Below are 288,358 nucleotides of genomic sequence, written 5' to 3'. Positions count from 1 at the left end.
TGTATGGCATAACCCTGGTAGCTCTGCACCTCCCAGGAGCCAGCAGCATCTTGGCGAACTTCCTAAGCAGGCAACCTGTCCCCATTTACAAGTGGTCACTGCAGAAATCCATCACCAAGTTGATATTCCATTAGCATGGGCCTCTGCTGATAGACCTGATAGAGAGGATGCGTCCCGGATCATTGCCTTCCTTCTGCAGAGGAGTCAAGGCCTCCTATATGCCTTTCTACTAACCCCCCAGGGTGATTTGCCAAAGCCAGACAAGACCAAGTCACTCTCATTCTCATAGCTCCCTACTATATGAGGCACTTTTGGCTGATGGACCTGTTACAAATGTTCACATAACCATCTATCAGGCTCCCAGATTGCCCAGACCTGCTGTTGCAAGATCAGGGTCAGGTATACCATGCAGACCTGAAGTCACTGCACCTGACTGGTAGGACATTGGCTGAGCACCGTGGAAAGGAACTGCTCCTTACGCATTCAGGAAATTCTGGCACAGAGCAGAAAGTTCCTCCAAATGGAAAAGATTCTTAATATGGCCTGCTCAACATGGCCTAGACCCAGTGCAGATCCGGTGTCAAAGTGTATGTCTGCACTGCAAAAGACACCTGCGGCTGGCTCATGTCAGGTGACTCAGACACACTGGGCTTGGGCTAAGGAGCTGTTTAAATTGCGGTGTAGAAGTTCAGGCTCAAACTCTAGGATCTTCCCACCTTGCGGGCCCTAGAGCCCAGGCTCCAGCCCAAGCCTGAAAGTCTACAATGCAATTAAGCAGCCCCTTAACCTGAGTTCAGGAGCATAAATCAGCTGCGTTTTTTTAATTGCAGTGTAAACGTGCCTAAAGATTCTTGTCTATTTGCTGCAGTTAAAATATTCTGAACTTTTTTTATTTGGCTCAACCAGGGTCCATCTGGCAGCAATATCCGCATATAATCTGCTGATATAGTTATGCTGTCTCTTCTCTCATCTGACAGCATCTAAATTCTCAAGCGCCTAATGCATGCTAATTACCCACCAGTCAGAGCACCTATTCCAAAAGGTGACCTCAGCATCATCTTTCACGGGCTAATGGACCTGCCTGTTGAGCCCGTCTTAGTGTGCGCCATCCTTCATCATCTTGCTCTCAGAATGATCTTTTTAGTGGCCAGTCACCTCAGCCAAAAGAGTGAGCAAGCTTCAGATACTCACAGCAGAACCCCTTTATACCTCATTCTGTAAAGACAAGATGGGTTCTGAGACCTCATGCAAAATTAATTCTAAAGTTGGTTTCTGAGTTCCACTTAAACCAATCAGCTAACTTACCTGTGTTCTTTCTAAATCCATATTCCACAGAAAGTGAAAGGATGTATTCAGAGCACTTCAATATTACATTAACAGGACCAGATGTTCTAGATTACCCTACATCTATTTGTAGCCATAGCTGGCCACTACAAAGACCAGGCTGTACCATTGCAAAGGCTATCAAAATGGGTAACATGTATCTTTCTGTTATCTGTCTTTCACCTGTCTTTTCAAATGTTACGGCTCACTCAACCAGAGCTCAAGCAACATCCTGGGCCTTCTTCTGCAGTGTGCTGATATCTGAACTCTGCAAGACACCTACATGGAATGACCTGCTCATGTTTGCCAAGCATTATGTTTCTAGATTGGATGCCAAATTGGGAGGGCAGTACTCCAGTCTCTATTTAACTGATGCAGTTGTTATTTGTCATTCCCTCCATTCTATTAGGTTATCTACAGTGGCATCTATAATGATGCATATTTGAAGTGCGAACAGTTACTTGCTATACACTAACTGTGGTTCTTTGAGGTGTTGTAGTCTGCGAATCCCATGAACCGCCCACCATACCCATTTTTGGCATCCTGAGTTCCCATGCCCTTCAAATTGCAAAGGAACGGAGGGAGAATTGGGACTGCTTCATCCTTTAAGTCCTCACACAGGAGCACAAGGATGCATAGCCCTGACAAACTGCTATTAACAAAACTGTGAGTTCATGCATGTAAGGCACATGTGCCTCTACGAGAGCAACATTGACAACATCTCAAAAAAGCGCTGTTACTGTGTTTCTCTGTTACTTCAGTTGAACCAAACATGGTGTGCCTTATAGCTTTGCCCTGTAATTATTGTAATAATTGACCTGTCATTACAGTGTCAGTAGAAATTGTGAATGTAATTAAATACGTCCTACGACATGACATAAAGACATTTTAGCAAGGAGCCAAGTAATATTTTGAGAAGTTAGTTTGTCAAATTGTTAAACTGATCATGTGTAGAGTAATGTGAAAATGGTGATGAACTTGAGATTGTAATCATGTAGCAGTATGGCAAAAAGATTTCCCACTTTTGTATATTTGAGTTATTAACCATTTATATAGAACCATAAATTTACACTGTGCTTAAAACATAGTATGGCATGATTAGAGCTTGTAGTTGAAAACAGATTAGACAAACTGAAAAGACACAAGACAAGAAAGGGAAGGAGTGGAGAGGGTATCGGGGAAGGAGAATAGATAGTTAGCCCTGGAGAAAAAGTTTGACGTGCAGGAGACTAGGTGAGTATAAAACATCAGAATAGAGAAGTTTTTGGACAGATGGGAGGTCTGAGAAAGAATGGCAGATTTGGGATTTGAAGTTTCTTGTTATGACTCTTAGTTCTTTTCCATGTCTTAAGCTCTCCCTGTGCTTCACTTGCCTGTAGTCAGTACCTTCAAAATACTTCTTTGGATAGAGAATCTGCATTTTGAAAATACAAAATGAAAATTCTTGTTTAAATTCCAAAAATATTAAAATTGGACAGGTTGGTTACACCTGTCAAACTTTAAATTTAATCCTATTAAATCAAGATATTTAAAAAAATAACTATTAGAAGAGAAATTTAAACTCTAAACCTATTAGTTCATTGTGATCAGCTCCTGACATACGCTATTCTTTCAAAAAGGGAGCCTCTTAATGAGGGAAATGGATCTATAACTTCTAATTATCACTCTAATTCAGATAAACTCTTATACCTAAGGGAAGTGAAATAAGATGGTGTTTATTTACAAATGCTTCGTTATAGTTATATTTTAGGCCTCAATCTGCAAAAATTTACTGCTTGAAATAAATTGATTACTAAGTGCAAAAAGTGAAGCACATGCATAAATCTTTGCAGAATCCAGTTTGCCTGAAGTCTGCAATAACGAATGTACTGGAACACTCAATAGGGTTAGAGTTGTGATTTTACAATGTGAAAATGAAATTGTTTCAAAGAATATCTGGTTTTGGGGCAGAGAGACAGACACACACACACACACACACACACACACACACACTTACTTCATTAGTGAACTTTTAATATTTTCTCTCCTTTTAAGGCCGTTTGTATGCTATGCAGACTGGGATGAAACTTGACAGTAAAACCCCAGAGTGCCGCAAATTTTTATCCAAACTAATGGATCAGTTGGAAACGGTAAGTAGTTGGAGTTTTTTTTTTTTTTTTTTTTTTGCTATACTATTACAGAATCTGCTACTACCTCACTTTTAAAAAATTCATCTTTAAACAATTGGAATTGCCTTTCCCTTAGCATTAATTAATGATACAAACCTATAGGTGCAAGCATACTGTTTAATTGTTGTAATGTATTGTTTTTAAATTAGGTGACACAAGGATTGAAAAGGGGGAAAGGGTCTACATATATTTACACAAACCTAACTGAAATCTAATACAAACAAAATGTTTACAATAAAATTCCACGTGAAGTAAACATATTACAATGATACTTTATTTAAACTCTACTGAGAAATTAGATGACCTAAGGGTAGGATTTTCAAAAGTGCTCATTCATGGCCTATCTTTTCTCCCACTGAAGTCAATGAGAGTTTTACCATTGACATCAGTGGCTATGGTTAACCCAATGCTGACTGCTTTTGAAAATCTTACCCCAAATGTCTTGCTAGAAGGAATAAATCTCTTCCCATTCTGGTAAGATCAACTAACATAACAATCTAAAATGTTAAGATCTGTCATAATTTCTGAACTCGATCAGTCAAGAATTCATAATGTGGCAATCTTAATCTTACTCACTTATTATGTAAATAATCATCTGAGCCTCTGAGAAGCAAGGACCAATGCTGTGCAAAAGAAAAAGGTATCTTAAACTGAAGAGGAGTAAATTGAAAAAGGAAATGCATGGTTGAATACATCAATAAAGTTATAGAAACTGAATGCCACCTAATAACTTCTAATGTAAAATTCCTGTTGCCCTTCATGGAGTTGTCTTCCTTTCTCTCCTCCCTGGTGAAGAAAAGCTATGCTTGGAAAATTATTTTTTTATCACCATTATGCCAGTTAGTGCAATGTGTCCTCAAAGTGGTCGTTCTTTGGGCTATTCTGATGTCTAACAGATCTTTGAACATGTAATGAAAATGGACTAAGCAATGGAGGGAACACAGAAGTGAAGTGTTGATGGAAGTCTGTCCCACTCTGCAGAGAGGCAGCGCAAGATGGAGTATCTGCATTGTGTTCATGTTCTATCCTAGAATACAGTGAATTGTGATAATTGAGTCTGGAGGTGACTAATGCATGGATCACTGTAGCCAGAGCCTCATCTGGGAGTAAATAGTAAAGTTTACTAGCAAACTGCAGTGGAAGGAGGATATATATGTATCAATGGTATTAAAATATATATATATTTATATAGATACCATTGATACTATCTGATGCCTTAGCTTAGGGATGTGTTAAATAGATTCACAAAGCATTATGCTGTTTGAATATGAAGCCAAGGACAATGTACCAGCTAGTTCTTCAAAGCATTTTTCTTACCAGCACTGCCTCAGTCTTGTCTACGTTCAGTCTGAGCTAGCTATTAATTCAGTAACTCCTGTCTTGTTTGCATTGACATTCTTGCTCAGCTTTTATCTTTCAAAAATGCTATATATAGGAAAGTGTCATTGACATGTTGGCATTGGAGCCTGTTGTATCTTGCCACATCTTCAAATGGTCTTATGGAGAAAAATGGGGAGATGAAATAACTTTTTTGTCTTGGAGAAGAGCAATTTCCCATCACCACTTTCTGAATCCTCTTGGAAATGAATGTTTGGAGCAGTAGTACTACACCATCTACTTCAGCTGTGTTATGTAGGTAGTCCAGGGGTCGTCAACGTTTGGCACGCGGCTTGCCAGGGTAAGCACCCTAGCGGGCCGGGCCAGTTTATTTACCTGCTGATGCGGCAGGTTCGGCCGATTGCGGCCCGCACTGGCCGCGGTTCGCCATCCCAGGCCAATGGGGGCGGCAGGAAACAGCGCGGGCGAGGGATATGCTGGCCACGGCTTCTCGCCACCCCCATTGGCCCGGGAGGGCGAACCATGGCCAGTGGGGGCTGCGATTGGCCGAACCTGCCGCGTCAGCAGGTAAATAAACTGGCCCGGCCCGCTAGGGTGCTTACCCTGGCGAGCCACGTGCCAAACGTTGACGACCCCTGTGGTAGTCCAATAGCACCTTTTGGTTCATATCTGAAAAAAGGTCAGATAATTTGAGCAATGAGATGTGGCCTCTACCCATTGCCATAAGAAGTGTCATGTGTTAGTTGCTACTGTGGTTGTCTCCATGGTGTGCCCCTGTCTGAAGCTCAGTTGTGGAGAATCGAGGATGGTTGCACATGTCACTTTTTGTTAGTTAATTGTTGCCCTTTTCTCTCTTTTGCCTAGGAATGGGAGGCTGGAGACAGAACTATAGTTGGAAGGTTCTTAAGCATCAGATTTTTTTTTTTTTTTTAAATGTTTGCACAGGCTAGCATTTTTAGGTAATTTGGCATTTTAGTTTCTCTGAAGGAGGCGTTGATGATTTGTTAACAACAGGCATAGTTGTTTTTCACTAGCCAGCAGACGCACAAAAATGTCTTTCTGGTCTTGGCTTAAATATTTCTCAGGGCTTTTTGAGCTTTTGTGGATGTGGTAGGTCAGACTTTGTCACGGGTGGTGAGGTACAAACGGTTATCATGCTTAGTCAAATGTAGATGCTGTATAACTGTAAAAGTAACATGGCTTAAAGAATAAAATAACTGAGCTGTCTGGAAATTACCAGGAACAAAATTTGTTATGAAGATCATAGAATCATAGAATATCAGGGTTGGAAAGGACCTCAAGAGGTCATCTAGTCCAACCCCCTGCTCAAAGCAGGACCAATTCCCAACTAAATCATCCCAGCAAGGGCTTTGTCAAGCCGGCCTTAAAAACCTCCAAGGAAGGAGACTACACCACCTCCCTAGGTAACGCATTCCAGTGTTTCATCACCCTCCTAGTGAAATAGTTTTTCCTAATATCCAACCTGGACCTCCCCCACTGCAACTTGAGACCATTGCTCCTTGTTCTGTCATCTGCCACCACTGAGAACAGCCGAGCTCCATCCTCTTTGGAACCCCCCTTCAGGTAGTTGAAGGCTGCTATCAAATCCCCCCTCATTTTTCTCTTCTGGAGACTAAACAATCCCAGTTCCCTCAGCCTCTCCTCATAAGTCATGTGCTCCAGACCCCTAATCATTTTTGTTGCCCTCCCCTGGACTCTTTCCAATTTTTCCACATCCTTCTTGTAGTGTGGGGCCCAAAACTGGACACAGTATTCCAGATGAGGCCTCACCAATGTCGAATAAAGGGGAACGATCACGTTCCTCGATCTGCTGGCAATGCCCCTACTTATACAGCCCAAAATGCCGTTAGCCTTCTTGGCAACAAGAGCACACTGTTGACTCATATTCAGCTTCTTGTCCACTGTGACCCCTAGGTCCTTTTCTACAGAACTGCTACCTAGCCATTCGGTCCCTAGTCTGTAGCAGTGCATGGGATTCTTCCGTCCTAAGTGCAGGACTCTGCACTTGTCCTTGTTGAACCTCATCAGGTTTTTTTTGGCCCAATCCTCTAATTTGTCTAGGTCCCTCTGTATCCGATCCCTACCCTCTAGTGTATCTACCACGCCTCCTAGTTTAGTGTCATCTGCAAACTTGCTGAGAGTGCAGTCCACACCATCCTCCAGATCATTAATAAAGATATTAAACAAAACCGGCTCCAGGACCGACCCTTGGGGCACTCCGCTTGAAACCGGCTGCCAACTAGACATGGAGCCATTGATCACTACCCGTTGAGCCCGACAATCTAGCCAGCTTTCTATCCACCTTACAGTCCATTCATCCAGTCCATACTTCTTTAACTTGGCGGCAAGAATACTGTGGGAGACGGTATCAAAAGCTTTGCTAAAGTCAAGGAATAACACATCCACTGCTTTCCCCTCATCCACAGAGCCAGTTATCTCATAGAAGGCAATTAGGTTAGTCAGGCACAACTTTCCCTTGGTGAATCCATGCTGACTGTTCCTGATCACTTTCCTCTCCTCTAAATGTTTCATAATTGATTCCTTGAGGACCTGCTCCATGATTTTTCCAGGGACTGAGGTGAGGCTGACTGGCCCGTAGTTCCCTGGATCCTCCTTCCCTTTTTTAAAGATGGGCACTACATTAGCCTTTTTAAGGTCAGGCTTGACAAAGCCCTGGCTGGGATGATTTAGTTGGGAATTGGTCCTGCTTTGAGCAAGGGGTTGGACTAGATGACGTCCTGAGGTCCCTTCCAACCCTGATATTCTATGATTCTATGAATGGCTTTCAGTATATAATGCCTTATTTTATTGGCAAATTATGCACCTCATTTTGAAAACAGCCTTATGTTGACCTAAGAAGAGAGACTCTTGAGACCAGTACTGAATCATCATCATGAAACACGACAAAGGTATTTCTACTGCTGTACTAAAATATTGATGATGATACATCACTAAGGTCACAGTAATGTGGTTTGATTTATGGTATTACTAGAAAATAATAATGGCTAATTATTTTTATGAAAATACATTAGAATGTCTTACAAATTGGCATCTGCAGAGCAAAACTTCAGATCAGTTTTGAAAAAAATCTGTATTTTGCCTTATAGTTAAAGGGGCATTATCAATTTAAATTGACCCCTAGATCCAAATGTTGTGGAAAAAGTTTTTTAAAATATATTCATTTATTTTAAATTTCAGTGACAGTTGTTTTTTTTAACAAATAAACATTTCCCTGTGGTGTTTGATAATACAGTGTTATGACAAAGTTAAGGTTAGTGACTTTGACTATAAACAAAAGTGAAACTGATTTAATTATTTTTCATTGTCCAATCTGAAAGAAACATCAAAGCTCAAATAATAAGGACAATTCTTTTAATCATGTGGTCTTAGTAGCAAAGATTAGAAATTTTGAGTGGAGGGGTTACATCATATAATTTTTAAGTTTATAGTATCTCCTTCTCATTTTTTTAAGCACCAATAATAAGCAAAATTCTTAATATTGCTATGGTACTACATGTCAAATAGTTTCTTATTCAGTTTGTCTGTGTTATTGTTTTAAGACTTTATTATTAAAATAATATTTATGTAGGACTATCCATATTAAACTCATTGAAAAAAATGAATGTGCACCTGACTTCAATGAAAAATTGTAACAAAGATATGAATTGACAAATCTACTTTTAGAAATTTTTAGGCCTAAAAATGCTTATCTTTAAAACCTGATACTAGTGATATTCACCATAAGAAACTAAAGTTAGCACGTTGTTTGTTTCTTGTAGAAACATGATAAAGTCCTTTTATACTGCAAGTCTCCTGATAGATGTTTTGTCGGTATTCGGGGAGCTCACTGAAGAGGTAAGTTACACAGGTATACAGTATATCATTGATTGCTTCTTTCCAGCTATGACACAAAGACACGGTTTTAGTCTGTTAAAGCTTTGTTCTACCATTTGGCTCTCAGTATATCAGCTGTTAATTGTGAATGTCAATGTAGATGGGTTTTATTGCCATTTACAGCTTCACTCTTGTGATCATAGGATCTAGAGGGAATCTCATCGAGTATTTCCTCTATAAGTGTAAGATACAGGTTGTGTGTATTATTGTCCTTTTATGCATAGAAATTTTATACCTATACAAGTGTTTATCAGTTAGTAATGAACATACTGTGCATTTACGTGGGGATGAAATATTGCACCAGCTAGAGGGAAGGTCACCAGGGGAACTGGGGAGGGAAAATGGGAAAGCCTAAGTCCTCTTCCTCCTCTCCCATTTAGAGAAAAGCACTTCTCACCACTGATAATTGAGGTTGCACTATATAAAGTTTGAAGTACAATATACATTTTTGGTGCAACAAATAATAGATATCTTTTAAAAAATGTTTGATGTCAGCAAGTACCAAAGTTCAATTCACAAATGTACTGCTAATGTCACGAATTGGGCAAAATAACAGAATAACTGAGACAGATTTGATTGACAAAGAATTAAAACATAGGAATGTTTTTAATGCTGGTTAATTTTATGAGAAATAGGTCATTTCAAACAAACCTGTTATTTTTCTAATGAAATTACAATTTTGATTGATAGTGACTTCCATAGATGTAATATACTTAGACTTTTGTATGGTGTTTGGCTCAGTACCACACAGTATTCTGATTTTTAAAAATAAGCATTATACAATATCACTAGAGCAGTGGTTCCCAACCTTTCCAAACTACTATATCCAAAGTAAAAGAAGCAGTAAGAGACAAAAAGGCATCCTTTAAAAAGTGGAAGTTAAATCCTAGTGAGGAAAATAGAAAGGAGCATAAACACTGGCAAATTAAGTGTAAAAAATCAATTAGGAAGGCCAAAAAAGAATTTGAGGAACAGTTAGCCAAAGACTCAAAAAGTAATAGCAATTTTTTTTTTGAAGTACATCAGAAGGAGGAAGCCTGCTAAACAACCAGGGGGGCCACTGGACGATTGGAGGACTCAAGGACAATAAGGCCATTGCAGAGAAACTAAATGAATTCTTTGCATCGGTCTTCATGGCTGAGGATGTGAGGGAGATTCCCAAACCTGAGCCATTCTTTTTAGGTGACAGATCTGAGGAACTGTCCCAGATTGAGGTATTGTTAGAGGAGGTTTTGGAACAAATTGATAAATTAAACAGAAATAAGTCACCAGGACCAGATGCTATTCACCCAAGAGTTCTGAAGGAACTCAAATATGAAATTGAAGAACTACTTACTGTAGTCTGTAAATCAGCTTCTGTACCAGATGACTGGAGGATAGCTAATGTGACATCAATTTTTAAAAAGGGCTCCAGAGGTGATCCCGGCAATTACAGGCTTGTAATCCTGACTTCAGTATCGGGCAAACTGGTTGAAACTATAATAAAGAACAGACATATAGATTAACATAATTTGTTGAGGAAGAGTCAACATGGTTTTAGTAAAGGGAAATCATGCCTCACCAATCTACTAGAATTCTTTGGGGTGGGGGGTCAACAAGCATGTGGACCAAGGGAATCCAGTGGATATAGTGTACTTAAATTTTCAGAAAGCCTTTGACAAGGTCCCTCATCAAAGGCTCTTACGCAAAGTAACCTGTCATGGGATAACAGGAAAGGTCCTCTTATGGATTGGTAACTGGTTAAAACATAGGAAACAAAGGGTAGGAATAAATGATCAGTTTTCAGAATGGAGAGAGGTAAATAGTGGTGTCCCCCAGGAGTCTGTTCTAGGACCAGTCCTATTCAACGTATTCATAAATGATTTGGAAAAAGAGGTAAACAGGTGGCAAAATTTGTAGATGATACAAAATTACTAAAGATAGTTAAGTCCCTGGCAGACTGCGAAGAGCTACAAAAGGATCTCTCAAAACTGGGTGACGGGGCAACAAAATGGCAGATGAAGTTTAATGCTAATAAATGCAAAGTAATGCAATTGGAAAACACAATCCTAACTCTACATATAAAATGATGGAGTCTAAATTAGCTGTTACCACTCAAGAAAGAGATCTTGGAGTCATTGTGGATAGTTCTCTGAAAACATCCACTCAGTGTGCAGCATCAGTCAAAAAAGCGAACAGAATGCTGTGAATAATTAAGAAAAGGATAGATAATAGGATGGAAAATATCATATTGCCTCTATATAAATCCATGGTATGCCCACATTTTGTATACTGTGTGCAGATGTGGTCGTCCCATCTCAAAAAAGATATATTGGAATTGGAAAAGGTTCAGAAAAGGGCAACAAAAATGATTAGGGGTATGGAACGGCTTCTATATGAGGTGAGATTAATAAGACTGGGACTTTTCAGCTTCGAAAAGAGACGGCTAAGGGGAGATATGATTGAGGTCTATAAAATCATGACTGGTGTAGAGAAAGTAGATAAGGAAGTGTTGTTTACTGCTTCTCATAACACAAGAACTAGGGATCACCAAATAAAATTAATAGGCAGCAGGTATAAAACAAATAAAAGGAATTATTTCTTCACACAATGCACAGTCAACCTGTGGAACTCTTTGCCAGAGGATGTTGTGAAGGCCAATACCATAACAGGGTTCAAAAAAGAACTGGGAAATATCCTACATTGTCATCAATGGCTCTTAGCCAGGATGGGCAGGAATGAGGTCTCTAGCCTCTGTTTGCCAGAAGCTGGGAATGAGCAACAGGGGATGGATCACTTGATGATTACCTGTTCTGTTCATTCCCTCTGGGGCACCTGGCACTGGCCACAGTCGGTAGACAGGATACTGGGCTAGATGGACCTTTGGTCTGACCCAGTAGGCCGTTCTTATGTTCTTAAAGGAGTCTGATTTGTTCTGTGTACCCCAAGTTTCATCTCACTTAAAAACTGCTTGCTTATAAAACCAGACATAAACCCACAAAAGTGTCATAGCACACTATTATTGAAAAATTGCTTACTTTCTCATTTTTACCGCATAATTATAAAATCAATTGGAATATAAATATTGTACTTACATTTCAGTGTATAGAGTAGTGTAAACTTTTCGTAGTCTGTATGAAATTTTAGTTTGTACTGCCTTTACTAGTGCTTTTTACTGTTGTAAACCTAGGCAAATATCTAGATGAGTTGATGTACCCTGTGTTGGGGGCCCTGCACGTCGAGTTGGGGTGCCCTCGTGAGCCCAGTGCAGGGTTGGTACATCCAGTCATACAGTCGTTGGGATTCCCCATTAAGCAGGTGATTTCAGTCAAGTGGGTCCCGGCCTCCTGGGGTCACTTACACGAATAGTCCGTCGGTCCCTGGGCTAGCAAAACAAAGAAGCAGTCTGTTGCCCTGCAGCCTCCTGGCTGGGGCAGGCAGTAGTACTTGGGGAATAAGCTCTCTAGGCTGAGCAAAGCAGCAGTCAGGCTGCTGCCACTGGATGGGGCAAAACAAGCGAACAGTATGGAGTCCTGCAAGGAATTAGCCCCTTGGGCAGTGCAAAACATCAATCAGTCTATGGCTCCTGAGTGGGGCAAAACAAACAAACGATCTGTAGGCCTTACTTCCCTCTGGGTGGGACATAGAGCAGACAGCAGCTTCCTCAGCAGGCAGCGGTTTGGCTTCCCTGGCAGTCTCTGCCGTCAGCAAGTCACCTGGAGTGTAGTCCAGGTCTTCAGGCTCTACCACCAGAAGCATTGCAGGAACTGGCAGTGTACCTCCTTCCCCCNAAATATCTCAATAGCGGATGTTTCTGTATCTGGAAGATTATACAGATAGGAAGAGAATGGCTTCAGCTGTGAGTGTATTATTCCATGCTGAGAGTAAAGCAGTTACACAATAAACACATAAGCCACTGTCCTTGTTTCATGCAGGTTGTAACATGATTACAGTTAACTTACTGTAGTTTGAAAGCTCTTCTGAGCTACCTTAGATAAAGGGCAGATCTTTCTCAAAGGTATTGGTTTACTCATAAAAGGCACTGGATCACATAAATGTCCAGATTTTGAAGGTCCCCATATAATATTAGAATGACACCAAAGAAACTGAGAATTATACATAAAAATGAACTTAAAATAACGGAGTAGGACCAGCACTTCTTCTCATGCTCTTTGTTAATATAAACAGACTATTTCAAACATTTTAAGTAAAGCATTATGCTTGATCTGAGATAAAGTCCTGAATTTTCTTATATTTTTACTTTTTAATTACCTTGTTTTTGCAGGGGAAGTCCGTTTGACACCAGAGGACTTTGCCAGAGCTCAGAAATATTGCAAATATGCTGGCAGTGCTTTGCAGTATGAAGATGTGAGCACTGCTGTGCAGAATCTACAGAAGGCCCTCAAGTTACTGACTACAGGCAGAGAATGATGCCTTTGTCCAACAGATTCATGTCTTTTGCCTAAAGAACTAACAATCTATTACTTTACCTTCTGCCTATCAGGGGCACAGTTACATGAAAGCTCTCAATTCCATTGACCATGACAATGAAATCTGTGTCTCAGTATCAGATCCCTGATGTAGCACTAATCAGCAAGCTCAACCAGTTTTCATTTTCCACACAGTGGAACTGGAAACATGTGGATGCAGTGATGTGATCAAGATACTGGAGAATGCACTCTGAACACTGCTTAAGAGTTAGAATTAATGCTACAATATTTAGAATGTTTAAGGAAAAACATGGAATCTCTCTTTACCGTTTTGGAAAAACAAAGTAATATGCTCTACTAGTATTGAGTCTGAATTTATCACTGTTAATAAACTTTAAAATGAAAAATGGCTTTGGGACTGGAAATAAAAATTAGGGATTTTCTACTGAAATTTAGATAGCAGGAGTGTGGGGCCAGATGGATCATGAAATGATCTTAATGTACATCCAGAAAAGTCCTTTTTAAAAAATACAACTAAATTGTTTTGGTATTATCTGAGACTAAGTTAAAGGTGGGAGGCTTGAAAAGAAGAATACTGAGATTTAATTGATAATTTATTGCACTGGAACGTCCATTTCTTGAAGCTTTGGGCAAAGACATTTAGATGCTCCTCTTCCCCTCCCCTCCCTCCTCCTCCCCCCCACACACATGTGTGAACTGCTACATATTGGTTTTGGTAACTGATTCTTACTCATTTTGCATGGGCAATTTAAATGTTATATATTAAGGATGGTTAAAAGAAGGTAGTACTAGTGTTAACTAGAGATGAGCCCAAAGCCCAGATGCTGACAGCGTGGATTTAAGCTTCACAGCTGCCCCATTTCTTTCACCAGCCAAATGACTGGACTTTGACACCTTCATAGTCTCTGTTTAGATCCAAACTTTGCAGCTGAGGTTCATCTCTAATGTTAGTGCAACAGAGTATCCTCCCCTGCTTGCTTTCTGTGGAGATTTTGGGGATTCTAGAATTGATTAAAATATTTTGGAATTTGAACTCTGAACACTTTATGAGCTGTGTTCTGGGGAATTATGGAGCTATTGATTGTTAAAACTGCATCCATGCTGTATAAAAATAAATGAATAAAAGATTCTTAAATTAGTATGACAGCCTTAAATGAGTACACTATAGAGTTTGTCTATTTGTATAATACATCTTTGAATATCAGTGAAACCTGATAGACGTCATTCTTTACAAAATACCAACTCAGATGTGCACACCTGTTCATGCCTATGCTATTTTCCAGGGATGGAAATATAGCTGATATTTAAAGTACATAAAAGCAGCCCAATGGTATGTAAAATCTGGTGCACAAAGCACATCCAGTTAAGACTGGAAGCTCTGTTCAACAGCATGTTTGAAAAGGTAATGTGATCATTTGTAATGTATTCTTAAGCATTTTAACGGAGTACAAATTAATTCATAAAATAAGTTCATTCTTACATTTTCCCATTATGGGATAGAATCCCAACTTAGACAATGTTTGTCTGTTTAAGGGACATTGTTGCAAGTTTAGAACAAACAATTCTGAAACATTACTGACAATAACTTTCTGTAGCTCTTGGCAATGAGCTCATGGTTCATTATAGTACTTCAGGTCAGAGATGCTTCAGTTTGCTGAACAAGCCCTTCTCACCATCATACTAAACTACTGGTAAATTCTTCCATATATATATTATGAAGGGGTTGTATTGTCACTAGAAAAGCTGGATTTTAAGAAAAATGATACGTGGAATTATCGACCTAGAGAAACCTGTTGCAATCTAGAAATAACTGTAAAAGTGTACAATTTGGTATAGCACTTTTCATCTTAGGATCACACAGCTACTTATAAATATTAAAGAATAAAGCCCCAGAGTACCCCGGGGAAGAAGCTAAGTTTTACTAGCTGTCGGATTTATAAATTAAGTAAATGTTACGCTTTGTTCTAATAATGTTTCTCAAACGAGTACAGTGTTAATCGGGGCTTTTAAAATTAAAAATAAGTTTTCTCTTGGAAGAATTTAGTGACCCAGTGCAATGGATTAGAAGGAAATAATTGAGTAGAACTATACACTGAATTTATAGGTCGCTCAAGGAGAAGGACTGGCTGCTGGTTACAAGTAATATGTTAAGTCTCCAAGGAGCATCATTAGTACAGCAGCCACAGGCAGTTCCATCGGGGCAGCAGTTGCAGCATCTAGCTTTTCCCAGCAGATGAAAATGTCAGGGTGATGTCTGCAAATGGGATGGAAATTTAAAATGAGTTGAACTTACAGGTTTCCAAAGCTGTTTGCGAGGGTCTCAGTAGCATTTTTTCTTAAATCAAACTGCTTGTATGGATTTTCCCCCACCCCCCTTTAGGAAATCCTCTAGCATTCTGTTGCCTGTGAATTCAAAACTGAACTCCAAAACAGTCTTTTTATGTTTTTAAACAGATCAAAGCATTTTATAGTACCAAAAAAGGTCTTCCCTTTTCAAGGACTTATTTTTAATTAGCTATTGTTGACAACACAGCTACTACAGATATTTCAGTGTGCTGCTGGCACACTACCTTTTTTCATCTACAAATAACCAAATTCTGTGTGCCATTCCCATTGACTTCATTAGAGGTTGTGTTGCATCCATGTAACTGAAGGTAGAATTTGGCCCACCTATGTTCAGCCAAAAGAAAAAGATATTTAAAAATCAATGTTTGTAATAAACATTTTGCTCTATGAATAAATAATTTTCCATTTAGTGCTTCTCATCCAAGAGAACTTCAAAGTTCATCCAGATGAACTTTGCAATTTATGAATATTCCACTGAACTAAGGCCATTTCTGGGATTAGCTTAATATGGCAGCTTTTTCAAAAGTTTACATTAATGTTATGCAACAGTTCAGGAGCAGTGAAGTTGTTATATCCAGCTGATGCAGGGAGCATTTAAGTAAGTAGAATGTAATTAACCTAATTGGAGTTTGGCACAGGCAATGAAACGAGCAGTCTTGATCTTAAGTAGCATGGGAGCTTTTAATAAGTGTTCATGAACTCATTTTACATTCTCTCTGAAAGGTGATACCTCCACCCACAGCTCCCTCTAACACTGTGCCGGGAATTAGTTTAATACTGACTCAACCAGGAGTGTCACTTGCTGAGTCAGACACCATTGCCTGCAAGTATAAATCTGGGGACTCCATCCACATACCAGTGAAGCGTTACCCTGCTTAGCTTGTGCAAACTGAACCCACAGTCTAAGGAGTGTAGAAAACAAATAGTGCCTTGCGTGAACTATGTTCATTTTTGCTATTAATAACTTTCAGATAAATACATTTATTAAAAGGTTTTAATTAGTATTAATTTTATGCATAGGTATATCTCTAGCACTGATTTTCTTAATACTTTTAGAGTTCTAAGTTTTAAACTTCCACCTGTCCTGTAGGTAGGAAAAGTGTCTTGCAGTACTTGTAGTTCAGGTTCTGTGGAGTTCACCTGCAAGGCAAGAAATCCTTTGCATGATACAGTGGGAACCCTTAAGAAGTGCATCTGTTTTGAAAGACTCTACCAATTCTGGAGAGAGTCCATTAAAATTGCTGCAATCATTCCAATTGATGGAATGTTTCAAGGATGACCAGTGTCGGTGAAATTTTATAGAGTCACATGTAACCTTTATATTGAAATATTTCCACTAATATTAAGTTGTTAAAGATAAGGGTGCAGTAACACCCAATTTAGTTTTCAGGTTTGAGCCTCTAGGTCAGTTACAGAAATTTTATATAGTAAAGGACCACAAGGCAGCACTTTGAATGATAAAACCAAACTTTATTAAAGAAAAAAGTTAAGCAAACAGGCATGCAATTATTACTTGCACAATACTACAATAATACGTACACTCAAAGATGAAAGTGTATCAGTGAGTGATCAGTCCACTGACAACAGAATGAAGTACAGCCTTATAATTCTGTTCCCTTTTGACATTAATTGGAGCTCTCTCCAAATTAACAAAACTACTCCTTTTGTAATCCAGTGTAATACTAATTAACATTAAACTGTGTCTAACTATAATTATATTTCTACCACCTCTTTTTGGCTTTTTACATTACTCATTATTTAAATTAACAATAGCACCATTTGAGCCTGCTGGGAGGCTTCCTGGATGATTTTATATACCATGTTATATTACTGTCTCCTTGGACATCCCTGGCCAGTCAGATACATGATTAAAATTAGGGGCCAATGAATAATGCATTATGCAGCTGCATAGTTTACAGATTTTAGCAAATTGATGCATAAATCTATAAAAGTGTTACCCCTTCTGCTCACTTGCCAAGGCCCAAATGTGAGGTGCAGTGCCTGGCAGGTGAAAATGAGGGACACAAAATATTAAGCATACAAGAAATTTAAAGTGCTGTGTGATTGCTTCCTTGAGTTTAAACATTTTCTATCACCTGTATTCCCTCATTCTGTGTTCCTGATGTAAATAACTTTAAACAATAAGTGCAAGAAGACAGCAAACTTATGTGGACTATAGGTAACTTTGGGAATAAAATGAGTGATGTCCCTTGAAATTGAGCATAGTTGACAGATATTGGGAATCTTTGAGTTTTGAAACTTTAAATTCTGCCAGAAACCACAATGCTATGAGAGCTTCTGATGCCATCTGCCTCTGCTGGTAGAAATTATAACTTTTGAGTGAGGTTTAAAACTTGACTCTCAGAGGTTGCCAGTTCTGTAAGATATTTGAGAATTGAATTAGTTCCATGAGGCTCCATATGATTCTTTCTGCTCACACCAAATACAACCTTATTACATCCTTCCCTAAGAAATACACTTAAAGCTAGTGAGTTATAAGCTGCACTAGGAAAGCTTGTAATTCATAGATCACCACTGATTAAATGCAGGTTTTATTAAAGAGAGTAAAGCATTTGGCTCTCGAGGATGAGACAGGCATGGCCATCAAGACTTCGAATTCCAATCCTAAATCTGACACTAATTTGAGTGATTTGGGGCGAGTCACTTAACTTGTCCTTGCCTCAATTATCTCATCTGTAAAATGGGGATATGTATGCTTACCACATCACAAAACTGTCCAGAATTATTTACTGGTAGTTTAACATTGGCACACTGCTTTGAAAATATAAAGCACTGTATAAGGATTAAATTGAGTACACTTGAATCTAGCACCATAAAAGTCTCTGCTCTTTGACAATATAAAATGTCTTTTTAAAGACTTTTAGCATGAGTCTATCGGAGTAAATGCCTAAGCTTGGTTAACAATCTAAGAACAATTTTTAATGTAAGAACACTACTGGGCATTGTTACTACATGTTTAATCATCACTAATCTTACTGATTTCGGCAGCATGTATTCCAAATACATTGTCACTTCCCTCACTGTTTACTGTTTGGATTGTTCCTTCCCACGGCATACGCACAACACAAAATGTAACAACTGCTGAGGGTTTAATTTATTTTCCAATCAAATGCCAAAGCCTTTGGTTTTATTACCTCATGCTCTCCACGAAGGTGCGCGAGAGAGGCTTAATCTCAAAAGATCAGAGGTGAGATAGCAGGCTCAACAACTGATGGAAAAGTTTGTAAAAATGTAAAGGCTGGAAGCAGAAAAAGCTGCCAGATTTTCTTTCCTAACCCCCTTCTTCCTCCTTCCCCCAATAATATAGACATGCTCATTACAGAATACAGACGAGGTCCACACCATGAAGAATTTACAAGCTACTGCAGCGAGAAAAAATACGATGTGACGAAGTGAGGGAGGGTACGATGAGGTTTTATTTATGCAACAATTGCATCAACATCTACAGAAGATGTGGATTTTAAGGAAGGGATTTGAAGAGGTAGAGGGAAAGAAAAGTGGCAGACAAGAAATGACCCTTCCCGATGTAAGGAACAGCAACAGTGGCGTCAATCTCTTTTAGGGTGATCAGATGTCCCAAGTTTATAGGGACAGTCCCAATTTTGGGGTCTTTTTCTTATATAGGCTCTTATATATTACCCCCACCCCCATCTCGATTTTTTACATTTGCTGTCTGGTCACCCCTAATCTATTCGTAGGGAGGTGAATTCCAGTCATCTCCCCCCACACACACCCTCCTCAGCAGGGACACCATTCTTGTCCGTGCTTGTCCTCTCCCTCCCCCCACCCCCCCCATCTTCCTCCCACAGCAATCGCTATCTCCCTCAGCCAGGGAGTCTCTCTTACTACAGAATGCGTGAGTCAGTGCCACCAGGGAGTGGAGTTTTCAGCAGACTTCCCTATGCTCTGCCACACAGGATCAGACTTCCTGTGCATCAGGTCACAATCAATTTGAGTGGCACTGCGACCCCATGCACCAGGTTGCAACACCACTCGCTGAAGTTTGACCCAGTTCCTCCTCCAGAGGGTGACTAGTGGTATTGCAACCACACAGCTTGAGCAATGCTCCCAACTGCCAGCTGCACTGATTTAGTATGGGACCACTGCTTAAAAGTGGTCAGGCCACGGCCCCCCAGCTGTCCTCCAACATGCACATGTGGGAAGCTTAGAGAGTATTCTGAGGTTCAAGTTTGGGCTCACCTTCCAGTCCATAAAGATACTTTGATCTCAGCACACAAATGTAAAGGAGTGTAAATCACATTAAATATACCTTCAGTATAACAAAAAAGAGCATGTAAATTGGAAAGCACCATTTTGACAATTAGCTGATGTAAAGTATGGCTGAAAGAATGTCTTCTCAAAATTAAAAAAAGGCTCCCCTCAAAAACACGGGAAAACATTTTAAGAAATTAGTCAGTAGTTGTAAATCATTAAACTGTTAGCTAGTAAAGTAAATAATAATACAAAAAATTACTTACAGCACCATGGAAACATGCTGGTTTCCTGTGCTTTCTATCTGCAAAGTTCTTAGATTCCAAGGGCAGAAGAGACCATTGTGATCATCTTGTCTGACCTCCTGCAAAACACAGGCCATGCAACATTCCCAGAATAATTCCCAGAGTCTCTCTCTCAGAAAAACGTCAAGTTGATTATTTGAGTTTTGATTATGCAAAATCAACAGGGTCCCTTCTGAGAAGGATGGTTAAAATGATGCCCTGCACTGAGGGTATGTCTACACTGCAGCTTGGAGGTGTGGGCTAACTGCATGAGTCAAATCCCACCTGACTCCCCTGGGTCTGAACTTTGGTGGTTAGCCCAAGCCATCCCCCCCAGCCACAGCATCCACACTGCTAGTTTTAGAGCACTAGCTTGAGTGAAGCTAGAATGAGTTTGTCAACCCATGCTGGAAATGAGATTTCACAGCTGCAGTGTAGAGCAACCCTGAGAGACACGAGTGCCATGCTATCTGTATTGCATATGATGTCAGGAATACCTAAAAAGTGCCTTGACAATGTCTTTAATAGACACCTTCATGCTAGGGCTGTCAAGCGATTAAAAAATTAATCACGATTAATCGCACTATAAACAATAGTAGAATACCATTTATTGAAATATTTTGATTCAAATAGATTATTTCAATTACAACACAGAATACAAAGTGTACAATGCTCACTTTGTATTTATTTTTGATTACAAGTATTTTCACTGTATAAAAACAAAAGAAATAGTATTTTTTCAATTCCCCTAATTCAAGTACTGTAGTGCAATCTCTTTATCATGAAAGTTGAACTTACAAATGTAGAATTATGTACTAAAAAAACTGCATTCAAAAATAAAATAATGTAAAATTTTAGAGCCACTCAGTCCTACTTATTGTTCAGCCAATCGCTCAGACAAACGAGTTTGGTTACATTTGCAGGAGATAATGCTGCCCGCTTCTTGTTTACAACATCACCTGAAAGTGAGAACAGGCGTTCGCATGGCACTATTGTAACTGGTATCACAAGAGATTTACATGCCAGATGCACTAAAGATTCAAATGTCCCTTCATGCTTCAACCACCATTCCAGAGGACATGCATCCATGTTGATGACAGGTTCTGCTCGATAATGATCCAAAGCAGTGTGGACCGACACATGTTCATTTTCATCATCTGAGTCAGATGCCACCAACAGAAGGTTGATTTTCTTTTTTGGTGGTTCGGGTTCTGTAGTTTCTGCATCAAAATGTTGCTCTTTTAAGACTTCTGAAAGCATACTCCATTCTCATCCCTCTCAGATTTTGGAAGGCACTTCAGATTCTTAAACAGTGGGTTGAATGCTGTAGCTATTTTTAGAAATCTCACATTGGTACCTTCTTTGTATTTTGTTAAATCTGCAGGGACAGTGTTTGTAAATCAAACATGCGCTGGGTCATCATCCAAGACTGCTATAACATGAAATATATGGCAGAATGTGGGTAAAACAGAACATGAGACATACAATTCTCCCCCAAGGAGTTCAGTCACAAATTTAGTTAACACATTATTTTTTTAATGAGCATCATCAGCATGGAAACATGTCCTCTGGAATGGTGACCGAAGCATGAAGGGGCATACAAATGTTTAGCATATCTGGCACATAAATACCTTGCAATGCCAGCTACAAAAGTGCCATTTGAACATGTGTTCTCACTTTCAGGTGATGTTGTAAATAAGAAGCAGGCAGCAGTATCTCCTATAAATGTAAACAAACCTGTTTGTCTTGGTGATTGGCTGAACAAGAAGTAGGACTGAGTGGACTTGTAGACTCTTGAGTTTTACATTGTTTTGTTTTTGAGTGCAGGTATGTAACAAAAAAAATCTACATTTGTAAATTACACTTTCACAATAGAGATTGCACTACAGTACTTGTATGAGGTGAACTGAAAAATACTATTACTTTTGTTTATCATTTGTACAATGCAAATATTTAATAAAAATGATATAAAGTGAGCACTGTACACTTTATATTCTGTGTTGTAATAGAAATCAATATATTTAAAAATGTAGAAAAACATCAAAAATATGTAATAAATTTCAATTGGTATTCTATTGTTTAACAGTACAATTAATCGTGATTAATTTTTTGAGTTAATCATGTGAGTTAATTGCAATTAATCGACGGCCCTAATTCATGCCCAATCCTGCAAATCTTACTGCTAGTATGGCAGTTTATTAATAGTTCATTTCTGAGGCACAATGGGGATGAAAATATAGGGAATATCTATCCACCCATGTGAGTAAGGGTTTGCAGGACCAGGCCCGTATTTGGCAGGTTGCATACAATAGATTATTTCAGACTCATCATAGCCAGGAAGTGTATTGAAATCTTGGGTGAAGTTCCTTATTTTAATGTAGATATTAACAACAAATTTGTATTTTCAAAACATGCATGCAACTACTCACGGTCACTGCGTTTTAACTCACTGGCCCTTTGATAATAGAAGCTCTACACACACTAGGCCCCCATCCTGCGAACACTTCTAGAAGTAACTTAGCCCAGGTGAATAGTCCTATTGAACTCAATGGGACTGCTCGTGTTGTGAAAGTGTTCGCAGGATGGGGGCCTAACGTTCACAAGAGGCAGATTACTTTTGTGTAATGAAATATATCTGGACTAGTGACAAAGAGCTTTTTGGTGCCAGATCCATTGTGTTGCCAGTCCTTCCACTGTGCAGGCTCTCATTTAATACCTATCTTTAAACACCATAACACTGAGGCCGAGGCCTTCACTTTTCTTTCATTTGTGACTATTTCTTACTAGAAAGTGCAGTGTACTTCTGACACTTTGTAATAAATAATCAAGATAATCTTTTTTCCCAGTTTATCTAAACTCCACTAGATTTTCCAAGAAGACCAAGACTTTGCTGCCTTAAATGTTTTTGAAGTTGCGTGGATGTATCAAGATACCTTTTCATGGGTAATCTGACTGTGCCAAATTTTGCTGTCAAGGACCATGCAACATAGGATAAGATGATTTTATACAATATGTTAATTCTGCTGCCAAAGGTGCTGTCATTTCAGTCTTACTGATTCCTAGGATGAGATTTAATTAAAAGAGCAGAGAGAAAAAATAAATGAAAATAGAGGACAGTGCTATTAATTTTTGCTGGTAGGAGTCCTGCAGCTCAGCAAAAGAACATATACTGAATGTACTGGCACTAAAAAGCCTTTATTGATGAAGTGGGTCTCCACAGCTATCCTCCTTTCCAGCCAAACTCTGGGGAATGTACAATAACAAGACTTCATTTTGGAATGTTTGCTCAGCCAGGAATTTCTAAAGGAAGATGGATGGAAAAAAAGAAACTAAACCCAGATTCTAAAGTTGAGCCATGTATGAAAGTGCAGCCAGTTTCATCTTTCATAACCTATATCCTGACCTGTGTCTAGGAAATGTACTGTTAGTAGATCTCAATATAATCAAAATGTATGTTTTCCCTCACCTGTCTTTTTAATTTCTCCTCTGTCAAATATTGGACTTCCCTCCCTCCCTCCTTCCTTCCTTTTTGTATGCTCTCTGTTAGTTATGTTATTGAATGTTTCATTTATTTTTCTGCCATGTGGACATTTTAATAAGAAGAAGATGCACTGTAATTTTATATGTGTCAACAGAATTGGTATTTTTCAGTGTAATGGATATGTTTGTCTCTTGCTAGAAATAATAGAAAACAGATGTTCTGTATGTTTGGAATTTCAAAACAATAAAATATATGGAGGGAAAAGCTGCCTGAGCAAAACCCATGTGTGATGTAATTCTATCAAACACAATGGATTAACACCAGGGATGAATTTGTTTTTGGAAACATATCCAGAATAAGAGAGAACTCCACAGATACATTTATATGAAGAACAACTTCTACAAAGGTGAAAGACTCAGACATCTCAACTGCTGCTTTTTAAATCTCATTTTACAGTGGACACATAGGAAAATTAAAGGTTTTAGAATCTGATTTAACTTGGAGGTGAGGGGTGGAGAATGATTTATTTGTGACTTTGTAGTTGGCTCCATAGGCATTTAAACATGTGGCAAAACTTTACTTAGTGGCTTCAAAAGAATTAGCACAATATACGCATGACTTTTTGTCTGGTATTGAACTTTGTTTAATTACACCACATTACTCTAAGTGGCTGGTAGTAATTTGTGAAATGGCATGCATAAACAACGCACACATTTCAAGAACTCATTTAACCTAAAATGCACAGCTCTCACTGTAGGGGTTCTATAGATTTACATAAATCCAACTTTTAAGCGGTTCCCCCCCACCCACCCCCTAGCTCTGACCACAGCGTGTTTGTCACCCAACAAGAGAGGAAGGTAACAAACTTGGTCAGAATTCTTCTGGTACAGAGTCTAATACATGAACGTTGGCTTCCAGCTTATCTGCGTGTGAGATTATATCAGACCTTCAGCAGTTTCATTTGTCAGCCTTTTTGCTTCAGGTAAGAAGAGGTTAGGACCAGAAAATCTTTCACTAACAATGAAATGAAAATGCAAGAACAGAGATTTGAACTATCAGGAGCAAAATTAGATTCTAGTGATGACCATGTGGGGTTCAGAGCAGGTAAGGCCTAGCTGTGCAGACATTTATGTGCTAGGCACAGCATTCTTTTTTTGTGTGTGTGTGTTTACCCTTCTATGGTGGCTTTCAATTATTGATGCTTGCGTGCACCCTGCATATTCATCCCTATCTCTGAGTCATGCTTGATGAACAACTTACATAAGCTGTTTAAAAGAAAGCTAAACCCCTCCTCTGATATGGGCAGTAATAATGGCACGTATGTTAGAACTGGTGAACATTAAACAAAACCAAATACCTTGTTATTGACATCTGATTGGATAGATCATGTAAGGAGCTGGTTAAGATCTAGCTTTAGTCATCCAAAGAGATGTTGCATACTTAAGTGCATGTATGCTGTTATGGCCAAATTCTGCCTCCAGGTATATGCTTGCAACTCTTTAAATCCTGGGATTGCTACTGAGGCAGCAGCTCTTGGAGAGGGACTGTAGGTTTTGAGGGTGGACATGGGGGCATTCAGAGGGGAAATAATGGGGAAAACCACCAAGAAAGTCTTGGAAGGAGGAGGGATTTAGAAAGAACTACCAGACCCTCTTGAAAGGGAGGAGAAGGTGATGTCTCTGGAAGTGAACTCGAAATGCTTGAATTCAAGGGTTGAAGGGGAAAATAGTCTTAAGATTCAGGTCAATCTACACTGAAGCTTTTAGTCTCTGGGGTCAGCTACTTGAAGGCTGCACTGGTGCAAACTTTTGTCTGTGAAGACAGACAAAACTGTGCCAGTGCATATCACAGATTTGTCGGTCTGCTTTGAGCCACCAGTGGCTGTTACCAGGGCAAATCCCCGGAGTACACAAGGCCTGGGATTGCATATAAAACTATTTAGGGATTGGGCTGGGAAAGTGCAGACATGTTTCCATACTGCAGAAACATTTCTTTTTGCATTTCTCTTGGCTTGATTCCAATAATCAATGCTCTGATGGTGCTGGTAGATGGTGATAATGCCGTACCAGAAAAATCTCCTCTGGCCCTGCTATTTTCTGCTAAATTTAAGCTTTCCTATTAAAAAAAATAATAAAATGAAAAGTTTCTAGCCCAGGTGGTTGAAAAGATAGCCTTCCACACCTGGTTTGATGCACTGCTGTTACACTGAGAATGTGGGTAATCAGAACAATGCCTCTGAAACGTGTAAGCTGCATCCAGTCATCAGTATTTTGGACATGGCAGGACTGGAAGCTAGTGCTGTGGAGCTAAGTGGAAAATTTGGAATCTTCTCTCTTCAATGGTATACCAGTTTCTACCTGTTTTGGGCTACAAGCTAAGACCATAAATATATCACTTGTTGCAGAATTGAATATTGTCTGGCTGGGCTTTGGAATAAAGTAACCTGGGGTAGTTGGGAGGAAGGAAGGAAATGAATTTGATGCCAGATTGATCTTCTTTTCTAAATGGCACATACTTTAAGATTCTCAGAGGTTAAGAAATTAGAAATAGTTTTGGGGGAGACTGATTATTGGGCAGAGGAGAGGTGAGAAGGTCAAAAGTAGATGGTAAATGCAATTTATTACCTGGATAGCTCCATCATCTGTATGGTGCATGTCTGTGTGTGATGTTATATACATGCACACACACAGTGTAATGTATGCTCTCAGTGTGCATATAATATAGGGGAGAGGCTTTTGTGTCTCTTACTTATATTTTATATTAATCCCTTCAGTTATTGCTATCAGGATTTGCTTAGGAGCTGAGGTTTCACAGTTTCAAACTGAAGCAACCTCACCTGGGAGACTATGGCTTCCTGCCTATCCCATGCTGTACCTTGTATAATTTAGATCTTCTCTGTTGAAGTTGTATTCTGGAATAGAACTTTCCTCTCTCCTCTTCCCTTTTTTCCTATTACTACTACACCTGTAGTCAAACGACCTGCAATGCAGCCACCCTTATCCTGGCTGAGGGTGGCTGGATTCAGTTCCCACTGTACCCCATAAGCACTGCTCCCCAAACTAGCCAACAGAGTGTCTGAAGAAGATGGAAGAAACGCCCTCTCCGTAGAGGCTAAGTATTGATTTATTGTTTTTGAGCAACATTACAGACAAATTGTTTGCCTGGCGTAACATCTTTGGCAGGACTTACACCAGGGATGAATTTCTTCCTGAGGTTAATTTCTTGATATTTCCATTGTTATTTTCTTTAACAGAATCTTTGTATCTGAAATTTGGACGAGATTTGCCAAGACTGGCAACCCAATGAACCTAAACTGAGCTTTGAGAAAAAGTCTGGGCTCATTTGTGGTTTCAAATGGAGAGTATGTTTTGGCTAAGTTTGCTTTTCATATTTTGGGTTTGTCTGAATAAGAACACTTAAGGGATGCAAACTCAAGTGAACTGAGGCAGGAAAAGAGATTCATAAATTCCAAGACTGGAAGGTACCATTGTGCTCATCTTTTCTGACCTCCTGTATAACACAAGCCCATAGAACTTCCCCAGAATAATTAGAATAATTCCTAGAGCAGATCTCATTTAAAAAAAAATCCAGTCTTTGATTTAAAAATTGCCAGTGATGGAGAATCCACCATGACTTTTTGTAAATTGTTCCAATGGTTAATTATTCTCACTGTTGAAAATTTATGCTTTATTTCCACTATGAAATGCCCAGCCTCAACATGCAACCACTGGATCTTGTTTTACCTTTCTCTGCTAGAATGAAGAGATCATTATCAAATACTTCTTCCCCATGTAGGTACTTATAAACTGCATTCAAGTCACCCCTTAATCTTCTCTTTGTTAGATTGAGCTAAATAGATTGAGTCTATCACTATAAGGCATGTTTTCTAATCCTTTGATCATTCTTGTGGCTCTTCTCTGAACCCTCTCCAATTTTTCAACATCCTTTTGAATTGTGGACCCCAGAACTGGACACAGTATTCCAGCAACACTCACACCAGTGCCAAATACAGAGGCAAAGTAACCTCTCTATTTCTACTCGAGATCCCCCTCTTTATACATCCAAGGATGACATTAGCTCATTTGGCTGCAGTGTTGCACTGAGAGTTCAGGTTCAACTGATTATCCACCATGATCCCCAAATATTTTTCAGAGTCACTGCTTCCCTAGATAGAGTTTCCCTGACATGCTACATTCTTAGTTCCTAGATGAATTCATCTGTAAAAACCTCTGCAAAATGAAGTAGCTGAGTTTCACATAGCTCTATCTGCAAGTATTGTGCCAGAGATTGTAGCACTGGCCAGTTTTCCATATATGATGTGTACCTATTTAACAAGTGGGTTTTTTGCTCTGTGCACCTCTTTCTCCACATTCTGCTATTCCTCTCTTGCAACAGGGAATTTTATTTCCCTTCAATAAAAAGTAAGATTTTAGATATATTAGTTTGGTCTTGGAAGTTGCTTTACTAAATGCAATCTGAGAGCAATACAGATTGTAGGAATGTATTGCATTGGAAGCAAATGAGATGTAGACTACACAGATGGCTCGTCAGAAAACCTCTCATTTTGGAATTCAGGGGTGTAATGTTTAGTTTCCTTTAAGTACTTTGAAATATTTTCATTATGACTCTGACTATATGCCCAAGCAAGGCAGTAAGAACTCCCCATATGCCCCTGCATAGGCTATCCAGACCTTGATCCTGGGGATGCTGGTGTAAGCAGGCATTGCATGACACTTACTCCTCCCCAGTGCAGATAGGGAATGGACAGAATCTTGGCTCCACCCCTTCTTGTTTGGCCAGTGTAGTGGAGCTGGCATGAGGAGAGTTGTAATTTGCTGCTGGTATAGACCAACAACAGATTATTCAAATCCTCTCTCTTGCCTCCCAGGGCTTCTTCTGAGGCAATGCAGTTCATGCACCATTCCTAGCAGAAGGCTGTATCCAAAGTCACAATCTAGCTGTTAGTTTGATAACAATGACACTTTAAAAAATGTTTGTGCTTTTTACAGTTTATTAATAAAGTTATTTTATTTAGCTCGTGACTGTTCTATATAATATTATTTTCACCATGCATGCATCCATACTATGTGATGTTCTCTATTTTCTTGTTCATACAAGCTCAATAAAACCCTCAGCTCTTATTTTTAAATAAAACAGAAATTCACTGGATAGGAGAATTAAATTTGTAAAAGTCAAATGATTCTCATTCACTCACAGTGTCATGGATTCATTGCTAAATTCAAATACATTTTTACTATTTTTTCCAAGGGAATTTAGCATTGGTAGAATTAGAAGAGGCGAAGTTGCCACTCTGGAGATTAAATTCCTGTGCCATAAGAAAAGATACAGGACTGGCAGCAGCAGTTCAGGACTCACCATGTGAGCGGACCAGTGGGCTCCCAAACTGGAACAGAAGAAATTCATGTAATGGTGAGGTTCACTCTTCATAATCATTGAACTCTTGGCCTCTCTGCAGAGATTGTTGACAAAGGTAATAAGTGGTACTAATTATGACGGTGGGGTTTTAATATCAAGATTGAGCCTCTCTTTTTAGTAAATGAGCGTGATCTTGTTACATTATTAATAGGGTACAAAGTGTTGAAACACCAAGTTTGAAATATACAAATTGTCTGCTTAATATTACAAGCAGTAATGTCTATGCAAGTTTCTTCTTCAGCAAAAATAAGCAAGCTCTCAGGGACAGGGACTGTCTTCAACTGTGTTGGCTGGGGCTTTTGGGCAGTGCCATAATACATTATTATTACTAATAATGATTTAAGCTGCCTTCTGTCATTTGCTCCTCTCCCCAAGTGTTCTGCTGCTATTTTTGCTTGAGGAAAAATCTGTCACACCTGTAAAGGCATTTAAATGACAATATTTTGCATATATAGCACTTTTGCTCCTAGAGCACTTTATACAAACAACACCGGTGCTGTGGAAGAGGAACCAGCTAGGGAACAGCACACTGCATAACACTGATGTGAGTGGAAAATTTGTCCAAGGATATCTGGACAAAGCCCACTTTTCAAAACCTGCCATAGGATCTCAGTCTTACCAAGAGAATACAAGGCCTCAGTAGCTTTTTTAAGGGCTCACACAAAAGACTCATATGTAGTACTCAATTTATCTACCTCAGAAAGATCAAATAAACCTTGCCAGGAGTTGAGTCAGTAATCCTGAGGTTTAGACCTATCATCCTCTATGGAATTTATCATAATGAAAAACAAAGTAGTGTTGTATAAACAAACTGGACAATGGGTGCAGTGTTGATAGTGACATTATTTACATGAAATAAAAAGCTCTACAGGTTGTAAATTCCAACGATATCTTATAATTTGTCAGAATCACAGTAGTTCATTCAGCACTTGCCCTCTATATACACATTCTGTACATAAAGCACTGAAGTCTAAGGCAAGAAAAATGCATGGGGGTGATGAGAGGTAATATAGCTTTTATCTTAAACCACAGTGCATAATCAGATAGTTCTAGAGCAGTTAAACTATCCATTTAATGGTTCCGGTCTCCACTTGGGAAAGTAACTAGTGCAATTATCTGGATGATATAAAATAGGTTAGACATTACAATAGTCAGGAGAAATAGGAATTAATCTTTTCTTTTTCATTTTGGGTCAGTCTTGCTTCCTGAAGTCTGTGTGTCCAGCAAAGGGATAATTTGTAATGGCAAAGAATGAATTGTTCTGTAAAAAGGAATACAGCAGAAGGTAATGTGGAGTTTTCCACAGCTCTTAATGATTTTGAGTATTCAAAACTGCATTTCATTAGTGTCTACATTTTCAGCTACTGAAGCATTTTGCATTATTTGTTGTTTGGTTTATTCTTTTACAACCAAGGGAACATTTTCCCCATTATCAAGTAAGAGATGGAGGGCTACTCACAGCTTCTGTGATTTGTGTTTGAATACCTGCTATAATTCCTCTCAAGTATTGCTATTAATGTCACCTTTATTGAATTTGTATTCCTTCATATTATAGCAATCAGACTTACTTTACATTTTTTAAGACACAAACAATTTGTTATGTTAAGCTCGTCTTTGTGATTTTTCCTGTGCTACAACACTCCTGTTCCATATCTGTCAAATGAAAAATTTGCACACCAGATAAAGTACAGATACAATAACAAATCACATCCTATACCATAGTCTCCAATGCATTCTAAAACATACAGACACATATAGCATTCTTTACTGTATTCCATCGATACTTAACATTTGAAAGTTCTTTGCTGTATTCATAAGATCCAATTCAACGTGGTCCAATTTCTGTTTAAATTACCCACCTCTCCAGGGCTTGGAGATGTTCCACAGTTTGATTTACAAACATCCATACAGCTCTAAAACTGTCAAAATAATAAGTCCAAAGCTCCATTTTCACTGTATGTACAGCCTAACTTGTCATCTTACAAGGGGGAGATTTAGGCTCCCAAGAAGTAATATAGTTACAAAGTTTTATGTCTTTATATTCACTAATTCAGCATTGTGGCAGACTTCTGTGGGAGGAACTTAATATTTCTCACCCCAATGATGTTTTTGATGACATTGACAATTGTCTGTCAATAATTCTGTGTTTTCGAGCAAAATCAAATTATATGTTCCAATGTCCTTCCCCATTGCAATTTCTCCAATAGTGCTTCTGTTGTCATAGTTTCACAGACCCACAACCTTGCAGCTATTTAATAGAATCTACATAACAATTCAGGCCCTCCTCCTGGAATCACTTCCGCACACATGCGTGTGCAAACACACACCCTCTCTCTGCACCACTTACTTCTTCAGCGTTACTGCTTCTGCGAAGTGGTCAGTAAGACATCTATCATGTGAATTTAAAAACTGATACCTATTGTTGTTGTTGGTCAGTCACCTAAAAATAATAGGCTAATCCTGGTCTTTGCTTTGGCATACATAACCTTGGGTGAGAACAGAGTCAATTTTGCAAAACCATAATCCCTCAGGATAACTGATGAGATCCAAAAAGGGAGCCCTCTCTGGTCTTCATTACCCAAAATGGGAAGAGATCCTCAGAGTTCCAACCAGATACTCAGCTCCAGCCATGATGCACGTGTATATAAAGCTCACTTCTGTGCTCCCCATATCTTCTGTTTAGGGTCAGTTCTACTCCAGGCTGGTATAGCTTGATGGCTTTTGCTGGCTGCAAACAGATGCAAGAGGCTGGAACTGCAGCTGAGGCTCAGCAGGTTGCAGGTGATCCCAGCCATGACGCTCTTACTCTGGGGGTACCTGTTTTCTCTTTACATTGGCAGCAGGAAGGGAGAGTGGCACAACCCTTTACATTGGCATGATCCTCTCCTGCTTTCAGGCCAGTTTCTGCCAGCAGTGCAGTGGAAAGTGACCACACCATACCAGACACTCGGGCTCTTTAAATATAAAGGTTAAATAACATTTCCCCCCTTTCCTGGACAAATGTGATGATATAAACATATTCAATGTTCAAAGGGCTATAATGAATTATCATTTTCTATTCAGAAGAGATACACACATGCAAGACCTGCAGAAATGGTTTGCTCTCACTTTTAATCTATTTGGCAGAAAATAGGCCACTTGCAAGAAAGCTTTTCTGAGAGAGCAAACAATGATGGATTTAACTGGATGGCTGCCTAACATGGCATGAGCAATCTGTTCCACAAGAAGCTCATCCAATGTGCTAGCAGAGCTACTTTGATGCCATAAACCTCTTTATGCTTAATGGGCCAAACTCAAAGCTGATGTAAGTTGGACTGCTCTGTAGAGATCAGAGGAATGACATCTTATCATACCAGGAGTGAATTTGGCCTAACGATTCTTCTTGGCATTTGCGCGCTGAAGCAGAACATTTATATTCTACAGTGGAAACAAAAGGAAACATGGGATTTGGGATCCTTGAAGTCTGAAGGAGCCAAGCAGAAAATAACAATATTGCAGCGCTCTCCAAGCACTACATAAACCCATTTGGAACATAGTCATGTGTGATCAAAAAAATGGGATCATAAGGCTGGCGGGGCTTATTTGAAAGTCAAACTATAACAGATGGGACATTTTATTGACATTGAAGAACCAACTTGTGCACATAATAGTCTAATATTGACTGAGGCTGGATTTCCAAAAGAGCCTAAAGAAGTTAGGCATGCAGCTCCCATTTTAATTTAACATGATTTGGGGGCTTAATTCCTTTAGGGTACATCTAAACAGCCTGAGACAGTGAGTCTCCCAGCCCAGCTCAATAGATTGGGGGAAGGACATGTTTTCGTCTTTATTACATGGGGCAGTGGAGGGGTTGTTTTTATTTTTTCTCATTTAGTCCCAGCTCAATGTGGCCTAGTGGACAGGGCACTGGATGGGACTCCAGAAACGTGGGTTTCTTGGGCAACTCCCCTTCTGTGCCCAGTTTTCCCTTCTGTAAAATGGGGGAAATGATACTGACCTTCTTGGTAAAGCCCTTTAAGATTTATGGATTGAAAAGCGCTATAAAAGACCCCAGGGAGTAGTATTAAAATGGAAATGATTTTTTTAAATGTCCCTCCGAGTAATTCTTGGAAATGACAATAAAAAAATAAAAATTCTCAGTCTTGAAAGGAGAATATGGAGCACCAGGCTGATGAGCAAATTCTTCCCCATGGGACAGCATCAAAATACCAGTCGCTTCAAGGAACCTCTGAAAAGCTGCTAGCCACAAATAGTTGAATCTCTAGTGCTGCTCTATAAAAGAAAATATTACAGTCAGGTGAGAGTTTTGCAATTTTATAATATCCATAACAAGTTGTCTTATAAAGTTTAGCAGACTTCACTCTTAAAAGAACTAAAGGCTGACCCTATTGTGGTCCAATACCTGTATTTTAATTGATTTTATTTCCAGTGCTAATTATGATAACATTACACTACTATTAATGATGGGCAATAGTGAAGTTTTCTTTTTTGAAATATTCATTACATATAGAGATCCATTGACTGTAAAGTGAGGAAGGACTATTATGATCACTTACCCTGATCCCTTGCATAACACAGGCCATAGAATATTACCCCGTTATTCAAGCATCAAGCCTATTATCTTGTAGTTGAATTGGGTAAAATTTGCAAAAGCACCTAAGTGACTTAGAAGCTTTGGGCCTGGTCTATACACAGTTTTTGTACTACTATAACTATGTCAGTTAGGGTGTGATATTCTTATCACTACACTTATGCCAGTACAAGACCTAGAGTCCGTGCAGTAATGCCAGTATCCATGTCGTTATACCAGTCCAGTTTATCCCTGTTTTCGTAAGCTATACTGGTACAACTACATGCATGCTAGGGTGGGTCATACCACTTTAACTACACTGGTAAAATAAAGCACCACAACATTTGTGTGTAGACAAGGCCTAAGTCCCATTTCAAAAGTGACTTAAGAATCCAAGTCGTATTGACCTTTTCAGCCCTTGAAGTCCTTCTCTGTGTTATCCAGCCAAAGCTAAATAAAAATTACTTTTATTTATTTTACCTTAGTTTGCTGATTCTTAAGCAGTGAAATCAATGAACAGGTTCAGAGGGGTGGTCATCTCTAAAAAAAAATCGAGCAGAGCTGGCGATAGGCATAAGCAGACAAAGCAATTGCGTAGGGCCTCAAGCATCTCAAGGTGTCTCCCTATTCACTTTTTATTATGTGTTATGGGGGAGGGGAGCACAAATATTCCTGCTTAGGGCCCCCAATGTGCTAGCACCGCCTCTGAGAAGGAAACCCTTAATGAGAATAAAGTAGACATAAAAATCAACCGAAAGGTACATAACAATCCTGTCTTTTCATGAAATCAAAAAATAATTAAGGAGCTACAAGTTCCCTCATAAAAGATTTTCCAGTGGAGATCAGGCAATATGAGTCCATTAAAAATAAAGTAAAACCAGGCATACTTGATAGTGGGGAAAAATGGCAAATCTCTTGCAAGCTGGCAAGAGGCTACAATGAACAACTGAGTTCTAAGAATAGTATAGTAAACGGGTGTGCAGTACAAATACCTATAATAAAACAAGCCTTTCCAAAGGAAATTTCAAGTATTAAAAGGCAGACCAGCAAAAGGGAGGATCTAGTGGTAAGCCTCACGATGCATTATTGAGAGAGATTGCTGTGCTCTGCCCCTCTTCCTCATTCTTCACATAAGTGATTTTCAATCGTGTCAGTTCCCATGACCTAAATCAGTCCCTAAAGGTGTGAAACAAAGTCACATTTACAAAATATTTCAGAATGGAAGACCCCATGGAATTCTCATGCCTCTCAGAGAGAGGAATGCAGATGACAAACACATTGAAGCATAAAAGCCAAGGAAGATGGACATAGAACTAGCAGAAGCTTGCAGTGGATAAATGATATATGGTGTAAGAACCTATAAAAGTTAAATTGTCTGTTTTAAGTACTTGTTGCTTAAGTTATGAAATAACAGTAATCTGTATTATAAATTGGCTTCCAAAATGTCTACTGTCCAACGGCCAAAAACCTTCTTTTAATGGGCTGGGAAAGGCTACGCACTGCCAGAACCTCCCTGTCTCCTGGCTACAAACTTGTCGTTAATGATCAGTAATGAGTAATAACCCGTCTTTTGGAAAAACACTGGAGAGCAAATATTTAACAAATTGACTCTACTCCTGCACTGAGTGCTGCTTGGAAAAAGAGAAATAGTGTATCACAAAGAGCAGTGCAGGAATGAGTACAACTTTCGATGGCTCTCTCTCTAAGTTACGGCGCTTCTTGTTCATGCTGATCTGTTCTCTTTACTGTACCCCTCTCCATAGCCACGGAGCAGAGTTGCCAGCTCTTGTGGTTTTACTGCGGGTCTCGTGATATGTTGTGTTTTCTTAGAGCCCCAGTAGCTGGAATCAGGTTATTGGCCGAGAATCTCAACTTTTTTTTTTTTTAAAGTATGTTGCTGACCCTTGTAGTTGTGGAGAAAAGCTTGAACTTGTGAGCCCTAGGCATTCCAACACTGGGAAGCAATCAAAAGAACCCCCAATTTTTTTTTTAAATCTTATGATTTTAAACCAATCCCGTGATTTTGGGGGGCCTGACTCATGATTTTTTAACACTTGGAGCTGACACTTGCTCCTTTTTTATTTGCATCTCCCTCTCCATTGAAACCTCCTTACTGCAGATATACACAATATTTTGACTTATGCCCACTGCATTAATCATCTACATTATTTTTCTGTTACAAAGATGCAGAAATAAGGGCAGTTTTAAAATGAAATATTAAGCTCCTCAACATCACAACAGCTCAACAGCAAAAAAAAAAAAAAAAAAAAAAAGACACAGTTTCTGAAAAAGAAGACTTTTCTGTAATTGTCCCGGTGTACCCACTATCCCACACTTCCAAGGCAGCAGAACTACCACAGCTACTCAACAAAAATGCAATATGAATATTCTGAGAGGACAGTTGGGCATTTTTGGGAGATCTGAAAGACGTATTTGGTTTATTAGTGAAAAACTGCCTAATAGTCATCACAAGCTGAAAGAAATTTAGCCTTCTCTAGGGATTTACAGGATTATAAGGTCTGTTTTGGTTTTTCATTCTGTGTATCTGAACTAACTTGTGTTCTCAGTAGTTCACCAAATTCTTACTCCCACTGCCTGAGTAATTCTCTAAGGGCAAGAATGGGAACCTAATTACAAACAATCAACTATTTTATATGGCTCATAATAGTAGCAGAATAGGTTTTCTTTTGAGCATTGTCATTCAGCTAGTGGCCTTTTCAAGAGGTTATATTCATTTTTATCTCACCGTGCACTGCACACAATTACCCTAGGCTGTGCTGACTACCTTTAAGGAAAGGATTCATATTCTGCTAACTATTAACTAACCTCAAAGTGCGATGCCAAGAATTGTGTTAAGCAAATGGTTTAGACATTTAACTAAAACAGGTCAGAAGAGTTGGGGTCAAGGACTTGCTAGTGTTTATAACATACGCAGCAGATGTACAGGAATTCAACAAAAAAATGAGGGATGGATTTTTGTTACAAATGGACATGAACTAAAAGCCCAAACATCCCAAAACTCTGATGTTTGGCTCCAAATTTGGATCTGAACATTGCAGCGCAAACCCATCTGTTCTTATTAGAAGTGGATGAATGCATTTCACCTAATTACAAAGCCTGAATTAATTTGAGAGTTCAAACGCGGTGGACTTGAGCTTCTAGACTTGACAAACAAAACGTACAGTTGCTTCCTGTACCAAAATGTAAACTATCTCCTGGGGGCAAAAGACACTTCCTTCCTTCATGGGTTGGAGATAATGTAAGAAGTGGTGTCCCCCAGGATGACCTGCCTATACAAGCTGGCTGCTGTGTGGCTGTGAACCATTTTGTTGAAGAGAGGAGCCAGAGGGGTAGAAAATCATTCAAAACACACAGAGGCTCTGTGAGGAACAGTAGAGAAAGGGAAAAAACCTTTGTTCAAATCAATACGGAGGGAAAAGGAAAACAGGGAAAGCAGTTACACGGCCTGAGGAAAAATCTTTTTACAATTGCTGTGCTGTGTTGCGAGCAGCTACTGTGTTGCTGTGCTGTGTTGCGGGGAAAAATATTAAGCTTAAATTTTCAGAAAGTGACTAGAAATTTTTGAAGCCTTGTGTTTTGTCCTACTTGAGACACCTTAAAGGGGCCTGGGAAAGTGCTGGGCACTGAAAACCACTAGTCACTATTGAAAACTTTCAATAGGCTTATCTCAGCCTCAGAAGTGAGCAACTTTGCACTCACTGTCTTTGCACATTAGTACTTGTTCATATAGTATGATAGAATATACAGACACAAAACCCATGTGCACTTGATTTGCATATGCCCCTGATTAGATTAAGCTGAAAGTAAATGTTTGCACATTAAGAAGATACACCAGAATGCCCTTGAGAGGGTAACACAAAATGGCAACAGTTATTAATGCAGTTGTTGCTAGTGAATTTAATTGTTCTCTTTACTTTTAAAATGTAGGTTGGTGGTATTCAATACCATTTTGAATCTTAAATCTCATCATATATTTTGTTACTGTATAAAAGACACTGTCTAATATGAAAAATATTGCTCAAAAATGTGCTTTAACTGAATTCTCATGAAAATGAACAATGTTTAATTTATAACAGAAATTACATACAGAAGTTTTACAAAGCTCAGTCTCTTGGTGAAACTCAGTGTCTAACATCTATGCAGCTCACAAAATCACCACTGAGTTTGTCTCTCCCTTGTATTTGTCCTTCGATGGCCATAGTTAATGTCTGAGTTTGGCTGTGTGAGCCTATTGAGATGGTCTTTAGAGTCTGGCTATTATGTACTAAGGGCTAGGAAGAACTACGCTCATCTGTAAAATATTCAATGGCAAAAAATGATGTTGAAGCAGAGTTAAGGTTGCTTGGTGGTACATTGTCCTTGTTAACAAGGAAATGCACAGTTAACCTTGCCCATGCAACCTAATTCTGCCCTCTTTCAGCAATACCCCAATACACCCCATTGACACACATACCTTTACTCTGCCAACCCCAGAACTGCTGAAATGTACATGTTCTTCACCTCCCTTTACAACCTATTCACTGTCACCCACAGAATTCCATCTAACACTATAGAAGGGAAAAAAGTAAGGAAGAAAAATAAAATAAAAAGTTGCCACCTTACCTCTGTCCTCTTTGAGCAATGCCTCAATATGCACATAGCAGGACTGACACTGGCCTTTGGCACTGTAAAATTCAGGAGGTTCCAGATCCTGGTGTACACTCATACACTTCGCCAACTGCCCAAAAGAATACCACATGTGTACAATTTCCAGCCTTTTACCAGTCCCTTACACACTTCCACTTAACTATCATTAATACATTAGAATTCTCTCAACACCGCCTCACTGCTGACAATAGCTTTTGCAATAAAAATCCTATGCTCTGCTACTGACATAACCTATACAATTATGCATATAAATTATGCACATTTAGGCATCAGGATTAGATTTGTGCTATACATGATTTCACCAGACATGCACAAACCAATGAACAAATCTTTCTATCAATAGTCATCTAAATTTACAGATAGGCAAAAAAGAAAAATGCTGCTTGAGAACTATTAGCGTTTATTTAAGGATATGTATTTTGTATATTTTGACGTGTGATGTTGACCCTCCTCCCCAGGGGCGTCTCCAGGCACCAGCGCACCAAACGCGTGCCTGGGGCGGCAAGCTGCGGGTGGTGGCCTGCCGGTCGCTGTGAGGACGGCAGACAGGCTGCCTTCGGCGGCGCGCCTGCGGGAGGTCCGCTGGTAATGCGGATTCAGTGGCATGCCTGCAGGAGGTCCAATGGTCCCGCGCCTTCAGCGGCAATTCGGCAGTGGGTACGCCAAAGGCATGGGACTGGCCACCTCCCGCAGGCATGCTGCCGAATCCACATTACCAGCGGACCTCCCGCAGGCGCGCCATGAATGCTGTCTCACTGCCGTGCTTGGGGCGGCAAAATACATAGAGCCGCCCCTGCTCCTCCCCCAAATTTTGCACAACTGTGAAAATTTGAATTGATAAGAATATAAAAAGATGCTGAAAAACAAACATTGGCATTATCTGTTGACATTATAAAATCATAACAATTGAATTCTGCCAAGCCTATGCATATTGCATCCTGAAGGTACACATGCACCTTTTCCCATTCCTGACATACATCAGAGGGTGCAAAACATAGGAGTCCTCATATCACAATCATAGCTCTGTCACACACCACAATGTAACCTGCCAGATCTCACAAACACACCTCTATCAAGTAGTGCTAACTACTGCCTCCACTGTTCAGCACAGCTATGCATGACACCAACCACACTCACTTTACCTGGAGTGCATGCAAATTATATATGCTTAAACTGCTTGCACATCCAAGTTTGCTACTGACAATAACCCTTGTAATAAAACCCCTGTGCCCGCCTAGTGGTATAACGTACACTATTCTGCATTGCAGTGATGCATACTGGCTCTTGAAGGTACAAATGCAGCTCTTCCCTTTAAAAGGCTCACACACATTGAAGGATGCAAACATAGATCTCATGTCATAATCACAGATCTGTCACACACCTCAAAGTAATCCACAGATGGCCTCATATCCCAAAAACACCTTTGCCGAGCAGGCCCAACTACTGCCTCGACCACCTAGTATAGGTACACGTAACACACTGACTGTACCTGAATCGTATGCAGATAATTACTACTGGTTACTGCCAACTCCATGGGAACAGAGGGAAGGCATGTTTCATTTCTTTGTTTTTGTCCTTTAATAGTGTTAGCTGGAAGCCTGTGGGGGTGAATGAATGGGTTGTAAAATGAGGTGAAGCAATTGTGAGGTTGGCAGAGTAAAGGTATGTATGTTATTGGGGCAAATTGGGGCACTGATGAAAGAGGGCAGAGTTAGAATGCATGGGCTATACTCTGCATTGCCTGGTTTTCCAAAGTTTGAGTCTTGCTCAATTCAATGTTCTGCAAGGGGATGACGTACCACCACGCCACCTTAAGTCTGCATTAACATTTTTTTTGCCTTTGAATTTCCAATTTTTTGAATAGGGAAAGATACATTGTTGGCAGGCGTTAGTAATCAATACGCCAGTTGTATGTATCCTGAAATTAGCATACTGAGTCCACCGCCCCACTCATGCACATACACTCACATGCACCCTCTGAGTCCCAGCAGCCACCTCCCCAGCCGTGCCCCTGACCCATCCCGATGAGGCCCACCACATTTCAAAACAACCCAAGGATCCATTCAGATTTTAGAGCATTTACAAGAATGGAGCTTTAAACCATAGCAACAGGCAGGAGTGGAAATCCTTTAACCATTTTTCTCTGTTGGTGCATATGCACAGTAAAAATATATATTTTCATAAACACTGGTCTCAATTTGGGTCTCCCAATGATTTAGTGGGTGCCAGCCACTATCTTGGGTAAAATTTGACAGATTGAGAGCATTTTGACCCTCATCACATCAGTACTTTGATCTCTAGCTCTGGACAAAACATACTCACCTAGAAAGTTTTTTTTTTTAAAATGGTTATTATTTTTAGCGCTTATATTTCCAGAAGCCCTGACTCAAATTAGTCTAAATGTGGATCACTAATCCTACCCTGCACCCTCTAGAGGAACACCAGATATCAAAGAAATCTAAGTATGTCAATTTTAGAGGACTTAGAAAGGTCAGCCTTTAAACAGATATTGTGAGACAACCTTAACTATAGTGGGGCTGGCACGTCACTATAATATGGAGTATTCTCCCAAACAGTACTACCTGAAGTAAAGAAGCCATGGGAAAAGTTGAAGGCACCATCAGAGTGACAGGGGATGCAGTTGATTGCGGTAGCCATGAATATCTGAGGGGACCTCAAGTAGCCACCATGGTTTTGAAGGGCCATTACAGTGAGGTATTGTGCAGGAAAATTGATTGGTGGAGCGGGAGCAGGGATGAAGGATTTGATGGGTTTAAGAGTGTGGTGAGAGTGGAGAAAGGGGAGGGAAATGTGATGAATTTGTTGGGGAAAGAGGGAAAGTGGGGAGGCAAAGTGATGAAGGGTAAAACTGTGTCTGAATAGGCCCATGTTGAATGTCTAATGGGGATCTATCCAAAAATCAGATCTATCCAAAAATCATTACACTCATCCCACCAAGCAACTGCCCACGGTTCAATGACCAGAGCAGCTGGGTTCTTACTGCCCCAGCACCCTAATTAAATACATTAAGTCTTCATGGATCAATTGAATTGTCCATATATGTTCTTAATCAAATATTCACTGATTCTGAGGTGAAAGACTTAAAAGAAAGAGACTATTAAAAAAATCCTCAGAGTCTCACGTTTTGAAGACTCCTAGCCGCCACCCAGACATTTTCATAACAGCTCAGACTTAGTCCCACGAGTTCCATAAAATGTATTGGATCTCCTCAAAGAACAGCTCTCAAATTTCACCAGCTACTTCAGTTCTCTGCCACTGCCAGCCTGCCTCTCTGGCTCAACAGCTTCCTCACTGAGAGCCTGGGATTCAGGGAGGCTGATGGTAAAACATGGGGTATGAAGAAGAAAGGGACAGGGGAAGAGACTGAGGTTCTAGCGGGGAAGAGGATGTAGGAAGAGAATGGGGCTGTGGGTGCAGTGGGGAAGGCCAATGACTTGGTGCATACAGACTGAGAGCTCCATGCTACCAGCATCCAAAGGTGACACTATCTGGAGCTCGCCACAGTGCAGCAGGCAAACGGTGCCATGGGCACTGGAAAAGGAGGATGAAAGGAGATACTGAGACTCAATAAGGTGAGCTGTGGATGGGCCGGAGTTGGAGAAGGCCCGCCTGGGGCAGGGTTGGGTGGGGAATGCAGGGCAGAGCAGGGAACTGGAAGGAAGTCCAGAAGTCCCCATGGAGCTGCTGTCTGGCACGTGAAGGACCTGAGGCAGCAGCTCCATGGGGAGTCAACTGAGTCTGCACCATGGGGAATGTTGCTATGAAAATAAAATTTAGGGAACATGATGCCAGCTTTTTGAGAGCAAACATGAAATATCTTTATTAGCCATGGTATAAGCAGTTAGAATACAAACCCAAGCGTTGTTGAGAGAATCGAAGAAAGTATAAGATGACTGACCAAATTTATTTGGGGGTTGATATTATTACCCTCATTTGGATATTGCAACTGAATTGTTGTCGTAGTGCAGTGGTTCTCAACCAGGGGTACATGTATTCCTGGGGGTACTCAGAGGTCTTCCATGGGGGTACATCAACTCATCTAAATACTTGCTAGTTGTACAACAGACTACAGGAAAAGCACTAGCAAAGTCAGTACAAACTAAAATTTCATACAGAAAATGACTTGTTTTTACTGTTTTATATACTACTATACACTGAAATATAAATACAATATTTATACTCCAATCAATTTAATTTATAATTATATGGTAAAATGAGAAAGTAAGCAAATTTTCAGTAATAGTGTGCTATGACACTTGTATTTTTATGTGTGATTTTGTAAGCAAAAAGAACGCAGAGTACTTGTGGCACCTTAGAGACTAACAAATTTATTTGGGCATAAGCTTTCGTGGGCTAAAATCCACTTAGTTTTTAAGTGAGTTGAAACTTGGGGGTATGCAAGACAAATCAGACTCCTGAAAGTGGTACAGTAGTCTGAAAAGGTGAGAGCCACTGGCGTAATGATTTGCCTCATTGTACTGTACGAGATTTGTTTTGATAAATCAATGATTAAAGAATCAAAACAAGTATAATGAGAGCTAGAATATTAGACTACAATATGACATTTATATCTAAAAAGACACAAGAAGTGTATAAGATTCTTGGTGACTTTATTAAGATAGTTCTTTACTTGAGTTGCTTGTCTTCTACACACGTTCGTAAGCTGAGTATATCACTATGTTGCCTCCCAAATGCACAACTTTTTCTTTTTTGGTACAAGAGTTACATGTCTACAAGTTCTCCATCTCTTTTCATTCCAGCTTAGACAAAAGGTTACATTTTTGCCGTTGGTCAGGATTTTATATATGTCCTAGATCATGCCACATGACATTTTCCACAAAGATGTTTTACACATACTGTCGTTTCCATGGTGAGGAGTCTTTTGTGATGACCATCCCTCCAGACCTGTTGTTCCTTTTGCAAAGCAAGTAGAAAAGTCATGGAGTTTTGCCAGTTCTTTTCCTCAGGGGAAAATAAAATCTCAGACATCTAGGGCTAGTTTAAAATACAAAAATAATACAGGTTAACAAACTCAATACAGAGGCCCCAGCATTCCACAACAGTGTCAATTGCTACCAAATCTGTTCCCACTGCCTAACAAGAGTAGGACACAAACATAAAACATGAGAAATATTGCTTCCAGTTTGCCCATAGCAACAATGCTTGTCCAATTAACTAACGTCACATTGGTTTAGGAGACAAGGTACCCAGCATGCTCTGTCTTGTATTATAAGTTTCATAAGCCTCGGTCAGTCCTCCCTAGTCATTCCATGAGCAAAATAAGGCTAAGTATTTTACTGCATTGTTTCCCTGAAAAGTTTTCTTGTAGTTCTCTTTCCAGGCTGCCTTTGAATGATACAAAGGAAAAGTTAATGGGGAACTTAAATTTTGTAAACACGCAATATGTTTGTGAAACTAAATGAACTGTTACTCCTCATTTCTGCAAATCTGGGAAGCCTCAGGGGCTACATTTATGGAAATATTTAGACCATAATGGTTAAGTTGCAGATATTTGCACCACTGACACCAAGTCAGATGAGCTGTGTTTTGCAGTTCAGAAAATGACAAACAGCATTATCCTCTCTATAAAGAGGCACTCTGCTTTCCTGATGAGTTTTCCCCCATATGACTCCATTTTCATGAGTTGAGTGGCAAAAAATATGTAAGTATTAAAAAACCCTTGAAATTAAGAACTTCAGTGTGGGACAATAGTCAAAGTACTATATGCTTGTTTTGATATCTGTCAGTCTTGACTCTATCTCCACTTTAATTTTGTTTTTGTCACCAGTCATTTTGCATTCATCCATATTCATCAAAAGAAAACAAGGACAAAAATAATATTTGTGCTACCCCATGTGACAATGCCCACTAAGTGTCATAAAATTAAAAGCAGTATGTTCATTTCTGTTCTTGAATATAAATGTGATATTGTAGGGGGCCAGGGTGGCTGCCCTCCGAACCTGAGGGTAAAGGGCCTTTCCCTCAGCCTGAGTAGGCGGGGCCAGCCCAAGCTTGCTCCACCCCCCGGAAGGGGAGGGGTGGAACAGGAAGTATAAAGGGCGGGGCCCTTAGCTCAGTTAGGGCAGCACCAGGGAGGGAGGCAGACACAGACCGTGGGCTGCTCCCTTCAGAGCCTGCTGCCACACCAGGGGAGGCCCTGGACCTGTGGAAACCTCACCTGGAGGACGGACTGGGGCTGCCAGGACTGCCAGCAGCCGAGTACCCAGAGGAGCTGGAGGAGCCTGAGCCTGAGCCGGAGCTGCCAGCAGCGGAATACCCCGACGCACTCACGGGACCAGAGGGATTCGGGCGAGCAATCGGGTAGGAAGTAGCCCAGGGACAGAGCTGTACAGTGGTGAGTCTATGTAGCGGGACGACCCCGCTGACCCAGTGGTGGGACCCTCGTTCTGCCACTGTCAGGGCCCTGGGCTGGAGCGCAGTGGTGTAGGGTGGGCCTGCGCTCCCCTACCCGGCAGAGCCACGCCGGGACCTTTGCCGACGCTCCCCTGCCTGAGGGGCGCGCTACTGACCTTTGCCGGCGCTCCCCTGCCTGAGGGGCGCGCTACTGACCTTTGCCGGCGCTCCCCTGCCTGAGGGGCGCGCTACTGACTCTGGCTGGCGGCCGCCCCGTCGCTAATTCCCCGCTGACGGAGGCGTGACCCAGGCCGGCCAGTGACCTCATAGCTCCCCACCGCCCCCTAGCGGGTAGGTGGGCCAACGCCGATCACAGATATGTTTTAAGTTCTCTCCTTTGTAAAAAATCCTACTTTCATTCTATTTTGATTCAGAAGGCATTTGTCTTCTTACATAAAATACTTAACTAAAGTTAAGTAATGAATGCTCAAGCAAGACATTATAAAAATACAAATTTGATTTTCCTTAGAATTGAAGCCATGTGCAGCCAGTTATTAACCAGCACCTCTAATAAGATATAAAGACATATAAATGTGCATTTTCTTGTTATAAGAGGCATATCACATTTTGTCACCAATGGAAAGATCTATTCATAAAAAGGGATGACTGGTCATAGAGATACAATTGGACAATTTTGGCAATCTATTCTACACTCAAGGATATTTGAGTGTTAGTTTTCATGCTGCATATAAGCAAGCAATTGGTAAATGCTCATGACCATTGGGAAATGAATGATACAATTTACCTCTTGCCCAAAATGTTGGTGGAGCCTCCTTTTGAATAGAATTGACTTCTGAATCCTAAAAATGTTCATGATGATTCTAGATCAGGGGTGGCAAACTTTTTGGCCTGTGGACAATATCTGGGTGGGGAAATTGACCATGAATGTAGGGCTGAGGCAGGGGGTTGGGGTGCAGGGTATGGGGAGGTGTGGTGTGTAGGAAGGGGCTCAAGTCAAGGGCTTGGCGTGCAGGAGGGGTGCAGGATGTACGAGAGGGCTCAGGGCAGAGTGTTGGGCTGCAGGAGGAGTGTGGGGTGTGGCGGGGGTTGGGGTGCAAGCGGGGGTGAGGCGTGCGGGAGGGGGCTCAGGGCAGGGGGTTGGGGTGCAAGACACAGGAGGGGTTCAGGGTGCGGGCTTCGGCCCAGTGCCGCTTATCCCAAGTTGCTATGGGGTGGCAGCAGTACGCAGCGGGGCTAAGGCAGGCTTCCTGCCTGCCCTGGCCCTGCGTCGCTCCCGGACATGGCCAGCATGCCCAGCAGTGGTTCCTGGGGGTAGGGTGGGGCAAGTGGCTCTGCCACACTCTGCCCTCACCTGCGGGTACCACCCCCCGAAGCTCCCATTGGCCGTGGTTCCCCATTCCCAGCCAATGGGAGCTGCAGGGGGCGGTGCCTGAAAGCGAAGGCAGCGCACGGCAGAGCCATTTGCCCTATCCCAGCCCTCAGGGGCCACAGGGACATGGTGCCAGCCACTTCCTGGAGCGGTGTGGGGCCAGGGCAGGCAGGGAGCCTGCCTTAGCACCGCTGCGCCACAAGGCTGGCAATCCAACGGGCCAGATTGAAAACCCTGATGGGCTGGATCCAGCCTGTGAGCCGTAGTTTGCACTCCCCTGTTCTAGATTCTATTTCACCTTAGTGTTTCTTTTGAACTGATCAGGAAATATATGACAGCACTGCTTCCAGTGATCCTTATTTAAGATTTAACCTTATTCATACCAAATTTAAGATTGTACCAGTCTTTCTTTTTTGGAGGGCAGCGAGGGTAATATAATGTTGAAGTAATTGGATTGTAGCCATAAACTAGAAAAGTTCTCCTGCTCCTTGCTCGACCATTGTGAAGCATTTCCAGACTCTCACTAACTCTTGTTTCTCCGTTTCATTGGCCAGGGGGTAGCTTATGGCACTCTTACTCCCACTGAGGAACTCCATAATCTAGGCCTGATCCAAAGCCTATTGAAGTCAGTGGGAGAGTTTCTCTTGATGCCAGTGGGCTTTGGATCAGGCCCACGCATGAATAGTCAGATCAATTTCAAACAAAAATTTCACCCATTGATTTCAATGGAACTATTCACGGTGCAAGGTACTACTCAATGTGAGTAAGATGGGCCCTAAATGAGTAAGCTGTCGTAGGCTCCCGCAGTACAGCTGAGTTTATAATATAATGAAGTTACTATTATTCTCTCTTAGCCTGCATTTCAATAAATGTAAATGTTAACAGCTGTCTGGGAGACAACAGAGAGAAGATTTTTTCCTGTCTATTGAGACTGAAGAAATTAGGAACAACAAATGTACAACTTCAAAGGAGTTTTTCATCACTGAGCATCATTGGAGACATCTTAATGATCCTTTTTGTCTGTCTTGTCTTCTCTAAATCCCATGCTCATAATACAAGGTAATTTATTCATTATATTGCAGAGATGGCTTTCATGTGGAGAGATTTTTCAAATAATACAGGAACTGGTTTGGATATAAAATGAAAGGACCAAATCCTGAGAGGAGCTGAACAACCCTAATTCCCATTGAGTTCAGTAGGAATTGTGGGTGTTCACACTACTCAGGATTTGGGCCAGAAGTTAAGACTGCTCTGCAGAATGTCAAAATTAAATCCCTCTATTAAACCAAGCAGCACTGGTGCCATTCTAGTTGTACACAGATCAAGCCACTCTAAATAAATTAAAGCAAATGAAGAAAAATATGTATGTGGGGGGGGTCTGGTTTTAGCTCCATTTTCTCCCTATAGCTTGCATTTAGGTTCATGAAAAGGAGAGAATGAAGAACATAGATCATCCTTAACTCTGAATGTCTTGGCTTTTTAATGGCTAGGGGGTTTGCTGGAGTTTAATGTTCCTGTAGGGTTGTTTACCCTTAACTTACTGGTATGCTTTCTCAAACCTACCACTTTTTGTATGGGAATTATATTTGTATGTACTCTCTCTACATATATACAGTATATAGAAACATTACATGAAAAGTATCTTTCATTTAACTAAAATCAATTCAAAATAAATCTTTGTCTCAACTATATACATTCTTGGTCTATCTTTTCCACCATCTTTTTCAATGTCTGTTTCCCTTCAGTCTCTCATTTCTATTTGTTTTATTAATTCTTTCTTTTCTCCTTTTTTTCAAAATTGTATTCCAAATCTACATCTCAGCTTCTTGTTCTCCTTCTCTACCTCCTTCTGCCATGTTCCCTTCTTTCCTTTCTATAGCGCATTCCCTCTCTCCTTTTCTCATTACTACCACTTGTTCTGACTTTTCTTTCATTCTGTAACATTCTTTCCAGCTCTCTTTCCCTCTCAGTCTTTGCTCATTGTCTGCTCCTGCTGCTATGTCCACTGCTTCTTGTCTATCCCCTTCACCTTACCTTTCTATATCCAGCTCTCTCCCTCCTTCCAGTGCTTCTTCAGACCCCCTACTCTTCACTTCCAGCAGTTTTCTCCTGACCCAGTCTTCTGATACGTTCTCCCTATGTCTTTCTCAGCACGTATAAAGTCTCATTCTTTCCTCAGTTGCCTCATATCTTATCCCACCCTCTTGCCTGGGGCATTGGACTTTCCACTCCTGCTCAGCCATCGCCTGTTTGCCTCTGATTTAGTAAGAGGAGCTGCAACTTCCATTCCAGGTCAGTGCTGAACCCAGCTGACAGGAAGTTATTGGGCAGGGAAGAGGAGTGGTGACTGTATGTAAGGGGAACAAAGGGAGGATCAGGGGTAGCAATTTTGTGCTGCATTGACCCAGTACAGCCTCCTTCATAGAATCATAGAATAGAATCATAGAATATTAGGGTTGGCAGAGACCTCAGGAGGTCATCTAGTCCAATCCCCTGCTCAAAGCAGGACCAAAACCAACTAAATCATCCCAGCCAGGGCTTTGTCAAGCCGGGCCTTAAAAACCTCTACAGATGGAGATTCCACCACCTCCCTAGGTAACCCATTCCAGTGCTTCACCACCCTCCTAGTGAAATAGTGTTTCCTAATATTCAACCTAGACCTCCCCCACTGCAACTTGAGACCATTGCTTCTTGTTCTGTCATCTGCCACCACTGAGAACAGCCTAGCTCCATCCACTTTGGAACCCCCCTTCAGGTAGTTGAAGGCTGCTATCAAATCCCCCCTCACTCTTCTCTCCTGCAGACTAAATATCCCCGGTTCCCTCAGCCTCTCCTCGTAAGTCATGAGCCCCAGCCCCTAATCATTTTCATTTCCCTCCGCTGGACTCTCTCCAATTTGTCCACATCCTTTCTGTAGTGGGGGGGACCAAAACTGGACACAATATTCCAGGTGTGGCCTCACCAGTGCCGAATAGAGGGGAAATAATCACTTCCCTCGATCTGCTGGGAATGCTCCTACTAATACAGCCCAATATGCCGCTAGCCTACTTGGCAACAAAGGCACACGGCTGACTCACATCCAGCTTCTCATTCACTGTAATCCCCAGGTCCTTTTCTGCAGAACTTCTGCTTATCCACTCGGTCCCCAGCCTGTAGCAGTGCATGGGATTCTTCCTTCCTAAGTGCAGGACTCTGCATCATGGTCTAAGAAGGTGTAAGGTCATGGTGATGGATTGAGGAAGGAGGTCATTTTGTCCCCTTCGGAAAATAGTGGCCTAAATTGACACCTGCATTAGCTGAATGGTGTACAAAGTAACCAACCAGGTGGCAGGCCTTTTAAGTGAAGGGTAAGTCTACACAGAAATAAAAAACCTGTGGCACCAAGTCTCAATACCTGGATCAGCTGACTCGCGCTCGCAGGGCTCAGGCTGTGAGGCTATAAAATTGCAGTGTAGGTGTTCGGGCTCAGGTAGGAGCCTGGGCTCTGAGACCCTCCCCCCTCATGGGGTCTCAAAGTTCAGGCTTCAGCCTGAATGTCTACACTGTAGTTTTATAGTTCCTTGAACCCGAGTCAGCTGAGCCGGGCCAGCTGCAGCCATGCTGTGGGTCTTTTTATTTCAGTGCAGACATACCCTAAGTGGCTTAAGAGATACCAGGACCTTTTATTTTTAAATTTTGACAGTTTTTAGTATTGTGGACTGAAGTCCTCCTCCTTTCCACAGAAGAAGCACTGCATGGACTTTACCACTTTCCCCAACTCTCCTGCTCGTGCCTCATCTAAGTCAGTCCCTATCTTTGTTCCATTTTAAGCCTGTCTATTGAGAATTTCAAGAGACACATCAATTGGGATTTATGGCGGCATTTATGATGGTGAAATCAATCCAATGGGAACTGGACTCAAATTCCCATTCACATAATACACAGAAAAGCCTATAAATCATATCATTACTTTGGGGCTTCATTTGACCTACTAGTTTTCCAAATACCTCTAGCTTAATAAATTATTGACCGTATTAATATTGTCAAACTAATAAGAAGCATGAACATTTCCACAACAGAAATTTCCTTTTGCCAATGCAAAAAATAAAATGTGCTCAGAATAAAATTAGACAAAGAACAACCACAGAAAATATTTCGACATCATAATGAAAATGGTAAAACTTCAAAGCAACGGCTGCAAATTTTAAATTAATCTTTGTGGGTTGTCAAAAGGACAATAAATTAATTTCAGCTGAGGAATTTATTAGGCATGTATTTATTTCAACTCTCTTCACTTTCATGATTAATTTCTAATTAAACTAATTTCAAATAATAAAATGAAGTTACAGCAGATTTCTGATAGAGAGAGGCAAATGAAAACAGCATATCCAAACACTCTTAAACACTGGAATGTTGGAAACCTGAACCCAAGTCTCTAATCCAGGCCCACAGGCAGTGGACAGGCTGTGGCTGCCACCAGCAGCCCACCAGATCTAGTGGACAATGGGGCTAGCAGAGCTCTAGCTCACCAAGGGTTCAGCCCACAAAGCTCCTGATTAGCTTGGACGTACTGCTTAAGTCAGAAAGAGGCACAGGATGTTGTCTGAGCAACTAGGTGGATCCCTGGCAGTTAGGCACACACTTTGGACCCTGACTCTTGAGCCCTGTCTTCCTACCTGTTCCTGATTCCTGCCCTCCTTATCCCAGATTCTCCTCTGTTCCTGGTTCCTGCTTTCCCCCTCTCTCTCTCCAGGTCCCTGCTTTTCCACCCTACCCCTGGCTCATCCCCTGACTCTGACTCCAGCTACAACTCTGGTTCCTGGCTTCCAACTTTGACCACTAGCCCTTACTGACCATGTCTCGGTCTTTACAATCTTTATCTGAATTTTGGACAATGGCCTCTATCATTACAGTTGACATCAAAACACAACATCAGAATACTTCAGATTTTTAATCCTGGTCCAGCTGATCTCTCTTTACTCAGGGAAGATGTAAAATTGGTTTAAAAGGATTTTTTTTAAGATGGAATTTTTACCCATTATTGCTTCTTTATGCTAAAGACCTGAGCAGTTTTTGTTTGTGTGAAAAAATAGTAATAATTTTGTTTTTACCTGTGAAATAATAGCAATGTCAAATTTGGTCTTCCCTAGTTGAAGGGCCTCTTGTGGGGTGTTAGAGCATGTGCATTGTTCCATTCCAGAGCAGGGACTCAAGTTCAGTCAAAGCGGTTGAGGCTAAAGATCCATAAATCTCATGAAGTTATGCAAATTACTTCACATATTTGATTATTATGTGTTACTGTATCCACAGAAATAACAGCAAATGTCCTGATTAGCCAGAACTTAAGGCTGCAGCATGGGCTTCAGGAACATGGGAATTGCTATAATTCTTGCTGACTCTTGCATCTCTTTGGGCTAGTGTTCTAATAACTCTGGCTCTGCCCAGCCACAGCTTGCCTTGGACTAAAGGGAGGAGCTGGCTGCCTTCTATTATCAGCGGGGAGATGTTGTGACTGGGCTGCTGGCCTCCAGCTGGGTCCTGGCTCTGACAGCTAATTCCCCATTGCTTAGTGGCTAGGAAGCTCTGCACAGTGTCACTCTAGCAATAGCTCTGAGTCTACAGCCATAGGTGGGTTTTGGGGGGCTATGCTCTAGGTTAGAGTTCTTTCTAGGTTATCTGTATGGTTAGAGTCTGGGTCCTTATGGTTAGTGGGACGGGGTGTACCAGGCCCTGGGGGCCCCTGCTGAAGGCCTCACAATCCTACCATACCCTGCCCCAGAAAAGAAAAGAGGTGAGTCCTCCAAGCTGTGTGGGAAGCAGCCAATTAGAATAGAGAGGCTGCAGGGAAACAGCCAATCAGAGCCCAGCTCATATAAAAGAAGCTGCTGGGCCTGAGCAGATTCTGTTACTGGCAGAGCCTGGGGGAGCAAGGAAGGCAGGAGCTCCTTGCTGGCTGACAGGTCTCAAGTAAGACTTCAGCCATGAGGAAAGGGTGAAGGTGCTGGGGCCGCAGGGAAGTGGCCTGGAGAACAGTAGCAGCAGAGTTAAAAGGGATGCAGCAGTTGGCTGCTACTTGTAGGGTCCCTGAGTTGGGACCTGGAGTAGTGGGTGGGTCTGCCCCTGCCCCCCCAGCCACCACTAGGAAACAGGCTGTATGCCCTGAGGAGGGAGTTTACATAGGGCCCAGGAAGGGGCTGAAGACTCTGAAGAGGGTCAGTATGTATTGAATTTTAATACCCTGGAAGGGAGGTGAACTGAACTGAAAGAGCAACTGAGCTGGAGAGCTGGGGTAGGTCAAGGCTTGCTATAAAATGAAGAGTCTCCAGGGAGGAAGCCCTGGGGGCACTGTTCCATTCCAGAGCAGGGATTATTTGAAAGCTAGCCCAGGAGGAGTCTATTTGTGTTTTACACATGGACTGTGTGGAAGGCTGAGTCACTGAAAACCCACCTGAAAAGAGAAACTGCCAGCAGGGGTAACTGCAAGTAGAGCAACCAGAGCTAGAAAAAGAAAGAGCAGGCACACACATACCTAATAGGAGGCACTTGAGAGAGGTGAGTGGCGATGTCACAGGATTCTGGAGGATTCTAAACATAGCGATCCCACCTATGGTACACATAACCATAGAGATACAATCTAGAGCACTTAGCTCTCCACATCAGGAAGATATAGAACTTGGTTGAGGGTAAAGAATAAATAGCTAAGAACTTGAGCCTCCTGGTGGAGCTGATCTAAATTTTCCAAGCAAAGTTTTATTAACAAAATAGAGCCTATTTTAAAAAATATGAAAATGTGTTTGAAATTGTCATTTGTTTTTTACAAAAAAATATCCCTTTTGTTTCAATTTTTAATAAAAAACATCAAAATAGGTATAGAATTTTTTTCATTTAACAAAATCTTGGAGTTCAATGTTTTTACAAAATGTATATTATACTCAGGTTTTTTTTGTGAAAACTCAAAAAACACAGTCCCTTCTGAACATTTTGAAATGAAAATAACCAACAATTTTCACTGAAATAAATTTTCATTTTTCAATCAAACACAGCCATTTTAGATATTGAATCTCTAAGGCCTGGTCTACACTAGAAAATGAGTTTGGTATAATTATGTCGCTATGGGGTGTGAAAAATCCACACTTCAGAGCAACGTAGTTAAGCTGACCTAACCCCTGGTGTAGTCAGTGCTAGGTCGACGGGAGAATTCTCCTGTCGACCTAGTTACCATCTCTCAGGAAGGCTACACCAATGGGAGAATTCCTCCCATCAGCATAGCTAGCATCTTCACTAAAGTACTACAGTGGCACTGCTGCAGTGTTAGGGTTGCACCACTGCTGCATTTTCATTGTCGCCTAGCCCTAACAAAGACGACTAACTATCAAGTGTTCATTAGGCACGGGAGATAGATAAATTTTAGGAAAATTTAAAAATAATACAAACAAAACACTAAGGTTTGACACAGTCTGAGTGAAAATCTTTTCTTACTTTTTTTGCTTAGCTTTCAGTTACTTGCCTCTCATGATGTCATAATTTTGCTAGTTTTCCAGTCACTATAAAGTTTTCCAGGGTAGACAGGACCTACATTTCAAAAATAAAAAAGCAGACATCTCCCATCTCTGCTCCCCATACCCTTTTCAGGCCTTATTTATTCATCATAAAGAAATACAAGTCCAATTGTTTTTCCTTTGTAGTATCACCTTTAAAATAAGAGACAGTAGAGAGGCAGTGATGGTAGCGTAAACTCCAACATGAACCTAGACTAGACACCAAAAGAGATTGGTGGGGTTCGATTCCTGTGCTGCAGAGCTTTGTGTTAAGTATGCTCTGTACAAGACTAAAACTTTTGTGATATGATACCACTTTGAAATATAAAATAAATGTAGCTTGGGCTGTGTTTGGCTACTACAATGAGATGTAAGCTCATCTGTACAAATGTGCTCTTTGTTATCTGACAATATATGGGAAATTATTCGTGGAATCATGCACATTCATGTTCAAACTTGATAGGGTGCTTGCTTACTTCAGTAATGAGTGTCATAGCAATGTTTATGAATAAATAGACTGAATTAATTTAAACTGAAACATCTGTGATGGGATTTTCCTACGCCCCCATGCCTCCCGTCCCATGGTTACATGTGGTGTTTTCAATTTAGTCATTTTCAAATCCCACCCCCCTGTAAATTCAAACAATATCTCTAATTTCAATTCCTGGGGAAAACGCATCTTTTAATAATGAATTAAACATCTTTGGTTTGTAGAACAGTGTCTCCCATTCTAATTCTGAGTTAAAGACCCATCTGTGAAAAGCTTTAGTGCATAATTCTCTGAATTTTGACTTCCTACTCCAGTTCTGCACCAATGTCATGCAAACCTACCATTAATTTCTCCCTTTGTCCACACAACTACTGTTCATATTCTAGTAGGCAGTACCTTAACAAAATTTGCCTTTGATATTTTTTATTTAATTGAAAGTGTTATGAATGATTATCTTTTAGAATTCTTTTCCCATCAGGAGTTTGTCTATATTTTTATTATGTTCTAATTCTGTTAAATATTCCCAGGCTGGCATTGGCACCCCCCACAAAGAATCAGGGAGCATGAATGTGCACATGGAGATTAGCCCATAAGCATTCTCCTGATGGCTACTTCTGTGCTGTAGGTCTAGGCAGCCCCAAGGGGCAGAGGAAGGAGAGAATGAAAGGAAGCAGAGCCAAATGTAGTGTTGGTATTTCCTTCCCCTCAGCTCCACCAGAGGGCAGGTCTACACTTAAAACACTGTGCTGTACCTCTATAGAGCTTTAATGAAGACTCTCTAAACCAACGGGAGAGAGCTCTCCTATTGGCTTAGTTAATCCACCTCCGCAAGAGGTGGTAGCTATGTTGGCGGAAGAAGATCTCCCACCGACATAGTGCTGTCTACACCAGCGCTTAGGTCCATATAACTATGTTGCTCAGGGGTGTAGATTATTCAAACCCCTGAGCAATGTAATTATACTAAAATAATTCTGTAGTGTAGACCAGGCTGAGATGAGGCTAAGGAGAGCCATCAACACTACCCTCATGATGTGTGTGTCTGTGTGTTTTGGGATATATGTGTGGATAGGGGGCAGCATGGCATGTTTGCAAGTACGAAGGACAAAATTCTGGCATGTGCATGCGTGTGTGTAATGGATGTGTGTGTGGATGATGCATTGTATTATAGTTAGTGGATGCAAGATTGGTAGTGTGTCTGTTGTGTAGCTGGCATCATTTATTTGGTTTTTGTGTGTGTGTATGTGCATAGAAGGTATATTGTGGTTTTGTGGTGTGTAGGGAACTATATGAGTGTGTATGTGAAGCAGGTTATGTTTGGGAGGGAGCTGGATTTGTGTAGTTTAAACAAAGTTTGATTCAGTTGGATGGGAAGTACTAAAAAAATGCAGGAGGACTAGGCAGGAGCAGGAATCTGGTATCTTCCGAAGGTGAAGTGGATCAAAGTTATTATAGTGTGGTGCAGTTTATAAAAATAAATAAAACCAGGAAGCATATACACTTGTTAAAAATTAAGCATGATATCATGAAATGACACCCTAACACCTTTATTCACATTTACCGTTTTAATATAGTGATTTCACCAGTTCTTCACATTTTATCTCAGTATTCATGATCTTCATCCCTATACTATTCCTTTTCTTATACGGTGAATGGAGGAGAGCAAACATAGCTTGTAGAGCACTGCAAGAATATGATAATGTCGCCATGTTGATATAAATGAAGAGGAAGAACCAAGATGTGTCATACTCCCTGTTTGCATGTTTATATTCTGGTATTACCTGAGAGCTCCAGTCAGTATCAGATCTCTAGGCACTCCACAAACACATAGGAAGCACAGTCCTTCCCAGGAGTTTGTAATCATATGAAAAAAAATTGTCAAAAATCTGCAAAAACTCTGAAAGCTATTTTCTTTTTAGTATACTAAGCAGTTGTTAGTAGTATAATTCATTAACAGTGTCCTTATCACTCCAAGTTAATTCAACTGAGATTCTTCTATCAAACTAGGAACATACACCCATAAAAGACACAATAATAAAACATGTTTAAATAGTTATTGTGCCTCTTATTTTCTCCTTATCTTGTGTTGGCTTGTCCATATGTTGCTCATTATTAATCTATTGTTCCTCAATGTGATATAGTTACAAAATTGTAAACATCCAGGCCTCTTAAGAAAATATGCTTTAGCAAAAAGATATTATATCTCTAGGAGTTTATTGACTTAACTATTATTTTATTGCCATTGTGTAAAAATGCAGGATCCAGGGCAGCTGCTAAACATTGAATTTAAATGATTTTTATCACATTGAAGTATCTTTAATAAAATCCAGTACAATATGTATATTTTCTCAGGCTTTTCTTGATTATTATTTTTTTTTGTCCCTGCTGAATATGGATTTTCTCCATATCGGTGTCTCTAACATGGGAAATGTTGTAAATAGCTGAATCTTTTTAAGCTGTAGAATCATGTTCCATGTTGACGGTTCAGTATGTGGATATTTTTTTTAAAAAATCCTATTTTTGGTAATGCCTCTAATTTTAGGCCTTTCATACTTTTAAGGGAGACTGGCATATATTGTATGCAGTGCAGGTAGCACTGCCAATAGTTAAGGTTGCCAGACACTTCCCCATAATATGGCTTTGTGTTCAGTTGCTTATAACTTTGCCATGCTTTAACCATTTGGGATGAAATCTTCCATGCTGCATATCTGTCTCAGGCTGAATTTTTATTTTAAAGTTTCAGTGAAAATGATTCAGCCATTTCTGAGAACAAGAGTTAGGAAAACACGCTGTTTTGCCCATGTTTAAAAAAAAAAAAAAAAAAAACATGCCACAGATACTTTGTTGGAGCAGGGCCTTAAAATTTGGCAAGGAAATCTGGTGTCAGGGATGTGCCTTTTGCTGCCCCTCTGAAAATCTTCCCAAATTTGCACATGCTCAGTAAGGCCTGTTGGCACTTCATAGCTAAATTCTCTGAAGGGTCCATCTGTATTGGGCAAGCTTCTGCCCAGGATTCCAGGGGCTCAGCAGGACTTTCCCTGCAATTGCTCCTCTGTGCTGCTGTAGTGTCGGGGACTGGAACTCAGAGCAGGGAGTCTGTGCCCACACTGTTCTTAATGCACCCCCTGCTGGGCCCAGGCAGCATGGAGGAGGAGGAAGTTGTAATCTTGCCAACTCTTGTGATTTTATTGTGAGTCTCATGACCTATAGTGTTTTTCTTACAGCCCCAGCTCCAGGAATCATGTTATTGCTCTGAAACCAGAAGTCCAAGAAAAATAACATGTAGTTTTTAAAAAAATCCATGATTTTTAAGCCAGTTTCATTAATTTTGGGGCTAGATGCATGGCATGGGTTTTTAACACTTGGGGTTGGTAACACTTGAGCTGACTGGACTGCAGAGGGGTAAGGAGTGGAGGCTGGGGAAAGGGGCTGGCAGGAACCAGAGGGTGAGGAAGAAGCAGAAGAGGGAGGGGTATACGAGTCTGAGGGAGTGGGTATAGGAGCAGAGGGAGGGGAAGAGGAGTGCATAGTGCATAGGAGGCATGAGCCAGAGTATGGGAGTGGGAGGACTGGTTAGGAGCAGAGGTTAAGGGGAATAGGAACTGAAGTTGGGGTGGGAGTAGATAGGAGGAGAGTGGTGGGGGCAGGATCCAGGGGGTTGGATAGGAAAAGGAGGTGCGGGAAGGGTAGGTATAGAAGGCAGGACGCAAGGCATGGAGAGTAACGGATGAAGGAAGGCAAGGAGGGTGCGGGTTAGATAGGAGGAGAGGAGAACAGGGGCAGCCTTGTGAGGGAATGGGCTAAAGTGTCTGTGACCACTAGAGAACACTCCCCTCCAGAACCTAGGAGTTATGAGTCTCACCAGTCCTCTGCTACCAGCAAATAGCTGTAAAACACACTGGCATCCCTCTTCTAATCCTCATCCACATAGAGGAAAATAGACTACTACTGCTACTAGTTACTCCATTAATTCAAGTGGTAGAGGTCTGTGCAGTGAATCTAAAGGTCCAAACCCTAATGATGATACAAGCTGATGTTCAGTCTGATTCCACATGATTCTGACTTTTCTATTTTAAAAACTACATTTAAAAAAAACCTATGCTAAAAAACTGTTAAGTCTGTAAATTTTAGCATTCAAAGTTTAGGAAATGCCAGAATTAAGGTTGCCTGTGCAATCCCCTTGTGTGTAATGTGAAAAATGTGGAAATTATCTTCATTAATTTTTGTGTGTGTTTTATATAATATCTGTGGGTTTGATGGACTAGGTTGCTTGTTAATGGTTAAAATCAGTCCTAATTAGCTTTTGGGTTGCAGGAACCCAGTTAACGACTGTAAACTTCTCTAACTGTTGCTGCTCACAAGGACAATATCAGGAATCCACTATTTGAAGACCCTCTTCACAGTACTTTGCACTTGTCTTTCTTGAATTTCATCTAATTGATTTCAGACTAATTCTCCAGTTTATCAAGATAATTTTAAATTCTAATCCTGGTTCCAAAGTGTTTGCAACCCCTCTCAGTTTGGTGTCAGCTGCAGATTTTGTACATGTACTCTCTACTCCATCATCCAGGTTGTTAATGAAAATATTGAGTAGTACTGACCCAGGCCTGAGCTGTGCAGGACCCCACTTAATATGTCCCCCCAGTTTGACAGTGAGCCACTGCTAACTACTCTTTCAACTAGATGTGCACCCACCTTATAAGAGAGACAAAGTGGGTGAAGGAATATCTTTTATTGGATCAGCTTCTGTTGGTGAGAGACAAGCTTTTGAGCTTTTATCCTGGGACCAACACAGCTACAATAATGCTTCATACACACCTTATAATTATTTCATCTATCTAGACCACTTCATCTAGACCATATTTCCCTAGTTTGACCATAACAATGCCATGTCTTCTACTGTAATGGCCCAAAACACTGAAATATCACTCTTGCAAGCATTAGCGTTCTTGCCAATTGCTGCAGAATACCATGAAGGGTTTTTATGAGAGATCCAATAGGCATTTAAACAGAAATACTTACTATAGTATATACAAAGAGATATTTTTCACTGTCCACTAAAATTGAGAGAAATTTACTTGGGTACATATGATGCAAAACTGTCCACCTTCCTTTCCTTTAAACTACAACACTACGACTCACGGGATTTTATGCTGTTTGATATTTTCAGCGTTTGCAGTTGTGTTTGGCATTTAATTTTCATTTTACAGCAGAAAAGTAGATCATGTTTCTGACATGGCTAAAAACTAATTGAATGTGACTAATCTGGAATTATTTCTTTTGTCTCTCTGATCCTTTGTCTTTGTTAGCATGTGTGTATAAAAATATATATTAGTGAACTTTAAAAGGTTCAGCTTTATGTTGTGGTTCAGATAAGCATCCAAACATTTGGATGCTCATTCAAAGCTTATCCACACTTTCCTAACCTCTGCAAAACTGGACTGAAAATGTAGGAATAAGACAAGCTTTCCTCATGAGGTTTCCAGTGCTTCCATTACTGGAAATACCATGAGGTCAGTCTTTCTTCCAGTATTTCAAATCTTTTACATCTGGATAGAAACTGGAAGGGAGAGATTCTGTGTAGAAATAGAATTATCTGAATATTGCAGTGCCACAAAAAAAGTTTGGTTTTAAAAATAGGTGAACCAAACTGATTTATCCATTACTTATGACAATTATTTAAAAATTCCAAAATTATAGTGGAATCCAGACAATTGGCACCAGGAGCAATGCCATGTTCAATTAACCCCTTTGTTGCTTAGCTGATGGCACTTTCCTAGGTGCTAGGTTCTGCATGGAACTCAAATTTGGTAGTGTTTTTTTAAGTGTGAGACAATTGGGAATCAGTGCATGGAATGTGTATATCGTCAAGGTAGTATGTGTATCTCTGGGTCAGTGTGTGTATTCCTGGGTCATGTGTCCCTGGGATGTGTGTATGTGCTCCAGAGGCGGGGTGTGGTGTGTCGCTGGTAGCAGGGAGGGAAGCACAGTGCAGTGTGTGACCCTGGAGCAGTGTGGAGTGTATCTCTGGGAGTGGTGTGTCTCCCTCGGGGTTGTTGTGTGCCACTGGAGCAGTCTCTCTCTCTGGGAGGTTGGGGGGGGGGGGTACGGTCTCTCTGAGGTGTTGTGGCCCCACTGTAGTGTGCCCTCCTGGAGCAGTGGGTAATGAGTGGGTGTCTCTGGGCTGTGTGCCCCTGAAGCAGTGGGTGGGGGTCTCTGGAGCAGTGTGTCTCTTGAGTTGTGTCCCTACTGTATTGTACGCCCCCTGGGGCAGCATGTGGCGGGCGGGAGGATGTCCCGGGGGCAGCGTGTGGTGTTGGTGGTGGGGGTGTCTCCGGGGCGGGGTGTCTCTGCGGGTGGGGTGTCTCCGGCAGTGTGCGCTCTGGGTAGCGGCAGGGGGTGCCCCTAGCGGCCCGTGCTCTCTCTCTTGCTGGTGTTTTGGGGCCCAGGTCACTGCTGCCGGGTGGCGCTGCGCCTCCAGCCCGGCCTCCGAGGGGAGCGCCCGCGGGCGGGGGCGGCCCGCCGGCCACACTGTCCCGAGTCGCAGCCAGCGGCGCAGGCACCTGAATAATCCCCGGCCCGCTGGAAGCCGGGAGGCACCGCAGCTGCCCGGCGCCGGCCACCCCGAGCCCAGCAAAGGGGAGGGGTGGGCAGCGCAGGGACCCACCCTCAGCCTCCCCCCCGCTCAGCTCCCGCCCAGAGCAGCGGCAGCTGCTTGGCCAGTTCAGGCCCCGCTTTCTCCTGCCGGGTGTGAGAGGCAAAGCCCGGCCGCCGCGGCGAGTGGGAGGGACCCGGGCTGAGCAGGGGCCGCTCCCCGCTTTGCCAGCCCGCGCGGGGCTCTGTGCGTGTCTCAGGTGGGCAGCGGCTGCTGAACTTCCCGGGAAGTGCGAGCGAGAGGGAGCCAGAGGCGGCGGCCGCAGCAGAAGGGGATGGTGGTTGGCACCCGCCAGGCGACAGCAGCCCAGTAATGCCAACATGTAAGTTTCGTCTCCCTGCGCTTTCCACATTGGGGCGAGGAGTATTTTTAACCTTCGGAACAGTTTGGAAAGGACTGACTCTCGCCAGCTGCTGGGGCAGCAAACCGGATTGTCTTTGGTCAAAGAGATTCAGGCCAGACAGACCGCATTTCTTTCTTCCTTAGCCAGTGATGAATCTCAGGTTTATTCTGTGCGGAAAGGTAGGGCTAGAAGAATGGGCAAACCGTGTTGTCTGTCTGTGCACACTTGCCAACAGGTACTGCTTGGCCAATATCTGGATTTGCCAAGGGAATGTTCTGTAAGATCCAGAGAAGACCGATTTTTAATATATATATAATATATATATATATAATTATTTACTGTCAGCTTAAAAGCAGAAGTTACTCTTTATACTTCCGATGCTTCCAGGGGAACATTGCAAAAGGAAACAAAACCCATCCCATCGTGTGTGTGTGTGTGTGTGTGTGTGTGTGTGTGTGTGTGTGTGTACGTACACGTACACGAACGTTATCTGGAGCCAAAAGTTCAACTCTTTCGAAGTGGAGTTCAGATCGGCGAGAGGTACTCTTTCTAGCCAGCAAGGTACTGTGCCAAAAATAGGAAGGAACAGAAGGGAGAAGGAGGGGTCAGACAGAATAAAAATTTAAGTCCCACTCCTCGCTGTTCCCCACAGTCTCCTGCTGGAGAGAGATTGCTAGATTCCTGGAGTCTTTCGGAGGGAGAGAAAGGGCACTTTCACAAAGGGTTCGTAGACGCTATCTTTGATAATCTATCCGGTCCGTGGGTTAGCCCTCCGTAATTGTATTGAATCTTGGGCAGATTCCCAGGTAGGCTCTTTTCCTTTGCTGACATATACAAAGGAGCTGTTGGAATCGGTACTTCTCCAGCACATTCACACCTGGTGATAGAGAGTCTATGATTGGGACTGAATGAAAGCAATGATGCAGGCGCAAAGGGTAGATTTCTTTTACAGCATAAGGTAAAGTAAAGCAAGAAGAATTTATGCCTAAAGAACAAATGTTGCACTAATACAGTGCTACTGCGTTAGTAATGTGCGGCATGTTGGTAATTTGCAACTCTAGAACATTCATTTTGGAGGGAAATCCAAGGACCAAGAAAATATCGGATACGTACAAACGATACGTTTTAAATTAAAATGTATATGCTCTACTGAAGGAAGATGAAGGTATTTTCAAGTCAGATGTTTGGCTGGCCCTGAGAATGGTTGTATATGGGGAGAGTAAGCAGCACTCTACAAAACGAAAGTTTTAAATGGCATTGTCTGAAGTTAGCAATTTACAATTAAAAATTAGGCAGAATTGAAATGTACTCTTTTGTTAGTTTGCAGGAACTAAAATGCTAAGTAGTTGTCTCTCACTGGTTGCATTATAACTCCATAGTGGTTACATCATAAAAGACTTTTGTTTCATAACTTAAATGAGCTGTTTTGAAATTGATGGTATCTCTTTTTAGATTTCAAATTGTCAGCAGCATTTTTTTCTTAATAGTTTCACCCATGTCAAAGATCAAAGAAAATCCAGTCAATCTGCCTGGGGCAGAATTCACATCCTACTCTAGAGAACTCTGCCCATGTTTTGAACAAGGTCCATGGTGTATGCAGATATGTCCAGCATGTTCTGTAGATGGTGTATTGGTGCATGAACCAAAGGTTATTGGATTATTTAGGAGTAGTATGTATTTTACTCCAAAGTTGTGTGCTTCCAAAAATATGCTGATGTTGCTTTAGCTGGATATTGTATATACAATGTGGGATTTTTGGTAGTTAGATTTAGCAAGACAAGCACTAAATTGGTCTTGAACCATGTCAAATTACCATCCCATTTATGGTTTAGATAAATTACATTACGATTTTGCTCTTCCAGAATGAATTGTGAATACACCCATTGTCTCCTGCATGATAGGAAATAGAAGTACAGTAGCTATGGGTTGCCTGAAGTTGGTAGCTGGAGTGATCAACTGGTTATGTCACAGCAGTATCTAAAACTGTCTTTTCACTGAAAAAATTGGTAATGCTTTTGTTAGCCATTGTAGACTGCATTTATTATTCTGCAGAGCATATACATCTGCAGAGGGATAACTGATAGTTATCCTTTTATACATGTTTTTAACAACTATAGTGGGATTACATCCAACTATAATGGGATTAATGATAGTTGCTAACTACAGTATATTGAGCTGCTTTAGCTACATGGATTCCTCCAAGGTCACATGTAGGTAACTAGGTGAAGATTGAATCAGACTCACTGTTCTGAATTTTGTCTATTTTAAATTTTGAAGAAAGCGAGAGAGAGACATCACCTTGAACCATGTTCAAGTTGCAGTGAATCTGGTTGTTAGAGGCAGAAATAATCTGCAGTTTTACTCCTCTGTAACAGACTTGTCATTCTTGTTACAGTTTACAGTATTTATTTAATCCTTTGGAGGGTTTTATTACATTACTATCCTCATATTCTTGTCTCTCCATTAGTTACGAATAGGGCCCTACCAAATTCACAGCCATGAAAAACACATCATGAACTGTGAAATCTGGTCTCCCCCCATGAAATCTGATCTTTTGTGTGTTTTTACTCAATACTATGCAGATTTTGTGGGGGAAACAAGCATTTCTCAAATTGGGGGTCCTGACCCAAAAGGGAATTGCAAGGGAGTCCCAAGGTTATTTTAGAGGGGTTGCAGTATTGCCACCCTTACTTCTGCGCAGCCTTCAGAGCTGGGAAGCTGAATAGCAGTGGCTGTTGGCTGGGTGCCCAGCTCTGAAGGCAGTGCCCTGCCAGCAGCAGTAGTGCAGAAGTAAGGGTGGCAATACCATACCATGCTATCCTTACTTCTGCACTGCTGCTGGCGGCGTCTCTGCCTTCAGAGCTAGGTTCATGGCCGAGTGGCAGCTGCTGGACATAATCATAAGGACAGAGGTGAAAGTAATCTGGTACGCCCCGGTATGGTGTACCAGCAAGAGCCGGTTTGCCATACCGGGGTGGCCCGGCTTCCCCATGAGGCAATTTAAAGGACCTGGGGCTCCCAGCAGGGCCTGGAGCCCCAGGCCCTTTAAATTGCCACCAGAGCCCCACTGTTGGAGCCCTGGGGTAGGGCTGCAGGGCTCTGGGGGCTATTTAAAAAGTTCGGGGCTCCCACTGCTTCTACCGCCCCGGCCCTTTAAATAGCCCCCAGAGCCCAGCGATAGCAGGGGGCTCCAGCTGCCTCTGCTGCCCCGGTCCTTTAAATAGCTGCGGGAGCCCCGCCACTTCCCCAGGGCTCCAGCGGTTATTTACAGGGCCGGGGCTGTAGAAGCAGAGGAGCCCCGGGCCCTTTAAATAGCCCCCAGAGCCCCTGCTGCTACCCCGAGGGAGGGCACTTACCTTACAGGGTGGGCTGGCTCTGAATCCCTCAGCCACGCCCTTTCCGCCCTAGGCCCTGCCCCTTCCGGGGGCCAGAGCTGGCCCCAGCGTACCGGTAAGTCACTGGACTTACTTTCACCCCTGCATAAGGACAAATGAGAGGGTATTGCTGATGGTGATGATTATTTGCCTTGTACCACAAGCCCAATATTGTTAGCATAAATGAACGTATGCAAAATTGTTTCAGGTAAGTCATTAATGCTGATTTTGAAGAGTAAGGGAGCCAGCATAGATCCCTGAGGTAGAGCATCATTGAGGGTGTGTGCTTTGCTGATTTGCCCGTTCAAAAGGACACTGTACCTTTGGTTGCTCAACACTGAGTCGCATAATACTATGGCATTTGATGACCCTTGGTGCCTTGAGCAATAGCCCATATCTCTACACCTCTGGGGGGGGAGGGGGGATGGTTTTGGGGGGGGTGACACAGGAGGAAGGGAAAGGGTTCATATGCTGTCCTTGACTAGCACAATGGGATTCTGGCTTCTAGGCACTACAACAGTACAAAAAACCCCAACATTGTTTTGTTGTTGTTGTTATTATTATTTAAGTCTTATAGGATCAGTTTAGTTTGGTCAGTTTTGAGAGAATCAGAACAACACAAGGCTTTTTAGAAGTAGATAGTCACCAGAGACAATGTAGTCCAGTGGATTTAGCACAGAACTAGGCACGAGAAACTCTTGAGTTGTACTCCTTTTGCTGCATGGTCTTAAGCAAGTTACAATGTCTGTTTCTCAACTTTTCCATCTGTAATATGTAGATACGTAGCTCACAGAGGTCTCAAGAGTGTTAATGTGCATACAGCACTTTGAAGATATACAGATATGATGGAGACAAAACCAGGTTTCTTTCAAGTCCAGCAGAATTGTTCTGATTGTTTGACAGACTGGTAATGCTACCTCTGCTCAGAAATTCAGTCTGATGGCTCTGCGAATTCTACTGGCATTAGTGAAAGTCCAGTGCATCATGCTAAAATTTTACTCTGTCAGTGGCTGCCATTAAATATTCAACACTTTGTTCTCGTAGAAACAGCAGTATCTTCCTGTATTTGAAATAGAAGATTTCCTGTTACAGTCACCACCGCAATTGGCAAATGTTGAGATTTTAATTGCATCACTGTATATATGATTTATTTTGTTGTCTCAGCAGGGTAGATTTTCATCAACAGCAACTTTCTAGGGGACTATTTAGGGTATCTGTATATGTATAAAAATTATTTTTTGCATAGTGTACAGCTCCCAAAGTCTTGGCATTCTGTTGTCTGAGATGCTAACAAGAATTTATGGACCACTGAGTTGGAGGACAATATTTCTATTGTCTAGTAATCTGCTTATTCTGCTGTATCTGGCTTCATCAAAGAGATTCTTGTATTTCAGAGCCCTGAATGTTCTGTGCTTGTCTTTAAAACTTTTAAAGTTTAATTTTACCATATCTCAGAAAAATAAATCAGCTTCAAGTTAATAATTTAACAAAACTTTCAATAAAGAATTGGACCTTCTTGTAGTCAGATACTCATATTACAGAACACCAGTTAGGTTTTCCTACAATCCATACACAACAGTTGATCTCATGAAATGTTATTTGCCTAGGTCTGTAGCATATGGTTCAGGGGACTGATTTGAAGAACTATTACTTTTAAACTTGCAACATTAGTTGTTTCATCAGTCGATTATTTTAGGATGCTTATTCATCTAGGCTTGTTGGTGTTTAAATTTTTTTCTTTCAAAAGCTAGAAGACCCATTAGTGGACAAGATTTTAAATTTACCCCCGGCTTTCACTATCAGTTTTAAAGCAATATATGTGGAGTGGGGAAAGAGAAAAGATGTCCATATGTTTAAAAAGGACAGGTTTTTATGATATGTGGTTTAACTGCCTGGTGTTTTTTCTCTCACTCACCTCCTCGCATTCACAGCCTGACAAATGGCATTAAAGTTCATCCAAATGTCTTTTGGGTCAATTTATTTAATATTTCACTACCCTGGCAGACATTTGTGTGTGATGATGTTTTTTCATTACTGTTAGTTCAGTGTTCTTGCCAGTCCATCCTGTTTCCTCCCTCCCTCTGTCCCCTCAATATAACTGAACATTTTCTTACTGGAAAAAGGCCAGTTATAGGCTGTCAGTACAAAATAGGATGGGAATGGTGTTGGTCAATATAATATGTGAGCTGTGTTTCACTATTTCTTCTTTGCTGTTGCTTGTTGCTGAGTTGTTGCATAAAAAGAGAAAGCCATATAATAGGTTACAATTAATTTTGGATCCATGATTATATGTCCATAGTAAAGGTTGGGGCTAAGTTCCATTATAAGCCTTATTTCTTGCTTGTCCAGCTTCCTCACACCATAATTTTAGCTAGGAACATTTTGATTTGGCCTAAAAATTGTCATATATGTTTTGAAGGCAAAGGAATGCAAGTAGAATTGGCCAAACTATTTTTGTATTTATTGTATTAAATATCAAGAATCTAATTGATTTCAGTGAGAATAGGATTGGGCCTCTGGACACTGACAGACAGAAAATATTACCTTTTTAAGTTAAGGTTCCTATTTACTGTACAAAATGTAAACCAAGGAATGTTACAGCTATAAAAACCGTAAGACTGAAAAGTGTAGGAAAGAACAGTTATGGGAAGAAAGGTAAATATTCAAATGCACTCTTCATATTGTCTATAATACATGTCAGTGCATGGCAAATTCTAAAAAGAACCTTAACTCCACCCATATTCCTGCCCAGTCTCAACATACAAACCATATCCCTTTTACATCATCCACCCTATGTGTTTTGAATATTGTCTACTGTCAACGCTGCTTCCCCACTCTGAACTTTAGGGTACAAATGTGGGGGCCTGCATGAAAACTTCTAAGCTTAACTACCAGCTTAGATCAGGTCCGCTGCCACCACTCCCAAATGTGCTAATTCCCTTCCCTGGGTAGCCTTGAGAGACTCTTCACCAATTCCCTAGTGAATACAGATCCAAACCCCTTGGATCTTAAAACAAGGAGAAATTAACCATCCCCCCTCCTACCTCACACCAACTCCTGGTGGATCAAGATCCAACCCCCTTGGATCTAAAAACAAGGAAAAATCAATCAGGTTCTTAAAACGAAGGCTTTTAATTAAAGAAAAAGGTAAAAATCATCTCTGTAAAATCAGGATGGAAACTAACTTTACAGGGTAATCAAACTTAAAGAGCCCAAAGGAATCCCCTCTAGCCTTAGGTTCAAAGTTACAGCAAACAGAGATAAACACTCTAGCAAAAAGATACATTTACAAGTTGAGAAAACAAAGATAAAAACTAACACGCCTTGCCTGGCTGTTTCTTACAAGTTGGAAATAAGAGAGACTTGTTCAGAAAGATTTGGAGAGCCTGGATTGATGTCTGGTCCCTCTCAGTCCCAAGAGCGAACAACCCCCAAAACAAAGAGCACAAACAAAAGCCTTCCCCCCACCAAGATTTGAAAGTATCTTGTCCCCTTATTGGTCCTTTGGGTCAGGTGTCAGCCAGGTTACCTGAGCTTCTTAACCCTTTACAGGTAAAAGGATTTTGGAGTCTCTGGCCAGGAGGGATTTTATAGTACTGTACACAGGAGGGCTGTTACCCTTCCCTTTCCTATTTACCTATTTACTGTACAAAATGTAAACCAAGGAATGTTACAGCTATAAAAACCGTAAGTCTGAAAAGTGTAGGAAAGAACAGTTATGGGAAGAAAGATAAATATTCAAATGCACTCTTCATATTGTCTATAATACATGTCAGTGCATGACAAATTCTAAAAAGAACCTTAACTCCATCCATATTCCTGCACAGTCTCAACATATAGACCATATCCCTTTTACATTATCCACCCTACGTGTTTTGAATATGGGCTACCAACTGTAATAAACAAATCACTTACCCATCATGCATGGCCCACAGACCCAACCACAGTCCATCTTCTGGCTTGCCTGTCTATATACGAACACCTTGTCTTTTACCCGCCATATAAAGACGAGAGACAACATTCTCTTAAAGCAAGATTCTAAGGAAGATTCTATTTTTCAACTGCTGGTGTAATAATAGCAATATCTTAATTATTATTGAAAAAATCAAGTTTTGGCTTGATTAAAGGTTTCCTAAACTGTTGCTTTCTTGCTTCACAGGATGTCACCTGTGAGTGATATGTGGTGCTATCACTGGAAACGGAAGCTGCAACACTTTCTGTATTTATTTACTATCTACATGATATGTCTGCAGAATTTGGGTAAGTGAGCAAACTATCATCTCTTTCCAATAAAAAGATCATGGGCCCAATTTTGATGAACAAGAGCTAGTCTTATGTATGGCTGTATTATGTATTTCTGTTACATTCACAATTTAATATTTTGATTACATTGTAATTTGATAGTTTGATTTATGTTTTACACTATTGCCAAGGTTCAATTTACCTGTTTTTGAAATATTATTTCACTCATCCATCCCTGCCATTTATTTTTCTTCAGCTAATTGTGAACCTTGACTTTGAGTTATTTGCTTGACCCTTTCTTCTGATTTTTCTTTGTAAGTTCTTGCATCTCTTCTAATTTTCTCATTCATTTCTGCTTCCTCTATTGACAGAATAAGATGTGATACTTAAATATTTTTCCAAATTTGGGCATGTGGGCATGTGTGTGCGTAATGTAGTGACTCTTCACATCGCAAATAAGTTGACCTTAAAAACTGTAAATGAAGGATAATGATGATTAATCTTAAAATAGTTTGTGAACATGAAATTTGAATGATATAAAAATTGCTTCAAAAATCCATATGAACATAGAACAATCATATACTGGATAGGGCATTTAATTAAAAACTCAGTCTTTGTCAGTCTGTAGAAACTGGTGAATGCAGAATTTTGTAATATCTTGAAATTATTGTCTGTAAACTGAAGACCTAGAGATTTGATTTACCAAATGCCTTTTCCTGACCATTGGTGCAGAAAGTATTTTAGGAGTTTCAGCAGTTTACTGCACAGTTCTTGAGCATAAGATTGTGGCATGCTAATTCCATATCAAATAGGAATTTTTCCAGTTACTAACTTCCCATTGGAAAGACCATACTAAATCTGAAAATCAGGGTGGAATATATAGAGATGTTCTGGGTTTTTTTAAAACAAACAAGTAAGGAGCTTTGAAATTTCATCAGAGGTTATGTATTTGTTAAACTGTCCAAGCTGCACATTCAGAGTTCCAACTGCACAACAGTTTAAGTGATGTACTTTTTAAACCTAGATAAAATATTATAGACACAAGTCTACATTTGGGGCCAGACTGTCTGCTGTAGCGGAGTAGTGCTCAGCACAGCTGGGGTGTGCAGAGGTCCTATTTGAATCCCCTTGATTTTGAGCTCTCCGGCTGCCAGTCTGGTCCTTAGTGTAAAATAAACCAACTGGGGAACTGATCTAATTTTCATCAACTGTTTAGTGGGTGCTGTGTTTGGCAGTTGTGGAATGCTGGGGCACAAGGATGCCTCAGCCAGTCTCCCTAAGCTGGTTACTGGAAGGATCCGGAGCCACTACAGTACGATGGCTCTGTACCATTGCAAGAACCCTCATTTGCGGGGGCATATATGCCAGCGGCTGGCTACACCAACTTTAAGGTTGCTTAATGCCAGTAAAGTGGTACAAAGAAGCCAGAATGCACTTGATAATCACAGAGACAAGGTGGGTGAGGTAATATTGTTTATGGGACCAACTTCTGTTGGTGAGAGAGACAAGCCTTTGAGCTTACACAGAGCTCTTCTTCAGGTCACCATCAGAAATTGGCCCAATAAAACATATTCCCTCACACACCTTGTCTCTCTCATATCCTGGGAGCAACACAGCTACAACAACACTGCATACTTGTTAATCGGGCATTTTGTTTTGAATTCACTGATCTGATACTTGTCAATTTTTATGTTTCTGTTTTGTTTTGTTTCTCCTGTGTCTTTTGGCTAAAAAGAAAACTTGTGTTTTATGTGTTAATCCCTTTATTGCTATTCAAATGTTAATGTATATAGGCAGGAGTTTTCTGTTGTACATTATTTTTCAATTAATGGAACATCAATTATCAGACACTTTAGATAGAATAGCCAGGAATAAACAATTTCAACAGACAGATATGTTTGCTGTTCAGCAGTGAAGCAGGTCACAAGCAAAATTTGTTGTTAACACTCTATTGAAATGAAAACGAGACATTTACGTCTCCTGTGATGTCATTTCAGTGGACCTGTGTTCAGACCCTTGGGTTTTCATTGTTAATGCTGTCCTTGCAACTCACAGGTGTGTGTTTCTTCTTTGTTAGGCTATAAACTAGAGCTGCCATATACTAACCTTCCCCACTTTTCTTTGTACTTTTTAATAGAAGTTTTGCTATTTGAGGTGTACTAAGCAGATGACAACAGCCCTTTTAATGCATTACAGATTCTTTGCCATTTTTTTTTTCTTTTTACTAAAGATGTATGTCAGTTTGGCTTTGGACCCACATGGTATCCAGAATGTTAATGTTAACTTAAATACTACTGAAGTTAATGCAATAGAATAAATATAATAAAATCTGACATTCAGCCAGCTTCACTAGTGATCCGTGATCTCAGAAAGCTATTGATTTTTTTGCACTTTGACTAGCGGAGGTTAGATATGTGGAAGGATGATGATAATCAGATGCCTTTCTCATGGATTAACTATAGGGCTGGTAGTCAAGGCAAAAAAAGTCAGTCATGCCTTTGTCGGGGCACAAATGCAAAAGTAATAATTTTACAGTGAGAGCTTTGCTTGCTTAAGGATGCAGAATCAGGCCTGTTTTCAGAAAGAAAACTCAAGGGAGGAATAAACACATCAGAAAACCTATAATAGTAGCAGAATTGTCTCTAAATAGAAAGCAACAGAGAGTCCTGTGGCACCTTTAAGACTAACAGTCTTAAAGGTGCCACAGGACTCTCTGTTGCTTTTTACAGATCCAGACTAACATGGCTACCCCTCTGATTCTAAACAGAATGTTTGTTCAGAGTTTTCTGTGATGTGTCAGCAGCTATTTAAGGTGAACAGCTCCTTTTTTATGAATTGGCTAGTTAAATGCAAACATACTGAAAGACAGGTGCAATAGCTCAGTGAATTACCCTAATATAGACCTGCTCAAAAGCACATTGAAGTCAGTGGAAACACTCCCAAGGATTCATAGATTTTAAGGTCAGAAGGGACCTCTGATCTTGTAGTCTGACCTTCAGTCTAACATAGGCCATGAGGACTTTCCTGAATTAATTCCTGTTTGAATTAAAGCATGTCTTTTGCAAAAACTTGCAATCTTGATATACAATGTGCTTTGGATCAGGTCCTGGAAGATCATGGGACAAATCCTCAGCTGCTGTAAATTGTGATAGATCATTGACTTTTAATGGAGCTATGACAATTTACATCCGCTGAGGATCTGTATTTACCAACAGGATGAGAAATAGTGTCTCTTTTCCCAGTGTAAGGCTGCCAGCTTGAGATATACAAAGAGCTCAATATTTCTTCTTTAATTTGGGCAACTGGACCATTGATTAACATACGGTGCTCTTAAAAATCAGTATAAAAAACAAACCAAAACAAAAAACACCTCATTCAAAGTTAAGGAAGTGCACTTTCCACCTCTTTTAAAGTGTAGAAATGCACATGGAATATCATCCCCAATAGCCTGAACTCTGTTCTGTTCTACCCTATGCACCTGTTGCATCTTGCACGTAGGAGAGTGATGTTATGAGGAGTGTGGCCTAGTTATAGGGCACTGGCTGGGGACTCAGAAGACCTATTCCTGGCTCTGCCACTAGACTGCTGGGTGGCTGTGGGGAAGTCACATCCCCATTCTGTGCCTTACTTTCCACATCTGTAAAAATGAGACTAATGATCATTAGCTCCCTTATAAAGTGCTTTGAGATCTGCAGATGAAAAACACTATGAAAGAGCTGGGAGTTGTGATGATGATGATGATGGAGTTTTTAATAAGGATGGCTTAAATCCATCACATTTATGTAGCTGAGAGACTCTGGATTCCCTGGCTTTGTTTTTGTACAATATGTCAACAATATGTAAGTTGGTCCCCTGAACGTTGGCATAAAATCGATCTGAATTTTGATTCAGCATTTAGGAAATTGGGAGATCCAGATACATTATATCTCACAGGATGACAATGTTCTTTGCCATAGAAACCCTACATGCATTTGGGAAATTGTAGTGAATGGCTGGCTTAAATAAGGACATTTTTAGTGAAGAGATGTAAAAGTCTGTCTTTTTACAGTAACCTCATATCATCTTAAATAAGGCTGAAGTAGTTTGGTCTAGTGAAGTAAAAACATTGGGGTTCAATCGCCTCAGAAATATATAATTAACCTTTCAACAAGAATTCAGTTAGATCACTTCTCAGTTGTAGTTGTGGATGCATAGGAAGATGTCTGGTGTTTAGGATAGGATTGTTTTCTGATTTTGATTGCTCTATAGATTGTAATACAGGAGCAGAACCAAGGTCATTTAGGTGACCTTAAATGTGTGTTTAGAACTGCATATTTGCTTTCCAATTTATTTTTTTAAGTATAATCTCTTCATTGAATTTCCAGTTTTTCTAATGTTTGTGCCTTTTGAGGGACTTGCAACATTCTCTTAAGAATTTTTATCCCTTTAAGTAAATGCTATAAATCTACAACCTTAACTACAGCTTAATCAATTTTAATGTTATACAGGATGTGGAAAAGATATTTTAAAAATAAACATACATTGAAGGAAACTATAGTTACAGTAGTTCCATATATCCCCTCCTAGTCCTATTATGGAACCACTGTGTTGCAGCTGATATCACCCAACCTGTGGTAGAGTCTGATCTGAAGCCCTTTAATGTCAGTAGCCATCTTTCCATTGACTTCAGTCTTTCAGTTGACTTCAATGGGTTTTCAGTTAGGCCCATAGAACTAGATGTAGGGAGAAGAGTAACTGTGTGTCATGTGATATCACAGGTAGTGGTGGTCATTGGAGTGTAGGGAACCATGTTAGTCTTTCCACTGGCTATTTAAAAATATTTATTATTTGAACATAAGAACATAAGAATGGCCCTACTGGGTCAGATCATCTAGCCCAGTATCCTGTCTTCCAACAGTGGCCAATTCCAGGTGCCTCAGAGGGAATGAACAGAACAGGTAATCATCAAGTGATCCATCCCCTGTCGCTCATTCCCAGCTTCTGGCAAACAGAGGCTAGAGACACCATTCCTGCCCATCCTGACTAAGAGCCATTGATGGACCTATCCTCCATGAATGTATCTGGTTCTTTTTGAACCCTGTTATGGTCTTGGCCTTCACAACATCCTCTGGCAAGGAGTTCCACAGGCTGACTGTGCATTGTGTGAAGAAATACTTCCTTTTATTTGTTTTAAACCTGCTGCCTATTAATTTCATTTGGTGACCCCTAGTTCTTGTGTTATCAGAAGTAGTAAACAACACTTCCTTATCTACTTTCTCTACACCAGTCATGATTGTATAGACCTCAATCATATCTCCCCTTACCCATCTCTTTTCCAAACTGAAAAGTCCCAGTTTTATTACTCTCTTCTCATATGGAAGCCGTTCCATACCCCTAATCATTTTTGTTGCCCTTTTCTGAACCTTTTCCAATTCCAATATATCTTTTTTGAGATGGGTCAACCACATCTGCACACAGTATTCAAGATGTGGGCATACCAGAGATTTATATAGAGGCAACATGATATTTTCTGTCCCTTTCTTAATTATTCCCAGCATTCTGTTTGCTTTTTTGACTGCTGCTGCACATTGAGTGGATGTTTTCAGAGAACTATCCACAATGACTCCAAGATCTCTTTCTTGCGTGGTAACAGCTAATATAGACCCCATCATTTTATATGTATAGTTGGGATTATGCTTTCCAATGTGCATTACTTTGCATTTATCAACACTGAATTTCATCTGCCATTTTGTTGCCCAGTCACCCAGTTTTGAGAGACCCTTTTGTAGCTCTTTGCAGTCTGCCTGGGTCTTAACTATCTTTAGTAATTTTGTAACATCTGCAAATGTTGCCACCTCACTGTTTACCCCTTTTTCCAGATCATTTATGCTTATATTGAATAGGTCTAGTCCCAGGACAGACCCCTGGGGGACACCACTATTTACCTCTCTGCATTCTGAAAACTGACTCTTCATACCTATCCTTTGTTTCCTATCTTTTAACCAGTTACCAATCCATGAGAGCACCCTCTCTCTTATCCCGTGGCAGCTTACTTTGCGTAAGAGCCTTTGGTGAGGGATCTTGCCAAAGGCTTTCTGAAAATCTAAGTACACTATATCCACTGGATCCCCTTGGTCCACGTTTGTTGACCCCCTCAAAGAATTCTAGTCGATTGGTGAGGCATGATTTCCCTTTTGTTTGTTTGTATTCTTCAAGGAAAAGGGTTAGAGAAGAGAGGGTGTCCGGAAGGTCTTCGCTTCCCCATAACTTGAATAGAAATCAGTGAGGGGTCTGGATATACACAAACTGGGAGCCAGGTCAGGGGATTGGAAGGGTTATCCACATGTAAAAGAGACAGCTACTAGTTTGGGACGTGACCCTATCCCCATGTAAGGAATAAAGGAGCCAAGTCTGGGGGTGTCTATGGAAGGTGGTGATTGCAGCTAAAGGTGGGATTAGGGTGAAGCAGGTCTGGAGTTGAATGTCTCCCTCCCTCCCCTCATGAACAGAAGCCTGGTGAGAGCAAGTTTGGAGGAGAGGGAACAAGGCAGAAAGCATGCTAAGGGCTGGTCCACACTAACCCCCCACTTCAAACTAAGATACGCAACTTCAGCTACGTTATTCATGTAGCTGAAGTCGAACTATCTTAGTTCGAACTTACCGCAGGTCCACACGCGGCAGGCAGGCTCCCCCGTCGACTCCACGTACTCCTCTCGCGGAGCAGGAGTACCGGCATCGACGGCGAGCACTTCCGGGATCGATCCCAGAAGATCAATTGTTTACTGCCGGACCCGAAGGTAAGTATAGACGTACCCTAAGATAAGGATAGTGTGTATTAGCAGGGAAAGCTAGTATTGTGCACCTACTGTTAAAATTGATTCAGCTTTATCTTTAACATGCCTTTCTTGCCTACACAACTCAGGAACAGTGTATTTGCAACTGTTCTGAACCAGCCTACCCTAAACAAGGGCCAAAGATCTTATCTCCGAGTGAGTGCTGAAATAACTAAAAGCAGAGTTGCTTATCTTTCTCCCTCCCACCATGTGTGCAGTAAGGATTGAAGTGCCAAGATACTATCCAAAACAGTCAGTGTAATTCTACATATACAGCTGAGAGGCAGGGAATGATTTGATAACTTAATTACTAATACTTTGGGAAAATTCTCTCCTGGCGTCACTGGGGTGGGGATAAGTGTGTATGTATTGGGTGGATGCTGTGTGTAAGTGGAAGTGACGTTTCTGACTCATACACACAATGAGTACTTAGAAAGTTAGGAAACCTAAAGAAGTTTCAATTAAAAGGTATCTGCTTTCCCGCTGGCTAGAGGAAGGATATCTAATTTCTCAACTCTCTCTTGAAAGATACCTTTTAACTGAAACTTCTTTAGGTTTCCTAGCTTTCTAAGTACTCATTGTGTGTATGAGTCAGAAATGTCACTTTCACTTACACTCAGCGTCTACCCAATATAATATATGTGCATGTGTACATGGAAGTTGAGAGGTTAGGTAGCATAATACCGAGATTCTCTCTAGTAGTCCTGTAACACTTTCATTTATACCCTTTCCATGTTAATTTCCTTTCACATTTTAATGTAGTCCAAAGCAATATCAGAATAAGCACTTTATGCTATATTTGTTTAATGTCCAGATTTATGCTCTGATCGGGTATGCATTGAGACCATTTATGGATTTACATCTTTTGTTGAAATCTATGAGTTGCCTCTTTTATACACCCCTGCCTTGACCAGCTAATTCATGTGAAAATAAGTCTCAGCTGGGATGATTTGTGCAGGAAGCAGCCTCTTATTATCTTTGTTTATTTTATTTTTTAACAATACATTTTTGATTGAACTGATTGTTATCTCCCTTTAAGTGTTTTGAACTTATTCTATTAAACATGAAAATATTACCTTAAAAGCTTGCTGGATTCCCCCTCCCCCCCCCCCCGATGTGGAACTGTAGCCAAAAAGTAGAATGCACCCAAACACCACGGAAAATTCTGAGCTGAAGAGGAATTGGCAACACCTGGTCTATGCTTTCTGCTAATTTTTTTTGTTCCACAGTAGTTACAAAAATAGACTTTATATAAATAAACTAAGGGATGAAAGCATCAGTCAGGAAGGGTAGTAATATTTTTAAAACACCTGTTGAACAGTATACCTTGAATAAAGATTTTCTGCTTATCCCATCAAATATGGTTTGTGGAAACTGTAAATTACATATGATTTGTGTTTGCTCCCTGTAGCAGACACAAGAATAGAGCTCAAGTCTCCTGACTCACAGTCCAGTCCAATAGGTCACATTGCCTCTCATAAAAGTTATGTTGTAAAGAGGTTCACAAGTTGCTATAGTCCTCATCTGTTCCCTTAGCAAGATGAATGGCTTTCATTTCAGTATCTTTTATTCATCAATCTTTTAGAATTCTACTTTCCTTTTACTATGAATTATTGACATCAGAAATATTGGACCATAAAGCAGAAATTTTAGTTGAGAATAGGACAATCCCTCAAGTAAGAACTGATATGTACATAAATCTAGCAAGTTTGCCAAATTCATATTCATACAAATATCTTAAAATAAAATGAGTAATGGATGGATAATTAAAATAGCTGATTTCACGTGCCTGCCGCCATTTTATTAACTTTGGTACCACTAAAGAGTCAATATTTGTCAATAAATGCCAGGCCCCAATCTTGCAGGCACTTACTCACATGCCTTACATTATTCACATGAGTGGTTCCATAGGATGTTGAATCTGGTTACATAATGGGATTGCTCAGGTGATTAAAGATAAATATGTGCATGTTCATTGGCTCAGGGCCTCATAGGGTACGTCTATACTTACTTCCTGGATGTAAGCGATCGATCTTCTGGGATCGATTTATGGCGTCTTGTCTAGACGCGATAAATCGATCCCGGATCGATCCCGGAAGTGCTTGCCGTCGACACCGGTACTCCAGCTCAGCGAGAGGAGTACGCGGCATCGACGGGGGAGCCCGTCTGCCGCGTCTGGATCCGCGGTAAATTCGGACTAAGGTACTTCGAATTCAGCTATGTTATTAACGTAGCTGAATTTGCGTACCTTAGTCCGAAGTGGGGGGTTAGTGTGGACCAGGCCATAGATCACTGTCTGGTAACTGTGGGTAAATGCTGGATTTATAATGTCAGCATTTAATCACAGCTACCACATTGAGATAGCTGAGATAGCACAGATTTGCCTTTATACAAACTACATGGACTTTGCTAAAAATAAAGGCTTTTATTTTACAAAAAAATGAAACAAGCAGAGTGAAAGATTTTAGTACTGCTGAAAAAATAGAAAATACATCAAATTACTCATTCAGATTTTAAGATTTTGTATAAATACACCTGAATAAATAAAAAGTCATACTTGCTATTCCTCTGGCTGCCGCACCATCAGTATTTCCTCCATTCCTCACATCTGAAAGAAAAAATAAAGTTGGTTAAGCACGGGCTGTAAAATTTTTCCACACAGTTAACTAGAAATATCTATGCAGCACAAAAATAAATTACAAGGGAATACAATATGCCTTTAACATGACGTGGTGAACAATAGCCCCAACCTCCCATCACTGCTACTTGTGAACCACCCCATTGCCCCAAGATTAGCTACAAAAGAAGCATCAATGGGATGGGGGAGGGGGAAGTGGCTAGTGGCTACCCCCCAACTTAAGCATTCAGACCTGGTAGGTTCTTGCCATTAGACTCCAAGTCTCCTAAGGGAACAAAAAATGGTATCTAGCAATGACAACCCAGTAAAATGTATAATGATAGTAGGTCAAAATCAGATCATGCCCACAATAATATTTAAGCAATAGGGTTCAAGTCATACTGGAACTCTACAAAATGCCTTTCCAGCACTTTTTGTGTGTGGAGAAGACAGAATGATGTTCCAGTACTTATGGTGCTACTACTAGAAGTATGTTACCACTCAAGTGCTGCTAAGCAAGCTAGGCTCTTCACAGACCTCAGTCAAGACTGGTGTCCCTTGCTGAGCCACACCCTGCATCATGCCATTACAGAGTGGGAGTCTCCATTTGTTCTTTTAGATCCGTGGTCTCCAACCTTTTTGTGGCCAGTAGCACATTCATGTTTTCAGAAGAGTGTGGCGGGCGCCAACAATTACTCACATACAGGGTCGGCTCCAGGCACCGGTGGAGCAAGCACGTGCCTGGGGCAGCACATGCTACAGGGCAGCATTCTGTCCATTCTGCAGAGTCGGGGTGTGGTTTTTTTTTTTGTTTGTTTGTTTTTTGGCGGCAATTCTGGGCAGCACAGAGAGAAGCTGGAGAGAAGCTGTGAGGACAGAGAACACCGGTGCCCGCAGCCTGCAACCCCGGAGTACTCTGTCCCCAGCAGGCACGGGGCCGTGGCTTCTCTCCCCTGCTGGGCACTAGGTGGGCACACATAAATGCCCTGGTGGGCGCCATGGTACACACAGGCACCACGTTGGGGTCCACTGTTTTATATCATAGGGCACATGAGAATACTTGCACCTGCTGTTGGCACAAACTATGCACCACAATTTGTAGTCAGTGTCTGATAAAACTTAAGGACAGAAATTGAGCATCCAACTAATCAAACTACTCTCTCTCTCTCTCTCTCAAAAAAAATACCAATTATGAATTTGTGACAGCTTTAGTAACAGACAAGGTCATTTCTAGCAAAGGAGTTAATCAAACAGAATTTGCCTTTTCTTGTAGTATTTTTCCCTGTCTTTCATTTTGGATTTTGTCCCACCATCTTTCATATTTGGACTTTCACAGTTTGAGAGGTACATTCATAATTGCTTTGTTATTAGGAAACAATTTTTTTTACTTGTTGCTAATTATTCTCAAGGTTTCCCCCTCTATGGTTTTCCTGTCATCACTTTCTGTTCCATAAGTTTTCTGTTTTGTAAGTTCTACATAGCTCCAGTAGCTTCTCAGTTTTGTGTTGGATTGTTGTTCATGGCACTTGAAACTGTAGGGCATAATTTTTTTTCTTTAAAAAAAAAAAGTCATTTGAGGCAATAGAACCCCTCACAGTTGTAACTCAGTTGTTTGTTTAAGATTCTGAAGCTACTAGAATAATATTTTATAGTTAAAATTTAAAATGTTTACTATTTCATGGGTACGTTTATTTTGTTTACTAATGAGCATATTCCTAAAACACTGCTGTACAGTTAAAAATTTACTTCATATGTTTGTGTATCATTTTGCATGATTTTTTTTAGGTCCCATCAAAATTTAGGTTTCAGTTCTGAAAGTACTTATTCTGGGCATTCAGGTGTAATCCCATTGTCTTCAGAGGGCCAACTCATGGAAGTAAGTGCTGCACCCAGTGGTAAATATGTGCACGATTGGGCCCTTATCCAGCAAGAAAAATAGAAATGTGGAAAGAGCTTAATACAAATGGCCTGATTATTTAAAGGGTGCAATATGATCATAGTTTTTTCCAAGTTTCAGCCTTTTTCCATTATGAATACAGTTCAAGATGGGTGTCAGGATACTGCAATTCCCCATCTTAAACAGAGCTTGTTTTGTTCAGATACATGCTCTGGCTTCTCACTGTTCTAATTAATGGTGCAGTGACAAACCCATTCTATCAAGCTGAGGTCATCTTTTATCAGAACTCGGTTATGAGGTGGAGAAAAAGACTTCATGGATGAAGTTATCACAGAGGCATTTGTGGTAAGAGACACAGTCCTGAGTGTGTGGTTTTTAGGTGGAGGGGGTGGAATGGAGGAGTGAGACTATGGCTACACTAGAGAGCTTTCCTGTCAACTTACTTAATCCACCCGCAACGAGCAATGGTAACTATGTCGGCAAGAGAAACTCTCCCATTGACATAGTTCTGTCCACACTGGCACTTAGATTGGTGTAATTTATGTCACTCAGGGGAGGTGACTTATTCACACCCGAAGCGACATAAGGTATACCAACATAAGTGATAGTGTAGACATAGCCTCAGTGTGTGTTTCTCATTGCCTGCCTGGGATTTACAGGAAACTATTAGTAACTGCATCTGAATTTAAAAATCTTTTAATAATTTTTCTTCGGTGTCTACTTTTTCCAATTCTCCAGCATATTAGCATATTTCATACTAGATATGTGAAAGAAGCTGATACCCAGGAACCATACTGTAATCACATCAGCTAAATGCTGCAATCACTACAATGCCCCAAAGACTATGGATAAGATTTTATGGAATGAAGTCTAAATTAAGTAGAATAAAGTATGTATTCATGTGTTCCCTAGGCATTGAGCAATTATCTCAAATGATTGATTTGACTGTTTCTGTGTTTTTGACTTTGTAAAATATTATTACTTAAGAAATCAACTCTATAATATATACTTGAAAAAATACAAGCAGAATGATAGCGTTAACTGAAAGTAGAATTGGTTAGGAAGAAAACTGAGACCTTTTTGGCTTCTTAATTTTGTGTGTGTGATATGAGTAATTGAGGAACTGGAGCTGCTGAAATGGGATTTTTTTTTCTATAAATAATTAAGCAAAATTGGATGGTACAAACAGATCTAGTTATGTAATGGTATGGTTTCCTGTACCATAAAATCTAGACTTTTTTTTCTTTTAGCTGTTAAAGCCTGGCATGATGTGATACTTGTTTCTTAGAGGACAGCTTAGTTAACCTTATTATTGATCATATGCACCTGTTGGATAGATGAGATGTTTGCCCATTGTATTAGTAATTACTTTTTTTGTAATTCTTTGTGGAGATGGAGGGCCCCAATCCTGGTTGTATTCAAGTATTTGCTCTCCCACCTCAGGAAGTGGGAGAGCAAATAAGACAAAAGTGAGTTTTAGTAACCTGATCCTTGAGCTGCTAGTGACCACGTGGTCTCTGGCATCAAAAGCAGCAGCGGTTCCAGGCACCAACGCTCCAAGCGCGTGCCTGGGGCAGCACACTGCGAGGAGCGCCTTGCCAGTCCCTGAGGGGGTGGCAGTCAGGCTGCCTTCAGCGGCATGCCTGCGGGAGGTCCGCCGGTCCCACGGATTCGGCGGCAATTGGGCAGCGGGTACAACGAAGCCGTGGGACCGGCAGACCTCCCACGGGCATGCAGCCGAAGGCAGCCTGCCTGCCATGTTTGGGGCGGCAAAAAAGCTAGAGCCGCCCCTGATCACAAGTTAGAGCAGCCTCAACAGTGTAGCTCAAGCTTACGCCCAGCTGCCTTCAAGGGGGTGTTCCAGTAGCCAGGGATCATCAGGGCATAAAGACATCCCTGCCATCTCCACCTTCCCCTGCCCATTCCCACTTCACGAATGGCCAGGATAGGGAGTGGAGTAGCAGGTGTATGTCACCCAGGGATTTGTCCACATAGGGTGGAGTGGGGAGGAGGGACTAGCCACTTATACCAGTATAAAACAGCTATAGCATAGACCAGGCCATAAAACTATCTACAAATTGGAAAGTTTATATTCTGTTCTGTCAATTACTGAATAAACCATAAAAGCAAATTACAGTCAACCGTGTTCTCCTCCTGCTCCAGATATTTCAGTTAAGAGTTGATGATTGCTTTCTGAATAACAGAAGCAGCATCAATAGCAGTAGAAAATGCTTCTTTTGTTTAGCTCTGTATTTTTCTCACAGAGAACATTTTAATTAAGGTCACTATTAGAAAGTGACAACGAGGCTCAAGAAAGCATCTCTATATGTAACCCCCAAGGAAATTATCTAGATTCCTGGGGCTCTGTCTGCTGGCAGTTCAGGGAGAGGCACACTGACCCTGCTAGGGAGTGGAAGCCAAGGCAGCAACCAACAGGGAGTGAGATGCCCTTCCCAGGGAGTTCAGGAAAGGGGAAAAGCCATTTTTTGAGTCAGTCTGGAGCCAGCCAGGGCAAGCGCAGGAGTGGCTGTGTGGGGAGCTGGTGAGTCCTAGGCCTGCATGCAGGGTTCCCCTTGAGAACTGGCCTCTAGAGACCTAAAAGCAAGATCCCTCAGCTGGGCTTTTCCTTCTCCACTGATGATTCCCAGTTTGTAGAGTTTTGCTGGGAAACTTCCCCAGCCAGGCTGAGTTAGCCCTCCAGCTCCCTAGGGGAGACCAGTCACCACATGGTCAGCTCTGCTCTGGCTGCTAGTCCAGGGCTGCTGCCTACTGTGTGTGTGTCTGGACGCTGGGCTAGGAGACTACAGTTTGGATTTTTGTACAGCTGTGTAATCTGCACCTTGAGTCCTGCATCCCTTTGTGGTGAGGGGAAATCCTGGGACCAGAAGCAGCCTGAAGAGGATTCCTGCCAGCAGACATCAGCCCCTCTGCAGTGACCGAGGAGTCCAGAGTCATCTCTGAACCTGAGGATCATTCATGGAGTTTGTGAGTGCACCATCTTTTAGTTAGTCAGTCAGGGAATTTGTTTTGGGGACCCCCTACTCCCTGAACTGTGTCCTCATGCCAGAGAATAACAGCTTGGGGATTTTATAACCTGCTGCATATTAAACCTGTGAAGGGATTTATCACCTTCTCCCACTTGTGAGTCCTTTGGGCTGTACTGAACCCAGTCAGCCACACTGCTAAACCACTGCAGAGAAGAATTTTGTGATCATAGGTCATTAAGGGCTCCAACAAAGTATGCATACCAACAGGGCCGGCTCCAGGGTTTTGGCCGCCCCAAGCAGCCAAAACAGAACGAAAAAAAAGCCGCGATCGCAATCTAAAAAAAGCCGCGATCGCGATCTGCAGCGGCAATTCGGCGGGAGGTCCTTCACTCCCAGGCGGAGTGAGGGACCATCCGCCGAATTGCCGCCAAATACCTGGACGTGCCGCCCCTCTCCGGAGCGGCCGCCCCAAGCACCTGCTTGAGAAGTTGGTGCCTGGAGCCGGCCCTGCGTACCAACGGGACACTAATCTTACATTTGCTACATCGAGTCACGTGACTGGGAAAAGTCACAAGTATTATCAGCGTGGGCACCGGTAACCCTAAAAATAGTGTTTTGCCCTGTTATGTTATATTTGTCTCCTGTTTAATATAATTATTGTGTTAAATATATTGTATGTGTTTGTGTTATTTCTTGGAAGTCTCCAACTATCTGGCAAGTAAGTGGGAATTATCCTGTGGTTGGAGTTTTCCTCCCAAGCTGTCCTGGTGACCGTGCCAGGAAGGAGTGAGAGGGGTGGAGGCACGACCAAATGAATTCATAGAAAAAAATAAAAATACAACCTGCTAAGTGGGTGGCGGGATCCAGAAAAACTCAAACCTGTCCATCAAAACCTGTAAGCAAATTGGCATTAAAAAGGTAACTGGGTGGAGAGGGGGCACTACATATATACGTACTGATATATAGATAGCTAGATAGATATAGATATATTACCTGTGAGATTATATATATATATATATAAATACACACAAAATGTGTGTGTGTGTGTACACACACACACACACACACACACGCACACTGGACCATAAAGCCATATTTTTCACAGTAATATAATGTCAAGTAAGTACTTCCTAGACCCTTTGCCAAAAACCTAGTGACTGTTACCTATAAACAGTTCATTGCTTCTTTGCTTAGCTGTTTTTTTCCAGCGGATGCGCTCAGTATAAACTGCATGAAGGAACCACTCCTCTGAGACATCCCCTTTTCTTGCTTCATCCTTCATTGACTCTGTCCATTTCTGAAGTGTTTGAAGCTGTTACAGAACGTCTATAAAAGCTTAAATGTTGAGTGACCGTTTGGCAATAATTAAAGTAATTATTAGCTGCACTCTGGATGCTAAGAAAAGACTTCCTGTTCTATTACATTTGGATGCCTAAATTCTTTCAGATTTAACAGTGGAGTGCATCAAGTGATGGAAACATCGCTGAAAAGTCTTTCCATATTTGTAAAATCTCTTTCATAGAGATTATTTTCATACACTTATGTTTCCTCGTGATCTTATCAATTTTCCCTGTGTAGTCACTACTCTGAATACTAATGAAGGACTAATCATTGTTAGAGTGTATTAATTTTTTTTTAAATTTCCACATTTTTTGATGAAAAATAGGATATATCTGTGAAAACTTTTGCAAAACCCCCCTCCCCCCACATTTTCAATTAGTTTTAATGTTAATTTAGTTTTTGTGATTTCCTGAGAAGGAAAAGGGGGAGTTGATCGATAACATTTTTCTAGAACAAATCGGGAAATGCGCCATAAAACAGAATAATAGCAAATGTTCTCTTTGTTGCTTGACATTAGGAACAATCCAGTTCAGACAGACCTGCTTTAAACAATGGGCTTGAACAGATGTAGGAAATAAGAAGCTGTATGACTGATGTTCATCAATATATATTATGAGAGTTCTTACAATTTTTCTCCTAGACAATAGATGACAAATGTCCCAGTTTCTACTGCAACTTGCATATTTTGAATGGTATGAACATCCTTACATGATGGTGACTAAATGATAATTTAGTGTCAGATCCAGCGAATGTGCAAGTTAGTAGTTTTACTCATGTAATCAGTTTATTGAACTCAGGAGAGGAAAATTACTCGCATGAATACATGTTTGCAGCATTTGGCCCATTCATTGCATAATGGACATGGATACTTATGAGAGGCAAGGTGCGTGAGGTAATATCTTTTATTGGACCAACTTCTGTTAGTGAGAGAGACAAGCTTTTGACCTACACAGAGCTCTTCTTCGGGCCAGGGAAAGGTACTTTCATAGCTAAATACAATGTGGTACAGATTGTTTAGCACAGTGGGTCTCAAACTTTTTGTATTGGCAACCCCTTCCAGACAGCAAGCCTCTGAGTGAGATCCCCCCGCTTATAAATTAAAAACACATTTTTTATATTTAACACCATTTTAAATGCTAAACGTAGAACCCTGTTATTTAAAATGAATTGATCTTTTCTCACTGCTTTTAAATTAAGAGTAAATCACATTTTTATTGAATTATTGTTATAAGCTCTACAGCCAAAATGCTTCTGAAATAAATGTAGTCAAACTTTACTAATTCTGGGTCACTGAGAACGAAAATGATGCTTAAAATTGTTGATTGGCTCTAGTTTTTAAGATATGCTATTGGGTCAGTATATACGACCCTTGACTTGGGAATGGCGAAGGATAAGTGAGTTATAAAGGGAAGGGATCTCAATCTAAACCAGAAATGAATAAAATACATCTTTGACTGGATCTATGAATAAATCTATGACTGGGTTTGGACAATACTTGCTTTTTAGGCAAAACAATGAATGATGCAATCTGAAGCTGGTATTGCGTCATACAGGATATGAATTGCATCATGTTATTCCTAGAAGTCATGGATGATGCAATCATAACGAAGCTTACATCACTCTGCTGAACAAATTGCCTTATATCAGCTCTAGAAATCATACAGTGTCGTGCTCTCTTATTTGTCAGTGTTTGATTTTGCAAAGGGACACATTGCTGTTTAGCCAAAGTGAGCAGAGATGCCTCGTACTTGTGTGAACAGTGCAGATAACTTCTGCTGTGTTTGTGGTGAAGTGATTTTTGCATCACAAAAGCACAGTATAACCACTCTGGTTAAGAAAGCCTATCACCTTTATTTTGGCTGCAAAATTGGAAATCAGGACAAGAGGTGGGCCCCACACATATGCTGCAACACTTGTGCAACAAATCTTCGCCAGTGGTTGAACAGGAAAAGGAAATCTCTGCATTTTGCAGTGCCAATGATTTGGAGAGAGCCAACAGATCATACCAGCAATTGTTACTTCTGCATGGTGCCTCCAGTTGGGAAAGGTGTGTCAAAGAAGAAAAAGTGGACTGTGCATTATCCAAACATTCCATCAGCTATACGCCCAGTACCCCACGGAGAAGGACTGCCGGTTCCTGATGCACCAGAATCATTCTCACTTGAGTCAGATGAGAAGAGGATGAAACTTCTGGTCCTGAACCATCAATGTCACAGGAGCCACATTTTCTCCCATCCTCCTCCTCTGAACCACACCTCATAACACAAGGTGAACTGAATGACCTTGTCAGGGATTTGGAACTACCCAAGAGTAAGGCAGAGCTGTTGGGCTCCAGACTACAGCAGTGGAATCTCCTGGCAGGTGATGTTAGGGTTTCCATGTTCCGTGACCGTCAAAAGGATCTTGTCCCATTTTTCTTCATGGAAGGTGATCTTGTAGCCTGCAACAATGTCGATGGTGTGATGGCAGCTCTCAACATCGTTCACAATCCAGATGAGTGGAGACTGTTCATTGATTCATCGAAGACGAGTCTTAAAGCTGTTTTACTGCATAATGGCAATGTTTTGCCATCAATTCCAGTTGGTCATGCGGTCCATATGAAGGAAACCTATGACAACATGAAACAACTTTTGAGGTGCATAAACTATGACCAACATCAGTGGCAGCTTTGTGGCGATTTGAAGGTTGTTGCTCTCTTGCTTGGTCTGCAGACTGGATACACAAAGTACTGCTGTTTTCTCTATGAATGGGATAGTCGTGCAAGAGATTCCCACTACATCAAGAAAGATTGGCCACTCCGACAGTCATTGGAGCCTGGGAGGAAAAGTGTTCAGCATCCACCACTTGTTGAATCAAGGAAGATTTTGTTACCACCATTACATATCAAGCTGGGTCTGATGAAGAACTTTGTCAAGGCCATTGACAAAACACAAGGAGCTTTCAGGTACCTCCGTGGAAAATTTCCAAGGTTAAGTGAAACTAAAATAAAGGAAGGTGTCTTTGTTGGTCCTCAGATTCGGGAACTTCTTCGAGATGATGCATTTGACCATGCACTGCGTGGCAAGGAAAAGACGGCATGGAAAGCCTTCCAGTTAGTGGCAATAAATTTTCTCGGAAACAACAAGGCAGACAACTACAGGTTGTTGGTGGAAAACCTCCTCAAGGCATACAAAAGCCTTGGTTGCAACATGTCACTAAAGATACATTTTTTGCACTCTCATCTAGATTTTTTTCCCACCGAACTGCGGAGCAGTGAGCGACGAGCACGGCGAGCAATTTCACCAGGACATTGCAACAATGGAGAAACGTTATCAGGGCCAATGGAGCCCATCAATGGTTGCAGACTATTGCTGGACAGTGACAAGAGATGCTCCATTTAATGAATACAAGAGACAAGCCAAGAAGCGCCGAGGAGACACTGAATAGGACTAAACTATGTACATAATAGCTTTTTGCTGTTTGTTTCATAATAAATTTTATTTATATAACCCTTTTGCTGATTTTAAAGTGTTACATAAACAGGACAGGTGAAATATTATCATGTAAAGCAACCATAAACACATGAAAAGACCTAGGTTTACAATTTATGATTAAAATTCTACTATCTACACAATATACATAGACATAAAATTTAAAAACTTAAATATCTTAGAAACAGTAGCCAATCAGTTGTTTTAATTGTCATATTTGAATTCAGCACATCAAAATACATAATAAATAGCACATTTTATCTCTGAAGCAGACGACTTCTCAAAAATTGTGGACCAGTGTATCTTGGGACCAACACAGCTACAACAACACTGGAAACAAGAGATAATTATGGGATGGTATTGAGATTATCAATCTTGGACTGGGTATTTTTTCTGAATGGTGAAAAATTAATGTTAGGAATGTTATATTTTTAATTTTTAGAAAATTGAGGCCCTGATCTTGCTAGGTGCATTACACAACTAAGTTCAGGGGGGGTTGAAGGTGCTTGGCAACTCACAGACTCAGGCCAGGTCTACACTATAAACCAGGGGTTGGCTACCTTTCAGAAGTGGTGTGCCGAGTCTTCATTTATTCACTCTGATTTAAGGTTTCGCGTGCCAGTAATACATTTTAACATTTTTAGAAGGTCTCTTTCTATAAGTCTATAATATGTTACTAAACTATTGTTGTATGTAAAGTAAATAAGGTTTTTAAAATGTTTAAGAAGCTTCATTTAAAATGAAATTAAAATGCAGAGTCCCCCGAACCGGTGGCCAGGACCCGGGCAGTGTGAGTGCCACTGAAAATCAGCTCATGTGCTGCCTTTGGCATGCGTGCCATAGGTTGCCTACCCCTGCTATAAACGTACATTGATATAACTACGTTGCCCAGGGGTGTGAAAAATCCATACCCTTGAGCGGCGCAGTTATACCAACCTAACCCTTAGTGTGGACAGCGCTATGTTGATGGGAGGGCTTCTTCCCTCATCATAGCTACTGCTTCTCGCACAGGTGGGTTAACTGTGCTGATCAGAAAAGGTCTCTTGCCGGTGTAGTAGCATCTTCACTGAAGCTCTACAGTAATGAAGCCGCCTCATTCTACGTGAAGACCGGCCCTCAGGCTCTGACTGAAAGAATATGCCCCTTACAGATCAAATGGGAGTTTCAAAAGTGGTTACCATTCAACTGAACTCTGCTCCCACTGAAGTAAATGGAAATATAACAGAGTGCTGGCCAGGAGGCCCTGAGCCAGACCCCAGTTAGCCCAGCTCCAATTAAGAAGTATTAATAGGGGCTGGCTGAGTATGCCACGCCTAATTGGTGGAAGAGAAGTACTTCCGGGCCTTATTAGCCAGGGGACTATATAAGGCTGGCAGGCAGGCAGGCAGGAAGGTAGAAGGTGGGGGGGGAAGCAAGGAAAGGGAGGAGTCACAGGTTGTGCATCCATGCTGGCTGGAGAAGCTAGCTGTCCCCCAGTTTGCTGGTTTATAACTGTCTGTAAATAGAAGGTGGTGGGAGCTGACACTGTTAATAAAAAAAGCACTGGTGATTGCAGTTAAAAGAGATCTCTGAATGATTTGTGCAAGGGCAAGCGAAGGCCTCGTTACAGGAAGCTTTACCACTGACTTCTGTAGGAGGAGTTAGACCAATGAATGCTTTTGAAAATCTTATGCCCTATGATCCAATTAAAAACTATGTCTAGTTTACATCTTAGCCTAGCAGAGTTATGTCAGAAGAAACCAAACCTATTTTCCCGCCTTTGTCTGCTACTACAGTAATGCCATTCAGTGTTCAGGATGGAAAAGGCTCAGAGGAAGAAAGAAGAATTGCTGTGTACACTTGGCAGTGATTACATGTTTTAGCATGTGGTTTTGTATAGACCTTACTATGATCTCACCCACTAATGCCTGTAATGGATGGGGATTTTGTATTATGCTTTTTGCCTCTATAATCATCATGTCGTATGATGACAATAAACTGATGCTTAAGGAATGACTTGATCCCCTGCTAAAGATCCTAATGCACAAATTCCATTGGAGGCATTGATATTAAATTACTTTTAGTCACCTTTACTCAGACTTAATGCAGGCTTTCCTATAAAAACTTGCACAATATTGCCCTGATTTTCAGCAGTGCTGAACACCTGAGCTTCCCATGACTTCATTGGGAGCTATGGGTGCTCAGCCCTTCTGAAAATCAGACCGACACTAAGAATACAGAACTGTTTTCATATTTGTATAATACATATTTTCATCTAATTAGATCTGGCACTGTGTTAATTATCCATTTTCTGATTCCAATAATCCTCCTTTAAATAAGCTATAAAGAACCTTACTAGTCACTGTTCAGTAATTGGTACAGCCAATAAAGCAGTCAGTTGAATCTGAGCATCCATCCATGTTTCTATCTATTCATCCATGTATAATCTGGTTGTTTTTAATCCTATCTCACAGAGAAAAGCTTTCTTCACCCCTGTGAACAAATTAGTTTTGACCACATTGGGATGAAAGATTTGTTGTGGTTTTACAATAATTTCACTATGCTGTGTTGGCTCCTGATTGTAGGACTGAACAGTCTGGGCCAATTTCTAATCTCAGATGTGTGGTGTGCAGCACTCCTTATCTTAAATAATCAGCTACTGCTTTTGTTCACTTGAGATACGCAAAGTACTGCACAAACATCTTGCATCAGCAGGGAGCAAGGCATGGTTCCAAAGAAAATAAAAATCTAATCTTTTGGCAATTTATATTATTTCTCATTAGACTTGTGCTTAGTGTCCCATTTAAAAATTTCACTTTTAGTTTAAAGATTCCTATCAGCATGATAGGAAATAAGCCTGCCACAATTTAAAAGCAAAAATGGGTTGAAATCAGAATCAGGTCAATGAAGTTAAAAGCCATATTTTTATTTTGGATAATATTTTAACCTGCCCTCTAGGAGACAAGGGGAACATAAATTAGCTTGTAGCAGTTGGTGGAAGTTAAAGTAAATGACAAATGGAACTGTTCATTCTTCTTTGACAGTTTTCCCTATATCGTTTGCTATTTTTATTTATTTTAAACACAGTTCCTGTTTGCAGTCCAATTCATTATATTGATGTAATATTCTTAATTAATGATATATTTATAGGTGAGAGTTTGTACCTTGTAAATGAATAGATACATACCCAAAAGTCAATGGGATTTCAACCTATTTGTTTATGAAGCATCTAATACTATGAGCCCCCAACTTACTTGGCCTTTTGGAGCTACTATAATATTGTTTGTTGTTGTTCTTAATAATAATAATCTACTTTCATCACATAATGTGGCCAGTCTCAAACAACTGAGTTCAAAATCTAGAATGCACTATTAGCGGAAAAACGAAGTCTAATGAACACAAGCTTATGATGGTAGCTTAGAATTCAATAAAGAGAAATTTTGATGAACAATGTGAGTGTCAATATGTCACCACATAGTGGAATTTCTGTTTTTTCAGTTTGCACTTTTAAAACCTAGGAAGTTCCACACACACACAAAAACAATATTAATAGAAAATTATTAAGATTGCAAAATCAAGCACTCAAAAGTTAGGGAATGCCATAATTAAAGTTGCCTATCATTCTCTCTCTCTCTCTCTTGTTCTCCCCCCTCACACATGTACACCTTCCGTGTATACATTATAAAACAGACTTTAATTACATAATCACACACTATTTTTTAAATAGGACCCCTGCCTTATTCATAAGAATGGCCATATGGGGTCAAACCAAAGGTCCCCAGTCTTCCGACAGTGGTCAATGCCAGGTGCCCCAGAGGGAATAAACTGATCATCAGTAACATCAAGTGATCCATACCCTGTCGCCCATTCCCAGCATCTGGCAGACAGATGCTAGGGACATCATCTCTGCCTATCCTGGCTAATAGCCACCGATGGACCTATCCTCCATGAGCTTATCTAATTCTTTTTTGAACCCTATTATAGTCTTGGCCTTCACAACATCCTCTGGCAAGGAGTTCCACAGGTTGACTGTGTGTTGTGTGAAAAAATAGTTCCTTTTGTTTGTTTTAAACCTTCTGCCTATTAATTTCATTTGGTGACCCCCCTAGTTCATGTGTTATGAACAGGAGTAAATAACACTTTCTTATTTACTTTCTCCACACCTGTCATGATTTTATAAACCTCTATCATACTCCTCTTCCGTGCACTGAGTGAGTCTGCTTTGGTGATGAACCTGAATTGCCCAGTGAAGGGGGCTATTATCTACAGAATCCTTGCCTCATTTGTTGCAGAAGCTGGAAAGTGTGTAGTACATGAGTAGGTTTGGCAGAATTTATTTTTTTGTTTTATAATTCCAAGAAGTAATCTCTATTTTTAAGCATTTTAAAATAATTTTAGCTATGTAAATTTTCACAGTTGCTCAGAATTATGGGTTTTAAGCTTTTAAAAAAATCTATTTTAATTTTCACAGTTGCAGGAAATTATGGGGGGGGTGTCTGTTTTTTAATGACAGTAGGCATTGAGATTCAAGAAGTTAAAGCTTTATAGCCATTAAGACACAAATTGTCAACATCACATGTCAAAATATACAAAGTAAATAACCTGAAATTAAACTTTAATAAATTCTCAAACAGCACTTTTCTTACTTTGCCTGTCCATAAATTTCAATTATTATTGATGGAAATATTTTTTCATTTTTGTCTGTGTATGGTGAAATCGGCATTTACCAACATTTACTGATAAAAATCTAGTCGTTCCAAACCTATGTATGTAGCAGGGAATTGCAAGAAGAGACTGGAGATTCTCATGGTTAATACAGTTGACTGCTGCCCTGGAGAATCAGATTCTGTCCCTCCCTCTGCCACAGAGTTCCTACATGATGCTGAGCAGGTCTCTTAAACCAAACTTTTTACAGGTGGGCACTATTTGTGTGTTCCTCACTTTCTGAGTGCCTGACTTGAAATCCTGGGGTCTGAATTACAGCTATGCTGAGCACTCACCGCTGCAACTAAGGTCGATGGGAATTGTGCTTTGAACATACAAAGGTCTATGTAATGCTAAACTGAAAAATCAGGTCCTAGGCATCTCAAATCAGGCACCTAAAATTTGTGGATACTCTTGACCTTAATTTCTCTATATCTCAGTTCCATATCTGTAAAATTAGGTTAATTCATCCACTCATTTTACAGGGGTGTTGTGAAGAAAAATTGGTATTTATAAAGCACCCAGATACTCTAGTGATGAGAGGCATAGAAAAGCTAATGAGGAAATCAGTAATTCCATATTTAGATCAGGATTTGAATAGTGTTCAGTGAATAAGACCTGGGTCCTGCATTGAACACCAAGGAGAACACAAAATATTGAATAGCTTTTTGTTATGTGAGCACCATCCACCCCATGCCCTGAATGAGACAGGGTTGGCTGTGGGAAAAAAGTGTGTGATCGTGTAATTAAAGACTGTATCATAATGTGTACTCACAAGGGGGGCACTTCCTACCTTTTGAGTACTTCACTTTACAACCATAATAATGTTATTTTAACCTAGTTTTCTGTGTGTAATTTTAATGTTTATATATACACTAGAAATGTTTGTTTAAAAATGTAGCTTGACCTATGTAGAGATCACAAAGCACTGTTAACAAAATATTAGTTTAAAAATTTCCCTGGTGACATTGGCTTTTTGTTGTATTCTCTACTGCATTAACCAGGATGTTTTCTACGGCATTTTTGAGACAGTTTAAGGAAGTCTGGGGTAACTAGGCTGACACTTTGCTGGCTTGAGATAATCTATCTACTTCACTGTGAAGCACGTGCTCTGGGAGTTGAAGATTTTTTCCTTTTTAATGCATTACTTGTGTATTTAGTGTGGCCTCTTAATGACCCAAATTTTAAAACAATAGCAAACTGGTGCTATATGATATGAGTAGCAGCAGCAGAAATGGTTTCACAGTGAGAAAAAAAGGCTGAGAGATGTATGTATTTATTATATTGACCTGTATGTTATTTACAATTATAAAACTACACCTCTACCCCGATATAACGCGACCCGATATAACACGAATTTGGATATAACGTGATATAGCAGTGCTCTGGGAGAGGAGGGGCTGCGCACTCCGGCGGATCAAAGCAAGTTCGATATAATGTGATTTCACCTATAATGCGGTAAGATTTTTTGGCTCCCGAGGATAGCGTTATATTGGGGAGAGGTGTATTCTATTTAGGTTCTTATGCCACACTAATCATGTGATATCTGAGAGCCTTCTAGTTGACACATTAAATGACATGGCCACCATCTGTCACGTGATTTTTTCACCATTCCTCTCTGCATGTGGATTTATAAAAATTATATATATTTGTTTTTAATTCATATAAGATTCATGAAGACTAGGTAGAAAAAGCATGCTTTACACTTGGAATAAAATGTTTAGTAATATCCATAGGAAGAGGAACAATATGTGTGAAGAAAAAATATTTAAGGCCCCAGTTCTGCAAGTTACTTAAGCATGGGCCTACATTCAAGCACCATTGAAGCCAGCAGGACTACTCACGTGCTTAAATTTAGACACACATGCTTAGGTACCTTGCTAAATTGAGGCATAAAATAATAAATACTTAAAACATACAGCCCAGAAAATAAATTGCATAGCATCACTTCTGCAAGACTAATCCTGTGGGAGGGCATTTGAAGAAAGTGGCAATATAAAGGAGTAGAGTCTGACGTAGAGTGAGGTATTGGTTTACTATTTGATTGGATTAAGGCTGTATTTTGTTAGGGATTGAGGTTCTTTGAAGTCTGTACAATCTTTTTGTGTATCTAAGTAGTGGCAGGGTGCCCAGAGCTTGTGGAAGGGCACCTTCTTCTTGTATTATAAGTCCAAAAATAATAATAAATATTCTATTCTTTACAGAAGGTATAATCTTTGATGTGAAGATCTTCTAACAGATGAAAGAGTCCAATTTCAAAGTTGATGTGCAATGCCAAACTCCTCTACTTCCCTAACACCTTTAGTGCCAGCATTTTCAAAAAAGAGCAGGCTCATAATCCTTAACACATCAGATTTGAAAATGGATTCCTTTATTATTATTATTATTATTATTTGTTATAATAACTAATAATAGTTCTTATATAGTGCTTTTCATCAGTACATCTCAAAGCACTTTATAAAGGAGATCAGTAAGTCTAAGAATTCTTTACAGGCAATTAGTTGGTGACAGAACAAAAAATACAGGAACTGAGTCTCCAATTCTGAAAGAATCAAAGGTTGCTGCAGGCTTTGAGATTGTCCATCAACTAACTTTTCTGCTTCACAAGTATAGACTGAGATCTAGCACCTGTTCTACCCTCATGATAGCTGGGGCACTCAGGAAAATGAGAAAATAAAATTAGAGTACAACAGATTGACCTGCTTCCCAGTTACAGACACCATACACAGCTGTTAATTTTACTAACTTGTTCTTCTAAATCCATGGTTCTCAAACTTATTTAATTGCACCCCGCCTTCTTTGTGTCGGAAGTAGTTTATGCCCCCTCCACCACAGAAGTACGTATATTGATTAAAAAAATCATCATGCAACTCTCACTAAATATTAAAAACAGTAAGGAATTGATTCAAACAGAGCCAATGATCCATTGAAATACAAGCAGAAGTAAAACTCTGATTGTGTTTGATGCTTACGATTAAATGTGCATGCCAAGTCATAGCAAATGGATTAATGTACAGGTGGCAACGACTTTGTATAATGCTATGAAAACTTAACAGAAATCTGTCAAAATGCACAGCACCGTCTAGAGTCAAATGCAACTAGCAAATCTGAAGACCTGATATGTCTGGAGGAATCTGCTTTGCTAGTTATTCATTGCTGTGGGCATAATGTGCACAGTATGCGTTTTTGCCCCCCAAAGCTTCTCACTCTCCCCCCTCCAAATACTTTCTGCCCCCCGCCCCCGAGAGACCCACTCCCCAATTTGAGAACCTCTGTTCTAGATGAATGATCTGTAAGGCTGTTACTCCAGAGTCCCAGACCTTATACTACATATTCCAGTAGAAGGCTTCAAAACAATAGGCGATCCTGACAACCAATGAAGACGTCTGAGGGGTACATTCAAAATTGTCCTCAAAATTAATGAACGCATGAGCAATTCAAGGAAGTGACAGTTTCCCCATTTACAGCCATCTTTGTAATTACCATGAGCATACGACTCTTTTCACCTGCCACAACTGATAGATCAAGAGACATTTAAGTTGTGTGGCTAGATCTCATCTCCTCCATCTTTGATGGAGATGGGGGAAGTCAAATCTTCTCCATCTCTGAATTACATTGGTAGCTCCTTCAGACAGGAGATTCTAAGATGAGCACAAGAACCTAAGATAGGACATATAATCAGGTCATGATGTTCAGAGCTTTCCCTTATTCAGGCATAGGGTGACCTGATAGCAAGTGTGAAAAATAGGGATGGGGATCGGGAGGTAATAGGTGCCTATATAAGAGAGAGCCCCAAATATCGGGACTGTCCCAATAAAAACAGGATATCTGGTTACCTTATTCAGGCAGAATGGGAAGACAGCAACTTATCCCATTTCCATACTTACTGTCTTTACAAACATAGAGCCAAATCCCTCACTTTTCACAAAGCCCACATCATTGAACTGTGCTCAGAGAAGTTCTGAGATGGTCAGGGAATGAGCATTCTCTCCCTGAAACTATGGAGCACTTCTGCATAAACTTGCAGGGATACAGTTAGTCGTGCAAAATACATACACATGGGGCAGGTTGTTTCTTCTCTATGGAAAACTGGAAAGTCCAGCCATTGTAGGGGAGATCTTTACATTTCCCTCTAAAATGAACCATGCTGCAATATGTACTTAGCAGAAGATAACACTGTTATGCTATTGACGTTATTTTAATGTACTGTATGCCAAGAACCTTCTTATACTATTATTTCCTGGAAAATTATTGTTTTCTCAGAACAGGAAATTTTGTAAGTTGTAAATTAAACAGCAATGGTTGCATTTAAAGGGAATTATGTAGCACTGATTGACAGGGTAGCTGGCCTAGCAGATAGATGTGGTATATCTTGATTTTAGTAAGGCTTTTGCTACATCCCACATGGCAGTCTGTCTCATAAGGAAACTAGGGAAATGTGGTTTGGATGAAATAACTATAAGGTGGATGCACAACTTGTTGAAAGTCCATACACAGAGCAGTCAAAGTGAGAGGGTATATGTAGTAGGGTCCTGCAGACGTCAGTACTGGGTCCAGCACTATTCAATATTTTCATTAATGACTTGGATGATAATGGAGTGGAGAATATGCTTATAAAACTTGCAGATTACACCAAGCTAGGAGGGGTTGCAAGCACTTGGAGGGTAGGATTAGGATTCAAAATGACTTTAGTAAATTGGAGAATTGGTCTGAAATCAACAAGATGAAATGTAATAAAGACAAGTGCAAAATACTTCACTTAGGGAGAAAAAATCTAATGTGCAGCTACAAAATGGAGAATAACTGGCTAGGCAGTATTACTGCAGAAAAGAATCCAGGGGTTATAGTGAATTACAAATTGAATATGAGTCAACAATATTGTGCAGTGCAAAAACAGCTAATATTATTCTGAGGTGTATTATCAAGGGTGTTGTATGTAAGACACGGGAGTTAATTGTCCTGCTTTACTCAGCACTGGTGAGGCCTCAGCTGGAGTACTGTGTCCAGTTCTGGGTGCCACACTCAGGACCGGCTCCAGGGTTTTTGCCACCCCAAGCAGCGGAAAAAAAAAAAAAAAAAGCCGTGATTGCAATTGCGATCAGCAGCACTCCGGCGGCAGCTCCACCGCACCACTTTCTTCTTTGTCGGGAATTCGGCGGCAGGTGCTTCCCTCCGAGAGGGACCCGCCGCCGAACAGCCCGACGTGCCGCCCCTTCCCCTTGGCTGCCCCAAGCGCCTGCTTGCTGGGCTGGTGCCTGGAGCTGGCCCTGGCCACACTTTAGGAAAGATGTGGAAAAACTGGAGATTGTCCTGAGGAGACATAAATGATAAAAAGTTTAGAAAACCTGACCTATGCGGAAAAGTTAAAAAAAATTGGCCCTGTTTAGTCTCGAGAAAAAAAGACTGATAATAGCCTTCAGATATACTCAGTGCTGTTATAAAGATGTTGATTAATTGTTCTCCATGTCTACTGAAGGTAGGACAAGATGTAATGGGCTTAATTTGCAGCAAAGGAGATTTAGGTTATATTATTAGGAAAAACTTTCTAATTATAAGGGTAATTAAGCTCTGGAATAAGCTTCCCAGGGATGTTGTAGAATCCTATTATTGGAGACTTTTAAAACCAGGTAGGACGAATGGGGATGGTCTAGTTTTCCTTGGCCCTGTCTCAGCATAGGAAGATGGACTTGATAACCTCTTAAGGTCCCTTCCAGTCTTACATATCTATCTATCTATCTATCTATACACACACACACACACACACATAAGTATAAACCAACTTGAGTATGAATGATCCCTCTAAAATCCTATCTAAACGTGCACTATAACACCTGCATGTATTTCTCACTTATATATGGTCATTTTGGTTATTAGCATTATAACTAGCATGTAATATTTTTACTCACTCCACCTCTCAGACAAAATAGGTATTTGTGAAGCTAATGAGCATGTTATTCAGCTGGTGTAAATTGGCAGAGCTCAATTGATGTTAATGGAACTATAGGTGAAAATTGGTGCGGCTTCCTTGAAGTCAATGGAGCTATGTCGATTTACACCAGCTCAGAATCTGATGCTGTATATTTTTAGTACAAGGCTATTAGTATCATTTTCTGGAATTATGTTCTTTTACCAAATATAAGTGCCAAAAGTAAAAGTAGAAAATCATATGCTTCTGATTGTTGTTACACATTTCTAATATGTCCATGTTCTATAATATCTAGGTGACCTACAAAAGTTAGAAATGCATTAACCCTTCTGAAAGGAAGAACTCTTCACAGTTCACTACATATGTTATCTTACTGTTGTCAGATCTTGGCACTGTGATTTGTCAGAGGGATTCATGGAATGAGAAGTGCTAGAGAAATCAATGTATCTTGCACCACACTAAATATAGTAAGGCTTGGGCTTAGACACCATAGCAATAAGACCTGTAGCTGTGGGGTCCTCTCAAAAATGCCCTGCCTCCATCTCCTATAAGAAGGGCCTTACCAAATTCACGGCCATGAAATCAGACCTCCCCTGTGAAATCTAGCTATTGGAGGGAAGGGAGAGGGGCAGGACTGGGAGCTCACCAGCTCGAGGTTCCTACTGTTCACCAGGCTTCAGCTGCTAGTCCGCCAGGCTGGGGAGGGACGAGACTTTCCTCTTCTCCTGCGCAGCCACTCTCGGGGTAGATCAGACCCACCTCTGGGTACCTCCACTGGCTGCAGGAAGCTCTTCAGCTGCACTGCCTTCAGATCTGGGCTACAGCCAGAGGAAGTTCGAGGAGGTGGGTCTGATCTCCCCCGTGCTGCTGGGAGCACCCCAGCCAGGGGCTCCTAACTGCTAGTCCTGGGCAGGGGAGGGACAGGACTTCCTCTTCCCCTTCACAGCCACTCTCAGGGGGTGGGGGAGACGGAGGGGAGATGAGACCCACCTCTAGGTCCTCCCCCAGCTGCAGGAAGCCCCACGGCTGCGCTGCCTTCAGTGCCCCAGCAGCATGGGGGAATTCAGACCCACCTCCACCTCCAGGAACCTCCTTCTGAAGTCAGCACAGAAGTGAGAGTGGCAATCCCACAACCCCGCTACTATTGCTTTGTGGACACACACACACACACTCACCTCATGACTCCCCTTTGGGTCAAGACCTCCATGGTTATAACACCATGAAATTTCAGGTGTAAACATCTGAAAATGTGAAGTTGACCAATTTTAAAACCCTCTGGCCATAAAATTGATCAAAATGGATGGTAAATTTGGTAGGGTACTACCTATAAGTTCAAACCTGGGTTCTGTCAGCCAATGTATCTACACTGAAAGTAGGGGGACAAGGTGGGATACAGGGAGAGAGAGAGGCACAGGTCTTTGAGACAGCTCCATTTTGGGCTTTAAATATGAAAACCATGAACTGGCCCAGGACTGGTATTCAGAGCCAGTGTAAATAGTGGTGTCATGTGGTGGTGTGAGTTTAACCCTTTAGAAGGTGGGTTGCAGTCAGCTGCACTAAATTACAACCTCTGGATGGTCTTCCTAGCCAGCCCAGTACAGACAGAATCCCTTGTAGTAGTCTAGCCTGCAGATGACAGCCTGGCTAATGCATTTAAAACAGAAGGACAAAATTACCTGCCTACTCTTCAATGAAAGTTATTTCTAGCTGATGTTGCTATTTGGTGCACTGTGATGAATCCAATAGGTCCGTCAGTTTACACACACAATCCATGGCATTTCAATGAGTAGAGACAGCTTAAAGTTGCTGCTGGCAATTCATTCCAGCCAAGTACTGAAGTTAGGGAGCAACAGCTCTTGTTCAGTGATGTTGACGGTCAAAGACAGGTTCAGTAATATCATACAGGAATCTCTGTCCCAAGCAGATCATCCATCAGTGCTGTAAGTGTCATTTTTGTGCCCTATCAAAGTCTGAAAGCTGATAAGAAGTCTTCTATGCTAAAGAAAATCATGCCATAATTATAATTTAAGTAATTATGAGCACTGAACCCTTCTTTATCTAATTGTTGCTGCTTGAATGAAATAGGTCTTAATTATCATATATAAAAGGACTTAAGTGCTGTCAGTATTAAGCACTGTCAAAACCTGGCCGTTCCATACTCAGTTCCAGAGTAGTCTGCCAGGAGAGGGTGGGATCTTCTGTATGAAGAAACCTCTTCAGTAACTAGGGGCAGGAGAGAGCTACCCAGGCTATTGCAAGCCCAGCAATAATTTCTGCCATAGAAGATACACAGGGGATGCTGCACAACACGACTTAAGAAACCCCACAGCCGAAGCAAGCAGAAAGAGAGCATCAGGGTTCTTGGGGAACTGCTCGGGTGAGCAAGGAAGTTATGAGCCAAAGGTCCCCATTAGCAAGCGCAGGGTCCCTCTGCTTTCCGTCCTCTCCCCACTACAGTGGCATCACATATCTTGAGGATCAATGGACAGGTTTATTGCAGTTTACCATGAGCTTGGATTGGGCCCATTGTCTTTAAATTCTCCCTTTCTGTCTAAGTACTACATGTATTTCAGAACAACTGCAATGGGATAAGATAAAGATGGGATGTTAGCATTAACTGTGGATTTTCATATTTTACCATTTTATCTTGCCAATCTAACATTACTGAAATGTTGCTTTTCAGTTATGTTCTCATCCTCCCTATATTTGTGGATTCAAGATTGTTTGTAACAAATGAACAACATTTTTTAAAATGTACAGTTATTTATTCTAACAGAACATGTTGTCCAAGGCATTATTAATGTATCTAGGTCAGGATTCTAAAAAAGTGACTTGTGATTTTAGCTGCCTGAGTTTTGGAATGAACCCCTTAAAGGGGCCTTATTTTCAGAGCCTCTGTACTGATGATCTCTGGAAATCAGGCCCCTTAAAGGTATCTCAAGTTGGGCACCCAAAAACATGTTCTTTGAAAGTCTTGGCCCTAGTATTTTGGTGCTCTAAAATGAAATTAGCCAGCTTCTGTTTGGAGTGGGAGCTATACTGAAAGTATCCATGTTGATTTGTCCAGACTTCCCAGTAACTTCCATTGAAAAACATGCTTGATCCTGTACTGTGGCATTTCACATCTAGTACCAGGTACACTAGACTGAAATGGGTTTGACATCAATGAAACTGGAGAATCTGGGATAATCTTTCTAGCATTTATTTAACTTCCTGGCAGGCTAAAAGCCTATTAGATAAGATAGCCTCGAGTGACAGCCATTCTGCAGATCTTGGCAGTAGGGGCAGAGCACTTTGGTGTGGTTAGAGTGGGAAAGAATGGTTTTCTACGTGAAGAAGCTCTTAGTACCTTTGTACAACGTAAACTACAATTGAGAGGCCTGGATGAGATAATGTAGAAGAAAAAGATTCAGGCTATTGAAGCTGACTCATTAAACACTTAACCAAGGACCTGGTGTTAAAAGAGTGGATCACCCATAAGGCAAAGGAGTGACAATGAGAGTAAGATACATCTGCCCTCCAATCCCGCCAAATCCAGCTATATTAGAAGACCTGCCAGTCAGCCACAGAACAGGCAGCACTGACCTTATTTAAATAGGGTATTTTCTTTCCAATGTTGTTACAGGGCTACAATAGAAGATTAATTGATTCTAAAGCCAGAAAGAACCATTGTGATCATTTCGTCTGACCTCCTGTATAGTCCAGGCTGTGGAACTTTCCCAAAATGATGCCTATAGCAGATCTTTTAGAAAAACATCCAATTTGATTAAAAAATTGTCAGTGATGGAGAATCTACCATGACTCTTGGTCATTGTTCGAATGGTTAATTACCCTCAGTGTAAAAAGTGTACATGTTATTTCCGGTCTGTTTGCCTGTGTACATGTTATTTGTCTAGCTTCAACTTCCAGCCAATGGATCATGTTATACCTTTCTCTGCTAGACTGGAGAGACCATTTTAAAATATTTGTTCCCCACATAGGTACTTACAGACTATGATCAAGTCATCCCTTAACCTTCCCTTTGTTAAACTAAATAGATTGAGCTCCCTGAGTCTATCACTATAAGGCATGTTTTCTAATCCTTTAATCATTCTCATGGCCCTTATCTGAACCCTCTCCAATTTATCAATATCCTTCGTGAACTGTGTGCACCAGAACTGGATCCAATGTTCCATCAGAGATTGCAGCAGTGTCAAATACTGAGGTAAAATAACCTCTCAGCTCGTACTCAAGATTCCTCTATTTATGCATCCCAGAATCACATTGGCTCATTTAGAGAGACTCAAGGGAATAGGCAGGATGCAATAACAATGCCACAACACTTATAATTGGTTAAATAAATAACTTGTTTGATTGTTATGATAATAAAATAATATGGATATAGAGAGCTCCCCCAATTCAGAGATTCACCACCGTCTACCTTGATTATTTTAAAATCTCATCTAGATTAAATTCATACATTTTCAGTGCCTAAAAATTGTTACATTTTCTTTCTTTGGTTGTTCATGGTGACTAACCCTTTTTATTTATGTAAAACCTCTTGTGTTAAGATTGCAGTGACTATGCTGTGTTAGTTTCAAAATTTGTACATGACCAAAAATTAGATCTGCTATTCAATGTTCTTCCTTTATATCACATACATCTATTCATGTCTGAGCCCTAAGGGCCTGATCAAAAGTCCATTGAGGTCAATGGAAAGATCCCCCATTGACTTTAATAATCTTAGGATCAGGCCCCAAAACTGCAAGGGTTGGAAAAAGCTCACATTTTGTTGAAGAAACTTAAAGAATCATTTAGAAAACTGTTGAAGTCACAAAGAAGGAATTTCTGTATGTAGAATTTCATGCCCTGGGCAGCTATATCTGGGGGAATAAGCAGTGGAAAGGTAAATGTGTCTTTAATAGAGAGCAGTGTTATTCTGAAAAACACATACAGGACTTCTTTATTTAGAAACTAGGTTGTTTTCTCATGATCAAATTTAGTGCAGCCTTTATTCTCAAAAACAGAGAATGAGTAAACAATGTAACCAAGGAAAATATTTCATTGAATGCACACAACCTACATCTTTTGTAAAGGTCAGTGTGTTTTGGATTTTAGAATATTTTTGACTCTATGAGAAATAGATACAATATTGTAAATATCTCAATAGGTATGCAAGAAATGGGGGTTAAAACTATAAACTCACATTTCTATCTGAGACAAATGAGAATGACTCTCTTGCTTCTGAGCTAATGAAAATCAGCAGAGATCATGTAGCAGTAGTATTTATGCACTGGATTTTTCTTGTAAACTACCTGGACAAATAAATAAGAAGGAAAAGAGAAGATCTCCAGTAAATATGTAATCCCAAACTAAAACGTAAGACCAATAATAGTCTATGCCTTTTTTCTTAACATACCTACTTCGCCAATACTAGAAATTTATGGCTCTGAATTCCTGTTTCTAAAGTTTATCTGGACTCCTGATAAAATATCTGAACCATATCTAGGCTGAAAAACAACTCGAAAAGTTCACACTAAGTTTTTGTTTCACTGTATGATAGGGATGTGAGTGGGGGGCTGAGAAACTGTTCAGAACAGTCTCCTCACTTTGCTTTCATTCGCTTAACTGATATACTCTGTTGACCTCTAAAGTGAATTTTCAATACAGGGAAATGATTGCAGAGATTAGACCTTCAAAAGCCAAGACAAAGTGTCATTAATGGGTTCATTTAGTTCAGGTTACATTGCAAGTATCAGCAATAAGAGGGAGACATTACAGCCATAAAAATTATAATTAAATTACAGTGAGAAAATGTAACAAGTATAATCACATTTAAAGACAAGTTAGTACATATTTCCAGAGCCGTGACACAGCAGGTGGCATAGGATTCTATCTACATTATAGGGTTTTCTCCCCTGTCTTTTTGGTTTTAGCTATGCTCCAGGTTGCATTTCTATTGTTTGTTAATCATTCTTTTGCCAAATGCTAGGACACCTTTCTCACCTTCCCCTCACAAAATTTTGCAACTAAAACTACAAGTGTGTCACTCTTTTACTACCAGCTCTACCTTTGGGTCTGATTGTCGGTGCAAAATATATGTATGTACAGAGAGAACATGCATCTCTCTGTGTCTGGGAAGCTCTCTCATGCTCTCCAAACCTAGGTATTTAATTCTTCGTGTTTCTGTTGTTATTGTTGTTTAATCCAAGGTCAGAGTTTACAGTCTAACCATCCTGAAAATTTGCAGGATCAGGGCATATTATAGTCAAAATGAAAGTAATCTGAAGGTAATGAAAACCAAGGGCACTCAGCACCTCAAAGGATGAGGCCCTAAATCAGGGGTGGGCAAACTTTTTCGCTCGAGGACCACATCTGGGTATGGAAATTGTATGGTGGGCCATGAATGCTCCTGAAATAAAGGGCTCCTGGGGGTGTGGGCTCTGGGATGAGAGTGGGGATGAGGGGTTGGGGGTTCAGGAGGGTGCTCTGGGCTGGGACCGAGGGGTTCGGAGGGTAGGAGGGGGATTAGGGCTTGAGCAGGAGGTTGGGGCGTGGGAGGGGATCAGAGGTTCAGGCTCCAGGCAGCGCTTACCTCAAGCAGCTTACGGAAGCAGCAGCATGTCCCCCTTCCAGCTCCTACGCAGAGGCGTGGCCAGGTGGCTCTGTGCGCTGCCCCATCCACAGGCACCACCCCTGCAGCTCCTATTGGCCATAGTTCCCAGCCAATACTCCCATCTGCCCCTACACATAGAAGCCAGAGAGGGGACATGTTGCTGCTTCCAGGAGCCACACGGAGCCACAGCACATGCAGAGCGGGGCAAACCCCCAATCCCGATCCAAGGCTGGAGCACCGGAGCGGAGCAAGATCCAAACCCCGCTCCCTGGCAGGAGCTCAAGGGCTGGATTAAAACATCTGAAGGGCTGGATGCGGACCCTGGGCCGTAGTTTGCCCATCCCTGCCCTAAATGTTAAATTTGGACTAGTGTGGTTTTTATTTTAGCTTTTTTTTATTAAGTATATCACATGCTAGATATAAATAACAGGATGCTGGTAGAAGTTAAGGGCACTCAGCATCTCGCAGGAGGACGTAGCACCATGTAGTTGAGGATCCTGTTCCTTAGTTTCTGAACATTTCCACATCTTCAGTCAGGTTTGGGGTATGATTCTCAGAGCCGATTTCTATCTAGAACTCCTGTGCTGATGAACTGACTGGAGATAGTAGGTAGATAATCTAATATCATCATGAGTTTACATTTCAGGTGAAAAGGTAGAGAGCTACTTTGTTTGAGCTGGCAAATGGATTCCAACTCTAAACATCAAAGTTTATTTTTCATAATTGTTGTTTTGAAAATAACTTTCCTATGGAACATTTTAAGTGTAGTAATTAATGGTGTTGGAAGCACTTTCAGAGAGAGCACTATTATGATTGTGTTTTCTCTGTGGTTGGCTTTTGCTGGATCCATTAGCTTCAAAGTTACAAAATGATGAAATTAAATTTTTGAGATGAAGACAGATGTGGGCTTAGTTCAAGTTCAAAGCTCTGTCAAATGAAAAACAACCCAGTACAAAATTTAATTTTCTGTGAAAATATTTTTTAAATGTAATGTTAATTGGCAGCTCCATAACCTCAGGCAAAAGAAATATGGAATCCAGCTAGAGCCCAGCTTTCATTAACTGAAGCATTAATACAGTGTGATCCAGTACAGTGTGTTTAGGGTCAAGCTAAGGCACAGTCCTCGATGGTAATTGTCAGGGTACGGTCATTTTTAAAGAACAATTTGTACATTTAGTTTCAGAGAAAGATGGTGCCATAAAAATTTGCCTTTTCCTTACTTCCTGTCTCATTTCCAGGAACACAGTGCACCTGTCATTATAGTTCCTAAATCTTTTAAAACCTCCTTAAACTCTTTCTCTAGAGTTAAAATACCTTCTTCCTGTCTGCATTACTCTTAAATAACACATCATGAAAGAGATTTCCTTTGACTAATTTGCTTGGTTTGATTTCAGAGATTACAAAACAAGGCAACTGTAAATCTCTGCACTTTCCAATGGGAGACTAGAGTTTTAAAATGCGGTTTACAAATATCAGGGGTGAGTTCAGGATCAGGTCAGAAATGAAGGTAAGTCCATTTAGAAGCAGCATGTTTTGTCACACTTAAGTGCACTCATCTTTATAAGCCAGCAATTACATAATTTGTTTTTTGGGAGTTTTGGAAATAGGAAATCACGAAGGCTTTTGCAGAAAAATATAACAGTCACCAGGATCAGAGGCTATTCTTCCAAGAGTTCTGAAGGAACTCAGATATGAAATATCCTCCAGTCATGTGTACCAGATGACTGGAGGATAGCTAGTATACTGCCGATTTTTAAAAAAGATCCAGAGGTGATCCTGGCAATTACAGGCTGGTAGGCCTAACTGCAGTACCAGGCAAAGTGGTTGAAACTATAGTAAAGAACAGAAATATCAGACACAGAAATAAATACAATATGTTGGGAAAGAGTCAACACAGTTTTTGTAAAGGGAAATTATGCCTCACCAATCTATTAGGATTTTTTCAGGGTGTCAACAAACTTGTGAACAAGAGTGTACTTGAACTCTCAGAAAGCCTTTGACAGGGTCCCTCAACAAAGGCTCTTAAGCAGTTTAAGCAGTCCTGGGATAAGGGGGAAGGTCATCTTATGGATCAGTAACTGGTTAAAAGACAGGAAACAAAGGGTAGAAATAAACAGTCAGTTTTCACAGTGGAGAAAGGCTTATATTGGGGTCCCTCAACTATTTGTACTGGCACCAGTGCTGTTCAACATATTCATAAATGATCTGGGAAAAGGGGTAAACAGTGAGGTGGCAGAGTTTGCAGATGATTCAAATTTTTTAAAGATAGTTAAGACCAAAGCTGACTGTGAAGAGTTACAAAGAGATCGCACAAAACTGCATGACTGGGCAACAAAAGGGCAGATGAAATTCAGTGTTGATAAATACAAAGTAATGCACATTGGAAAGCATAATCCCAACTATTCATACAAAATGATGGGGTCTAAATTAGCTGTTACCACTCAAGAAAGAGATCTTGGAGTCATTGTGGATAGTTCTCTGAAAACATCCACTCAATGTGCAGCGGCAGTCAAAAAAGCTAACTGACTGCTAGGAACTATTAGAAAAGGGATAGATAATGGGACAGCAAATATCATAAAGCCACTATATAAATTCATGGTATACCCAAACCTTGAATATTGCCTGTAGTTCGTGTCATCCCATCTCAAAAAAGATGTATTGGAATTGGAAAAAGTTCAGAAAAAGGCAACAAAAATGATTAGGGATATGGAAGAGCTTCCATATGAGAAGAGATTAAAAAGACTGGGATTGTTCAATTTAGAAAAGAGGTGACTAACAGGGGCTATGAGAGAGGTCTATAAAATTATGAATGGTTTGAAGAAAGTTAATAAGTGTTATTTATCCCTTCCCATGACACAAAAACCAGGGATCACCCAATGAAATTAACTGGCAGCAGGTTTAAAACAAACATAAGGAAATACTTTTTCATACAGCACATAGTCAACCTGTGGAACCCATTGGCAAGGGATGTTGTGAAGGCCATAAGTATAACTGTGTTTAAAAATATTAGATAAGTTTATGGAGGATAGGTCCATCAATGGCCATTAACCAAGATGGCTAGGGATACAACCCTATGCTCTGGGTACCCCTAAACCTCTGACTGTCAGAAGCTGGAACTAGACAACAGGGGATGGATGATTCAATATCTGCCCTGTTCTGTTAATTCCCTCTGAAGCTTCTGGCAATGGCCACTGTCAGAAGACAGGATACTGGGCTAGATGGACCATTAGTCTGACCCAGTATGGGTCAGACCTTCTGTGTTCAAAGGTGAAAAAATATCCTGTTATATCTGAACCTTAAAAAAAAAGTGTAATTGTATAAAACATGAATATATGTAACAGTTCAGGGGACTGAAGGAATGAGGAAGTGTCTTTTTTTCTCCCCACCCCCCAAAAGTTCCTTCACTGTAATTTCTAGATAACATTAAAAGATCAGTGAATGGATTGATCAAGAACTTTGTTCCCAAGAATTACGGGTTGGTAAGATCATGGGAAAATATTTCAAAAGAAAATATGAAGTTCTGAAAGTCAGTTATATAAACTCAATTCCAGAAGGACATTGACAAGTTGGAGTGAATTCAAATAATGATTTAAGGTGAATATCAGAAAACAATTCCTAACTGTGAGATCATTTAGGCTATAGAGTCTTCTTCCCAAAGGAAGTGTTGGAAGCCCCATTTTCTGAGTCATTTAAAACTGGACTGGAAAAAAGCATTGGATTCTAGAGGGGAAATTCCTGCACTGGCAGAGGGATGGATAAGGTAATTTTAATAAATTTCTTCCATGTTTATCTTTTATCACTGTAGAAAAGGAACCAAGGCTCTATTCTAAGGCTCATTGAAGCCAATGGAAAGACTCTCATTTACTTCAGTGAGCTTTAGATCAGTTCCTCAGAAAAGACTGTCAATATTCAGACACAGTAAATTAATTAATAAAAAAAAGTTGTGACAGAATGTACCCATGTCCAAACCCTACATACTTTGTAATAATCTTTGTACAAAGTCTGTCTTGTAAGCTATCCTTTGAAAACGCATCATTTTCTGATCAATATTGTTCTGAGAAAATATGTGTGGCACCATTGTATGTGAAGTTATACATTTCCACTGTATGGTGTTATTAACACGTGTTGCAAATTGAGGTTGGCAAACTGGTCTGTCTCTAATGGAATGTGTGCTCTGCTTACTTTGCATTTAAGCATAAACTGAGTCATCAATCAGGAAGGGGAGACAAAGGAAATTCAAACAGGTGACCAAAAAACAGCATGTAACATCCTTCCAAATAGGCTTTTTGTGTCCTGGTACCCAGCTGGAAATAAGAAGAACAGGAGTACTTGTGGCACCTTAGAGACTAACAAATTTGTTAGTCTCTAAGGTGCCACAAGTACTCCTGTTCTTCTTTTTGCGGAAAATTTGTTAGTCTCTAAGGTGCCACAAGTACTCCTGTTCTTCTTTTTGCGGATACAGACTAACACGGCTGTTACTCTGAAACCAGCTGGAAATGTTTTTCAAAAGGGAGACTGAAACTATAAAAAGGAGGGACAAACACCCCAAGAGACCCGTATCTCTTTCTCTCTCCTTGCCCACCAATTCTCTACACCCAAATCACCAAAGGAAGCCTTCATTGGATTCTGGGAGAAGGGGTCCTGACCTACAGTTTGGTCAGTAAGACTGCTGAAAGCATATGGCAAGAATCTTTGCTTAACACTGATATAGTTTTTTTATTTAAATACCAGTAGTGTTTTAACTTTATTTTCTTGTAATCATTTTTGACTTTTATGCCTCATTAATTGTACTCCCTTAAAATCTATCTCTTTGTAGTTAATAAACTTGTTTGATTATTTTATCTAATCCAGTGTGTTTAAATTGAAGTGTTTTGGAAACTGCATTTGGAATGGCATGTGCATATTATTTCTATTTAAGAGGTAATGGACTTTATATAAACTTGTATTGTCCAGAGGAGGACTGGGTAGTACAGGAGATACATATCTGGGGGGAAATCTAAGACTGGAGGTGTCTGGCTGGCTGCAGCACACACAGAGATATAGCTGGGAGTGGCTTGCATGCTGGAGGCTGTTTGTGAGCAGACCAGGCTGAAGGCTACATCAGTAAAGCATTGTAAAGGGCACCACAGGTTAGAGGGCAGAGGTGACACTAGTCTGGACTGTACCCTAGTATGTCCCAGAAGGAAATAAGAAATATTGAAAAAGGATAAAAATCAAAAGTAACTAGAGAGAGAAGGTGAATGGAAAGAAAATCTGAGGGAATGCTGAGAGAAATAAGAAATAACACATGGAAGAAAAAATGCAATATTGTGTGTTTAGTTGGAGGGATAGTCAAGGGGTACTTGGAAATAGAAACATTTAATACACTGATCCTGTAATTCATCTGCATTTATAATTGCTATTGACTTCAGTGGGCACCTGTTCTCTGAGCAGAACTTCTTCAGGTTGGGAGTAAAATAAGAAGAATAAATCACACAACCCAAACCAGCAAAAGTAAAAGGATCACACATGGATGAAGCAAAAAAAAAAAAATCAGTTATTCCAGGTTTAATGCAAGTAGCATGCTTAATTAAGGATACACTTAATCTTGTATGCATGATCTTTGCATTTTTGCTGGAATGAGAAGAAATGAAGATGGAAATGGAATCCAAAGATTGCTAATATTGATTGATCAGCAATGACAAAGTGAAGGAATTGTCAATTTGGCTCATTTTATCTCCTTCAGTTTGTCGCACTTTAGGTCTGATTGGAATCCTCTGTGTCGAAAAGCAGTCGTTGATGCTCCATCATTGAAGTTATTTGTAATTACGTTGAATGACATTTTTGAGACTGTTCAGTAGAGCGGGCTAGATCCTCACTTTGAAACAGCTGGGGGAGGAGTGGGTGGGTATGTGTAGGGAAGATGGCTTTTTAAACCACTTTTCCAGTCTCCTGATTCTGAGGGTGCTGATGGAAAATTCCAGCATAATTCAGAGCAGCCTAATAACTATTCTAAATTACCTTAGCTGGACAGTCCCAAGGTTGAGGATCAGCCAGAGTGCTGTGCATTGCAGCCTATCTCCTCACGTCTCCTTTGCCAAAGGAGGGAGAGTAGATGCTGTCAAGCTAGTTACTCCAGCTTTACATGAGCTGAGGCTTCTCCAACACTGGGGGAATCCTTAACAGCATATTTGAGATAGATTTAAGGCCTCTTTGCATCACAGTAGCAGTGTGAAGGGAACAGAGGCTGGGCCAAAGATCTGGCCCAGAGTATGCAGATTAGACTGTACGCTTTACAACAATTAATGATGACCGTGTCCGCTTTCTAGCAAAGTGGATCAAGTATTGGATTGTGACTCAGGCGACTCGAGTTCTATTGTTGGCTCTGCCACTGGTTTGCTGGGTGATCTTAGGCAAGTCATGTCAACTCTCTGTGCCTCAATTTCCTCATCTATAAAATAAGTGTAATGATACTAGCCTGCTTTGTAAAGCACTTTGAGACCTAATGGTATTAAGTGCTGAGTATTATTATAATTATGCATCACATGACCACAATGGATTTCCTATTTGTTATTTGTATTACAGTAGCACCCAGAGGTTCATTGGAGATCTGGGCCCTGTTATACTAGGTGTTGTACATATACATAGTGAGAGAATACCCCTGTCCTGAAGATATTACAGTCTAATTAGACAAGACAGACAAAGGAAATATTATTAAATGACTTACTCGGGGTCACACAGGGAGTCTGTGCAAAGGCAGGTATTGAAAACAGATCACCTGAAATCCCAGTTCAATGCCTTCATGCCAAGACCATCCTGTCTCCTTCCTCCCTTCTTTCCCCTTCATTCATTATGTGCACCTAACAGATTTTTAGTCATCAGATGCTCATAATACCCTGCATAAAGAGAAGATGAAATATTGTGCTTTATTCAGTGACTAGGTTCTAGACTATTGATTTTATTAATAGTTTGCAAATATACCCTTCTAATTCCAAGGTGAGGTTCCTTGTACAAATGTTTCTTATGCAGATTTTAACAGGTGTTGTGTAGCCTTTAGAAATTCACATTAAGTAGAACAAAGCTGGAGGGCGTATTAAAAATATCTAGAACACTAGGTTAAATATCTGGGCAGGACCAGAGCTGGTTGAAATATTTTGGATTATTTGATTTTTTTCATGAAAAAATGACCTATTTTCTAAATTGGAAAACTTGAGTGAAAAAAAGTCTGGTTATTTTTAACAAAATTGAAAAACAAAATTAGCTGTTTTTTTCAGGGTGTCCCCCATTTTGTTAGTCTACTGGTTTATCATTATTTCCTTTTTTATCCCCTCTTCTCTCTCCATCCCCCTGTTTTTCCTCCATTATCCCCCCATTTTTCAATGGTAAAATAGAAAAGTGAAATAAAAAAGGGAGAAGGAGGGTACAAAGGAGAGAGAGAAAGATAAATGGACACAACAATGAAAAATTTCAAAAACTAATTTTTTGTTAAAAATGAAAATGATAAATGAAAAATCCTTCCTTTTCAAAACCCATTAAATGAAAATGACTTTAAAACTTTTGAACATTTTCACAACTCTCCTGCTGCCACCCCTTATTTTTAAACCAGCTGTAGTTAGGATTGATTTACTAACCCACACAGGGACTGAACCTTGGGAGATGAAAAAGCATTTTGAGTTGCATTAGTAGATGGTGGGTGAAGAAGAATTATCTTTGTGTATCACATATGTGTTCAAATGATTTCTCTGAAAAGTAAATCTGAAATTATGACACTGCCCCTCGCAGATTGGACAGACGTATCACAACCAATGACTAGCTTTGATTGTGTACTGAAATGACCCAACAAATACAAAAGGACTAATTGCTAAACTCTGTGCAACCCTAAATAATGCTGAAACAGCTAGATTGCCACATATAATGGGAAACTGAGAAAAAGAATTCCAGGGTATCAAAGGGAAAATATATCAAAGGGAACAGTTGCTGGGCAGATATGCGCCTAAATGCCTACACTGGCATGTCATCACTGTCATAGAGAATTCCAATGAAAAGTAATTACTGCCTGTTTCTACACGCTGTTAATCTCCAATAAGCTGAATTCAAGCAGTCCAACATCTGCTGGAGAGGATTCAGGCGAGTCACCAACCACTCTCACATTTTCTAGGACAACTCAAAGGCCCAAACATTCTGCTTACAAACACACAAACTTAAAGAATATCTTTGGCATACAGTTTGGTAAAATCCCAACCTGTTATGTTCTGATGGATTCCATAAGAGCAAAGAATGAGGCTGATTCAAATGGGCAGATCCTCAGATGGTGTAACTTGGCATAGTTGCATTGAAATCAGTAGAATTACAGCAGCTGCCCAGCCCATTTAGCTGTCTTAGTGCAGTACAGCAGCTGAAAACAAGGAGAGCCAGCTCCTGTGCGACTAACCAACTCTTTAGACCACCAGGTACGGCTCTGTGGATCACACTTTGAAACTACTGTTATATAACATATCAAAATCCCACAAAAACTCCCTTATTCCCACCTACCTCTGTCCTTAAACTCATTTACTCACTTATATTTCCCTCTCTACCGACATATATATTCACCTGTGTACAGCATTTCTAGGTAGCAAACTGTTTTTAGTGTTGTAAAAATCCCTCCATGTCCTGAATTTTTGTTACTTTGTAAAAATCTAACTAAAGCCAAAGCTAGTTAGTCAATTCTGTTATTTATATAAGATTATTGCGGAGATGCCAATGAAAATATTCTGAATTTACAATGGGTGTAACACAGGATTTTCACGTTGCCCTTTCCCTCTGGGGGAAATCCTTAACTTTGTCTAACATGTGAACTCTGTACAAACAGGTCATTGCAGATTTACCTAGCTGATGTGTTTGTTTCCATTTCCCTTTACATTGGCACAAAACCAAAGAACCAAGGGGAAACAGGTGGTGCAGGGCCCCAACCCTGGCTTCGAACAGATTTTCTTCTATTGTAGTTTGTTCCCTCGATTCCCCAGATCAGTCAGAAACTAATAGTGTTACTACTTCATTGAGCCACCGACTGTTAGGAGACAGAATCTTATGTGCACACATATAATGATAATCATATGTAAATCTTTATATTACACAATGCTTCTTCTCAGCAAGTGTCCATCAAGTGGAACTATACTGATGTACCCTAGTTGAGGAATTGACCCATCAAGTCCAATTTCACTTCCATTGTCAGCAGTTGGAGTCTGCCATTGCTTTTAATGAGAGAAGAATAGGCCCCCTTCTTTGCTGTCAATATTTCCATGTAAAATTTGCTCAGTCAATAATTGACAATTCTCATGTTCAAGGTACTCTAAACTCAGCTTTGTATTTGAAAAATTAAGCCTTGTTCTTTCTGCTTCTGATAATATATTGTCACTTTTAGTGGTGATTCTGCCATTAGCTTTTAGCTTTCATTTTTGTTGATTATGTAAAGCAGAATAGATTAGAAACTACTTCCCTTTGCCATGTTTGTAATGATTGCACTACTAACATTAGTACATAGGAACATAGGAATCAATCCTAAATTCCTAAATAGTTCAGTATTCTGTAACCAGAACCAGATGCTTCACAGGAAGGTGTAAGAACCCTGCAGGAGGACGCCCCCTCATCTGTACTAGGTATAGATTGATTTAAATCCTGAATGCATGAGGTTTAATATCCCTTCCAAAATGTTTATTCCCATTAATTATGATATATCCAGAGGTATCTCTCGATATTCTTGATATCCACAATAATGTCCCTTTCTCCTTTTTCAGTCTTGCTAAGTTCCTGGCTTCAACAATTTTCTGTGGCAAGGAGTTACACAGTCTAAGTACACATTGTGTGAAAAAGTATTTCCTTTTATCAATTTTGAATTTCCCAAGACAAAGACAAAGAGAAGAGAAGTTCCTCAGCTATCTTTTATAGTAGTAGAAATTTGTTCACACAGTAAAGTAAGCAGTAAAGGTCAAAGCTACCAGGAGCAGATATATTGAATAAGAAGTCACTTTGTTGACTACAATTTCACTTTTATGTATAGGACAATAAATGCTAGACTGTGAGGAGGTGTTCTCTACTGCTTCACTGTTATGTGCACCAACCAGTTCAGCCATATAGAGAACTTACAGCAAGACATACTGTATCAGCAAATGAAGACGTGAGGCAAGCGGACATGACTGGCCAGTGCATAGTACTTTCTTTGTATCCTGGCTTCAGTGACCAAAACCCGATTGTTGAATAATTTGTGTGAGAGTACAATCTTGTCTTTCATTGAATTATAAAAGTCTCCCTCAGGGTTATGTGCTATTTCTAGTCAAGAATATGGAGGCTTTAAATTCTTGCTGTGTACAAGGAATACTGCTATACAGATGATGTTATGGGGTTGACCCAGAATGTGAGTCTGAATTGAGGTTTAGGTTTTAATGCTTAAAATAGCGTTTTTTCTTGCAAGTAAATCGAAAAACCCCCCCACATTTCCTAAAGTTCAAACCAAGAATAGTACAAAGAGGTAGAAGATTCTTGCTACATATGGCCTATTATGAAAAATATATTGTGGCATGTATGTGTTTGTATGTATAATAAATGATGGGTTAGGATAGTATAAGTTTGGTTTGGTTTGGGTTGGGCATATTACTCATGAGATTATGCATGTTCTCATATGTGTTCTGACAAAACTTTCATGTCACAGCACTCCACCATGGATTCTGTGTTTGCCACATATGTTACAGAAAAACAATTTTAATAACCTTTTAGAGAACTTTTAAAAATTGTATTTAGACTATTTTTTATATTCATCAGCCTGCAAAGCAAGGAGCTTTAGAATTCATGAGGCCAGCTGTCAGGGCTTTAAGAGGAACTATAAAAATGACCTATAATGTCTTTCTATACTCAGAAATGCTACAGTTTTAAAGTCTGTTGTCTGTGGTCCTTAAGAGGCTGGAAGTGAATGCTAACATCCCGCTGGGAAGGGTTGATGAGGGGAGGACAAAACCCTTTCCATAAAGATAAAGCTCCTATTTCTAGTTCAGGAAGGGCACAGGGTAACATTGTGACACTTTTAGAAAATCCATTTGTCACGGATTCACAGGGTCTGGTGTTCCAGCCTGTAACCAGGCTCTTGGGCACAGGGCTGGCTCCAGCCACCCTGCCTTCCCCCAGCACGGCAGTGCGGCTAGCAGCCGGAGCCCCGGGAGGAGGGCGGAGTGCCCGGCCGGGGCTCCGCTCTCCCTGGCGGCCAGAGCGCCGGGGGGAGGGCGGCGAGCCCAGTTGCGGCCCCGCTCTCCCCGGCGGCCGGAGCGCTGCAGGGAGGGCAGCGAGCCCAGTTGCGGCCCTGCTCTCCCCAGTGGCCGGAGCGCCGGGGGGAGGGCGGCGAGCCCACTGAGGCTCTGCTCTCCCCGGAGCCAGAGCACCGCACCGCACCGCCCCCCTCCAGGTGCCACCCCAACCACAAGCTTGGTGGGCTGGTGCCTGGAGCCGGCCCTGCTTGGGCATGACCCGTTTTGTGGGCCGGGCCCCAAGGTTTCTCACAGGTTTCAGAGTAGCAGCCGTGTTAGTCTGTATCCGCAAAAAGAATAGGAGTACTTGTGGCACCTTAGAGACTATCAAATTTATTTGAGCATAAGCTTTTCGTGGGTTGCATCCGAAGAAGTGGGCTGTAGCCCACAAAAGCTTATGCTCAAATAAATTTGCTAGTCTTTAAGGTGCCACAAGTACTCCTGTTCTTTTTAAGGTTTCTTACAGTTCCACTGGGGCAGGCCCCTGGCCTCCAAGACCTTCAGCACTGTTTCTCTACATGGACATGGCTTTCTGCAGCAATTCCACCTAAGCCAGACTTCTGCAGGAGACTTGTACTGTAACTCTTCATGGCGCAATGCTCTCAGAGAGTATCTACAGTGACACAGGCAGCCTTTTCAAAACAAGATAGCCATTTGTTGGTCATCTGGAACGCAGAACATGAAAATCCTTAGATTAACACTGAGAGACAGAAGTTACTCTACAGTCTATCCTGAACAAGCCAGTGCCATGAGTCAGGATGCGATGGTCTCCATTCATGGCTCCCTCCCTCTCCCCTTTGCTCCCCAGGTGAGCGCTCCTGTGTCCCTCCAAAGGGCAACCCTCCTCCAGTCACCTGACACCTTTCCACCCCTTTGTCCTCCACTTCAGTTCACGTCCCACATGCCAGCATTTCCTGCTGTTAGGTGCTGATTTTTCAGTCACTGGGGCATCTCTGTAGTTCTGGACCCTCTGTTGATTTGGGTCAGTTTCAGCTAATTCTATAATGAACCTATTCAGTCTCTCAGACAGCTAGGTGACATGCATTCCTCATGCCTCCTGTACTGTTCTAGAAGCATACTTAGATCTTTTAATAATACAAAATGCAGAGGGGAGGGGATATGGAGGCACACATAGGATTCATAAAAATGCTAGAGAAAATCCCCACTTTGTCACACCATCACTGGATCAGAACTAGACCTTGCCTCTCCTGGGCTTTGGGTAGAGGTAATTTCTGAAGGAAATACAGATTTGGTGGTGGAGGGGAATATTTCAGAGGCAGTTTGATTTGAAAAAAACAACAACAACCAACAGCCACAGTGGCCTTTTGAAGTTGCTTAGTGGACTGAGAATGTTAGAATATGCACTTTGGGGAGGAAAAGGCAGGAAGGAGGGGAATTGATTTCTGTGAAGACAGTAAGGCAGACGTAACCTGAACCTTTGAACATTATTTTATCACATGGAATCTAATGGATCAGATGGTTACCAACTCCACATATATGGCGTGTGTGTGTGTGTAGCTATAGATACATGTGCATAAGATATAATGTGTGTGTATATATAATTACCTAGTTATTAAGTATCAGAGGGGTAGCCGTGTTAGTCTGAATCTGTAAAAAGCAACAGAGGGTCCTGTGGCACCTTTAAGACTAACAGAAGTATTGGGAGCATAAGCTTTTGTGGGTAAGAACCTCACTTCTTCAGATGCTAGTTATTACCAGATAGTCAGAGAAAATGGGAAAATGGTCAGAAATGGAAGAGATGATCTTACTTGGCATCCCTCCCACTGCTGTCCTGTGCCCAGGCTTTTCTGCCTGTTTCGTACATTTGAGATGATATACGCTTAGGGGTATGTGGCAGGGCAATGGCGTTAATTCCCATTGGTTCCCACTCTGTGTTTGTCAATCCTCATGGAAGCAAAGCATAAGGGGGCACACATGACAGTAGGCCTTCAAATATAGGCTTTGATTCAAGAAAGCATCCCTGATCTGGACAGCACTTTAGCACTTGCTTAACTTTAACCCAGTACTTAAGTCCCATTGAAGTCAATAGGATTTAAGTACAGACTAGCAGTTAAGCACATGCTCAAGTTCTTTCTTGAATTAAAGCCATGTAGTGTACAGTATTACACAGAAAACATCCAAGCTTTCTGTGTAATACTGTGTGTAAATTTCCCAGATCTGATGAAGAGCTCTGTGTAAGCTCAAAAGCTTGTCTCTGTCACCACTGAAGTTGGTCCAACAAAAGATATTTCCTCACCCACCTTGTCTCTCTAGTATCTTGGGACCGACATGGCTACAACAGCACTGCACACAGAAAACATTCATCAGGGATTAGGGTAGGAAATTTTGGGAGTTTAAACACACACTTGTCAATGTCCCTTCAACTGGAAAAGAAAATCTGGATAATACTCAATGTATCAATTATATGTAGGCAATGCCAGTTCAGTGTGACATGCTAGGGATTTTTTCAGAGGAGGTCAAAGAGGTTCTACAAATTTGTAAAAAAACAAAAAACCCTGCTGCACCTACTCAGCTGCAGCTCCACAAAATTCTCAGAAATAGTGGGATGCATGGGCTGAAAATATGTTTTCAAATAAAGTGCACTGAGGCCTCAAGAAGTCCCATGTGAAATGTTTATGAATGAACCGCATAGAGCTAGTCTTATAGCTGACACTGAGCAAACACTGCACTCAGTCCTCTCCAAAAAAGGATTGCGTGTGAGAGCCCATTACAGCCACTCTTTCTCTCCCCCACTTCACCGTTGAAATTATTTCTGAAAGAGAAGGAAGTGCAGCATGGGTGAGGTTTGCCACTGTTCAAACTTCTAGAATACTATAACTGTCCTGTGTTCAGTGTTTGCTCCCCATACTGAAAAAGTAGGGGATTGTTTTTCCTGTAGACCTTCCAGACCACACACATCATGGTGGTTTGGTGCTTTCTCCTGCTTGTCTGCAGGTGTGTCCATCACTGCCCTCATTCACATGCCTGTTTGGAGTCATAAATACATCTGACCTATTGCCTTGAAACTTCTCTGGAAATCTGCTATCTTGTGGCTTCCATTTAAAACATGAACGTGATGAGCAATTAGTTGGTAAAAAGGGGAAATTATTTTCCTTTTCATTAAATTCAACAAGATAGTATAAAACCATAAGTAATTTTCATTAACTTTTACTGTATCTTTGAAAGTGCAGTCTGATGGTCTTGTGGTTGGCAGGACTGGCTTCTATTCTGAGCTCAGCCACCCACTTCCTCTATATGTGAGCAGCCACGTCATATGACTTCTGTTACTCAAACCAAGATGATAATACTTACCTACCTGTAAAATCTCAAGTCATTAATACATGTGAAGTGCTTAGGCAGTCCACAGATAGAAGGTGCTATATAAGAGAACATAAGAATGGCCATAGTGGATCAGACCAAAGGTCCATCTGCCCAGTATCCTGTCTTCCAACAGTGGCCAATGCCAGGTGCCCCAGAGGGAATGAACAGAACAGGTAATCATCAAGTGATTCACCCCCTGTCGCCCACTCTCAGCTTCTGGTGAACAAAGGGTAGGGACACCATCCCTGTCCATCCTGGCTAATAGCCATTGATGTACCTATCCTCTATGAACTTATCCAGTTCTTTTTTGAATCCTGTTATAGTCTTGGCCTTCACAACATCCTCCAGCAAGGAGTTCCACAGGGTGACTCTGCATTGTATAAAAAAAATACTTCTTTTTGTTTTAAATCTGCTGCCTATTAATTTCATTTGGGTGATCCCTAGTTCTTGTGTTGTGAGAAGGACTAAATAACACTTCCTTATTTACTTTCTCCACGCCAGTCATGATTTTATAATCCTCTATCATATCCCCCGCAGTCATCTCTTTTCCAAGCTGAAAAGTATTCAAAATGTGGGCGTACCCACAGATGTGTAGATTTATAGAGAGGCAATATGATATTTTCTGTCTTATTATCTATCCCTTTCTTAATGTTTCCCAACATTCTGTTTGCTTTTTTGACTGCCGCTGCACATTGAGTCGATATTTTCAGAAAACTATCCACAATGACTCCAAAATCTCTTTCTTGAGTGGTAACAGCTAATTTAGACCCCATCATTTTATATGTATAGTTGGGATTATGTTTTCCAATGTGCATTACTTTGCATTTATCAACATTGAATTTCATCTGCCATTTTGTTGCCCAGTCACCCAGTTTTGAGAGATCCTTTTGTAGGTCTTCGCAGTCTGCCTGGGACTTAACTATTTTTAGTAATTTTGTGTCATCTGTAAATTTTGCCGCCTCACTGTTTACCCCCTTTTCCAGATCATTTATGAATATGTTGAATAGGACTGGGCCCAGTAACAGACCCCTGGGCCTGTAAATAGTAACACCACTATTTACCTCTCTCCATTCTGAAAACTGACCATTTATTTCTACCCTTTATTTCCTATCTTTTAACCAGTTACCAATCCATAAGAGGACCTTCCCTGTTATCACATGACAGCTTACCTTGCTTAAGAGCCTTTGGTGAGGGGCCTTGTCAAAGGCTTCCTGAAAATCTAAGTACCCTATATCCACTAGATCCCCCTTTTCCACATGTTTGTTCACCCCCTCAAAGAATTCTAGTAGATTGGTGAGGCATGATTTCCCTTTACAAAAACCATGTTGTCTCTTCCACAACAAATTATGTTTATCTATATGTCTCACAATTTTGTTCTTTACTATAGTTTCAACCAGTTTGCCTGGTACTGAAATCAGGCTTACTGGCCTGTAATTGGCCTGGATCACCTCTGGAGCCCTTTTTAAAAATTGGTGTCACATTAGCTATCCCCCAGACATTTGGTACAGAAGCTGATTTAAATGATAGGTTACAGACTACAGTTAGTAGTTCCGCAATTTCACATTTGAGTTCCTTCAGAACTCTTTGGGTGAATACCATCTGGTCCTTGGTGACCAGGGCCAACAAGAGGGGAGGGAAGCCAGTACAAATTACCGGGGCCCAGCAGTCCGGAAGGGGGCCCAGGGCCCAACTTCCCCGGCTTTCCCCCCCCCCCCCCCCCATCAGCCCTGTTTAGCCGGTCCACCCTTGCTGGGGGGCCCAAAAAAATTCCGAGCCCAGCTTCCCTCCCACCCCAACTCGTCGGCCCTGTTTAGCCGGTCCGCCCTTGCTGGGGGGCCCGAAACCTTTTTTTCACCGAGGCCCAAACCCGCTCTCGACGGCCCTTTTGGAGACTTATAACTATTTAGTTTATCAACTTGTTCCAAAACCTCCTCTAATGACACCTCAATTTGGGACAGTTCCTCAGATTTGTCACCTAAAAAGAATGGCTAAGGTTTGGGAATCTCCCTCATGTCGTCAGCTGTAAAGACTGATGCAACGAATTCATTTAGTTTCTCCACAACGGCCTTATTGTCCTTGAGTGCTCCTTTAGCATTTCGATCGTCCAGTGGCCCCACTGGTTGTTTAGCAGGCTTCCTGCTTCTGATGTACTTAACATTTTTTTTGCTATTACTTTTTGAGTCTTTGGCTAGCTGTTCTTCAAATTCTTTTATTTATTTATTTATTTATTTTTGGCCTTCCTAATTATATTTTTACACTTCATTTGCCAGAGTTTATGCTCCTTTCTATTTTCCTCACTAGGATTTAACTTTTTTAAAGAGCCTCATACTGTTAATAGTATTATTTTACTACTTACAGTGTTTTTTAAGTACTATGGCTGGGATTGTCAAAAGCACTCAGTGTTGGCCTAACTCTGCTGTCATTAAAGTCAGTGAGAGAAGGTGTGTGAGGTACTGTCTTTTACTGGACCAACTTCTGTTGGTCAGAGAGCGACAAACCTTCAAGCTTACACCAAGCTCTTCAAATTCTTCAGAGCTCAGTGTAAGCTCGAAAGTTTATTTCTCTTATCAACAGAAGTTGATCAATAAAAGATATTACTTCACCCACCTTGTCTCTCTAATATCCTGGACCAACACTGCTACAACAATACAGCTTACAACAATTAATGTCAAATTTTCATTTCTTAAACTGTTTTCTTTCTATTTGGGATGGGTTTTTGGGTGTCATCATTTTAGGCCTCATCAGGATAATGCGCAAAGCTGAGTTGGGGGATGGTGATGTTGTGAGGTGGGTGAAACCTTATTATATATTGAGTTAAAACCTCATTGAGATTGGGTGTGAACCTATCCTTCAATCAGTATAACTATCAAGATGAGTTAATCAGAAGCCCCCAACCTAAGACAAAAGGTTGTGAACCCCCCTCAGGAGTTTGGATTTTATTATATAATGTTAGTACTTTGTAGTCATTTGCAACCACTTTGCACCAGTATAGATAACTGCATAAGAAAGCAAGCCTAATAAAGTATGAATTATTGATAGAGCTGGAATAACCACCTGTGGTTAGTTGCCCAGCATTTTTTATTATAAGACCCTGTTTTTAGTTGCTTATAACTTTGCTAAACTTTAACTAGTCAGGCTGAAATTTTCTGTGCTAGTTAGTTGCATCAAGCTGATTTTTAAATTGTTATTTTTAACAAAATCAGCTAAAATTGTCAAGCCATTTCTAAGTGAGGTCCTGGAGTAGGAGGGTGGGGGAGGGGATGGCTGGAAGCAAAAAGGGAAGGAGGTGAAGGGAGATTCCATTTTCAACTGGCCACTAATTGTGTGTTCCTCATTTTTTTGGCTGTTCATTGTGAGATACCTGTAGCAAGATTGGCATAAGTGCTCAAGGCTCACAACTACAACTGAAATCATTTGGAGCTATAGTCTGAACGTGTAAAGTGCTATGCTAGTGCTAATCACTCTGGAAGATTAGCTCCCAAATTTCTCAAGTTGGGAATCAAAAATTAATGGAAACTTTTGACATTTTGAGTTTGGGACAATTTTGACCTTAAAGAGAATGTTAATTGGGAATTGTTTAAGAATGCTTTGCTAGATGCCCAAAAAGCCACGATCAAGGAAGAACGCTGTATTGGTTTAAAAAAAAAACAGCAACCCTGACGTGGTTTAAGGGAAGTGAAGGCAGTTATAAAAAATAATAAAATAATAATATATAACAAATGGAAGAAAGTAGAAGTTGATAATATGAATGTAAATCACAAGTTAGGAACTGTAGAAAATTGTTAAGGGAAGCAAAGGAACATAAAGAGAAATCTATGGCCAGCAAAAGGACAATAAGGAGTTCTTAAACAAAAAGAATCTCAACAATGGTGTTGGTCTTTTACTAGATAGGAAAGATAGAATTATCAATAATAATGCAGAAAAGGCAAAAGTGTTCAATAAATATTTCTGTTCTGTGTTCGGGGGAAAAACAGGTGATATAGTCTCATCATATGTTGATGATAACACTCTTTCCATTCCATTACTATCTCAGGAGGATTTTAGACATTTTAAGTCAGCAGGTCCTGATAAGTTGCATCCAAGAGTTTTAAAAGAGCTGAGTGAGGAGCTCTCTGGACCATTAATGTTGATTTTCAATAAGTCTTGAAACACTGGGGAAGACCCAGAAGTCTGGAAAAAAGCTAATGTTGTGCCAATATTTAAAAAGGGTAAATAGGATGACCCAGGTAATTATAGGTCTGTCAGTCTGATGTTGATCCCAGGTAAGATTATGGAGCAGCTGATATGGGACTCAGTAAATAATTAAAGGAGGGTAATATTATCAATGGCAACCAGCATAGTTTTATGGAAAATAGATCCTGTCAAACTTTATTTTTAATGAGATTACAAGTTTGGTTGATAGGTAATAGTTCTGATGTAATGTATTTAGATTTCTGTATGGCATTTGACTTGGTATCACACAATATTTTGATTAAAAAACTAGAAAAATGAAAATGCACACATTACATGGATTAAAAGATGCCTAACTGATAGGTCTTACATTGCAATTGTAAATTGGGAATGATCATCAAGCATGTGTGTTTCTAGTGGGATCATGCCTGGATTTGTTCTTGGGCCTATGTTATTTAACATTTTTATCAATGACCTGGAAGAAACCATAAAATTGTCACGGAATAAATCTGCAGATGACACAGAAATTGAGGGAGTGGTAAATAATGCAGAGGACAGTCACTGATACATAGCAACTGCATCGCGTGGCAAGCTGATTGTAAGCAACCAATATGCACTTCAATACCGCTAAAAGTAAATGTGTACATCTAGAAACAAAGGATGTAGGCCATACTTACATGATGGGGGATTTTATTCTTGAAAGCAGTGACTCTGAAAAAGATGTGGGTTTGGATAATCAGTTGAACGAGCTCCGAGTGTGATGCTGTGACCAACCGGCTAACGTGATCCTGGGATGCATAAATAGGGGAATCTTGGGTAGGGGTAAAAAAGTTAATTTACCTCTGCATTTGGCACTGGTGCGACTGCTGCTGAATACCGTGTCCATTTCTGGGGCCCACAATTCAAGAGGGATGTTGATAAATTGAAGAGGGTTCAGAGAAGAGCCATAAAACTGATTAAAGGATTAGTAAACATGTCTTAAAGCGATAGACTGACTCAAGGATTTCAATCTATTTAGTTTAACAAAGAGAATGTTAAGGGGTGACTTGTTTGTCTGTAAGTACCTTCATGGTGAACAAATATTTGATTATGGCTCTTCAATCTAGGAGAGAAAACAATACAATGATGCAATGGCTGGAAATTGAACTAGACAAATTCAGACTGGAAATGAGATGTACATTTTTAACAGGGAGGGTAATTAACTATTGGAACAATTCATCACTAACAATTTTTAAATCAAGACTGAATGTTCTTCTAAAAGATATTCTCTAGGAATTATTCTGGGGAAGTTCCATGGCATGTGTTATTCAGAGTTAGACGAGATGATCGTAATGGTCCCTTCTGGCCTTGGAATCTATGAATCTAAGAATCTCTCAGTGCTTCATTCCCCCCATGTAAAGTGTTGATAACAATACATCCTCACCACCCAAAGATGTTGTGAAGATAAATTCATTGATGTTTGTGAATTGACCAGATAATACTGCGGTCAGAGCAGCACAGAAATGCCTAGGAAAAATTTAATAATTTCCTATTCCATGCAGGGTTTACATGGTTTGAGGTAAATAAGGCCGTGGGCAACACATTCCATTAGGAGTATTAAAGAAAATATTGAATAACTAACTGAATAGGACAGGAATCCTGTGGAAAAAAATAGTATGTGATCATGTAATTAAAGACAGTATCATAAAGCATACACACAAAAGGTCTGAATTAAGGTTGCATAGGCAACCTTAACTCTTGCATTGAATGCTTGACTTTGCAACCTTAATGTCTTTTAAACATATTTTTTGGTTGTGATATATTTATTTTCAACTCGGATTATCCACCAGTCCAGGAAAACAACAAGGTAAGTGACAAGCAAGTTTTGAACTCTGTACCCAAGGAATCCCTGACCATGCCAATCAAGAATTTTGTTTATCGTTCTCATTGAATCAATAAATATTTCAGCTTGCGTGCAAACTGTTTGCTGCATGCACTGCTGCAAGTACAGTACTCAGTATCCACAATCCAATGCTGCTCTGGGCCAGTGGGATTACACAATATTTCTCTGCTCTGCCTGACAGCCTGAGATTGCCACTGCAATTTGGATTGTTAATGACCACGTAAAATAGGAGATGTTTATAAAAGACTAAATGTCTGCTGGGATGTGCTCCAGAAAGTTCCATTCAAAACCAATTCTGTTTATACATAGTTTTTTTGTTTATTTTCTTTTCTTTTTGCTTATTACTGGGGACACCTGCATGAAAAAGAAACCTTCCTACTTCAATAAAAGTAAGATATTCTGCTCAGCAGATCTGATTCTATATCTCCTTATTTTTACATCAGAAGTAAACTTTTACTGTTTTACTCTGTTTAGCACCAATGCAGCTATGAGAAAACCTTACTCTCAGTAAAACAAATGACAATAACAATCAGACTGTTGTTTTCTCTGTGACTGGGGTAATGAGAATTTAAAGAGAAATAACAGCATCTTTGTTATGGACTCTGACATTTATTTTTTTATGGTGCCTAGAAATCATGATAAGTACCTTACCTCACACCGACAGGCAGATGGAGTGAGCTGGATTCTATTCTGGTTGATGTACAATCAGCAGAATTGTTAACCAAGTTCCCACTGCCAGATTTTTATAACCTGTACAGTGCACGTGTTTGACCTTCAGATCCCAGATTGAGTTTTCTGCATTAGCAGCTAGAAAGAAACATTTTTTACTGTGAAGCTGAAAACATTTTACCTGGAAGATATATAAAAATGTAGAAGCCAGCAATGATATTTTTACAGAGCCATTATCAGATTATAATCATACTTTAGGGGCCAGATACTCAGCAAGTGTAAATCAGCATCAATGGAGCTATACCAATTTACTCCAGCTGAGGATCTGACCCAAGGACTTAATTCTTGGCCCCAGTTTCACCTCCTGTGCTCTGCTTAGATTATACAAATCAGGTATAGCCAGCTCTGTGTTATCTGTTTCTCCTTCCTTTTCCTAGCACTTAGCAAGAAGGGGCAGGAAAGGGATATAGCCTGGCTGAGAGGGAGTAGAGTGAAATGCATGGCACTCTCTCAAATTCACAGCCACTGTACTAATGCGTGGCCACACTAGAGCCACTGTACTGAAAATAAGTAGTACATCAGTATGCATGATAAAGCATTCTGCCTGCAAGCAGCATAATTTAGAGAAGTCCTGCAGCTGCTTTCATTTGTATTAAAGGTTGTTTCATCCTCTAGCCAGACCAGGATCAGGAGAGCAGAAAGGTGACTTAGTGCCATCTTTCTCTCTCTGTTCCTCTCACCATGAGATTACTTCCCAAGAGTTTATATCCCTATATGTGTAGCCCACCCAAAGTAGTTGTCCTCCCTGTGTGGCATTGTAATCATGTCCACAGCAATCAGTTGTGATATGGCAAACAAGGAATCACGGTATCATGAGATCTCATGACCACTGCCAACCTGCTTCATTATGCAGAATGTTTTTTTGCGTAAGTTCGTGAAGACAGCATTAGCATTTCTGTGTGTTTTCAGGGAAATAAGGATAAAGCAACCTTCCCATTGCCTTGCCCACATCATTCCCATCCACCCACAGAGCCACAACCCCCCCAGTGTTTGCAGTGAATCTTTAAGATAATTCTGAAATTTAAACAAATGAAATTTCTGTGGTCATTTTCAACAGCTGTCATCCACAGCCTTTGTTCTGGAAACCTATAAATGAATTACCTCTTCTCCACTTAGGGCCATATGCTTCAATAAGTTGCACACACAAAAAATGTAGAAACTCTACCTCCACATTCTCCTCACAGAGCAAGCCTCCTAGTTGGCATGCTGCCATACCAATGAACAACACAGAAATGGTCCCATGTAAACTCTAGAAATGGGGTGTAAGGAAATGTGGTGAGAATGAGGGCAAAGTCAAAATGCCACACATGCTACCCTGGTAAAACAAAAATACCTTACCTGCAGTTACCAGATGCCAGTCAATCCTGCTCTGAAATTTAACTTGCTATTGGTAAAAATTCACATCTCACTGAAATAACCTTCAGTGGATGTCTGAATAGACTTGAGCCATCTCTCAGTGATCTTGATACTATTGTGAGGGGTTTGTCTCAGATGGCAAGGGACTTCAAAAAGTGTGCTGCATACTATCCATACCAGTGGGCGCTTCAGGCAGCATTGCACACAGTGCTTCCTTGGTTGTTCAGAGAGCACAGCCTTCAGGTGGCCAGTTCTGGAGAGTTGAATTGGGTTCACTGGCCCATTTGCTCTTACTAATCTGGCTTTTAGTTTTTGGTCTTTTTTCTGTGAATGAAAGGGAATAGAAGCTAACCCCAGGGTCTTGTTGCACTTAAGTAACCAAAATTAACTCCCTTTTTTTTTTTTTTGTAATGAAGTTTTTATTTTTTCTAACCTGTTTTTCCTGTGATGCCCTAGCCCCTGTTCTGAGACAAGTATCAAAGGGGTAGCCCTGTTAGTCTGGATCTGTAAAAGCAGCAAAGAGTCCTGTGGCACCTTATAGACTAACAGACATATAGGAGCATGAGCTTTCATGGGTGAATACCCACTTCTTCGGATGCATGTTCTGAGACAGAAGAACTGGATACATGTCCGGCTATAAATGCTTCCCCCGATCAACATTGTGTACAGAACAATCAGTACAATACTAGGATGGCGCCAAATCAAGCTTTGCTCACCTAATCCTTGGTGTCTATGGGACAGCTCACCTGTAATGACCCCCTATGAATGTACTGCAAACAAAAACTGGGAAACCCGTCATCAATTTATGCTCCTGAAGAGGATTTGAATTGGAAACATTGAGAAATTCAATACACTAAAAAGCCACCTTTATTTCATTTACGACAGTCATGGTGCATTGAGCAAACTCTTCTTCCATTTGTTAATTGACAGGTCTAAACGTTAATCAGTTGATTTGGTTCCTGTAAAGTAGCCAGATATTGTTTGCCTAAGGATATTCTGAATACTTCTTTTGAGGCAGGCACCATCTTATTGTTCTGTGTTTGTGCAGTGCCTAGCACAATGGGGTGTTAGTCAATGGCTCAGGCTCCTAGGAATGACTGTGATATAAATAATACCATCATTTTAATTATTTAAAATGTCCCTATATACTACCTTTGCACTTACTGTAGTATCTATGTATTGTATTTTAGTGGTTGCATATATTTTTTCTAGTGCTATAATTTTTCTTTCTTTATAATCCTGTATTTTACCTACACTTTGGGAGTCTTTCCACTAACTTTAATGAAGTTTTAATCGAGCATTTTAGGAACAGTTTAGTAGCAATGTCTGTTGATGATGCAGTATCAAAAGAGGATTCTTCTCTCCACAGAAGGGGGGTTAATTAATTACCTTTCTGCTTTTCTTTTAGTGAGTTACTAAAATTCAAGGAAGTTGTTATTGACAAAGTTATGTAACTTTTACTTGTCATTGCATTGAAGATAGTCTTTAAATCCAGCAGAGGCTAGCAAGTGGGACTGAAAGAATAGTACCTTCTTTTTGTTTTGCAACAACTTTTAATACTTTATTTACATTTGATGTTGCATAAGATGCAGCAAGTTTTGACCCCGTCTAAGTTTTAATTCTTCATTTTTCATTGCTTAACTCAGTTTATGTAATAACAAAGGTTCAAATTCTCCCACCCTGCGTCGTACCTTACTCCAAGAGCAAGGCCCAGTGAAATCAGGAAGACTGTTTGCTGAGCAAGGAACTCAGCTTGAGTCCAATCTGGCCGTTTTAAGTTTTTGCCTAAATTACTCAGTATTCTTTTGGCAAGAGGTAGCTGAACTGTCTTATATACATGAGCCATCTCTCAGTGATCTTGATAATATTGTGAGGGGTTTGAATGGCAGGAGGAAAACATTTTCATATATATCTCTTCATTTGAGAATATCAAGGTGTTTACAGGAATCATTAAGGTCTGGATCATCCTTTGGTCTGCATGCAGGGAATAAGGGAATAAAAAACCACTTCTACCCTTGCGATCCCCCTCTCCCCGTCCGCTTATGCCAGCCAGTCGGCATGGAAATGGTGCAATAACTTGCTTTTCATATAAGCCAGCAACAAATTATTACCCCTCTGCAAGAAGGGGAGAGCAGGGACAGAACTGTGGATGTATTTGTTGGAAAGTTGCTGATACGATTTTAAAAGTAGCTACTGTAGACTTTTTAGACTTTTTCAGTTAAAGGGTACGTGTGTGTTTGAGAGTAAGAAAGAGTTGCTTTTACATTGTCTGCATTAGTATATCAGGCAAATATAAAAAGATACTTCCTGGCATACCACTGTGTATTAAGAACTGTATTATTTCTTTCCCAGAGTATTTCTTATATATGTGCTCCTTTTTACTGATAGTTTACCCCAAATGTTATTGTCCTTTAAAGGAACACCTTCCTTTCTCCTCCTTTCACTTAAACTTTAGTTGTTATATCAATTTCTTGATGTTTTAGTTCATGTTACAATATCTCTCATCCCTCCCCACCCCCTTTTCTTTTTTGGTCCCACAGTTCTTGGATGCTCTGATTGCAGGATATCACTGTCCAACCCCACGGGAATCTTCACCTCTCCCTGCTTTCCCAGTGATTACCCTAACAGCCAAGCATGCAAGTGGACCCTCCGAGCTCCTCCTGGATTCATCATTCAGATAACATTTATTGAGTTTGACATTGAAGAAGCTCCGAACTGCATTTACGATTCATTAACTCTAGATACTGGAGAGAAGAATCAGGTTAAGTTTTGCGGCGTCACTGCCAAAGGATTATCATTTAACTCCACTGGAAATGAAATGATCGTAACTTTTGCAAGTGACTTTAGTATCCAAAAGAGAGGTTTCAATGCCAGCTATACCCGAGGTATGTAAGCATAAAGAATTTCTTTCCTCTTTTATCTAGTATTTCCTATACCAAGCAGACTCACTGTATGTGGTAAGGTGAATCTTTGAAGTGAGAATCTGGAGATCTCACAGACTAAATTCTGCCATCAACTACTCCCGTACAACTCCACTGACTTCAGTAGTGTTACACGAGTAACTCATGGCAAAATTTAGCCCTGACAGGCTATAAAAATGCAGTTTGGTAGAAAATGTTGCACTGATTTCTTTAATATTCATATGAAAGAGAACCATTCCAAAATAACTAGGTTATAAAATTATATATGCAATAGAATGGATGACATTAAGGGGGAAAAATCTCCTTTCAAATGTATATGGCAGATCTCAACTCTTACATTCTGCCCTTCTTACTTACACAGGACTCTCATATTCAAATCATTCTTATGATCATCAACATGATAAGTCGTCAAAGTCATGATTTCCCCCAGAGGAAAGGGGTAATGTGAAAATCCTGTTACACCCTTTGTAATGTAATGGGTTTTTTCATTGGCACCCCTGTGGTAATCTTAGATAAATAACAGAATTGACTACCCAGCTTTGGCATTAGTTAGATTTTTACAAATTAATACAAATGCAGAACATGGAGGTATCTTTAAACACTAGACAATTTGTTTCCTAGAAGTGAGGTTTTAAAAGGTATGCACTTTAGTATACAATAAGTACACAGGCCAATATACATGTGGGTAGGGAAGGAAATATAAGGGAGTAAATTAGTTTAAGGATGGATTTGGGTTGTATAATGGCAGGCATTCACCCATGGAGCACTCCCTGGTGGTCTAGGCTGGAGCTACAGTTACTTATCTGCCTCAGTTTCCCCTCGTCAGCATTCCCTCGTCATCCACAGAGAGTTGGATGAGCATATGGGTGCTGGTTTTCTTTGTTTCCAGTTGCAACATTGTATGAAGACAGCTAACTGGGCCAGATGCTCAGCTGGTGTGAACCAAAGTAGCTCAACTGATTTTAATAGAATTACGTCAATTTATACCAGTTGAGGATCTGGCTCATTAAATGCCTTCCTAGTATTACTTGCCCATGTAAAGAATCACTGTAGTTGTTAAAGGAATGCTATTCAGTCACCAATGAGAGAGGAGGTGGGTCCACTAGGCAGTCTCTCTAGAAAAGTGTAGTTCACACTTCGTAAAAGTTTGGGACCCTGTAGCTCATTCAGTTTAGTACATAGACAGAGCACTACTGTTATATCCAGGTATAAAGCATGGTTTTGGTGCAGCATAGTTATATATTTGTTATGCTGGAGGATGTTAATAACTGCCACCTCAGTAAAGTTGATGGGTGAACTAGGCACCCTTTCTTCAGTCTAAATAGAAGAAGCAATTAAAAGCCCCTTTATGTTATAAAAGCTAGAAAAAATAGGGAGTCACCACCCTAGGACATAAACCATATAGCAAAGCCAATCAGAACTTAAGGCCACGTCTACACTACATACTTACTGTGGTATAACGACGTCATTCTGGGTATGAAAAATCCACACCGCTGAGTGATGTAGTTATACCAACCTTAACCCCCGTGTAGACAGTGCTATGTAGGTGAGAGAGCTTCTCCCGCCCACATAGCTACTGCCTCTCACAGAGGTGGAGTTATTAAGCCAGCGGGAGAGCTCTCTGCCCTCACTTAGAGTGTACATGTACATTTGTGTTGTAGACCCACCCTAAGCTATGTGGGCTGAAGGGTTTCCCTGGTACAGACTATAAAACATAGAGGCTAGGAGGATGATTCATTGCAGTCAGTGTGTTAGAGGCAGAAAGGCAGGAAAAGGCATCAGAAAATGAGATAAGCAGTGGGCACAGGACTCATTGGAAAGGCAGACTTGGATTTCTGAGCAAGGAATTGCTGTTTGTTCCTGCTGTATTCAAGGAAACAGGACTTTGTGTATATTCTTGCACTGAAAAAATACTTGATTCTATCATCAATTTCTTCTCTAACAGAGAATTTCTTCTCCTAATGGCCTCAATATTGATTAACTGCTTGGGCCAAAAGGAACAACAATATTTGTTTTCTCCTTCATATGGTGATCAGCTCCTTAAGTACTGACAGCTGAAATTCATCAAAATGATGAATTGCTTAATATTTGGTAACTGGGACAGAAATCTGCTGGTAACATTGACTCCAATGTTCTGCTCACTCTACATATCCAGAACACATATTGATATCAGTTTTGCCCTTTCTTGGGAGATGTGGGATTCTGATGTTCAACCACTGCTGCCGCCCAGCACCGTGGAGTCATATTACAAGGCAGATCAGAATTGTTCAGTGACATAACAAATTTACTGAATGTGTTAACATTGCTTATTCTCTTCTTATACCTTTTCAACACAGCCAGTGGCCCTCAATATTCTTGATCTTCCCAAACACACAATGAATAGTATTTGTATAAATAACCTTCGCCCTCTTTCCCAGCTCTGAGTTCTTATACCATTCTTTGTAATGTGGTATGTCACCTTACTTATAATGTAAATACAATTACATTACAACTAAGCTATGACAATGCCCTTGTTCTGTAAGGGGAAGCTTAACCAAGTTTCTATCTCTAAAATATGACTACTTGCTATTGTCCTCGAGGAGAGGACAAAATCCTTGAAGTGACTATGGTAACTGGGTAGCAGGCCCTTTGAAGGGATCAGAGGCCCAGCCTACCTGTGACAGGCTGCACAATGGGGGAGATGAGTCGCTCCAGACCAAAGGGGGCTGTAGGAAGCGGCACGGGTCGAGGGATGTGCTGGCCGCCACTTCCCGCAGCCCCCATTGTCCTGAAATGGGGAATTGCAGCCAGTGGGAGCTGCGGACACGGCAGGTAAACAGACCGGCCCAACCCGCCAAGGGACTTACCCTGGCGGGCTGGGTGCCAAAGGTTGCCGAGCCCTGGACTAGGACATAAATATTTGTGAACTCTAGCTTGCAGCATTTAAACAGACTGCTCTTGAGAAAAATTGAACAGAATCCTCATACCCAACAAAAATCCATTAGTTGAGTTTGGCAATAAAAAGCCTTTGATTTGCCAAGGAATGTAGCTGAGGCACTCTCTGCTACAGTGTTACAAAGATGTGGCATGGGCTTCAGTTGTGTAATGCACTCATGAAAAACAAGTCAATAAAAATCATGAAAACAAATGAAATGTTTTCAAATTACTGCTGTAGTGTGTTGCCTAATGCATTCTTACAAGTTACCAGATGAATGCAAAGTAATTGTAAAAATGACTTCTTGCATGCCATGAGTTTTGAATGCAGCCTTACAGGTTAATAGTTTAATATACTTAATTCAACTTCAGGAGTTATTAGTTATCTGTAATGCAGCACTAAAATGATCTTTGCCCATTTTTGGTTGAATGTATTGCTAAGCTAAATGCACCATAATGTGCAATACTGGGCCAGTTCAATGATAAAAGCATTCTTCTAAACATTTGGCTTATTGAATATTACTTGGATCTTTGTCTTTAAACCAATTTGTATCTCCCTTTGAAATTTATTTATATATGGAATTTTGCGTGTGTGTGTACTAGTTGCTGTTTCTCTGAGGAATCAGAAAGTCATCATCCCCCAAACTCCAGATGTGGACCCTGTGTCTGTGGCAAAAACAGTCCCAGTGCCAATGCTTAGCCAGTTCACACTCTGCTTTGAAGCAACCAAAGCCAGCAATGATACCAGTGACTGGAAGGCTTTCTCCTACAGTGATCCTTTTTCAACGGAACTCCTCAGTTTTGGAAAGACCACAAAAGGCCACTTCCTATCAATCTCAGGCTCAGAGTGCATACTAGACAGTGTCCTCGTGACAAATTCAAATGGAGATTTTTTCACAGAAACTTTTGAACAATTGTGCATAGTATGGGATGGCTTCTCTGGCAATATAGGTGTAAATGGCAAGAGCATCTATCACACGGTTCTCTGCTCAGGTACCTTTGGCCAGATTATCCCTGGCAATGGAAAATTGGTGTTGGGTTCTGACAGCAATGAAATAAGCTCTTTAAATGGGGACATATACAACTTTCGTCTTTGGAACTTCACCATGAGTTCCCAAAAGCTGTCCAACCTCAGCTGTGATGTGAAAGGAAACATTGTGGACTGGGAAAATGACTTCTGGAATATCCCAACTTCAGCATTGAAAGCAGAAAACAACTTAAGTTGTGGTGAGTATATTTGGCAGAATCACTTTTGTTAATTTTTTCCCCCATGGCATTGTTCTTGAAGTATCATATGACAGCAAGAAACTGTATGTTTAGAGTTAGAGACAGCAGCACTTCCCAAAAGGCAACCTCACTTGTCCTAGCCTTTCCAGCTCCATTCCACAAAAAATTAATTTTGTCCCGGGTGTGTCTGTTCCTTTAGTTTAATCAAAGCTCTCATCCAGCCTGACTTCAAAAGACAACTAATGAGGTTAAACTATGAGGGGTTCATATATATTATTCAGGACAGAAGCAATAAATAGCCAAAAGTAATTAGAGAAATAAATAAAAGTTCTCCAATCTTTCCTTTCCATAAACTCATTAGTTTAAATGTGATTTTAAGACAAGTTAGTTAATATACTTGAATGTGGAGATGTGGAGCAAGATAAAGTATGTGTCTGTTTAAAAGGGGAATAGGTAGAAATAATACTGTCTATATAATGCTATAGGCATGCAGAGCACTTTACAGAAACATATAAAGACCAGAGTCCCTGACCTGAAGAGGTTACAATCTAAGACCCTTATCCTGCAAGCACTTAAGAATGTGCTTAACTTTAAGCCCTTGAAACACCAGTAGGACTACTCAAGTGCTTAAAGCTAGGCAGGCTATATTCTTTCCTGTGCCAGAGTTCTGTTCAGTGCAGGCATGGATGGGGACCATTAGAAAGCTGGTTGAGCCACCCTGATTCTCCTGCTTTGTAGCTAAGATTACTCAGGCCCAATTCACAAGTCTTAAGTCTACGCATTGCTGTGGCTTCTAAGGACATTGCAGCAATAAAAGATTATCAAGATGTTGCAGAGGTACTATTCTTTTCATAGTTGTTGTGATTTTAATGATCCAAGAATTGTCCTAGATCTCCAGGAAAGAAAGTGCTCCAAGTTTCTACCAAGGCAGGAAGTATAGCTATCCACTAAATATGTCACCTCCTTCATTCCCTCATGCAACTCTGAAAATGTCATCATAGAGTAAAGGTATAAGAATGCACCTGGAAATATTATCTTCCATGGATTTTTTACTCTGAGCATACCTGGAAACTTTGAGAGGCGATACAATAGTTTTTCCTCTGGGATCTTCCCAAAACCAATCCCCCCAAAATACTGAATCACTGCTTGAAATAATTTCCATTTCAAACTTCTTTTTAAACTCCTTGTTTGTTATTAGAATTCTTCTCACAGGAAATGAGAGAGAATCATGAGTGGGAAAGGATCCAGTAGACTTCAGTCCGTCCACGGTGATCTTTGGAGAAAAATATTAATTGAACTGACAATCTGGCACATTAGCCTGCACTTCTGGTCTCTGACCCTCTGGTCAGTAGGAAGGAGCAGTGTGTGCTTTGTGCATTTGCTGTACATCTATTGTGCTGTCTGTGAAGAGTGCCATAAAAAGCATCTGGGCACAAAATAAAACAAACCCAAAAAAAAAAAAAAAAAAAAACTCCCCAGAAACCTGAAGAGAATGAAAGGAGAATAAATAAAGGCAAAAGGAATTAAGAGGAGAGGGAACATTTCAGATTAATTTTGCTGGTTCTTCCCCTTCCCTTTGCACATCATAAGACAAATATTACCTCATGGTCCTGCCTCTTTTCACCCTCCAATCCCCCACTGCACAGTTTCTCCTCTACCCAGTTGCTTGCTGCTCCCCCCCACTTCTTAGTCCCTTGATCTTCTCAACCTCCCTCCCCCATTCCCCACGAGGGTGACCAGACAGCAAATGTGAAAAATCGGGATGGGGGTGGGGGTTAATAGTAGCCTATATAAGAAAAAGGCCCCAAAATCGGGACTGTCCCTATAAAATCGGGACATCTGGTCACCCTATTCCCCACCCCTAGCTGGGTTCCCTCTGCTCCCGGCTGGGACAGGAGCTGCAACCTGATGCAGAGCCTGCTACCTGCCTGCCAACGAGATGCAAATAGGAGCGGCCCCGGCTGAGCAGGCGCTGGTGTGTGTTGATGACCTGGCACCTGCCTTCTTCCCCCACCTGCAGTAACCGGACTTTTGGTGTCTGGTCAGTACATCTGACTGGACACTTCCAGGTCCCCTTTATAACCAGACTTTCTGGTCAAAAACCAGACAACTGGCAACCCTAGTGTGGATAGATGTATACGTTGTACATGACTGTGATCTGCTTCTGAACTCCAGTTCTGCAGAGAGGGAGACCATCCCCTGCAAGACACACATGACACCGATTGGCTTTCCACAAAAACAATTATACTCCTACAAGGATAGTATTCTTCTCCTAGTGCCGTCTCACATTCAGCTTTCCTGGTTCCTTACCATCTTAATGGTTTTGAATTATGTAAATTCCTTACCAAAAGCACCCATCTACATCTCTGGATAACCTCAGCATAAACCAAAGGAGCTGTACATTTTGTGTTTTCTATCTAAATTTGCTTGGGCAATGGACCTTGTCTTTGTTTATTGTAAAGAACTATGCAAGCCTACGTCACCAGCAAAATTAATATTAGGGCTGTCGATTAATCGTGGTTAACTCACGCAATTAACTCAAAACAATTAATCCTGTTTAAAAAAATTAATCATTGTTTAATACATTTCAATTGGTATTCTATTGTTTAATATTTTGGATGTTCTTCTACATTTTCAAATATATTGATTTCTATTATAACAGAGAATACAAAGTGTACACTGCTCACTTTATATTATTATTTTTTATTACAAATATTTGCACTGTAAAAATGATAAACAAAATAAATAGTATTTTTCAATTCACCTCATACAAGTACTATAGTATAATCTCTTTATCATGAAAGTGTAACTTACAAATGTAGATTTTTTTTTTGTTACATAACTGCACTCAAAAAGAAAACAATGTAAAACTTTAGAGCCTACAAGTCCTACTTCTTGTTCAGCCAATTGCAGAGACAAACAAGTTTGTTTACATTTACAGGAGATACTGCTGACTCCTTTTTATTTACGTCACCTGAAAGTGAGAACAGGTGTTTGCCTGGCACTTTTGTAGCCAGCGTTGCAAGGTATTTACATGCCAGATATGCTAAACGTTTATATGCCCCTTCATGCTTCGGCCATCATTCCAGAGGACATGCTTCCATTCTGATGATGCTCGTTAAAAAAATGTGTTAATTAAATTTGTGACTGAACTCCTTGGGGGAGAATTGTATGTCTCCTGTTCTGTTTTACCCACATTCTGCCATATATTTCATGTTATAGCTGTCTTGGATGATGACCCAGCACATGTTCATTTTAAGAACACTTTCACAGCAGATTTGACAAAATGCAAAGAAGGTACCAATGTGAGATTTCTAAAAATAGCTACAGCACTCGACCCAAGGTTTAAGAATCTGAAGTGCCATCCAAAATCTGAGAGGGACGAGGTGTGGAGCATGCTTTCAGAATTCTTAAAAGAGCAACACTCAGATGAGGAAACAACAGAACCCGAACCACCAAAAAAGAAAATCAACCTTCTGCTGGTGGCATCTGGCTCAGATGATGAAAATGAACATGTGTCGGTCCGGTCTGCTTTCTGCTTTGAGCAGAACCCATCATCAGCATGGACGCATGTCCTCTGGAATGGTGGTTGAAGGGACATATGAATCTTTAGCGCATTTGGCACGTAAATATCTTGCAACGCCAGCTACAACAGTGCCATGTGAAGGCCTGTTCTCACTTTCAGGTGACATTGAAACAGGCAGCATTATCTCCTGCAAATTGTAACCAAACTTGTTTGTCTTAGCTTTTAGCTGAACAAGAGGTAGGACTGAGTGGACCTGTAGGCTCTAAAGTTTTACATTGTTTTATTTTTGAATGCAGTTATTTTTTGTACATAATTCTACATTTGTAAGTTCAACTTTCATGATAAAGAGATTGCACTACAGTACTTGTATTAGGTACATTGAAAATAGTATTTCTTTTGTTTTTTACAGTGCAAATATTTGTAACCAAAAATAAATATAAAGTGAGCATTGTACACTGTGTATTCTGTGTTGTAATTGAAATCAATATATTTGAAAATGTCGAAAACATCCAAAATATGTAAATAAATGTTATTCTATTATTGTTTAACAGCACGATTAATCGAGATTAATTTTTTTAATCGCTTGACAGCCCTAATAAATATTAATGCTCCCCTTATTTCATGTTTTAAAACGAAGTGTAGTCACTGAAATATATCAATGGCAGGTTCCTTTTCTCCCATCTGTAAAATTATTGTAAAAAATAAACATGAATACTCATCAGACTAGCAAGGTAGTGGGCCCCAGGTTTTATACATTAATACTCTGTTTTACATATGTATTATTAGTTTTGATATTTAAAATATTACAATAGTGCCCAAGGGCCATAATCAGGACCAGGACCCCATTGTACTGTGCTAGGCACTGTACAAACACATACGAAGATACAAGCTCTGCCCCCAAAAAGTTTTATTAGCTAAGATATTACTTGGGAAATCAGTAGTAGTGTATGTGCAGTGGAAAGAGCCACCTTACCCACCTACACCACACTCTGGTAAGAGTGCAAAAAGGCCAAGCACTCCAAGGGAAGTATGACTCCTTAGATAATTGTACCTCTCCTGTCCCAAAGCCCAAGAGAAATCTCCAGCGCCCTTTTCAGTCTTCTCCCAGGCGTGCTAAATTATTACAATACTACTGGCTTACCCAACTATAACATTTCCTCAGGGAAAGTACTGTGAGAAATACCTAGGGTGACCAGATGTCCCGATTTTATAGGGGCAGTCCCGATAGTTGAGTATTTTTTCTTATATATGCTCCTATTACCCCCCCACCCTCTGTCCTGATTTTTCACACTTGCTGTCTGGTCACCCTAGAAATACCACCTCAAAAACTCGGCTAGAAACCCCAGAGGATGCACCTGTAAGATTTTTCTCTTCTCGTCATCTTTTTGAGTAATAAAGAACTCTTTGTCAAACCAACCTTTGAAGTAAGAGTTGATGAGTCAGGCTATCATCAACCGACAAAGAACTAGCAACATTAGAGAGATTACTTTATCTTACTGATAAGGATTCATTTAATTGCAAAGCAAGGGTTTGTTTAGAAAAGAGAGATTCATCCTGCCCTGTTCATGCTTTGGTAAGGAGCTGAAAGAAACTAATTAACAAAGCAGTCTGAACACTTACTAGTGAATGCAGCATATTTGCATGCGAATGTCACTTGCATTATTGAACTCCGCAAAGGGCTCTATTTTCATTTGCAGTTAACAGACTTTTCAGACAGCATTTGCTAATGGAATTACTGAACATATGAGCAGCAACAAATTGCTGCAGATAACTTTCTTTTGAGAACTGTGCCTTTTACCGGTTTAATATTCCATTCAGAATTTGATTCATGTTCATGTTCTTACCACTGTATAGTGGTGCTGGGCTTTTCTGGGTTTTTAAGACAGCACACTAATGCTACTCGTCATTTAGATGGGCCTGTATTTCATTTCACTATAAAATCATCAGCTGCATTTGATACCAATAGTACATGTCCTTATCCTATACCCACATTAATACAAAAAATTAATTGGTTCAGTCATACCTGGCCGTCCCTTTTAAGTCCAAAAAGTGAATTAAGCAAGATGTGTAAAGGGTTGATATGCTTAGGCGATATTGATGAAAATATAGCAGCAGCTCAAAGTATGTTGACATTCAGATCCTCATATCTTCTTTTACTGAGCACTGAGAGATGACATGGTCTGGCCAAAACCAGGCTTGATTAACACAAGAAAGGGTGTGGTTAGCATCATGCCCAGGCATATTCATCTTTAAAAAAATACTAAAGTGAGGTCTATTGTCAAGTGGAAGTTACAGTGACCTTCAGGTAGCTACTTAGCCACTCTACTCTGATACAGACCCAATAGGGGATCAGCTTTCAGGGTGTTAACCTATTAACATTAGCAAATATATTTGTAAAAATGCTTCACATAGGATGTCACGTGGCTTGCAAAGGATGCTCAGTGGAGTTTAGTTTCTTATATAAAATATGTAACTCATCCCACCGTCCCATAAGTTTCAAGTTATTTCATGGAAAAACACTTCATCATACTTTTAAGCCTGGCCTTGTATTCTCTCAGGTCTCCAGCCTGCAATATCCCACTATGCTGCATGACCTCTGGGTTCACTGCTGCTGAGTGATGAGCACCTGGCTCCATCCTAGCTCATTCTCAGCACAGCAGTAACCACACCACATGCCTAGCAGGAACAGAATAGGAATAATATTTTCAAAAATATCTAGGTGGTTTAGGTGTCTAAATCCCATTTTCAGCAATTATGTAGGATCCTAATTCTCATGGTACTTAGGCTCTTAAGTCACTTAGGCAATTTTAAAAGTTTTACCCTCACTCCTACTTTTTCTGTTTTTAACTTTTTCTGGTTTTTTTTTTTTTAATGAGCCCGACACTGCTCCTTTTAAAGTGAACCACAAAACTCCCAGTGACTTCTGTGAATTCAGCAGGGTTGCTAGGTGTCTGGTTTTCAACCAGAACGCCCAGTCAAAAAGGGACCCTGGAGGCTCTGGTCAACACCACTGACCGGGCCATTAAAAGTCTGGTCAGTGGCGCAGCGGGGTTAAGGCAGGCTCCCTGCCTGCCATGGCTCCGCACAGCTCCTGGAAGCAGCAGCATGTCCTCCCTCCGGATCCTAGGTGTAGGGGCAGCCAGGGGGCTCCGCAAGCCACCCCTGCCCCAAGCACCAGCTTTGCAGCTCCCATTGGCCAGGAATGGCGGCCAATGGGAGCTGCGGGAGCCGCGCCTACATACAGGTAGCACGCAGAGCTGCCCGGCCATGCTTCCACATAGGAGCCATAGGGGGGACATCCACTGCTTCTGGGAGCTGCTTGAGGTAAGCGCCATCCAGAGCCTGCACCTCTGACCCCCCTCTCATGCCCCAACCCTCTGCCCAGCCCTGATCCCCCTCCCGCACTCTGAACCCCTCAATCCCATCCTGGAGTACCCTCCTGCACCCCAAACTCCTCATCCCCAGCCCCACGCCAGAGCCCACACCCCCAGCTGGAGCCCTCACCCCCCACAGCAGCCAACGCCCTGCCCCAGCCCTGATCTCCCTCCTGCCCTCCAAACCCTTCCCTCAGTCCCATCCTGGAGCATCCTCCTACACCCCAAACCCTTCAGCCCCACTAAGATTCTGCACCCCCAGCTGGAGCCCTCACCCCCCCCCCAATCCCCTGCCCCAGCCTGGAGCCCCCTCCCACACTATTAAGTCCTCATTTCTGAACCCACCCCAGAACCTGCACCCCCAGCCCAGAGCCCATACCCTCTCCCACACCTCAACACCCTGCCTCAGCCCAGAGCCTCCTCCCATACTCTGAACCCCTCAGCTCCACCCCCCCAATCTGGATCCCTCTCCTGCACCCCAAACCCCTCATCCCTGGCTCCACCCCAGAGCCCTCACCCCCAGCCACCCCCTCCTGCACCCCAGTCCCCTGAGCCAGCCCAGTGAAAATGAGCAAGTGGCTGAGGGTGGGAAGAGCGACAGATGGAAGGGGATGGAGTGAGAGGAGGCGGGGCCTCAGAGAAGAGGCAGGGAAGGGGAAGGGCCTCGGAGGAGGGGTGGGCCAAGGGTGTTCGGATTTGTGTGAGTAGAGAGTTGGCAACCTTAGAATGCAGCTCCAGCCCCAAACTTATTGGACCAGATCTTCTGTTATGGCTGTGCTAATTTACACTGGCTGTTAACAATCCAAAGAGGCCAAAAACTGCAGCCAGGGGATGTGGCATAGAAGTGTCCCAGCCATGCCTTCTTCCTCTGGACACACCCTCTTTCCCCATCTAACATGGCTGCAGGCAAAGGTAGTGGTAGCAGAACCTCTCTGTAGCTGTGCGCTACTAAAGGAACCCTCTTGCACTAAGGTGATTCTCCCAGGAAGATATGCTGGTTCTAAGGGCAGACCAAGCCAGCCATATAGCACAAAACATCTGTACTTCACCTAGACATCTGGCCCATTCACATTTTACACATACTGGGTTTTTTAATATTGTTTATCTAAGTATTTAGTATTTATTTAGTATTATTTCTGCACATGTGCATTATCAAGTATGCCATGCTATTTGGTCCCATTATTTTCAACATAATGTGTAAAAGTAGTATGTGCAGCTGAAGCATAGGGATATTCAAAATATAATGAATGCAGCTACCCCATTACTTGCTCAGTTGGTCACTGTTATATATGTAGTTGGGTTTCCATGCCACCAAAATATGTGCATGTTGATATGATTCAGTAAACACACATTTTGATATCTTTATCTGTTTATTATACATGCATACCAGAACATTAATCATGCCCACGCCCTGCACACAGGAACTGTTTAAATCACAGCTTATCTGCTTGGTATCTCCCTAGAGGAATTTCTCTGACTAGTACGCTGGTAGACTACATTGCCTCAACTGAGTTCAGAACTCACTTGAAGATGCCATGTTGTTATCCATTAATTCTGCATAGGCACTACAGCCACACTAACTAGTACATTTTTAAACAGTTGGGTGGAATTTTGCCACACACTACTCAATGATTTCCAGGGGAGCTGTGTAGCTAAATCTAACAGAAATCTTGGAAAACATGAAGATGGGAGGTATTGTTAGATATGACCCAAACTTGCAAGCCAGCAGGACTTTCCTGGAGTTGTCAGCAACATAGGGAAATGTTCATACATGAGTCTTCTGAGCAAAATAGCATATCAGGTTTCCCACTGAGATAAACCAGAAAAAGATCTGCGAGTGCATGACCTAATGTATTTTGAGATATGACAGTGTTATGTATCATATACCAAACATTTTTAATGATTTGTCTTTCCTAATTTTAAAGGCTCATACCTAATTCTCCCACCTATAACTGAACCAACTAGTTGTGAAAATCTTGGAAGCCTTTGCCAAGGTAAGAAGCCAAAGACACTTTTTGCATTTTTCAGCTTTACCAAATCTCCCTGTTTTCTTTTCTTTTAATTTCATTTTACTTTAACTTCTTAAGGCTGATCTCTAGAAAACTGAGCAAAGAAAGGAATTTCTTAGCTTCAACAGATGTGTGGGTGTACTATACATACAGTATGTAGAAAGAATGTGATCACACTCTTGATAATACAATCAAGTCCAAAACCTAACAATCATATGCTAATGCAAAGACGAACTGGTTTCATGTCTTTCCCCATCTCTTTTCCTCCTGCAGTTAAAGGCTGTATTGTTAACGCTGGTAGAAAAATCTGTAAATCAGGCATAAACTGATGTAATTACAGGAGCTGATCATTTTTTAGATGTTTTTAACAGGCGGCTGTGAGACGTAAGTAATTGTTAGTCAATATGGTTTGAGATCCTCAGGTGAAAGGTATTATACAAATACAAAGTGTAATTGTTATTATTCATATAATAAAACTACTTATTGTAATAGCTGATGATTTTCTGGCCTTCCCCCCATAGCCATACTACTGAATGATCACTATAGGTATCAACATGTCTGTCAGTCACAACAAGAGTCATGATATCAGACCTCTTGAAGGGCCAGATCAGCTGAGTTACTCCTGGAGGAATTCTGCGCCACTGCGCATGTGCAAAATTCATAGCCCTCTGCAGAATTTCTTTGCTTCCCCTCAGAAAATGACAGGGAAGCAAAGGGAAGCGCACAGGGGAGGGGTGGGGCTGGGGTGCCCATGCGCATAGTTTGGGGAGACATTGCAAGATTAGCACTAGAGCTGGGTGAACACTGCAAAGTTCCACTTCCATGTGCCATGTGAATCAATCCTGCAGGGATTACTCATAGGGATTCACCCCCAATCAATTCCTGCAGCTCTGCCTGGTGGTTGGAATTCAGCACAACCCCCTGGCATGAATGGTGGCAGGCCTACTTTCACAATGCATTCATGAACCCAGAGCCTACTAGTTGGGTTAAACTTCTCTATAAAACTTTCATACAGCTCTATGCTAGTTGCAGCAGCAACACTTGCTCTAAAATAATTTCAAGTGATTTAACCCTTTTAAAGGTAAGGGATAGAAGGCAGAGGCAGGAGGGAAAGAAAAGTAAATAAAGAGGAAGGACTTAAGATTCTTGGAACTCTTTCTGTGGTAAAGAGTAAAAATAAAACATATTGAGCTTAACAACAGAGGGTAAAATTAACTCCTGGTGGGGAGCCAGGGTAATGACTACAGCAGGCTATAATGGAGTTTTAGCCACTTCAGGCTGCTGGAGCATATACTTGCAGTGTTTCAAACTAGATCTAAACTGATGTCCAGATTGCAAAGTCCACAGTTAAGGTGAAATGCTAGTTAGGTCCAGAAGTTAGTTTTAAATAGCATCTTTTGGACTTAAGGCACCCAAAGTACTTTGCAATAATGAGTTAAATACTGGTCCTGGAGCGACTGCTTAGGTAAATGTGGCAGCCATCATGAACTCAGTAATAGCTCTCACACAGTCATGGTTATTAAAACCAGTTTTATTGAGATGAGATTATGATAACCAGGACATCAGGATAGTCTTTTTAGAAGAATACCCAGAGATCTAAGATTTGCACCAGACAAACAGTCAGTACTGCAATATTATCACATCCAAGGATGGTGTTTCTTAATGTGCTGTCCTACTCTGAGACAGGATTCTGTTAAAATGGCACATTTCTGTATTTATTGTTTCAATGGTGTCAGATCAAATCTGCTCACTTCATAACTGAAAAGAGAGAGAGAGAGTGTGTACGTGTTTGTGTTTTTGACTGCCAAACCTGCAAACTTTCTTTGGACTCTTAGGGTCAGTGTGGGTTCTTGCCTTTTTTTTTTTTTTTTTTTTTTGCATCATCGCTAGTTATGAAATCGCCAAATTATGCCATCAATTATACGTGTTTGGAATTTAGTAAACAATTCTATTGGTTTAAAGAAATAAGATCCATATGCCTCTCTTAGCTGTGTTATGCTCTTAGCTGCTCTGTAGTGCTAAAAGGAGTAAAAAGCCTTAAAAACTTATTTCTCAGCAGATCTGATTCTGAAATCTCAGGAGGAAGAGATCTGATTTATAAGAATGTGACATTTCTGTGTAGTCACTTTTCAGATTAAAACCACCCTCTGTTACAGCTTCCCAGACTACCCATGAGCCCATGGTTTTTTGTCTGAGGCTAGAATGTTACAAACTAAGCTAAACTAAGCTGTCACTATAAGATTAATTTTATTACGTTAATGGACAAAGCCTATGCTTTCACTTTAGCGGGTACCTAAGTACCTAAGGCATCTGCATACAGGCTGCTGAAATTTTGTTCATTTTGTGATTCCTCTTTGTTCAGTTTTTCCTTCCTACTAATCTCCTTTTATCAGGAAGCCATTATTTAAACAGCTTTCAGAGTAGCAGCCGTGTTAGTCTGTATCCGCAAAAAGAACAGGAGTACTTCTGGCACCTTAGAGACTAACAAATTTATTAGAGCATAAGCTTTTGTGGACTACAGCCCACTTCTAAACACTTTACCAAGAGGATGATACACATCGTGTCCTCCAATGCTACCAATTTCGTGAACTGGCTAGTAGTGGATGCTGAAGAAAGTTATGGTGGTGGCTGTCCCTAAACCAAGGACATTGTCTTTCCAACAGATAAGGGGAAATAGATCAAACCAAATTTGTTTCAGATCACAACTCACCCTTAGACCTGCATGGAACAGTACTGTATCCAAGCTACCAAGATGATGAAGAAAATTGTGTGTACATTTTCTCAGTCCCTGATCATTCTGGCAAGATGTTCGTCAATTTGCAAGTAGAACATTGTTCCTTCTCACAATGTGACACAACAAACTAGGCCTGATTTTCAGCAATGTTGAGCACCTGCAGCTCTCACTATCTTCATCTAGAGTTTTGAAGTCTCAGCACCTCTGAAAATCAAGCTGCCTATGCTTACTAGGACTCTAGAATGCAAAGAAACGTTTAGCTTTTTCTGTCAAAGTTGGTTAAACTTCCACTTCTCTTTCAGATTCTCCTACTTCTTTCACTGTAAGTACTGTCCATCTCCCATGAAGTATCTGGAATTTAGCCCAGAAATGGAGTCACAAAGAGAAAGCTTTTAACTTATATTTAATGTTTGTTAACCTTTATGCATTTCAAGTGATCTAAGTTTGATAGGAAGTATTATAAACTAATTTGATACACTGAACATTATCGACAGCTCCTGTTCCCTCCCACATAAGCCTGGTCATCTGTTTATAATTATTACTGATTACTATCCTTTGGATAGGTTGCCACTATTTAGATGTCAAGCATTTTTTTAATGAACTCACTTCCACAGTGTCATAAAAGCAATTGTTGAAGAAAAAGAACAGATGCTGTTTTTTTATGGGTTAAAGACATTAGATTTTTATAGCAGCATTTGGTAATAGGGATGGATGCCTTTTTCTTTTTTACCACTTTTGTTGATTTGGCTAATGAGGTCCTCTTTGTCATAATTATATAAATGGTTGAACACATTAGATCTACTGAATTATAAACCTGTGTGTTCAAATTCTTTAAGTTGTTTCTCTGTTTTGCTTAATAAAATATTAATAGAATACAAGTAACAAAGGTGAAACAAATTTATTCTCTCTCACCAAAAAATCATACAAGAAGCTTGTAACAAAAACAACATAGAATGCAACTAGGAAAAAAAACAAACCCTGCTGAAAATACACTTTCATAAGCTTTGGAGCTTGGTTGTTGGCCAAAATTGTATCAGAAAAGAACATGGCAGGTTGAGAGCTTATGGTGTATAAGTGTTCATATTGTAAAGAGAACTTTCCAGCAAAAAACTATCAATGTTGGGTTTGAGTTCCCTGAGAATTACTGAATAAAAAACATTTCTTTTCCAAACTGTTACTTAAAATGCAGTGATATGATTATTAATTGTTTTGCTGATGTTCTGTGTAAACACACAAACCTATTCTGTTCTGAAAGGAATTTTCTGGTCTATCTTCTCTGTACCAACTGAAAATGCATTTGAGCTAGTCCCTAAGGGATAAATTTTGCAAGTGCTGTGTGAGGTGATTCCTCCTGATATCAGTAGGAATTGTACAGTACATGAAGCTTTGAAAATCAATTTATTGAGAATATTCCATGTATGATTTTAATTCTGTTCATTTTACAGATCTTAGTGGAGCTAATTAGATCCTTACACTGGTGTTTTAATTTCACAGTTGTTCTTCATCTTCCTTCCCTGGGTAGAGACATCTATTTTTTTCACAAGCGAATATTCGTAGTTTGTGTGTCTTTGAAGCCATGTTATTTATTTTCTGGCCTTTGCACAACTCTTCACTGAAGATCTTATAAAATGATTCCGAATTTGTGAGGACAGTACAGGACTGATCTTGCAACCCTTACTCCCACTGAAGTCCGCAGGAGTAAGGATTGCAGGACTGGAACCTACATCAGTTCATTCATATTCATCACTTTATACAGAAGTTTGGTGTGTGCATATTAACATGTATAGTAAATGGTTTCCTTCACTCTCTATATATGTTTTCATGCATTATTCCCATTGTGCCTGACCACATTAACATTCATGTTTCATGCAAATTCACCTTTCTCTCATCTTTGTTACCAGCTACTACTGTAAATCCTACTACTCCTCCATCACCCACTGTCACCACTAACATGCCCGATACTAATAGAACCGATAAGCCAAACGATGGTAAGAAATCCTGTGTTACATTTTTCCTTGTACTGTGTCTAGAGCAAATGTATTGTGTTATAAGGTTTATTTAAATATATTAAATGTCAAGTTTCACATATTGGGTTTGATTCTGCTCCTAATTACACTAGTGTAAATCAGGAGTTACTCCATGTCAATCATGTAAAACTGGTTTGGGAACAGAATCAGGCCCAATATTTGTTTAACATGCTTGCATATTTCTTGTATAAAAGCGAGCCATTTCTACATTATGTATCACTTGTTATTTATATTATTCATTCACTAATCTTCAAAGCACACAGGGCCAAGATAGATATTTAAAAAAGAGGATAAAAATAGACATGTCTTTGAGTCATTTTAACATAGCTGCTGTTTAGGTGCCACATAGCAGCGACGTTTTCAGCTGGGCCAGTGGAACTTTGGAATTATCTATTCCCCACTGGTAAGTTTGAGAAGCCAAGTAGAATCTGTCTGATGGAGCCAAACAACTTCCACTGACTCAATGGGAATCTTTCCATTGACTTCAAGGGGAGCGGGATCATGTTTTATTTAGGAAAATATTGACAACATTGAATATAGTAGTTTTCATTCAGGAAGATTAGGGAAACTTTAATGGTACCAGATGAATCAATTATAAGCCCACTGCTATTCACAGGAAAGTAGAGATTTCCTTTGAGATTTTGTCAAGTTCTGAGAGATCACTTTCCTCAGGAGATAGTGTAGCATGTCAGGGGAGCTACCAAAATACAAATTAAGTAAAAATAATAATAGTAATGAATTGAAAGAAACTATTTTAACACAGCTTTCATTGGTTTTCTACAAAATATCACAGGAGAACTCACAAAAATCCTTGTCTGCAGGGATTTCATTTTCAGTGGGCTCCACAGAATTAAATCAATGATTGTGCGTTCATTTCTGTTGGAGGATTTAAAACCTCTGATAGTTTTATACTATAGCTTATTATGGCCTGCAAACATTACTGTAAAGTTCATCATATAATTTAGTAGTTTGTACCTATATTTTTCTTCTTTGATATTTGACTGTACTCTAGAGGAAAAGAGCCAGACCCTGGAAAGCGTTGAGTCACTTATGTCAAAGGGTGTTTCATTTCTATTTATGGAGCCAATCCCTAGATGTTCAGACTGAACAGTTAACCCATTACAGTAAGGTTGAGATTTTCAAAGCCACATAGGGAAACTGGATGCCTAATTTCCATTAAAATCAATGGAAATTGGATGTCTAAATCTTGTGGTTGTCTATAAAATTCTCTTCATAAAGCAAAAAGACTAAAAGACAAGAGGCCAAATTCATACTTAAAGTAAGCAAATACAACTTCCACTGAGCTAACTGAGAGTTTCTGACATGAGGTGAATCATTTAGTTTGTATAAATAATTTTTCTTTCATCCATTAACTATATGGCTTGCTACATACAGACCTGTGGGAATTAAGAGTTCCTGCTACAGTTATCTTCAGAATGAAGAGAAATTCACCTGAATCCTCCCACTCACTACTACAAGGGCAGCAAGATTCTATGATAAAAGGGGTAAAAAATATAGGAATTATCTCAACCCCAATTATTTGGCCAGTGAGACAAAGGCCTCTCCAACCCAGTAAAAGTTCATCATCTAAGGAACAAAACCCAGAGAGAAAAAACGCACATAACTTGTTCTTCCTACCTACTTCTGGGGCCACATCAGCTGCTTCTGGGGAGACTGAAGTTGGTACCTTGGATCCTTTTACAGAGCACAATACTACAATGAATCAGTCAACCCATAATAGTGTTTTGAATCATTCTAGTGGCTTACTGAATGAGATTTATGATATAGCACAAATACCAACAACCCCCACGGTTACAGATCATTCCAAGAATGTAGGACTTTCTCTTCTGCAGGGTGAAAGTTTTAGTGCAGAACTAACATGGACTTTGACTGATGGACTGGATTATACTAATTCTGAGTCAGCATTCCTCACTCTGATGAGCAAAAGCACCCTTTATGAACACACTAAAGAACCCCTGCAGATTTTTTCTTCTAATAGTGGCGCATCCTTTTCCTCACATGAAAGTATATACAATGTCTTGGAATCTCTCAGCTGGTGGAACAATGCTGCATCATATCATCATGTTATTTCTGACATTCCAGAAGAAAACCATCATTCTCTGTCTAGCCTATCTGCTACTTCTACACAATATGAGTCATCTTTTCAAAAAAGTAGGCTGGACTTACTAGAATTTTCACCTGAAAATGTTTACCTTGTATCCACTAAGAAAATTATGGAAGATGATTCTAATAGGAATAGCATTTATAATGCAGAAGCAAATGATGAATTGCAGTCTACAAAATTTAAATACCTTAAGGAGCATCAATCAGTAAACCTTAAAAAGGTAACCTCCAAACAGACTCAACTTTCAAACCCATCTAGTTTCTTCCAAGATATAAAAGAAATATATAAAGACTCTATGCTTGATATCCAACCAACAGAAACTCTTCTAACACCGGAAGACAGCACAGAATTGCTAAGATTGTCAGCACTCTTGCTAGCAACAAGAAAGAGAAGTTCAGAATTTCAACACATTGTTACTGTTTCACCAATTTATCAAGAATCCTTGAGTCATGCATATGTGAAAAGTGACTTATTTATATTTAGACCTTTGACCAAATTGCCAGAAGAGGATGAGGAAGAAGCATCTTCTCCAGAAGGTGAATTTGAACTCTTCAACACACTTATTTCTACCAGCAACTATATACCTCATTCTTTAAAACCCTCTGCAAATATGCAAAGGAAACCAAATGAGATCCCTGGAAATGAAAAATTAGAAAGTAGTTTAGATACAGTTCATAATGACAACCTACATGAAGATTCTGTTTTTTCTACACCTGAGCCAGAAAACATGAACAGAATCAGTAACACCTGGAAACCAGGCTATTTGGGTCTGCCAACACAGTATGTTAATATTGCTCCTTCTTTATCAGCAAGTTTTGGGACTTTGTACTATAATTTCAAACAAGAGTCTCCAGAGTTTTCTGGGGAACCTTCAGAAAGCTGGTGGTTCTCATTTAATAAACCACTTGCTTCCACAACAGAGAAACAGCCATTTTTTAGTTCCCCTACTGGGGCTGATAATATCCTTATGCACACTACCATCATCAATACATCAAGTTATGGAACAGAAGAAATGAACTTTTCTAGCTATATGTCATCTTTGGATATGGAAAGTTTTAGTTCAATTGTTCTGATCTCTTCACTAGGGATTTCAGAAAATACAAAAAGGGAAATATCACAGTCAAAAATGACCACTTCTTCTAACATAAAAGTGTCTTCAAATTCTCATTTCCCTTCACTGGAAATGTCTTCATATCAGCCTTCCATGCAGTTACAGATGAGTACCTTTGATATTTCACATGCAACTTTCACAGACAAATTTAAAAGTGTTGCTAGTTTACACATACAGACTTGGGATCAAATTTCAAGTGCTGATCAAATTGGCATGACCTTCCAACATCATAGGCAGACATTTGCTTCAATTTTCTTCACTTACTTCGCAGCCCAGCCTTCGTGTACAGAGAATAACTATATTGCCTGTTTAACTGACAGATCATCAGAGAGTTCGGTAACCTATACAAAAGCTAATGGACTATCACAATCACAAAACATTTATATGGTCAAAGGAAGTAATCCAAGAAGTGCTTTTGATCATGGAAAAAGTAATGTTCAGCCAGATGTAGACACTGATTTTGTAGGAACACACAGCTCACTGCATTCTAACTTCCTCACAATGACATTGTCTTTGGAAAAAACAGACAGTCTTAATTCAGAACAAAAAATCAGGGCCAGTGTACATCCTAACAGCTACTCAACATCATTGTTATTTTCTACACCCTCACTATCACAAAGTCTTCAAAATGATCTTGACCAAATTTCACCAAGCTTGGGTCAGCTATGGAATGTAGCAGAGTTAAATTTACTAACAAAGCTAGCAATTAAAAGCCACATAACTGTTGTAGAACAAAAATCTGTTAAAGATCCAGAAATCAATCTGACTCCTTCTCTTCAAATGGGAGTGCTCTACGATGTAAATATTGGGAGTACTACTTTACTGATGTCAAGTACTGACTCACTTCTTTCAGGAGGAGAATCAGAATGGGAGGTATACAACTATTCTAGCAGACAGACTGAATGGTTTATTAACAAAGGAATGTCCTCTTTGAATTCCAGTAATATTCATACCACTGATTCGCAACTACAGACAATGCCTCTTTCTTTTGAGGCATACACCGATTATGGAAAAATAACAAATATCTCTTTTATTTTGGAACCAACAACAATTTCAGTAGTGGCCAGTGCAATATCTCTGTCATCTCCATACAGTGGGACTTTTATTCATGCCACTGAGAGTATTTTAAACCATGCTGTAACAATAACCGGAGCAACTATTCATCATTCTATCTTGCAGTCCCAAAGATCAGCTTCTCAAGTAATGTACCACCAGTCTTCTATTTCAGCGTATGAAAATCCCGTGGCCAATGCATCTGCTGGAACAAGCCAAATCTTCACCCCTGACAGACCACTGAATCCACTTACCAGCTCCCCCAAATTAGTTTTGTTTTATTTATGTAACTCTTTCACTGAACTGAGCTGCCTGTGTGGACCTGAGGTCAACTACAGTATGTCAAGGCATTAAGCTAGATGTAGAGAAAATATCACCTCATCTGCTAGATATGCGCTTTGTAGAACTGGATGTAGAAATAGCTGGGTTTAATCCTTACATGTAGCGTCATGTAGATTGTAGAATAGCAACTTAATTACAGTAGGAGGGAATTTGTAACATGTTCCAAAATAATCTTAGCACGTGCCATTAACATGTGGTTTCTAATAGCTATCTTCCCATTCTCTAACCAATAGAGCTCTAAGGAGACTGCTGGGACAATAAGTTGATTGCCATCTCTTTATTTATTATTCTGATGTTCATTATTTTTATTTTTAAATATTTTTGGATTATTTTCAATTACAGTATTTACCTTTTTGTGGCTTTGATTATTTTAAGAAGTCAAATCCAGGGTCCAGCTCAAATTTAACAATGAAAGTTTTGAAAAATGTGAGTAACATGGAGGGAGAGGGGGAATCCAATCCTGGTACTTGTGCTTATCTTCTATATGTTTGCAATTTTAATTATTTTTATTTATTTATTTTTTAATGTTAAACTGCTTCAGTCCACTTTTCATCAATTATTTTCCTGTAAAAATAATTTTCTCCAAGCAACATTTTTAAGGTGGGGGGGAGCAATTTTAAGTGGGGAAGCACTTTTGGATTCACCAGCTGTCCTGTAGTCTCCTGAGAGTGATTAGAAATGTAGAGTAGTTCTTTGCTAGTCTGACTGATACACGCTTTGGGTCATCATGTGGTGGTGACTGTGAAACTATTTAACACTAGTTAATAGATGCTGTTTTAGAAAAGTATTTGATTTTGTACATTGAGATGATTTCACTCATATATATGACACTATATGACTATATAAGAGACTATACATATACTATGACACTTTGTATGTGTTTGTATATATATATACACACACACATAAAATACATTATCTATAAATAATGAATACCATGTATTTAATTATGTATATGCAGTATATACACCATGTATTTTATATGTATATACATGTTATAATGTTAAAATACATTAACTATATATAGTATATACTGTGTATTTTACAGTACAGTATATTTTCTCTTTCTGAGTCCAGAATTAAACATTCCACTTTCCTCCATGAAAAAATCACAGTAAAGATAACAATGGAAATGCCATTTTCAAAATAAATCAAATCATGAATTTTTATCTTTATTTATTTATTTTTTAACTAGGAAAACATACTTTAGTGTCCTTTAGTTTTATGAACTTTTGCTGTGAGAGTTTACTTAAAACATTACTTGGCAATCAAGTTTCCTTTAAGGGCTTGATTCTGCACTGTTGAATTTAAAAGTAGTTTTCACACTGACCTTAGTGGCAGTAGGAGTGACCCATAACGAAGAGAAAAGCAAGCTCAGGAGTAGGGCGATGCAAAATATCTACAATGAAATTGGAAAATCTCAAGTCTCATTTAGAATCTATTCAACTGATTCTATTTTTTCAACAGCCTGTAACATGATCTTCTATTTTAACAAAATCTTCAGCATTTTTGAAGTTTTGACTTTGATTTTTGAACTTGAAATCTCAAAGGGTTCAGAAAAGCCTGAGTGTCTGAGCTCTTCCATTGCAAGCCAGGACCACAGCAAGGCCTCTCCTCTGATGCTACTCCAGCCAATGGGCTGTAAGAGCGGCCACAGTCCCTCCGCACCCACTTAAGTCATAGGATCTATATAAATGGAGATCTGTGGACCATGCCCATGACTAATGTGGCATGCAGAGGCAGTGCTGATACCTTTTCCATAGTTCATAGAGAGTAGGTAACCTGTATGGCCACTCAGCTGGTGGAGTCCTCCACAGTCCACATGTGGAGCTTAATTGGTTTGGAGGTCCTTGTGCCACCTCTCCACATCCAGATGAATTTCACACAGAGAAAGCCATTTCCCATGAAAGCTGGCAAAATTTAGCAGTGTTTTGAAGCACAATTCTTATTTTGTGAAAAGTCAAATTTTTGAGTTACAAAATGGCCTGGAACAAAACTTATTTTATTTATTATTTATGTATGTGTGAAATTTTGTAACAGAAAAAAGAGCCGTTTACCATCCTCATGAGCTTAGGGAGAATTTATCTAAAGTTAATTACTGTTACTTCAAAATAGTCTTGTTCATGTTCTAAAGTTCACTGTCATCTAAAATGTGAATCTTTAAAAAATAGCAAGATGAAGTTCTAGATTTATTGTATCTCAAGGCTTTCCAGATTAAGTTTGTTCATTTTACAGTTAAAATATGGTTTGTCTTTCTAACTGCCAGCTGTGCAAACTTAACCTGGAATTTGAGAACAAAGATTCTTCATGCAGTATTGTGTCCAAGAAACACCCATCCAACCCTACTATCTTCAAATTCTGTACTCAGTTATTTTGTTGCTTTTAAACTGATGGGTTCACATTTTACTCTCAGACCATCATAAATCCTGAAAGACTCCAGTAAAATCTGTGGAGTTCTTCTAGATTACACTAGATTATGTCCTGTTTGAAAACTCAGGGTACATCTATACTTACCTCCGGGTCCGGCGGTAAGCAATCGATCCCGGATCAATCCCGGAAGTGCTCGCCGTCGACGCCGGTACTCCTGCTCCGCAAGAGGAGTACACGGAGTTGACGGGGGAGCCTGCCTGCCGCGTGTGGACCCGCGGTAAATTCGAACTAAGATACTTCGACTTCAGCTACGTTATTCACGTAGCTGAAGTTGCATATCTTAGTTCGAAGTGGGGGTTAGTGAGGACCAGCCCTCAGTATTTATGATTATTTTATATTTATGGCATTTTCAGGATCTCACAATTACATTTCAGTCATATACAGGGTCATATTTACATATAAATTCCATTTTGTTGGACAGTAGGCCCAATCATGCATTCCTGCACTCAAACTCCTATAATAGCAACGAGGTTTTGGGTAAACCAAACTGTGAGTTCAGGCCATATTCACCAAGTTATCTTTTGCTACAAAAATAAGGTCTTAACATTTTAAATGAGAAAGTTTGACATATATGATATAAAGTTTGGCAATATATTATGAATGATGTTCAATGTTTCTGATATTTGTAATACTGTTTTTAATGGACAGGGGGGCTATTCTACAGGATTTCCATTACTGTCTTCAATTACAAGCCCATCTTAGAGTCAAAAGTACAGAGTGTGGTGGCCGAATGGGTAAGTTAAGTTTCTTCCTATTTATGAGAGTTGTATATGTGTGAATCTGCACCTTAAATTACATCAAATTGATAAGAGTTGGGGAAAAGGGAGAACATCAAAGAAACCAGTTAGTCTAGTTCATAAGCTCTCCGGAGCAGGGTCTGTCTCTGTGTTATTTGTTTTTACATTAGTTAAAACAGTGGGAACATGCTCCTTCTTTGGGCCCTTAGGTACCATGGGTAAAATTTTCAAATGTTACATAAGGAGCTTGGGAATTTAAGTCCCATTTTCAAAAGTGATGTAGGCATTTAGGGACAGAAATCAATGTGCGTTAGGCACCTGGAACTTTTCAGAATCCCTTTTGAAAATGTAGCCCTTATACATCTAAGTCTCATTCAAAGTCCACAGGACTTAGGATCCTAAGTGCCTAAGTCACAATCAAAAGTAGTGCTTAGGCTCCTAAGTCACTTAGGCATTTTTGAAATGTTACTCTACAGCAATAGAAATGAGGGGTCAACACTACTAGTGGTTCATGGACCAGAGTTTGTGTATGTCTGGAGCAGAGATTCTCAAAGCCATGTATGCTTGTTATGATTGTCATAATACCAGAAACTGCCTTGTTTATTGTAGTATGCTCTCCCCATGCCAGGCTAGCTTTATGTTGATACAAGGGATCTAGAAATGTCAAGCCACCAAATGTAGCTTGATGTGCATAAGTGGATGGGCTGCAAACACAGGTCATCAAAGTGACGAGGAAAAGATCAGAAAATAATAATCAAGACACCAGCAGAAAGACCTCTATTAGCAAGCTACTATTAGAATACAAAGAACATCAAATATAATATTTCTGGAGAAGGCATAGCCCAGGGGAACCATGGAATTTTCCAAAATAACTTTTTCCTAATGTTGACGGTAACATTTATTTATGTGTAATTAATTGCTTTCAAGCTAAAGTACATTGCATGTATGAGGTTGCCTTAAAAATGAGGTCAACACATATACAAAAGCAGAAAAGCAGGCAGCACAGTAAGATCTTGTTCTTGTTTATGAGGTGTTTTACAATTTGATTTAGTACAATAACCTTCTTTACCTCATATTAGGGAGCTGTTTCATACAGATTAGATATGTGGGAGAATGTACTTTTATGTTCTGATAGCTGTTTGTTGTTGTTGTTATTTGTTTATTTATTTTATTTGTTTATTTATTTGGTGGTAGGAGGCCTAGAAGGCCTCCTTTTTATTTTTCATATAAATTTAAAGAATTTTTAATGGTAAATTACTGTATATCTGTGAAAAGTTTTGATAATACAGCAATCTGAAGTGATATTTGCATGCTACCTACACATAATTTTATACCCTAAAACAAATTTTGGGGCAAAACACTTTGGGAATATACAATAGTTGGAATCTGCTTTAGAGCATTTTGATGTCAATAACTTTCCATAAAGTGTCACATTGTAAATTAGATCAGGTGATGGTTGATAGATGTAACTGAGGCTCATTACTTTTTTGTTAGTGGTTTGTGGTGGGCATTTTACTATGTACATGTGGAGGGGCAGCCTTTCTATTTTTTTATTATTACTATTATTCTTTCCAGAAGAAAAATAGTTTCCTGATGATAGATTTATTGACACAAAGCTGCAGTATTTAGATTTCTGTAGCAAGAGACCCTGAATCTGTACATTCATTATTAAAATAAATTATACTCTACAAAATGACTGAGGTATATTTAATGATAATGTTTGGTGGACATTGGCGCTGAAAAGTGACAGCTATGCACTATATTCTTATTGACCTGCTGCATCTAAATATCTTAGAGAACATCCCCACAGTGCTCTTAAAGCAATCAGAGAAAAGCTGGTCCACAGAGCACAGTTGGCTCCAGCTAGTTATTTCATACAGTGGAGGATCCTTAGCGGGGGATCAATGGAGTAGTTGAGTGATTGGACTGTTTGCATTCCGTTTGATCTCACGCCCTAAAATGGATTAAATACAGTGTGTCCATCTTGTATGTTACTCCCACAATGAGGTTACGAAGGATCTAGTCTCGGTGTGCCAATCACCCTACTGCAAAGATCCATGGTGATCTGATGAAATTGTTCACTGCTATGGCGTTGAAGTCACTGAGTATGGACATCTGGGTTTTAATTCTTGAACATGGCCAAAAAAATACTTTGTTCCACTCTCTTGGCCACTGTAAAGTAGTCATTGAAGGAAAGCAGTTGAGCACCTCCAGGGCAGGCCGCAAAGTCTTTCTCCCCGGTACAGGTACTCTCTCAACTCTCAATTTCCTCTCAAGACCACAGTCTGGGGAAACAAACAAATGAACAAACAAACCCTCTCTGTCCACTGAACTTTCATCCCCACAAGTTACAATTTGATAATCCTCCCCAGATTTACAAAACCCTCCAATGTCATTCATAGGGCAGTGGTGCCAGGCAGCTCAATCCATTCCCTCCTCAGCTTAAACCAAACCATGCACATCCTCTGTAACCACTCCGCTTCATAGGTCTCTACCCCTCCATGTGGTCTGAACTTTTTGAGGGGAGGAAAGAGGGAATAGAAACTAGTATGCCATCTCTTTATGCACTTAGGACTACGCTCTGCACCCATTGAAGTCAATGGTAATGCTCCCATTGTCCTCAGTGGGGCAGGATTGGGCACTTCATGCATATTTAAAGGAAAAAATTGAAACAGAGAGGTTCGGCAGCAGATTGTAGACTTTTGATGAACATTTACAGTGTATTTCCCATATCATTCAGTGCCCAGAAATCTTTCCAACCACAAACTTTACAGAAACAGTGTCATGGGCGGGGGGGCGGGGGGGGGGGTCTCAGCACCTCTTACAGTTGTCTATTGATTGCACAGTGCCTTTATTAAGGGTCCCCTCCCCACTGAAATCCTCCACTCTGCACCGGTAAATATACACACCTATTAAGGCCATAATCTCACAATGAGGAAATGTTAGTCTCTTCATTTTGCCAAATAAAGGTATTGTTTTTGGTGGGAGAAGGTGAGCTTATAAACTCTGCTAGATAATGCAGGGGCCTTTCTTTACCACACCATCCTTGTAATTATTCTCTCTGTATTTTTCAGCTAAATCAGACCTTTCAGAACTGGAATTATACCGTGTATGTGGTCAATATCAGGTAAATGTTGGTGATGATTGGGAAAATACCTGATTTAAGTCCTTCGTGGAGTTACCACACACTAATTGATATTTATGCTTCTTGCTTTTTAAGTATTCAGCCAACCACTGTGAACAAACTGCCAAGGGAGAAAAGAAGCACTGATCAAAGGTAACGTTCTGGGACTTTTTAGTGATAAAGGCAACACGTACTATCAAAATTGGGTGTGACATAATCGCATGCTATGGGCCACACCTTTCCATTTGGTAAATGTCATTTATGGCCACCTACTGTCCTGGATCTGCACATAAGCCTCACATTGGTATGATGTGTATTGTAATTTAAACTACCTTGGATTTAAATCAGGTTATTCAATGAGCTCCTTAAAACTTGGCTGATCATTTTTCAAAACTTAATTTTTACCTGTCACAAAATGTGGCAGACCTGTCTAACATACATGGGAAGCAATATCCATTCTCCTGTCCCAGCATTATCTATCTTAGGGTTTTCTGTAGTACCCATCACTGGTATCTAAGCACTATCTCTGGAAAGAGGCATTTTTTCTCCTCTGCCTCATCTCTAAGGGCCTGATCCAAAGCCTATTGAAGTCAATAGGAGTCTTTCAATTGACAATGGATCAAGACCCCGGTGGTAGAAAATCATGCTGAAATTGAATGCCAAGTTGATGCAAATCACATTACTTACCACATGCCCTCACTTCCTGATTTCAGTGGGCTGCTGATTAGGCACTGGGGTTGGGATTTGCAAAGATAGCCTAAGAAAGTTTGGGGTCCAACTACCTGAAAGCCTGTGAGAGTTGGGTACCTAACTTGCATGGGGTCTCTTTGAAAATCTCAGTCCAGGGTGTGGGAGGCAAATGAGAAGGATGCTGGTCTTCTGACTGAATCAAGGGCAGGTGGCCAAAACACAATGGCTGCTGTGGGGTAACGAGAGACTGAGTATGGAGTGCATCTCCTGGCAATGTAGGTAACCGCTTTGTTGTTAAGATGTACATGAGAATTGTTGTGATAGGATAGAGCCTTTTATCCCATGGTAGCCCATTCAGGGATCATTATCCAGAGCTAGTTTCTGATGCTCTCAGTTCTTGTACACTCTTCCTTACTCTTAGTGACCTGACAACAGCCTGTGATAGATGGATGTTGTCACCACTGAGGGAAGGAATCAAGGGATGCAGAGGGGATGAAAAGCTTTTCCTTCCAGTGTCTTTGCATCTCTTACCAGAGAAGTTTGCTGCCCAGCCTGTCAGCAGCCCTGCTCCCCTAGAACAGTAACAGGAGACTCAAGCAGGTTTCAGCCTCCCATCCTCCTCCTATCAGCCCTAGGACTTTTTTTCCCTCCCTTTTCTCTATATCCTGATCCCTAAGAAAAGAAGGGAAAGAGGAAGAAATAAATATCTCTTTCTACTTACAGTGCTGGAAGTCTGTGTAAAGGCTCTGTCTGACAAGGTGCTAAAACTTCTGGGCCCAATCCAGCAAAGCATTTCAGCATTACTTAATTTTAAGCATGTGAGCTTTACTTCAACAGGACTAGTCACATACTTAAAATTAAGCATGCCCTTAGAGTGCTTTGCTGAGTCAGGCCCAGAATGCTCGACACCATATAGGCATTGAGCCCTGAGATACCTGTTCAGCTCTGCACATGACTTTATCAGAAGACTATCCCCAGACAGGCCTTCAGGAACTGGAGGCAAAATCCAGAGAATCCAAAATAAAGTGCTAAATTAAACTATTAATTTAAAAATAACCCTCAGCGTTACTCCAGAGTACCTTGTGATATCTAAAAGTATTGGCTGGGGAGTAAAACCACCCTCTAAATCACTTTTTTAGAAATAGGCATGTGCAGTTCTGATTGTAAGAGTTTGTCCTTTTCTTTTAGTTCTTGGAGTGTATATTGCTCCTTCAATATCCTTCTCATCCCACTGTGTTCACTGTCATGTTGCAGGAGATAGCCTAGCTGCTATGCAATTAATCTAGCTCTTATGACTCCTCCTAACATCTAACAATGTGAATTTACGGGCACTGGATATGAACACCCCCTTTTCTTGATACTTCACTCATCACATTGCATTTCAGAGGTATGGGGATTATGTCTAACTCAATACTGTACAATTTTTCAGAATTAAAGGTCTGATCCAAAGACCAAATAAATGCAGTGGCTTCAATAGACTTTGGGTCAGGCCCAAATAGAATAGAAAGCATTGTCCCTTCATTATGAAGTATTTATTTCAAATACTAATCATGTTACATATAACAAGAGTCTGTTTCATATACTCTAGGTTGTTGTGTTGCACATACCACGCAAAAAATAAAAGACCTATAAGGACCTTGATTACATCTGAACAAACTGACAGAAATAATTGAGATTGCCTGGGTGGAATTTAGCTCAATGGGTGTTTTGATTAGAAATTAAAATCACATGCTGTATCTTTCTAGTATTTTTATATTAGTGGCATGTATTTTCATCTCATAATGCCATATAGAGTGGAATCCACTGGGAAAACCTGTATTCTTCCAGTGCCAGCAACAAGTGTGTATACATTTCTCACAATACACTATCTTGTCATTGCAAAAGCAGGAAATTTAGCTTCCCAGTAGTCTCCACTGTTCCTGTCTCTAAAGACCAGTCTTTCAAATCCTTGCAGCTCACATATATTAATACACAGGTATTTGTAGTATTGACAAAGAGGAAATCAATTGAATCTCAGGTGAAGACCCAAAAAACCACTCCCCCTGCTACTTCCTCCAGACTGTTGACTTTAAAATGTTTGTTAAAATTTTTCAGTTTCAAGTTTTTCTTGGACAAGATTCTAAAGAAACCAAATAGCATTTAGGGTATTATTTATACCTATCAAAAGTTAGCTGGTGACACTTGTAAATCTTTATCCAAAATGGAGGTAATGTTTATTTCTTACTTTTAGGATAATCTGGTAGAAGGTCTTAAACTTTCTTTTTTTATGGATGAATCTTGCTCTCAATGTGTATTCATAAGGATTTTGTAAATAAATTATCAAAGATTATATTTTCTTGTTTTCCATACTATGGACAGTCATAAATAATGCTGATCTCTTAGTTTCAGGAAGCCCAGTATGTCATCTATTAAATAAATTTCCCTTTGCTTTCAAATACTTTTCATTCCATTTTCCCTCAGGTTTTCTCTAAACCCAGGTTGGCTCCAAATTTAAAACTTCAGTCCTAGTCCATAAGCAGCATGGCCTTAGGCTTTATTTTCTGTAGATTTAATCCTATTTGTCTTCGTCTTTTTAACTCACTCAACATCATCTCTCACCTACTTTTCTCTGACTTTTGCTCAGAATCATGGTCTTGGTTCTTTAATTTGTCTGTCTTAGTATCTATCCTCTTTTTTTGCATTCATCCAATAATTTTTTAATGCTCTAACCTCACTCTCTCTCTCTCTCTCGCTCTCTCTCTGCCCTCACCCGTGCGTATAACTATTTCATTCAATAGTTTGAACTACTTCCAAACTGCTTCCCCTCTAGTCATTTTCTGCTGTTTTACTCTAATCTGTTTCCACCCTCATTTGCTATATTGCAGCCATAACTTTTAAAACAGTCTCAGCATAGTACAGTTCTTCATCAGACCTCCTGAAGTGATGGATGCAGAATCCAGAGAGACAGAATTACACAGAGGGAAAATGGGAGTGGAGAAGCTGTCATTTTGGGGCATGTTAAAAATAGAAAAGAGAAAAACAAAATAAAAACATGGAAGTAGCTTGTTGTTCTTGCATTGCTGAGCTCTATGAGTTGAAGCAATCCAAAGTACACTGTGCTTATGATGTGATAATTCAATGTGATGATGAGAGTCTCATGCAATGCCAAGTCCAAAAGTGAACATTATTATCAGCACCTTGAACACGTGTAAAGATCTCTGGATGGCAGCAATGTGACAATATTATGCATTGGTAGATTATTAACTAAAGTAAGAGACAGAATTTTATCACAACAGTGCTGTAGTTTTATGTGTGTTTAATTTTCTCATCTTAGCAGTGTCTCTATCCTAGAAGGTGCTGTTTCAAAATACAGTTAAAAGGACACTCCAGATGGAGCATAAGCACAATGGTTTGTGAGCATGGTGGTCTTTTGTCCCTACCAGTTTGCACAAATCTGTAACAATAAAGTAAATTTGTGTTCTTTCTGCAGATAAAATCTGCATGTTTTTTTGTTTCTTCCATTGATTCCTTGCCCTTTTTGACACCACACATTTCTTCTGCTGCTCCTGCTGCTTTTCCCAGAAAGATCCTACAGATCCCAGGTGTAGCCATACGATCAAGGTTGGGTCATTTGGGTAAAAGAAATGGCTTCCACAGAACTATTCAGCACCCCGACTTTCCTTATGCTTTTTTCCAAGCAATTTTGCAAACCTTGAGCCTTGATTTCATATATGAGCTTTTCTCCACTTACCAGCAAAATAAGCTTGTGCTTGCTCCAACCTCCACTACTTGATTGTCATAATTTTGGCCCATACTCTGTACTTAATCACTGCTACTACGGGAAATAGCAGTTCTAACTACTGTTTAACAATTCATCCAAATAAAAACGTCAGTCACTGTTAGCATGTTTAAAAGATCAGTTGCTAAATCTACGTAGAAATCTCTTCCCTTAGACATGAAAAGAAAGAGCTTAGCAAGAAAGAAAAAAAGTTCTACCAGGTCTGATTCTGCCCATTAAAGTCAGTAGGTGTTTGCTATTAATTTCAGCAGGAAGAGACTCAGGCTTCTGATGAATTCTGGGTGATGGGATGTTTAATGGAATGTTTAATGGGAAGGATTCTTGAGACAAGATAGACTACTGTTTAGAAAGTGCTATGGCTTCAGCCAAGAGTTAGCAGCTGCAGGACCCCCTGTTCTTGTTTTTATTGTTTTTGGTAAATTATCTTTAGTCATTTAAGTGTGTGACAAAATGTAAAGTAGGCACATAAGAGTTTATGGAGGAAGCTGGCATAGTGCTGACACTCCCATTGTTCATAATTGCTTTCAAATATATTATGAAGTATAAATACCAGCGTTCATAAAAAGTAACACAATTGTAATGTCTGCTCTTATTTTTAAAAAATCCTGCTAAACCTACCGCAAAATCGCTCAGTATTGGTCCAACTCTGCTCCCTTTGAAGCCAATGGAAATTATATCACTGAATTCAATGGGAGCAGAATGCTGAGCACTTTTGAAAATCCAGCCCTGTGCACACACATTTGCTTTTTAAAAGTGTTTTATTTCTGTGTAAATATTTTGCTTGTGAAAGATACCAAATTCCAAGTCCTGGAGACTGGAGTCCTCTTGGTATCCATGGAAAAGATACAAGGTTTTCCACAAAGCCCCACTAGTATATTTTAGCCATGACCTGTAGGGAAGACCTCTGTGAGTATATGGGTTATTCAAACTGTGTGCTCATTCAGTCCTTGGCCTCTCTGATGCAACTGCCAATAAAGAGCCTTGATCCAGCTCCAATTGTCTTCCATTGAGCCTTTCCATTGACTTCAATGGGAGTTGGGTGGGGCCTGAAGTTATCAGAGTGCTAGTTGTACTTGGTTATTTTGTGATGTTGACAACTTAATGATAATGTAACAAATTCATTTCACATAAGATGGCATCAGCCTTAGGTCACTGTTGACACAACATGGATTTTAACACTTTCTTTTCCCCTTTACTGCAGCACTCCCCTTTTAATTTGTAGTAGATTGTAGGTTTTACACTGCATCATGACATATCGTATTATATTAATAGTAAGCGCCTGTATAAGACTGAATACCAGTGCAAAGCAAATGTTATGTTATGAAGCACATTCAGTATGGTCAACTATTTGTCTTGCCACCCCAATTCTATGGTTAGGAATGTAACCCAAACAAAGACACATGGGCATATAAGAATTGTCATATTGGATCAGAGAAGTGGGCCATCTAGTCTTGAACCCTGTCACTGAAAAAAGCTAGTGCCAGATTCTTCAGAGGAAGATGTAAGAAACCCTGAGGTGAAAAATTATGGAATAATTTATCCATAGAGGAAGTTTCTTCCTAATCCAAGTCCGTTTGTGGTTAGTTTATATCCTGAAACATGATTTATGTCCCTTCTAAAATATCCACTTCTTCTTGTATTATGAGAGGGTAACCAGAAGCTCCTGACTTACCTTCTCTATACCACAAATTACTGTGTATATGTCTATCATGTATCCTCTTATTTGTCTGCTCTCTAATTTAAACATTCCCAGTCTTATCAATATTACCTCATTTAGAAGTCTGTCCTTGACTCAAATAATTTTTGTTGGTCATCTCCAAACTCCCTCCATTCTGCTATATCTTTTTATAGGTAAGGTGATCAGAACTCAAATTATTCCAGGAAAGGGCCCTCCCATTGATTTATATGATGGGATTATCAGATTTTCGGTATTAATTCTGTTCCTTATACATTTGAACATTTTGCCTGCTGTGTGGACCACCACTGCTCATTGACCAGATGTTTTCATTGAGTAGTTCACAATCATGGCTGGCTCTTTTTTCTTGAATAGTTGCAATTAATTTAGAATTCAGCAACAAGTAGTTTAAATTATTCCTTCCAAGTCATGCACCCGTCTATGCTGCAGATCTTACCGCATGTATCCCAGTGTATGTTTAAACCTACTTCTAATTTACAAACATCTTTAAAATTTTTCTGCTCATCTTCAAAAACTGCATAACAAAGTAAGATGTGTAGAGAGAAGCTGAAATAGCAGACTTAAGTCAAATTTCCAAAAGTGCCTTGTGACTTATGAGCCTAAGTCCCAAAGAATGTCAATGGGTGTTAGGATCCTAAGACATTTAGGTGCTTTTGAAAATTTTACTGTATGTATTTAAAAAAATGGATTCCTAGCCTCTGAACAATAAGTTTACAATGATAATAAAACTAATTAATAATGACTTGGTAGCTGAGAGACTACAGTTGCATTCTGAAAAAGGACATATTAAATATATAATTAGTTCAGTCAATTAACATTGTACAAGGAATAAGAGAAAAAAGAAAATTCTGCTGTAATAATAATTGATTATTTATATTTCAGTGTGATCTACTTTACCGTATGTAGTGCATTCCTTTGGGGCTAGATTGTGGCTTTTAGGACATGGCCTACTTGGTGGCTTCTCCAAGAGTCATTGTGCCTGAGGGAAGCTCATCACTCTGGTAGCAGTGATGGAAACACACTTGCACCTCTGTTATACCCTGGATCAGGGTGCAACATGTGCTGTCCTCCTTCTTCTGTGTCAGCTCTGCTCAGCTGACTTGTGAAGATGGCAGCAGGTCTTCCATGGGCTTCTCACAGCTAGTGCTAGCTTCACCTTTCCCCCATCTTGCACATTTATGCCAGATAACCACAATCTATTCTTCGGTACACAGTGATTTCAGTGTGAAAGAATTTGTCATTATGATTTTTGAATGGAGTTTCATATAAACATCCATTTGCTATAGTATTACTACCTTCAAGATACATTGTGAAGGATGAATGTGTGTTTTAAGGTTGGGATCACCCATCATTACATCACTGAAGTGGTGTTTCATCATTGACATTTACATGAGTATTGGCCTACTATTTCACAAATTCAAACTAAATTTTGTATTTCAACAGCAAAATGTTCTTTGTCTGGGATCTGACTGCTACAAAAATGGAGGGAAATGATCAGCTCAGAACTGTGTTAATTATCAAGTTAAAGTGATTATTATCTATTACAGGTTGTTAACATGTCATTTTGTACAGCTTAATAATATTTGTAATGTATGTCAAAATATAAAGGAGTTCCATGTTACACAATATGTACAGCATATGCTGTAAGAGTTATCAAAAGCCAGATAAACAGAATAGTTTAAGCAGATGTTCTTTATTAGTGCTGCATAATCAATTTTTCCTCCTTGTAGATAGTCAGGATAACTAACCCATTTATACCTGATTTATTATTACTCCTGCTGTTTGTTGCCATTAGAGCATGGCTTTGGTTGCTGATGTCCAAAGTCACATTCTGATTAGCTGGTAGGGGGAAGGGGGGCTGAAACTGACATGCTCCTAGGCAGTTCTCACTCTTCCTCTGAAATAAATGCCATAATAACCCCTTTACCACTGTCAGCCTTGTGCCTCACAATGCACCCTAAGCATGTATCAATAGCCTGCTAATGCACAGCCTATTGGGGTTATAGCTGTGAATTAATATTCTATTGAAGCCAATGGAATGTTAGGATGAACTTGGTAAGTGTGATAGCATAGCAGGGATGATCTGTCTAGAGGTACCTGTAATTCTTCTGCAGCAGTAACTCTACTGAGGCCACCCACATCCAAGGCAAATGGGTGACTAGTTGCCAGGTTTAAACGTTTGCTCAGCAATATAAAAGAAAAACTGTATATTTACTAGTGCAAGAGCAGAGAATATATATTTATTAAATATTTCAATGGGACTTTGGTTCCTAAGTCACTAAGGGCCAGATTTTTAAAAGTATTTAGGCACTTAAAGATACAGATAGTTCCCAAGTGGAGTTTTCAGAAGTATCTAGATGCTTTAGAAAATCCATCTAGGCACCTATCTGCATCTTTAGCTACCTAAATACCTTTCAAAATCTGACCCTTAGGCGCTTTTAATATTTTTACCTTCGATCTTTTAGAGAATTGCCTCAATAATAGTAGCTGCTGGTGGGATTTCCCAACAGTGCCAGGTTTGGAGGGCTATGTGTGTAAGAGAAGGCTAATTTACAGGTAAGGAACAATATTTTCTGAGTTATTCTCTCCATATTGGGATAGACATGGTTTGCTCGGTCTCTCTCATGACATATAGAGATTAAAATATGCCAGGTACCTTCATCATAAACCTTATTTAAGCTGGTTGGATATTTTAATTTCAAAACCCTGATTCCTTTGTTATATCTCATTCTGATTCAAACACTGGGATAATTTTCCTTGCAGATTTGTGGTTTGGGCTCTTCTGGTTTACAACTCTACCAACAACATCAGTTTAGAAGAGCAAGCCATCCGGCAGAAACTCATAAGCAATAATGAAACCATAGGGGATGGACTGAGGGTCCATACAGTGGATGTTGATCCAGTAGGTAGGTAAAGAGGTTTCAACTTTGCCATTCTTCAGGTTTTGTTTGCTTGCCCCAAAACAAGTCCCTTTCCCCACTTCCCCTATTTAGTGAACACTAAAGGCTCTAAGAATGGACTTCCCTACTGTACTGAATCATAGAATATCAGGGTTGGAAGGGACCTCAGGAGGTCATCTAGTCCAACCCCGTGCTCAAAGCAGGACAAATCCCCAACTAAATCGTCCCAGCCAGGGCTTTGGAAGGAGATTCCACCACCTCCCTAGGTAACCCGTTCCAGTGCTTCACCACCCTCCTACTGAAAAAGTTTTTCCTAATATCCAATCTAAACCTCCCACACTGCAACTTGAGACCATTGCTCCTTTTTCTGTCATCTGCTACCACTGAGAACAGTCTAGATCCATCCATCTCTTTGGAACCCCCTTTCAGGAGGTTGAAAGCAGCTATCAAATCCTTCCTCATTCTTCTCTTCTGCAGACTGAAATCTGGTATATTCTAATTCTGATAAAAATTATGACCAGACAAATAGGGCCATCAGTGGACTCTCAGCAACTGGTCTGTGGGCTTCAAATTGCCATTCTGATATCCAAGTTCTCGACTGCTAACTCAGCATAGTTCTTTAGGCTTCAGCGGAGTTATGCCAATTTACAGCAGCTGATGATCTGGCCTGGTAGGTCCGGGAGAAAGGTGTACGATGTACAGCACCCAGCTGTTACAAACATGTTGCAGGCACCCACTGGAGAAAAGATGATTGCATGTAAACCACAGAATTATTAATAAAATGTGATGCAAAAGAGGCTGATAAATGAAGCTATAATTTACTTGATAAAAGTTAAGATGTGTTCTCATTTTTGTTGTTTTATAGAAAAATGTACAGCTGAAGAAAACCCTCTGAACTATTTCTGGCCAGATACCAGGCCCACTGTAACCAACTTTACATTGTGCCATGGGAGCTCAGTCCAGATTGCATCAAGAACATGGTAAGTAATCATGGAGACCTGTCAGAAGCCATGAGCTGTCTAATGGCAAAACCAATATTCAGTATTCACATTTTAGTGTGTATGCCATTTAAATTGTGTCCGATTTAGCCCATGAATGGATCAGCGTTATTTTAAAGTGAGGTTACTTTCATATTGTGGCACATGCAGGCCCAAATAGCACAGAGAGGCACATGATGTTGAAGTAGAGATATGTCCTTGATTAGTAATGACCAGGAAAAGATACAAATAGGCATCACTTCTTCAAGGTGTAATGAGACCTGCAAATACTATCTGGTCATAAAATAACTATAATTGTATCTTCTTACCTAACAGATCTGCTCCCTGTTTATCTTCAAATCATTCTTCTTATTTAACTGTCAAAAATAATGTTTTACTACAGCTAGTACTTCAGAACCAATAGTAAACTGGATTCTAAACTGATTTGTCCATCACAAACAGTATTCTCAGCTGAATTCTGGTTGAAGAGGTTTATTTGGTAGGTTCTGAGACCTCTCATCTAGTTAAAGCAAAGTCGGACTCACATTAAATACTTTGAAAAATGCACTAAAATCCATAGATTTAACAGAGATACTGGTTTTATGGCTCGTTACCACAATTCGTAACACACCCCACTGCCTGCTAACCCTCCATTGTCCTACAGTATAGGTATTAATTTCCTGTTTCATTTTAAGTGGACTCCTACAGTGTGTGTGAACCCCTTAGCAATCTGTTCCACCTTGTATTTAATTTGGACATTCTGGTTATCTTTCCCAGGCCTGAGGAAGAACTCCGTGAATCTCGAAAGCTAGTCCCTTCCACCAGCAGAAGTTAGTCCAATAAAAGATATTACCTCACCTACCTTGTCTTTCTCATTTCCTGGGACCAAAACAGCTGCAACACCGAAATGGGCAGTTTGGCAGTAGTTAGTAGTAGCAGGGAGTAAAGATGTGTCTAAGGCTTTAGGCTGGAGGTTTTAAGGTTTAGACTGGGGACTCAGGAAACTTAGGTTCAGTATTTGGCCCTGCCATAGACTTGCTGTGTGAGCTTCATCAAGGCACTTAATCTCTCCATGCCTCAATTCCCCACCTGTAAAATGGGGGTAATAATCCTGCCTTTCCTTCCCCGTATTGGTCTGTCTTCTCTATTCAGACTATAAATTCTTCAGAGCACAGACTGTCCTTTCCTGCGTGTTTGTACAGTACCTATCACAATGAGGCTTTGATCTAGGCATGATGGTGATACCAATGATGATAATAACTATAGTTAATATGATAGCCATAAGCAATAATACAGGCTAATGATGAATATTTTAAAGCTGTAAAAAGACTTACTTGCCTACATTGTATCTGCGACACGGTCTGGGAAGGCTGATCCAGCTCTTTTACTTTCTGGAAACATGGCAACATGAACATCAGCCTCAAGGTTTTGTGCCAGACAGGAAAACAACCAGAGTTTGTGTTTAACTAACTTACTTCCTCAGCCTGTTAATCTTGTACAAATACCATTAGGTTCTGATTGAACAACATTTGTTACAAAGTAGCTAGTGCAGGGGTCAAACTGTTTTGATGTGTGTGCCACTGAGTGACTACACATTGAAGCTCCTGGCCTTTACTGCCCCAGGACTGCTTATCTCTATTGCACACTCATTGGGGCCTACACAATAACTTTGATTGTCAGCATAAAATATTTCTAATCCAAAATTTTTATTCTGCTTTGTAGTAGGCTTTTCTTGCCTAGCAGTCTCCAGTAACTCTTGCCAATACTGGGAACAAAAAGAAGCAGGCAACTACATGCTCAGCTGCTACACTGTAGAAACAAAAAGATACCAAAGATTTGTGTGTGTGTGGTTCACAAAGGATGAAATGCACAGCCGAAATGTGTAACATTCTGCCATCTGGTGTGAAAATGGTGGGCGTGATTAAGTGAAAAATGGCAGTGGAGCAGAAATTCAGTGATGTTTTGATCCCACCCCTCAAAAAGGCTCAAATAGACAGCCTATGTAGTTTAACCTGTCCCAGGCATGAAGGAAAATGTTAAATATAGTAATGTCTCTGTGACACTGGGTCCTAAGCAAACCCCACAGCAACAGAAGACTGATGTGGCCTGCAAACATTGTACAGTATGGATCACAGATTTGGCAGTGCTAGATAACCAGGTGCTTGTTAGCACATCAGTGAAACCTACTGCCGTGCTCTTGATGATGTATGGAACTCACATACTCAATCACAGAAAAAATGTCAGGTTACAATTTATATTTCCTAAAGCTACATTAAAAGAACATTAAATATGCTCTGTCAAGCACTCAATAGTTTGGATATGCAGAATTAAGGTTGCCTTAATTTGTCCCACTTGTGTGTATGTGTTATGATACCGTCTTTTATTACAGGGCCATAGAGTGTTTTTTCCATAGTTTGGAAATATAATCCATGGAAATAATCTATTGCTGTGAGGTTTTAATAACAGATTTTTTAAATGATTACTTATCAGTGATACTTTAACGTGAGGATACTTCTCAGATTTGTCACATACCCTTTATCACATCTTAGACACCTGCCTGCCTATCCTTGCACAGGATCAAGGAAGGCAGAATATTTGTGTCCAGCTTTCTTGCAACTGTTCACACTCTTCTTACAGCCACTGCTCTTTTCACATAGGGCTGATTCAAAGCCTAACTAAGTTTAAGTTAAAATATAATGGCAGGATTTGGCACTTTATGTGAAAATTTCAACTACTCTTCAAAACATTTGGTCAGGACATATTAGGAATGCTATAGACCACACAGTTGCTTTGGTCACTCCTGAAATGTAACTCTAGATCCTTAACTAGTGTAAATCCTCACTGCTTCATTGGAGACAATGTAACTATGGCAATTCACACCAATGGAGGATCTGGCCCATGGAGCATACCTTTTTTGCACCATTGTTGATGTCACTAGTTTTATACAACAATCAACCGCAAATTCCCAATATCGGTCATATCTTGTTAATTTTCATTGTAGTTTTGTTGCTGCCAGGACTGTAATTTTAATGTAACATGATGCTGTGAAATTTACAAATGAATTTTGAAACAGCTTTATTATGCTACATTATTCTGAATAATATGACACGCTTTGCATAAATGCATATTCTGTCATTTTTTTCCTCCAGTTTTTTAAACCCGCACAACTATACATCTTACTGGGGCCAACCTGATCTTAGAAATTGCACAGGTAAGTGTATTGATATTCATCCTTTATCCAGGAGCAATTTCCCTATATCCCCACAGAGACAATGTACACCTCCCCCCGAACTCTCCCATCACCCCCAACCAAGATGAAGAACATACCAAGAACTAAAGAATATACAAAAATGTCATCTGAAGGTTCAAGTGGTGTATCTACAACAGTCCGAAACACTGAAAAAATAGTGTCTCCACAACCTAAAGGCAGTTTCCGATATTTCTTAGTCAAACTTTTCCCATTTATTGGTGCACCACTTGCAAAAAAAGATTACAAAGAAGGAAAGCCTCCCACTGCTACAATTAATAAAACTGGAGGATTGAATGAAGCTGTTAAGAATGCTGCAGACACAACACAGTTTATGTGAATAAACACAGCTGTTGGCATCATATTTTCTATTTAAGCAACAGATAACACACACTGCAAACTGGAGGCCAATGTTAAGTGCATTGTCACTTGTTAATCCTGAAATTGGACACTGTTTCTGAACAAGATTGGCAAATGCTCACTATCTTTCTGCAAGAAACTCAACTGACTGATTAGAAGCATGCAATGCAACAGTGAAAGACTCAGCAGTTGAAAAAGTGAAGAACTGTCTCACCACATTCAAAAAATTTGCATACGTGACTGATGAATGCACCAATGCAAATTGGCATCAAGCATTTTTAAGTCATTGCATACATTATCTTGATGTCAGTGGTAGGCTCGTAGATACATTTCTAGATGTTCAGGTTATAGGAGATACATCAGCTGCATGTGTACAACCCACATCTTAGAGTTAAATGCTTGTAAATTGAACACTAAGCAGACGGCTGCTTGTGCATTTGATGGAGTTCCAAACTTCTTTGGAAGACATGGTGGAGTACAAGCTTTTCTCAGAGAAAAGTGTAACCATAATCTCTCCTATACACACTGCAGAGGCCATCTTAACTTTAGTATCCAAAAAGATAATGGAACAAATAATTAAGCAATCAATTTGCAAACACCTAAAAGATAATAAGGTGATAAGTAACAGCATGTCATACCAATCTAATAGCTTTCTTTAACAGGGTAACAAGCCTGGTGGATGGGGGAAGTGGTAAATGTGGTATATCTTGCCTTTAGTAAGGCTTTTGATACCGTCTCAAATAACCTTCTCATAAACCAACTAGGGAAATACAACTTGGAGCTACTATAAGGTAAGTGCACAACTGGTTGGAAAATGGTCCCTGAGAGTAGTTATCAGAGATTCCCTGTCAAGCTGGAAGGGCATATCGAGTTAGGTCCCATAGGGATTGGTTCTGGGTCTGGTTCTGTTCAATATCTTCACCAATGATTTAGATAATGGCATCAAGAGTACACTTATAAAGTTTGTAAATTATTCCAAATTGGGAGGGGTTGCAAGTGCTTTGGAGGATAGGATTAAAATTCAAAATGATCTGGACAAACTGGAGAAATGGTCTGAAGGAAATAGGATGAAATTCAATAAGCAATTAGGCTGTGATGTGATAGAGAATTTGCATACAGAGTGGAATGTCATATGATGAATGAAAGAATATTTCGCTTCAACTTCTTTTTTATCATCACTAGTGGGTTAACCTGATCTTTGTTTCCTGGGATGAAAGAAGTAGGAATTAATCTCTTGCTATCCCTAGTCACAACAGCTCCAGTTGAGCATTCTTTTTCATCAATGAATAGAATTTTGTGCTTTGAATGAAGTCTCCTTCTGCCTCATCATGTGAATGAACTAATAAGCATATCAGCTGAAGGACTGGAAGTACCATACACACAAGAAGCCATGAAAGATGAGTGTACTTCATTCAAGAAGTTCATTAACAGAGTTGTGCAAAATTACAAGAAACCAAAAAGAATGTAGATATAGTGCTTCACAGAAGGCCTGAGTAGCCAACTTTAATGTGTGATGATTTTAAAACAGGAGTTAAAGTAATAAAAGGGTTGTGAAACATTTTTCAATTTTTACTATGGTGACATACAGCCCATCTTTGCCCTCACGGTCTCACCCCCCTGTAAATTCTAACACACACTTCTAATTTCAATGCCTGGGGAAAATACCGTGGAGCGTTCTTGTGGTGTTTGGTGGTTGGTTTCCCTACCCTATGCCAGCATGTCTCCCTCACTCATACTAAGTTGTTTCAATATTTAAAAAAAAATCAAAATAAATATTTAAAATCTATGAGAAAACAACAAATTGAATCCAGCCTATCCATGACATTCTCTGGATCAAATTCAGTGCCATGAGTTAATTTTTTTATGCCAAGACTGGGGGCAGGTGTTAATTTGCATCAAATTGACAGTCTGTTCCAGTCTGATTTTCCAATGTTTTGTACCTGTGGCCTGATTCAAAGCCACTGAAGTCAATGAAAAGGATTCCAGTGGGCTTTGGATTGGACTCCTGGAGCCTTATTCTCATTTACACAAAGACAGCTTTCTATCACACTGGTGTAAAGTGGAAATAAATTACATTTATACCCACTGCCAGAGTAATGTAAAGGGCCTTAGTGTAAATTGGACTCATGTTCTTTGTGTACACCAGTGCAAAATGGGAACAGTCATTGGAACATAGTGCAGAATTCTTATTTGATAGCATTTTAAACCTAGTTTGAACTTATTTTGCACAGGTATAAGTGACCATACAAGGGATAAGGCAGTGCAGAATCAGGCACTCAGGCGTAAAATGAATGTAATATTAGCCAACAGGGCAACAGTGGTTGTATATCAGGAAAAATAACAAATATGTGAGTGTAGATAAAGTGATTTGTTTATAGTTTTTTCTCCTACATTCATCACTCTACCTCCTTAGCCTGTCAAATAATTTTTTCAGCACACTTACAGAATGCCAATTTTTTTCAGATTACATGGCTTAACCTTTTATACTATTTTTCTGGCCAACTGATGCCTAAAGTCTAATTTATACCACTGTTTGTGTGTGGCCCACATTGCCACCATATTAAACACCCAATCTTGTCTTACCAGAAAAAGCCCTTGTATGAGATTTACTTGTCATGCCATTCATGCATAGACTCTGGGTGAAATGAACTCAATAGAAAAATTCCAATTTGACTTCAATAGGGTCAGGATTTTACTTTCTGAACCCAAAAAGGAGTTAAATTTCTCCTGGAACTGGGGCATCAGGAGACCCACAGTTTGGTCTCAGGGATGAAGGACAATGTGGTTTTCCCAAAGAGAAAGAGTGTGTAAGATAAGGACAGGAAAGGAGAGAAGGGAAGGAAATATGCTTATCTTCTTTCTTTTTCCCCTCTTTTCTCTTCTTTCATTCATCCATTCTAATCTTTTCCTACTTTAAATGAGGATAAACCGAGATAAAATTAGTAAAAGAAAGAGGAAACAGAGAAGTACATTATATAAGCTCAGCTCGTCCTATGTACTTTATGTTGATTAGTTATTATGTTTGTTCAATTAGCACCAAATACCTTGTAAATCAACAAGCAGGAAGTGCTCTTCACATGTATCCCTTTCTCCTTTTGTTCCCTTTTACCTATGTTCTCACAGAAAATGCAGCTGATATAGCCAATCAACTTCTGAATCTCACTGGTGAAGGGCAGCAGCTGACCTCAGACAAAGTCAATGATGTTGTCCAGAAACTTAAAAAAATTGTGAACGATGAAGAAATTGATGAGTCTTTGGGTTCTACTGTGGTGACAATTTTTTCCAATATTTTAACGAGTTCAGACAGTGTATTGGCAGCATCATCTTCTGAGTAAGTGTTTCTGAATTTGAGGGAGGAGGTTGAGAAAGTGTTTTACTACCTGTTGGGGTATGGGATCATAAAAACTTCAAGCTTCCTAAATAGAGATACACAAGCTACAGCCAACCTACCTTAGACTTTTGATTAAGTCCCTTGAAACACATTTTGCCAAATGAGATGACTTATGAGACATTTTTCCAAGTGACGTATATCGAGTCTCGGAATTAAGGAGCTTGACAAAAAGTTAAGTCCTTTGATATAAGTGAAACTGTAATATGAATGTAAATATTATTGGAACATTGTTCTGTAGCCAGAAAGTCAGACAGACAGATCCTTCCTTAGTGCAAATCAGCATAAATACACTGGTTTCAATACCTATATTGATTTACATCATTTGAGGCTCTGGCCCAGAGAGATCTATCTATCAAATCTCCTGTTGGGTTTACAAAAATTAGTGTCAGGAAATGGACTCAAAGCTCACAAGAGTAATTTTCTTTCCTGATGCTGTATTACTGATTTCATCATAATTTTTCTTTCTTCTCATCTCTTCTGTTTTGTTTATATGTATGTAGATAGATATAGATATAGATATATAAAAACAACATATTTGTTTATAATTGTCTTTGTTTTTAGAGCTTTAAAAACTATTGATACCTTAGCCTTAAAGATTCAGTTCACTGGACCTTCCATGAGCATCTCAACTCGGAACCTGGCACTTGGAGTTTCTTCTATTAATTCAACTTCATTTAGTGGATCCTCCTTCAGTGTTGGTCCCCAGAACAATGCTTCAGATTTTCAGGTACAGAACAGACATTTATACTGGAACTCAAAATGTGTCTGATGTTAAGAATTATTGCTTATTATTTATTAGGTATGATACAGGAGCACTGAACCCAGTTGGGAGTATTGATTACCTTTCAAATAGCTTAATTTAGTACTTCCATGGGTTATAGGAAATCCAGACCAAATTCTGACTGTTACAAATTTAAATGTTTTGCTGACATATTCCAAACTAGCTCCCTTTTTTCATCTACTTGGAAAAATGAGGAGGGAAAATATCCTCTATTAATCTTCTGTACAACCCGTCTCCTGAATTAGACTTTGGCAATCTGTTAGCCAGCACACATTATTTAACAGCCCCATATGATTGTCACCTATAACTACCTTTTACAAATAACTGATGATGTTTCTTTAGTCAAAAAAAACACAATAAAATCTTTCTATTATAAACAAATAATCAGACCCAAGGAGCTAATTTCATAATTTAAACATGAAGTTGTGCTAACAGTTAAATGCAAATCATTACAGTATAGTGTAACAGAATAATATTGCTGTACTATACACGAGAAACTAAATTCTCTGTTGATGTAAACTTGCTATTCCTGATAAAAAACTTGTCATTTCTGTAAGTACCATGCAAATTTATGGCACAATATACATGAATAACAATATCATAAAATATTATAGTCTTTTTAAATATTGTTCATATTATCTTCTGGACCTAAAATTCAAAGGATCAAATTCTCTGCAGGTATAAGTAGGCCCCGTGACATTTATTTTAATGGAGTTTCACTCATTTTCACTCACAGAATTTTGCCCATTTTTCTACAGATCAAATTTAGTGGAAATGGATGAGGAAGTTTTGTTATTAATAAAGCTTGATTGCTGAGTGTTATAAAAGAAAAGGAACAGTTATCATTCAGTTTTCACCTTGCATTTATGGAGATGAAAGGAAAAATTCTACATTTAGATCTGGGATGTCCTGCACGTATAATAACAAATACCATCTGTGGCATGAGGACATCCAGGAATATTAGAATTTTCTTGCCCTGGAATAATTTATTACAGGACTGTTTAAATAATGATGAAAACTAGATTGTGCCATAAGAAAAGACAAGTTCATTAATAATGTTCCTATTGAAACACTGAGTTGGTTTTCAGGCTTTTACACTTCCAACAGCTTATTGAGAATTCTTAGCCCCTTCCACATCAAAAATTTCCTCAACATCTGTGGTCAAAGTTTATATTTTCATGCTTATTAGGCAAGAATTTTTCTCTCCTCTCTGGATGGAGCTTCCCTTTCACAAGGTCAAGAACTTCTACCAAATATTGTGATGATCTTTAGGGAATCTTAAAAACCTCAAGCTACATGTTGTTTTATTTAAGATGGATATCAAGCAAATCTATCCACAGCAGCTTGAAGAAATTGTACTTTAGTCAAGTATCTTTACAGTTCTTGCCAAATCTTTGACTGTTAGCATTTGGGAATTCATTTTGTTAAATTGTTCCTGTAATATAATCCTTATTTTTAGAGAAACCTCTTCCGTTCTCTTCATTGAACCTAATAAGACATCTCTAGTAGATGCAGAGTTTCTACTAGCCTTAGCCAAATTATTCTTTGAGGACAACTTACCAGATGAATTTATCCCTGTGTTCTGTCTGTCTGTCAGGTATTATCCCTAAACAGCTTTGTGATTTTTACAAATGCATGTGTTTTTCACAAATGCTTGATAAACAGTTTGTGAACAGGGCCTGTATGTCTTGTAGTTCTGTAGCCTATGTTTGGTTGCTATTGCTATTTGCACCCTCTGAGTTATCACATGTGTCATGTGACTGGTTGACGTAAGCTTATAAACAATGGGAGTCCCCTTTAATGATCCTATATTATCCATGAACTACTGATAATTATTCAAATCAGTTGTGGGAATAATAAGTGCTTTCCAAAATGGCTGCAGAAGCTGTAATAAATTCACACATTTCTTTGCTCTGGTGTTTTTAATGGCCATGAGCATTCTTGTCAATAAATATTCACTCTTTCAAATGTTTACAGCAGCGTTTCTCAAACCTTTTTTGGCCACGGAATACTTTTTAGCCTATTACGGAACACTTATAATATTATTTTGTAGTCGTTTGGTTTTCAAGTAAAAAAATTGCGTTATTTATGCTCAAATATATTTTATTTTATAAAACAAAGCAAAAATACAAATTTAAAATAACTTGAACTAACAATTTCTAACTGGAAAGCGTGTATAAAGTAGTACAAAAATCAAGTGCAAGAGTCTTTCACGGAACACCTATTCAATCATGCGGAACACCAGTGTTCTGCGAAACACAGTGTGGGAAACACTGGTTTACAGTAAGCATATAATAAGGGTTGCAAATATCAGCGTGTCATTCACAAGAGTATTTATGATTACATTACATCTTTTTCTGTTGGCCAGTTCTATTTTCCTGTTTAGAGATGGGCTTCTATAGATAATGTTACCAGACACAATGAAGTACTGTGGGTTCCAAAATCCTCTGTGCCAAGACAACTCTTGAAAGAACGTTCCTGAGGAAATAACCAATGACAGTATAATTTCTTTTGTTTACAAAAGTTCTTTCACCAAGGTCAAGTCTTCTAGCCTTTGGGCCTTAAATACCAATCACAGTGCTTTTGACCTTTTCAGTCCCTGCTAATGGCTCTGTTGCCCACTAACATGAATTTGTAAACTAGTGTAATGTGTTTATATTCATAGGCACTCCTACAATATTTCAACACTGATGTTCTCATGTCTACTCGTCTGTTAATTTCGGTGTCTTGTTCAGAAAGTTGTAAGTCTCTTGCTTCTTCCACTGTAGTTACAGGAAAAGAGGAGGCTCTCAGAAATATGAAAGTGATGACTGTCAAAATAAGGACCTGATTGCATGGACTGATGGATTGATTGAAAAAGTGGGCTTCTAGCTGTTTGACACATTCCTGTGTAGTCTGTCCTTATTCTGACTCCAGGGAGTTTCTCATTTTTGCCATATTTAGTTGGTGACCCTAAATGTAATAAAAAAAAAATCTTTGTTTTTTTCTTCCCCAGATTGTTTCACACGGAAACTGGACATGCTGATAAGATATTATAGAATTCAAAAGGGGGAGAATTAAATCTTTTCTAAATGACAAACAACGACATTAATCTAGCACTATTGTTACTATGCATTAGTCAGTTTAAACAGAATTCCGGAAGGAAACATGTTGTTAACTCACCAATTTTGAATATGAGTTATGTAGAAGCTGCTAAGTGGAAACATTTGTTGGTCTCATGGGGAAATGACACATTTAAATATGGTCAACTAAAAATCCACCTTCCAGCAATTTACATGTATATCAAAAAGTCACCATGAGACAATCTTAACAAAAAAACTGGGGGAAAAAGTCCATTAACACTGTTTTATTTCAATGTTGTTTATTAACATAAATTGGCTAAAAATTTCTCTTAACACAAGTTAAATATAGCCAGGGCCCATCTATTCTGTGTTTCAGTAGAGTTTGCCACAGAATCAACCCCTTAATACAGAATTGTGCTCCAGGTCAAAGCTTTCTTTTTATAAAGAAAAATATTTCTAGCCCTTATGGTTGTGAAGAAAATATTCTAAGGCTTTGTTTACACTGGAAATCCTGTGCCCTTTTTCCCAGCAAAGGGGTAGGTGCACTGGTGCTTGTAGCACTGTAAGTGCTAATATGGATAGCAGCCAGCATTAATTTTCATGATTCAATAGTAAAAATGCCTGAGCCTGGCCCAATGTGCTCACATTGCCTCTAGCACCAGCGCAGCCACACTGCTGCTAGAAAGTGGGACATTTTCTAGTGAAGACACACTCAAAACATGAATTAAGTGTAAACTGAAGCAGTGTTGTGTCCCTGAAACAATGGCCCAGCTCTGCAACAACAGCCAAGGAGTACAAAACATTCCTCATAAAGGCGAAGGCAGAGTTGGTCAGTGTGCTCCCTTACTGCTTGGTTGTTCTCCAGGGTATAAGTGAGAGCAGCATGAAGGGTGCTGTAGATTACCCTCACTGCTCTGGGCCCCAAGGGATCAATACAGCATCTGGAGATTAGCTTTGTCTACTTCTTGAAGCTATTTGGGCACAGAAACTGTCTTTTTGTTCTCTTGTTTGTACAGCACCTCACACATCTGAGCCCTGGTCCATGATTGGGCTCCTAGGTGCTACAGTAATACAAATAATAATATGTCTCAAGCCTGGACTCCCACAAGGAAGATGTAAAAACATACCGGAACATTATTTTGGACTGTATCAATCCTCATCAATGCCATATTTATGCTAATGGTTATTGTAGTCTTATGTTCAAATCAGATTTGACAATATTGCGGGGAGTGTGCGCAGATTCAGTGGACCTTGGTTGATTTCATTTTTGGTCTGACCTGCTCTTTCCTCTTTTTATAAAACAGTTAGATTTTGACAAGAATCAGGGAAATGCCCTGGCTTCTGTTGTTCTGCCTTCAAGTTTACTGAAGAATTTAAGTCAAGATGAGTTTGAAGCTGTATCTAGGGCTCAGTTTACATTCTTCAACAAAAATGGACTTTTCCAGGCAAGTACAAATATGCTTGAACCAATTTCATCTGGACTGAAGCAAGTGAGCCTGCCAAAGTATAATCACTTTGCAATATCTCAAGAGTTATAGAAATGATATGGTAGTAGTAGAGGTAGGCATTGGGAATAAGTATTGCATATTAATAGTGACTAGATTACCACAGTATTTAGGTTATACATTATGTCAGAGATCTTACTACAATTCTAAGGAAAGTTTCCTTCTGTATCACACAAGCTTCTGCTCATAATAGTCTAGAAGGAATTGATATCCAAGTGACCACTTGGATGGATTGGCATAGCTCCACTGTGTTCAGTTGAGGCACGCTGTTTTACACCAGCTTGGAATCGAGCCTAAAATTATTTCTGCTAAAATTATTTCTCTTCCTTTTTTTTTTAAGTGATCACCCAGGGTGAAATTTACCCCTGTGCAGAAGATCAGCACAAGGCCAATGTACCAGTTAAATCCCAATGATACTTTTGTGCTGGTACTTTGCACAAGGGTTAATTCCACCGATACGAGAGCATGTTAATTTTCTGTTGACCATCACAGATACGCCTTCTCAATCCACATACAGTGTGTTTACACTTTATATACAGGTTTTCTGAGAGGAAATGGTTACTCAATAAGATTAGTGATATTGAGATCGCAGAACTGAGGGGATCTAAGTATTTTTTTCTTCATTAAGTCTGATCATGTGATAATCACTTTCCCCGTCTTCATGCACCAACGAGTTAGGAAGATCTTCACAAGTGAAAAAATCACTCTACATTCAAAAGATATTGTATTCATTCAGAAGAAAACACAGTTCTCCTAATGAACAGTGTTTTTGGCTTGAGTTCATTTTCCCATTAGTATTTCAAATGACCTTTGGCTCTTGTGCATCCACAGGACTCTGGTCTTGTGTGTATATTATCATTTTTATTGGCACTGTACTGAGACACTAGAGATAATCTAGGCTAGCAAAATACCCATAGTGACTCAGAGTTGCCTTCTGAAATACACCCTGTGAGTCAAGAAAACAGAAGCACACAACAGTAGGTTTTGTCATAATGACACAAAATCCACATAATGATCAAACATTCTATCTTAATAAATAGCACTAAAGCTTGGTCTTCAGAAGCTCCATCATGATTAGTCATGACTAATCATGGTTTCTTCATATTTTATATTAAGGGGCAAAGTTCAACCATAATGATTGTGACTTACAATTAAGGATACGCTCTCAAAAGACAAATGACACTCCTGACGCCAGATTAGCATATAATTGATCTGTCTGACTTCCTCGCGTGTGTTCCTGAGTGGTACTAGAATGCGTTTGGCAGTAAGAAAGATATATTTGATAGGAAGACAATAAAAACTTAGAGCTGCATGAATACTGCAAGCAATTTTTTCAGGAATAGTTTACTTTTTTAAACAATTCATTTAGGCAGCCTAGGTGTGCTGGGTCAGACATTTGAGAAAGTAAGCATGTGCAAAAAAACATATTTTCCATTTGCACATGTGAGCATTTATGCATTCATCAGACCATGAAACAGAAACAGTAACTGGTAACCAATCACAAGTAGCCAAGGTTTCAATCCTGTAAGGAACTCTGACCTCTTCACCGATGTGGGAGTCTTTGCAGCACAAACAGTGAATAGTGAATACTCACTGAGAACTCTTGACAAGCCATCCAGAATTTGTTTGTAAATAGTCAAAAACTTATGTTAAATATTTTTGAGCCATAAAAATGTTTGAGGAAATCACGATGTGCTCACACATGTCCTAAACACAAGAGACTAAATTCCCTAGATAAATCATGTGTGGAGAGTTATTTGCCATTCTGTAAGGAGGAGTACTAGAAGAGGAAGAGGAAGGTCTCTTTCTGTAGGTGGCTAGATGGATGCACAAAGAAGGGAAAATTCTCATTTCAAAATGTCATCCTAATCCAGACTAACATTCCCATCTTTCCTTGGAGTACTAATATTATACTGATAGTATATTAATAATAAGACCACCTCGTTCTTGTATAGTGCTTTTCATCTCTAGATCTCAAAGCACTTTTAAACAAACAACATCAGTCCTTGTGCTATCAAAAGATAGTCAAATGCCTTTTCATGAAGAGGCTTCCAAAGAGCACTCAATGCTGCTTGATCATTTCAGCTAGTTTATATTGGATTCTGATTATGAAGACAATTAAATAACGATCACTTCCTATTCAAATAAACTACAATATAAAACAATCTGCAGAACATCTCAATCAACAAAAATGTATTGTTTGGTGCATGGAGCTGTTTCTTCTGTTAGTTACATAAAAAATATGTAATGAATGCACAGTTCAAAATTAAAAAAAAATCTCCACTGGTGTCGGCTATGCCATTTCTCTATTTGAGAGAATGTTAATATGTATTTGTTGCTATTACATTACAGTCCACTATAATTATCGTGCTTGTTAAGGTTTATATGAAAACTTGATTTTAAAAGACTCTATTTTGAGCCTATGAAGATAGTATTTTAAAATGGTACAGTCTATATGAATTGCATTGAATATCTATATAAATACTCCACATTTCCTCTCAAACCCCTGTAATAGTTCCAGCCACATAATCCCTTAATTTTTATACCTCTTATATTCTCCTTCCTAAAAGCTTTTCCCCAACCTTAATTCAGTCCAAACTAATATCATAAGAAGAAATATTACTTGTATTTTATTTTAATTTACAAATGTCTCTTATCCCTGCTTAACAAAGTGTGGATACAAGACATCAAATGGCCTTTTGAAGTCTAGCCTCCAATTTTTTTACTAAGTGGCTGATCCAAAGCCCACTGAAATCAGTGGGAGTCATTCCACAAGCTTCGGCTCAGGTACTAAAAGCTAAGAGGCAGACTTGTCACCTTTTGTTGTGTGAACGTAAATAGATTTGTAAAAATGTGGCTCATCTCTCTATGCCTTTTCAGAGCAGGTTAGGAACAGCACTATGTCAGTAATAAAGTCCATCTCCTATTGAAATTACCACCAAATAGGATTGTGTTGGAAATATTGTCTCTTACTATATTGTGTCACTTAGAACTTTTTTTTCACATCTTATGTCGCTTCATGGCCACTTGCTGTCAGGTAGTGTATAATTCTGCAGGGAGTGAATAGATCATGTTAATATTATATGTAATGCCAAAAAAAGGATCCACCTCACTCTTCCAGAGGCTGTTTTGTCAATATAATAAAAAAGCTCCAGTTCATTCTTGATTAGGGAAATGATCTAATTATATCACAACTTGTTATCGGTAAGCATTGTTTGAGCTAGAACGGTGGTTGGCATCAAACAAAGTGATTTAAGAGAGAAATGTTTATGGAAATTGCCTTACAATATGCCCTTAATTATGTGCTTGTGTATGTTTATGATAATAACGGAAATAGCAAAGGAAAAGCTGTAATTTGATCTTATAAACAGGATGTTCTTATAATGGGTGGTCTTAAGTATAAAAGTGCTGACAGTTTGTTTATTCTGGCACACTGCAAAAATAAAATCATCTTCTCTGGCTAGTGTATTTAGTGCTCTCATAATATTTATTGCATTTTTTAATCCTTCAAAGGATGCAGAAATGAATGCCAATTTAACCAGTTTTGTAGTGGCATGCAGTATTGGAAATGTTACCATCCGGGACCTTCATGATGCTGTCAAAATTACAATTAAACATACCCTATTCCAGGTAAGAAAAAACTGGTGTAACCAGAGGTAAAACATTTCAAATTGTGTCTGGCAGTGGTAGAATGAGTGGTAGAAAGATTATCATTGGTTTTGTTGGGTTTGGGGAAAGATTCCAGTAGAGAGGAAAAAATCACAGTTGTTAACAAACACACAAACAATCCAGTGTTTAATAATGATCTAAAATGTAGGTAATTCAACCTGTCCTGCTGCAGTTTCCATGCTGATAAGACTTAATACTTAATCAGATGGACTGATAATTTGTGTCAATATTTATTGTTCAAGGGAACTTCAGGTTGATGTGGATTCTTTGACCAAACATAGAGCATTTTATTAATTGTACCTCAAGGAATTTTGTTATTTCTTCGTTTTGTGCAAAGAAACAAAGAACCATTACAAAGTGACCAATATTACTGAAGGGAAAGGAGAGCCCAGAAAAATCAGTCTTTTGTCATGTTTTATTGATCAGTTTTTTTAAAAAAATCCCCATATGGGTCTCATTCGGCTCTCAGTTATGCTGCTGTAAACCAAGAGAAACTCCACTGGAGGCGATGGAGTTGTAATACAATGACCACACTAGTGTCATACTCTTTAGGTGAGGAGAATTGGGACCATTGACCTCGGGGAAGGGAAAGAGGAAATAATATTTCATATTTCAGCTTAGACTAGCTGCTTGTTATGAAATCCACTCCAGGTCAGACTAGATGGCCTCTAAGTGGATTCGGTAAATTATTTCCTTCGATTTTTACCCATCATTGGATGTCAATTATACGGAGAGTCCCTTGGGAGACCCCAAAGGAAGCAAACAAGCAGAAGAACTTCTACTTAGGCCCTGACCTTGCAGAGACTTCATACATATGCTTGATTTCAATGAGATTACTTACAATGTGTAAAGTTAAGCACGTGTATAAATCTTTATAGGATCAGGGCCGGATTTAGGGCAGGACTGTCTTTTTAATATAGTGGGGCCCTGATTTGTAGACACTACCACAGTCCAAATAACAATAATATTTCTTTTCAGTTTTTGTGTGAAAACCTAAGTAATGGAACTCCTGATATGTTTGTACATTTTAATCAAATTTATATTTTAATAGATAAAAATGTTCATTTGTATATATGTGTTTAGGAGGATCTTAATCCTACCTGCGTCTTCTGGGATATGAACAAAAACAGTAAGTTTAAAAATATTGCCAATTATTTTATGTGAGGAATAAAGATGTCTTGGTTTTTAAATCAATCACACACTTGACACCGGGGTAGACAGTGTTTATGGCACACAGAATCCATTTTAGTTGAATACAAAGATGCAGTTATGTAGGTTTTTTCCCCTTTCTTCTTTATCAGTACAAAATAGTAAATAGAAACTGGTGAAGCTATGGGATGCTATTGCTTTGCTGCCTAACACTTTTTGCTTGTGACAGCCAGTAGTGGAAATCCACAAATAGAATTTTGCACCCAATTCGAATAAGCTTTGTGCCTGGACTGTATATCCACAGGCTTCAACATTGGATACCAAAGCTTCCAAAAGTGTCTGTATCTCAAAACAATCAGTTTTTGACTTTTTTTTCCCACTTGTACAAATCAAATAGTAACTAGTCAGGAGCATGGGCAGCCTTTTAATGATCCTTTCTCAAGATTGATCCGGAAAAGATGGTGTATATCTTCATTTTAAAACTATGGGAGCTAGCTAGCTGTGAGCTCGTATCACTAATCATGAGCCACAAGCTCCTCTTGGTTACAAGGCATGAAAGGGAGCAAATTACAATAACAATATGAAAAGAGGCTGAACATCCACTTCCCCAGTGACAATGGCCTGTATGTCAGCAGCTCAGGGCCTCCACAAAACTGGAGTGTGTTCAGAGTTGAGCACAGAGGCCCTTAGAAGACATACTACCTTACTGAAGAGTGAAAAAAATCTGCTAATGCAATGACAAAAAATAATGCTTCCTTTGACTGTTGGGACACTTTAGTAACTTTTGTATCCTGCTGCTGCTCTTCCTCCAGCTCCTCCTCCTCTAAAGAGCCATCTTGGATAGGTTCATGGAACAGGAGTCTGTAAGAATACAAGTTTTAGAGTGCTCCAAAACAGCTTGAGCCTGGATATCATTAACTAAGTATTCCATAGACCAGCTTCAGAAATAGAATATGGGTCATTATATTACAAAATTGACCTACCTTATAGGATCTGCTCAGGCTTTTGATATTTGGAAATGTACAGTAAGTAAAATGGTGCTAGAACCATCTCCAGGGAAAATATGTGGAGGACTGAGACCAGATCCTGTGAACGGGTAGCTTCACCACTACAGGAAACCTGCTTTGCCTTTACTATGCTTTTACTCTGACTGCTGGAAGCTCAGCTGATTGCTGCTGGCCAATTAAAATGTGTTATTTAATGCTTTCATGTCCCATCCTCTGGCTTGTTATCCCTTGTAAAAGATAAGCCCTTTACCTGGAAGGTCCTCCTGCTGCAGCCAGCTTCTTATATCCGTTTTCACCTCTCCACTACTGAGCACAGCTCTCCCTACCTTGAGACAGAAATAGAATGATAGGAAACCAGGGGTGGGAAACAGGTAAAAAGGTGTGTTTGAGAAAGGTCTTACAAGGGGAAGGTTTCCTGTTTGACATGGGGGTTGGGGGATGAAGAGTGAAATGCAGACAGAAGAGCTCAGGAGAATGGAGAATGTTACAAATAGAGGCGAGAGAAACTGGACAAGGACCTAAGCTGGATATGGAATCTGAAGGAACCGGGGGGGGGGGGGGGAGAGAAGGAGGAGTCTATGCCAGGTGATTGCTTAGATTCTCTTCTATCCACTGCAAACTATCTGCTTAATCTACCCCTGTGTAAAAGTATTTCATTGGCAAAAACTCTAGGAAATCAGATACTTCATTCTGCATTGATAAATATCATATTACTGGATTTGATGTATTCAGTGGAGTTTTTCTACTTGAAAGTATACTGGATTTCATGTAGGGACTCTAGAAGGCTGCCAAAGAAATTGTGCAGAGGTTTTGTTTGCAGTTGTAAGTGTCTGTATTTCTTGATTTCTGTAGATGGTAATGGTGGCTGGAACACCACAGGCTGCATTGCACAAGCAGAATCAAATGAAAATGAGACAGTTTGCTTATGCAATCACCTCACACACTTTGGGGTGCTCATGGTAAGTGAACCTTCATTGTTTGCTGATTATGTGAAACTACAATGTAATGATTTTGTTGGGGGGCAGGAGAGCTGCAGAGGCATGGATGCAGAGCTGCAGTGTTACACAGGAACCTTCCCTAAAATAAAAATTCCCCCACAGCTAATCCTGAAAAGAACGTAGCACAAGGAGTCTTGTTCCTGGCTGAGTCCCAGGGGTGCTATCACAACACAAATAATGGGTAATAATATATTGTGGACTGCAATATAACTCTGAGCTAGAGTGGTAGTGGTCAGACGTGGTCCAAAAGAAGGCCATTATCCAGTGGAAGTAAACCAGATTCCAAACAGAGACCCTGCCAATGCTGAAGCAGGAAAAAAATGATATTTGAAGCAAATATGTTATTGATAAGATCCTGAAGACACTAGAGTCCCCAGAGCCATAATGCATTAAACACTAGGCAAAGGGAAGCCTTGTGGTCATTGCCACCCAACTGCCATCTCATTGCTGCTGAACCTCTGACATCAGCAGAGAGGCACTCCAAGAAATACTTAAAATGACAACCATCATTTGACTTTATGTATAAATTTATTCATCTCCAGTAAAAGGTGATCTGAGGGTCGAGTTAGTCAGCTGACGTCCTAAGTAACCATCACTGCTGTAATTCTTCTTAAGGGCTCAAGCCAACAAAAATTATTTGTGGTGTTTAGGGTCATGCGAGACCAGAATGCCTTTGATGAGACTCCAGAAGACAGATTTATACAAAGGAAATTGGGTGGGGGAGAAAAGCAATGTGCAACACCCAGCCAGAAAATAGTCCCTACCTCTGTGGCAGGGGGTTTCCGGGATGGCTCAAGGGAAGGAGAACCTGACGCTGAGAATTAATGGCTCTGTCTGCAGAGAGGCTGAGAAGATTGCAGAAGAGAGGGGAATTTACAGACTGTGATGGAAGCCAGTGTTATATAGAGACAGAGAGGGTTAGGGTGGAGAGCTGGAAACTGAAAAAGAGAAAGATGTAGGGTTGTGAGGGCAGATAAAGTAAGAGAAAATACTCTAGGATTAGAGAGAGGGTGAGAGAGAGAAATAAAACTCTGATGTAGAACAATAGATACAAAGAGAGAGAAAAGAGAGCGGATCCTAGTATTAGGAAGAGAGAAAGAAAGGGGAAAATATATATCCTGCATTCAGGTAGAAATGCCACTGAAGAGGAAAAGTCAAGGCCAAAGAGCACAACAACAAAATCCCATCCTGCAACTCAACAGGTTGCAGATTTGAAGAGATTTATATTTATATTTTTAATGTCAAAAGATATAACTAATCGATGTAGTTAGGAAAAAAATCTTTACTTGCTGTGTTCGGTAAATGGGCTTGATTCAGCCTTGTGCTGTACTAATCTCAAATCGGTATATTCCAGGATGCAACGCCTCTACTGGAAAAAAATCCATTCTTAGGGAACTTGTGGTGATGCAAAGCAATTGCCAATTCTGCTCTTCCAGGGGCCTGCAGTACAGCCTCCCAATTGGATGGCACTGGTGAGAAGAAGATATAGCCAGGATAACTGGAGGATGCACTGTTTCAGCACTCATTTCTCCCTGGCACCTTGAACAATACCCTCCATTACAGCCTCTTTTGCAGAATCCTCAAGGAAGGGCTTCATAGCAAACACGGTTTACCTTCCTGTGAGGGTGGTGTTGCCCCCAGAACTGTATATAGCCTTGCACCAGTGGGGTGAATCTAAATGTTTCTAAAAGAAAAAATACAAAAAGGGGGGAAGCTATGAAATGTATGCAGTCTTTTCGGAAAGTCTGATGGTTTTTCAAAATCCCCCATCTTCTCTGGGTTCCCACATCCTTAGCAACCTTACTCAATATTGCGCTGTACTGCGGCTTTCTCTCTAACATTAACATTCCTTGGCTCCAGAAATATTCTTCCAGGGACGATGTTTGCTACTCGTGCAGGTACATGTGTTTTGATTTAACCAGTTTAACTAGGATATTTTAAAAAGAAAAATTATAAATATTTGAAATACCAAGAGATAAAATGAGGGGAAACAGGAAAATCTTTTCCTTGCAGATGATTTAAAGCACCAGGGAGCCATATATTTTAAAATTTGGCTTCGCTTAGCCTCATAATATAGTTGCTTTGTTCACATCTTGCTTGAATTTAAATAGGAAAAATGTCATAAGGCTTTTTGTCCTTTTGCAGACTAATTATATTCTAGCTTCTCATGCTTATAGGGAAAAATGAGCATTATTTTGGATATGTTCAATGAGTCCCTTCTCCTAGTCTGAATGTTTTTGTTGCATTAAGAAGTGAGAAGGAAGTCTTCTGCATTTTGGCTGTGTTCCAATGGAAGATTTTTACATACTTTTTACATGCTTTTTCTGTTTTAATAATCCTGCTTGAATTTCCACACAGATATTTAGTTACTTTCACAGGATGTCCTCTGAATTTAAATAAACAGTCTTACAAGTGTCTGACACAGACACACAGGAATTGACAACTGCATGCAAGTCTTGCATTTCCCTTGTGAAGAATGGCATATTTTTAGAGTTTAAAACCCATTTGCTAGCTATTTTTGTAAAGGGCCTATCAAAGAATAGTCTCCATTAAATGTGAGCATTTGCTAACAGTTGCATCACAGAGATGCAGTAGTGTTTCTTATACTCAGGCCTAGTCTACACTTGAAAATTAAGTCAGTTTAACTACGTCGGTCAGCGGTTTGAAAAATTCAAACCACTGAGTGATGCAGTTATGCTAGCCTAAGCCCCTGTGGAGACAGCTCTAGGCCAACGGAAGAATTTTTCTGTCAACCCAGAAAAGAAGGGTGAAAATTCCCCAGAATTTTCACATTTAATTTTTAATTTTTGTGTTGAAATGTTGGTTTGAAAGTAAAATATTTGTTCCATGGATGCCTACACATTTAATACAATCTCTTAGGAGATTGTATTAAACACAGCTATTGTTATGAAAATTCTTTGATTTATCTATTCTCCAGCATGGTGTCAATTTGAATATAAATACATTTACAGTTATATTTCCTGCAGCAGATTCAATTTAAACACATTCAGTGTAAAAGAGAGGTGCATATGGGCCTCTGAATATAAAGGGGTTGAGAGGATGAGAAAATTGCAAATGATTGATTTTTCTACAAAAGGCTATTTGAATTCTGGGTGATGTCGTATAATGAACAGCAGAGATCTATGTGTAGGGCCCTACCAATTTCACAGCTGTGAAAAACATGTCATGGACTGTGAAATAAGTCCTTTCCCATGAAATCTGATCTCCTGCTGGCTGCTGGAAGTGCCCCATCCAGGAGGCTCTTAGCTGCAAGTCCCATCTGGGCCGGGGAGGGACAGGACTTGACCTTCCCCTGCATGGCCACTCTCACTCTCAGGGGGAGCCCAGCACCAGAGGTTCCTGCAGCTGGAGACTTGTGTAGGTGGGTCCGATCTCCCCCTGCTCCTTGAAGTGTCCCAGCCAGGTGACCTCTAGCTGCAAGTCCCTGGGGAGGAGCAGGACTTGTCCTTCCCTTGCATGGAAGCTTGGGGGGGAGGGGGAGATCAGTACCCGCTTCCAAGTACCTTTTGGGTTGGGTCCCCACAGTTAAAACACTGTGAAATTTCAGATGTAATCAGCTTAAAAAGTGAAATTGACTAATTTTAAAACCCTCCGGCTATGAAATTGATCAAAATGGACTGTGAATTTGGTAGGACCCTACCTACGTGTATCTGCTGATTCCAGCTGTAACAGTACTTCAAGTAATGGTTCCTATGGCATTCCACTGAGGGTTACGCATGCCCACCATGCACCCGGAGTCAGAAAATTTGAAAAGTAGAGTCTGTTGGTCCATTCATGTACCTGGCTCACCTTATGTTTCTGTCCGAGGTGATAAAGGACAGGGTGGACAGGGTGGACTGACCTCATCTCCAGTTCCTTCTCACCACTGCATGGTCCTGGTTGGAATTTCCAGTGTCCTCGTCTCTGACAATCTTTCAGATAAGGATAGTTGTATGTAGTTTACCAGACTATAGTAGTTTTACCAGTTTTATTGTAGTTTTTATTAGTCAATTCTTTTAGTGCTTGTTTAGATAGACTTTGGCGGATTTTCAACCCCCTACCCCATGTGCGGGTACCGGACTATGCCCAGCCTATGTCTAGGCTTCAAACGCTGTACCTTCTGCCTACACTCCTTCTTGATCAGTGACAGCCAACAGCATTGCCTTTCCTGCCTGGGGGAAGCTCACACTGCATCCAGGGACAGTATTTGCTAGTCCTTCCCCAGCCACACCTGAGAAGGCCGAGCTCTTCGCCTCCAGCAGCACATCACGGAGCTCGCCATGAGACTGTACTCAGAACCAGGCCAGAGAACTCCCCCAGTACCTCGGCCTTACTCAGCGAGGAGTGCACCTCCAGGCACCATGTCTAAATCCGGTGCCGGAGGTACCACCCCCATGGCGGGGCCTAGTCAGGAGGTAAGGAAGCACAACTATGAGCATGGGACTAGGTCTTTCTCCAAATCAAAGATGATGGATGCTCTTTCCACGAGTTCGAGGCATGGGGACAGAGCACAACCTAAGTCCCATAGACATGAGAAAAAGACCCACAAGCAATGAGATCTAGCAGTTCCGAGCACCAATCCATCAGTACCACCAGCACCAGCACCCCATAAGATTCCAGGAAAGCCCACATCGCCAGCACTGGTTGCCTTCAATTCTTTGAAAGTACACCTGGTGGCGATTAGCACATTCCACCCTCCAGTGGAAGGTTTCCCTATCTTCACACACCCACTAACTGCCATCAGAACCTTCTCGCCAACTGATAGCTCCTCAATGGGACCTGAATTTTGTTCTCTCTATGCTAATGAAGACTCCCTTTCAACCTTTAGCGTCATGCTCTATGTCCCTCCTTTCCATGAAAGTTGCCTTCCTTGTTGCTACCGCTTCCGTGAGAAGAGTTGGCTAAGTCGGTGCTATGATCTCGGACCCACCTTTCATGGTTTTCCACAGAGATGAAGTCTCTCTACAACTACACCCCAAGTTCTTACCAAAGGTGGTTTCTCAATTTCACATACATGAAGCCATTCGCTTACCTGTTTTCTTTCTGAAATGACATGCATCTGCAGAGGAATGTCAACTCCATTCCCTCCATGTTCGACGAGCTCTGTACTGCAGAGAATTAAACCAATCAGGAAGTCCTGTAGACTCTTTATAGCAGAGAGAATCAAGGGACAGGCCATCTCCACCCAGAGAATCTCCAAATGGATTTGAGGATGTATCAAACTCTTCTACTAGCAGTCTGGTCTACCTCCCCCTACAGGGGTACAAGCTCACTCCACAAGGGCTCAGGCTTTGACCTCAGTCTCCCTTCAGAAAGTGCCGCTCATTGACATATGTAGAGCGGCCATGTGGAGTTTTCTACAGATCTTTGCTATGCAATAATCAACAGTGGATTCCTCCTTTGGTATGGCGGTCCTTCATACTACCGTTCCATCCTCATCCTCACACCCTCTTCCCCCATAGGTACTGCTTGTTCATCACTGTCAGTGGAATACAATAGGGACCATTACTCAAAGAAGAAGAGGCGGTTACTTACATGTAACTTGAGGATCTTTGAGATGTGTAGTCCTTAGCTGTATTCCACATCCCACCCTCCTTCTCCTCTCCTATGGATCTGCTGGATTCATGGTGGAGAAGGAACTAGAAATGCGGTTGGTCCGCCCCACTCTTTATCGCCTGGGACAGGAGCACTAGGCAAGCCAGGGCATATGTGTGGACCAACGGGCACTACTTTTCAAATTCTCCAACTCCAGGCGCATGGTGCACATGCATATCCCTCAATGGAATACAGCTAGGGACCACACATCTTGAAGAACCTCCAGTTACAGGTAAGTAACTTCCTCTAATGGCACAATGTTTTCCACTGATCCCAGCTGTAACAATACTTATGGCACAATGTTTTCAAGGGATGCGGGAAGGAAGTCAGATGTGTGACAACTATATACTAAATATCCAGTAAACTCAACCTCTAGCATTGGGATTATATAGATATTGCCTAAATGTTCTTGAATTTTTGTTTGACTTTGCACCAACAAACAGTGTCATGCTCATAAAAAAGGAGTTTGCTGCAACTTAAGCCTCCTCCTCTTCTCTCATGTAGGACCTCCAGGGAACTGCTTCACAAATAGATCCACAAAATAACAAAGTCCTCACCTTTATCACCTACATTGGTTGTGGGATATCTGCCATATTTTCAGCTGCAACTCTTCTGACATATATTGCTTTTGAGTAAGTATTTGTGCTGTCAAAAACAATTCAAAACAAATATTTTGTTTGTAATAAATAAACAAGCTAACCAGAGGCCAGGATATTTTGTTTGATTGGGTTGGGATGTCCATGTGTCTCACAAAAAGTGGCTGAACACCACTGTGCTCCACTGTTAGACATGGAATGTTTCTTACAAAGAGGCGCAAGCCCAGATTCTCTCTTCCTAGTCTGGCCACTTTGTGTTGCTCAGGCTGGGCAAAGTAGCGGAGTCTTGGTCCCAAATAATCTTCTTGAGGGGTATAAGGTGTCCTTTTATATATTTTAAAAATCTACCAACATGTTGCTCAGTCTTTTTTTCAAACTCCCTATTTAGGCCTCATAGTTCCTAAATATAACAGGAAAAATCCAGCCCTTTCAGGCTGGAGACAGTAGAGAAGGGAAGTGAAATGAAGATATGCCATCTATACAACAATTCTGAAAACATCCTACGGAAATGGCAGAATGGCTCAGGGATAACTGTAAATTGTAAATTGGTAACCACAGCTGCTATAAATACCTCAGTACATTTTGGCTACTTAACATATGCCTCTGTTTTTGTCTCTCTAGGAAGTTACGAAGAGATTACCCCTCCAAAATCTTAATGAACTTGAGCACAGCCCTGCTCTTTCTCAACCTGGTCTTCCTGCTTGATGGTTGGATTGCATCATTCAACATCGAAGGCCTCTGCATAGCTGTTGCAGCCCTTTTGCACTTTTTCCTTCTGGCCACCTTTACGTGGATGGGACTGGAAGCAGTCCACATGTACATTGCTCTAGTAAAAGTGTTCAACACCTACATACGGCGATACATACTGAAATTTTGCATTATTGGCTGGGGTATGTGTGAGAAGATTTATTTCTTAGATAGTGTATATTTTTAAATGATGTATTATTATGCCTTCCAGCAGTGCCAAGAGGCCCCAAGTGAGGTTATAACCCCATTGTGCTAGGCACTCGATAAACATTAGAGCTGAGTTAATAATTGATTGTTTTGGTTCGGGGCAAAACTGAAAAATGCAGGAGGAAAAAATTTCAGGTTGAACAAAATGTTTAAGCCAAAGTGAAATGAAATTTTTCCAGTTTTTTTTTTTTTTTATGTTTTGTACTCTTTTGTTTGTTTTAGTAAACTTCACTAAATTGTTAAACGAAATGTCGAAAGGAATCAAAACAAGATTTACTGAGCCTCTGTCCAATGCCTCAACCACAAGTAAAATGTATTACTGAAAAATAACTAATATTCATGAAAGAAGGCTTTTCATTTTTTTCTATAGCAGGGCCCTTTGGCTTCTGCCAGACATGCTGCCTGAATGCATCTGTTGTGTTCAAAATAATACAGAGCAACACAAAACCATTAGCCTCATGAACAGAGTGGTGATCACAGTCCAGTTCCTAGTTGGCAAGTTCCATATAGTAAAAATAACCCTCATGACTGGCACCCTTACTGACAGTTTCAGCAGAGAGAACAAGGATTGAATGGTCAGTGAAACTGACCCTTAGGAGTAATTTCTCCAACACAGGGATGAGACACATAAACATCATAGTATGGGAGTCTTACACTGATGCTGCTTGTGCTGTATCTCTGTGGACAGAGGGCTTCAATATAGCTGTCAGTCCAGCACCTTTCTCAAGCACTACATTTGCTTTATATTATATAGAAAAAAGTATATGGAACTTCTGTTTATGTAGGGGTTTAGATAGAGGATGTAAGAGAATATAGAGTTTTGTAAAAATACAAACTGCATAGCTTTACATTGTAGCTGAAGAAATAAAAGATACACAAGCTCTTTTTCTATACAAGGATAGATGGCCTGGGAGCCAGGAACGGTGGGTTCTCCAGCTCTCCATGAACTTCTTATATGACCTTATGCTAGTCATTTAAGCCAACATTTTCAAACACGAGTGCCTACAATTAGGCACCTAAATCCATATTTAGGTAGCTAAATAAGTGGCCTGATTTGGGGGCTTGGCCCTTCTGAAAAATCACTGCAACCTGATCATTAGAGTCTCAACCTTTCCGTGCTTCCAGCAACACTTTCAAATCCAGGAGTCTAATGTTACGCATCTAAATAAAAGAGGGCCAGTTTTTAAAGGGATTGTGCACTTGTAGCTCCCACTGGTTTCAATAGAACTTGTTAGTGCTCAGCACCTGTAAAAATCAGACTGCTTTAATTCACATGCCTATATATGGATTTGGGAGCCTAACTTTAAGTAACCAGGGTTGAACATTTTTACTTTACTTTCCCCATGTGTAATAATAATATTTATCCTTTAATTTGTTAATGCTTGTAAAGCATTTTGAGATCCTTAGATGGAGATTTGACATTTATATAATTTGTGAGAAATCATTTATTTCATGCTGTTTCTTCCATGCTGTGGTATGTCATGGACAGATCTAGAGTTATATGGCTACCTCAAGATACTCTATGCTATTGCAAACATTTTCAGCTTTTTTGATCATCAGTAATGCAGTGTTGTCTGGAAGTTTCAGATGCTTTGGGTTTTGAAAACAAAAATACAATAGCTTTCTCTTGTATTACAGGTTTACCTGTGCTAGTGGTAGCAATTGTATTAGCAAGCACAAATACAAAGGCAAGTCGTATCTATGGCAAAGTTGTATATGGCAGAGATGCTAACGGGCAAGGAGGAGATGATTTGTAAGTAATTTAAAAAAAATCTGTTACAGTTCTGTGTTTGCATTTTGCAAAGGATTTGGGAGTGGCCAAACTGGCACTCATTAATTGTCGCATAAAGTTTGTAGATAAAGAAGATATCTTCTAAATCAGGGGTGGGCAAACTACAGCACGGGGGGGGCCGCATCTGGCCCTTCAGACATTTTAATGCGGCCCTCGAGCTCCCACCAGGGAGCAGGGTCCGGGGCTTGCCCTGCTCTGGTGCTTCAGCCCAGGAGCAGGGTCGGGGGCTTGCCCCTCTCTGCGCATTCTGTGGCTCCGTGCAGCTCCTGGAAGCAGCGGCATGTCCCCCCTCTGGCTCCTACACAGGGGCAGCCAGGGGGCTCCACACGCTGCCCCTGCCCCAAGCACCACCTCCACAGCTCCCATTGGCTGGGAACTGCGGCCAATGGGAGCTGCCTGGCCGCGCCTCCACGTAGGAGCCGGAGGAGGGACATGCCGCTGCTTCCAGGAACTGCTTGAGGTAAGCGCCAACCAGAGCCTGATCCCCTCCTGCGTCCCAGCCCCCTGCCCCAGCCCTGATCCCCCTCCCACACTCCAAACCCCTCAGTCCCAGCCCAGAGCACCTTTCTGCACCCCCAACCCCTCATCCCCAGCCCCACCCCAGAGCCCACATCCCCAGCTGGAGCCGCACCCCACCCCCCTACCCCAGCCCAGAGCCCCCTCCCGCACCCCGAACTCCTCATTTCTGGCTCCACCCTAGAGCCCGCACCCTCAGCCAGAACCCTCACCCCTTTCCACACCCCACACCCCAATTTTGAGAGCATTCATGGCCCGCCATACAATTTCCATACCGAGATGTGGCCCTCGGGCCAAAAAGTTTACCCACCTCTGTTCTAAATTGTTTGCTTCTGAACCCTTCTAAAAGCTATGAGAAAATCAAAAGAAATCCTATGTTACCAAAAGCCATGTAAAAAATATCCCTATGCTGCTGAAAGTGAATAACTCATAGCTTAAAAACATAATAACAATACTGTGTTTGGTTTTGTCTTAAATTTTTCACTTTTTGATGGAAACGAAAGATTGTTTAGGGGGGAAGGGAGGAAGACGTTGCTTAACAATCATGTTTCCTTTGTAAATGAAAGGCCTTTTCACAATGTAAGCCACTTAGCACTTCTGTCTTCCACATTTTTATGTAGACATCCCAAACAATCTCAGAGAAGCTTATTTTCTCACTGACTGTATCTTATCATATTATCAATGTCTTGCATGATAAAACAGCACATTGGAAAAAAAATGCCATTATATCTTCTCATTAAAACTTCATGTTAAACATTCCAGTTCTCTCAGGCAGCCATTTGCAGCTAAAAGAATGAGCGACATAGGCGCAACTGATCCCTGGCCTAGTGCCTGTGATCATGATTGTCTAGTGGCTAGCCCCAAAGATCACCCAGCCTGCTACTTTCTTAAGCTCAAGTAGTAGAGAGCTGAGTATTTACGCTGGCGGTCCCGGTTTCAGTACCATCTGAGAGCTGTGAGCATGTGTATGCTGCCAATTTGTTACACCAATACACAATGTTCTATCTTGATCCTGAAGCCACTTCAGATTATGGTAGAGCATTGCATGGTGGGACTGTAGTTCCCACAGGCTACGTCTATATGGTAAACATGAATTTTATATACAGTAGGTATATCCCTCAGGTACCAGGCAAGATACCAGTGTGTTCCTTAGTTACTCACAGATGCCCCGGAGCTTCACCCTGCATAAAGAAATAAAATGGTCAAAGCTTTTGGTTGTTCCACAGGAGAAATCTTATCTGTACAGCAGTGGAGACAAATGTAGATTAGTTTTACATGTAATGATTTAAATAACTAAAGAGGAGCATAGTTATTAGTATCTAAGAATGATTTGTTTTTTGTTTTGTTCTTAAAAACAGCTGCTGGATCAAGGATAAGGTTGTCTTTTATGTGACTTGTGCTGGTTACTTTGGAATTATGTTTCTTATGAACATAGCCATGTTCGTGGTGGTGATGGTGCAGATCTGCGGGAGGAATGGGAAAAGAAGCAATCGGACCCTGCGGGAAGAGGTCCTGAGGAATCTTCGTAGCATGGTCAGCCTGACCTTCCTGTTGGGCATGACATGGGGTTTTGCGTTTTTTGCATGGGGCCCCTTACATCTCCCTTTCATGTACCTCTTCGCAATATTCAATTCATTGCAAGGTAAGATTAATTCCATTTCAGTAAACCAAGCAAGGATTCAGCTGCTGATGTTATGGAAGGGAGTGCTTCTAGTGATTTGACCAGGGGATTCGGAACCAAGTTTCTTGGGATCTGTCTTTGGTACTAATTCACTGCATAAACATGGAACACTTAATTCTATCTGTGCCTCACTCCCCATCTGTAAAACAAGAAGGCCTACCTCACATGGATGTTGTAAGGCTTAATTAATTAATGCTTGCAAAGTTCTCCAAGTCGACCAGCCCTGCTTTTGCTATTGCTCACAGTTGAAAGAAATGCCAATGATTACAGCATTCTGTTCAGGTCTCTTTCCTTTATTGAAGGTCTGGGGGTGTTATTTTTCCAGCATAATTTATCCTTCAGGTGTGGAAAATTGTAATCAAGTTATTGTACGTCATAAATTATAGAAATATTCCACTGATATTTAAAATAATTTAAATTCAAGCAAATTTGTGCATACACCACCCAGCATGAGAATCCCCTGCCCCACAAAAAAAATCAATAAGAATATCATTAATAGAGAGCATATCATCCCACCAACAAATAAATATAAAGATAAAAATAAATCTTTCCAAAGGTCAGCAAAATATCTTTCCTTCATGGAAAAGCACTTGACATTTGTTCTGTGTGGATTTCATTCTGTCTGCTGCTACAGATGAAACAAATTTACTGCTGTAAGAGATTTACTAAGCTTTCATGGGAAGAAAATAACATTGGTAAAATGTGAGTCAAAATGTCCAAAAGGTGTTTGAATCTGGTGTTTTAAATATTTTGCCTCCCAAGGAAATATTTGGTGTTATAAATATTTTTCCGCCCCAGATTCTGATATGATTTACTTCTGATTAAGGATAAAGAAGTATTTGCTGTAATGAATCAATGAGTAATACACAGGGTCTAGAGAGATTGGAAGCGTAGGGAAGAACATAAAATGAGATTGAAAAAAAGCAAGTTAAGGGTCTGATTCGGCAAGTGCTCTGTCACGCTGCCTTCAGCAGCGTTTTCTGTGCAATGGGCCTGCAGAACTGAGCCCTAGTTCAAAACCTCCGAGGAATCTTTTTCAGTGGGAGAGGCATACTTTAAAAGCAGTAATGTCAAAAGAAAAAAAAGAAATGGGGAGGAAAAAATAAACCCAAGGAATGAAAGCAGATAGCAAATTAAACATGTGCTTGTAATGCAGTATGGTGGCAGAAAATGCCAGTGTTTTAACTCTGAGACTGTCTGTACAGAGGCATTACAACATGGGAGATGATAATCCTGTATAAAACACCAGCCTGTCTAGAACTAGAATATTACTTATATTTCTGGGTATCTCCACACTAGAAAGAGTTGATAAACTGAGGAAATTCAGAGAAGGTTAACAAAAATCATTGAGGCTGGAGACATGCACCTAGGAGTAATGAGGTGAAACTGAGCAATGGAAAATTTAGGATATATATCAGGAAATATCTCCTAATCAGAAGATGCACTAGATTGTGGTGTAAGTCCCATTGTTGGAGTCATCTATAGTGCACAGGACAAACCATTAAAATACACTGAAAAGCACTTCCTGCAGATGGAGTAGGGGACGTCCATTAACTTGTGGGCTTTAGGGTACCATCAAAGGGATACATTAAGGCCCCAACTCAGCAGTGCACTTAAATCCAAGCTTAACTTCCAGTATGTGAGAAATCCTGTTGATTTCAGTGGGGCTACTCATGTGCTTAAACTAAAGCACATACTTTAAGTAATAGAAAGGGGCAAATCATGTATAAAGTGTTGTATTTGCATTTAGGCTCTGATGTAACATACTTTATGTACTAGAGCGTTGCACACGTCATGGATCTTATTTACATACTAGTGATTCCTTGCATCCCTCCATTCCATCCCACAAGCTCCCTGTGTGCCATCCTCCCATCCCCCTCCATTCCAGGGACTCCTTGCAACTTCCCCAGGCTTTTCCGGCTGGGGTTTGTGTGCAGCCCTTCTCCCCTCCCTAATACCAGGGTCCCCAATTCCCCACACCCATGACAGGAACTCTGTGTTTGCCCCTATTCCCTCCTCCCCTCATAGCAGGGCCCCCTCAATCTCCCCCACACATCAGGGTTCTTTGTGCCCCCTATTCCTCCCCCCATATTAGGGTCCCCCATTCTCCCTCCCCATGCCAGGGGCTGTGTGCACACTCCTATTTCTCCCTAGCCCCTCCTCCCAACACCCCCCCAGTTGTTTATTTTTCTCTCACTGCGTGATAAGTCATGCAGGGAGTAAACATGTCAAACTTTGTTGTGAGGAGGGGCAGAGATGAGATGGGAAATTGTTATTCTAGAAGGAGTTAATGGGTGCCATCAACCAGTTATTTGATCTATAGACAACTGCAAAGGTGATTGCAACTGTGGCTGTGCTAATCAAATTCAGAGGCTCTCTGTATCCTCCACACACATGCGCACACACATACACAGACACACACACACACACACTTACTGCAGAAAACTGAAAAGGGAAAAACAAGGTTCTGCCAACTGATGCCTAGAACTTTCCTTGTAGGCAGTGTAGCTGTAGCTGTCAGAGTCCCAGGATCTTAGAGAGATACGGTGCGTGAGGTAATTCTCTCTCTCGCCAACAGAAATTGGTCCAGTAAAAGATACCCTCTCCCACCTTGTCTCTTGATCTTTCCTTCACATTTTGGAATTCATCAGATGCAGCATCCAAAAGTTACTGTTTTACATAAAGAAAGACAATTAGAAATGCCATCACTCCCTTTGTAAGGCCTTCACAAGCTCAGTAGTTAGAATTTTAATTGGTTTTGTACTTCCTGAATTTTAGTTCTCACAATTTTTTTTGTCAACTATCAAATAATTCACAAACAACATTTTTCATTATTCAACCAACACCACAAGATAGCAAAGCAAGCAGGTTGCAGCCCCCACTGACCTCAGTTTGGGCAATGTTTTAAATTAGAGACCCAGGTCCATGCCCAATTGTACATGCCAAAGTGCACCAGTGCCCAGATACTGAGATCTTTGCTAGCAAAGGTTTTTTTTTTTTTATGATTCAGAACAATATTTTCCAAACCCTGCACTGTCTTGTTGTTCCACCCTCTAAAACCCAGTAGCCATGAGCACACGGAGTTAAGCATAATTAGGAAACGGAAGAATCTCCAAAGAACACCAGTTAAGCGTTTAGGCCCACAACAGACCTCACTTAAATCATTTTTCAGATATAATCATTTAGGGATCTGGCATTAGAATTTTGCCCTGAGGTTCAGCCTTGGCTCTGCCTCCGTTAATGAGAATGAAGCAAGCACATGCCAAACCAGAGAGAGATGGAAGATTCCACAACTAACGCCTACCTGTGAAGGGCCAGGATCATGTTATAATTCCTATTTCTGCTTTCAAAATTAGCACTGGAGTATCTCTATGGAACTATTACAGTTGTACTGTTAACCCAAATTACAAGCTTCTTACCAACACAGGACTGCATTCTGAAAATTGGAGGCTGTAGATCTGCATGCAAAAAAAATTCTGCTTACAAGTGTGTGCATCTGCATATGTGGGCACATTTACAGCAAGTGTATGCACAAACCAGGCAGAAATGGGTAGTTGGGCCACCTCCATAGTAATTTATAAATGTATTTTCCCCATTTTCATACTCATTTGCAGTAAATATTTATGCAAATAGTGATGATCTTTTTTGTGCACTTTATTGGTGCAGAGACTTCCAGTCTCCAGTATTTAAAAAATTGGCCCTGTAGATCTGGAACACTAGGAGTTAAACAGGAAAAATCTCCCTCTATACTTGGCTTTGGGGGTCTTGATCTTGTGTTTATGAGCGCAAAATGCTCATTCAAGTCAATGAAAGTCATGGTTGTGTAAAATCTAGAGGATGGGTAAGCACTCAGTGATTCAAGCACCTGTTACCTTGTACACCTCAGTGATGCAGGTTGATGACGAGGACCAGTTCATAGTGGTTTTCAGAATGTTTACAACATTAAGATTTTATACAAATAAAATTTTGATTTATCCATTTGTTTGCATTGCTCGCAGGTTTATTTATATTTGTATTCCACTGTGCTATGAAAGAGAATGTGCAGAAACAATGGAGGAGGCATCTCTGCTGTGGCAGATTCCGATTGGCAGACAACTCAGGTAAAAAAAAAAAATGCATGCTCATTTCATGGCTCCATTTCTGAGATGCAGAAGTAGACTGGAAAAGGCCAGGTGCACAGCTTGAATCTCTTGGATTTAACACAATTTAGGCCACAGATGTGGAAAGAGTAAGGAATATGATTATTAATAGCCTATGACTGTAATAATGATTGCCTGGGGACTCTTTAGAGAGTGCTCCATAAAAAAGTCTCCAGTCCTCACTTTACCAGTTGGCTTCACTGGAAAACTTAAATTTTGTAATGCTGTGAGCATGGCTTTGGAAGTCCCTTTTGTTTTACAGCAACAGTGAATCACTGTTTAAATAAGGATTCAGAAGGTCAAATCCTGGCCCCTTTTCCTTATGTATAAGGGGCTTGTGCCAGACCAAGTGGTCCTATGGGCTATCAGACTAATGTGGAGGGGATATTGGAGGTGCTTCACAAGAGCCGTATGTTGAACTGATGAGGTGGGGATCTTTCAACCCCACATGTATCTTGTGTGCATCCGAGCTCTTTCCCCCCAATATTGTAGCCATAGAAACCAGAGTAGCCAGAAGAGATTTACTGGGGCAGAGTGAAAGAGGCTTGAGCACACCCAGAAATTGATGTCCCTTCTTACAAACAGGATCTCAAAGTGGCAGGGAATGTGAGGTCCCTTTGTGGGAACTCTCTACTGCTGCTCCCCATAGCAAACAACTATTGCTCTGGGCCTTCCGCAGGCACAAAAGCCACTTCCCAATGTGTTGATAATATCGGCCCAACTCCACAGCTGGTGTAAATCAGCATTGCTCCATTAAAGTCACATTGACATGCCATAGTTTGATATACTCTCAGAAATATTATTTTTTCTTTGTAAACCATAAATCCACTGTCTGACCTAAAGATTTGAAGTGAGTTGTAGCAATGTGGATGCTTACCATATGATACTTACTCTCAAACCAAGGGTCAGAGCATTGGCTGGTGTAAATTGGCATTGTGTGTGACTGCATGGCCATGAGCAACTTAGTGTACTGCCATTTTGTCCTAATTACTTTAATGCCAGCAGGTGAGGCATTCTCACTGTAAGCTGTGATGCATCTTATATTGTCATTTCATATTAAGAAATCCTGACTCATTAAATCAAAGTTAAGACAAACTAGGAAAGATATATCAATTCTGATCAGGCATCCAGATTATTTCATGCATTCAGTTTCCAACATGCAAGCTGTAAATCATGAACTGGCAGCTGCAGATGGACCAAATTATTTCCAGATTTTTACACTGCTGTTGGCAGCCTTTGAGGAGGATAGCAATAAAAGTTTGAAGCATTCAAGGACTTCAGTGGTGGTACTTTATGTGGCATAATTACTTCTTATACTTACCAACTCGTCACTGCTGGCTGGTTTGCTAGGGAGGGTCAGCATGACACCATTAGCAGCTGGAAGAGTAGAGTATAAATCAAATAAGATTTTAAAACATGATCAGATTATAATTAATTTTAGAACACGATCTGATCAAAAATCTGCATGTTGTCATGGTTAGCACAAAAATAGTAAAATTCACCCTGGTGCAAAGAGTCAAGATAAAATCCTGCTGCTTACAGAAACCAAACCAACCATTAAAGGGTTAAGTGGTACATAGGTCTTTGCTTGGGCCCCTCTGCATGTGGATTACTTTTCTCCCAGAAGAATAAATTATAATAGTAAGAACAACAAAAGGAACAAGGACTTGAAATTAACCTTACATGCAGGTATGTGTTGCAATGTGTTTTGTAAAATTAGCTGTTAAATTTACTCCTGTATGTACTAATTTTGAAACACACATTGTGAGGTTCAGAATGTCAATATTCTAACAACATTTAATTGTGAAGTAACTTTTTGTCCTAATTTGGGGGAGGGGGGTATGACTGAGGGGGGAGGGGATTGTTTCTTTCAATTGTCAGAAAAGCTTAGTTTAACAATGCAAATTAGATCATTTAAAGTTATTCCATTCAAATATATATTATTATTATATCAATGTGTTAGGTACTGTACACATATATAGGAGAACCCAGAATCCAAATTAAGCAGTACAAAGCAGCCTAGATCTAGCAGATTTAGGTCTGGTCTATACTACCCGCCTGAATCGGCAGGTAGAAATCGACCTCCCGGGGATCGATTTATCGCGTCCCGTCGGGATGCGACAATCGATCCCCGAATCGGCGCTCTAACTCCACCAGCGGAGGTGGTAGTAAGCGCCGCCGACAAAAAGCGGCAGAAGTCGATTTTGCCACCGTCCTCACAACGGGGTAAGTCGGCTGCAATACGTCGAATTCAGCTACGCTATTCACGTAGCTGAATTTGCGTATCTTAAATCGACTCCCCGCTGTAGTGTAGATGTACCCCCAGCCTCTTTATGTTTCCTCTTTAGTAGGGGAATCCCTGAATGGAGTAGCCAGAGTAATAGTGCCCACACACCCCTTCTCCTGGGTTCCTCAGCACAGAGGGTATGGCCAGGGCAACCTCAGACCCCAACAATCTCTTGCTGCTGGAATGTCTAGCTGGGTGTAAATTAGAATCCAGCCACCCAGATCCAGAACTGCAAGAGTGCAAAGGTGGCTAAAAGTCAACCTTGGTTCTTCCCGCTCCACTCTTGATGAACCTGCCCCACAGTCCTTGCTCTACAGAATTCATAGACTAAGATTTAAAATTATGGAGGCTGCTGGTTGTCTATGCTTGTGAACCGCATTTCTTTGCATTGTTCTTTTTAATCATAGAAAAAGAGTAGGGACCTGATTGTTTATTCTTGGTGCACCCAAAACTGGCACTACAGGGCCCCAATCCCTTACTGGGGTCTCTTGGCATTACCAGAATACAAATAAATAACAGTAGTTGTTAATTTTATAAGAAGTTTGGCAGTGCCATTTTAACTATCCCACCAACAGAGGGACCGACTCCATCGGTGCTCCAGCAAAAAAATAGTGGGTGCTCAGCACCCACCAGCAGCCCCCCCATCAGCTCCTCCCTCTCCTCCCAGTGCCTCCCACCTGCCGCAATCAGCTGTTCAGGGGCATGCAGGAGGCACTGGGGGGAGAGGGGGACAAGCAAGGGCGGGGCATGCTCTGGGGTGGGGGGCAAGAGTGGGAAGAGGCGGGGTGGGAGCTTGGGGAAAGGGGGGGAGTGGGGGAGGGGCCTGGGGCAGATCAGGGGTTGAGCATCTTCCAGCAACTCAGAAATATGCCACCTCTGACCATCAATCAGTTTTAACCCTAACTAGAAAGTGGAAACATCAACTACTGTTCTTTAATGTCATCCTTAATAACAAAGTAAAGCATCTTGAAATAGTCCTGCTTTCTAAAGAACAAAAGATGCCACCAGACAAGAACTAGAGCAGACCACTTTGTTATAAATAATGTAAAAAGTGCTTCTGATGCTTGGAAATTAAATAATAGAGAGAAGCAGGAGTTTAGTGCTGATAAAAATGAATGATTTAAAAAAATGCCTATTCATTTTCAGACTGGAGCAAGACAGCAACTAATATTATAAAGAAAAGCTCAGATAATCTTGGGAAATCCTTGTCCTCCAGTTCTATTGGCTCCAACTCAACCTATTTGACATCCAAATCTAAATCCACTTCAAATACATACTTCAAAAGAAACAGCCATACAGGTGGGTCATTTCTAGTACATCAAAGAGATCTTTCTGGTATGGTGCTTCAAATTGTGAATGTTTACTTTGCATAATAGGTATGCCAGTGACTTGTGTTACCTTCATGCATAAAAGAAAAGTCAACTGAACATTTTTAAAAATGTTTTTTTGTTTAGTAAGGGCTGTCATGATGCAATATTCACCAACCATGATAAATATCCAATCTTGGACTTTTATTGTGATATAAAAAATATAGTTAATAAAAATACTTAGCTCTTATATAGCACTTTTACTGAAAGATTTAAAAGGTAGGTAGAGAGGTACTAGTAGCCCATGTTAGAGAAACTGAGGCACAGAGAGGTGATGCAACTTTCCCACAGTCACACAGCAGGCTAGAAGCAGAGTTGGGATAGAATCCATATCTTCTGAGCCCCATTCCAGTCTGTTGTCCACTGGGCCAAGCTGCCTGCCATTTAACTGTACTACATTTACTGACAAAGGGACAAATGGAAGTTATTTGGAGGTTTGATAGTACTGTGTTAACAAAATATACATTGTTTTCCCCCTTGTACAAATAGCATACAGTTATTACATAGCTGTTCAGATGTCGTGTGTAATGAAAAGGACCATCTATATCTCTATATTCCATTCACATAAAATAATTATGTACTTATTCTAGGAACATTGTAATGATACCCAAACAACGGAACAACAATGACCTGAAAGCTCATGTGCTCATATTTGTTTTGGATTATATTTCAGAGAAGCCTATAAAGCAAAGTGATTTTTCCATTGAACTTTCGTTAACCAGTGCCTCCACGGATAGCTTTCTGCATCAGACAAATGTTATCAAGAATATTCCTCTAAAATGTAATGGAAATCAATGTTCACATATATTTAACCCAGTCTGTAAAAAGGGAATCTGTTTGGTTGTTTCAAAAACAATCTGTTAGATTCACTCGTTGAAATTATCATCTCCTTTATGAATAATTTCAAAAATACAGACTTGGCTTAAATGAACTGACTACAAGGAACTTTCAGACTTTTTATAATACTAAATACACTTCACAGAGTCACAAGACAGGTCCCATTTCTGATACTCCAGTCTCTTTTCATGTGTAGATCTCCTACTGACATCAGTTGAAGCTCTACACAAATATGGAGAACAAAGCATCAGAGTCAAGTTTCACTGTGTGATTTGGAGAGGAGAATTTTGCCCACAGTCTGAACAGGTGATGTGGCTTAGTACCAGGAATTACCTTCCTGCTTTTCCTTCTCCTTATCACATAGTTCATTCAGGTGGACTATAACTGGCTGGTTAGATCCAGTTATTCAAATGTTTATGTTGCCCCTTTAGCCTGAGCAGTTAGCCAGTATTCCGGGCCTTGCAGGATTGTTTCAATGAGGAGAAGTGAATAATATGAGTCAGATATTTAATTGGTGTAATCTTATTTGCTTACAAAGAATGTACACAAAGTCCTGTTTCCCTAAACACAGTGCAAACAAACAACAGAAAGAAATTCCCTTGATCAGAAATTCCCCAGTGTGCCTGTTCAGTGAACCAGGACTCCCAGAAGCCCTGTCCATCCATTTCCCCTCACGGCCCTGCTCACAACAGGCTTCCTGCTGACTTTGTGCCTCTAACACTCACAGTTTTCAGAACCAAATCCTAGCATCTGTGACTGCCACTGGCAAACCCATTAGCTCACACTGCTTAGCACTGACCAGCCATGCAGCCCATCATCTTCGGCAGATCCCCCCGCCCCATATTTCCAGCTGTCTTTACCATATAAAAGGGGTTTCCTCCCCACATCAGCTTTCATAGTGTTTGGTTTATTTCAGTAAGCGTGCTGCTGTTATGACACTACAGCAATGCCAACTCAACAGATAGTACCTGGTCACATTCTCTGGTTTCCTGATGATCATAGTATAAATGTGTCAAATTTTATATGTTATAGAGTCATGTACATCTCTCTGTGGTTCAATCCACAGCAATCCAATCTCAGTTCAGTGCATAGTACTGTTGATATACAATTCCATTTATGCCAGTGACAACTGAGAAGTTTTAAAACTGCTGTATAGGACTCTATCAACACTTCTTTTTTGTTGGATCACAGCAAGCCTGTGCTTAAAGATAAAAACACACTTAAAATTAAATACATACTTCAATGCTTTGGTAAATTAGGGCCTTTGTAGAACATTAGCAATTAGAACATGCCTGATCATGCGTTTTCACTACTTTTAGTGCTTCTGCAGTGCAGTCTTAAAAGAAAATGGATTAGTGCATTGGATTAATGCATTAGGAGAAATAAAAAAGGCCCCAGATAATAAAATGTAAGTAGAAAGAGGAAGAACAAAAATATATTAAAAAAACAAACGAATTTCTTATACCTTCAAACAAACTGGGAGACTATCATTTTGGAATAATGATCAGACCAAGTACTAAATATTTTTTAACCTTAGGCAAAATTCTCCGCTCAGAACCTTATTGCAGATCAAGACTCAACATTTTGCTCTTCCTACATGTGCATATTCCCCACTAACAGTAGTCGGAACCTCTGCGTGCAGGGAAATGAGACATCAGATGAGAGGTTCTGAAATGAACCGAGAATGTTGTCCATATAAGGGAACGTTTCTATAGATGTTTTTATTACTCAAGCTAGTTTCTTATGCCCAAGTAACTACTTATGTGTTTTTATTGTGAGTTAACTACAATAGTCATGGAGTTTTATGTACTTTGCCACTGGAATCTGGGCTGCCAGACCTTGGTGATAGAAAAATCCTATTAAAAGGGGAGTTACAGCAACACAAACGTGCCACCACGACTGTTTCCACAAAGGGCTAGCCATGAAGAAGGTGTGGCCAAAGATCCAAAGGATGAGCTGACTCAGCATATTTCCGTTGGATATCGGTGTAGCTGGAACTTAAAACAAGCTCGGTAGTGCTATTACCATATGCCCTTTCGAATAAAACTCCTCAAATGCACAGCTATACTGTGTACACCTCATATTGCAATTGCCCCTCCATCACCCCTGGCCATGAATCAAACCCCTCGGGCCCAATTCAGAAAAGCATCCTCACTCAGGAAAACACTTAATCATATGCTTAAGCAACTGACTAAGTGCTTCCTGGATAGGGATGGACTTAATTACGAGTTTCAGGGCTCTCCTAAATTGGGTCATAGATAGTAATGCAATAATTTACTGGATATTATAGAAGCACCAAAATATTCTGCGTTCTTTTTAATATTATAGTGATTTCCTTTTCCCTTGACCATTTGAAATATACATTTTTATTTCACTTTTTCTACCTGTGACACACTAAAGTAATTTTGACTGGATCCAGTTTTTTCAGATATCTACATTCCTTCTCAAACAAGTTTTCATGGCATGAAAAAAAAAATTCAGAAGGTATTTTTTATCCATTTGGTTCAGTTTTTTGCACAGCTAATCTACTCAAATTGGTATCTTGGCGACTCTATAACCATTTTTAGTATACAGTGTAATAGATGTATGTCTTGGTAGCTGTTAACGTGGTTGTTGATCCCTGGAATTGACCCAGACATTCATATGTTTATGGTATAGATAATGTCTTCTAAGAGCATTTCCTCAGCAGAGGTGGAACAGTCCAGGTAAAGTGTGCATCATTTTTGTTGAATGCATGATTTCAGCAGGGTGGAGGGGGAATCACTTGCATGAAGTCCTAATTGACACAAAAAGGACTATTGCTAATCAGAAATACTGCTTATTCCTCACTATTCATCATCTTGTTATTGATGCTGATTGGCTGAAATTCAAAGGGCAAATATGCTTCGAACTCTGGTTGTCTATGCACTGCATGGAGCATGAGGTATCTGAAAGATTACCCTTCTAGAAAACGTACAACGTTACAGTATTAATGCTCACCATGTGATTAAACATTAATTTAAAACAAAAAAAAGTGCATTTGAAAGCAAAAAGACCAAAAAAAAAGAGCATCCTACTGTCAAAAGTGATGTGATGAATTGCTAGATATATCACGGTACATTTCTAGAAGGAATAAATGTATAAAAAGGTTATGCCAGGGCTCTACGAAATTGTCTTTTTATTTGGGCCTATAGCCATTATAGAATTCAATCTCCTAACTATTGGTTTTAAATTATCTTTCAATTACATCAAAATTAGATCTGAATGACGGATCGTATTTTTCAAATATGCCTAGAAACTTTGTTGTGTATTACTACTCAAGTTGAGAATTTGTTTAGTAGAACGGACAAAAAAAAACATGTCCATGAGTTTTCAGAATCATGTGGCACAGCTGTGATATGGGACTGACAGAAAGCAGTCACATGAAGCAATGAAAGATCATATATGCTGAAATACTAACTCCACAGCTATCAATGGCAAAACTCGCATTGACTTCAGTGGGCCAAGATTTCATCCATAGGGTCCGATCCAAAGCCTGTTTAATTCAACCAAAAGACTCCCATTGACTCCAGAGAGCTTTGGATATAGAGTACAAAAAAGTTTTGGAAAATGAGAGTTAGTTTTAATGATGCTGTGTGAATGTGTGTAATCATTTTTTGGGTACTGAAACAGTCTTTCCTAGGACACAAGAATTCATTTTAAACTCCTTTTAAACAAAATAAATAGAAAAACCTCATTGGCTAGTGAGTAAATGAAACTGAAGAACACACAGTACCCATCCATTTGCCGTAGTACAAGGAGATATTTGCTATAATGCATTAGCAATTTTCACCCGCTTTAAAGAAATATCATTCTTAAACTGCCTGTTCCTTTGTTCATAATGAAACTGATTAGATTTTCCTCTATGCAATCCATTTCTCTTTTACATGCAATTCAAGTAGCATTTCATATTGCAAATCTTTATGAGAACTATAGCTTGATACCATCATTAAATCTTTTCTGAAACCTGCATTTTCATTTTGTTTTCATTAGTAAGCGGTATATTTATTTTACATAAAACATATTCTGATATTAATATAATAAAATACACTGATTTAAATAAAATTACCTTTTACAGAAGAATTATCTGAAGGTGGTTTTACTATAAGCTATATCAAGCTGGTTGACTAAAGTGCCAGAGCATTGCTTCATGCAGCCATTCATCTTGCAATCACACTTTGTGTTGGGTCATATAAGACTTGGGATCGGGGAACTCATTAATACAGTCTAAAAAGGAGAGGTAATGATTGCTCACTACATGAGCTCTCCCTACTGGTCAGACTCAGAACTGAAATGCTGTTAGCCACACAAGTGGATGCTTGTCCTCTTTGTCTGAAGAAAAGTCCCATACTGGAGGCTATGTGAGTGAAGGCTACAGGGTTAAAGGTGGCAGCTGTGGAGATACTCATGAATAAGCCTTAGTCAGTATCAGGTGAAGTGGAGAACGATGATCCACACAGCAGAAACAAAATACTTTCTCCTTATAGCTGAGTACTTAGCTATACCTGGGTCCCCTGTGTAAAATTCCCTTCAAACCAACTTGGGTATATGGTGATAATAATGTATGGTGTGGTCATCAGAAGTGTTACTGACATCATCAGACACAGTGGGATGTAGATTTTTGAAAGTGAAAGGCGGGGAAGAGTGAACTGTCTTCTTTCTTTTTCTCTCCTGCGTCATGCTTGGTTTAGAGCATATGAAACATGAAAACATATGAGTTTTCCACATCTATGTAGTGCCACAAACCACAAACATAGCTCCTCAGCTCTCCTTGTATTCTCCATGTGCTAGAAAGGCAAACAGATGCAATTGTGATAATCAGGCCAGTTTTAAAATCTGCTCATCTATTTTTATTTGGAATCATCTGCTGCTTTCTGTGCTTGTTTTTGTTGTGTTATTTGATAACTGTTTAACTTTTATGATTCATATTATTAAATGCTTTTCACTAGCATTTTTCAGCGATTTCATTATTTGGTTCAGTGAGGCGCTATTTACCAAATGTTACCAAAGCAATGCTTGCATCACCCCCTCTCCTGTAATATTGTAATACCTAGACAACCTTTTTAATTTGAGAGTTCTGTAGCTGGAATCTTCAGCAGACAAACTAATGGATCCTACTGTGCCTTGATATAGTTGCAGCATAAGCAAAAGGGGTGATAGGGGAATAGATTCAGGAAAGGACTGAGCAGAGGCTAGGATTCCAGATATGTAGGTTAGAATATGTAGAATTTAGTCTATAGCATATAACTGAAAAGAACATAGAAGGTATAATGTCAAGCTATTTAATGGCTATATCAAAAAATCAGCAGGGCAATATAATTGAAAAAAATAAATTACCTACAGTAATGTAGAGGGGGATTGCCTGCAGGAGACAAATCTGGTAGATAATAAGCTTGTTTTAAAAGCCCTAATTTCCTGTTCCTGTTTCTTTTCCCCTTCCTAGACAATACTTTCGTTGACAAGGCCTCATCAAAATTTGCCCAAGTGGATGGAGAGCAGACACCAATCATCCCAGTCCATCAGGTTATTGACAAAGTCAAGGGGTACTGCAGTGCTCACTCAGACAACTTCTATAAAAATATCATGATGTCAGACACATTCAGCCATAGCACAAAGTTCTGATTGGGTTTCTGAACTTCTGAACCACAAGACAACACGCAGCCTGGAGATTCTAAACAATGGAGTACTTGGAGACTGAGTGGCGAGAATTATATTACCAGATTTAGTCATTTTTCCCATGGTATATTGTCGTCCTCTTAACAGCTTCTTCTCGAGAAAAGGTTTTTTCCCCATTAAGAGAGTCAGTCATTTTCTCGTACATAGTACTGATACTGACATTTTCCCACCATGAAATAAAGACTGTTTTCAAACATCAGCTGTATGCCAGCGAACAGGATACTGGGACAGCTAATTTAGGTGTGATCCTATGTGTATATTTGCAAGACTGAAGAAGTTCCATAAGCCCATCTCTCAATAATGTCAGATCTGAATGGGAACAAGACTTGGGTCTTTTAGAGAAAACAGGGGAAGTATCCCACAGTACACACAAGCTCTTGGATGCAGCTTTCTTAGTCGGTCTCGTCTTCATGAGAAATGTGAATTTTCCTTACTGTATTTGTTAAACTCTTGCTGTTTAGGTGGCCATTGCCTGCAGTGTTTTCCACAGGTGAGGAAAGCCTAACTCCAGTGTCAAAGGGTTATTTTGACCAAATGAATACGTAAATCTCCAGGGCTAACCACACAAAGAAAATTGGATCCAAATATTGCATACAGCAACTAGTCTATAAACTCTGGGACCACACTGTATCCGTGTGCACAGAAAAGCATTTATCACATACCTGCACACCAGGATTTGCTTGTGATAAGGGTGTGCAAGCCACTGATAACTCTCCCGTAAAATTTAAGCCCATATCTGTGTGTGTGGTTTCAGGTGGTGCAGCATCAGTAAAAAAGCTAATTCTAGACTTTTCACAAAGGCATAAGTTTCAATATTCATTGATGTACAAAAAGGGAACACCTCCCATTGTAACCACCACACTGGTATGGGTGAGCCCATGCTGATTGCTCATGTTGGTCAAGTGAAATGGGAGTCATTAGCATGTACATTCATAGGAAATATTACAAAGGACCCCACACTTCGTAAATCATGTAGTGCTATAAGTTTATTAGTTAAAATACCTCACAGATCCTTTGTAAGCCCACATTAGCTTGTCCATTTTCTATATTGTGGCCATATTGTACAGAGAACTTCTGCCACAGGACATTGCAATTTATGAAGGCTCTCAAGGTCACAGTACATTACACAATAGCATTCAGCATCTACATGTGGACTTGCATCATCCAGATCTTCAAGCTTTCACTGGCATCAGCTGATTAAACTAAATCTAGATCCGTACTGTTTGAGATGCAATGACCAAGCAACATAAACTGGGGTCTGTATCGTTGTGCTATGCACAGAAGTGTGTGCAGAAGTAAAAGAAGAACATAAAATACTTACTTTTCCAAGCCATGGCACCATATGGCCATTTCTAACACTGTTCTCAAAAGTGCACAGCTATTCTTGAAAATATGTAGAAACCCATGCCAAATTGTGAAACACCTGTAAATGCACAATTCATTTAAAATGTCAGTAATAGAGCTGGCCAGAAAATGGGATTTTTCCATGAAAAAAGAAGTGTTTCCAAAAAACACATTTTCCCAAAAAGGCCATTTTTCATCAAATTATTTTTACCTAAAAATTTCAATCAGTTTTGTTCATCACACTTCCACAAACCACTGGTCTGATGTCATACAGCTATTGATTAGTTCTCAGTTAAGAAGCAATTAGATGTTCAGTAACAGGGTATTTGGATTTGTACCTTTATGGGCTCTTTGCATCCACTCATTTACAAAGATCATTTTATTCGGTGCCCCCACAAATGGAATATTATCCTTAACTACAAACACCTTGATCACTGCAGGGAAGAAGTATATTTTAATCACATTCAATCCTAAAACACTGTTCTGAAGTAAAGGTCCTACAAATAACCTGACCAAACCTTTTTCATATTAGCGCAAAATCCTTACATGCCTGTATATGCTAAATTCATCCCTATTGACTTCATCCTAGGGATGAATTTGGTCAAATACTTTTATCAAAGGAAAGAATTTAGGGAAAACTTATGTATGAGCATTTACAGAACTTGTATATTATCATCCCACCTGTCTACCTGCAGTAGATAATAGTGTTCAGATAGTAGCTTACTGTGAGATTTCTACCTGTCTAGGATGTTCTACAGTGACAAGATGGAAAAGAAAATACTTTCCAGACATTGAGGAATTAATGAAACACAATTGTTCAATAAAATATGAAGTAAAGAGTAAAAGAAGTATCCTGGCTGAAGCCTAGCTGTAACCTAACCAACAGCTTAATGTACAGTTGCCTATATTTTTGCTAAATTAAGAATTTGCTCTTTTTTTTACTACCATGTAGTAGTCCTTAACTGCCTATGTCAGATGTTCTTGAATGCTCTCACTTTTGCAATGTAAAATCTCTACTTTGTTGTTGACGTCACAACCTCCCTTGTATATATTTATTTATTTGTGAGGTTAAATATGTCAACATATATTTTAGCTCCATAATCTCTGTCCTTGTTATTTTAAGCTTCTGATTCATCATAGGAGGAGAGGGAAAGAATAGTCTCTCATACTTTTTCCAAAATTGTGAAATAGTTTACTGTAGTTGTATCTTTTACCAATACGAGGGGAAAACGACAGTAATTTGAAATATTAGTTAGTGGAAGTTAGTGTAACGGATTTAAAGATGGACTAAAGTGGAAAGAAATATTTTTCAAATAAATATTCATGTTATTAGTGTTACAAAGAATTAAAATATTTTAATAATGACTTTTTTCTTTCTTACAGTTCGATGGGAAAACATTAGTTGGTGGAATGTTGGAAAATAAGCTGCTGCTTATTCAGTATGTGCATTGGGGTTTGCTTAGCCAAAACTCTGAGAATAAGTCCAGCTCAGCCGGGAATGTATTTTGCATAATTCAGTTTTTCTTGTTGCGATTAATTCAATGCTAAATCCAATGCATGACTGAAGAGTTATGCTGGGTCATTCATTTAGTGGCAACCCAGTTATACTGACACACTGAAAGGGGAACAAAAGCAGAAATCCTATACTATACACTGGCATGCTATTTTCACAGGAGTATAAATAGATCATCTTAAACTCTGATTTACACCAAGGTAGTTAGTTATTCATCTCCATTTGTTTCTAGGGGCAGGATTTGGCCCTTAAGTATACCTTCAATATCTTAGCAGGATTTAAACTGAAGCTCATAATGTATAGTATTTTGACTAATCACTGCTAAAATATTTTAGCCAATTGTCATAACTCTTAGCCAAAAACATACTATAAAAATAGTTGAGTAGTTGCTGTGGCTTACATGCAAAAGCTCTAATGTTAAACTGCAAAGAGCACAGAAAGCCACTGATCTACAACCCCATATGTGAGCCTCGGCAGAGAAAATGCACTTACAATATATTAAAAACTAAGAGGATTTTTTTTAAAAGTGTTCTGACATTCCCATGAACATTGAGTAGAATACCATCGTTTTCATCCTTAAATATAGTTATTGGGATTTGTTTTATTATGAAGCAAAATGACATGAGCAATGCTGCTTTGTGTCTTTGCCGTGCCCTATAGCAGTGGTTCTCAACCAGTGGTCCGAGGCTCCCTGGGGGGACCATGAGCAGATTTTGGGGGTCTGCCAAGCAGGACCAGTTTTAGACCTGCTGGGTCAGGGCTGAAAGCCAAAGTCCCACTGCATGGGGCTGAAACGTGGGGCCCTAAGCCCCACCCCCTGGGGCTGAAGCAGAAGCCTGAGCAGCTTAGCTTCACAATGCCCCCTGTGGCCTGGGGCCCTGGGTAATTGCCCTGCTTGCCACCCCTTAACGCTGGCCCTGGCTTTTATATGCAGAAAACCAGTTCTTGTGACACAGGTGGGCTGTGGAGTTTTTATAGCATGTTTGGGAGGGCCTCAGAAAGAAAAATGTTGAGAACCCCGGCTCTAGCAATTAAGCAGCACAGTTCATTCCAGGGCAACCAACTAACAAAAATAAATCATCTCAGGCTTGAGTGAGTGGTAGATACTGGATTTTTTTTTTAAAAGAGAGACCACAAAGTTGAAGTAGGCAGTGAGACCTCCTTGTGTCATCTACACCTTGTAGTTGGTAGATTGTAGGGTTGCTTCTAGCAGGGGTCAGGCTTCTGTGGTCTGGCTGCAGAGCTTCCTAACCCTAACTAGGGCTGCCTCTGGCTTTTTTGCCGTCCCAAGCAAAAAAAATAAAATAAAACCTGCGGAGCGGCCAGAGCCAGGGTGCAGGACGCTGCAGATGTGCCCCGGGCAGCGGAGTGCACTCCCTGGCTAGCGGGGGGGAGGAACCGGGGAGGAGAGAAAGAAGGGGGGGGCGGCCAGGGCTTCCTTCAGTGGGGCACTCGCCATGCTGCCCCTCCCGCCATGCCACCTGCTGGGAGGGCTCTGCGCCGCTCCGGTTGGCAGGCAGGGAAGGACAAGGGCTGCCCTGCCGGGCTTGCTGCAGACCTGGCAACGGCTGGGGCAGATGGAGTGTGCAGCCTGCTCCCAGCAGGGCGCTCCCCTCCTCCACGCCGCCGCCCCCTACAGGGCGGCCGGAGCAGCAAACCAAAAAACAAACAAATTGTGGGGTGGCCGAAGTGGCAAAGCAAAAAAAAAAAAAGGGGGGGGATTGGAGGGATGCCGCCCCTTAGACTCTGCCACCCCAAGCACGAACTTGCTCGGCTGGTGCCTGGAGCTGGCCCTGACCCTAACCCTAACCCTCGCCCCCTCCCCCCACACACACACCGCAGCCTGGCTTCAGCTCTGCTCCCACCCCCAGCCTCGGCCCCCAGCTGGGGCTCTGCTCCCAGCTCCATGTGGGGGGGGGGAAACGTAGAGGAGGGGGGACCCTGAGAAGTTGGGCACCACTGGCTAAATGTAGTTTACACACATTGCCACCTAGTGGCTGAACACTATTATACAGTTTAACATTCCATTACACCTAGAACTACACAAATGTATGTGGTAGGTAGAGAGGAAGGGGAAATGTATCATCAGTGAGGACACTGAAAGAGGTGGGTGCATGTGCATACAGCAAACTCCCCACCTGAGGCCCTGATTTTGCTCTGCATAGGTTGACCCCCCCCCCCCCCCCCCCCCCCCCCCCCCCCCCCCGCAGTGGTACTCTGTTTAAATGCAGGACTCTGCCATTTTGGAGTGTCTTGAAGTACTGGGGCCTTTTCTCCTCATTCTCTTACTTATTATTTATTAAATATCAATAGCTATTTAATTTTAATCCTCTGTAAATGGCTCCTACAATAAATTGCCTCCACCAAGGCAAAGGACTTTGCATGGGTGACTGTCACAGGGATGGGAAGATAATATTCCCAGCCAGCTTGTGGAACAGCAATGAAGCTACTTCATAACCATACTACAACTACTCCTGTAGGAAGAGCTGTATTCTTCTATGCTCCCTCAAGTACGGTTTTGGCCACCTGGTCAATATAGTTTGCAAATTCAGTGGCTACGCCCTTGTATTGGTATCCTCAACACCACTGTAGTGATCATTCAGGGCTTAAGATGCTTGCAAGAGAGCTGCTTAATGCTGTAAATGGTTCCCACTGGCTGTGTGTAACCAGCTTGACCATACCTCACTCAGACTCTCTGGGAAGCAATTCCACTGAAGTCACAGTCCCCAACACCACATCTTTCCTCCCAAGCCACATTAATAGAACACAATTAAACAACATTAATATAACACAATCACAAATATTTATAACCAACCTCAGAACTAAACTTGCTAACAATGTTCAAATTAGTCTTCAAGGTGCCCTATGCTGTCAGTCAAACCTGTGGGGCTCCCCTGGAACATTAGCACTACCGGTATCAGAAGGCAGCAAATCTACTTGATCGGATTGTTCCAAGGCCTTGCACTCTGTAGTCTCTTCCCACTGGGGCTCTTGCTTGTCTGAGACCCTCTTGGGCAAAACAGCACACTGAGTGCCCTCCTGTCTGAGATTTGGAGTAGCCTATTCTACTGTAGTATGTGTCCAGCTGAGATGACAACCACCAATCATCACAGAGCAAACTCTGCTGTTTGCAACCATTGTTTCCCTTCATAGCGATGCACAGCATAGTTTGCATGCAGTGATGACAGCTCCTGGGGCCCCAAATCATATTGGCGGTTTTTTGTTTTGCCTTATCTAGCTCTTTATATATGTGCTAGTCCCCAGTGACCCTGACATAGGTTTCTAGCAGCACAGGCAATCTTGTTTTCTGCTGAACAAATTGTCAGCCACTAACCAAGCATGTTTCATTGGTGTTTTTCTGTAATTTAACACTACTAATAATGGATCAACGTCTGACTCCACCGACTTTTTCAGTAGGTACTTCATTATTTTGACACTGTTTTCCACAACCTATTAGATTGGAGATAATGATTCCTAGTGGTTACATGTCTCAACCTGTATTTCACTGCAATCTGCTTAACCTCATGTCCTCTAAACTGTGACTCATTGTCAGACCTTACTATGTTAGGTATAACATGTAGCAAATCTATTTTTGCTATGCACAATCACCTGTTTAGATGAATCTTCTAGTAANCATGTAGCAAATCTATTTTTGCTATGCACAATCACCTGTTTAGATGAATCTTCTAGTAATGCTATGTCAGAGAAGTGAGAATAGCCTAGGACAAGTAGATAGTTTTTTCCATCCAACATAAACTAATCCCGGGAGCCAATTTTTCCTATGCCACCAACATGGGCTCTTTCACTTGACTTGGCCAGTACTTTTTTCCTGGGGGGTGGGAGGAAGGCATATGCAACAAGCCTTAAGAGCTGCCTCAATGTCACTGTTCCTTTGAGGCAAGTATAATAAGTTGTAGGAAAATAACCTTCATGTAGCCTTTTTAATGTAGTTTTCTGTAACACCATAGGACTCACCACCCTGGTGCCTTTAAGCAAAATTCTACCTCGTACTGAGAGCTCCCTCTTAAATTGATAATGCAGCTTGGGAATATGCTATCCCAGTTGCTCTGTGCTAATAGTCCTAACTACCTTCTGCAGGGTTGTATGCTATGCAATAGCTTTGGCAAGTGCAGTACACATCTTGTCTGAGACTGGATAGTTCGTATTTTTTTAAATCAGATTGACATGAACAAAAATCTCTCTGGACTTTGCTTCACTGAACTTTTGTCAAATGAGCGAGAGGATGTCTGCAACCACCAAATCTCTCCCAGGTACGTAGTCCATTTGCAAAGCACACATTTGTTGCTAAAAAAATAATCTCTTTAGTCTTTGGGTATTTGCCAGGCCCCTTTTGGCAATGGTAGTAACTGGTTTATAGTCAGTTTCAGTTAACGCAGGCCTCCCATCAATAGAGACACGAAACTTTTTACACCTAGGAACTAAGGCAGAAGCCTCCTTCTCTCTTTGAGCATATTGATTCGCAGTTTTTGTTATTGCCCCGGAGGCATAAACCACTGGTTTCCAGTTTTGACCATTCTGTTGTAAGAGGACTGCACCGATATCTCCTGGGAACTGTCTGCAGACAACTTAGTTGTGAGCTTACTGTCATAGTACCTTAGGACTGCAGCCTCTTCAATTAACACCTGCAGTTTCTCAAACACTAAGCTTTGCATCCCAGGTCCCTTGGACATCTTTGCACACACAGGTTGCTGGTTCAGGTAGCTAGGTTAGGCACAAATTTCCCTTCATAGTTCACTGTTGCAAGGAATCTTGAGCCAGAGACAGTGAATAAACTGATTCTATAGCCTGATGGCTAAGGCGCTCACCTAGATACAGGAAGGCCAAGGTTCTAGGTTCCCTGCTCCAAAGACTGGTTAATCACTTAACCAAAGTGGAACAGCTTCAACAGGAGAGACTGCAGGACACTTGCATCAGAATGTTCCATAGGCCACTGGTTAGGGAATGTCCCTGAGAGCTAAAACCCCCCTGTTCACATTCCTTCTCCTCCTCTGGCATTTCATGCAACAAGTAACTTAGGCACCTGTGATGAGCTGGTTAAAACCTTATTATGGGTTGAGACAGTTATGAGGACACACCTAAAAAAAGGCCTACTAGAGTTTGCCCAGAAACTAATACTGTGTAGGCAGAGACTTCAGCTGGGTCTTATTAGGGATGTGCGTGCGTGTGTCTTAGTGTGTGAAAAAGACAAGCGGGGGAGGGGGAGGGGGAGGGTGGCAGTCAAGAAACAGAGACTCAAAGGTGGAGCAAGAAAGCAAAGCAGCAGCCTGTAAGCTTGGTGGGACTCTGGGAGAAGTCTAGAGAAAGTGGTGGCTGAAAAAAACTATTCCTTTTGATTTTTGGTTCCTCCTGTGTTGGGAAAAGCAGGACTTTGTAAATGAACAAAACTGCACCAAAGAAAATACTCAACTCCATCAATTTCTGCTTCCAGCAGGAATATCCCAGTGTCTCAAACTTTGGCATCAGAAAGAGATACCACCACTAAGCCAGCTTACTCCTGAAGAGGCCATTCATCCGTGGATCACTAGCAGACTAGACACTACCCTGCCGCCTGGACTTAGGACCTAACTCTATAAGAGGGGCAGGGCTTAGGACACACCCTGTTGATGGCATCGCCCATTGGTTAGCTTAGGCAGCTTCTTGCCTAGTATGCGGGCTTCTGTGAAGTGCATTGTTAAGCACACACCCCCTCCATTCATTGTACAGGAGTCTAAGCACCAAAGGCTATGTCCACACTGATATATAAGGGGGAACTGAATCCGGTGATGTGACAGAACTGCTGGGGGTGGGAGGGTGGTTCATCCCACCAACAGAACGTGCCCTGCAGACTGGAAATGAACCTATAGATGCACTCAGAAATAAGGGGAAACCTGAGGCTGCAAAGCAAGTGCCAAGCCCCCGCTGGCACCAAGACTTCCACATGCACTAGTGCTGGATTTGAGGACCCATCCTTTTTCAGAGAGGAGGGCAGTGTGATGGGTCTGCAAAGGAGGGGAATACAACTCCTGTGAGCCCCTTCCCCATTGCATTTACTTTCCCCCTGGCCTGGTAAGGGGAAAGGTCCTGATTTAGGAAGTGGCCAGGCTCTGTTAGGAAGCGGGAGCCACATGGCAACAAGGAGCTGGAGAGAACCCCCAGGAACTGAGGGCAAAGCCACGCATGGGAAAAGCAGCCAGCCATCATAGCTAGGTGCAGGGCTGTGTGGGACATACGTGGAGGCATGTGTCTGAGGGGTTATTAGGACCCAGCAGGACTATTGCTAATAAGGCCTAGCTGAAGCACCTAAGGTACTTGCTGCTGAGATGCGGTACACCAAATACGCTACTGGAACCATAGGGGTCTGGTGTACACAGTAACCCCAATAATCACAGGATTTTTCAGCAACCCAAAGCGGCCATGAACCTGGCTCAACTGCTAAATCTGGCTCTTTGTATCCAGAACATGAATGAAATGGAGCCAAAGAGCACTGCAAATTCAGGAGATTCAGGGGAGAGAGCAAGTAATAGTAACAAATACAGTCCAGATTTTTTCCCCAGCAGTGCCTATAGTCTCAAAGGTCTTGCCCAGTCTTAAATCAGGCTGTGCACACAGATCCCACCTGTTCTGTTGCTTGAACTCTTTGATAGATCTGGTTCTCCAGCTAGAGATGCCCCATCAGTAACAATCTGCTTCTTTCCTCTCCCAAAATGGCTCTAAAATTTGGCTGCTGATTGCTTTACTTTGGAGTGCTGGCCAACTCTTTACTGCTTCAATATTAGATTATTTTGGGAGAGGGGAGGGGCGTCCAGAAGTGTGCTGTGTTTTAGCTGCTGATTGGCTGATTCTGATAGTCCCTACAGTGCAGTACTTCACAGAATTTCATTTCCAAACACTGTACCACTCAATTTTGAAAAAACAAAAACATTTCCTGTGTGTTTTCCTTTTCGCCTTTGCCTGGATCTAATTATAAATTTTTCCAGCAGAGGGCAGTGACAGATTACTATGTGAAAGCTGTTTAAAAAAAAAAAAAAGACAAGAAAACCTCAGCAAGATGCTTCCATAAATAAGCCTGGGTGCAAATATTAGTTGGAGGGTTCAAATCAGGATTACTAGTTTGTATATTATTTACTAACATTTTATATCATAGCATAAAGTGAATGGTTTGTGCATGCACATATTGGGGTAGAGAACTATCTGCATGTGTTCGTATAGCTTTGTGGGGGAGTAGAACACTGATTTTTTTTTTCCTTACACTGGTCATTGCATTTTCTCCTTTTTGCAGTAAGAGGATGTGATGGGAATTTCAGAATCTCTTTAACACCTACTGGATCCCATTGACCAGCAATAGGGTGACTAGATGTCCCGATTTTATAGGGACAGTCCCTATTTTGGGGCCTTTTTCTTATATAGACTCCTATTACCCCTCACCTCCTGTCCCAATTTTTCACACTTGCTGTCTGGTCACCTTAACCAGCAACTACTGTTCTGCTTGCAGCTAAGAATCCTTTCAAGTTTGTCCACCGGTTTGTTCCAGTACTGTACAGATTGTACAGATGACTTGATTTTTCTGAGCTGCTGTCTTGTGATTCTGCAATTCACTGTACACATTGTCCAGGGAGACAAGACAATCACCATGTGTTGACAATGCCACATGGTATTATCCCTACCTTTTCTCCAACAAAGTAGGAGGCACAGCCTAGCAGATCATCTAATCCAAATGCAGATTTCCTACTCTTTCCCATTCACTGTGGAGACAGCTCACAACTGAGGTTTACAGCTGCTTGATTCTGCTTTTTTGGTCTCTGCAACCTACCCTCATGCCTGTTCTGGCCGTTGTGGAGCTGGTCAGGCAATTTTCAAAGGAACCATTTTCTGACAGAAAATGCTGTTTTGTCCGATTTTAAATGTTTCGTGGGAACATGTTGATTTTGATGAAAATTTTAGATGGATTTTTTTAAACAATTCAAATGAAAACAAAGTGTTTTGTTTCAACTTTCTCATTTCCTTCCAACTTTATTTTATTTTATCTTTTAGGTTTATTTAAGTCCACCTATTGCACCCATTCATAAACTCATCCTATACATCTGGCAATTAAAGTAATTGTTTACATGGACATAGCAAATATACTTTTAGCTGCTAAACTGCATTAAAACAGCTACAAACAAGGAGAAGCCTGCACTATATGGCTACCAGCACTCATAGCTAACCCCCAACTTCCGGCCACTGTAGGCGATGGGGGCCCCCAGAGCTGCCGGTGGTGGAGAAACCCCCAAGCTCCTGGCCACCACAGCGAGCAGCAGGGGCACTCTGCAGCTCCCGGCCCCCATGGGCAGCAGGGGGACCCCCTAAGCTGTAGGTGGCAGAGGTACCCCACAGCCCCTAGCTGCTGCAGGCAGCTCCTAGCCCTTGTGCAGCTGCCCAGCTTCAGGTGGTGTGGGGACCCCACAGATCCTCATTTTATCACAGATATTTTTAATAAAAGTCACAGACAGGTCATGGGCAAAAAAGAAAAATTAATGTGACTAAACGTATCTGTGACAAAATCTTAGCCTTACCCATAGATCCATGTGCCACATGTGAGAATCACTGACCCATCATGATTTAGTTGAGGTTGGCCCCGCTCTGAGCAGGGGGTTGGACTAGATGACCTTCTGATGTCTCTTCCAAACCTAATCTTCTATGATCACGTAGAGAATGCCAATGGAACTTATCCAGGCCTGGAGGTCTGCAGACATACTCCTCCTTTCTGTGAATGTATCATTGATTAGATCTATTTGATTTTGTAAAATACACTTTGTCATAGGGTGAGTTAGGCCTTTAAGAAGAGGTCAGCCACAGTACCCACCTCCCAGATCATGTGATTGTAATCTAAGGCTCAAAGGTCTGAGAATGAGCAAGGCCTATTGGACAGTGGGGGAAGCAGATATAAGAGTTTCCTGTGCGTAAAGGGAAGGCTTGTAGTCGAAAAGGCCAGGCTAAACCTCTACAGGATAGGTCCTGAGCTGGTGAGGTTCCTTGTGGGGAGGGCACTAGGGAAGGATTCCATGAGTGGTTTGGTGGAAGACTGCTGGAAGAGGCTGGGGAGAAGGCCTAAACAGAGAGAGGGGAGAGCAGTAGGAAGTAGCCCTAGGAATCATGAAGCAGGGCAGTGTGGAGTTGAGAGTGGACAGCTGCTGCAAAGCCTAGGTTCCCAGGTCCAGAGCCTGAAGTTGGGTTGGGTTTTCCCATTGCCTCTCCAGTGCCATCTATAACAACTGTGTGGGGGGAGATCAAGAAATGGAAGGAGAACGAAAGATGACTTAACCTCCTGGTACAATGAGAGTTTGAGCCCTCCCCTACAAACAAGCAGGAAGGACTTAATAGCTGCACAGAATCTAGAGACTGTGGCCCAAAGACGGCAACATGTTTTTTTCTTTTTTGGTTTGGACTTAATTTGCCCTGGAACAAGATGAGTTTTGACTTGGCTGGAAGACCAAGTCATATTATCAGCCTGGAGAATAATGTCTTTGGCAGGAAAACTGCAGGACAGCCACACATCATGTTGGAGAGGTATGCTGCATTCACATACCCTATTACATCACGGGAATGACACAATGAATGCATGACCTGCTGTTGCTTGTAGTTAGAGGAATATACAGGGAAAACTTGAGTACATATTTCCCTCAGGTCATGCAAAAAAATTAATTATAGTAAAGAAGACAATTCTTTCTTCTTTTTTTAATTAATCTGTTCTCCTGCAAACTCCCAGTCAATGTGAGTTTCATTGTAAGCCTGCAGAGTTAGAGGTTTTTGTTGTTTAACAGAGCAGTTGGTTTGTTGTTACTGTTGTTTTAATGACTCTTAAACTGTGACTCTCTTACCTCGTTTATTTTGCTGTTTTTTACCCTAACTTATGTGAATTCCAATTTCAGTGCATGCGCAATCACTTTCCATCTTATGACTAATGTAAGGGGAATGTTTGTTGTGTAAGATACTTCTGATGATGCTGAGCAGTTCCTGTATGTGGTGTTGACTGTGTCTGAGGGATGAGCTGCTCAATTTGGTCATTTGAATTTAAATTAACAGTATTGTGGGCAGTCACAGTGGATATTAACCAGAGACCTGGATTTGTGGAAAATGATGGAATATTCCCTAAAATGACTCCCAGGCAAGGGCAAAAAAACCACATTTACTTCCCTCCCCTGCCACTCCCAACGTAAGTGTCTCTTCAAGGGCTCCCTTTGTTAGTAGAACTGGACCAAGCTATTCACTAGAGATCCTGCTACTGGCCAGCATCTTTGTGGGTTCATATGAAAATTGGGGGAGCATCACTTAACCATTCTCTGTGCAGGCAGATTTGTGTCTGGCTCATCCTTGTGTCTACATACTAAATTCATATAACTGCTTCATCAGTGTTTGATAGCGAGGCTGCTACTGCTGACCTCAACCTGGAGTGTGCTAGTTGGTCCTGCTCTGAATCTGACAGCCAAAAGTGTCAGCCCCTTAATCTGCCAGTTTAAAGAAATGCATCCAGCACTGAAGAAGCAGTGAAACAAGTTTAGGTATTTCAGTGAAATAGGGCTGAGGAGCAAGATAGTGACAATCTACCACAGGGCATGGGGTGGAGAGAAGAGAATATTTTCCTAAACCTGTCACTTTAAACAAATTGTGTTAAAGTAAGCAGTCTAGACTCAAATCTGCTAGTGATTGTAAGAGTAATGTGTTTTTAAATAGTGGTCTACATTTGTGGGCATGCAACTTTGGACATGCAAAACATCTGCAGAGCATTCTTTTCAAGCAAAAACATCTCATAGAATATTAGAGTTGGGAGAGACCTCAGGAGGTCATCTAGTCCAATCCCCTGCTCAAAGCAGGACCAACACCAACTAAATCATCCCAGCCAGGGCTTTGTCAAGCCTGACCTTAAAAACCTCTAAGGATGGAGATTCCACCACCTCCCTAGGTAACCCATTCCAGTGCTTCACCACCCTCCTAGTGAAATAGTGTTTCCTAATATCCAACCTAGACCTCCCCCACTGCAACTTGAGACCATAGCTTCTTGTTCTGTCATCTGCCACCACTGAGAACAGCCCAGCTCCATCCACTTTGGAACCCCCCTTCAAGTAGTTGAAGGCTACTATCAAATCCCCCCTCACTCTTCTCTTCTGCAGACTAAATAACCCCAGTTCTCTCAGCCTCTCCTCGTAAGTCATGTGCCCCAGCCCCCTAATCATTTTTGTTGTCCTCGGCAGGACTCTCCCCAATTTGGCCACATCCCTTCTGTAGTGGGGGGACCAAAACTGGACACAGTACTCCAGGTGTGGCCTCACCAGTGCCAAATAGAAAGGAAATAATCACTTCCCTCGATCTGCTGGCAATGCTCCTACTAATACAGCCCAATATGCCGTTGGCCTTCTTGGCAACAAGGGCACACTGCTGACTCATATCCAGCTTCTTGTCCACTCTAATCCCCAGGTCCTTTTCTGCAGAACTACCGCTTAGCCAGTCGGTCCCCAGCCTGTAGCGGTGCATGGGATTCTTCCTTCCTAAGTGCAGGACTCTGCACTTGTCCTTGTTGAACCTTATCAGATTTCTTTTGGCCCAATCCTCCAATTTGTCTAGGTCACTCTGGACCCTATCCCTACCCTCCAGCATATATCTACCTCTCCCCCAAGCTTCGTGTCATCTGCAAACTTGCTCAGGGTGCAATTCATCCCATCATCCAAATCATTAATAAAGATATTGAACAAAACTGGCCCCAGAACCGACCCCTGGGGCACTCTGCTTGATACCGGCTGCCAACTAGACATTGAGCCGTTGATCACTATCCATTGAGCCCGACAATCTAGCCAGCTTTCGATCCACCTTATGGATTGGATGAATGGACTATACTTCTTTAACTTGCTGGCAAGAATACTGTGGGAGACCGTATCAAAAGCTTTCCTAAAGTCAAGATATATCACATCCACCGCTTTCCCCATATCCACAGAGCAAGTTATCTCATCATAGAAGGCAATCAGGTTGGTCAGGCATTACTTGCCCTTGGTGAATCCAGGCTGACTGTTCCTGATCACCTTCCTCTCCTCCAAGTGCTTCAAAATGGATTCCTGGAGGACCTACTCCATGATTTTGCTGGGGACTGAAGTGAGGCTGACCGGTCTGTAGTTCTCTGGGTTCTCTTTCTTCCCTCACATGCCACAATGATGGACATGGCCTAAGAACCTAGAGAGATTTTACCCCTACATGCACAAGAGAGTGCACAAATTTCAGACCATCATTATGAAAAGAGGCCATGCTTCCCCACCCCTCCACTCCATGTACACAAAAACAAAAGAAAAAACTAAACAATAGCCACTGGTTGTACTAGGGTCCATTAGACAAAAAAAAAAAGTGTCAACATTTTCCATTTGCCTAAAGTTACGCACTTAAGTCTATAGTTAGCCACTAAATTTAGGCTTGATTTTTATTCTTTTATATTTATAATCAGGAAAAACATCTTCTGACAGATTTTGGAATGGACTTCACTTATCCTCACTTGCTCCCTAACAGATTTCCTCTGTGCATAAATCTTAAAAAGGCTCGACACAGAAATTCTAGGGTTCGGCACTCACACGGTTAGGATGTGCAGCTGCTTATTCTTGTGAACCTGACATTTTGGTGTGTAGTGCAACTGCATGCTCCTGATTGACACCTGGCTATTTACAAGAAGCCTGTTCTTCCTGTGGCTGGTGCCTGGGAACAATTTCCTAATAAAAAGGTGGGCTGTGAAAAAGCAGCAGATGCAATAGCTAAGGAGCAAACAATACTATTGCATGATGGAGCGGTTTGACTCATTACTGTATTTGAATAATCATTGACTCAGTTCCGAAGTGCAAAAAATAAAGCTGGGACTAGCCCAGCTCAGGTGCAAGCTGGCATAATTTCAGCTTGTAGCTGAGAGATGGGGTCCTCCATCCTTGCACACCTAACACGAACATCCAGGCTCAAGCTAGGCAGCTCCAGTTCAGCACACACTTCTCTTATAAATATAATGGCAGCTTAAATGGGACCATGTCTCTTTAACTCTGTTGCCCCATACTTAGTATGGCACAGTCTTTATAGACCTGAATCAACACTCATTAAAAGCCATTGGAAAGACTCCCATTGACCTCAGTAGGCTTTAGATCAGGCTCCATGAACACTCTCCCACCATTCATAGCTCATTCAGATTGTACCCTGGCTCACTTCTGCTGATGGAAAATTCAGTCCATGCCTGGCTTATATCACAATGTCTCATTCCCATTCTAACATGAATATCGGGTTCATGGGGAATTAGCTTCCCACCCTTTGGGTCTGATCCTGCATCGCTTACTCACACGGTACCAAGAAGTCTCTGAGTGAGGGGTGCAGGAGCAGTGGAAATGGCTGGGATAAAGCAGATCTAGAACAGAGAACAACAGATCAGGAAAACAAACCCAGAGTAGGGCCCCACGTTGAGAGAATGATGTTGCCAAAGCTTCTACTGACTGCTGCTTTGCTATGCAGGTGAAGGGCAGTAAAGACATTGGGCGCACCATGCTGGCAGACCTTTCTGGATCTAGTGGAGGTGTAGGGGTGACTAGAAAGCCTGTGGTGTGTTATAATTTCCACTTCATCCAGGGTTCATCCAGCTGCACAGAAATGACTTCTCACTTGCATAGTTTAGTGTCCTATAAATCCACAGCATAGCATTAGCAAAAGCTCAAAGTCTGTGAGGAAGAGGCTTGTCCACACCCAATCTCAGTGGCTGGTTTTCTCTCTGAAAGATTTGGCCCAGAGGCATTTTTCTTCAATGGCTCTTTTAGTGACTTTATTTACATGTATGGAAGTGCTGTCTTATCTCACAGCATAACTTACAATGAAATATTATCTATCCCTCATCTTTTTAATGAATCTGACCCTACACACACACACCACACTTTGTACCTACTAAATAAGCATGTTTCTGGCATGTGCACCTCTTGTAGCTGCATAATTTTTATACCTAAGGAAAACAGGGAAAAATAATGCAACAGCATCGGTGGGTAAGTGTTCTTAAATTCTGTAAGTCTGTTTTTTTTAACATGCCACTAAAATATATGAAAAAGACAGGAAAATACGATGTAATTTGTCATATTTTGGAGACAAAAATGCAAACACTGGCTCACATTTTTATCTTCAGGTGGAAACAGATTTTGAAGTGCATCACTAATACGTGTTTTTTGCACAAACTTTGTTTGATTCCTAGCTGAGCAAAGTTGAGGCCCAGGTGGCCAGTTACAAATACAGTAGTTGTGTATGACAGTGAATCAGACAAAACATCCTGTATTGTGATGACTAGTAGAAAAAATATCATTCACAAATGCACTTATTAAAACAGAAACTGCTTCCTCTGCTTATCCTAATAGAGCTATCAATCCCAAGAATCTGTCAATCAATTTACAAATCTGATTTAAAGTTAAAAAACAAAGTTAATAATAGTTAAAGCTAAAAAAGCTAGCCTGGCATTCTAAATTGTCCATTGTATTCATAAAGCTTGAATATGGAAGCAATACATTTAGCAATCTAGTAAGTAAAGTCTCTAGGCTATTGTGTGAGAAATAGGTACAAGAATAGGTAGAGCTGAGCTGTAACACCCTACTAAGGTAATAGGCTCCTAACCCAGTGAACCCTCATCCAAGAGCAAGCAACACTTCCTCCACCATGGGACTGAAACAGATCTGCACAATAGACTTATTTTCAAAGGAAAGGATTGTGCAGTTTGCCTAGTGGCTGAAAAGTGAAGCATCATTATGGGAGCTCCGTTTCTGATACTTCATTAATCCAGTTTTCATCTTTCCTTCAAGCTAATTTAACAATCACAAGGAAGAAGAAGAAAAAAAGCCCTGCTGGTTAAGCTTTTAACACTTCACTTTGTTCAGGTGTAGGAGGAGAGAATGTAGAGTTTAAGGTACATGGCTGGGAGTAAAGAGAGTGGGGCTCTGCTCCTACCTCAGGAACACATTTCCTGTGACCTTCAGCAAGTCACTCAATTCCTCAGTACAGGGATGTCAGAACAGGGGGGGAGGAGGTGGAGAGGAGCAAGCAAGGGTATGGTCAGGGTGGGGGGAGAGGGAGAAGAGGTGGTGTGGGGCCATGGTTCAGGCACCGGTGACACCCCTCCACACACTTTAGGGACCTTCTGCTGCTCTTGCCTCAGTAACTCACTCAATTTTCTTATCTGTCAAATAGAGAAGTTATTTCTGCTCAGTAAGGGTATGATTAGCATATGGCATGGTGACAGATGGGTCATAGACATGAAGCCCTGTGTGTATAGTTGTGTGAGGCCCTGTGTGTGACCTATCATGGTACAGCAAGGGATGGTGCAGTCTCCTTCCTACCCCTGGTTTGTTCAGACATGTCAGGATCACTGAAAAGTCCTAATGCTGAATGAGGGCCTTACTGCTGCATTAACTGAAATCTCTCCCCAGAAACCTCTAGCCATAATCTGTGTTTTGCAAACAACGGCACAGCACGTTATTATTCAATCAATGAAAAGTCAAGAAGGCCTACCCTACCCCCATCCTTCAATCCCCATGTGTAACCCCCTTATTCATCCCTTTCCCCTCAAACACCCTTGTAATTCCCACATCAGGAAGAGTACAGCAGAGAAGAGGAGCAGTGCAAAATTTGGAGTCACTGCCTGTCACCTCATGACACTGAAGCACCAAGAAGACTTTCAGAATCTGAGCATGCACATGCCCAGGAAATCTATATGTGCCAGACGTTGGATGTGTTTTCATCTGGCCTAACTTTCAACCTGCCTTTGCCCATATGTAAAGGCTCAAATCACAGGGGGGTGAACATGAGATGCAGAGAGCTGTTTTTAAAATATCCGTCATTTTTTGAGGGAAATGTGATAACATTTTGAAATTTCCCATCACAATCTTTTTTTTTTTTAATTCAAACCTAAAAAAAAAAAAAAAAAAAGAGGTCTGGATGTTTGGTTTTAAAACCAAAAACATTTCCGTTGATTGTGTGCAAAAAAAAAGTGTTGGTCAAAATGAAATTGTTTGTCAACAAGCTACTTTTCATTCAAAACAAACTTAAAGCAGCTCCACAGATAAGGCTTTTTGGAAAGAGTCAGTCCTTCTTCTATGCATAGAACCATTGACCTGGAAGAGACCTCAAGAGGTCATCTAGTCCAGTCCCCTGCACTCATATCAGGGCTAAAAGTACTACCTAGACCATCCCTGACAGGTGTTGAAGAAAGGAATGTGGCTACAAGCTCCTCTGTAAGCACACAATTGATGCTTTGAAAACTTGGCTGAAAAAAAGATACTCTTACAGTTACATGAGCAGTTTTGATTCTGTTTGTGTCCTTATGGAATATAAGGACAAGATATTTAGAATGCCAGCTACTCTTATTTATGATGTGTTGCTCAGATCTGACAGATTTTGTCCCTTCACTAAAAATTTCTATATCTACATTATGCTCGTTTTTATCACACGAGGAGAATAGCTTGCTCAGTAGATTGCTATTAGATGGGCCGTACTCTAAGTCACTGGGTCAAACCCACCCCAGCCTTGTTAAAGGTCATGGAGTTTTGGGGGCCTATTAGAAAAGAGTTCTGTTCAGTTTCTGCTCACCATCACAACTGGCACCCTTCCTGGCCAGCTCAGCAGTGAGCCCAACAGTTGAGTGGGCATTAGTATCTCACCTCTAAAAGCAGAGCTTCCAGACCTATTAGTGGGGAAGCATTAGACTGCTTGGCCTTCTGCTTCTTGTGCTATACCTGGTCTGTGGTTAGACTTCAGTGCTCAGGCTGACATTTTTCCAGCCCTACATTTTCTTTAGAAAAAAGAAACGCTACAGGTGAAATCCTGGCCCCACTGAAATAAATGGGAGGTTTGTCACTGATTTCAACAGGACCTGCATTTCACCCCATCTCTCTGAGTTATTCAATCAGAGGAGGTAGAAGTTTTGCATAGGAGTCAGTTGTGGTATTTGGAAATTCCAGAGTAAAATTACTTTCAGGGTAAATTATACAGACCACCACATTAAAAGTACATCAATTTGAAATCTTGTCAGTTTCCAAAAAACTGAGCTTCTTACAGTACCTGCCAATTTATCTGATTTTACACTGATATTTACCTATCCTAAAATATCTGTGTTAGAGACCCACACAGAAGGAAAAAACTAACTAATGCTACACCCAAAGTGCTGTTTAGTGCACAAGATAGAGAAATTGATTTATATTTTTCAGTTTATTTCCTTGTAAGCATTACCATTTATCAATATTAAATACAGAATTTTCACACAGAAGTGAGACTTAACTTGATGGTGCCACTTTAATGAAAAGTACCAGACAAAAAACATTATTTGTTAGTGCACATAGTGAGATCCAGGTATCAATCTTCTAATATTTCCATATGAAACTATTCTGAAAAAGACCCTCCCAGTGGCTGACATTTTCAAACTCATCTAAGGGCTTTGAGTGCCCAGTTTATCCAGGTGGCTTTGAAAATCCCACCCTCTAAATATTGGCTCAGATTCTGCAGACCAGCAGAGCCAGGCTCACCACAAATCTGGATTTTGAGGGATGAGGGGAGAGGGAGAATGTGTTTAACATAGTTGAAGCCATCTTTGTCCTCCCAGACCTGGGGCTAACAGGCACTAAGCCAGTCCCAAGCATAAAAGTGAAAAGCTGGAAGGCTAGGCCACCACATAATCCCATAGGCAAGCACAATCTTCTACTGGCCAATTACATTTTAAGCACTACAAAGCAGCCTTCATGAAGTGGAGCATCTCAGTATTGCAAACCCAAAGGATGGACTTTGTCATGTTTTCAAAATTTTCTCCATGACCATGAGGATTGGAAACTTACTTTAAAACTATAGGTAGTAATAACAGGACTCCAAGAGCTGGGGTTTTAAGAAAAAAAATCAAATGTTGGGATAAAATAGTGAGCGTTAACTCTGTACCTAACTCATTATCTCTTAAGAAGAAGTTTGGTACAATGCCAGACAGAGGGCCTGATTCAGAGCTTTCTTACACTGATGTAAATATGCAGTAATTCCACAGGAGTCATATCAGTGTAAAACTTAGATAAAGGTCAGAAATGGGCCCTTAAGCATTAAGTTTGGGATTTTCGAAGAGAATTTGGTTCTCAACTCCCATTGAATTTCAGTTGGAGTTGGGCACCCACCTCCTGTAGGCTCCTTCGAAAAACCCAGCCTAAAATACTTAGTTTTCATGTGACACATCCTGGGCCAGATCCTGAGCTGGTGTAAATCAGTATAGCTGACATACATCACCTGAGGATTGGGCCCTCTATAGTCCCACCTCCCCATTTATCTTATTATACTTCTCCCTTTTCCCATCAGACATGGATATTTATTTTAAAAACTTGTTTAGAATACTTTAGGGACCGGTCAGTGTCAGCTTACTTACTCCAAGTTTTGATGCTATGCGATTATGGTACAAAGCAGGCACTTCTTGTTGCACATTGAAGAACTGCAAAGATTCCCATTTAGATTTCCTTGAAAACATTACTGACTTCTATTAGTGATAAAGTCCAAAGAATAAACTCTAAATGCTTAGAAACCAATACATGTCTGCCCTGCTGCATCCTAAAACCACTCTGCTTCCAAACTTATTGTACTAAAGCTACAAGCTAGAAAAGTAGTTGCAGCAATAGATCTTTTACTGTTCCTAGGTACTTACAGCTAACTTCCTTAAGGCCTGAACAACGCACTTAGTGCCTGCTTCTGATTTTGCCTACTTTGGTATAAATGGGGATTAACTCCAGGGAAATAGAATGAAATCCAAATCCATCCCCTAGACTCCTTCTTAGCACATGTGTGTACACACTATATGCTAATTGGATTAATATGTAGTGAAAAGCACTGGCACATTCATATCTGGCTTTCCTCTAAAGTACTGTAGTGTACTCTGAGTACTGTTGCTGAATTTTTTATGAGTATTTAATATAGAGGGCAGATAACACTGGCTTGAGCCAGACAAGAGATGTGCAAATTCCCCTTTGCATCTCTGCCAACATATCTTGACCTACAGGACCCCTGTGTCATTTTTGTTGTTTGTAATTTTTTTATTCACCTGGATGAAGATGAGATTTTAAATTAGAGCTTGTCAGAAATTTTCCATCACGATGTTCCCCCTACCACCATCAGAAAGTGATTTGTTGAAAGCTAAATGTTTTGTGAAAAATGTAGATTTTGATGAAAATTCATTTAAAAAAATTTTTTTTAAAGCATTGATAAGGCTGAAATGGAACAGACTGTTACAATTTTTTGGGAAGAGAACATTTTCTTTCAATACCACTTTGTTTCAATTATATTATATATAGTTTTTAAAAATGAAAACTGGAACAAACCATTTCATCAGAACAACATATTTTGAGCAACTGGAATTATTCTGGTATTTCCTTTCTTTGGAATGAGTTTTTTTTTAAACATTTCCCTTCTTGAATGAAAAAAATTGAAATAGAATTCCCCACAAAATGAAAAATCTGATCCGAACCCAGCTCTATTTAAAATGTTATTGCATTTGTGGTTTAATTTAGCTCTGTATTGGGTTAGTTCACTCTTCTTCCACCACTGTTTCCATCAGCACCCTTCTTTTATCCCATTAATAAGATCTAGAGCAGGGGTTCTCAGACTTGTCTGACCCCCCCACCCCCCCACCCCCGTATATTAAAAAGTGTTTTTAATGTATTTAACACCATTATAAATGCTGGAGGCAAAGCAGGGTTTGGGGTGGAGGCTGACAGCTCGTGACCCCCCCATGTAATAACCTCATGACCCCCTGAGGGGTCCCGACCCCCAGTTTGAGAACCCTTGATCTAGAGAACCAAATCTAACTATGTCAGGCCTAAGGGTAAAAGTTTGAGACAGTTATTTAGTGTTTATGTTTTGAGGGACAGTTAGCCCTTGGCCGAAATTCTAAACATCTATATACTTCTCACTGAAATCATGACCATTACTTCTATAGAAAAATAGCCCTATAATGAAAGGTAGCTGATGCTTATAAACTAGGACAATCATAGATTAACTACAGGCTGCAGTTTGCATTCACCTCATTTGGACTGTATGTACACTCTACATCCTGTTTTTAGTCTAATACAATGTGAGCACTACTACACAGGGATCTGTATTCTATGCTGTGGTAAAATACTCCCTCCATCTGGAAACGTGAAACTAATTTTCTTGGCATATCAAGTCCTGTAAGTTGAATTTGCTCATAACATTACTGCATGAGTAATGCATCTGTTCAATAGTTTCTCAGAGCTAGCTGCCAAAGCAGCAGGGCAGTGTTAAATAAAAGGTATATTTTATGCTAGCATTAATGCCTTTTCAACTAAATGAATTGATCTGTGATCGTCTATCCACATTGCTGGCATTTGTTTTAGTTTTACTTTTATGTTTACAGTGACTTGTTGCAGATCTGCCTGAAAGGTAGCCATTTCTGTTCAGGTTTAAAATATCCCATTACGTTATAACCCACTGGAGTCCATTATTACTCCTTTTTTTGCTGGCTTTCTGGATCTTTTTTAATTTTTATATTATAAACCAAATTCCAATTGAGAGTCTGTAGGCTGTTACAAAGAGGAAGTATATATCAAATCTATGTCCTTGGGCTCAATAAACTACAAATGCAGGATACAGTTTATGAGAATGAATTCTTTCCATAGGAATTTTGTTTTATTATTTTTTAGTTTTCCAGACAGAAACAATTATCTGATGTATTATTTCTCTTCCCTGGGATTATGTTTCAGTAATGGGATGGGCTCCACTCCCTGCCATACGAGGATCACAAAATGGTCACATCTTAAAATTTATGCAGGACAATGTTACAGAACCCATGTGCAATTCTACACAAGAGCATATAGGCATGGGAGCGTGTTGAGAGTATATTTGGGGGGAGGGAGAAATTAACTGCAAAATGGAAGACAACGTTGCCTTGCCATTGGCAGGCTGACAAAACATACTGCAATGAACAATAGCTGCTCCAGGATACCTCTTAACCTGAGCTGGACTGGGGAAGTGGTGGAGGTGCACTGCCTTTGGGGCCATTCTGGCAGTCAGGGAGCACAGCCCAGCCAGCCCTCTTTTCCCTGGCTGCACCAGGGGCCAGTGGGAAGGGGAGGGCACAGCTAATAGGCCTCTGAAAGATTCCCCAGCATAGAGGGAATCCTCCAGTGGACAGTTAATCCATCTTTAGGGCTGCTTTGTTCTATTAGATTTAATGGACCAGAAAATATAGTCCATTGTATAGGTTTCTGTGTCTAGCATTTGACAGCCTTTGACTGAAAGGCACTGGAAAAGTCAGAGCAAGATAGGCTTTTATATTTCTATAGTGCACTCCGCCCCCCTGTCCCCCCGCACTGCTCCCAAATCCATATACAAGTTATGTACAAAGGAATCTCCAAACCCACCAGTGAAATGCACTGCAGTGGTGGTTGTAACATAATAGCTGCACAAAAACATTTGTGATTACTTGGACAAAAGAGAAAAATGTTAACCAAGTAAGACTTCACATGGCATTTAGGTAAGCAGAATATAATTACCTATGTCAGATATAGCAAAGTCATTTCTGTCAAACATGCCAGTGTGTCACAGGGTCTTTGATGCTCACAAGTGGTTTTGTAATTTTTTTAGTCTTATGTGGAACACAAGTGTTTCTACATTTTGGGTTTTGATGTGGCTGGGGCATGTACCCTTCTGACATCATTCCTAGTTTTACCCCCTCTTCACACGGACCAGCTAATCAGTCTTCAATCTATGCTAAAGTAATTGAACAAATATGGAGACAAAAATCTGTAACCACAGAAAAGATAACAGTCAAGAGCAATGAGAAGTATGTTTATTATTACAAATCTTGTCAAACAAACTCGATGCAAAATTGATTGGAGCATAGTAGGTGTAGTAATACGAGTTTTGGTAAATTCATGGATATCATCTCACTCCAGGGTATAAACAAGATCCAGTGGCAGGAAGCTGAAGCAAGACAAATTCAGACTAGCTTTTAAAAAAAAAGTGGGATTGGTGAATTCTCCATCACTTGAAGTCTTTAAATCAAAAGATATGCTATAGCTCACACCAGAAGTTATGGGCTCAATGTAGGAATTATTGGGTGAAATTCTGTTATGGTGTTATGCATCAGGTCAGACTAGATGATCCTAGTAGTCACTCCTGGCTTTAAAATGTATAACTCAAAAAAAACCCTCTTCACAGTTGATTCAAGTTAGCTTGATATAACCAGTGATGTGAATTGCAAATTGCCATTCACTGAAGGCCCTTCAGTCAATGCTGTATGGCAACACTGAGTTGCAGAGTGGTGTCTAGGGAATGGTGACACTGCTACTATTTTAGAATATTTCCATTAATAATCTGGAAGGCGAGCAATAAAAACCCCAGTCAAATAATCTCTTCCCATAGGAAAACACATTGAGTGGTCCCAGGAGGAGGAGATCTCTGTGCAGATCCCTTCAGAGAGATTCCCCCATATTATTTTAGTTCTCTTTAGAATAAGTTAAATGCACCTACATACAGGTTCTGGGTGCATAATTAATATTATGTGGATACATGTAAAACTTATGACCATACATTGTCACATAATATCCCTTAACAGAGAAAGACAGTGGAAAAATGTTGGATCGCACTAAGGGCCAAGGGAGATTTGATGATTTTGCTAGAAAACACCACAAAGATCCCACATTGCAAATATACACCAGCAAAAGAGTAAAAGATTTTCCTGGACAGGTATTTGAAGATGGTGGAAAACTCTTGCAAAGTGTGCAACCTTGTTCTGGACCATAAGAGGAAAAAAATTGATAATTTGAAACCTGCTCACCAAATCAGAGGCATTTAAAGAGAATTGCATTGCAGGGGGAAACAAAAAATGCAGTTTACACTTCAATGTCTTTCAACAGAACCACAATAGCACACGGGTGCTTGGATGTTGTCCATGACTGGGTCTTAACTTGTGCCACTGTAATATGCCATTATTTAAAATGGACCATCGTTTCATACACCAGTTTCTAAAAAACTGAGTCAAAAATGGTGGTGTAAGTCCAGGTTACCAGCTTCTAGATGCATCTCTTACAGATGTCAGAGAAATAAACATAAGGACAAAGTGAAGGATAACTTTATGTATCAGTTATATTCCATGAAATGACTGACAATGAGGGCTGCTATGTACTTAACATTTTACTCATGCCACTGGTGAAAGATGGTACTGAGAAGATATCCTCCTATCTTGCTGACATACTTCATGCAGAAAACAAATCACAGCACTGAGTCTCAGTCATACAGACTCTGCAAAGTTATGAAATTGCTTACAATAACATGGTTGTCTTTAATCAGAGAGGTAGCTCTGTAAAAAGCGACAAAGTCCCGTGGCACCTTATAGACTAACAGACATATTGGAGCATAAGCTGACGAAGCAAGTATTCACCCACGAAAGCTTATGCTCCAATACATCTGTTAGTCTATAAGGTGCCACAGGACTCTTTGATGGTTGTCTTTGACACAGATAATGCTGCCTACATGGAAAAAAAAAAACTTACAAAACTGTACTGTCTGGACTGTTTCCCCAATAGCATCCATGTAACATGGGTTGCTCACACAATCAATCTGGCGGGGGAAAGTTTTCATAAGCCATTCGAGGATGTCAATGCACTGGTAGAAGCTCTCTCAAATGTTCTATATGGCGGGGGCAGGAAGATGAGGTACTTAAATTATCTCAGGCAAAAAGTTCCTAGTGCAACAATGGCACCAGACCCAGTAGCAACTAGATGGAAGAACTGGTTTGCTGCTGTTCAGTACCATAAAATGCACTTTCAATATTATCGTGGCTTTGCTGAAGAATAGGTGGGTGTAGCAACTCTGCACCACATTTGTTGGGAGAACTTGAAAGAATGGGTTTCATCTGACAGCACTCTGTTTAATGCTGAAGATAGTGTTGTGTTTTATCAATGAAATATGCAAGCCAACCATTGACCCAATGGCTACATTTGAAAGCCAGAGATAGTGCAATCTTTGCTTTTGAGAAAATGGAAAAACTGCTGTTTCTCCTTGAAACACATTCTGGATTTGAAGGAAGCCACTCAAAGGTTTCTCAGGCTATAGATGTCAACAATGTTACAACCGATCAAACTAGCAAGTTGGTGCACCTGTTTCCTTCAGCTGTTGACAATTCAGTTGAAAATCTGAAGTTCATCAGTGATACTGAGAGTGGGCAGCCTGCAATTAAATTCCTGAAATGAGTAAAGATTTTCAATGCCAAAATTGTTCCTGTAATGTCTCATGTCAAGGAGGATTATGCTTCAATTTCTGACATCACTGACATTTCAGCGGAGGAGTTTACTTTGTGTACCGGGAAAGTGGCACCTGACATGATCTACACTCAGGGGAAATTGACATTGCCATGTTATGGTCATCAACAGCCAACCCTCTTCTGAATTTGAAAACATTAGCTTTCAGATACATAAATGCCATAACAAACACAGCTGATGCTGAGTGCAACAACTCACTGTATAATCTTGTCCTCTCCAATTGGAAGCACTCTCTTTTGGAAGACAAACTGAAAGAGCGGGTGTTCCTTTATTTCAATCTTGGAATTTAAAAAGACTTTACCAAAAAATCCATTGGTTTAGTCAAACTGATGTTTTATTTTACTTATTGTGTTAGTATTTTGATAAGCAGTATGAGAGAAGAACCCAATAGAGCAGCACAATTTTATTACATTTCACAATACTTTAGATACCACAATGACTCAAAGCATTCTTTTGAATTGTTTTTGTTTTGCACTTGGAAAAGGAAAAGATGTGAGTATCTAGTTTACTGCAGAAAAAAGGGCCATTTTGCTGAAAATTATAAAAACTAATCTCAATTGAACAGTCCTTAAGAACTTTCCAGCTTAAATCCTGCTGGGTCCCTTTTTTTGTTCAAGGAATGATAAAACACTACAGTAGATTGTGATAAAATGTGCTATATAAATACAAATACCTGCATATATTTCCAGAGAAGGCTCAAATATGGTTATATATTTAGTTTGTAAAAATTTACTTTTGCATAATTGTTTGTGCAACTTGATTTTTTCTGTGCATAATTCCCTGGGGTGTATCTGAGCACGCTACCAATAACTTAAAATTGCAAAACCAAAATGTAATCCAATCAGCTGACCCCTTCTATCAAACAGAAACATGTCTTCAAATACTAGCAGCCCTATAGGTCTACCTCAACCCACCTACCTATCTTCAAAGGGCAAGTCAAATAAATAGGCCCTGCAGTTTGAGCTGATCATGCATAGACATTTCAAAGCAGGTGTAGGACTGGTGGTGATTTGATTACTGCATTCATTTTTGGGCACCACAATACTAGAAGGTTATTGGCGAATTGAAGGAAGGTTTAAGTAATCATACCAAATGATAGGGGCATGGAGGGAACAACTTACAGTAAGAGGAAGGATTAATATACCCTGGCTGATAAAGTGTGGACAAATATTTAGATGATTGAAACAAAAATTTTAGGTGATACACAAGTACATAACTTGGAGTAATGAAATGCTGTTGACCCTGCCAGCAGATAGGGGATCTTGGGGGACAACTACTGCACTGGTGGGGTGCAAAATAAACTTTATTACGAAAATGCAAAAACAGGGAAAATTCAATAGTGAGGGGTATGGGGTTTGTTAAGGTAGACAATTGGGGATGGGTTTCTTTTAGTAAATAGGATAGGGGGTTTCAATAGTGGGATACAATACAGTGGGGTACAATACAGTTGGTAACCAATTAACACTGAAGTATAAATGTAACAGGTAGCTAACAATTTCTATGTAAAAGGTGTGTCACAGCAGCATATAACCAACTAACAGTTATGGGTAAAATGTGTTAAATAAGCAACAACTCTAGGTAAAAATGTGTCACAGTGGTGTAAATGTAAAATGTGAGGGGTGTTAGAGAGAAAAAGGGTAACCAATGGGGTTTTATGCTAGACTTCAGTAATACAATTGAGCTTTGGCAGCAGTAGGAGTGGGGTGAGCACGTGGGGGAAGGGATTGAGAGAGAGACACACACACAGAGAGCAGACAGGCTGCAAGTTTAAACAGCAGAGAGACAATTATACAGAACACAGCAAAATCTTATCTATGATTTAACTTAACCAAGACTACACAAATTAGCAAGCAACAAAACACAATGCAACAATTATTTAAGCTTAACTTACAGAGTAAAATGCAAGCAATTTTCTAAACCTAACTTAACCACAGCTATGCAAAATGAAATTATAATTTATCTAGACTAAAGGCTAAACCTAATCTAATGGGTGTACCTTAAACTAGGGGTAGTTCCAGAGGGCAGAGTGGTGTGTGCCCAGGATACAGCTCCAACGGGGGGGAGGGGAGAGGGGGTTTAACTAGTGGTGGTGGCAAGCAGGCTTATTTCTAGCAGCAAAGGTGCTGCGGAGTTAGAAGCAGATTACAGATACAGACCAAGGAGTTAGCTTGGGTCTGCCTGAGAAAGCCAGCAGCTAGAACAAGGGGGGTGTGCAAGGGGTTTTTCCTTACCAATCCCCAAAGCAGCAGCAGGAACAGCAGTTTCAGCATCAGAGGACGCAGAGAGGACTCGATTCACTTACAATAATCAGGAGATCTCCAGGCACAAATTCGTTGTTCGTGGGAGAGGAGTTTAAAAACGGGGGTACACTCAAAAACAAATGAGAGTGGGGAGAGGGCCCCCCAAAGACCCCTAGCTGATCAGACCAGGTGGCAAAGCAAGGACCTTCTCCGGGGGTCTGATCAGAAAATGTCTGGTTTTAAGGGCAAACTCAGGCAGTTTCCCACTAGTAACTTTGATTGGTTCCCCTTAATCCAGGGGAGGAGAGAAGGTGGGGAAACTGCAGGTAGGCACAGGACATGTCTGGGCAAGTTCTGAGTCACAGGTATGACTCATATGCTCAGCTATGTGGCCACTTTAGGACTTGCATACCTGGGCAGAGCACCCTACACCGAGCCGGGTCTGAACAAAGAAGCTAGACAAAGGAGCGAAAAAGCCCCCACCTCCCTGAGCAGAGCAATGGCTCCAGTCAGTCTGCACAAGCCATTTCCATGAGCAGGGCCAGGCTGTGACTTTGGTCAGTTCCATGCCCGGGGGGGCGGCCACTAAGCACAAACAGAAAGGAAGGGGAAAAAAGGAATCCAGCAGGGGGACAGCTGTAACAGACAGCTGTCAGGGGAAATTGGCCTCCTAGGGCTTCCATTTTTTACAGTGTCCACCCTTGATATAACCTTCAAGAAATAGCCTTCTATCTTCCAGCTTCATCCTGCTACTGCACCACCTATGCATTTGTTCCTTGCCACCTATGCCCTACTAGATAGAATGTTCACATGGCTCCAAACTATTACAGCCTTATCCTGCAATAGTGGTACTCTCAACTCCAGTAGGAGAGCCCTATAAGAATTGGCCCGGTAAGAACAAGATGCCAAAAATGATTAAACTTGAGGGTAAAGTGTGAAAGCAGCTCTGGTATTTAAAATAAGTTAGAAAGAGCTTTGGGACACTAATGAAAAAAAAAACTGGATGTCCCAAACAGGATAACTTTTTTTTAACAAGTTTCAGAGTAACAGCCGTGTTAGTCTGTATCCGCAAAAAGAAGAACAGGAGTACTTGTGGCACCTTAGAGACTAACAAATTTATTAGAGCATAAGCTTTCGTGGACTACAGCCCACTTCTTCGGATGCATATAGAATGGAATTTTTTTTAACAATTAAGGTTGGCTCCTCTCTCCATGACCATCACTTGCCAAGAAGTGGGGGACAGAAATTCTTCCTAGACATGGTTTAAAACTAGGCCATATAAATTGCTAGAAAATATTTTATGGGGAATAATCATGGACCAGCAGCAGAATGGATTAGATTCACAGATCCCAAGGCCAGAAGGACCTTTGTGATCATGCAATAGAAGTTCTGCAGGATTCCTAGAGAAACATCAAATCTTTATTTTTAAAATGGTCTGTGATGGATAATCCATCACACCTGTTGGTTAGTTAACCCTCTGTTAAAAGGTATGCCTTATTTCCAGTCTGAATTAGTCTAGCTTCAACTTCTAGACATTTGATTGATATAACTTTCTCCACTAGTCTGAAGAGCCCATTATCAAATATTTGTTCCCCACACAGGTACTTAAACTATAATCAGCCTTCTCTCTGTAAACTAAATAGATTGAGCTCCTTGAGTCTCTCGCTATAACACATGTTTTATAATCCTTTAATCATTCTCGTGGCTCTTCTCTGAACCATCTCCAATTTATCAACATCACTCTTGAATTGTTGACACCAGAAGTGGATGTGGTATTCCAGCAGCAGTTACATGAGTGCCAAATACAGAGGTAAAATATCCTCTCCGCTCCTACTCGAGATTCCTGTTTATGCAGCCAAGGATTGCATTAGCTCTTTTGACCATAGCATCATAAATGAACTAATGGGTCTTGTTTTTTCAACTTCTGATACCTTGACTCTTTGCAATTGCAGCAGCAGTTCAGTAACAATGTGATAGACATTTCCATCTAACTCAATATTCTTACTGGGCTACCAACAGTTCTGAGCTGGCAAATTGATGCTTTTCCTTCTTGAGATAAATCTTGTATTAAAATTTAATGTAAGATGGCTAACCAGTAGGAGGTTGTCTCAAATCCACATCTTCATTCAGGTTCCCATACACCTTCTGTTGAATATCTTATTTATAGGGTGATCTGAAACTTGCTTACATGTAGAAGCTATGTTTACATAGTTTCAAACTACTTAGGAGTTTTGGACTCGGATTTCTTCAGTATTTTCCCCCTTTCCTTATCTTTCCTCAAACTAGCTTTTTCTGGCTTTATTTTTAATTGTCCTGCCCACTCTTTGCTAGAGAAAAGTCATTCACAGCTGGTATGCTTTAGTGCCTTTGCCAATTAAAATACAGTGTGCCACTTACAGGCAACATGGCTATAATGATTCAAGCCACTGGCTCTATAAGCCAGGAGGACCTGGCAGTAAAGAAAAATTCACACCAATGCAGAAGAAAACTGTCAGGTCATTAAATATTAGACAATTTAAAACTCTGGCTGGAGATAAGTGTCTAGGGAGAGTTATTCAAGGAGGCTTACTAAAATCAGGCATACAGATAGCAAATTGCAATTTGCTAATGCTCATGGACAGAGGTTCAACAAAATGCAAGAAGCAGCTTCGGACAGTGGTAGACACTAAAATGTAATAATTGCCTTCTAACTTTGATTTCATCTGACTATAATATTACACTGAAGGAATAGTGTGACAATGCCAGCTGGCAAAGAGGCCTGGAGGGGGTGCACAGAAGTTACAGATATCTCCCAAGTCTGGAATGTATATTCTAGCTACTAAAGAATGTCATTACTAGGAAGTCTCTAATAAAAGCTTATGTCATATTGATCTTCATAATTGTTGCAAGATGGATGGATGATATCTAAGGAGTTGGGTATATGTACTGAAAATATATTTTAAAGTCTGTCATCAACCAAAGAGGAAAAAGGTTTTCTTCCAGATGGAGATAAGATGTGTAGCTCTGTCCAAATGACAGTTAAGCAATTGTAACACAATGGAAACTCCATTTGCGTATGGAGTCAACAGGAAAGGAGTACAGAGGAAAACAAACAAGCCATGAGGGTTAGCCTGGCCTTCTACAAAGACAATGCACTTTGGGGGGCAGGGGGAAGGTGTAATAAGTAAGAGGCAAAGAAGATGTCCCCTTATCCTGCACCTAGGAAGTAAACAGCACATTTACATTCCTGAAAACAGGATCTCAACCAGCCTTGATTGAATGCTACAAAGGACATTTGGGGTGAGAAACTTTAGGCTGAAAGTTAGCCTGTTAAGTTTAGTTTCTAGAAATCATGTCATGATTGTGTTTTATATGGAACCCTTTTGTTGTTTCCATTATCTTTACTCACTTTCTCTTGAATCTCAAATCTTGGATAATAAACGTTACATTGTTTTCACTATAAATAGATCTCAGTGCTGTGGTTGTATACAAGGAGTGGACCCTGAGCTGAATCATTCAAGCTGTTGTGTACATAGTTTCTTTGGGGACAGCAGACCTGGTGTTTCTGTGAGCGTTCAGTGGAAAAGTAGCAATGAGCAAAATTGTCCTGTCATCAGCAAGACATGAGCTACAATCAAGTACAAAGAAAGCCTTGACTCTAAAGGATGTCAAAGTCCAGTCTCATCAGTTAAAGAGACATTTTAGGCAGAGAGCTCTGTAAAGAGCTTTGAGTGCCTCATTCTTATATAATACATGAAATGTTTCATCCATGGCATCCACATTAGACATTCAAGGGCAACACAAGTGCTAGTGGAAAATCTTTATTATTTACCCTTTCTTTTCAAAGAAATAACACAAGCCAGTTTGGTCTCCATGTCCACTAAATTCTTGATCTCATTGCAAAAGTTATCAACAAGTATTGTTGTTTCCGTGCTATGAAGACTCACCTGTAACAAACAATACACTAAATACCAGGCTAAACTACAAACTTACCTTCACAATGTTAGGCTGGGGAAAGGTTGGCAAACCAAAGAGTACTTGACTAGAGCCAGTTGCCTTAACAAATGAATCCAGTTCTTATTGAAGCAAGTTTAAAATATTGGCTATTTGGGACTGTTCTTCTGTAAGTAGATAACCTAACCCATTTAAAAAAAAAATACAGTCCAAAGTATAACTTCTTTGAAGATGTATATAGTCAGGGACAAATCCTAAAATCTGTATCCCAGCCTTTGCTCAGGCAAAACACTGAAGAGTCGATGAGTTTTACTTGAATAAAATTTGAATAAGAACTTAAGAATCTAGAACATCACCTTTCATGAAAGGGGAAGGGCTATTAAAAAAATCAAAGTAGGTTGTTCTCTGAAAATAGGGGCAATAATTTGAAATGAGAAGGAAACAATGAGGCAATAGATTAGTCAAAATTATACTTTTGTCCAGTACAGTATACTCACTGTAGCAACCTGCCTGGAACTTGGAGGGAAAAACCCAGGTTGCAGGAAGGGTTTCATCAGCAAGGTTTTAACCTTTAGATCCACCACACAGACATGTGGCACTTGAACTCATGGAGTAATTGACAGTGTCATAGGTTGTCATATTCAGTGTGGACTAGCACTAGAAGGGGATGAGACACTTTGCCAGTGGGTTGCACAGATATTTCCTGACAGCTAGGAAATGGTGAGACTCAGGAATCTTGGGCTGTCTAATGATCACACACCCTTCTGTCTCTCACTCCTCCCCCCAAGCTTGACCTTTTCTGCCCTGTCCCCTCCAAACTGTCCCAGTCTTGATATGTCTCTACCCTGGACTCCTTGTCCCAGTACCATTCACCTTGCTTATCTAGTCCCAGTCTCTACTCTTCAAGCTTCTAAGCCAAGTCTCCCCCTTTGGGATCGCTGTCCGTGTCTCAACCTCCCCTCCCAAACTGTCCCCCTCCCCACAGCCAGACCTAGTATCCTTGCCCAGCCTGACCCCCATTTCCTTACCAAGCCAGTCCAAGTTCACCTCTTCTGGTTCTTCATCCATTGTCTCTCCTTTAGCCCCAACTCCCAGTCTCACCCACCCCACAATTTCCAGTCACAGTTTCTGTCTCTTGCCAGTCCCAGTCTGTTCAAGCTTCTCAGTCTGCTCCTGCTCTCTCTATTCAAATCAGGTGGCATTCTACTCCCCACTGCCTGGGTGCCAAAGGAGGTCATTGAGACCACAAGACAGACAGGTTCTCTGCTCTTAGTTCCAGTGCCCAGCCCCACCCCAGGAGCAGCTGGGACTTGCAACCATTACAGGGAAAACCTGGCTTCACCCCATCTCCCTGGGCTGCAATATGTTCAGCGGTTCTGTGAGGTTAGTGTGCACAAGCTGCATGTGCCATCACGCTGTGAAGGGATGGAACATGCTGAGTGAGGACTATAGCTTCAGAGATTTTAGATGGTAAACGCTAAGAAATCTGAGCATGTGTAGAATGAGAAGGGGGTTTGTTGTAGTTTTAAAGGCTAATAACTTGGCCAAATTTGGGCATATTTTTATAGGCACAGCTAAAGGCAGATCCTGACACAGAGGCCACCCCTACCAGATTAAAAGTGCCTGCGCCAAAGCATGAGAGTGTTAGATCATCTCAAATAAAAGGACCTTTTTTTTTTTTTAAACACACATTTGACAATGATCCCTACCATTGGGCTCCAACAGCTTAACTGTTTTGGCTGAAGCTTTCCAAAGTAATTCAGCCCCAGGTGACACCTGACATGCAACATTTCAGCTCAAACAGTTCAAGTTGGGCAAAGTCAGGCAAAGCTGGGCAAAGCTATAAGCAACTAAAAACAGAGTCTTATGGGAAGTGTCAGGCAACCTTAATAGATGGTGCTATCAGTCCAGTGTATTTTATATACGCACATATACCTCTACCCCAAGATAACGCTGTCCTTGGGAGCCAAAAAATCTTACTGCGTTATAGGTGAAACCGCATTAGAGCAAACTTGCTTTGATCCACTGGAGTGCGCAACCCCGCCCCCCCCCCCCCCCCCGAGCACTGCTTTACCACGTTATATCCGAATTCGTGTTATATCAGGTCGCATTATATCGGGGTAGAGGTGTATATGGGTTCTTATTCACTAATGCATTACTCCATTTTTATATCTGGGTAACTCCATTGGAATGAAACTGTATTTACACAGTAGTGAATCAGGATGGCATAATTTAGAGAGAGGGCTGGACAGTTGTTCTATTTACAGTATCTCATTTAGTGACAACAAAGTCATGTTTATCAGGTCTGTCTCTTTTGTATCTCAGGAGCTAGATACAAAAATGTGAATGTTATATAGGAAACCCTCTCTTACCCTGACACTTTGAGGTATCCACACAGTTTCTGGTAAAAGAAAAAAAGTCTTTTGCCTCAGGGTGTAGGTCCATTGTTGGTTGGTTCACATTCCTCTGAAATAAGGAAGTTGCCACAGCTGGAGGCAGGATAGCAGACTAGATAGATTGATTGTATATTCCTTCCGTTAAGAGCTTTTTGGGGGACTGTATGCTGCTTTTGCACTACTGCCTAGGGTAGGGAGCAAATAGTTTGGACTACTTTTCCTGTTTAGTTATGTGGCTGCTTTTGCATTCATGTTTTGTACCTTTTAAAAATCCAAGGAGAATGGAATTTTACATCAACACAACGTAATTTTGAAAGCAAGCAATAGAGATGGGGAAACAAATTCAAGGATCTTACAGAAAGGAACAAAGGCACCAAACTGGTGCTTTGAACCGGGGATTTTCCTACATCAGTCAAATGATGCCCCATGCACACACTACAGAAACATCTGAAAACATGTTCAGAGTGTGGTGACAGTTTTTAGAGCAGAGCATTCACTCCCAAGTGTCTTGTGTTAAAAGTGGTGGTAGTAAGTTACTGCTCAAGCAAGTGAGTGTTTCTACCTTCCTAGACTCCATATGCAGAAGGTATGATTCCCAGCATAGCAAAACTGCCTTCTCTTTCTATACCCTCTCCCCTTGTCCTCAGTGCAATTTTAAAGGATAACATAATGATCACAGTTGGGAATGGTACATACAGAGAGCATAACACTGAACCTGTTTGCATGCCCATTTCTTCAAAGGGCATAGTATTTGTTCACGTTAGACAGTTTGTTGACACTGCCCTAGCACCATATGGTCCGGTCTTGAAGGATGCTAATACATTGTCTGGTTCTGTGAAGCAATACCTGAGACCTCTTGTGACTGACACAATAGTCACTGAGCATGTACACTGGAGGGTGTCTGGTCTTGCAAACATGAGTGACATTCCACATATTGGGCATGGAAAAAAAAGTGTGGCGGGGGTGCCTTTAGAAGAGTCAGCAAAGGAATGGATGGGAGGCTGTCCAACTCACTTCATGTGATATGGCATTGCTCAGACACTTTCTGAAGTTTGGGCAGCAGAACAGGCCTCTGATGAAAGCAGGGAGCCTAGCTGGCAGATATAATAACCAAAGCATGAAGAAGGTAATTGAAGGATTTTGCTGCTTTTAATATGGGAATCACATTGGAATTCAAAGCCTGTTCAAAATTTTTGAAGGTTTGAATTTTTTAAAAAGCCACTTGTTTGTGCGGGGAAACCTTCTACCAGGTGGTCTTGGCATATCTAGGGGTTCTTCTAGAAATTAAGAAACAAAACCAGCTCAAGGCCCACCCAGAAATCTGGGAAAATTAAACACCACTCATGGGCGTCTCTTATTGTCCCTACTTCCCCACTCGCATGCAATTAGTCTGTGGAAATAAAAGTTCTTCTGTTAAAGGGAAGAAGGAATACCACAGTAATTTGAGCAAACAGTACAATAATGGCTCAAAAGGAAGCAAACGATAAGTAAAACTCCTGCCGCACACTCTCGGGTCAGTACTTCCCCCTTGTGGTGTGAAAGTCCCACAGACAAAAGTTCCTTTAACACACCATTCCCCCTTTCCCTCTGCTGCACTTTGTTGTCCAAATCTCAGAGAACAGATGTTTGTTCAGGTGGCTTCACCTCCAACCTCACTTGGAGGGGAGGAGGACAAATGATGTCTCAGCCACTATTGCTATGCTGCTGTCACCACAACATCTGCTGCATCCTTGGTCCAGTCTAGTCCTACAGCATCATGACCACCTAGCTCAGTTCTCAATGATCATAGCTCTAGGATTTGCTGCAGCAGGGGGCATTTTGATGTTGCATCTCTCACTGATGTTTACATTGACCGCTCTATTAGGTCATATAAAGTACAGTTCTGCTTCCCTTTAATCATACACTAAGATAATTTCATTACCCCACCAGCATCTAAGACTTAAGTGAATTTTAAGTCAGAACAACCAAAATTGATCACCACCGCAAAGGAGGTATGTCCTGGGTTCAGTAGCTCAGGATTCTTCTTAACAGCAAGAAATGGAACTGGCTCAGGCCTCCATCCAATAATCTGGGGAAACTAAACACCCCAGGCACCTCTGCAAGGCAATACTTCCCCACTCACAAGCATTGAATGTGTGTACATCAAAAGAAATATTTTATTAAAAGGGACCCCCCTATTAATTTGGGAAAAAAAACCCAAGCACATTCAGAAGCATGTAGCAATAGCAAACACCCACCCCACTGTACATTGGGCAGTGCCCTTTGCCTCAGTTTTCCACATGGCAGTGTGAAAATTTGACAAATGAGTGTCCCTTTAACATCACTCCCCTTTATCCCACTCACTCAGTTGTCCTTAGTCAGGAAAGACTCAGAGTTCAGAGGTGCATTCACATGGGTCCACCTCCCATCCTTGAAGGGAGGTGGAGAGAAAAGTCAAGCAATGCTTCCACTGCTACTGCCACCTCTGCTACTGGCTTGCTGCAGTTATCACTGCTGCATATCGTCACTTCTGCAATGACGCATTCTGAGTTTCGCCCACTTAGCCCAGCTCTTAATGATTTCACTGGGGAAGCTTTTATGCTGCCTTCATTGCCACAGTACTACCTCGATCAGTGATTTCAACTGCAGTGACCACTGAACAAATAGCAACTGAGTCCAGCTAGCGCTGCCTTTAAACACTAGAGAAGGGAGGAACAAATGGTTTTGAGAACCCTTTTGCCAACACCCATCTCAGATAGAAATTCCCATCTCATCCTCAGTGGGATTTGGCATGGCTACCCCCTGCTTAGCAAGTTCAGTTTAGGGTGACCCCCTCAACCAGGACAGGCTAAGTACAGTTCTGCTGCCCTTTACTCATACAATAAAGATAAAATCATTTCATCACTCCTGCATTCAAAGTGCATTGTGGCAAAGCCTGTTTGTTTGCCGAACACCTAGACAGAATAGGTGCGTCTATGCAAATACAGTCTGTTCTTGAAGTCTTTTCCCTCCAGTGCATCACTAGATGTCAGGGGAGAGCTCATTCAGACCCTGCTTACAAACTGAAAAGCAGGATTACACACACACACACCATCTAGCCTGGGGAACTGAGTCCTTCATATACATTCGAACAAATTATTTAGTAAGTTTTAAAAAAAGTATAGACATTTCCATGAATAGCCTATGCTGTTACATTACCTAGGATAACATCTCAAGCTACCAATCCTTATTTTTCAAGGCATAAGCTACGAGTCCTCCAGTTGGGCCAATGAGAAATATTTCCTCTGGATTTGTATTTCACAATGATGTGTTTGGGGGCCAAGATCCTGACCCACTCTAGCCCCTTTACACCAGGTAAGAGAGCTGGAGTGTCAAAAAGGGGTCCTAAAAGCCCCATACCCACTTAGGGAAGGCTTCTCCCAGCATAGGCACTCCAGGAGACAGATTAAAAGCTGCCCTTTGAGGACCTGTAATGTGGGGTCACATTCACCTCTCACAAGCACCACCTGTCTCAGTGCATATACCTGCACACTTTGTGTGATGAGTCTTCAGTGACTCAGTCCTCTGGTTGAGTCCCACATAGTCTGTATGTGAAATAAAAACCCCTTCTGGGGTACAAGTCCAACAGGGGGCCTACCTCAATGCCCTCTGTAACATCTCTTTAGCTGTAGCCCTATCCCTGGGCTCAATCCTCAATCAGTCCAACAGGGTCTATCACAGTATCCTGGTTTGAACTCTCTCCCTCAGCCACTTCTGGGCTCTCTCAACTTGTCCCTGCTCATCAAGCAGTCCCAACTCTGGTGTGGGGCTGCATACCCCAGGGCTCCCTCCCCAGAGACTCTTTGTCTCTCTGGGCCTAGCTCTCCTCTTGCACCACTGAAAAGAGTTCAGTTTTCCTTCTGGGGTGCACTGAAATCCAGTCTTTATGCATCAAAGTCTTTCCCAGTGACTGAGGGGAAAACCCAGGCCCACTCTCTACTCCAGGTCCCAATCCAGGGATCCTATCAATAGTAGCCATCCACCACATCCTTTAGTTAAACTGTCACTGCTCTGAGTCCCTAGGCCACTTCCCCACAACCCCAGCTCATTCTTCACCCTTACCTCCAGCCTTGTCCTGGTTGAGTCCCAGCAGCCAGCCCAGAGCACCTTCACATTCCCCTGGTCTCTGCCAGCACTGCTCTGTCTAAGGTCCTGTTGCTCCCTCAGCCAGCCAGGCCCACCTGCATGCCTCCAATTCCAGCAAGGAACTAATCTCACTGAAGTTCTTCTTATATTAGCCTGCTGGGCCCTGATTGGCTGCTCCCTGCAGCCCCTCTCTGATTGGCTGCTCCCTGCAGCCCCTCTCTGATTGGCTGCATCCCACACTGCCACATCCCACACTGCCACTGCCTCCTCACTTGGAGGACTTTCTCCACTGCCCTTTTTGGGCTGGGGTGCAGCAAAGTCATGAGGCCTCCATTAGGAGGCCTCAGGGCCTAGTCTCCCCCCACCCCCACATAGTACCCCTTCATAAGGTTTGGCTCAGGAAGTGTGTAAGGGACAGGGCTGGGGGTAGAAAGGGCATGTTTTGAGCATGGCTCAAGCTCACAGGGCTGCAGACATTCTGGGCAATATTGCAGCCTGTAAGGCAGCCCAAGGTGTCTGTTGTAATGAAGACAGACCCCCGTGTCTATCTAACATGCTGAGGGTCCCTCCAGCCCTAGGAGCAGCCCAGAAACAAGAGGTTGCAAAAGTGGCTTAAAACTACCATAGCCCTTAAAAGAGCAAAGAGGTCAGCAGGACTAAGTTTTCTGTTTTCCTACAGGTGAACATTAGCAGAACTATGAACAAGCACTAGAGATGTATAGATTGTAAAATTATGTAATTGCAAATAATACTACTTTTTAAGAATTTACCGTGAATGTCTGTATAGTTCTTTTCATGTGAGGATTTCCAAATGCTTTCCTAACATTAATAAATAAAAGTTGAGAGAATAAACAATAATTCTAAAGCCCCATTGCATGAGACCTTACCTTAGACCTTAGTTCATCCCATGCTTTGCTGCACATTGGGCTACCCACATTTGCCACCCTGGCCTGTCAACTGTCCTTCCCTCCAAATCTTCCCATTTCATGTTGTGGTGCTTGATGTTGTTCGGAACTGTTCGTTCCATGTTATTCATGGTCTTCCTCTCTTCTTGCATTTTCTGGCTTCCATTCAAGGACAGTATTTGGTAAGCATTCTTTTTCCATTTCACATGTCCCAGCCGCTGATGTCGTCTTTTGTAGATTATTTGTGAGAGGGTGCCTTGTCCAGTCATTTTTATGACTTCTTCATTCATCTTCTTATCTCTATATGTTATTCCCAATATTCTTCTCTAACATTTGTGATTAAATGCATCCAGCTTTTGTGTATCTTTCTTGGTAGGTTGCCATGTCTCACTGCAACATGTTGTGATAGCGATAACAATGGCTTTGTACGCATTCAGTTTTGTCTTGAGGGAGATGTTTTTGAGTTGCCAGATGTTTTTGAGTCTTCCAAATGCAGTGTTTGCCTTCCCGATTCTTCTTCTTTCCTCGGAACTAGTATCATCTTGGCTGATGGTACTTCCAAGATACGTAAAATTGTCCACCTTCTCCAGTTTCTCTTCTTCAATTTTGATTTCTGTCCTGTAGTCCCCATGAACATGACTTTACATTTCTTTGCATTGTATCTCAAACCTATCTTCTCCATTACTTCTTTTACTTGGTTTGTGCATTTTTGTAGTCTCTTAATTGATAAGAGCCATGTCATCAGCAAAATCTAGATCAAACAGCCTGGAATTGTTCCATTTTAGGCCATATGTATCACTGTCACATTGTTTTAATCCATAGTTGATGATGAGCATAAACAAAAAAGGAGACAGGAGGCAACCCTGCCTTACACCTGTCCTGATGCTGAATGGCTTACTCAATCCATTTTCCATTTTAATGAAGCATTTTGAGTTGGTGTAGAATGCTTTCATAATATTGATTCATTTTGTTGGAATTCCATATTGTTCCACAATTTTCCACCAGTGACGGTCCCAAGCCCAGATCAAAAAGGAGGAGGGTTGGTCAATGGCGTGGCTTCCCGTCACCGTAAAAAAAAAAACGTTCTAGCTACAGAAACTACTCACATAAACCCCATTGCAGGAGTCAGAGCCAAAAATGAGATCTGAGAATGGATAGCTTGAAATGGTTGTTTTCTAAGTAATTAATTCCAGGTTCCTATCCTAATGCCTAACAAATCCTGGATGTCAACGCAACGGTTTTGATTGTTTGGGTTTTATGGTTTCAGGAGTATGCAAAACACTCTGCCAGAAAGACAGATGCCAAATAATAATGGTTGGAGCCTCCTCTGCCTGGAAAACATGCATGAGGCAAAGTGATTTTTATCTATTTTGAAACAATGTTAGTTATCACCACTCATAACAGGGGTCAACTTATCAATACCAAAAAACGCTTTTGAATCATTTGTGCATCCTGCATATCGTATGGCCTCACTTATAAAGCTCTAACAAGGCATTAATAGGAGTCATCTGTATTGTGCAAGTGCACTACAACACAATTTAAAGCAATGGTTGGCATTGTGAGCTCTGGCTTTTGTTGCATAACAAGGTGAAGATTTTAAATAATAGTCAAGCAGAGTATTGAAATAATGTAAAATACTGGCCAAATAGACCTTAGCCAAACACTCTTGATCAACCTTGCAAACATTAAAAAATAAAATAGTAGAAAGTTGCCTAGGTGCAAACTACTGACTTGCCACTTCATACCAAACTGTTGTGATATATTATGTAACTTTGAGTAATACAGTGTTTCATCATCTAATACTATGTGAAATGTTAACAGTGATTGCCACTGAAAAGAAAAGCAATGTCTGCTATCTTGATTCAGTGAAACGAGAGAGACAAGGTAGGTGAAGTAATACCTTTTTTGGGACCAACTGCTGTTGATGAAAGAGACACGCTTTGGAGTTTGGAGCTACACAGAGTTCTTATTCAGGTATGGAAAAGGTAATCTATCACAATTCAATATAAGGTGGAACAGATTGTTAAGCATAAGGAGTTAATGCATGTTGCAAGAGACCATTCAAAATGAAATGGGCAATTAGCAACTCTGCTGTCATAGGGCAAAAGAGAACTAGTAAGTTACAGATTGTTGTAATGAAACATAAAACCAGTGTCTCTACTTAGTCCATGATTTTTAGTGTCTAGCAAAGTTCTGAATTTAAGTTACGAATTCAGTGACATGGTCAGTCTGACACTGCTCAGATCAATTTATTGAACTGAATTCTGCTTTACTACCTTTCCCCCCGTAGTAATTAGAACAATATCATTAGCAATACTGACCTGGATTTTTGAACCCTGTATAGTGTGGAACAATGATCTGGTCACAGGTGAAAGTTGTATGAGTCAGGTGAGTGAAATAGAAGTCTAATTTGTAGACCGGTGCAGTTCAGTGCCAATGTTACTGTGGTCTTTTAGTCAGGGTTGAAGCATAGAGGGAGAATGCTGGAGAGAAACGAGTGTGGACTTTTCAATAAATAGTCCTTCTCTGTGGAACTCCTGGCTTCAGGGAACACCTCTCTCTTGCTCTACCCTCTGGAAATACTTCAGTCATAGAGAACATTCAGTTGATCAAATCCAGGGTGAAACTTTGGGGTCCAATGATCCAGGCATTTTCAGTGAAGGCCAACTGACAATGGAACTCCCTGCTTCTGTGAATCAAGGTTACCATGTCTCATTTTTTTAAGAGTTCAATGGAAGATAAACCTCTTCGCAAAGGCCTTTCCTTAATATAGGACACAAAGTAACATGGATATCCCCACACTTCCCTTATAGCATGATCCTTCTAAATGACTCTGCTGAAGAAGGCACAGAAAAAATGTCTTATACTTGGACTGTTATGGAGATAAGTATCCTCAGCTGGTGTAAATTAGTGTTGATCCACTGATTTCTTAAGCTTTCATTGACTTCTCAGGGGGGCCTGATTCTTTCTTCACTTACACCAGTGTAATTCCAGTGACTTCACTGGACATACTCCTCATTTTCCGTGGTGCAAGTATGAGGAGAATCCAGCCCAGTACATAGATAAAAGGTGAAAGGTGCTCCAGAGAGACATGGATAGGAAAACAAAGTCCATATTGCCTCATGTTTCATATCCCATGAGGGGGAAATAATCACAGAACAATCTATTCTCCTGAGTCATTTTCATAGGCTTAATATTCAGTGGTACTGGTGAGCACTCAGAACGGTATTTCTCATTGAGGAGAGAGTGTAGGAGGTTTATGTGGCAGAGTGAAAGATGAAAATCACAGCATAGGAGCAAGAGAGTGGGAATGACACTGAGCAAGCAATGTAAATCCTGATATGCCTCTGCAAAACACACAGCAGCATGTCTGCCATGTATAATGGAAGGTGTGCATACAGCATGCTGACTACATGCTGGAGATTTAAATTTCCAGTGCTGGATCTAAGACAAGATAATTGCAGATCATTTTGCATTGTCCTGTTTGTAAGTAAGTTAGACTGGCAACCTGCATAATCAAACGGCACAACATGCTCAGAACATATGCCACTGATGGTTTAAGTGGACACTGAGCAGGCAGCATGCTGCGTAATGTTTTCACTCTGAGAACAGTTCATCTAGTTTCAAGCAGTTTCTCTTATTCACCAGTTTCAAATTCCCCCATCCCCATTTCAGGCAATATCAGGCTTGAAAAAGCTTGATTTTGCCACCAAATTTCTTTATGGTCTAAATGTAGGTACAAACTAAGAGTGAAATCGTGGCTCCAATGAAGTCAGTGGGAGTTTGGCCATTGGCTTCAATGGAGTCAGGATTTCAGCCTAAGACTGACTCTGGGATCATTGCCAATGGTTGTTTACTTGGGCTGATCTTTGTTTATGCCACTGTTGGTTTCCAGGGAAAAATATATAAAGTCCAATTCCTTCAATTTCATTAAAAGTGCATCCCTCAACGATGCTCCTTGTTTGTCTTTGGGATCAGCTAAAGAATTTCTATATCTTTATACACCAGGGTGATAAAAGGAAAAGTGCACTGGCAAACAGAGCTGCAGATAGTCACAAAACAATGGCCACACAGTATCTTGACATTACATTGCAATGCACTTGGCATGATATTGCAGCAGCGGTATGTGATGGCATTGAGTCACAGTGCTGGAATGGAACGGCACAAGACAATGGCAGACCGTACTGCAATTATTTGTGGCTTTCTGATTCCAACTAATTGCAGACTACATCTTGGAGCTCCTCAAGGCGGAGTGCCACTGATGAAGAATACTGCCTAATGTGCTATATATTAGCAGTGAGAATCAGCACGGTCTACAAAAATGAGCACAGAGTTCAGAACTCCTGAGTTCTAATTCTCACGCTGTCTTGATTCATTGTGTGGCTTTTGGCAAATTACTTCACCTCGCTGCCTCCGTTTCTCCATTCGTAACATGGGGTAACTAATACCTGCGTATTTCCCTCCCAAGACTGTTGTGAGGAGTTATTATTTAATGCTTGTATAGCACTTTGAATGTAGGCTTGGCGCAATTTGATAATTTTTTTTATAATTTTGATGGATAATATCACTGTTTATTTTTAAGCATTTTTTCTATTTTGACCTATTTAAATTTTCATAGTTGTGCAAAATTATGAGGTTTAAGCATTTTTTAATCTTTATTGATCTAAATTTTCACAGTTGCCAGAAATTATGGAGGGACTCAAACAATCATTATTTAATGACAGTGGACATAGAGATTCAAAAAGTTAAAGCTTTATAACCATTACAACACAAATTGTCAACATCACATGTCAAAACATACAAATTAAATATCTTTAAATCACACTAAGAAGTTCTCAGGCAGCATTTTTCCTTACTTGTGCTATCTGTAAATTTCAATTATTATCACTGGAAATATTCTTTCTTTGGTTTGTACGTGTGCAGTGAAATCAACATTTACCAATAAAAATCAAATCTTTCCAAGCCTAAATATGTATTTGTATGTACTTATTTGTTCCATTGATACTTTTAAGCATGTTTTGCTTCACCATGTTGTGCAACCTGCCTTGCTGAGTTAGCAAGTATATTGCTATAACACCTGTCCTGCCTCCACCAACACCCTACTGTTTTACCACCACCTTCACTGCAGGACTCAGATTTTATTATGTTGGGGCCAAATTATAGGCAGTGTAGTTAGAGACCCCTCTAAGTCATGAGCTAAGTTTGCCCAGTATTTTCCATTTCCCCACAACTTTGTCAAACTTTAAACATATGGGCTGAAATTTTCCAAGTCAGATATCTGCCTCAGGCTGATTTTTCTGGAAAATTTCAGTAAAAGCAGTTCAGTCATTTCTCAGAGCAGGGCTGGAGCAAATACTTTTATTTTGCCCATATTAATAAAAAAATATCTTATAACTTTTTCATTGAGCAGCTCAAGCAGCTCCAGGCTTTGGAGCAGGAATTTTAAATTAAAAAAAGGCGGGGGGCAATATCTTTGTGTCAGAGATGTGCCTTTTGCTCTCCTTGACAAAATCTACCCAAATTTGGCAAAGTTCTGAGACTCTGAATATCTTGGCTCACATGTGTTCAGTTAGGAATTTAGCTGCCAAACTAATGCTAAAGACTTCATCTGCACTGAGCATGCTCCATCCCCTCACAGTTCCTACTTACTGACCAGACTGCGTGAGTGCCATGTCTACAAAGTGTGTAAACTTATTTCATTCCAGGGCTATGGGGGCTGTTCAGGACTTTCCTAGCAATTACTCCTCCTAGTAGCTGAGGCCCCAGTGGCATGGGGCATGGTATGAGGCAGGAGTCCAGTGGAAAAATTAATATGTGATCATGTAATTAAAGATTGTATCACCATACATACACACAAGGGGGTTGAATTAAGGTGTCACCAGCACCCTTAGCTCTGGCATTTCCTAACTTTTCAGTGCTTGACTTTGGAACCTTAACAGTCTTTTAATATAGTTTTTTGTATGTACTAAGTTAATAGATTAGATAACATGTAGATGGGTCACAGGAATAGCCCCATAGTCTGTATTTCTACTCAATATGTTGCCACATGCTGCTGGTTTCATCTTGTTTGAGTGCCTGCAATTTGACCAAAAGATCAAAATAGAGGGAAGTACATTATAATGGTCTTGCTGGCAGAAGTCAGTTTTTGTACTTTGCAGCTTCATTAGATGGCATTACATCACAGGACATAGACAAGCAAAGCCAGAATTGATCCTGCTTGACTCAGTCCTAAATGAATGGAAAATGACTGCCTGGTTTGCCAAGGTGGAGCAATAATGGCAGGACAAATCTGTGATTTGGATGAAGCTTTAGTTCTTTATGGCACTTCCTTTCAGTTTTGTGTTTCAGCTGTGGTTTGAGAATTTGCAACATATGAGAGGGTTTTGCAAGAGGATTGTTCAAACAATATGAAAATGTCTCTGGATTTGGAAAAATATATTGATTTATTGATGTGCAACTTGAAAATATTTTCTTTTCTTTTTTATTTTAAGAACAGGGCTACCCATTACTCCACATACATAAGGATCATGGCATTGTATCATCCCTTATTTTGTAGCATCGATGAGGGGATGTTATCAAACCACCCTTTCCTCTTCTTCCTTTAAAAAAAAGGCAAAACCACACAGGTAAAACAGCACTATGATGTAGAAGTGCTTTATGTGCAGTCCTTTAGTTTGTGACCGGGGTCCCAGGGAGGCCATACTGAGGTTACTTAATTAGGGAAAACTACAAAGAATGGGGCAGACAATCCCCAAAGCTGGTGGTCATTCCAATACTTAGATCCACTGAGCTAGCCACAAAACAGCTTCTATAAGACCTTACTGGTTACCCAGAAACCACAGTTCCCTTAAAGCAATCCAGCCTTGGGCTTCCTCCCAGACACCCAAGTCAAATATGACGAGAGATTACTGAAAATCTTATTCATCATATAAGAAAGTTCTACTAATCCCAAAGGATCAGGCACATTACCTCCCAGATTAATGACTATTTCAGATCTGACCCAAATATACACTTACACCCAATTCTTATTAACTAAACTAAAAATTATTTAAAAAGAAAAGAGAGAGAGTATTGGTAAAAATCACTACACATACAGATATGAATATAGTTTTGAGGTCAGTTTCGTAGTAGAGATGTGAGCTTTAGTGTTGCAAAGAGTTCTTGGATCAGGCTTGAAGCAGTGATGAAATAAACTGTTAAGTCTCTGGTTGCTCCCAAATAATTGGAAAGTCCTCAGTCCCTTGCTTAGAATGCTCCCATTAGTATAAGTCAATAGTGCAAAGATCAGAGCAGGAAAGAGGTGTTTCCAGGGCCTTTTATAGCTTCTGCCATGTGGAGGCACACCCATTGTTTTAGTTTGTGGAAAATTACGGGTAACAAAATGGAATTTGGAGTCAATTGGTTTAGTCACATGCCCTTGCATGATTTGCTGAGTCATAGCAGAGGCCATTACCCATACTCTAGCTAGAACGTTCACATGAAAATCCATTAGGTGTAGATAGGCTTCTTCCATGGTCCATTGTGTTTGTTGATAAGTCATCAACTTGAATAGTCCCTTCACAGTGTGCTGGCTAAATACCTTGTGGGTGTTACCACAGGAGAAAACTTTTGAAATACAAGTACATAGTTAATATTCATAACTTCAGATACAAAAATGATACATGCATGCAAAATATGATTGTCCTATTCAGCAAATTATAACTTTTCCATAGACCCCTTACTTGACACATTTCATACAAGATTTGTTGCACTTATACAACACTGATAGCAACAATGATCTACCTGGTCATATTTTAATCATATAATGTCACAGGGTTAAATCCCTTCTGTGGTCTGGTAGTTAGAGCAGAATATCTAGAATTGGGGATCATAAATTCTACCACCCTGTAGCGAAGTGAAGACTATGTGGCACCTCCTGCTGGTCATCTTGAAAAAAGATAATGCAGTCCTATGTTGTATTAACTTTTCTACCTAAATTCTGTAGGACCAAAGGTGCGGACAAAGAGCATCCATCCCAATCTCCATCCCTATGCAAACCCTGAACTCACAAAGTGGGGGTAAGTTGCCAGGGAGATAGGTGACCTTCCCCCTCTAGCACAGGAGTGGGAGGTCCACTTGTGGAGGATCCCCTGAATGCACAGATCTGATTGGGACAGGGGGAGAACGATGCAGGCCTTTGCAATGAAATGGTCTTGGTCGAAATGTAGATTGTCCAATTAGGGTGAAAGGTGGCAGGAGGCTATGTAAAACTTCTTGAAAGAAAGCCCAGAAAAAAAGTCAAACAAATAGTGTGAAAAGAGTTTCAAGGTTTCTGGTGAACTCACAGAATTGTTGTATCAACAGACCAGTTATCTGTTCCTTCTAATAGCATCTAATAATCATCTTCAAAGAAGAGGAAAGATAATTTGATTGGACAGTTATGCTGGTTGGTTTTTGTTGTTGGGTTTTTTGATTGAGGGTCAGGGGGTGTCGAGTAGACCGTGGCAAATCACTTTACATGGCAGGAGGCTTGTAAAGAGGTCAGAATTGTTCTCACCTTGTTGACGAGCGTCTATCCCATTGTCTACCACTATATGCTGGGTCTGATCCAGGGATTTATCATCATTCCACTGGGCCTTTTTATTCCTGATCTTGAAGGATATTCTGACCAGACTGGATGATCAGAGGGAACCAAAAGCCATTGCCGTCTCCAAGGGTATGTTCTGAGTAGCTCTTGAGATGTGAACATAAGGTTTACGCTACCTCCCATTTTATACCTCCTACTTGTTTCCTGTCTCTCTCTTTGCCTCCTGTCTCGTAAAAGCCTGGCTTAACCGGACAGGACAAATCTAACCTTACAACACTGTGCTGCGATTAAGACAAGATCGATGAATGTACCAATCTGGGCAGCAGGTTTGGAGGAAGCCCTTGGACCCAAAAAGCTTAGATCCAAGGATCTCTGAAGGTGTCTCATGATTAAAGAGTGCTACGATTGCTATGGGGATGGGGGAGCAAGAGAGAGCACTGGCAGGAAGGGATCCAGGAGTATCATTGCACAGTTGTTTCTTGGCTCTACTGGGGCAGGGCAATAGAGGAGGCAGAAGGTCTGCAGGACTCTAAATGGGAAATGGAGGAGAAATAAGGACTAGCTATGCTTGTGGGGGCAATTGAAGAAGAAGGATCTGCAGACACTTAAAGGGGCATCAGTGAAGGGCCCTCAGTCTTGGAATGTGGGCCAGAAGAAGAGGGAGTCACATTATTGAGAGTTGACCCCAGTGAGAGAGGAGCTGCTTTTTGGAATATAACAGATATAAAGTATTTTTGAGTATAGTTTGAATTAAGGCCTTAATTGCAGATAGAAGCTGCAAGTTCATCCCTTCAGCATCCCTTTTTAGCACCATTTTGTCCCAGTCTGTTATGATTCAATGCTATAGTAGCAGCGTGGAAGCTAGTTTCAGGGGCAGTATCATTTGACATCCACAGCTACCAGAGCACATTTCTGATGCATCTGTCTGTCAGTTGACATGCATGAGAGATAGAGCAACCTCAAAAGGCTTAGAGTTTGGATTTGGATCAAGTAAGCATCCAAAGGTTTAAATGTTTATCCATTCTTTCTGCAACTTTTGTTTCTGAAAAATCGGACTAGACATTTCAGAAAACAGACATTCCCAGGAGATAGCTGATATTTCTGATTCTGCTCTCAGATGGACACCAGAAATGAAGAAAAACTTATCAAATATTTTAGAAACTCAAAGAAACGGCGGGGAGGGGGGTGGTTCTAGAAACAGAAGAAAGTCCTGAGCCTTTAGTTAGTTAAAAACAACTATTATATCCTCGCTGTTCAGTTCAAGAAGATGAATGATCTGAAATGTTTGGATCATGGTAATCTGAGAAACTAAAGAAGGAAAACAGAAGAAATGGCACTTAGAAACTGGTGACAGGAATGAAAGGAACATTTATTACTGAGGCAGTGAAGGAATGAGAAAATGAAGAGGTTGCTGAAGGGAGTGATAGATACTGAAGGTGGTTGCTGAGACAGGGAAACAAAGAAATACTGTTCTTAACTACTCTCAATCAACATCTCCTCTTCCAGCAACATCTTTCTCTCACCTTCCTCCCTCAAACTACACATCATAGTGTAATCAAAGTAGAAGCACCGTAATCGTAATGTGGTGTTGCATCGTACCATGCACCATGTGCCATGGTGGTATAGATTAGAAGCAAGATGGGTTTTGGAAGAGTAGCAAAGGAGGCCTACTATTTAATTAACCATTTAGCACCTGAACGTTGCTGCCATTTCTGTGCAACAGAAGCATCTAGCATTGTTCTCTGGGCTGACATTCCATTAGTACCCAGGCATTTGAAACAGGATATACCAGATATGTGGGGCAGTACTGAGGGTAAACATTACACATATTACACCATGTGCACCGAATGAGTTAAAGAGATAGAATAAATAAATAATACACTGAATGGGTTAAATGATCCAAGCCCTCGACGTTGTCGGGAATCTTTTCCCAAAAAGAATGTTTTCAACCTTTCCATGTGTAAAGACGATACAATATGTAGGAGAAAAGGCTGCTCCTTGATTATATTGAGTCACGAATGTAATGTTTTTCCATGTAGCTTTCCAAGCTATAGCTAGTTCAAGCCTTGAAAAGTGATATGAACAGTGAGGTACAAACACATAGTTGAATATAGATTAAATTCAACACTTGAGGTCTTTTTTTCCCCTCAGTTTTAGTGGCTAAGCTTTGACAGTTCCGTTTCATAATAACCAACTTCATTTTTCAAGTCAAATTCCTGCTCTACTGCTTTTCACACTATTTCAGAGATGTGTATTACCCCAGATCAACGTTAGTGTCAAAAAACAGATGGGACTACGAATAATGAGAGCTAATATTTAGCTATTCCTTTAAATTATTGGAAATAATCATGAGTACTTGGCAATAGGCACCTGTCAGTGGTAACAATGTGATATACCAAACCACACAGCAGACACTCATCTGATTAATATCTTCTCCATTTATATGAATTGGGCTACTGGTGAAGTAAGGCCCCTCTCAGCCTGAGTAACGTGGCAAAATCAGGCTCTGTGTTCATGAACATAAGAACAGCCATACTGGGTTAGACCAAACGTCCATCTAGCCCAGTATCCTGTCTGCCAACAGTGGCATATGCTGGGTGCCCCAAAGAGAATGAACAGAACAGGCAATCATCAAGTGATCCCCTGTTGCCCATTCCCAGCTTCTGGCAAACAGAAGTCCTCAGTCTTTCTGTAAAGCAAGCAATGCTCATTGCTCTGCTTATTTCTCTCCCACAAAATTCTGTCACTTGCTTCTTCATCTCCTTTCAGTGCAACAGTGGCAGACTTCCTCTGGAAGCATTATAGCTGACTACCACTTATCTAGCTTGCCACCTTATACTGTGTGCAAGAAATGCACATCAATTTCACTAGCAGAATAAAAAGTCACATTCTAACATCTTCCTTCTAGCTATGAGCTGTTAAATCATACAAAAATCAGTCAATAGAGACACACTGAAATGCCCATGTGCAATTTTGGAAACCACTAGGCATCAGAGCACCAAAATCACAGAACATAAAAGCAGCAAAAGGCATGTAAACATGCTCATTAAGGATAGCTGAGGCCTGAAACACCAAAATGATGTGGCTGACCCAACTTCAGGATCCACTCCACATAGATACTTCCTCACATGTCGCCTATCTCACTCACAAATTCTTTCTGAAGCACCCCTTCTTATTACCGTTGGCAATATATTGGGAAGCTGACAATAATAACATAACTCTCCTCATTTCACCACAGGTTTTTGTGTCTATATGATATAGATACAGCATACCAACTAGTACACACACAGTTGTGATAAGGAGAGGGAGGTTATAATGAGAACTGTATGAGCTTCTGAAGGTATTGTTTGTATTTGTGCCTTTTAATATATTAAAATTTGTATGCTATCATTTTGTAGTAACTTTATTAAACAAATTAACTTACTGAACCTGCCTTGATTTTGTCCTCTTTCCTCTTCCCTTTTCTAGTTCTTAAGTCCAATATTTCCTTTCTTCTTCTGTATGTGGTATATTATCTTTTAAATGCCTGTTTTTCCTCCATCTAATTTCTTCATGCTCTCTTTCACATTCTCTTCATCACCTTCATTCTCTGCATTCCCATTGTTCCCTTGTATTCTTCACTTGCACTTTCCCCAATAACACCATTAGAAGGGGGAAGAAAAGAAACCTCACACATATTTCTCCCCTGTTGCTCTCTTGGGTGGTTTGCTCCTCAGCCCCCACAGAACAAAACATTGTGCTCTGCCCAGAGCTCTGCAGAATCCTCAAGATAGTACCTGTAATATCACTGAGAAGTCAGATCACCTGAGTCAAGATTCAATGTCTCATTCATCATTGCCCTGTACTTTGTGTAGTCACTTACACCAGGGCACTGTTTACCATTTTCATATTCCGTGTTTCTCCTCTCTTTGTCACTGTACCATACTTATGAGGTATCTGAGCTTAAAGCAAAGGCAAAAACACTATTGCCTTCAAGAATATCTGGCGTTTACTGCACAACTTTTAATGGTACCTGGGTTTGTGGTTTAGCTGCATATTTCGGAAACCATAGTGATGTGAAAAATGAACATTAGTCTTTTGGGAATTTCTATCTAAAATATCAAGGTTTTCAAAAGATGCAGATTTCCTTGCTAATGCCTAGGAGTCCTGCCAGCATAAATACAGACTTTTTTGTTTCATTGGGACGTCTGCACACGATTCAATGAAATGGATGCTCTAGGAGATGAATTTGAATGATCAGTTTCTGTGCTTGTGGCATTTTCCTGAACTTTGAAAAAGATGAATCTTGGACTTAACATTTATACTTTTTATGGGTAGTTTCTAGGCAGTGGCCTGGTTACAGATGCTGGACAAGGAACAGTGCAGCAATTCCTTGCTGATTTTAGTAACGGGTTTTTTTCAGCTGTGTGACTCCTTCAGATCTGCGGGAAACTAGAATGTCCAGTTCCAACAAACACCAGCTTCAGCAGAGCAGGAGGGCAGAGCTTAAGGCACATGCTGTTCTGTGCCTTTGGAACTTCTTGAATAATAATGGTGAGACATACAGGAGAGCTAATAAGAGTCTTTATTTCATATGACTTGGGTCACAGCTACAGAGGTCACTTGACAGGGGTCAGTATACACTGACTCAGTGGCTACTAATACAGTTTCCTGATATTTAAAAAAAGCAAAGAAAGATTAAGGTATAGGTAAGGGGAAATATGCATATAGGACTCGGTGTTGTTTTTACCCTTCATATCTTGGGGTGAAAGAATAAATAATGCTTTGTTCAGAAGACACTGTTTCAGTATCACTGCAAACTTAGGCTGTGACAGGCTTTTGAAGGAAACTCTTTAACATGTCAAATCCAGTGAGGCCTGTTGTGTTAACATGGTTGGGAAACTACGGGGCTGCAGGCCAGAATTCCAGTCCACGAGTGGTTGGACCACATGGGTCCAACAAGAATGAGGAGCAGGAAGCCGGGCCTGTCATCTGAGGGGTGCACTCAAGAGGGAGCCTAAGACACAGGTCGCCCGATAACTGTGGCCAAAACCTAGCAGCTAAAACCATCAGCAACAAACTAACACAATGTAACACAAAAACATAAATGTCTAGAATGAAAATCAGGATACAGGGCCTGAACCTCCTTTAGAAATGAGACGACAATCCTGCCTAAAATTTGCACATCTGCCAGTAACTACTAATTCTGAACCTCTGAGACTTCTGTTCACCAGCCACTTTCTTATTCTCAGAATAGTTCGTTCTGCAGTGTCCTGTTCAGCTTCTAAGGCTCCACCAGCTAGAGGCTGTGGTTGATGCTCATGGTGATTTTCGTTGACAATTACTGGTGAGCATTTGTTACTTCTGACAGTGCACAAACACAGACACTAGCTTTCTGGATGCCCTCAAGAAATAGAGAGAGTCAGTGGCCTTCTTGGTTTTGTTTGGGACACTAGACTAACCTTCAGGGTTGGTTATGATGTATGCTCTGTGGACCTGTGGATGGTATAACTGTCATCTTGGCAGATCTCTAGCCATTTTCTATTTGGAATCCAACATTCCCTCCCATTTTCAATGAGAAGGTGGGTATTTGGCATTTTGTCATAGTGATTCTTCTATTCTACTTTCCTGGCATATTATAACTATTTTGGGGTTAATGGCCCTCAGCTCCAGAAGCTTTTAAGATTTTGACACTAAGGGTTTTGTCCTTATGCCCATAATAATAAAATGTGATCTCTTAGTACAACAGCCTTGCTATGCTATGGCTAAGGGAGCAATTGGACTCTTTGGGCTGATGACATAACATTCCATTTGCATCTAATGCTGTCGTTGTGACTTCCAAGCCACATGCATCCACTTCTAAGTGTGCTCAGCAGCGGCTGTAACCAAAACAAATTAATACGAAATATGGTCATTCCTGGGAAGTATAAAACACTTTTCCCCTAAAAATGGAAACCTGTCCTTTATCATGCCAGTGGAGAAGTAAATCCTTGTCAGATAGACCCAGATCCACAAAGATAATAGGACCTAATTTCCATTTTTAGTCACACTACAATCCACAAAACTTCCACTCAGTGCTGCCTAACACTGTAGGCGACTAAACTCACTTTTGAGCCTAAGGCCTTGGCTACACTGGCGCTGTACAGCACTGCAACTTGCTGCGCTCAGGGGTGTGAAAACGCCCGCTCCCCCCCACCCCCGAGCACAGCGGCAGCGCTGTGAATTGCCAAGTGTAGCCAAGGCCCAAGTTTTTGCAGTAAAAGTTTCCCAGGCACATAAGTCTCTGCCTCTGGGAACACGTCCTGCTGCCTAACTCTCGGGTCCATGCGCCTATTTCCCACCCAAACCCCAGAGTGATCCAGTAACTGGGACAAGATAGACTCCTTCCCCTCTCCTCCCTGGAGGGCTTAACGGGTCAGTGTACACTGACTCAGTGGCTGCTAATACAGTTTCCTGATATTTAAAAAAAGCAAAGAAAGATTAAGGTACAGGTAAGGGGAAATATGCATATAGGACTTCTTGTTGTTTTTACCCTTCACACTGGGGTGATCCAGTGGGTGTGCTTAGAGCAGGGATGGGCAAACTACAGCCCACGGGCCGGATCCAGCCCATGAGCCATTTTAAGCCAGCCCCTGCTCTGGCACTCGGCTGATCATATCAGTACAGTGGAGATGGGGGGAAGACCACAGAACACAGGAACTAGATATGAATCCAAGCCAAAACTCCAAACCTGTGCACTCCTCAGTTTTGGTTGAGTTTGGACCGAGATCTGAATTTTATGGCTGGCCTTTACCTCTGTAATGGGCTGAACCCCGAGGCACTTTGGGAGAGTTTAAATGCAGATATAGATTTGGGGGCTCACTTAATCTATGCTGTGCCTCACTTCCCCAACTATAAAATGGGGAACGTACTTCTCTACCTTGCAGGTGTGTTGAGGGTAAAAATCCATTAATGATTGTGAGATGCTCAGGTACTACAGTGATAAGGGTCATCTAAGTAGATAGAAAGGAGGAAAACAGGAGCTTGAAGGATAAAGCCTATCAGTATGTTTCATTTCAGGTAACCATAAAAACATAAGAATGGCCATACTGGGTCAGACCAATGGTCTGTCTAGCCCAGTATCCTGTCTTCCAACAGTGGTCAGTGCCAGATGTTGCAGAGGGAATCAACAAAACAAAGCAATTTGTAAAGTGATCTATCCCCTGTCATCCAGTCTCAGCTTTTGGCACACCAAGGTGTAGGGACACCCAGAAGATAGGGTTGCATCCCTGACCATCTTGGCTAATAACCAGTGATGGACCTATCCTTCATGGACTTATCTAATTCTTTTTGAACCTAGTAATACTTTTGGCCTTCACAACATCCCCTGGCAACAAGTTCCATAGGTTGACTATGTGTTGTGTTAAGAAGTTCTTCCTTTTGGTTATTTTAAACCTACTGCCTATTAATTTCATTGTGTAAGCTCTGGTTCTTGTGTTATGTGAAGGGGTTAATAACAGTTCCTTATTCACTTTCTCCATACCATTCATGGTTTTAAGAACTTTTTCATAAACCCCTATTAGTTTTCTCTTTTCTAAGATAAACAATCCCAATCTTTTTAATCTCTCCTCATATGGAAGCTTTTCCATTCCCCTAATCATTTTTGTTGCCCTTCTCTGGACTTTTTCTAATTCTAATATATCGTTTTGGAGATGAGAGGACCAGAACTACACTCAGTATTCAAGGTGTGGGCATACCATGGATTTATATAGAGGCATTATGATATTTTCTGTCTTATTATCTAGCCCTTTCTTAATTGTTCCTGACATTCTGTTAATTTTTTTGCCTGCTGCTGGACATTGAACAGATGTTTTCAGAGAACTCTCCATGTGTAGTAAAAAGAGAGCCTGAAACATAAACCCTCATAATAGTGGCCTGGTATGAGGCAGGACCTGCTTACAGAATCTGGCAAGAACAGGGCTAATATTGCAGGAATACACATTTTTAAGACATGCTCATTACAAAGTACTTACGGCAAACACATTTCGATATCAAGTGGTACCAGAACATTCTGATATTAAGGGTAGTACAAAAACATTCTCCAAGGATAACAGCTCTCTGTGCACGGCTGGGGCGGCACACAGAGTTAACACAAACACGCAGCCAAACATCCATCAACATCTAAACACACTATGATGACTCCAAGATCTCTCTCCTGAGTGGTAACATCTAATTTAGACCTCATCATTTTGTATGTATAGTTGGGATTATGTTTTCCAATGTACATTACTTCGCATTTATCAACATTGACTTTCATCTGCCATTTTGTTGCCCAGTTACCCAGTTTTGTGAGATCCTTTTGTAACTTTTTGAAGTCAGCTTTGAGAATAACTATCTTGAGTAATTTTGTACCATCTGCAAACTTTGCCACCTCACTGTTTACCCCTTTTTCCAGATCATTTATGAGTATGTTGAATAGCATTGGTCCCAATAGCGATCCTTGGGGGACCTGCCCCTATTTACTTTTATCCACTGTGAAAACTGATCATTTATTACTACCCTTTGTTTCCTATCTTTTAATCAGTTACTGATCCATGTGAGGACCTTCTCGCTTATCCCATGACTGCCTACTTTGACCTTGTCAAAGGCTTTCTGAATATCCAAGTATACTATATCCACTAAATCATTCTTGTCCACATTTGTTGACAATCCCCACCCCACCCCCCAAAGAATTCTAATACATTGGTGAGGCATGATTTTCCTTTACAAAAATCATGTTGACTCTTCCCCAGCATATTATGTTCATCTGTGTCTGGCAATTCTGTTCTTTACTATAGTTTCAACCAATTTGGCTGGTACTGAAGTTAGGTTAACTGGTCTGTAATTGCCAGGATTGTCCCTGGAACCTTTTTAAAAAATCAGTGTTACATTAGCAATCCATCAGTCATCTGGTACAAAATGTGTTTTAAGCAACATGTTACATACCACATTTAGTAATTAGTAGTTCTTTTGGAGCTCTTGGGTGAATACCATCTGGTTCTGATGATTTATTACTATTTAATTTATCAATTTGTTCCAAAACCTCTATTGACACCTCAATCTGAGACAGTTCCTCACATTTGTCACCTAAAAAGAATGGCTCAGCTGTGTGACTCTCCCTCAGATCTTCTGCAGTTGCAGTGAAGACTGATGCAAAGAATTCATTTAATTTCTCCACAGTGCCCTTGTCTTCCTTGTCTAACTTAATAATGGTCTAATAAAGTTAGAGGGGGAAATATATCGTTCATTTACTTGGAAAGCTATGTCAACTGAAATGAATAGCTTCATCCTGTTAAACCATTTTGCAGAGAATATATGGTACAGAAAGTAGAACCTATTTCAAAGCACTCAGCAGTCAGCCAAATTGAAATCACTTTGACATTTGACACATTTTCTTTCATGAAATTTGGAAATTAAATAGAGTGAGTGGATACTGCTTTCACAGTTATGCAAGGTTCTGAGGGAGAGACCAGCATCAGACACACTGGGAGAAATTCTTGCAAACATGAAAAATACCAGTGTACATATTCAAACAAAATCAACTGAGTTGTACTTCCCTATTTTATATGCTATTGTAAGAAAGAAAAATGTACAGCTTAACTTCCTCCTCCTCAGTATCATTTCTGGCCCGTACAAGTGCTTTCTCTTTACCCAGTGGAGTACTTACAGCCACAAGTGTCTTCTCCTTTCCACCTCTCTCCCTCTCCCCTACCATCCCCCTTGTAACTCAATTACTGACCTCCCAATCAAGTAGGGCTGCATGTGGAGCCTTCCAGAGCCTCTGATCACTGGTTTAGAAATAGTTAAAGCAGCAGGAGGTTCTTTGTCCTTCACTGTCAGCTTCGGACCAAAGGAACAAATATGAATGTGTGGAAATAATTCACTATGGAGGAAGCTAATTAATGGAGTAATGCAAAGAGTACAGTTAATTTTTAAGATTACGTGTGATTGTGTAATCAATGGCCTAAAAGAGAAAGTGTTCTAAGGGAATGGATTTTGCTGCTGAGACAAAGTGGTCAGTCAGTATAAAAAGAAGAGGGTGGTACCATTCTCAATGACTTGGCTAGATTTGTATTTATTACTAATGTTTATGTATTAAGCACTCAGATTGTGCTAGGCATTGCATAGAAATAAGTATAATCTGGGTACTCCACAAACTGTTTACAATCAAAATTTAATATGACATAATAAGGGTGGATCATAAGCTGGCAAAAAAAAATGAGGGAAGAAGGGAGAAAGGATGAGGGGGTAGTAAGATCACAAAATTACTTAGTAAATGCCTGCTCCAAAATCCATGGCAAGTCTATGGAAGTCTTTCCACTGACCTCAGTGTGTTTTGGACCAAGTATTATAGCACTAATACATTCCAATGGTTCCATTAAAGTACTTGTTTTCTTCTAACTCCTCATAGATGAGAGGGCAGAAGTGAGTTTTGAGGATGGATTTGAATGAAGCAAAGACCGTGGTTGGGTGAACAGTTTAAGTATTTTTTGCAATTCCTTTCAGAGAAATGTAAACTCATATGACAGGGAACAATAGGGGAAAATACCATCTGTGCCAGGCAGCATGGCCCAGAGGGTAGGGCACTGGACTGGGACTCAGACCTGGGTTCTGTTTCTGGCTTTGCCACTGACCTACTGTGTGACTGTGGCCAACTCATGTCACCTCTGTGCTTCTGTTTCCCCTCCTATCTCTTGTCTGTTTAGATTGTGTGAGGGGAAGGGACTGCCTGTGACTGTGTGCCTGCACAGTGCATAGCACAATGCGGGGCTCCCATCTTCATTGGTGCCTCTAAGTACTACTAAAATACAAATGATGATAGCAGAGATGCTACAAAATACTTCACAGACAAAGCATTCTGGAGGTAGTGGTAGCAAGCACTCTAACATTCATAGCCGTTCAAAGAGACTCATGTGGCCAGTATGGTATCAAATTGGGCACAGAATAAATGATTCCAGTGTTGTTCTGAAAGCATCTAGTGTGATTGCTCTCACGCTACCGATAGTACCTTTGGAACACTATCTAACACTGGTATTTTAAGCATAATATCATACAAAAGAGAGAGCGCTGCAGCACAAGGTAACCAAAATACTCTAGGATCTTAGAGCTACACAAAAATTAGAAGTACTATGGGTATGCTCCTAAAGTCCTTACATAGGCAAAGCTCCTTATTGGAGTCACTGGAAATTTGCCTGCAAGGAATGCTGTATGATGCCTCAAATGTCTAATATTTTCAAAATGTACCTTAGTGAGGTATACAGAATTCAGCTTTTTTCAAGTTCCTGATACAAGAACAGGGTCACGAATTTAACCACATGACTGCTACTGAAGGTACCAGGTGTGTCCTAATATTCTATGGAAATCAATGAAATTTTAATGAACTAAGACATAGATACCTGTTAAGGTCAGAGGTTCTGAAATCTGGAGACTTTATGCAAATGACTTTTGTGCCCTAGCTTGCATATATGATTAATATGCTTTACTTTATTTACATAAATGACCACAAATGTCCTGATTATCAGACTTTAAACCAAAAGAGCCTGTGGCATGGAAAGAGCTTTAGGAACACAGGAAACCCTATAATCGTGACTGGCTCTTCCATCTCACTGGGCTGGTGTCCAAGGAATTTTGGCAGCTTCTTGAGGCTTTGCCGTGGCTTCTCCTTGTCATGAACTGGGTGGAGGACTGTGGTTGCCCTAGTGCTGGCTGCTGCTTGCCCTGGGTTGGAAAGGAGGATCTGACTGGTTCCTGGCATCAAATTGGGGATGCTTTGGCTAGGATCCCAGGACCAGATCCACAAAGGGACTTAGGCATTGCAGCAGCTAACTCTTAAGTGCCCTGGTGCCCAGTAGAATTCTCAGCTCCAAGTCAGGCACCCAAGCTCCCTAGACAATGCCGGGGGAGAGGTAGGCACTTCAGAATGAGATTCTCAGAAGCAAACAATCTGAGTAGGGAGCAAACCAGTAGGAAACACTGAGGAGAGGGGAGGAGTCTAACACCTTCATCTCAGCTAAGTGCCTAACTCTGGGCCAGAGAAAGGCACCTCTCTCTGATGGGGATTCATAGCCATGACTCTTCTCCCGAAGTTAGGCACCTAAGACAGGTCAATCCTATCTCACATGGAGGAGAGCACCACCCTATTAAAGCCAAAGCCCAGTGGTTAGGGACCTGACCAAGGGTGTGAGATACTGTTTTCAAATCCCCACTCCCCTAACCACAGGGCTATAGAGTCATTCTCATTCTCTCAATGAGTAGTTAATTATTTATACAAAGTGGAGCAGCATCAACAGGAGGGAGTGAGAGAGACCGCCCCAGAATAGTCTAGTGGTGAGGGCATGCAAGTGGGAGGTAGGAGACCTGTGCTGAAGTCCCTGCTCCAAATCAGGCAGAAGGTGGGTTCAGACCTGGGTCTCCTATCTCCCAGGAGAGTGCCCATTAGTCTATAATGAGATCCATGCACACACACACTCAACATTCCTGAACAGCTCACTCCCAGGAGCAGTTTTTGTGCAGGTTAAGCATGCTTAGAGCACGTAGGTTGGACCTCACAGGTGAGCTATGCAGGGGAATGCTTAGTCGGAGAATCTCACCATGTCTTACTGTGAGATTGGGTGCAGAGCAGCTTGGCGATGTCAGGATTTACACAGTTTTGTGCATGCCCTCCGGCAGAAATATAGGTGCCTAGGGGGTTAGACCAAGGCTGACTATGGGGCACCTAAATGTTAGATTTACTTAGGCATCTAATGTGGTACCTAAGTCCCTTTGTGTATCTAGCCCCTTGCCGCTAGCTAGGTATCTACCTCTGTCTGCTCCTTGTTGCATGGGGTCAGGGAAAAGAGGCTCTGAGCCTGGCGGTTGCTCCCTTTTCTGGGTCGCACACCCATGCAGCCAAAGACATATGGCCAGAGCATTGTCCAGTGTTATTCCAGGCATAGCTCTGAGCCTGTGGCTATGGGTTGGAAGGAGGATTATGCTCTAGCCTCCATCTTTATGCTTTGACTCCTCCAGGCTGGATCTACATGGTTACAGTTCAGGACTCTAACAATAGAGATTCCACCTAGAGTGGCCCTAGGCTTAGAGATGCATTCCTGTCCATGCTGCCTAGCTAGAGAGTGAAGCTCTTTTAAATGTTCCTAACTGAGAGCTGCTGCTGAGAACTGGAGGTTCCCAGTGGCCAGGTGACTTGGCCAGTCCGATGGCAACAGTGCTGCAGAGGTCAGAGGAGCAGAGATTCAGCCTTCAAAAAAGTTAAAAACCTCAGGCACAGGGAGACACTTAGAAGATTTCCTGTAAATGGAATTTCATTACCCAGAGAGAAACTCATAAGAATAAGCTGCCAAAGGAAACAATAGGAGCCACAATCTGGTTTAAAGATTTAGAAATATATTTGGAAGAAATAACCATTTGGTGGTATATTTGCTAGCTCAAAGAGTACCTGTCTTTTTTTCATTCCTAAAATGTCCTGTATTCCAGCTACAGAATATCCTTCATCATTCACAATTACACTTTAAAAAAACCTTCTGTCAACGACCGGCATCTGCTGAAGCTTTAGATGCTGATTCTCATGTCCGGACGAGCTACACTTGGTTCAGGTCCCAGGTAGGTGGGAGTAAAATTGACTTTCCTACATCTTTTGTAGCGCCCCAATCCTAGGGTCAAGAAGGAGCCCCTTTGGCTCACAGTCTAACTTAAATCAGCCTCAGAGCTGTCCTAACCTACACCTGCTGCCTACGTTTCCAAACAGCTGTTCTGGTGGCTATAGTGTAGAGGCGCTTCAGCCATACTCTAGGGCTGGAGTAGATGAGTGGCATAGAGTTTTTATGCTGACTCTGTGCCATCCAACAACTCCTGTGCCAAAGACATTCTCAGTTAACCCGTTAAACCAGTTTATGCCCTATTTGCACCAATGGAGCAGAACAAAAAGATCATAAGAAGGCTGAGAACCAGGCACCCTAAATGTTTCATCCTAGCTGCATCATGCAAAAAAGGGCTTAAAAATTAAGCTTTGAATGTGAAAATTATTGTCAATTTCTGTGCGGGGAAGAAGGATTATACATGTATTAGTTACACTATATGAGGAACATATTTTTGCCATTACCTAAGTAATGAAGCTTCAAGGATAAGAAAATGGAACTTGGAAGCCCTATTTTTCCCATCTCGATCCAACAGCAGCGGGGGTAGGTGCCTCCCACATCAGCTGTACATAATGAAGAGTTACTAAGAGGCTTTTCTACTTGTCAGTTCTTTGACATCTCTTGAACGTGGTTAAGGTGGGCTAAAAGACGATTAGTCACCACCTGCCTATAACAAAACAAGTTATCTTTCTCGAGTGATTGATTTGAAATGTTTAAATATGAATAAGATCATTTAAAATGCTTGTGCTGTTCCACGTGCCCTTCCAATCGCAAGTAGGCACAGGATATGTACCAGAGAGATGACAAATAGGCCTGTCACACAACACACACACACACAGCTCTGAACTCACGTGCTCTGCTGTCTCAGGTCTCTGTTCTGAGTGCTTATGTAGTTCAACAGGAAGAAAATCAGGGAGGTGGCACAGAGAGAGGCTTATGCTGAATGTATTAGAAGCGCTTTGCTTTTCTCTTTCTACATGCCACTAATGTATATTTGGACAATAGAAAAATAGGAGACAATACACAAAAGAGGCCATCCCTCTCATCCTGTCAGTTGTGTGCATACTGAGGCAAATCTCATTGACTCCCACAGGAGAAGTTCCATCCACACAGCTCACAGGAGGCCCAGTCACAACTGAAGACACAAGCTGTAACTCAGGGCCTTCTAGCTGCATTCAGGACTTGTAATGGATTGTGGGGGGCTGTGCAAAAATGACCGTGGACCATCCTCCTCTGGACCCAGAATCAAGCCACCCCAATAGACTTGCCTTCCTCTTCCACATGGCAAACAGCAGCAGACTGAAGGAGACTTACCTCCTGGTATCATCATTTGCTCAATTCTAAACTTAGGGACAGAAACATGCATTGCCCTACAGCACCTTTACGCTACTTTGGTGGTGTAAGCAGGGCCATAAAGGTGACTAATCTGGCCACCTGGGAATACTGCCATCGCAGATGACTTCCCTGGGTGTTGGAGAGCCAACACAGGCCAGGGGCAGTTCCAGGCACCAGCGCCAGTTCCAGGCACCAGCGCACCAAGCACGTGCCTAGGGCGGCAAGCCGTGGAGGGCAGCCTGCCGGTCGCCGTGAGGGCGGCAATTGGGCTGCCTTCAGTGGCATGCCTGCAGGAGGTCAGCCGGTCCCGCGGTTTCTGGAGAAATTTGACGGCGGGTACGCCAAAGGCGTGGGACTGGCGGACCTCCTGCAGGCATGCCGCCGAATCTGCATTACCAGCGGACCTCCCGCAGGCGCGCCGCCAAAAGCCGCCTGAATGCCGTGCTTGGGGTGGCAAAAAACACAGAGCCGCCCCTGACACAGGCACTGCCCACCGGCATCCACCTAGTAGGCGTGTAAGTGGCCATAACTGGGAGGAGAGGTGAGCACTGTGGCTGTTTTGCTCTGGCTATTCTTGTTTGCCAGAACAAGCAAGCAGCAGAGACTAGCCAAAACGCATCAGCACTGCAGCCACAGCCCCTCTTCTCTGTCCCTGACACATCACCCACATCGTGAATTACAAGAGCAGGTTACTTATTGCCCTTACACCACCCAGCAAAAGCCAAAGGCAGGAGTTATTCTCTGATGATGTGAGGTTGTCTTGCAGCCCCCTCCTCTGCTAGCTCAACCACACAACAGAGAGCTACAAAAGTGGCATATGTTCTGCTTCTCTTCCAGTTCCTGAGCCAAATGTATCTTGCTCAGAACTGATGCTGATCAGGCACTTGGCCAATGAATATTTTTTCTTCAATTGCTTTATTTTTTGGTCCCCCTTAGTCCTGCCTTTCTCCTACTACTGCACTTGATCAGGTGCCTGACCGCACGCTCCCTGCCCCTTCTGCTGCTTTCCCCCTCCTTCTCTGCCCCTTCAGTTTCCCTCCCTGTTTATCCCTTCCTCTCTCATTCTCCAGCAATCCCTTCCCACCAGTCCCCCACTTCAACCTCAAGGTGTGCCCTCCCTTGCATACTAAGGTATTAGTATATATAATATAAATAAAAGATGGTGTTGTGACGTTATTGATATAATCGGGGACCATATAGATCATTGTTGCAACCAAGGTCCTGTAGTGGCACCCAAATCTTGTATAAAGGGGGTCAAATGAGGTGTCTAAGAAAAGGTTATGGTTTGCTGGTTATGATTATGCTGTCTGTATGTGTGTACCAATTTTGTAGTTGAAGTTATGAATATTGGCTCTATACTGTCTGTATTTCAAACTTATGCTATGCTTCTGGGTGACATCCCAGACAAGCTGGTGTTATCTCTGCCTAGCCTGCTTGATGGCCCATTAAGGACCATCAGCTATACAATGAACCCATTGAGAGAAGGCAAATATGCCTTGAGACTCAGCAAAGTATGCAGGAACTGGCCCATGTGACTCCAGACTCCATTTTGCTGTAATTTTCCACAGTAAGGGCAAAGAGGTGTTCTTACACATGGAAAAGACTATATAAGGCTGATGCCTCATCTCCATTTTGTCTTCAATCCTGCTTCTTACCTCTGGAGGGACTTCGCTACAAACAGAAGCTCTACACCAAGGACTGATGACCCATCCCAGCTGGGGATGTATTCCAGAGACTTGATTTGAACCTGCAGTTTATTCTATCTCTGCTTCAAGCCCGAACCAAGAACTTTGCCATTACTGTATGTAATTGATCCCATTTAACCAATTCTAACTCTCATCTATATCTTTTTCCTTTTATGAATAAACCTTTAGATTTTAGATTCTAAAGGATTGGCAACAGCGTGATTTGTGGGTAAGATCTGATTTGTATATTGACCTGGGTCTGGGGCTTGGTCCTATGGGATCAGGAGAATCTTTTTTCTTTTATTGGGGTATTGGTTTTCATAACCATTTGTCCCCATAACGAGTGGCACTGGTGGTGATATTGGGAAACTGGAGTGTCTTAGGAATTGCTTGTGTGACTTGTGGTTAGCCAGTGGGGTGAGACCGAAGTCCTCTTAGTCTGGCTGGTTTGGTTTGCCTTAGAGGCGGAAAAACCCCAGCCTTGGGCTGTAACTGTCCTGTTTTTTGCAATTGGTCCTGAATTGGCACTCTCAGTTGGGTCCCGCCAGAACCGCATCGTTACAGGTGTCAGACCAGAGTCAAAGTAAACAGGTGTGTAAAAGGTGCCTCGACACAATGAACTTGAGCCAAGGCTTACCATCGCTGCTGGCCCATTGGCCCACCAGGCAGTCAGGAAGCCTGTGTTCTGTTCCCAGAACTTCAGCTAACTTGCTGTGTGATCTTGGGCAAGTCACTTAGGCTATGGCTACACTTGCAGATGTAGAGCGCCGGGAGTTAAACCAGCCCTCGGAGACAGCAGCAGGGAAAGCGCTGCCGTGTGTTCAAACTGTCAGCTGCAGGCGCAGTGGCGTGGCCATATTGGCAGCTCTTGCAATGCCACAGAGAGCAGTGCATTGTGGTACCTATCCCAGTGTGCAAGTGGCTGCAGCATGCAGCAAGTGGCTGCAGGGTGCTTTTCAAATGGCGGGGAGGGAGTGTGTTGTGTGTATGTGGGGGGAGAGACAGTGTGTTTTGGGGGGCAGATAGGGCAACCAGACAGCAAGTGTGAAAAATAGGGACAGGGGGTGGAGGGTAATAGGAGCCTATATAAGAAAAAGACCAAAAAATCAGGACTGTCCCTATAAAATCGGGGCATCTGGTCACCCTAGGGGCAGAGAGCATGTCAGCATGCTGTCTTGTAAGTTCAGACAGCGGCAGAGGGAAGGGGGAAACCCCGACATCAGCCCCCATCCCCTGCCTCTCTCTCACACACGCACAAACGCCTGCCTCTGCAGCAGGAATATTCCACAGTAATGGTTTGCTTTGTGTCCCGGAGCAGATAAGCATGTGGGCTGTCAGAAACAGAGCTTTGAAAGGGGATATCCGCATGCCTGCAGCTGAGTTCAAAACAATTACTAGAGTGGTCACTTGACTTCAAGGGATTATGCGATGTTTCCGGAGGCTAGTCATAGTACAGTAATGCAACAGGTCGTCCACACTGACACCCCAGCATTTCAGCCAGGGCACTGCAAGTTCTCTGCTTCTCGTGGAGGCGGATTAACAGGAGTGCTCCAGCCCCGGAGCCCAGATGCTCTAAGTGCCTTGCCAGTGTGGACACCTCCAGCGTTAGGGCGCCCAGGGTTGATTTAATGCGCTCTAACCAGGGCCGGCTCTAGGCACCAGCAAAACAAGCTGGTGCTTGGGGCGGCACACTTTTAGGGGCGGCATGGCCGGTGCCAGAATGCCGCCCCTGACGCCCCTAAAAATGTGCCCCGGCCACCCTGGCTCACCTCCACTTCTGCCACTCGCGCGCCACTGCTCGCCATCCCTCCCAGGCTCTCAAACCTGGGAGAGAGGGGGAGACTCCGAGTGGCCGCGGCGCGTGCGCCGCTTCTCCCCCTCCCTCCCTCCCTCCTAGGCTTGAGAGCTTGGGGGGAGGAGGCAGGGCTGGGGATTTGGGGAAGGGGCGGAGTTGAAGCGGGGCAGGGGGTGGGGTAAGAAAAAAACGGGGGTGGGGGGGAACGGCCAAAATTGTTTTTGCTTGGGGCAGCAAAAATCCTAGAGCCAGCCCTGGCTCTAACTTTCAAGTGTAGGCAATGCCTTAGCAACTCAGTGCCTCAGTTAACCTAACTGAAAAATGGAGCTGACGGTACTTATCTGTGTAAAGCAATGTAGGCTAAGTGACCAGATCACTGGATGAGTGCCTATAGATGTCTTTCTTTTTCAGAAAGAAAGAAATTATTATCATTAAGCCACAGATAATACAAGTTTAAAAAGGAATAAGGAAATACATATGTAGCATTGCCACAGCCATTTTCTCAGGATAAATTAATGAACCAATCACACACAGTGCACATACTGTATAGGAAAAAACAGCATTTCATACAGATGTTTTGAGACAGAACAGAAAATACTACCTGTCATTGCAGACAGTAGTGCACAGGTGTGCTGTACAGATACAGGTCTGCAGCCTATGGGCACATGAGGATTAGCAATATTTCAGAAAACTACACAGCAGACCACTCTGGGGGGTGGGGGTTCTCATCATGTTGTTACAAAACAAGTAACAGGACAAGGGTGAAATATTCTGGACACAATATTCTAGGTCAAATTCATCCATCTAGCATATGCCCATTCAGTTGACAGCTGGGATGAATTTGGTTCAATGTTACCATTGTCAATATCTGATTTTTACTTTGATTCCCCCTAAATCAAATCTCCAGCGCTTTTCCTAGGTAGATGTCAAGAAGAAAATCCTTGGGGCAGTTTACAGTTCAAAGGTTGCAGAGTTTTGTGTATATGGAAAAGTTATGGGCTTTACAAGAGGAAAACATGTCTCAAATCCAGTTATTGCACCAATGCCAATTCCTCTTGAAGTACAAAATGCCACATCTGCTGTGCAAAATTTCTGTAACATCTGCTTCTTACTGGGAGGGTGTTTTCAGTTCATAAAGGAAAATTAATCAGTTGAAGAGAAACTTTCATCCTTTGGCAAAGAGTGGGGAAGGAGAAAATTATATAAACATTTTCCATTAAATTAAGTTTTCTTGGGGAAAAGTTAATTTATGTGCCAACCCCTGCAAACACTTCACAATGGGTCACATGGTGCATCTGTATTCTAGGTAGCACTTTTAATTTTCTGAAAAACTGATGGTATAATATGTCCTCAATGTAAATTACAGTCTCTTTATAGTCCCATATTCTATCTCTATATAACTATACTCTCTATGAGATACGGGGTCACATTCTCAGCTGAGAACCTGGAACATGTTGTCTGTGGTTATATTCTGGGAGTAACATGTATGTGTTGCATTAGGTCCCAATTCTGCCCTCAGGTAAGTAGCTAACACTCCCATTGAAGTCTATGGTCATGTGAAAAATCACATGACATTGTGCACCACCCAACTGCAATGTGTTCAGTGTCATGTGATACGAAGCACAATACAAGTAAACAATTGTTGAATTTGCTTAGGTCTGCATCCTCAATGATGTATCCAGTCTCATTCCGGACAGGCATAAAGTGAAATGTGTGTGGCTTTATTGGAGACTAGGCTTTGTATTATATTATGTGGAAAGAATCCATTCTGACCAAAGCAGAGTGGACTAAAGGGATAATAAGTTAAGGATACTTGCTTACTCTTATGGAAAGTTAATTTGCAGAAAAGCTCATAGAAACGTTACACAATATCAGGAACAATGTCTGCAATGCTATGATTCTGTTTGACAGGGCAGGTGATCTATATACAATATTGACCAGAGAAATTAGTTTCCATTTCCATATACAAGGATAGCTAGCATAAGGAACATGGGACCCAAAAGAGGAAACAGACAATAACACAAATGAAAATTCCAGTCAAGCTGAATCCACCAGTAGATAATGCACAGAAGCTGTTTCACTTTATGGAAACCTGGCGACAGAAATAGCCCGAGCAACCCCCAATCCCCCATGCCCACTTAATAGGACAAAGCATCTGCTTCAGATCTTTATATGCAACAAGAGGACAAGCAATCTCACCAGTCTCCCTTTCCCTCTGAATTAGGGTTACCAGATAGCAACTGTGAAAAAACGGGACAGGGGGTGGGGGGGGTAACAGGCACCTATATAAGAAAAAGTCCCAAAAAACGAGACTGTCCCTTTAAAAATGGGACATCTGGTCACCCTACTCTGAATGCAAGAAGTATTTCAAGAAAGACAATGAGCACTACGCCTTGTTCTACTCAGTGTTATTGAAGGTGAATTCTTTATGAAAGGCTCATGTGACAAGACTGTATACTTCACAGGGGAACTCTGAGAACTGGGGGTTTCTCAGTATTGTCCACATTAACTGTGTTTGCTGGAGAAAAATACATGAAAAGAGAAGAGTTGCCTGAAGGTGAAGAAAAATCCTGATTTGCTCAATAGTAATAATTATGCTTAGCAGTTCTATAACTCCTTTATTCTGAAGTTGTCTTTGTTAGGAGGATTCTAACATCAACTGGAACAGATCAGCTGACAGATCTGTAACCAATACTGCCTCAAGCAAAACCTTAATATATTACTATTAATTAACATTGATTTATAAAACCCTCTCACATCTTCCCTGCTGCAGTACAATCTGAATATTAAAAAGAAATACATTTTTCTGTTCTATTTTTAATCATTTTTCCAAAGGTTTCCATGCTTTTGGAAAGTATTTTAATAGCTTAAAAGTTCTCCTATCAGCTGTATAAACGTAACATCTGTGGGCCTGATCCAAAGCCTACTGAAGTCAATGGAGAGACTTTGTATCAAACCGTGCAAGAGGTCAGACTGTGACATGAACACGGTTACTATCAGCTCCAAATTCATGCTGTGACAAACTGGGAAACAATTGTATTATGTTTTATAAATATCACGTCCCTTAGTGTACCTGCACGCTATTACCCTGCCTGAATGTAAAAGAGCCTGAAAAAGAAGAGTTGTCATGGAAGCCAGGAAGACTAAAACAATAACAGAGAAAAGACAGCTTCCCAGGTACTTGCTTCAAAGCAGTTAAGACAACAATGTCTGGGCCAGCAATTGGGGGAAAACTATCTTGCTGGCACCATGCGGTTTAAGCAGTTTTTTCTCTTCATCGATTCCAAGGCCAGAAGGGACCACTGTGATCACCTATTCTGACTCCTGTAGTACACAGGACATAGAAATTCCCCAAAATTTCTAGAGCAGATCTTTTGGAAAAACATCCAATCTTAATTTTAAAATCATCAGCAATGCAGAATCCACCACGCACTTGGTAAATTGTTCCCATGGTTAAATACTCTCTCCATTAAATATTTACGACTTACTTCCAATCTGAATGTGTCTAGCTTCAGCTTCCAACCTTGGATCATGTTATACCTTTCTCTGCTAGACTGAAGAGTCCAGTATCAAATATTTGTTCCCCATATAGCTACTTACAGCTTAATCAAGTCATCCCTTAACCTTCCCAAAGCTAGGGCTGAGATCAAAAGACCCTGAGGGATTAAAAATGGTGCCCTTGGCACAGAAGGAAGGGGATGTGGTCAGCTCAGCTGGAAACTGACAGATACAGTGTCAGCATACAGCCAGGTGGACTTTCAGACAAGGGACAGATGATTCAGGAAATTGGTAATGGTAAAATTGGTAAAATACAACAATTTTCATCTTCAAGTCACTGGGTCATATCCAATCCAGGATCACAGTTATATATATAAAACAAGTTTTAACTGTTTGGTGACTTCTGTGAAGAGACCTCTACAATCAATCCAATTCCTAGTGGTGCACACATCACACCAATTCCCATTGTGCTCGTCCCTATTGTTAGTAGTCTCAGACAAAAAGACAAAGATTAACTAACTACCCACTGAGCTCTAAAAGTGGTCCCTCTCAGTTAAGGTTAAGGCATATTAGTAGGGTGCTGTGGGGAAGTTTCCTTTTCCACTGCCCATGCTACACCTGTTTTGTAGATAAATGGAGGATTTGTTTCCAGTTTTGGCAGTTTGGAATCTTTCAGCCACAGTAAATACACCTTTCAAGAAAAGTCCTTGCATTGCAGGATTTGATCATTAATTCTGTTCTCCTAGGTCTCTAGGATGCCAAGATTAACACTGGGGTTAGAAAAAGTAATTTAACTATAAATGCTGTGTGTTGGCATTCTGTCCTGCACAGAACAGGCATTCATTCTGTGTAGCCAAATGCTCTCCTTCTCATGAAGGTGAGTTTATTAAAAATACATATAAGAATTCAGATATAAATATGCAGGACCAAATCTACAGCTGGTATGAATTGGTGTAGCTCCACTGACTTTTTGACACTAGCTGGGATCTGGCTCGTAGAATAAATAGCTGGTTTCTGTAGGGGAGGAAGAGAATGTAAATTGAATTATCACACTATGTTCTGTTTAAGTTGGCATAAGCAGCCACTGCTGAGCAACTGCTGTTTACATGTCCCACTTCCAGCTTGGTACAATCTAAAGGAGACTCTGTGTAGGGAACTGAAACCAAGGGAATATGGAATAACATCCTACGTCTTCAACCAGAGGACCACTTAAAAAGCACTTGTTATTCATGTACCTGGGAACAAAAACCAAATCTGCCCAAATACAGAAGACTAAGATTTAGGGATAAATCTTGCCTCTGAGGCTATGGAGCATCCAAACTGGGGCATTTACACTGCCAAAGGTGGGAGACATGCACCAGCCCTGCATGTCACAAATTGCAAATAGCACACAGGAGATAGGTGGAGTGGGGCTGTGGAGGAGAGAGGGTGGGGTAAGACGATAACATTTTCCATTCCACTAGTATCTGGGAAGATATTAAACAGCAGCTACTAAAGTTAGACTTTTTTAAATCAACAGGTCCAGATAACTTACTTCCAGGAGTTTTAAATGAGCTGGCTAAGGAGCTCGCTGGACCATTAAATGTTGATTTTCCATAAGTCTTGGAACACGGGGGAAATCAGAAGACTGAAAGAAAGCTAATGATGTGCCACTATTTAGAGAAGGTGAGTGGGATGGCCTGGGTAATTATAGGCCTGTCAATCTGACAGCAATCCCAGCAAAGACGATGGAGTGTCTGAAACAGGACTACAAATAAAGACAGAGGAGAGTAATATGGTCAATGCCAATCAACATGGGTTTATGGACAATAGATCCTGTCAAACTAACTTAATATCCTTTTTATGAGATTACAAGTTTGGTTGATAGAGGTAATAGTGTTGTTGTAATAGACTTCTGTAAGTCATTTGAGTTGGTTCTGCACAACATTTTGATTAAAAAACTAGAATATAAAATGTACATGGCACACATTAAGTGGATCAAAAGCTGACTAACTGATAGGTCTCAAAATGTTACTGTAAATAGGGAATCATAATCAAACATGTGTGTTTCTTGGTAGGGATCAGCTCTTGGCTCTATGCTATTTAACATTTCTATCAATGACCTGGAAGAAAACATAAAATCACTGAGAAAGTTTGCAGATGACACAAAAATTGGTAAATAATGAAGAGGACAGGTCACTATACAGAGCAATCTGGATTACCTAGTAAACTGGGCACAAGCAGACAATATGCATTTTTCTACAGCTAAGTGTAAAAGTATACATCTAGGAACAAAGAATGCAAAAAGATTTGGTGAACAATCAGCTGAACCTAAGCTATCAGTGCAATACTATGGCTAAAAGGACTAATGCGATCTTGGGATGCATAAACAGGGGAATCTCAAGTGGGGGCAGAGAGGTTATTTTACCGCTTAATTGGCACTGGTGTGACCACTGCTGGCATACTGTGTCCATTTCTGGTGTCCACAATTCAAGGAGGATGCTGATAAATTGGAGAGGGTTCAGAGAAGAACCACAAGAATGATTAAAGGATTAGAAAACATGCCGTATGGTGACAGACTCGAGGAGCTCAGTCTGTTTAGTTTAACAAAGAGAAGGTTAAGAGCTAAAGAGTGACTTGATTACAATGTGAGGCTTACCAAGGGTACCCAGCATTATGAGGCAACTCACTACTACCCTGAGGAAGCCTTGTCTGTCCCTGCTGATCGTCAGTTCCCCAACCTCACCAGCCTTGCGCAGCACAAACACTCCTATCCAGGCCTGCGCTGGCCCCACTCTTTTTCTACAGGTTCATGATAGGCAAATTCCAATGATCAAGCGCTCCAAGCACCCCCTGGAGTGACCAGCACCCGGGTACAGACTTCACAGACCAGCTACTCCCAAAGAAGCAGTACACACCAGGTTAACAATTTCACTTTAGGATCACCACTCCATTTAACACACAACACTTAGATATTTTTATAGTGAAAACAAGTCACAGTTTATTTAACGAAGTACAGAGATTTGAGACGTAGCAAGTTAAAATATTGGAAACAAATGATTATATGTAATATAAAATCATAACATGCATTCTAGAATGTAGACATTCTTAATTAGTTACTGTTATGTCTTATAACTTTGCTCACCAGCATTTCTGAGCCAGGTAAACTGTGTTCCCTTTATTCATGAA

The 288,358-nt window shown here is 40.7% G+C and overlaps 2 protein-coding genes across 5 annotated transcripts in view; both read left to right on the top strand.

Annotated features, from left to right (window-relative positions):
• The window catches only part of VTA1 (vesicle trafficking 1), a 39,098-nt gene extending 24,778 nt beyond the window's left edge, over nt 1–14,320 (top strand). The window contains exons 2-4 of the mRNA XM_034766880.1: nt 3,358–3,452; nt 8,630–8,681; nt 12,955–14,320. Coding sequence (XP_034622771.1) covers nt 3,358–3,452; nt 8,630–8,681; nt 12,955–13,154 — 347 coding nt within the window. The 3' untranslated portion in view covers nt 13,155–14,320. The remainder of the gene's footprint in view (nt 1–3,357; nt 3,453–8,629; nt 8,682–12,954) is intronic.
• A 46,104-nt stretch (nt 14,321–60,424) lies between these two features.
• Nucleotides 60,425–215,855, top strand: ADGRG6 (adhesion G protein-coupled receptor G6). Of its 4 annotated transcripts, XM_034765520.1 has the most exons (26): nt 60,425–60,938; nt 68,493–68,593; nt 130,154–130,498; nt 134,051–134,674; nt 143,500–143,568; nt 148,219–148,305; nt 156,054–156,139; nt 159,217–159,269; nt 159,363–159,419; nt 168,194–168,336; nt 169,196–169,310; nt 172,457–172,518; nt 176,038–176,245; nt 176,867–177,032; nt 181,453–181,593; nt 185,167–185,283; nt 186,406–186,451; nt 188,331–188,437; nt 194,576–194,703; nt 195,289–195,557; nt 197,260–197,374; nt 199,288–199,571; nt 203,609–203,710; nt 207,183–207,335; nt 210,899–210,945; nt 213,702–213,835. In XM_034765520.1, coding segments are annotated over exons 1-25 (3,594 nt in total). In that variant the 5' UTR covers nt 60,425–60,936; the 3' UTR covers nt 210,913–210,945; nt 213,702–213,835. The 4 variants fall into 4 exon arrangements, with proteins under 4 accessions (XP_034621411.1, XP_034621408.1, XP_034621410.1 ...); XM_034765517.1 differs by lacking the exon at nt 210,899–210,945 and having other exon boundaries at nt 213,702–215,855; XM_034765518.1 differs by lacking the exons at nt 60,425–60,938; nt 210,899–210,945 and adding an exon at nt 61,489–61,520 and having other exon boundaries at nt 213,702–215,855.
• The last annotated feature ends 72,503 nt before the right edge of the window (nt 215,856–288,358 follow it).

Source organism: Trachemys scripta, chromosome 3 (genome assembly GCF_013100865.1).
Source record: "Trachemys scripta elegans isolate TJP31775 chromosome 3, CAS_Tse_1.0, whole genome shotgun sequence".
Classification (NCBI taxonomy): Eukaryota; Metazoa; Chordata; order Testudines; family Emydidae; genus Trachemys; species Trachemys scripta.
The sequence above is the reverse complement of the archived record's forward strand: the minus strand, read 5'-3'. Positions and strand labels throughout refer to the sequence as shown.

Excerpts from the sequence above, each read along its gene's own strand:
- ADGRG6 (XM_034765517.1), top strand. Across the intron at positions 148,306-156,053 it reads AACCGATAAGCCAAACGATG|GGGGGCTATTCTACAGGATT; the intron begins GTAAGAAATCCT and ends TTTAATGGACAG. Across the intron at positions 172,519-176,037 it reads TGATCTTAGAAATTGCACAG|AAAATGCAGCTGATATAGCC; the intron begins GTAAGTGTATTG and ends ATGTTCTCACAG.